At 34.3% G+C, this 250,823-nt stretch overlaps 4 protein-coding genes across 9 annotated transcripts; 2 read left to right on the top strand and 2 right to left on the bottom strand.

Annotated features, from left to right (window-relative positions):
• Positions 1-47,142: 47,142 nt before the first annotated feature.
• LOC124362643 (dual specificity testis-specific protein kinase 2) lies at positions 47,143-121,854 on the bottom strand. Of its 2 annotated transcripts, none has more exons than XM_046817331.1 (12): positions 121,701-121,854; positions 104,446-104,898; positions 90,543-90,664; positions 84,877-84,925; positions 78,290-78,439; positions 73,302-73,384; positions 66,676-66,931; positions 64,117-64,300; positions 63,103-64,006; positions 56,489-56,631; positions 53,430-53,674; positions 47,143-50,399 (listed from the first exon to the last, which is right to left on the bottom strand). In XM_046817331.1, the coding sequence occupies exons 2-12, from the start codon at positions 104,683-104,685 to the stop codon at positions 50,148-50,150; spliced, it is 2,628 nt and encodes an 875-aa protein (XP_046673287.1). In that variant the 5' UTR covers positions 104,686-104,898; positions 121,701-121,854; the 3' UTR covers positions 47,143-50,147. The 2 variants fall into 2 exon arrangements, with proteins under 2 accessions (XP_046673287.1, XP_046673296.1); XM_046817340.1 differs by having other exon boundaries at positions 121,607-121,843.
• A 3,859-nt stretch (positions 121,855-125,713) lies between these two features.
• On the top strand, positions 125,714-146,847 carry LOC124362630 (39S ribosomal protein L55, mitochondrial). 3 transcript variants are annotated; one of them, XM_046817308.1, is made up of 4 exons: positions 126,062-126,182; positions 130,032-130,141; positions 138,515-138,688; positions 146,675-146,847. In XM_046817308.1, the coding sequence occupies exons 3-4, from the start codon at positions 138,530-138,532 to the stop codon at positions 146,828-146,830; spliced, it is 315 nt and encodes a 104-aa protein (XP_046673264.1). In that variant the 5' UTR covers positions 126,062-126,182; positions 130,032-130,141; positions 138,515-138,529; the 3' UTR covers positions 146,831-146,847. The 3 variants fall into 3 exon arrangements, with proteins under 3 accessions (XP_046673273.1, XP_046673255.1, XP_046673264.1); XM_046817317.1 differs by lacking the exons at positions 126,062-126,182; positions 130,032-130,141 and adding an exon at positions 125,714-125,857; XM_046817299.1 differs by lacking the exon at positions 130,032-130,141 and having other exon boundaries at positions 126,048-126,182.
• Positions 146,848-182,813: 35,966 nt separating this feature from the next.
• Positions 182,814-194,178, top strand: LOC124362616. Of its 2 annotated transcripts, none has more exons than XM_046817280.1 (4): positions 182,814-183,059; positions 185,989-186,237; positions 188,088-188,344; positions 193,989-194,178. In XM_046817280.1, exons 2-4 carry the CDS (start codon positions 186,024-186,026, stop codon positions 194,091-194,093), a joined length of 576 nt encoding a protein of 191 aa, XP_046673236.1. In that variant the 5' UTR covers positions 182,814-183,059; positions 185,989-186,023; the 3' UTR covers positions 194,094-194,178. The 2 variants fall into 2 exon arrangements, with proteins under 2 accessions (XP_046673236.1, XP_046673241.1); XM_046817285.1 differs by lacking the exon at positions 182,814-183,059 and adding an exon at positions 183,110-184,161.
• Positions 194,179-195,110: 932 nt separating this feature from the next.
• LOC124362605 (glutamate receptor-interacting protein 2) lies at positions 195,111-248,488 on the bottom strand. 2 transcript variants are annotated; one of them, XM_046817258.1, is made up of 18 exons: positions 248,353-248,488; positions 225,438-225,657; positions 216,112-216,267; positions 215,103-215,271; positions 214,704-214,994; positions 213,678-213,832; positions 213,141-213,296; positions 212,847-213,000; positions 211,944-212,161; positions 209,661-209,867; positions 206,916-207,209; positions 204,858-205,001; positions 204,625-204,747; positions 203,089-203,263; positions 198,195-198,420; positions 196,741-196,890; positions 196,223-196,366; positions 195,111-195,469 (listed from the first exon to the last, which is right to left on the bottom strand). In XM_046817258.1, exons 2-18 carry the CDS (start codon positions 225,592-225,594, stop codon positions 195,353-195,355), a joined length of 3,036 nt encoding a protein of 1,011 aa, XP_046673214.1. In that variant the 5' UTR covers positions 225,595-225,657; positions 248,353-248,488; the 3' UTR covers positions 195,111-195,352. The 2 variants fall into 2 exon arrangements, with proteins under 2 accessions (XP_046673214.1, XP_046673224.1); XM_046817268.1 differs by having other exon boundaries at positions 204,858-204,995.
• Between the last annotated feature and the right edge of the window lie 2,335 nt (positions 248,489-250,823).

Below are 250,823 nucleotides of genomic sequence, written 5' to 3'. Positions count from 1 at the left end.
GTTGTTACTGTCAGCATCACCTGTTGTCTGGGCTGAAAAAGATGACTTAACATATCTGTAGTGTGCTGCCAAAGATTGCATTTGTGTAAACAATGAAAATTAATTGCTTACTTATTTATATTTTTGTGTGTTTGTAATATATGAGAACAATGTGACTACTGAAGGTAGTGTGCGTGAGTGGTGCATTAGGTATAAAAATGGCCGAACTAATGTGGATGATGACAAACAAATTGGACAGCCAAGAATTGTGATCGATGAAATTGTCTCTGAAGTCGATGAGAAGATTAAAGAAGACTGCTGATTCACAATAACAGAACTCACTTAGTTATTCTCAAATTTCAAGGAGTTTGTTACATAAAATTGTTACGCAAAAGTTAAGTTACCATACATTTTGTGCAAGATGGATACCAGAAATCTTAAAAGAAATGCATAAAAATCAGCAAATGGCTGCTTCATTAATATTTTTGAACACTTATGAAAAATATGGTGACTTGTTGCTCTATCAAATCATTACAGAAGATGAGACTTGAGTAAAACACATGAACTGCAAAACCAAATTACTGTCTTATAGAGTGATGGCACACACATTCCACACACAAATAAACAAGAAAATGCATGCAAACACTGTAGGCAACTGCTTTTTGGGACAGAAAAGGATTCTTGTTGATTTCTTAGAACGTGGCACAACCATATATTCTACAAAGTATTGTGAAAACTCTGCAAAAGTTTAGAAGAACAATACAAAACAGGCGCAGAGGAAAGTTAAGTCCGAAAATGTTGTTTTTGCACAACAATGCACAACCCACACATGACAAATCGGACTCGAGAAGTCTTGGATGCTTTTAAGTGGGAGATGTTTCCACATCCATGGGGGGGGTGGGGGGGGGGGGGGGTGGGGGGGGGGGGGGGTGGGGGGGGGGGGGGGTGGGGGGGGGGGGGGGTGGGGGGGGGGGGGGGTGGGGGGGGGGGTGGTTTTGTGTGATATTGTAAAAACCGTTTTTCAAAAAAATTAACCACTTTTCTGCTATAACTGTGTCTATAAGTATGTTAATAAGACATGTTTCAAATAATGTAATTTCCCCAAAGCTATATCAAAACAGTAAAATTTTCCATAACTTCCAAGTCCTGCTCTTAAGATTATGGTTTGGTTCTGTGGGGGAGCTGTAAGATTCTACAAAATAGGGTCATTAAAATCATGACGAAATCAGGTCCAACGAATCATAGTAGACAATTTTTTTTGTACATTTTCAAATCCAAACTGAAATTAATTTATACTTATTTGAAAACTGTAATTAATTTTACTTATTTTGAGCCCCATTACTCATTATGTTTGTCTTTAAAATTAATCACGATTGTCATAAATGTGATACCAGGAAAAAAGGTGATATTGTTTATGGGATATTACCACCAAAGTAAGACCCTAGCTATATCATTTTGTCCTCTGAAAATATTTGATCTATTGAATCCTATGATTACTTTTTACCCTCAATTAAGTGCATTTTAAAAGTAAGTTTTATTCTCTAGTCATGAAAACCATCGTTTTATAGCCTGAATAAATTTTGTGTTGTAGACTACTAATATTGGAACAAATATTTATTAATTATTTTGTCCACCAATTACATTAAAAACCATTTCCAGTTGTTGCCCTTTGTTTGTAAGTAATAGTTCAGATATTGTGTGCTATTAACACCAAATAAATATTAATTATTATTAATAAGAAGACCCTTGCATCCAAACAAAATTTTATGCAAAATTTTTGTTGTATAATTATACGTTGTGTTGCTTCACTTAAACACTTAATGTAATTATAAAGTTCTGAAAATCACTATCTAACAGCACTAAATAACTGTTGTAATATTCCTGTAGGAAAAGATACCAGCCCCTGTAAAATGTCCTGTGGCTGGAAAATTCAACTTCACTCAGAAAGGAGATGTTCCATTTGAGAAGAGAATTTTAGGAGGAGTTACTCCTTTCTCCTCGACCAAATGTCTACTGCAAACAGAACATTTCTGATTTCTCGGTTTGCGACACTGATCAGAAAGAGATGAAAATTGATGAAACTTACTGTTTGTCAGTTGATCCATTTGGGGTCGTCCCATTGATATTTACAGTAAGTATTTTTTTTTATAATGAAAAAAATCATAGTCAGATAACTGCGGTTATGGTTTACTGTGGTTCAGTAAATATAATTTACAGTAAGTATATTTACAGGGTGGCTACCCGACCGGGAAAACCGAGAAAAAGCCGAGAATTTTTCTGAACCAGGAAAATTAAAAAAACTATTTTTGCCCTTTAACAAGAACTTATAAAATCAAGACAACAATTTGACATCTTCTTGAATCAAGAATTTACAAATCTCGAAAAGTTGTATTACACGCGACGTGGATTGTGAAATTGTGGAAGATCGACCAACATATGTTCGCGAGATTCATCTGACGGTGCCTCCACTAGTACAGTGGAGTATATTTTGGTTAGTTCTACTCCTGCTACGCGGCAAGCCCTTCCCCCCCAAATACGTAAAATTGCATTTGAGAATTTAAGATTGGCTGGCCGTTCTGGACTTCGGCACTAAACGAGCGGTACGCCTTATGCGGTAGTGACTGCGTACAAACGGATTTTATCTATTGAAGTATTATTCAGTCATTGATGTGGGGCTATAAACAGGCTTAATAGGTTGGTTTGTTGAATGATATAAGTTTGACGGTTTGACATACACGGTTTTTTGAGTACACCAGAATTTCTGTTGGATTTTTACCAGGCTTGATAACATACCTTTTGGAAAAGAAAATAGTGATAAGCTATAAAAAGTAATACCAAGAAAGGCGCGTTTGCGTCCAACATGTTGCACAGCAATGACAGAATCAGCTGAGGACTGGGTGGCAGGAGAAACATTTATTGTTTAGAATTGGTGGCAGATAAGTGGCATTGTGTGGTACTGCCCTGCCGCTCACGCCTGTCGTGAGTGTTACCCCATATGTACAACACAAATATTAACCCTTTGAGTGCCACGGGTATTTTCCAAAGGCATATGCATAAAGTGCCACGCTGTTTTTTCGCATATTTGGTAAGCTTTTTTGCAAAAAAAGCTGTTGTAAAATAACTACCAAACAGATTTCCATCATTTTGATGTTGTTTTTTTTTCTTATTAAATGCAGAATATGAAACATATCGTTTAAAAATAAAATTTGATTTATAAAAATATAAAAATTCCATTATTTACAAAAAAAGTTTTTTACTTTTGTATAAAAAGTTAAGTTTTGACCTAATTTGAGTGGATACAGTATTTTTAAGATTTTTTTTCTTTATACCATGATAAAGGCCATATAATTCTAAATAAAACCCATGTCTAATATCTTATTCTAGAAATTTTAAAAACATGGCATTATATCTATTAACAAAAATGCTGCCCGGTACCGACATTTTATAAACTGTACTGTACTTCATTTGTCAGAGTTTAGAAATTACTTAGTAATGATATAGTTTTTTCCCAATAAATCTAATAAAAACATCAATATAAAACAAATAAATATGATAAGTAAATGTAGAACCAAATACTTGTTAACATATTTACATAAAAGTTTACATTTACTACATAATAACCCTAAAAATATTTACACTGAAAATTCACGTTTTTTATTCGCTTTGACACAACTCAAATCACTACATTACTTTTGTTAAAATACTGTATAAGTTACTATTTTATTTTGTATTTACTCAAATGCTTGGTCATCGGCACATAAACAAACAAGAAAGTCCGTTTACGCAACACGGTACTCTCGTCCGACGACACGTCGCGTGACTGGAAGACAGAATCATCACACAGGTACATTCTGTATTATCACAGCCCACTATTTTTTGGACGAGTTTTCCTTATCAGAGATCAAAATAAGCTTCATTATAACGTTCCTTCTTCCATAATGAATCGAAAAATACTTGATGAGTCATACTTTCTATCTCCAAATCCGTCTCCAAAATAGACAAAGGAATGAACCATGACTTTTTCGAATAATGAAAACGTTGTTCTTATAGTTTTTGATGTTACGCGGAAACTGCCGATGCTTTAAACGCGGATTACGTCTACAAACGCAAAAGCTTTACTTATGAAATGGCGAAGAATTAGTTGTTATACAAACTTCCGTAAGAGACCAGATCGATGTCCTCCCTTTCGACTGTCGGGACTAGACAAAACGCTTTGTCACCGTTGGTGGACTTTGTAACGGTATCTACTCGGGTTGAAAGCAATCGCAGCCATTTTTTGTATGGCCTTGTGACGCGGCATACGCCTACAGACGCGTTCGTTTCATTCAGCTGTTTAACTACGTGTGTGTTGGTCGTACGTTGGTTATATTGTTAAACAAAGTGTTTTGAATCATTCCGTTGTAATTCGTACACAATTCTTATAAAATTGTTTTTACTAACATTTAGTATAATTTTTTGTTATAATGGCTAATCCAGATGATCCAAGTTTTGACAAATGAGCGCATTTTTGGGTATATAATGTATAAATATTTTTTTTTCAATTATTTGTTTTATGTATTTTATACCAGTTTCACCATACAAGTCCAGTTTATTTATTCTAAATAAATAAGGTTTATAAGTACAATATTTGTTTCATTTCCCTTGTAGGCTCTCATATAAATAAGTTTGTGTTGAATTTCACATTATTAAATTTCAAAATCTTATACTGAACTTATTTATTTTATGTACTAAATTATACAGGAACTTCAGTTACAATTTACTCATTATAAAATAGCCTGTAAAAATGTAATGTAATCTGTCAAATAGTGTTGCTATGTCCATTATCCTGAAAATGCAGTTTATTCAAAATTTCAAATATTTTCGTGCGTATAAAATTCTCAAAAATATGTAATATTACATGTTTATTATTTTTTCTTATTAAGGTTAATACCAAGGTATATGAAACAAAAATTAGCATTGGGAAATTAAAAAAAAAAAAATATTTTTTTATGTCTTAGCGTTTGATAGTAATTTAGATTAGCGCTTTAAGGGTTAATACTGTAATTTTGTTTTGTCTCCGATAAGGAAAACTCGTCCAAAAATAGTGGCTTTTTGATAAGTACCCAAACAACATAAGTTTCACAGATAAAATAGTAGATAAACAACATAAAACTCGTATTTATTGATAGTTTGGAACCTATTGAATACAGCTGTCTGGTTATTTGGCCAAAATAATCTTGTACTAATATAAAATATTATCGAAATACAAAACCGTCAAAATTGGCAACGCTGGGCACTTTATGCACTTTTTGTACCGTCAAAATTAGTGAAGCTGTGGCACTCAAAGGGTTAAAGTTGCCGCTCAATGCAGCGCTCACTGCCTACCACTTACCGCTCGTATCGCAGCCGAGACCTCGGTTGATCTAATGAATGATAGCTCCTCGCACACGTTCCAATGGTCATAAAATTACATAGGTTTAAAACAAAGAAAGTGAAATTATGTTTTGATATCACGGTCACATCCAAACCTCTACTGAACCTGCGTTTACACTGGCAAAAATTGCAAGTTTTGTGTCCGACTAAAAATTGTGGCTCAACAGGTGCAAGAGCTCTTGTGAGCGCTGCCACAAACGAAGTGTCTGGCAATAAAATTGTTTATTTTGTTTACATTGTGCAAATTCTCTTGCAACTGTACTTCCCCATGTAAAACGCAGCTTATGTTGTTGCTAGTTTACAGACGACAGACAGCCAGCCAACCGAATCTACCGCCCACGTCAGTTTCGTCGTCAGAGCGGGCTTGGTTGGACGACGACTGCTAATCCCGTCATTTCTCCGATCAACTATTTTACCTGAACGACTTCCCCCCGCACACGTGACAATCGGTCGGACGATTCGAATTGTTCAAACCAAATAGTCCCAACATATACAAGGAGCCTTATGTGATGTTTGTTTTCTCAAGTGTTCGTTAGATTATAGTCATGGACTATAGATTATAGTTATGATTATAATCTAACGAACACTTGACGAACCACAGCATTTCGTACATTTATTTACTTTGTAGTTGTGTTTTGTTGTGTTGTGATGTGATTGAGGGAGTCTATTCTTGCATTACATTAAAGGCTGACACAAAATATTTAGGAGCCAGTAATTGATAACATCAATTGTGCTTGTATTCTGGGTGCAACGGTCTAAGGTTATGTAGCGGTGTCTATCTATCTATTCTAAATATCGCGAACTAACCGCACATCAGTAACTTCCGTAGCAGATAATTTTCTGATGTATTCTTCATGTATTGGCCGTCAGTGGGATTGATTGTATTTTCGCGGGACTCTAACCAGGGCTACCTACCGCCCACTATGATAATCTGGAAAAGCGTGCATTACGCATGAAATTTTCGGACTCTGGAAAACATGCGTGGATATGCTTGAATTTGTATAGGGTCCCTGGAATTTTAAGTAGAGGTCATTTCTGATACTCTATACCAGGGCTCTTTTTACTTGATTCCGATACCAACAAAAGTGCCTTAAATACGCTTTGAAAAAAGTCACGATTTTACAATGTACTACTCATATGGGGAAGCTGAATCTGGAATTAAAAAAAAAATTCTATTCCCGGATGACTACTGATCGGCACTACACAAATTACCGATTTTTGTACTTTCAGTATTAAAAAATGTAGATAGTAGTTTAATAAATAATATTTTAGCTTTAATTAGTATGTATTATATTTATTTTGTCGCCTCATCGAGATTCTGCTCCGTCTATAAATTCATGAACAAAAACAATCGGCAGTATGCAAATTACCGAATTGGTGAAACTATTTTTTTAGTTCTTTGTGTATTAAAACTATTTAAAAACAAATAGTAACAAAATATTGGGATTTATGAATAATATTTAAATTGATGTTCGTATTTCTATGTCTATATTTGTCTACACCATCGTGTCTCCTGGTTCCATGCGCTGATGTTAGCTGCTCAGCGGAAAACAGGCGATTGCTAATTTTTATTTTGAGTATTTGTCGTACTGTGTTGTACACAAGTAGATTCTCTATAGATGTAAATACATCCCTAAATCTTTACATACATTGAGTATAATCTGGAAGCTCACTTTATAATCTACTATTTCTATCATTTAACCTTTCCAGCGTTATTGACGCGGATCCGCGGAGGGCCACTACAAGCTCAAAACTTTATTGCCGTGGATCCGAGTTTTTGCATTCTTTATTTTCTTACTGCTATGTTAGTTGAATATTTTGCTGCTAGATGGTTCTAGTAGTCAAGCGACATACAGACGGGTTGCCCTGCCTCGAATTCTATTACAATGGGAGTGGCAGTGGCTTCCAATTAGCCAAGCACTGTGTAGCGGGTGTGGCCCGGCGCCATTCACAAAGTCATTGACGGGAGCTCCCGTCAAGGCAATCTAGGTTCAGTTAAGTTAGTGAGAAGCGTCCGGTTACAAAACGCCACACGTATTTCGGTCTTATCTGCTGTGTTTCTAATTTTACTGTTGTGTCCCTTGATTCTTTTTAAAGTAAATTATTCATATTATATACAGCAGTGGTCCCAGTGTTTATTTAGTGTTTTTTTTTAACCATTTATTCGTGTGGCAATTGGCGAATCCAGACGATTCGGAATTTTGGAAGGAATTGTGTTAATATCTGCAGTCAATTACTTGGTCAAAAAACCCCTAAACTTTTTTCATATTTTTACTACGGTCATAAGGATGTTCCTCAGAAAGCAAGAAAACATAATAATTCAAGCCCCGCAAGGCTTGTCCCTACAAGTTGCTGAGGCGATAAAGAAGGTTCAAAGTCCACGGGAGCGATAACAGTGGCTTGCGGGAGACCGCGCGCGGAATGCCAGTTTTTGACAGCCACCGGGACCACACAAAATAAACACTACCTTTAATCGTAACTTTTTGTTGTCCCTTTCTTAATTTTTATTAGTTAATAATAAAGTATATAGTTTATTCTGTAAAACTGTGGTTTCATCCATTCCCCTACTTACTGAATAAAATGAATAAAAAAATTTAGTGACAACTACACTGCTATTCTACAATATTCTCAAAAGTTTAAAAAGATTAGCCCTAGGAGAGAAAATCCAAAAAAGGGGCCTAAATAAATTTTATTTTAACCTGTTTAAATAACTCTATTTTGAACATACAGAAATGAAAATAAATTTAACTTTACACCATTGGAAATCTTTAAAAAATTGTTAACTTAACCCTTTGAGAGTGCCGCAGCGTTTTGGCTTATAATGGTATGGCCATTAAAATCCGAGCGAAAATGCCTGATTCTGCAAGGGTCTGGTTAAAAAATTCATAACAAATTTATATTTTATTGGTATAATGTTCCTTGGATTTTTGTTTTTTTTTTTTTAGATAAATATATTTTTCTTTATACATAAAAATATATTGATCACTTATTTAACGTTTTTATATAACTATAAAAAAAAATCATTAACAAAATCTTTATGAATAGCAAAAAACATTTAGTTTTTTATTTTTTGAGACACAAACTTAGTGTTATTGAAATATTTTATTTTTTCCCTTTTTAGTTATTCTATCTTATACACCATTTAATTTCTTTACAAAAAGTACATATAAACATTTTTTTATAACTTTATAAATAAAGTTTGGAAAATAAATATGAAAAATATGAACCACGTATCAAAACTAGAAATATTTTACTAAGAACCTAGATCTAACACTACCTCTGCTCTGTGTATTGTCCCTACACTGATAATGCTATAATAAAGTGTTTTAAAAAAACTAATTGCCTGCAATACTAGTTTCTTCATTGGTCAGCAATGATTTTTTATATACGACTCCCATTGGATTTATTAAATAATCCACTGAAACAAATCACAAAAAACATAAAACTATACAATACGTATTTACTACAAAAAGTACTTAGCTGCTTACGATCAGCCCGTAAACTTGCGGTCCGTCGAACTCTCGAGGCATTTTTTATCTACTTACTTACACACAGACTAGAACAACATAAACAACTAAACAAAAATAATTTTGAAGATTACTAACACTACAAACCCATTTACACTTAAAAACTATTCAGATATCATTTGTTGAAATGAAACGGCCAGCGCAAAACAAAACACGTGATGGCTCGTCCCGCGTATGCGGTCGACGTTCTAAAACATCCCCCCCCGACTGACGCGCTCACCTTTACAACCGTACCGTAAAAATCAAAATCTAACCAGAGATGCAACAAAACCTAAATCAAAAGTTACGTTGAAGCCTTTGGAATGCGTATGTATATGTTAGTCATTGAGCCAATTTAGATAAATATTATATAAAATAATAAGCGTTGACTGGAGGAAGTTCGCTAACCAGCGATATTCTGGCATTTCCTTGCAAAAAAAAAAATAGTGGATACAGCGATGCCCTCCAGCACTCAAAGGGTTAATCAATGAAGATCAGGTCCCAATTTTTCATGACACTTGAAGAGGGTTTTAAAAAAGGAGAATCCTTCTTTCCAAATTACTTTGAGAGTAGCGTGGTATTCTTAGGCTTATCCGCTCCCCTCACCTCCCGTCCCCCCCCCCCCCAAAAAAAAAGTGATTAAATTAAATTAAGTAGAGTTTTTAGAATGAAAGTATCAGATAGGACCGATCCTTGGTAAGTAACCAGCAAAAATCCTTTGTCCTCAGTTACCGAGTTTTGTCCCTACCCGCGAGAACCTCTGACCTCCCGCAATGCCTGGACCTGCAGTCCTAGCCCCCACGGTAGCACTGTGGTTGGTTATTTTAATTTTCCGTTATCTTTCTTTATTCGCGGTATTGGATTTATGTATTTTCCTTTCCAAATCATCACAGAAAGGGGTTTAATCCGTATATACAAAGTTTTCGTCCGGACACAAACTTGAAAGACACAGATATCAAAAAACTAATGCGAGTATTTAAAATGTTGGTAGCGATAACTTTGGTCAAGCCGAATTTCTCACACACCATCGCTAGCGACCAAAATAGCTAGAACATTGCAGCTTTGTGGGCATTCTTCTTTGCAAAATAGCAGCTGGTGACGATAAACCGTCACCCCGTTTGAACTCGGCTTAAGGGTTAAGATACATTATTATCAGTATGTTTTTAATGTGGTTTTGAAAATATACTAGAGAATTGGAAATTTTCGACTGTGGGGGGGGGGGGGGGTGGGGGGGGGGGGGGGTGGGGGGGGGGGGGGGTGGGGGGGGGGGGGGGTGGGGGGGGGGGGGGGTGGGGGGGGGGGGGGGTGGATAGCTACAGGCATTTAGCTTATTGATTAAATTCCACTTTTTGTTCCTTATTCAAGGATTAAAAAGGAGCTTTTCACGATTGACTTACATTGTTTCCAATCCTTTTCTGTTTACTTTCTTAGCATTTTTTAAATATCAAGATATAATGTCAATTGGGATTTGCATTCATGAATATTACAAAAATATTTACATTTAAAGTGTGAACGTTTACAAACCTTTACTCTTTTCAGCACCAATCATTTTAAACTTTAAACTTGTATTGCTAAACTCATTTTAAAGCCTACCTAGATCATGAAGAGCAACAGGTAGCTTGTTTAACCTAAAATTTATTAATAATGACTAGAATCAGGAGAAAAGCACTTACTTGAAAGCTTCAAAAATAAATAAAAACGTAACAATAAATGAAAACGCATAAGTAATTCCCATTTTCAATAAAATGTATAACAAAGTTAAATAACTAAAACGTTTTTACAACACAAACAACCAAACATCACATCTAAACTACGTACAGTCTGTCTAGTCTTATTCGGAATCGATGAATCAATTCGCTATGCGATGGCCGATGAATAACTTTGGTAAAGAAGTCAGACACGCCCATTCTATGTGGTGGAATGAAAAAAAAAAACAAGCACTCTTGAGAAACGTTGCCAGACTGTATATACCGATTATCGCACGAACATCAAACAAGTGTTATAATTTATGGTACAAATATCATACCACGCATATTTTTAGAAAAAGCTAAGTTATGTATCCATAATAAATTACGCTACACTTACCTTTTAGATTGTTTTCTTCCGGCCTTGAAATGTATCGATCTTAGTTTATTTGTTTTAAATGGACGGGCACAAGATGGTACAGTTTATTTATTTTCAGAGGATCGAAAGACCAATCAGTTGTATTTATTTAAAGGGGAACCGCCAGATCCAGATCCAGACAGATCAATGAGGATGTTAATGTCCTCTTCAGGCAATTTCTGGGAAATAATCCCCAATAGTTGCAGGATAGATAGTGCTCCTAGTCAAAACACGGGAGAACTTTTGTACAGTATGGCAGGTGAGGAAGACTAACTTCTCGAATATGGATTTACGAATATTACTAGAAAATATCAGGTGGGATGGACAGCCGTTGGGTCAGTGATGTTAAGGTAGTATTGCCTCGGGCGGGTCGTCCAACAGTGCCCTTAGGTATCTGCAGTTTCTGGCGTAGGCCCCTCCCGGAGTACACGATCTTTGATGTGGTCCCACTCAAGACGGTTTCAGCCGCTGAGTAGAGCCGACGAGCTTGGTACGTGGACTTTAGTTGAGGATCGATTGTAAAACACGTGGCAACGAAATATCACTGTGTTTCCTGAGGTACTATGGCAATCCAGTCAGGAAAGATCCTGTGTGGTTTTGAAAGGCGTTTAGCTATTTCCTGGTTAAGGCGGATGGCTGTAAAGGTATCATGCAGGCGCTGCGTAGGTAAGGACTGAACGAATGATGGCCCTATACAGCTGTAGCTTAGTCTTCTTCGAAAAGGGAAAGGTCAGTTTAAGAAGCGAGGAGAGATCGTTGAAGGAGGCTTTCCCCAGGTTAATGTGGATGATGGTCAGAGTGCGGTTTAACACTATTCCCAAGTATTTGATTTTAGTGGTCTACCGTAGCTTTTCACACTAGAGGTGAAGCTTCTCCCGAACTAGTCCCCCACTACTTCGGATCCTAGTGAAGCACATAGCTTCACATTTGATAGTGTTCAACTTTATGCTCCACTTCTTGAGCCATGATTTAAGGAGTTGAGGTGATGCTGCATAAACATGCACGATTGAGGGAGATACAGTGACTGCACGTAGAATAACGCATCATCAACGTAAAGTGCAAGGTCCATTCTGGGAGTCAAGGGGAGTTAGACCTCGCCCGGATCTAGCCCCGCGCTCTGATTGGTCGAGAGGGGGTCACGTGATCCAAGATGGCGGCGCCCATGTATCACGTGATCAAAAAATAGTGGTGTGGGAGAAATTCCCTCATGTGCGGGAGAAATTCCCTGCTCACACTCTTATCCTAGTGTTTTGGGGTGATTTGGGGTGTCAAAACCTGTGTTTTTCTGTAAAATCGGTGATTTTGGGTGTGAAAATCGGTGTTTTTCGGTAAAATCGTGTGATTTGTTGGGTCCGGTGAGGGAGAAACGAGGGACGGAGGGAATTCCAATATGGCTGCGCCCATGATGAATTGGCGGGAACAGGGGAACCTAACCTCACTTTCTTGGTTTCGCGCGTATTCAATATGGCTGCGCCCAGTTGGCGGGGAACAGTAGAACATAACCTCAATTGTGAAATTGGCGGGAACAGGGGAACATAACCTCAATTGTGAAATTGGCGGGAACAGTAGAACATAACCTCAATTGTGAAATTGGCGGGAACAGTAGAACATAACCTCAATTGTGAAATTGGCGGGAACAGGGGAACATAACCTCAAATGTAAAAAGGGCGGGAAAGTAAACTAAACAAGAGAAATAAAGACGAATCGTACCTTATTGTGTGATGCGGTGAGTCGATGTGGGCCTGGATGTGGTTTCGGAACATCCGCACTACGTATAGTACCCAGGTTCAAAACATTATCCAGTATAAGAATCGGTCCAGAGAACTGGTAGACATCCTACGACTGGATAATGTCCCGTCCCTTTGGAATTTGGAATATAAATTTTGAATGTGAAGCCAATTGAATAATTAAGATAGAGGTAGAGAGAGATCTACCTGGGGAGATATATTGTGAATCTTCCCACAATCAGCTCACGGCACGTGGGGCATCTATCCCCCACTCTGTTGGAGCATGGACGGCAGAGTGTATGCCCACACAGTCGAAGAGCGATTGTTGGTAGATTCGCAAAGCAAACGGGGCAGGACACTTCGCGGGGTTGAGTGGCAGGGGTTGATCCGTTGGACGGCACAGCGGTGTTTCTACGTCGGGAGTCCTCCTCCATGCGGGTAGCTGTCTCGTATAGGAAATCCGCGAGGATGCTACGGATTTCCTCCCAAGCGGCTGGAGCGACGGCACGGAACTCCTCCTCGGGTCTCCGCACCATCCACCGTTCGCGGGTTTCCTCCCAAACGGCTGGAGCGGCGGCACGGAACTCCTCCTCCTCGGGTCTCCGCACCATCCACCGTTCGGTGTCGTAGACGGCCCCCTCACTGATGCCCTGCACCTGAGCGACTATACTCAGGGACCTTGACAACCGCCCTCATTGCCTCCCATTGGGGATCTATGTCCTGTAACATAGGTAACGAATTAAACAGATGAAACACTACGTAGTGGCATGGATAATGTAGGGAATGAAACGTACTGCAGATGGTGAGAGGAGGGGTGGCGAGCCGGCAGCCACTTCCATGGATATGAGGGGACTCCCTGTGAGGTGGGGTCGGGGGAGAAACCAGAGTGGAAGGAGCCACTACTGATGGGCGAGACTGTTGGTGGAGTAGACTGATTCAACCTCCGATAGAACTGAGAGAGATCCTCAGAGGACTGTCTCCGGGTCGAGGGGTTGCGTCGGAAGTCCCAAGAAGTACTCAACTGTCAACAAGAAATATCCATTTTTTGATTCTGTAAACAGAGCGAAAACCTGCAATATAATATGAATGCCCTATATACTAACCGAAATCGCCTCATCTGAGCTGGAATTAGATTCCTCCATCACCACCCTTTGAGTCGCCTCGTCGGGAAAAGTCGACGCCTCGGCTATAGCCCTATCGGCAGCAGCGATTAGACTCTCCTCAGAGATGTCAGAGGGGAGAGTGATGTTTGGGTTAGCATCACCGGTCCACCCGAGAGTCGATGGTTGAGACTCATCCTAAAGCACAAGTGAATTAATACATGGCGGGTCCCGCCACCGGTTGCGGGACTTAGCAAACACGAATACTGCACGAATGGAAAATAGGATAATGGTAATCACCTCTTCAATACCGGCGCTTATTGAGACATGCAGTCGGCCGCGTCGAGTGGTCACCCATTGCCCAGACCTGAACATCCTCTGGATCTGAGCCTCGTACTCGTTCTGAAATAGAGTTCGATTATAGGGACTGCAGTAATGCGTAATTAGTACAATACAACGGTAACAATAGTGTACTGACCCTGGTCACCTCACGCTGAAGGACAGGAAGTGTAGCCCGATCATCACCATTATTCTGAAAAAGAGATAAAATAAAGTTAGAAAAGCTGCCACACACACCTAAGGAGTAAAAATTAGAGTATTGAAATGTGAGCTAACCATATTCAGATGGACTATAGACCCGCTATCCGTAGTAAAGTATCGATCCCGGATAGCCCCGGGCACAGGGATCGGTTGACTCCTACGCAAACCGTTTGAAGTGGATGGTTGTTCCTAAAAAACACTTTACAAGTTAGAAACAGTGTTGAGGGACAACTCGATAGAACAATAAATAATCAAAACAATAATTACCTCGAGATCGTTGCCAGCCACCACCAACAGCAACATGACGAAAACGGTAAAACTAGTTGCCAACAGACATAGCAAAGCTATCACAGCAAGTGCAGCTGCAGCCGATGCACCGCGCTTTTATACGCGGACGCCTCTCCCCCACCGAGACTCGCACTTGCACCGCATTAACTGCAATTTGTGACCCACGTTTCCACACCACGGTAAGCCAGAATGGCTAGGCCGTAGGGGTCCCAGTGCGTTTTTTGATTATAGTGAGTTTCCCCAGTAGGCCTATTCTCACTCTTTCACTTTACTAATCACTTTACTCGGTGAAGCCTTTCAATGTGACCAGTATTTGTGTACAGCCCCAACCACCGCTGTACACGATAGCGATTCACTCCATTACAATGTATCGCTCCTCAACATATTTTTGTCTCCTGTAAGTTTCAATAGCCACTTTACTCGGTGAAGCCTTTCAATGTGACTCAAAAACTTACCGGAGAATTTTACATTTTTTTTTTAAAATTTTTTTTATTTTTTACAGCATCTAGAGCGAGGTACATACCCCTGGACTTACGGAGTTTAGGCCTGCCATAGAGGTATCTGTCACACACACACACACACAACTGCTCCCGGTCTTACGGAGTTTAGGCCTGCCGTAAGAGCAGTAAAGAGCCCCAGGACTTACAGGTTTTACGCCAGCCTTAGGAGCTTACCAATCATTCACCCCGCTCTAGAATTTTTCGTATCTAACCTACAGTCAAAAGTCACTTTACTCGGTGAAGCCTTTCAATGTGACCCGTCGGCGAGTCCTTTCAAGCCAACACGTCGGGATTCTCAACTAAATGCCGAACCCCTCCGCCCCTTTACTAATCACTCGCCGATACTAATAAGCGTTGGTATTGTGCAGCTGTTTGTTAAGGATCTCGAAACGGCACTTTGCTGCAATCATTGCGCATTTCACATTGGGATCCTCGGTTGACGTATGTTGTGGCAACGAGCAAGCAAACCTGTGTGTTGTTTTACAGCTACACGGATTGCCGGCCTCCTCGCACACTATATCGTCCAGTTCACGGACATCACTGTGAAACTTTCTCAAGAACTCTGCCTTCTCCAACCCGCGCGTGTAAATCACGGCAAAGGGTTTGCATAGAGTGCGAAGTACATTAGCTCTGTAGGGATAATCACCCTCCTCCCAAGAAATCTTATGGTAGTTATCTTCAAGCCAGCGAGCTGTTGTACGATTTTTGGCGCTCAACCGTTCTCTAGGAAAAGGTGGTTTTAAATATAATTTGACATTGAAAAGAGTTTCCCACGATCGCGAGCTCTTTAAGAATAAAGGGTCTTTTATTGCCTTGAAATGCGTGAAATTCAACTACTGCCACATCCATGGGGCCAACGTTTGTACAAGGCCACTTCAAGAGCTAATTTATGAGCTGTGGAACAGAGGAGTCCCTGACTATCTGCTTTTGCAAATACGTCCTCCTCTACCAACCCTGATGCTAGTGCGTGAATAGTAAACCGTACAGACTCTTCGATAATAAAATTGTCTCTGAGAGCAATGTACATCAGAGGAAGGCTGTTTGTAAACTGAGTCCATTCGGCCTCGTTAAGCGTTAAAGTATGCTCCCCGTCAAAGAGAAACACGTGCATACGACCGAAAACATTTGTGACCTTGATATCCTCCTCCGTGTCCGATTTAATATAAAATTTGGTTTTATTCTCCAGAGCCAGGGTTATGGAATTGAAATGAGGAGTGATTTGATTGAACACATCGTGTGTGACCAATAAACGCATCCCTTTTTACCCTTAAAGAGAACCCCGAGAGAGTCACCCCGATTCTTAACAAACCCTACAATTACGCATTTTGAAAGATCACTATCCAAAAAGTAGACAGATCTAAGAAAAACCCCGGTTAACGCATTGATACGCTCTTTACGTTTTGGAATCCGCGTGGGTTCCACGTCCATAGTCTGCGACTCCATCTCAACGTCTGACGTAAATTCTCAAATTTTACTTTTAGACAGGAGCATTTCGACCAATCAGAGACGCGCTTATTTCGACCAATGAGATTTTTTAGCAGGTGGTTCTTCCCCCTCCACCTCCTCCTCCTCCCATTCGCATGTGTAAGGACTTATCAAAAATGAGACTTGAATTTTTTGTCACAGTCCCTCACATCCCAAGCGACGCCATGGGATGTTAAATTAGTACAGTCGAGGGTTTTAATTGTTTTCAATTTTCCGTCCTTCGACAAGAAAGCGTATACTCCGGCTTCGATACCCTTTTTATACCCATTCAGCTTCACATCATCCTCTCTGCAAAATCTAACCATAATTCTGTCAAACCCCGTCACATCATAAAACTCGCTATTAGATGTGAAATTAGTACAGTCGAGGTATTTACATGTTTTCTTTTCTCCGTCCTTCCACAAGGAAGTGTACACTCCGGCTTTGATACCCTCTCTATACCTATTTTAGAGCCTGTTTAATAGGATTATCTTCATCATCCGTGTCGTATTCCTCGGGCTCATCGACTACCTCAAAACAAACCTCAATCCTGTTAAAGTCCTTAACATCGTAAAAGTCGGCATAGGATGTAAAATTAGTACAGTCGAGGTATCCCAATAATTCCCTCTCTTCTTCTTCCTTATAACTGTAAATGTATAGCGCCATCGTTGCGAGAGTGTTCAACACTGGGTAGGTAATGTACGTCGGCGTAGGAGTCGCTCAATTTATACAATTACCCCACCCTAACAATTACCCCCACCCTAACAATTACCCCCACCCTAACAATACAGCCCCTGTGTTGCGGTATCACGGAAGGGTTCAAGTAGAACCTGTAATCTCGAAAGAAACGGATCGTTCATTTCAGCTAACTGATCCAAAATCGTAATCGATCCCCTAATGTATGAATCCATATAGTGACACTGACAAGTGTCAGGACCTGACGTAGCGTCGGGTCGTGCCCACGCGCATTCCTTGAAATGGCCGTATCTATAAGAGTCACTGGGCACTCTAACTGTAGGTCTAAAGCGAGCAAAGAGTCTTCGCATGCCCTCGACCTTGTAGAGTAGTTCGTTCTTTAATGTTAGGTATCGAGTCGCCTCGACCGAGTCAGGCTCGTTTAGAAAACTGTTTAGCTTCTCCATGACACAGAATGAGACACATGTACAAAATTTAGCTACTTATAAGTGTTTACCCCACCACCGCTCCTACACCATCCGCTTAACGTTACCCGTGAGCAGAGTGTATGCCAGGTGTGAGTCATATAGTACTAAGCAGTAAGCCGCAGTGTTTGCAGCAATAGCGTTTTTAGTCTCAAACTCCAGACGCACGTCTACGGGGCCAGTTTTTATTGAATCATTCTGCTTGGAGCAGTCAATAAACATAGAGAGGTACGTTACTTTTAAACGTGTTGAAATCAACTGTAGGGGCACCTTGTATCTGGTAGTATGAGCTCTGGAATCTGGTAAACATGTCGTAGAAAATGCGTAGGTCACCATGGATGTTATCGTACGGGAAGTACTGTGAATTCAGAAACAGTTTGATATTGAGTAGATCGCAGTGATCAAAGCTGGAAGCGTCTTTTTTCAAATTGTTTCTTCCTTCCAGTCTGGAAACCTAAAATCACGTAACGAGGTTTTTTCAATTTGGGTACTCGTTTTTATTGTCCAACTATGACGTGTTGTCAACGGCAAACTGGGGTACTCGTGAATTTCCCATGATCGAAACGGAAGGTGAATCAGTGTATCTTTCTCGACCATACGCAACAGCTTTAACCTGTGGCTGTCTGATATTGTAATGTAAGGAACCCTCCAGTACAAGTCAGTTATATCAAGATCAACAGTAGCAGCGTCAGCTGAAGTTACAGCATTGTTATCAGAGGCGGCTCTCAGAAGAACCAACTCTTGTTTACTGTTAACCACTACCTTTTTGTAATCTTCGAAAAATCCCATCAATGTCCTAACGGGAACGGCGTAATTGAACTCTTTAACAGCGTCTGCGGATTTATTCGCCCCGAGCCACCCTCCGTTAGCCAGACTCATTTTTTCATTTTCCTTAAAAGATACCAGTCCTTTGATCGTCGTAGTTATGCCGACACTGCGTGTTTTATCGATTACTTGACCGTTCAACTCGTAACGAATCTCATCAAATAAAGTGCCATCGAGTTGTTCACTAGATTTACATTGCAAGCACTGCCGTCAGCTTTTTTAGCCTGCAGCGTCCCTTTAACATGTATGAAGCTTTCGAACGGTGCTGTGATTATGTCTTGCTGACTAATCGGTATTCTGATTTCATCGTTATTCTTAAATGTAGACGAGGCGTACGGTTTATGGGTATGAAATTCCCACCCCGTTACGACTTCATCGTACATTGCTCCGGACTCTATCGATAGAAGCGCCATACTTAAAGCCTAGAGACTTTAGAAACTTTATGTTCTTTGATGTTAACGCTGCCACCTTTCGGTGATTACTGATCAGTGTGTGGCTCGGCAACTCTCTAAATACTAGACCCATTATCGTTTTCTTATATGCAAGCGTAGTGAGACTATCTCGTCACGGAAATTAATCAATCTGCCGTCCTGGTCCTTGAGTGTTACGGAAATGTTGTTCACTCTACGAACGTTCACCGGTAAATAGATTACATTGGTGGGTTTCTCAACTATTTTATAGCCTGGGGCCACTTCAGGATAGAACTCATGCAGCACGTGTCCCTCTACAAACCGTTTTGAAAGGATCCTCGTGCGATATTGCATTCAACGCGTATAGTATTTACATTCATTATGTTTATGGGGACATCGGATGTGTGTACCCTGCCTGGCTCAAGTGGTTTTTTACTGAACCCTAGTAGGGGAGCGATTGTCTGTTCTCTGTCAAAGTGTATGATTTTATTACAAGTGATTTCGGATTTTAGCGTATTATTGTTTCCTTTCAGACTAAATGTCACATCCGCGCCTAAATGGGATTTGATGTATTCTTCGATATTTTCAATTTCGTACGACCCCTCTGCTATCTTGATTTGTTTATTGTCACCGTAATAAAACATATCGTTTATTCCCGTTTCAATATTTGGAATCGTATAGTATGTGGAGAGGTCAACTAGACCAATTTCGTAATCACCATCGCTCACGTCCATTGGAGGAAATACCTCGCATGATACCTGTGGAGCAGGACCGCTAAGTGAAAAACATTACTGCTGAGAAACTTTAAACACAAGTGTCCGCAGACTACTGAGCCCTCACTCTGTCTTCTCTCGTAATTATACCGTACGTTAACGTCTGGTCCTAGGTATGATATAAGCTCTATTGGTGGTCTTAGGTTACCAAAACTGTCAAAGTAGTATACCCTGTTACCTAACTTCCTGTAACACACCCAATGTGTACCTTCACCGGCCGAGTTATCCAGATTAATTATGGCCGATTCATACGATCGTGGGCGTTTGGGTAGAGCGTCTCTCATATAAACTCCACGGAAATTCGGAATATTAAGTAGTTTCGCGTAGTGTACTAGCTCGTAATTTGATAACGGTTTTACTGGTATCGACGTTTTTTTTTATTGCAACACCTCCTCTTCTTTCTTACCCCACCGCCTCTCTTTGGATACGGCTTGAGGTACATACCCTGACCTTTACGTTTGGGCTTCCCTCGCTTGCTCTTCCGCCTCTTCCCTCCACCGAGGGCTGTTTTGGTCTTCATGGCTCCTGTTACAGCTAAGGCTGCGGCTCTTTCCCCAATACTTGCGTCTGCCGATTTGACTCTTTCCCAGGCTCTTTTGGCTAATTCTTTGTCGGCTTCGCTTCGGTGTTCGGAATCCCTGTATTTAGAGTACGCTATATCGTGAATTTTACAATATTCGTCCAAGGGATTTATACCCTTATCACCCCTTGCCAATCTCACCCCTAATTTCGTACCTGGACCACAGTATCGGTACCCACCAGGTAAATGGAGTTCGACAGGTAGAGCGTCAATTGCACGGTTCAAAAGATTTCCAGCGACCGATCCGGCGTTTTGCAAAGCGCTCGAAACCAGACCTCTTCCTCGCTTGACGGTTCGTTTCAATCTGTTTGGCTTTACTTTGTGCTTTCCCATTTTATTCCCTTATATACCGTAATACGTTATAGAGTTGCCTGAGCAGGGTCTCCCTAACACATGTGATCTGCAGTACGTCAAAGATATCCGCCTCGGATCTTGTAACCACTCCTGTAAACTCGTCGTACTCCAGAACGTGACTGTCTGTTATAAAGTACAGACGGCCATTTATATATCTGAAACCTCCTCTAATTCCATCAGGGACTCCTGGCAACACGCTACTGGTCATACCCAACATAGTGCCTCTGAGAGTGCATTCGTTAAGTTCTACAACAAATTTGTCATCGGTAAAAATAAAGGTCCTACCTGTATATTACCGTTCAACGCTGCGTTCACTTTATTTATTCTGGAGTGTAAGATTGTATCAATTCTTTTCTGTCTTAAAAGTACGAGTGACGGATACTCAATAATGTACAATGTCTTGTCCACAATCAAAGCCACCTCTCCGTTCGGTCTTTGGTACACAGCCGAAATGTTTGTAAAGTCTGACGGTAAAAACGGCAACCAATCGGTGATTATTAGAGGATTGGTAAACTCCTCACGTGTTCTAAGCGCGTGATTCAGACTCAGAGCCCATACATACTTGCCGTAAAATGCGTACAATCTATTTTTTACAATAAAAAATGTATTGATTCTATGTCTCAATGTACAAATGTCCAACTCTGTAGGTATTGTAGGGGACGTAGAGGTTGACGTGGGTGTGGTGGTACTGGTAGTAGTGGTAGTCGTGCTCGAGGTTGTTGTAGATGTTGTAGTAGTAGTGGTGGACGTGTATGGAGGAAACAGGTGGTCCGTAAATATACTGTACTGCCAATTGATCATCTCTGTCTAAATCATATTGGTAAAGATTTGAAATACCATGTGGTACAAAATAAAAAGGATACATTATAGACGACGAAAGTGATGAATGTTGCAAGCCTAGAGCGTGTCCAATTTCGTGTAATAGAACCAAAAAGAATGAAACTTTTCCAGGTGCAGGTAGATCCATTGTATAATCCCAATCTTCGTCACCGTCCATATGAACATCTGTCTGGTTCATCCCCAATATAGGGAGAAAGGCGTGACCCACTAAACCACCCCTACCATCAAACACTCTACTGCAATTTTTCCGTAGATAATACAAAAGATGTTTCCTGGGAGCGATACTTAAAATGATTGTGGGGTTTATAGGGTCCCGCCGGAAGGTCAGGTTGGAATGTCTTGAGAATAGGGCGAACGCATCCCGACATAGTTGGTCATACTGATAATTACTACCGTACATAAACCAGGTAATATCGTTTTTCCGCCATCCGTAGTTTGGGTTTGCAGTGAAAGACGCTATTAATTCGTCCGAATTGCCGCATCTGGGCTGGTTCATTAAGTTAGTCGTCTCCTCATTTACATATCCGGTCACATTCAAGCCGAACGTCTCCTGAAACCTAATGACCGCCTGTGTAATGTCTGTGGATAGCTCTGAGGTATTAGTATCGAGATAGCCGTATCTCTCCAAGTACAACAAAGTTTTATTAGCAGCTATCAGAGGAGCTACACATAGAATAAATACCAAGAACCTCATCTCGCCAGGTTCCAAAGTAAACTGGCGGTAAAAATGTCAGCTGCTCACATATAAATAAAACCATCACGGTTTCGATCTCACCCTGCTCACTGGGTCTTTAAAGTATGGGTCGACAATGTTGAACCTAATCCACTCGTCTTTATCGGTTAGGTGTATAGCGTCTAGCGTCGGAGCCAGTAGTTTGTACATACCGTAAAAGACTTCGCTCACCACTCTCACCAGATAATTAACAGACACAGCGTCACTCATGTCGACAGGGTCGCCCACAAGTTTCAATCTTTTATTCCTACAATTCCACGTGTCACCGTCGAGTATCGGAGTGTTCACTTTAAGGTATCCTCTATTAACAGCATCTCCGTCATACAGCGGAGAAGAAGCTACTTGACTTAATCGTTTACGTCCAAATAACCATTTATCCTTATCCATATCCGGTGTTCTTTCCTTCACATAATTTACAGTGCAAGCGTCGGTACCTTCTTCTTTAGGTTCGGCAACATTAGAAACTCTGTAATTATTAAAGATAACTGTTCCGTCCGCAATACTTTTAGTAGCAGGCAATAGATTTTGACACTGAGAGAGTGTAACGGCATCGTTTGGTCCTTGACCATCGGCTACATTCACTAGTCTCCTCTTTTTAGCGTCGATCGTGTCCTTGTCTATCGCCAGCGTTTTTTCATTCAGTTTCCTGTTCAAAGTCTGTAGGTTTACACCGTCGCCAGCGAGAAGAGGATCAGCCATCTGTCCGAGTCTTTTGTTATCACATTCCCAGACTTTACCATCACTACTTCTTTTTAGAGTGTTCGTTTTAAGATATTTTAGCGTCACTGCATCTGTATCCCCAGTGGGATCACCTATCATGCGCAACCTGTAGTTGTCAAACCTGTAATATTTGCTGTTCGTGTCCTTATAGGGTACCTCCCTAGCAAGACGACGAAGAGTCAGAGCATCGGTCCAGAGTAGAGCATCACCTATGTTGCTAATTCTGTTACCTTTAGCGTCCATCACATTTTTCTTGGATACAAGCGAAACGTCAGACACAGTCTTGAGGACTGCGCTATCCACATTATTTTTCAAGGTCTGCAGGTTTATAGCGTCTAGACTGTGCTGGGCGTCGGCCACGTTACATAACCGCTTGCCCTTGATATCGTAGTTGCCGTCGACTGTGAGACTGAATCCTTGTCCAGGCGGACCTCTCTTACTTCCTTCACGGACCGTATGACCAAACTTGTCAACACTCATTGTGCAAGTGATGAAGACTCCTCCTGTACATTGCTCTTTATAAATATCTTATCCCAGTCAATATATGTGTTTTCATCAACATCTAAGACGCCGTGGAAGCGAGCTGGAGGTACGGTAGTGTGTATCTTATTGATCCAGTGAAATAGTTGAACTGCTAGACGTCTTATAACTTCTTCATTTGTATTTTGTAAGCTGTTTATTTGATTCTGCTGAATAAGCGCTTGATTCTGAAGGATTGCAATTTGAGAGTACAGTCTTCTTACATCTTTCTTTAGCTTTTTGTTTACAGTATTCGTAACTCTCTGAATGTCTTGCTTCTTCAGAGATTGTGGCCTCTGACCAAACTTATTGACGGTCATCTCATCAATGATCTGAATCTCGCGTTACCATCACCTGATATAGTCTTTGATTCTTTGAGTTCTTCGATAATGTTTATTATTTCGTTCCTATGTCCCGTGTTACCGGTCTCTGCTGAGGACACGAGGAGTCTGAGTCTGTCACACAGTTCGTTTGGGTCATCATAGTAGATAGGGTCTGGTGCTCCTACATCCTTATACCCGCTACCGGTCTTTGGGAAGAGTTGAGAAATAATGACTTTGTATTTCGTTGAAGCGTTACGGTTCACGTGATTTTTATAATTGTAACTTCTCTTGTGAGCAGACGACAGTGTCAATATATCCTTGTAAGCTCTCATATCGTTTACGTTGTAACGTTTGTCATCAGGCAGACGATTAAAAAGCAATTCATAAAGTCCCTGTGTAGGTCTGTAGGACCGTTCACCTACGAGTATGCTACCGTCATCTCCAAATGATAACTTCTTATCTCCTACCATTAGCGTATTGTTGTCGTAGCGTGGTCCGTACGTATGGTCGATCTTACTATGTTTACCTGACATATCCTTCATCATACTTGTCATGTACTTTATGGTTAGTGGATGGGAGAACGTGTTCTGTATCCATGCAGATGCTGAGAGTTGTCCTTCTTTCGTGCTGAGTATATCACTGACGTCTGGTGACGACGGTCCTGCTTCAAGCACATCATCGTCCTGCAGGAACGCAGGTGTTTTGGGGGTTGACATAACGTCCGGAGTGAACTGTGCGGCTGCCTCATCTTCATTTTCCTCTTCTTCTTCTTGCTTTGGTTCGGTTTTCGGTTCAGTTTTTACAGATCCTGTTGTTTTTCGTAACTCTGACAGGATAGGTTTGTACTGTTTTTCTAGAAATACGTCTGTGGCCAGAGTTCCTTCTCTGAACTGTTTATACTTTTGCTTTATAGCTTTCCTCAAACGAGTTATACTGAGAGTAAGGTCCTTCTCCTTTGAAGCCATTGTTTAAACTGACAATGTGACTCGGTTTTAGTACTTTAATACTAACTACTTTATGGCAGTTCAACCTGTCTAAAGAAGAGGGCTCGTTTTTTATGCTTTCTTAGAAAGCGTACGACCTGCTTTAGTGACACCACGGTACCTAGCCCTCTTAGGTAAACTGTTCTCGGTATCTGTACAGGTCTATCAGGGTCCCTGAACACAAAGGTCCTTTTCCATCCGTCTCTCCACTGGGGTATCTCAGCTACAGTATACTTGTCACTCTCCACGTGCTTTTCCATATATTGTTTCAGATGCTCTATAGGTCTGTTCACCCTACTGTGTATGTGAATCATGTAAGAGTTGAGTAACCAGAATTCACTTGGATTAGCTCCTGTAAAACTCCTCCAAGCCTCAAACTGTTTGGTATTTGTAATTGAGTAAGTCCCGTCACGCAGTGTTATTCCGAACTTATCGCAGTACATTGGTACGGTCGGTAAAGCCAATTTGAGAAATTCTGTCGTAAACAGACTTTGACAAAGATTGTTTACACCAGCAAAATCTTTCTTCCTTTGACCCCGCGGTAAAACCGTCTGGGACGGGGCCGTAACCTACGTTGTAGCTAATGTCAATGTAGCACTTTGAAGCTAGAGCACGATTGTAGATCTTGACAGGGTTCCTGATTGGTATTGTTCTCTCTGTAATGAGAATACAGCGAGCTGCATGCGGTATGTTACACCCGTACTGGAGCATCCTTATACAGGTCTGCGCAAAGTTTACACTACCATGAGCGTTTCTCAACGGTACGATTTGACCGAATTGATCGGGAAACGGTCTGAATCTGGATAACATGTTCTGTGGATTTCTTACCGTACTATTTAGCATGTCCTCGTGGTACACCACGAGTTCGAGCGGTACCCCTTTGTTTTGACTTCTTTTCACAAACTCTATCCATATATCGCGATTGTAGAACCGTTCGCTTGCTGAAATCATTAACAAGATTACGGGTGGTAGACTAGCACTGTACATCCCTACACGCTTATGTCTCCAGCACCTCCTATTGAAGAGAAAAACCATGTGGTCCGCGTCTGCTACAGTAATTACCGCAAAACTTTTTCTTATCGGCATAGTACCAGGTGCACAGGTTTGAATGGACTTTGTTGGATCTCTGGATTGAGAAACCTCTGAGGTCATTGTAGTGGTATATCCTTACCATCATAGATCTTGAATGAAACTATCGATTCCGATACGATACCTGCCTTTATCAATGTCACAGTCCTTGCATATGACCAGGAAGCCGTGTCTGTCTTTCCACGCCAGAGCACACATTTGTTTAAACTTTTCAAAGTCTATATCGGTATTGACGTGGTCACTGTATGCATGGTGAAGGTTTGTTTCGTCTTGTTTGAATAGTACGATAAAGTTGGCATTGTCTCTAACTAGCTGTTTGGGTATATGGCTGTAGGTCTGACCTAGGTAGAATGTGTCAATATTCTTGTGTCTACCCATGGTGAAGTAGTTTCGTATATTGTTATGTTTTTCACAGGCTATGTCGTCGAATATCATTACTGAATTCTGTTTAGCCTCACTCGGGTGTATGACAGATGCATTGTCATCATACGCGTGGTATCCGATCTCTTTCGGCATAATCTTGGATAGTAGCTGGTACTTTGGTTGGTAGAGTGATTTTGAAAACACGTAAACATTTTCAAATCTCAAACCGTTAGGATCTACCAATAGGTTAAACAGTACGTTCGTTTTACCGCAATTGGACGGTCCAACAATTAATCCGCGAATCGTGTCAGGTAGCAGAGGACCGTTTTTATTTGTACGATTCATACCACCACCTACAAACTCGTCAAAGTTTCTCACTGGTAATTTCACAGATTGACTAATCAGTCTCATTGTCGAAGATAAACTAAGTTGCACATTATTATGACAAAGTATATAAAGTAACAGAGCTGAACTGGTAGCCCTCCTGAACGTGGGAGCGCACAGCTGCATCCGCTCCCACGCAGCGGCTGGTGCAGCTGCATCCGGTCCCACGACTGCAGTTGCAGTCACACACTCAGTGTGTGGTGATGTCATGCTTGCTCACCCATGTGTCACTGTTTTTATCGAACCCTTGCCATCTAACAAGTACTTTGTCTCCTTTCCGCCTCAACACTTTCTCAACTAGATATACATTACCAGTTGTGGACCTGAGCATTTCTTGTTCATAAAACCCACCTTTCAATACTTCACCTTTGGAGTCTTGTAAAATGTACGTTACGGGTTTTGTAGGTTTTATTGCATATACTGTAAATACTTCATTTGTCCAGTTGGGCAGATAACCTTTTTTAAAAACTCCTTTGTATTTGCTAATCCTTACCTTATCGTTTAACTTGAATTTAGTATTTTTAATTTTTTTATTTCTTTTTGTGGTTTTGTTTAAACGGACAAGGATTTGTTTTACGTGTTTCTGTTTAACGTCTTTTGGTTTCATACCGATTGTTCTGTGGACATTATTATTGTACTCCTTGACTATATCAGATAGAATACTGAACCATTCGTAACTTCCACGTGTCGTGAATTTTCTATACATTTTTTCTTTTAATGTTCTGTTTAGACGCTCTACAATAGAGCTTTTCAGATGTGAGTAGGTCGAGTAAAGGTTTATTTTATATTTGTCCATTAGCTTTTTGACGTGAGTGTTGTACCACTCCTTACCCTGATCAGTCTGAAGATTTTTCATTTTGTGTTTTGCTAAAATGGAGTCTAGAGCATGAGCTACTTCTGCACCTGTCTTGTTTTTTAAAGGAATGGCAAACGCAAGTTTACTAAAGCAGTTTATCATTGTCAATATATACTTGTAACCTTTGTTCACCCTTGAATACGGGATCATCTCTACTAGATCAGCCTGGTATAGATCATTGAGTCCCTTCAGAGTAACCCTGCGTCTGGGATAGTTTTTCCTAGCCGGTTTGTGCAGTTCTTTCGCTATCGCGTCCATCTTTCAAAATGAAGAAAAAAATCTGTATACCGGTATTTATATTAGTCTAAGTGGTGTGGTTTGGAACACCCACATCGAACACTAGCATGCTCGATGCCCAGGTTAAACAGTATTTGATTTTGAGGGCCAGTCCAGAAGTAACTGGTTGTCGCCCGGTGACCAAATACTGTTCCATCCCTTGTTGCTTAGACAATGGAATAATCGCACATGCAACGCCCGGTCCTATAGTAAAAGAGTTGCCTGTTACACGATGTGCACTCCCATAAACTACGCATTGTGTAAAATGTATCTTTCGTGACGTAATACGCGGTCGACGATTCTTTTTGCCAAACAGCTGAACGGTCTCGAGCACACATATGACAAAGTCTGCGTAGTCCGCGTCCGTCGTAAACTTCTTTGTATCTGACTACCAATTCAAAGCAGCATTCGCGATGTTTAGATTTAATTTCCCGACGGATGGATTCGGGGATCTGGATATATCGTAAGAAGCGAATAGGATGTTGGGCAATTTGCCGCAGACAAAGATCATAGAGGCTCTTTGGGTTCCACGCCATGATTGAGAATGAAGTGCTCTCCCACCACCACCACTGCCTCCACGGTTACTCTCCCACCACCGACTCCCCCACTGAGACCTCACACTTTGCACAAAGATAAGTGTTTACAACAGTATTTACAATTTTACAGTAATATCAACACTATATACATTTGTAATCTGCCATGGCTGATCCGGTCCATCACTATCTCCCACACATTCACACTCGATCCCAAGGAATTATGGGGTTTAGTCCACCTGAAGGATCACATTCACACCCCAAGGCCACGAACCTCTCGGCACATTCACGGCAAGAGTACATCTATGGGTTTTAGCCCGCCTCGTTGCCACACACATTCACACATGATCCCAAGGAATTATGGAGTTTAGGCCACCTGAAGGATCGCAACCACTCTGTCCGGGACCTCAGAGCCCATACACACACACACTCAGGCTTTTGGGTCTGCGAGGGCCGGTAGCAAGCACAGCGACAGGAAAGTCAGTGGACGCTGTGTGGTAGTGGGGGTACACGGTTTGCGAGGAGAGCGTTCAGTCTCGGTCAGTGATGGAGGAGAAGCAGCATCTACTCGAGCAATCGCGGGAGAAGTTAAAGAGGATGAGGGGGAAAAAGTATTGACCTACGAAGGTTATTGTTTGTGGTGTCTGTGTTTAGAAGAGTGAAGGAGGCTATATTTACACCCACTGTGAGTATACTACAATATACTAATATTTAGAAACTTTACTATAGCCATACGGTAGTGTCTCATACTCTCCTTCCCGCTTACGCTTAGGACCGGTAATTTTAAATAGTTTAGTCTCTTCTACGGTAACTATGTTTTTGTCTTTTGTCCGTCTAATACGGTTTTCTGTTATTTCTAGAGTTGGATCCGTTTCACTAAGCACCATTTCTTTTAATTTTTCAAAATTTAGACGTTTACTAGTTTTTAAATTTAGAGTGAGACCTTTAATTTTACAGACTTCAACTAACGAATTTTTATTTGTGGACCACACTAAGTAGGCATAGGTTTTAGGACCACCAGAAACGAATTCTACAATGTATGACCCGGGACCGTAGTCGACCAACTCATCGGTCATCTCCCCGAGGTAGTCACCGGTAGGAACTTTATACATGCCGTTTTTATGTATGTACAGTACACTGTCTGTGTCATAGTAAAGGACTTGAGATTGTAGCTGTTCCAAGTGTTCATACAGTTTTAACCTCGCGTGAGATGTGGTAAAAGCGGCCAAGACGACGTTGACGGTTCTGAGGGACTCGCTAACCTCTTCTATGTTTTGCCAATTTACGAGGAGAACCTCTTCGTTAATTTCTTGAACCGTATTTACTTGTGTCCCGGGACTGGTTAGTAGTTTGAAAAATGTGTCGGGTGATCGTATTATCGATGTCTTTGTCTGGTTCTCTCTCTGTCCGAATTTTCCCCAAAACGAATTTAGCATTAATTTTGCTAGGGAGCGAAGGCCCGCGTTCTTTTCAATTTTTGTTTGGTCAAGTCTGATACCTTCATGTTCAAAATATTTTTTAATGTACGTTTCTTTGTCCTGATCAGTGAGACACCAGGAAGGGTAGCCCGATGCCTCCTGCTTGATTTTTAAAAAATTTATTTACAAAGTCTGTGAAGAGTCCGCCATCCTCATAGGTCACTACCTCGTATTCCCATAATTCGTACATTTCTAAAATGGTATAGCCTTTTTCTACAGCTTTTCTAATTTCCTGCATCGTCCATGTCCCTGTCAATGCTCTCTCTTCCGTGGTGTGGGCACAGTCACCCGAGTACATGTCCTCCCCACACGTCCTACATAAAACAAACATTAATTTATCGTTCATGCGTGTAGGGAGAACCGGGTGATACAACTTTAGCGGAGGCAGGACTTTACATTTAAGAAGACCTTCAGCCTGCATGCCTCGCCCCCTACATTCTCTGTCACCCACATAGATTTTAGGATGAGATTTTACGTACATTTTAAATTTATTAACAAAAGGATAGAGAGAGCATACGTCCACATACTGTATAGACTCCCCCTCTGCACACTTGTGGTATGTTCTTGCGTTGCCTGTTCTACCACCAAAGAAGGCGTCTCTTGGATTAAGTGGGAGCGTGTTTAGAATTGGTAATGAATTTAGGTATGCCAATCTAGGATCTTTTTTCATTTTCTTAAATTCACACTCCCACATCTCGATAACTTCATATCCGGAATTTTGGAGTTTAGCTATTTTGGATTTGGTCCTTTCGTACCTCAGATGCAAAGAGTCTGAGGGATCATCTGATAAGGGCACTTCCCTCTCATACTTGTAACATTTAGGGCACCCGTGGAAATAACAACCCTGAAATTCATACACGCGTTCACCGTCGAAACCGTCTACTTTCATACCGGCAATTTTGACTTCTCTTTCCCGCCCTGCATGCTGAATTCGGACGCCGCGCTGATCCTCCTCCCAAGTCAGCCACTGCAAAGCGATGGGAGATTGCATGTCAACAAGTCTGTATCCATTGTTAGGGACCAGGCCAATAGTATTGGGTTTTAAGAACTTACGTCTAAACACCAAGTTACAGGCGCTGGCTATGGTCACGGCTTCCATGAACGGGTCTACGTTACATTCTTCGAGAAACATTGCTCTGAATTTTATACACGCCTGCGCCAATATGTCTACATCTGAAATACAATATTCAATAAGTTCTTTTTGGAAATCAAACACTACGTTTTTGTCGACCTGGTCATTATGCCAATTTTCAAAATCTGTATAACTTTTTTCGAACATCGATTCAGGGCAGTAGTATTCCTTGGGTGGGATGGGGCCTACATAGTTTTGGTTTGCCAGAGTGTTAAACAAGTGAGGGAAGTAACCCTTCTTCTTCTCTGGGGGTAGATCAAAGGCTTTGTTGAGTGCTGAGAGGGCCATGGGGAAATAGTTCAGTGAGTCGATAAATCTCACGTTGTCCAATTCCATGAGAATGACTTTGGTGCCACGCATAATTAGCTCTGGACTGAATTTTGTCTGTTCCAGTACGTATTTTAAGATGAACTGAAAATCAAAGCCCTGACCGTTATGAGCCATTACACAAACGTTTTTGAAATTTTTTCTAACATCCATCACATAATCCATGAATTTAACTACAGGATCTTGTCTGAAGACTCGAGTGCGGGTATTACAATGTTCACAATTTCCACCACCGATACATTTGAAACAGAATTGTTGCGAGACACATAGATTTACTTTATGAACTTTTTTATCATCAATGTACTCGTCCTGTCTTGTTTCCAGATCGAAAAATATGAATAGATAATCTTCTGTTTTGGGCTTGCCTGTGTCGACTCGCATGTAGCACTGGTGGTTTGGGGCCTTGAAATCATTACAGATTTTACAGAAAACTTCCCCGCACACGTGTTTCGATTTACGCTGTTTCAGAAATACGAGTCTTTGACATTGTTTGCATTTATTAACAGATTTACACCGTTCACCCTGGTGAGCCGCGAAACATATTTGATTTTTTAGAGTTATGTTACAATTTGGACAAACTATTCCTCCATGCTCCTCTTTACAGGGCGGAGAAACTGTCTGACACGCAGGACAGATGTTTGAGCATCTGTGATAACCTTTGTGGTCGTAAGGGACATGGCACGCCTCACAATAGAGTTTACAAGCAAAGGCTGCAGTGAGGGATGTGATCACATTGTAGTGGCCGTTATGATACAGTAGGTTAATTTTATACAGAGCACTTTCATTATTACCGTTAAAATACACGTCCCTACCCTTACTGTTATAGTTGTAAACTGTAATATTATATTTTTTGAGGTGCTCTTGAAATTTTGAAAGTTCGTGGACCCCCGCTCCCTGTTCAGAAATTTGGACCCCGGCTTTGGTCATCAATTTTTGGGCTCTAAGAGTTTGTCGCTTACCCTTGTCCTGCCTTATTGCTTTGAACTGAGGATATTTTTTGGCGTAGGCTTTTGCTACCACTATAGCTCGGGGCAGACACAGATTGTCCACATTTTCTATCGATACAATACCTGTTCGTGCTTTACATTCTTCGTGAAAATTATTGTACAAGCCAGGTCTTCTGGAACCACCACTACCAACAGGGAGATTGACACGCGTACATTCGACTTTGAACGTATCGGTAGATTTTACAGAGTCCGCGTTACTTTGAATTATCCCCCCGAAAATTTCAAAAAGGACATCGTCTTTGACCTGATCAGCTGGTCGAAATGCCACGTAGCCCGGATCTTTACTTTTTAAATTTAGACTATGAAGTGTAAATCCGAGGTAGTCCGAATCAGTGCAATTTGCTTTCATTTCATTTACAATTTTAGAAAATCCCGTCCTTAGCCAATCGATTTCATTAATGTTTTCAGGGACGGGATTGAATTTAAAGGTGGTCTTAGTACCGTATACCCTATATTTTTTTTATGTAAGTCTCGTTTTTACCTAGCGTTTTTACAGGATCCAACTCCATATCCATATATACAGGTTCAGAATCTACTTCAATATTTTCGTAAGACATGTTTACAATATGGTATTATAGAAAACGATATTACGTTAGAAAAGCAACTAAATGATTAAAAAGCTTAACTGCTACTAGTAACGATAATTTCTATTTAGATTAAGAAAAATAATTACAAGAATAGTATTAACGGTAATTGAAATAAGTATTAGTAAAAGTAAAAATATTTTAACGTATTAGATTGAATTATTTTACTCGAGTAATATCAAAAGATCGTAATTGTTTAAATAATTGTGTAAAACTCAGAGCGACACACGTCCTATCTCCCTGACCTCCCGCACGGATCTGACGGGAGAGAGAGGAAGGAGTGCCGGCCTCTCAGGTTCCACCAATCAGAGCGCTTAGATACTATTTACATCCAATCAAGGACGCGCTTATTCCAGCCAGTGGGGAAGCGCGGAATTTTCTTGTTCAGAACTGGCTAACTCAGGTCTATTTATGTTACAGACTTCCTCTGATGACGTCACCACCACATATTGCTATCTGTGTGGCGGGAGTGAAGAGTGCCAATGTGGATAGTTGTTTAGAAATAGTATAATAAATTAGTTTTTACCCAAAAAAATGTTTTATTTTAAACTCCTGGAACCCCTATGCTCAGCTCTAAATCATCACACAATAAGGTACGATTCGTCTTTATTTCTCTTGTTTAGTTTACTTTCCCGCCCTTTTTACATTTGAGGTTATGTTCCCCTGTTCCCGCCAATTTCACAATTGAGGTTATGTTCTACTGTTCCCGCCAACTGGGCGCAGCCATATTGAATACGCGCGAAACCAAGAAAGTGAGGTTAGGTTCCCCTGTTCCCGCCAATTCATCATGGGCGCAGCCATATTGGAATTCCCTCCGTCCCTCGTTTCTCCCTCACCGGACCCAACAAATCACCGATTTTACCGAAAAACACCGATTTTCACACCCAAAATCACCGATTTTACAGAAAAACACAGGTTTTGACACCCCAAATCACCCCAAAACACTAGGATAAGAGTGTGAGCAGGGAATTTCTCCCGCACATGAGGGAATTTCTCCCACACCACTATTTTTTGATCACGTGATACATGGGCGCCGCCATCTTGGATCAAGTGACCCCCTCTCGACCAATCAGAGCGCGGGGCTAGATCCGGGCGAGGTCTACTAAGGGGGTGTTATTGGTATATCGGTCCAAGGACTGATCCCTATGGCACAACGGCAAACTTGAGAAGACTTGGTCGAAGACTTGAGATGGTCGGTCCCACTGACACGGCGAAACGATGGTCTTGAAGATATAGCATCAGCAGTTGGGATACAAGCTAAGAGAGATGACTGTGTGCTAGCTCGAAGAGGATTCCTTCGTGCAAACCGCGGTCGAAGGCCTTGCTTACGTATATTGTTAACGCTACTGTAACAAGATCCATGTTCACATTGTCCATCAGCTAAGTAACCGTCCTGGGGAACTGCGTACAAAATGCTAGGTAATTGAAAAAAATAAATGAAGTAGATCTAAAAAAATATTTAGTTATCATGAAGTATATCAATGATTTCTTCCTCTGTTACTTCATATTGCCGTTAATCTATAAGTTCCAGCAACTTGTTTAAAGGAAGTAGGATACGGCTGTCTGAAGAATACGAATACTGTTTATTGAAATTGGCTGTATCAATATCCAGTATATTGGCTGTCATTGTGTCTGTCCCTCCGCACAAGGGAAAGGTTAAAGAGAAGTGCATCTCTATTCTACCGATACTGATTAATTGGTACTTCACAGACAGTGTGAACAGCAAAAACATAATTCTTCGGCAAACTTTTTTTATGTGTGTATAGGGTAACAACTAATTTAATTTTTAAATTAGCTTATAAAATTATGTATAAGAACACAACGTGACCTTCTGTGGCACCTTCGGTACAATCTCATACCTCTGGCGTAGAAGAAAAACATCCCTTGAGATAGTACCTAATTTCAAGCTTAGATCACGTGAGCCCTCATAGATGTTACCTTTAACATTTTTATTTATAATACGTACATACGTACCTATTTATCTACTTATAGCCTAATAAAAATACCAAAATGTGAATCTTAATCTTATATATATAAAAATCTTGAGTCACGATGTATGTTGCCAATAAACTCCAAAACGACTGAACCAATTTCAATCAAATTTCACATGTATCCGTAATTTAGTCTAACTTAGAAGATAGGATAGTTATTATCTGAATTATTCGCTTATGTCGTGAATATAAACGAATAAAATGAAGAAAAGTTTTCAAAGCGCCTGCACATTATAACCTGCAATTACGAGATAGATACGTATATTAAACAGTGAAACACTATTTGAAGGCGCTAAGTTATGATGTATAATTGTCTAAACTAAATTTTTGGTTGAACTTAAAGGTTGAGTGGTAGACCACTTTGTAAAAAAATACATTATGCATGTACAATCCATTTTTGACATATTTTCTTGATCGTGACATCAAGGTAAAATCTACATCGGGGTTGGAAATATAATTTACTTCAACCAGAAATGCTCATACGCGGGCAAAACTTACGAAAAGCGTGCGAAGCCGCGGGAAACAGCTAGTATTATATATAATGGTTAACCACAGTTAAAAGTCTATTGATTCAGACACATTGTCGTTTGTGGAAAGAAGTTCGCGCTAACGTTTCTCACATTATGGTAATACGGAACACCATTTCATTGGAAATTTGGCCAAATTTATGTTTAAGAGGAAATATTCAGTGTGTAAATTAACAATACATGCCGTATGTCATGTTATTTCCTACGTCTAGAATAGTACGGTAGATCAGAACATGCTTGACGCTAGCTCCATACCAATAGTGATAATTGCTACATTAATAACTGAGGAATCACCCTTAAATTGGAATATTTTAATTCAATACATACAGTATAATTGACATGTGAATTGAAAAATATAATTGCAGGCAAAGATAGCCTGATAACCCTACGGCGTCAACCTGAAGACACATTAACGCGTGCACGCGGTCAGGGGATTTAACTATGCAGGCTCAAGTAATGTGTTTAATTTACAGGTATAATCAACTTGAGCGATCTGGTTATTGAAATATTTTACAAAGTAAACGTTTTTAATGACATCTGAGACAATTACAAGTGTCCGAAAGACGAAATAAACTAAAAATTGAAATTAAAAAATATTTAATGAATCATGTAGTACAGACCGAACGCTGAAGCTTCGGCCTGAATTAACTGTATGGATTTTAGTGAGGGACGGGTGGATCGAGAAACATGACAACAGGTCTAAACATCAGCCAGAGTGTTTTGACCGCTGCAGTTTGTACACTCTGATATTCATCGTGTCTCTATTCTCCATCACACATTCTCCATCTTAATGAGTAGTGGTTTTAGTGCCTTGCATACGAGTTATTAGTTTTTAACAGTGAGTATAGTGATTTGAGTAACTGTTGTGCTTAACATGTTATTTAATGATATTGTCCTTGCCGTTAAGATTAGATCAATACTGAGTTTTTATAGTTATGTTTTGAGTTATTCAGCAATATAATGTTCCGATATATTGTTTCCAAAGTAGTCTAAAGAAAAACTACTAGAACCCAGTCAGGAGAAATGAACATGGCAAATTAAGCAAAATTAGCTGATGATCAACGAATCATTGTAAAAATACCGCAAGAAAGAACTGTTGCTGGTCTGACATTTTGAAGAAACTGATTAAGGAAATCCGCTGTGAAAAAAAATCATGGGTGCTTCAGCTGAAAGGGAAACTTCATTTACTGCCCATAAAGTAAATATCCCTTTCGGTTCAGTTGGAAAAAGATAGATTTTACATGAGGCTGTGATCTCGAAATGTCAAACTGCAGATCCATTATATGTTTAGATGTTTCATTGGCACAACACTGATGGAGAAATAACCCTTTATGTTGGCCTGTTCAGAGTTTCTAGTGAAGTGGCACGAAACACTTTCCTGACTTTCCCATACCAAGAGAATAATAAATAGTCTGTATTCTTTTACTAATAAAATCAAAAAGGGGTTTTAAAAGTAAGATTTATTTATAATTAATGTGAGTGTCAACATATGGTAGCAAATACTTATCAAAATAAAATAGTAAAGTTAAAAAGTTAGTAAAAAGCTAATATTTACTTCAAAACAATTACACTTAGGTAAGTTAAAGTTAAAATAATGATATGGTCCATGTGCATTATAAGGTGTTTGAAATTAACAATCCGACCCCAGAAAAGTCCAGGTCTACAATACTTGTCTTGCGTCTTCTGAATACTCGAATTAATTTTATAAAACATGATGTCTACTGTTAAGGAGTGACTTTCAGCGACCTTTGAAGCAAAAATTGGTGACTTTTTTGACCATTACAAAAAGTAACATCTTTACAAAGCAATATTTAAGGACATATTTAGCTAATTAAAGTAGGAAATATACGCATAAATTGAGAATTTCTATTTACAATAATAATTTTACCTTTGCGTGTTTGTTATTCAGCAGCTCTAGCAACTTTAAACACAGCCTTTTATTACTTGTAAAATAATCAAGACAAAGAAGTACATACCCACAAAGTACATTTTTTAGCGATCGGTATGCTGCTAAGCTGCAATCCGCGAATATACGCAGCAGACTCGTGGCGATCCATGTTCATAAATACAGGTCTGCAAGCAAAATATGGTTTGCTGAACTAGGATAATTGGTTAATTAGATGATCTATTTATGGTTATTCATACACAAAGTGCAACAAAATCCGTTTTTGCGATCGGCAATGTGCGTAATGTAGAACAGCTGTCGTCCGTAAATAAAAAAAAATATTCAAGCAAAATATTATTGTTAAAAGTAAAAAAAATCTCTAATATGATAATATACTTACGGGTTTTCAAACACAAAATATGACCAAAATGTTTTTGTGATCGGTAATTTGTATACTCCTGATCAGCCGATAGTTAATGACGCGGAGAGTCTTTCCACATTTGATTGTCGAATCCCGTCGATCGATTTCCGACCTCGAATCTTTGTTGAAGATTCTTCAGATTCAAGATTTGGCTTCTACAAATCACTAGTTATTATCACGTACAACGCCTTAAAACTGACATTTAAAACAGAAAACTTCTATGCCAAAGTCATACATCTGAAAACTTTTAATACTCTGCTGGTGAATTTCTACAGGTCACCTACAGGTAACTTTCACGCTTTTATAGATAAACTGCATGACATCTTTTCGAGTGTGCATGGTGTGAAGTTTGACTTTATATGCATGGGCGATTTTAATGTAGACTTCTTGGAAAATAACAATGAAACACAAGAACTAAATAGCCTAACAAAATCATTTGGTTTATATACTGCAGTTAGAGAAATAACCCGTCCAAACTTTTTAACGCACAATGCTTCAAAAGGGACTTGCATTGATAATATCGTGTCTACATTGCATCCGGACAGATGGACTGCTTCTGTGTTACATACACCAGTCTCCGATCACAATGCTATCCTTTTCTGTGTTAGTTTGGAGTCTGCAAAACCCAGATAGAATAAAATATAAACACATAACAAGGCCTATAAGTGATGAAAACTCTGCTAGATTTTTGTATAATATTAGCAAAGTAGACTGGTTTGTTGTATATAATAATACCCTAGATATTAATGATAAGTTTAATGTGTTCTTTGACCTGTTTCTATGGGCTTTAAATATTTCTGTACCAATAAAAACTAAAAGTATGGATAACAAAAAACCAAACAACAAATGGTACCACAAAGGATTAGTTAATTTAAAAAAAGAGTTGGATAGGCTTTACTTTTTATTTTGTAATACGTCAAATAACAATGTAATTAGGGAAAAGTACAAATCACTGAAAGCAAAATATAAATGTGAAATTAGGAGAGCCAAACTAAACTACAACAACAATTTTATTGCTGGATCAGTGAATAAGTCAAAGGCTTCATGGGCAGTTATTAATGAAGGTAGAAATGTAAATAGTAAGCCCTTGTATATACCAAATTGTCTTTCTGCAGATATTTTTAATTCTTATTTTATTAGTAGTATTGAGGATATCACTAAAAATGTACCAACTTGCCCAAATGACCACAATCTTTTCTTAAGCAGAAGTATAAAAAGTAAAATACCTTTAGGTGAAAAGTTTACTATCAAAGAATTCACTGTTGAAGAAGTGTTCTTAGCCATAAATAAACTAAGAAATAGCTCTTGTCTAGATATTTATGGAATAAATGCTTTACACTTAAAATTAGCTTCTAAGCACATAAGTGAGGTCTTAGCATACTTATTTAACATATGCATCACACAGGGCTTTTATCCTGAGAAACTTAAACAAACAAAAGTTATACCAATACATAAGAAAGGTCAGAAAGATTTATGTTCAAACTATAGACCAATATCCATTGTGCCCACAGTGTCGAAGGTCTTGGAACGTCTCATACATAGTCAGATGATAATCTTCCTTGAACGAAATAATCTTTTATCAGAGTGTCAGCATGGTTTTAGGCCTAAGCGTAGCACTGTTGCAGCCACTCAAGCTCTAATTACAAACTGCTTTGAAGGTCTGGAGGCTAAAAGGAGTGTTCTTTTTAGATCGTATGATATGTCCAAGGCCTTCGACACTGTAACACATGATGTGCTGCTAGATAAGCTGTATTTTTTACTCGTTTGACAGTGTTGCCATTTCTTTTTTTAGATCTTACTTGGAAAATAGATGGCAGTCTGTATATTTAAATGGCTCTTTTTCCAATTCTTTGCAGATTGTACAAGGTGTACCACAGGGGTCTATACTTGGCCCGACCTTGTTCATAATTTACATAAATGATCTTCCAAGTAACATCATGGAGCAACATGTAGAGTGTTTTATGTTTGCAGATGATCTGGCAGTGTGTGTACAGGGTATTAATCCTCAGAAAGCTAAAGATATTGTTACCTCTAAATCAGATGTAATACATGACTGGTGTAATGCTAATAAGCTGAGCTTAAATAGGGAGAAGGTTCAGGACATACAACTTTGCCTTCGTTCTGGTTCAGAGAGATTGGCATCTTTAAATTTCCTGGGCTTCCATCTTCAGTCCAACCTTAAATGGCACTCTCATATTGACAATCTGGCCGCAAAAATTCTAAAGGGTCTATTTATGATTAGATCATTGAGAGGGAATGTGTCTCTTGATGTTCTCCTTTGCATCTACTATGGTCAGGTCCATAGCCACTTGTCCTATGGAACTTCACTTTGGGCGAATTGTTTCCTATGCTCACAAATTATTTGTGTTACAAAAAAAAAAGCTGTCCGTCTTATCTGTGGTGCAGACTGGCAGGATCACTGCAAACCATTTTTTGTTAGGCTAGGTATCCTAACTCTGCCGTCAATGTATGTTTTTTCAGTTCTTATGTATGTAAGGAAAAACTTGCAAATCACAACTAAAGTCAGTGACATACATAACTATATGACAAGGAATAGACATAATATAGCACAAAAAAGATGCATGTTTTCAGGGACTCAACAAAGCTTTTTGTATCAAGGTATACAAATGTATAATACATTACCTGAAAAATTAAAAACTCTGACACTTCATAGTTTTAAGATAGCACTTAAGGAAATGCTATTGAATAAACCACTGTATAATATTACAGATTTCTATGGTGAAATAGCTGCACTATTTCCTTAAGTCTACATTTTAAGTTTCAAACTGACGATTGTCATGCATTTTGTAAAATGTCAACGACAATAAAGATTTCTGATTTCATAAGCCGTGATTTTTCGGCGATTCCCGTGAACTCTTATTACAATTTTTGACTTCTGGGACTTCCATGACCGGTAGGCAACCTGCGAGAATAATCGAATGATTTTCCTAGTCCATCTTGAAATTCCCTGATTGTTACCGGTCGCTAGACACCCTGAATGGAATTGTAATACTACTACCTAGTACCTACTGAATTCGTAGACACCATTTTGAGCAAGGAACATGTGGTTTGGTTGACCAAACATTCCCATATTTTAAATCTTCCTATAAACCTAACTATATGGTCAAAAAGTGATGGATGAGTCTTTGGTAGAAAACGGTAGAGCATATTAATCTGCAATATGTTCCTTCTTAACTTACTCTTATCCAATTAAAGTATTTGGCAGACTTCTGATATAATTTTACAGATTTATTCCTCTGGAATTTTATATCTCCGATTTAGTTAATCATCTGGTAAACTCAACTTTGATGAACCAATCCGCCTGGCTTACCTATTCTCATAATCAAGCCCATATTCAGACCGGTTTCTTCGGACAATTTTACTGGGGTCTGGCACGGGCTCCGCCAAACTTCTATTTTAAAGGGAACCGTGTCAACGGGCGAGATAGCTCAATCTAATAACTGTAACGCTGTTATAGTCTAAATTTGTAATATAATTTATTACAATTTAGAAGAAAATTTGACTGTTACTTTTAAATGATAATCTCACTTTTGATTTAACAAAACAAAACAAAACAAAATCTCGATCGTTTTTATTTACACCGCGGAAAATTCAATAATAGTATCAGCGATTAAAACAACAAATATCTACCTGAATGCTTATTTCCGGTCTGGTCCGATGAATCATAACTGAAATATCCGTACAAAAGACGAACTATCTTCAATTGAGAATAAAAATTAAATTAAAAATGCACGTATTTTAAGGATTTTTCTCAATATTATTAATTTAAAAAAATAATTTCAATCTGATAACTAATAGACTGTAATACAAGTTTAGAGTTCACCAAGTTAATTTAAAACAACGCTTAAAATGGTCCGATTAAAACCATTTTTTTTATTGTACTATTTTTTAGCTACATATATTGAATCTTACTATCATTAACAAAATAATATGTCAATGGGATAACTGTGGGGAAGGGTGAAACGGATATGATGTGGTCCAGCCAAAAAATTTTTTGGGACCAAAGTTTAGTATGGTCCTGCTCATAATCAACTCAACCCCCTAAGGAAAGATGCTCCTGTTTTTCTAACCTCTAACCGTACCCTTTCTGGGTGAAATAAAACACCCTAATCAACTTATCCAGCTGATAGAGGTTACTATATTTAGATAAGTATATTCAGGTAATCATAACCTTTCTTTTTACACTCCTTGTGGTACTGACTTACTTAAAGTATACAAAGTCAAGCTCACTTCCTGGTAATCGAGAAACTTGAAATTTGGCAGTGTACCCACTAGAAACACCTGGAAGCTAGCAATTTCTTCATACAAATCTTTCTAAAAAGTTCACAACAGCTGACCGGTGTTGTCTTTTCTCCTGAACTGTGTACCAGGCAAACCTGAGATCATATCTCAATTCCAGTGGCAAAATCGGTTGAGTTTTAAATTTCCTAAAAATGTCCATTCACTTTTATCACAAAACTCTCTCTAGGTCAAAACTTCGTTTAAATCCAGAAAATAAGAAAACACTATGTATGGTCTACTTTTAACTCCTTGGCAAATCCCATATCCGAATTCAACATTCACATAAATCCACTTATCCCAGAATTTGTTAACACCAACCTCCGGGACAGCTAGCCAAAAGAAGGTAACCGATATATTCCGTTCCTTACCAAACTGAATATCTACCATCTTGAAACCTTAAGAGACATTGTAGAAAGTTAAAGTTGTTTATAATTACATAGTGCATACGGGTGAGACCACTCCTCTGCGATATATAGCAGTTAAACCGAGAAATCTACCTTCTTTGTTAGGTGAACCTCCATATTTTCATCTCAAAGAATTTATGAAAATAATTTTTAACACCAAAAATGATACTTTTGGGCAGGGTAAGGTCATTTTTAAAATTTAAAGGTCAGTCGAGCCATACCTCATTTTAAAGGCTTTTGTATTCACAGATCATTTTAAAGAAAATTTTTAAATTTATTTACCTTCTTGTATACAGGTAAGTCCAAAATGTACAGTTCTTTTACTATTACTCTATTAAATCTTTTAGCAAATCCAAATCTTTACCCAAGATTACCAAATAAGTACTCTTTCTAAAAATATGTAATAGCTGTCACTTTTCAGCATATTTCCAATTTTTTTAAATAGGTCAAATGTATGACATTTGAAACTTGTAAAACCTAAAAAATTCAAATAGCAAGGTAAGACATTCAATACACATAAATCTATTGTATTTAGTTTGAATTTATCTTGGGTGGTTAAAAAATTACACCAAAAAAACTAATTTTCATTACGTTTTATTGCATTACAGAATTTTGAGCCCCAGTATTTGCCATAGGGTTTTAGTGGATTAATTTTTAAAATTTTTCTCTGATGAATCCTGTAATTTAAGAAATTATTATACCTACAATTATCTAGGTTCTAACTATTTCGGTCCAACAATTATGTTATTCAACTGATTTTATAGTTGTTCGAACTGTAATCCATTATTCTCCAAACAAAGCTCTATGTTGAAATTGAAGTTTTCTACAGCCCTTAGGATTTGTTCTTTGTTTATTGATTGAACAGCAGCCCTAATTTGTTGCATCAACCAAATCTTTTAACCTTCCCCACAAGTAAGTAGTCCATGCACATTAAATTCTGGGATCTGAGTGGGTAGTAGACTTGTAAAACTCTCCCAATCCATTTTTGAGGATAATTCTTATTAAGATTTTGTTACACTGCTTCAAAGTAGTGGGCTGATGCCCTTTGTGTATTAAATCACATTTCTGGATAGTTTGTTCAGGAATATTCCACAATAAATTAGACAAGTAATAATCGACGAGGATGTTGTACATATTTCAATCCAAATGTTCTTAAAAAAACCAGCAAACAATTTGGTTACCAATAATACCACACCAAGTATCAAGGGTCCAATACCTTTGGTTGTATACCTCTCCCACCCAGTGAAGATTCTCAAAAGCCCAGAAACTCATGTTGTGACGATTCACTTCTCCATAGTTCTGGAAAGTTGCTTCGTCATACCATAAAACATTGTAAAATAATTCATCTTCATGCATTATATTCCAGACCAAGAAAAATTAATTCTTAGAAGGTAGTCATCTCCATACAGTTCTTGATGTAGTGAAACCCAGTATGAGTGAATTTTACTGTTCTTCAAGATTCTGAGTACTGATCTACTGAGTAGCCACTCTTCTAGATGAATCACATGGATTGAACTGCAGCTAAAGCCTTATCATACTTTATATACTTAGTATAAAAAGTGGATTTATGATCCAGTTGTTCATGTCCATTTTCATGGACCCGACTAACTAGTCTTTGGCAAACCTTATATGAATGATGTTCACAGTCCGGGTAACATTGAGTGTACAAAGCAACAGCAGTTGTGTAGTTCTGTAGTTCACCTAACACCAGCAACATCGAGAAAGCTTCCTCATTGGTAAATGGCACATTTGACAGACAATACATGTCTTCAAGGACACTGTACAAAACTGACAGATTAACTAAAAGGAATAAAATCTGATATGGCATGATTTTTATTTCTAATATTTCTACCAAACTTGTTCAAAAAGTTTCACTTACTACTGGAGATGAGCTAGTCCATACTAGTAGAAAGTAAATGAACGTACAAACACGTGTGTATATTAATTATTGAAAACAGGTTGAAACATAGCTGGCATTGCTATTTGGTTTGTTATTAAACAAATGTCACATATCACTAATAGATTAATTGAAATCAACGTTTAGGCTTGATAGGAATTTGCACTTTTGGTATATGGTACCTCTTATTATACCAAAAGTGTTTAAAAAAAGATGGTAGACACTTTCGAATAGTAAAGTGATGATTTGGCACACCCTCCAAATTGTACAATTGTATAACAATCTATGTAATAGAAACCAAACATTTGAGTTATTAATTTTATAAATATTACATAAATTGCATTCCAATAATACTTTAGTGTGTGTGTGTGTGATTTAATTCTTAAGTGAAAGTCGTATTTTTGGACTGTATCGCTAATATTACCAGAACTAGAACTTTTTAATGTGTTCAGCTATGCAATTTTATATACAATATAAAAGGATTAGTATAAATATTTTTTGAATATATTTTTTAGGTCTCTTATCTTATATTTTTCTAAAAATCATCATATTTTTAACCAGATCAATAGCATCCTGTAAGTTAACAGTTTTCTTCTGAAGTTCTTTGTTAACAAAGTTTATTTTGAAAAGTACATCAAACCATATAAATAAGCAGCAGAGAAATTTTAAATTTCTTTGCAGCCTTGTAGTGGTATTATTTCCAAAGGCATCTACTTTTGGACCCATTGTGGCTTCATATACTGCATTACATTTTTTGTATAGAGTATCAATTCTCTTTTCTATCAGGTGTCACTAAGAGTTTTCACTGAAAGATATATAACATTGTTTGCCAAAATGCTCCACCTGTATGTAGAACATGAACAAAAGTTAAAGTTATCTTGAACGATGCAGAAGAATTTAACAGCTATTGTACACGAGAAAGCAGCACCGCATGGATGTTGATGCTCATTTTGGATATTTTTAATCAACTAGTGAATATGATTGGTTAACATTCTTTGAATATGTTAGTAATAAGGAGTATAACAAAGAAATGATATTTTTATCCATTGTGTGAAATTAAGCTTGTATACATTTGTTTATTAGTGTGCATTGTAGTATATTGAGGCAAACTGTAAAATTCATGTATACACATTAGACATTCATTGAGACGTACTATGAGACATTCAGCCAGGGAAACAGCTGGGTAAAATCAATTGCCCTGACCTACATAATCTCATTTCACTCTTGCAAATGTTTCAAACTTGTAATCTGTTTCTGCTTGCAAATGTTCTGCGGACTTCTTCATTTTCAATGTATTTTGAATGATGAATTCCACAGTTGATCTTAAGATTATACCAAAAATGGAAATCTTGCATTGCACTTATTCAAGACTCTAACAGTGTCTCATCGGTTAAGAAAACATAAAAAAAACTTCCTTCTCAGTGACTCGGTCCTGTATCTGAATGGTTTTCTACATGACTAATAGGTTATTCCGTGCATCTTTGAATGTTGTTTTTGTTCTTACACTTAATATTTGATTAATTATGGTTTTATAATTATTTACAAGGTAAGAATAAACTACACCATGTGTCATGTAACAGACTTAGCAGAGGTTGCATGCACAATTACAAGTCTACAGAAAACTCTTAAGTTTCCCACTTATAGCGTTGATGTGGGCCATCAAAACGGGAAAGTTTTATAAGCAGGTTCCACTATATAAACAAAATTTTTACTTATATGCTCAAAAAAGTATATGCAGTAATTTGGTAACACGCGATCTTCTGTGTAGTGTAAATTTAAGTCATATTGTACAGTACTAGTAATATGAGTGTACAGACAAGAGTTTTATATGCAGATTATAAAAACTCATTACTGCATTACTATGTTCTAAAATACAGTTAACAATCACAGTTTTTTTTCCAAGAAATCCTATTGATGAATATCGTTTAGTAAATAAAGTAAGCATGAGCAATTTGTCTTTGCGTGATATCTCATGTGTTAAACAATTTTCTCGAACATTTGTTTTGTGGTATTTTAATTTGTCACTAACAGGCTACAAGTTGTATACATTTAATGATAGTTTTAAGCCATAACATGTTTTTTTTATTTACAAAATATAAAAAGGAGTTTTGGAATAAGAGGTATACCTATGTGGAAAATTGTATTACAATCATACAATCTGTTTGGTTTGTATTATGTATTTTTACTGAAAATTAAATCTTTTGTTACTTTTGAACAAGAAATTATATTCAATTGATAAAAGATGAATTGCGATTGTTAAAGGTGTTTTGATGTGGGTTTTTAGATTTGTAGATTAAAATAATTGTTTTATATTAAAAATTATAAAATAAAAAAAGGCTAGAAATATTAAAATTTGACTTTAAAATGCAAAATTTCATAAAAATTGCATCAACAATGTGAGCTTTGGCAGTGATTAAAACTAATAAACACATATCTTTCATTACACCCATCTTTTCTGAATTAGGGTATCCCAAAACTGATTCATCCACTAGAATCTAGTAGATTTTTAGCGCTATCACAATGATGAGTTCCATAGTGGACAAGTCTGAGTAAAGTGTTTGGTTTGTATTTAATTTGCGATTGGTTCAGTCTTTTGAGTTAATTTTTCGGATTTGGATCCAACAAAAGTTCGAAATGTGCACAGAAATAGTATAAATTTTATATTGCACTCACATTGCATTTTTAGACAATAAAAATGTAATTCTTTGAACTGAAGTGATTTGTATTAAGACTAAGGAATGGGCTTTGTCTAAATTAATATCATATCCTTATCAATAACACATCTCTCCGAACATAATTTCTACAATGACACGAATATCAGTCAGGGTTGATAAAGCATCTAAAACACACACTTCTTGTGAATTATATTTCTTTAGAATAATTTTGTATAGAATCTAATTAATAATGAGAATAACCAGTTCAATTCCACATTAAATGCAAATAGAAATACAATTTTCAATAATACCACTGTACAACAAAATAATGACCAACTGACTAGATAAAAATATAATACAAAGTCTAGAAAAATATTACAATACTATTTAACAAGTGGCGAGACTATCTGTACACCATTTACATATGACAGTCTTGTCTGCAGTAGGCTCTGGTTAATATTGAATTGTGCTCAATACAACCATTACTCTTTACATTACAGTAAATATTTGGTATAATCTTTGTGTATAAAGGAACTATTATAAATACAATTAACTAACCATAAATTATAACCCTTCACTGACAGTAAATTAACAAAGTTATCACTGATTTGCACATATGATGTATAACTCGTAATATCTTATTTTCTCACTTAATAAAAAATATAATATTAGCTGTATCCTCGTTTTATTTGTAACATGTTTTATGATTTTTATTAATTTTTAATAACAACCCATGATAATACTCATTTATTATTAAAATTATCCACCTGATGCAGTAAAACAAAGTAAAAGATAACTTCATTTTTTTTAGAAAGAGGCAATGGATATAGATTATATTTTACTATTTAGAAATGGAATAACAGTCTACCTTTCATGTTCAGTAAAATTTCAACACAACAAATACTATCAGTTAACTTCAACAGGCAAATCAGTTAAAATATTGCAGTGCTGGAAATAACTAAAATGTATGGTAATTGATGTACTTTCTAAACCAAATACTTTAAACCTAAATTTAAGATTAAGTAACAGTACAATGTTAGAAGTCACATAGGCACAAGAATTATTCATAACACAATTAATACTAACCAGTTCTGAAGACTCCAATATGTACAGTCTAAAATGACACCTTACAAAATACAATATTGATATAACCGAGTTGTACACCACAGGAAGACAGATGGGGAAACACTTAACAAAATTAAAAATACAACAATATTTAGAAAATAACACAGTAAAAGTTTCTAAGGACGGCAGGTACACAACTTACCTACTTTCAATTATACAAAATACTTTCATATGAAATTGTTGAGCTCCTTAATTGCTTCTTGTAACCTAAGGCTGAACATTGTTAACTTACAAAACTCCTGAGCAGATACAATTAACGTAGAGAGAAAACAGGTAATGTTAATACAAGCAGAAAAACACTCTACTATATTAACACACACAATTCTTTAACTTAAATTTTATAGATTAACAAACTGCAATAGTTTACATATATATATTTTGATAAATAAACAATTATAAATAAATAAAAAATAACCGATATAGAACATTTTATAAATAACAATAGAGCTGCCAGACAGGCTAAACAAAAACATGCTAACATCAAATCCTACAAAAAACAAAAGCTACCTATCAGCCTTGATTGTATCGTCTTTCATTAAAATCTCTTAAATAATTTTGGACTTATCTTAAATGGCAATGTAAATTAAAAATGTATATTCACCATAAGAACTGATTTTCTTAAACAAATATTTAAAACAGGTTTAATTTTTAAATTTCTTTTTAATGGGAACATTACTTGTATAGTATATATTAGCATAAAGATATGGTATGTTTTTCATTACTAAAATCATTTGGATTAATTTTTAAAATATATTTAAAAAATAAGGGATTGAAAATAATAATCTAAATGTACAAACTGCCATATTCAATTGGAACAAAACTATAACATTACCAACAAAAAAAGATTACAGAGTTTAGTTCCAACTTCTTAAATTATATTATGTTCAGTCAGTTTACCCTTTTATATAAAGTTGGCTATAACAATTGTATAAAATAATAAACAGTTTATTTTTTATAATATTCTACAGTATTGTTAAACTGTTTTCAATGTAAAAGTTTCATCCAAATAAGACTACTAGCAAAGCATATAAGACTATATTCAATTTAAGTGTCAAAAAGTGAGGCAAAAATCAGATACATAAATGAATAACACAGTATATGGAAAGAAAAGAACATCTTATAAAAGTCTTATCGCATTAATCAACTAAAAAGAGGACTTTAAGGTGATCAACCTCTCCTTTTTTAAAGAGAAAAGAACTTTGTGACAGGTTATAATTTTGTAAATCTGAAAGGGTTACCATTTCTAGTTTCAACAACAAAAATAACAGTTTTTAAATAGATTTACTTCACAGTTTAAAGCATCACAATTGAATACAGCAGTTTAAAACATTATAAACTGAATTGCATATAATTGAAAATCTCAAAGTAAATCGCAAGATAAACATTGTTTCCAGAAAAAAATTGTTAATTCTATAAAAGTTTTAAAAACTTATCATAGTTTTATTAAATTAAAATTTTTGTGAATAAGAAAATAATTTCACAGAAATATAGAAAGTGTATAGATTACTTATTAACTTGTTATACAAAATTTTCATAAATTTGTTTTGACGTTCATAAAAATTAGCATTAAATAGTATCAGAATAGGAAACGTCATATCAATATCCGTTTAGTGATAATCATGTTGCAGAACAAAATTATGAAATGAAAATAAGGTAATAAAGTAAAAACATATTCTGTATAAAATTAACAAATATTTTCAAGTGCTTTATTTTACACAGCAATGTCGCATATAAGCGTTCTTGATATGTACCTTCATTTTAAACTAAATATATTAATACAAGCAACTAAAACATAATACTGAAATTGGTGCATGTTATTTTATAAGTGTTGGTACTCATGTACTATATACCATCACAAAAACAGGTAAATGAAATAATACCTCAAAGTTCATATTTAAAAAGAAATATATGAAAGAACCCATGTTTTTACTGATAACAATAAATATTAATTTGATTAAAAAATAATCGATAGTAGGACAAGAATTTGAGAAAGCCACTTGATTTAAGATTAACTGGGTTAAATGTATAAGAACAAAAATATTTGAGTGTTACTAAGTGCGACTAGCTGACCGGTTATTTCTTGTCGAAGATCTGCAGCTTAGACTTGACTGCTCCCTCACAAACCATGAGGCGATGGTTGATGTTGCGTCGTGCAGGCGGCAGGTAACTGCGCCGCAGCTGGTAGTACTCCCGCTGCAACTGGTAGTGCTGTGTGAGGTTAGGGGAGGGAACGTCACCAGCCTCCCATTTACTGCTTGAAGCTACAGACCCACACACTTGCTTCCTCTCAAAATACTCAACAATCTTGCTGATATTCTGAGGTGCCTGAAAACAACACAGGACTATTAGGCAAAGTCAGTACAATTTTTTCTAAATTATTCAACTCCATTTATTTTAAATCCACTAAATTCTAAATCATAATATGATTTAATACAATCTAAAACACATTGACTTCCAAACGGAACTGTGTCACTCAGGTGTGTGTGATCAGTGCGCTGTCAGCATTGGATCAACTTCCATTGTATATAGAGATTTCAACAACAGACATTATAGAGACATATTTATTATACTATAGAAAGATTCAAATTTATAGGTGAAACAATATTATAATAATACTTTTCAATTCTGAAAGTTATTCTGAAGAACAATGAAATACAGTGGAGTCCCGCTAATCCGAACACGTGTAATCCGAACGTCGGTTAATCCGAACAGGTCCAGGAGGAATTATTTATAACGATAATGAACAGTTATAGGAACTAATTACTTAAAAAATGAAAATGGGTGCATCATTTCGTACATAAACAAAGAAAACTTTAATTAAATAGACATACAGTATTTTATTAAGACAAACTGTGTACGGTACAGTACAAAAATAATGAAGTTAAATACAGTACCAAATTGAAACTTATAGGTTAAGTATGAGTTAAATTACTGTATTAAGAAGTGAAATCAAACAAAAATTGGACGTACAGTACTGATATTATTATTGTGTACAATATTAATTGTTAAAAGACATAAATTCAGTTATTGTCTTCTGTCGCATTGAAGAGAGTCTATTGGATGACACGTAGTTTCACCATCGTGTCATAATCATGATATCGGCAGGTGTAGCAGTAGCCTGTTGCTCTAAGTATCGTAGTGCAAGGTTAAGCGCTGCTGCACCGTCTGCGTGTGGCACCAACTCTCCTTATCACCCAGGTTCTCATCGTCCCGTAGCGCGTGGACCCGTACAATATCCAGTACGCTCACATTGCTTAACAATAGAACTCTCACACTAAATACGGTAAATGTGCTTAGTATTCGCAAACACTTTTATTTGTCAAGAAATACAATGCAACAGTCAGAAAACATGTTTTAATAAAAAATGTTGATAATTCTATAACAAAATAGACCCATTCTCAAGTTTAAAACCGTATTTTTCTGTAATTCTGGCTAATCCGAACAATCACATAATCCGAATAGGGCTCGGTCCCAATTAGGTCGGATTAACGGGACTCTACTGTTCCAAGTATACTTGTCATACATATTATTTATAACCAGAGAGACTTGCTTCATATATTTTTTGTTTTATTATTTTATTTATCATTAAATTATTAATATTTAAGTATTTATCCAATATAAATTTCCTTTACAATAAGGGCCTATTAATAAATAATGTTAAAATTTGTAATGTATAATCAAATCATATAATTGAAAATGATACATTTCATTCTATTTAATTCAAAGATTGACTGGGACATGCCTGTGGCACTATAATTCATTATTAATATTTTTTGTTATACAGAATGTTAAAAACTGTGGAAAAATGTGGGATAAATATGGTTGAAAGATGAAAATAAACAAACACCAGTTTTTCTAACACTATAATCTATTTTGCATTGTTAAGCATCTGTCTGTATTTTTAATAAAAAAAAATCATAATTCAGAATTTATGGTTTTGTAATTTTTGTGTGATTGTGTCTTATTAGGTTGTCACTCCTACTTAAAGAAAAAACTCAATATAGTTTCAAAATGGTGGCATTTTAAAACATTACAACAAAATTTCATAAAAACCATTCAGAAAGAAAATTATTGACACATAAGTGATAGCTTTTTAAAAGAAGAATTTTAATATGAACAGATGAAAAGTGAAGAAATAAACGCATGTAAACCCATTGAGGAAAGCAATTAACCTAGCCTCTCTAGAACTGAATGTTTGAATTATTTTGGCAAAAAATACATACATATTAGTCAATCTTTCAGGACATTTAAGTCTATTTGGTTGCTCTACAATAGTGTTTGTTACTTTCTCAAATGATATTTTATTTAATCTTTTTTAGTATATTTACAAATTTTGTAGTAAGAAAAACAAAAAATCAAAAGTAACTGTCAATACTTTATTACTTTTTTAGTTAATCTGTTTCAATAATTTTTTATTCAAAACACCACAATGTTTTATACACAGTAAACCAGTTTTTATTAGATTAATGAATAATAAATCAAAATAACAAATCAATCAAAATTCACTTACATTTTTTAATGATTTTATGCCAAGCTCCTGAATTAGTTGTGTGGGAGATGAGATAAAACTGTTTCTTACATTCAATTGTCAATATTAAAATGATAATTAAAATAAATTATTTACATTACATACAACGACCATTCATTTACTTATTATAATTCACTTTTGTGTCAGTCTTTGAGTATCTGAACTCTCAATATCACTGTCCAAGTATCTGTCTACTTCTGAAGTACACAACTTGTCTTGTTCTATGGAGTAGTGGATGAACTAAAAACAACATAAACACCAACACCAACCAGTTGTTGTGTGTGTTTAGGTTGTGCACTCATTCAACAACTATAAACAGTTAACCCTGAAAGCGCCAAACGACCCGTTTGGTGTCGATCACATAACTTCCAAAGTTAAATACCTTGTAAAATCTACAATTATTGCACACTTTAGAATTTCTGATAGACGCTTCCAGGGTTAAACACTAAACATTGAGAACACGATACATAGAATGTAAGCAGAATATAGAAGAGACAAAAATTGAGCATATGGAAAAATGTAAACAATAACAAAACAAGCTATTAGTTGTGGTTCCAGTGTGCAAACATAACGAATCGAAATAGAATAATTGCTTATAAGGATGCATGAGGACACTAAACTGCGATATAGTGGAAAAACAAACAAATACGTGATCATTAGTGTCTAGAAAGAGCGCAATGAGTGCCGCTCGGGCAAGTTCCCCAATGGGTTAACAAAATAACTGTGTGCTACTTTTGACTGAAGTGGATTACACAAGAGTAGTAAATACTTTCCCACATTTTTTAAACACAAACACATACGTGCATGAAGAATTTTGAATATATTACCTGACAGCTCCTATCGTCCCAAGTGGGCAGGTCCCCACACCCGAGACTGGAAACATCCTCTGAGCTGTCGGTATAGATGGAGGAGGATCGCTTGTGGCAGTGGGTAGGCATGTGAGCATGACCGCGCAGGGGGGTGGCGATATCATCTAGTGAGCAAGACACTGTTGCCCCTGAATCCAGGAACAATGATGAGGCAGCAGATGATGATGATAATGTCACAGACGACGCAGTTACTAGCTCGATCCCTACAAACAGATAACTGACTAAGCTTGTCTGTTTTACTTACTAATATTATTGGCAGCAGTAGAGAATGTGCCAAAGCATCAACACTGTGCAATGTTGTTTTTCTGTAGAGACAATACTTAATTTGTAAACTTCCAGCAAAATTTCCATTTCAGAAATCAGAAAATCTTTATTTACAAAATCTTCAACAAATGTAATGGTGTCAAGTTTACAACAAATACATTGAATTCTTAATTTACAATGTCAGGGCGAAGAACTCTTGAATCGTGTAGACTGGTCGTTCAACAAGCCAGTTGTCTTCAAAGCGTTTTTCCTTGTAGGTATTTCAGATTCTCTGGTAGTGAATTTTAGAATTTCCGTCCTGCATAAGATGGTTTTTTGTGTACTTATATGATGAGGAGGAGGAAGGTGCTAGTCAGCAGCTCTTCGAGTGTTGTAGGCATGGGTGTCCTTACCTCTTGGCAATTCCAATAGATCAATATGCATAACCACTGCACGAATATATAGAGCCATGACTGTCAAGATTTTGAGAGTTTTGTAAGCCTCTCTACAGCTTTCCATTGGGGTGAGGCTGGCAATTGCTCTTGTGGAGTTTTTCTGAATGACAAAGACATTCTACGAACCACATAGACTCCAAAGCTGTTTCTTACTTATTAGTACCTCAACATGAGTGGTCCAGGTAAGGTCAGTATCTATCATTAAGCCCAAAAATGTAGTTTGCTGTTCTGTAGAGATGTTAGGAACTTTTTGTATTTCTTCATGTTTGCGACTAAAATTGATTTGTGTTGCCTTCAATAAGTTTATTGCTAAGTCATTATGGAGACAGTACTGGAGTGCTTTATCTATTGTATGTGTAATGTCAGAAATGAAGCTTTGAGCGTTTTCATTCTTAAAAAGCAAGGTGATGTTGTCTGCATACTTTATCGTCAACACAGTTCTGTCATTTATAAAATGCGAAAAGTCATTTGTGAAAAGCACATACATGAAAGGACCCAGGACTGAGCCCTGAGGCACACCTCTGTTCAATGGTAGTGGCTTGAATCTCAAAATACTGTTTCTAATGCTGTTTGTTGTCTGAACTTCAACGACTTGTCTACACTTTTCTAAATAGCTGGATAACCAATCTCTGACCCTGCCTTGAAATCCTAGTGTAGCCAGTTTATCCAGAATCAATTTGTGTCCTAAACAGTCAAATGCTTCACTGTATTCTAGCAAAACAGCTGAGACATGGTTTGATTTCTTCTAATTGATCTGTAATAAACTCAACCAAGCTTGTAATGGCACTAACAGTTGACTTCCCTTTGAGAAATCCATAAGGGTTAATTTCAAGATGTTCCAGCATTTTTCTCAGTGCAATTTTCTCAATTATTTTGGAAAATGTGGATAAAAGCGACATAGGTTGATAGTAGATTTTAGAAATTTTTAGTGCAGATGAGAATTGGCCCAGCATGAATTATTTGTTAATTATACTTGTTAGAGGGGCTGCTAATTGTTTTGCACAGTATTTTGCTGCTTTAGCTGGGAATTCGTCCAGTCCAAAAGGTAACTTTGGTTTTAGTGAATTTATTGCTTCTATTGTCTCTGATATTTGTGAAAAATAAATAAATATGCCTTTCACCTACACGTGAAGAGAAGTATCCTGTGTTTGCTCAGTGTTCATTTCTAATTTGATAATTTTCCAGGGAGTCTCTGATTTGTTGCTCGAGTTGATTATATGTTCTTGAATGATGGTACGTTTGAGATTTCTGAGCATAAAATCATAATTTTTCTTTATATTTGTTATTTCCTCCTTGTCGCTAGTACTACCTGTCATATTATATTTATAAAAAGCTCCAAGATATTCATATTTTAGCTTATTGGCTTCATCATTATAGATTACTTTTAACTTTCATTGTGGTTTTGGTCAACTTCTTTTCTTTGGGCATGCATAGCCAAGTGCTCTTATCACAGTTGTCAAAAATTGTTGACAAGTTTCTTCAGCATTACGAGGAGGTGTTACTGACTCCTCCTATGTCATCATTGGATAATGTATCATCCTGTGGTCCTGTAGTTAAAGTCTCCGTTGAGTTCAGGTTTTTATCAAAGGAGGATTGGCTGACTCCTCCTATGTCGTCAATGGATGATGTTTCATCATGTGGTTCTATAGTAAGAGTCAGATTCCGTATTCTACTACAGGAAGTTAGGTTGACTCCTCTTGTGTAATATTGTGAAATATTCACAAGTTTTTCAATATTTTTATTAAAAACAAATCATCAAGAGTTTCATTATCAGTAAGCTTATATGCTGTACAGAGGGGGTTTTGGAGACTAATTTATAAGGAGGGTGAAATATTTACAAATTTTGAGTTTGATATATTTGTGTCGTTAATGTGGAACAGTTTGCGTGGAAATTGACTTAACCTTTAATCTGTCTATGATATGAAACGTCACTCCTACGAATTTCATTAACACTATCAGCTGAAGTGTGGGAGGAGTAAATTTCTTCTGTAGCGAATCTCAATCTAAATGTAGAAAATCGTTTTATTAAAGTTTTGACCCTACTTTATACACATTAATACATGTGGATATTCTTTGTGGATGAACAGGGAAATGGGTAATTAAAACTAATTAATACAAAACAATTTTTATAATTTGACTAAGCAGACAGGTTATTGAGGTTACTAGGAGTGGTCACTAGTAAAGAAGCACATATAAATGGTTAAGGAGGAACAGGGAGGTAATATATGTTAATTTACGTACCAATGTTAATTTAGGTATAACATTAACTTAATGAAACGAAAGTTTCATGAGTTTTTGCATATATTAAAGAGAGCTGACCTGGAAGACAGAAATCTTCACCCACACTGCTGAAGAATCCAGACTCACAGGAACCTCTGCGGCGCAGGGAGATGACAGGGGTAGTTCCAGACTGGAACACTGAGTCAGGCAGACAGGCCAGATTACTACTGGATGCACATGACCTAGCAAACAACATATACTGAGTTATTGAACAAGAATAAAAAAAGAACCAAAACTCTGTGCAACCATTCATTACCTTTCTGAAACTTTGCACAAATTTTGGTGTTACTACTAATTGCTGCATTTTGTTTTAGCTGTGTTCAAGTTTATATTGGTTATTGTTACCCTTGTATGTTTTTTCTTCATTAAAATATATGACAGAGAATGAGATATTGATTTTATAATTTGTACGTAAATAAACGTATATGTATATTAGTTTTTGCGACAATACTTTATCAGACAAATAAAATATTAAATTAACAAAATGTGCAAAGTTCAAAGTTTAAAGTTATAATCACTGTTATATCTAATATATATGTGTGTGTGTGTTTTAAGAAAATAACAAACATACTAACCTGTCAACATTTTTTATTTACTTTTTAATTATTATTTAATTCCTTATTGATAACAGTAAAATTGTAACGTTACAACAAACTATACATAAAATATGTAATAAACTATAAATCTTTGTCGGTAAAATCTATGTGCAGGATTACTGTCTTAATTTTGATATTTGTTCAAATATTTGAATTTTTTGTGTTGATTTGCATTGTATTTAACATGTTGATTGATCAAATCTCTTTTATAATTTAAAGAAATTTGTAGTTCCTCTTTGGAATATAATTTTTCTCCCTTATTTTAAAACTCGATAATACTATATCGATGATTCTATTCTATACTATATTCAATAAATATAAGACCATTGACATTGCTATAAGAATGTAATAATGAATATTTAGGTTGTCTTTAAGCAGATAATGCAATTTAAAAAGTCAAGATTACTAACACGATAATAATATAAAATATGTCATCCAATGCCACAATGAGATACACAAAAATTGAATACTAAGACTGCCCTCTGTAGATTGAGAGGATCAGGTAGTAAATATTTAAACAGTAGCAATCAAAGTTACATGGCTCAACCCTATTATCACTAAAACAATCCCCTAAACATTAGCTCACTTCGTCTGTATGAATGATTTGCCTCCTGTATAACTAATACAATCAAAGGTTGTAGTCTTGTGAGGTTTAAATAACAGTTACAGTAATTATAATTTGGACGTAATATTAAGTTCTGTTTGTATCAATCCTGGCCATATTACTTGAGAAAATGGTTTGTACCTAACAGACAGGGGTTTCACCTTGTGAAGGGTTTTGTAAGTAGTCAATTCTATAAAATAAAAACATAAGTTAGCAATTCCTATTTAAGTTTTTATAAGAAGAATCTAATATCACAGGTGGGTTATTAACCTAACAAAAATAGAAAGAAGTAAAAATTATGTCATTTAAAAGTATTGGTGTCAAAATTGTTCCTGAATAGCAACATAATTGTTGTTTTCTGTAATTGTTGTTGTTATATAATTAAAAGACAAAGATATCGTTAAGCTTCTAAAAATCTATTGTGTTTAATCGTAGAAAACTGTAGACTAAAATTATACATTGCAATTTGTATACGTATTAAAGAAACATTGTACATAATTTATAAATTAACCCTTTACTTCGAAGAATGTAGATAGTGTATCATGTGATTTATTAATGCTGTTTAAAGTACTACATACCAGACGTTCCTGTTCAACAATTTTAGTGAGGCTTTGTGCCATTAGTAAAATGGTTACTTCCACTAGAAAGAACATCTCCACAATCTTCTTCTTGATAGAGACTATATTGCTCTTCTGTGCTGGGGTTTTTTTTTTTTTTTAACCTAACCTGTATTGCATTCTGCACTGACACTGTTGCTATGTAATATTCTATCCTGAAACATTGCCAACTGTTATCTTCCATTCCATCACAAGCATAGATTACGAACAACTCACTTGTTCTCTTCCATTCCATCACACACACAGAGTACCTAGCTACTTGTTAACTAAGTCTTCAAATTTAAACAATATCTTTTCATGTCTATTTTTCTACTAAACTTAATAATATCATAAATGCGAAAGTGCCTTTGTTTGTTTGTTTTGCTTTTATTAGCAAACTATTCAATCAATTTATATTTTACATGGACATTGTTATGGTTCCTGGTATGAATATAGGCGTATCTTATATCTAAAATCCTTCTGGGCTATGCCGCACTGGTCTTTACAATAGCGAAAAATCGCATTATGATCTCTGAAGTTGTGAAAGATTAATCAACTGTTCTGTGTAAACATTATTTTACGGCAGCACAACCATATGATTTAATGAATTTAACAGCTATTTTCAATTTGTGTACATTTACAGAGTGTAAATTCTCTAAGGAGCAACCATTAGTTTTCAGTAGTTAGGTAAGCACTCATCTTCTTAGAAAATCTTAGAAAACATCAGATGGTCAGAATTTCACTCCGGAGACTCCCTTTGAAGCAGTCTGCAAGAACTATGGTGGATGAAAGTTCGATGGACTGTACTTTTGAACTAATGAACAAATTCCAACCGCAAATCTTCTAAAATACTAAGAATATTTTTCAGTCTATAAAGAAACAAAACAATTAAATTGTGTAATTGTTAATGTACTTTTAACAGTAAAATTTCAGCAAATATTAAGTATTAGACATAAAAAGACTATCTAACTTTTACTATAAATTTAAAAGCTGTTATAAAGCCCAAACTAGTTGTCTTTTGAAAGAAGTAGGCTTCTCTGATCTGGGATATATATTTTCTTGAAACCTACGAAATTGCGTGCAAAGCCGTGTCTAGTACATTTCCGATTAATATGTTTTAAATGGTCACTTGTATATTGCATCAATTTATAGAAATGTTCAGAAACATTTGATATGAAAATTACACATATAGAAGTATTACCATGTGTTGATTTAGCTGTTCTTTATTTTAAAACTCTATAGGAGCTCACAATTTGTATTATATAATTTATGATCATACATTGCTACAACTCTTCTGTATCTATTTGCAGACAACACCTGATCAATGCACTATGCAAATTATTAATTGCTGGAACATTTTAACGTCATACTTTCTGCAAAACAATGTACATAGATAATTAAAAAGCCAATCATCATAGTTTTATAAACAATATTTTTTGTACAGTCCATATTTTCTATGTCTATTAATGTTTGTGCATCGTTGCACGTTTGTTGCGTCTCTGTGTGGACGTCAGCGGTAAACAGCTAATTAGATGTTGGCTAATTTTGTTTATCTTGTAATTTGTATAGTTGTATAATGATATCTCTTACTGGCCAGATTTGTTTTAATGGTAACAAAACTATTTAGTGTATTATATTCTTATTTGCTTTTTATGATTAAAGAGGGCATACAATCAGGTTTTAACATGAGAATTTAGATACGATAAAAAGAGCAGGCTTTAATTAAGTGTCTATGACGATCAAGAGGAATATGCTTCTATTGTAGTAAAGATGAACCTGATCTTACTATCCTATTTAAATTCTGCAATTAATATTTAGTTATTATTCTTAATATTCTCACTATTATTTATACAAGTTAGTATAAAATTCAAAATTAAGACCAAATTTTGGTATTAGATAATAACATTTTTTTAGAACTGGCCTATATTGTTATTTCTTAGTAACAAATAATACAGGAATCGGTATTGAAATCAAATTTGGTTTGGAATCAACCTATTATTACTGAAAAGCATTTACCTCAAAACATTTTAAATCATATTGATAATGTAGCTTTCATGACCACAAATATGAAGTATAAATAATAATTAACAACAAATAAAACACAAAAAGTTTATTAACAAAAATAAATAAATAGACAAGCAATGTAAATATCAAAATTTCATTTTTTATACGAAGCCAGATATATATTATATAAACTGTTCTAGATAGATCACGTCATTTATTCTGTTAGCTCTTCATCCAATCTGAAACCATAATGAAAATATCCGTATAAAGTAAATTTACATTTTTATACATTCCATTAAATATATTACTAAATTATGTTTAAATCCAGAATTTTTAAACCTTGAATCCGAATCTTAAACTTTTATAGCCTAAGTTTGGTTGGAATAGGATCTACCAAACCAATTTAGGCCATTTTCAAGGTAATTCCTTATAACTAGCAATAATACGTTAAAACCCCAGTTTACCAAACTCGGGCCAAACAAAACTTGGATTATAACGAGTGTATAAATAACTGTACAACAGCAGAACACTGCCCCAACCCTTGCCCTTGAGATGATTATTATGCCCGCAGTTGCACTGCGTTGTAACAACGCCCGCAGCTCACTATCACCAGCTTACTATCACTACTGCTATTAGTCATCTCTCCCGCTCCTGCCTCTGCATAACTTACATCAATCGTTTGTACGAAATTCATTTTCCCTACACACCCATTGTAGGTTATTTAGATATAACTGGGTTAACATCCAAAATGTCTCTCCTCCGTTTATTTTGGTTGAACGGGATTTTATTGTATTTGGAATATACAAAATTTTATTGTGGCTAACATGAATATTCCATCAAAAACTTTCATATTAACCAGTCAATGCCACCCAAATTGCCCTTAATACAAAAGTTTTTTTAAGTCTGACTGGGATTTGCCAAGAATGTTTCCACAGTCCATCTTGAAATTTTTTAAATCTAACGATGAATGTTTATAGCCAACATGTTTATTGCAGTCAAACCATTTTATTAACCTTTCTAACATGCCAGGCAGTTAGATTTTACTTAAAACCTTAAATGTACCTATGTAACCTATGTACTTGCAAATGGCACAAGGTTGCTCATAAGGAATGTTGGGAGGTAATATGAGCAAGCATAAGTTATGGAAATGTTAAACCAACCAGCAAGTTCTTGGTTCTTGCCAAGTCTTGACGCAAGTAAATAAAAGTATTTAAAGTTCAAGTTTTTATATTTTATTGAGTTAATTTTTCCATACCAGATTAATATCCAAGGGTATATAATATTATAAAAATCAACTGGATTTAATGTTAATCTATGATCATTTTAAGAGATTGATGAGAACTCCTAATATTGAACCAGAATCGCTTTGAACATCATAATTATAACAAATATTGATAAAGAAAATATCTTCATTTAGTTATAGAATCTTTTTTGTAATATTTTTGTTGTGCGATTAATTGATCACTAAAATTATTAATTAACACATTCACTGCGGATGACAAAATTACCGGTGACAGAAAATGCGGGAATTTTTTGTTGTTTTTTACTTACCCAAAATGGAGTCCGGATAGCCGAAAGGGTTGTTCAATGTATCCCGGAAGCTTCGTTGGCCGGAACGGGTGACGTCATGTCCGTGCTGAGTCTGCTTGTCATCCGCACCGGGTGCCGGTCCCCGTGTTGTATGTGCTCGCAGCGCACTAGGTTTCGGCACAAACACTCGCCGAAATGAATGACACGTAGATAGTACATCAATTACACGAATGTATATTACATATTAGTTTGAAAAATATACAACATCAAAAACAGCTGACACTCCCCCCTCCGCGAGTAAAAATTAGAAAAAATTATATACATCCCCACCCACCGCCAAAAACTAAAAACTTCTTATTTGTCCTTGTGATACTTATCAAATCAACTGAGTTCACACAGACCTGGTTCGTCAGGGCACACTGCACAATAGTACACTGTTTCCTTACACTTGCCTTCTTGGTAGCAAACGCGGCACCTCCGGGTAACTGACTTGCCATTTCCTTTGCGCTTCGTTAGTTCGGAGAGACGATGCATGCTGTTGTGCGTCGGTGTGATGAGCAGTGGGGCTTCCTTTGGAGGGAGCAGGTCTTCAAGAACACGAACTCGGAAGTAAAACAGGGACAGTCTATCTGAGTTGTACATGTTGTACAGGTAAAAAGAATTTACTACAACAACCTGGAGAAGGTGCATTTCATTGCGACTCATTGTCTCCATCAGATGAAAAATTATTGACAATAACATTATTGTTTTCCTCCATTATGGGTACATACACTTACACAGTCAACAGACACTATAATCCACTCACACAATATCGCAAAGCATACACAACAAACGAAAATGGCGAACTGGCGACGTATCCCACCAACTGACTCACCGAAACAGGCATACCTCGCTATGAGTGTTACAGCCTTCCCGGGCAACTGCTCGCTCACACTGAGGCAATATGAAAGCAGCTGCCGTATGCCGAGCTCACTCGTCCACCGCCAGGCGCGCCATTTTCGTAATAACGAACATGCTCGTCACCCGCAGTGAGTGTGTTAACAATATATAATTATACAACAAAAAACAAGCCAACTCTTATTTTGTTACTAATCTATGTTTTAGATAAATTAACAGATACTAGTATCTGAGTAAAGTATATTCTAGTATCAAACAACAATTTACAAATCGCTCATATTTAAAATATACATTGGGCAATGATTGATAGGTGCTTCCTTTTTTTCTCTTTCAATCAAGAATTATTACAAGTAAAGCCACAATTGAAATTAATATACATTTAAAATTTCTATTTAACTGTAATGCATTTCCAAACGTTTAACTTACCTCAACGGGTGTTGCAGAGAAGTAGGTGATGTTTTACTGTCTCCTGTTCGAGGGTTTGAAGAAGGAGTCTTAAACAAAGGATGATTGTACAGAGATGACCTTTTTCTCACAGCATCACATACAATCCTTTGTATTGAGTCTTCTTCACCAGAGCACTTTGACAAAACTTGGTTCTTTTTTGTATTTAAACGCGCAAACAATTCCGAACACACTACAGGTACCGTGTTTCTTCTCAAAAATGTTGGTGACGAAGGTAAAGAACGGGGCTTTGCTTTTAAAACTGTACAATACCTGGGTTCTGCCTTACTTATACTACTCGAAACAGGAGTCTTAATTGTAAAATTATCCTCTTCTAAGGAACTTTGAGACACAGGACTTACTTCTTTCTTTTTTGATTTATCGCTTAACACAGAACACTCTAATTTTGACACACCACTTTCCAATTTCGTCTTTGACTTTTTTATTTGTGAGGGTTTGACAACCGGCTCCAATAGCACTGATTGTTCATGAAGTGCCTCTTTCCTCAAACCCTCTTCTTCAAAAACTTTCCCTCTTTCGAACGGAGTTTTCGGCTCATGCTTGCGGTTGCTGGCTGGCATCAACTCGAAAGGTTTGGTTCGATACGGTGACGGAGATGGAAGCTCAAAACAGGAAGAAAACAAGTCAGTCGAGTTTGTGGATGCAAGAATTTTCTTGACACCTTTAAACTGGCTCAATGAAGCGAAGGGGTTAGCCTTGGAAGGGAACGGTTTGTAATGAGGGTCATTCTTGGCCATGGTTTCACCCAGATGTTTGAGCGAAGGTCGAGCCAGCATGAGATGACACCTGGCCTTCTCACTTGGCGCCAAATGTGGTGGAAACACTAGCATTCCAACATCCTCTGATAAAGATCTCCGATGAATCACTGAAACACAAATACTCAGTTAAGACAGTAAAGTATTAAGTGATTAAAATTTGTATTTTCTTGACTTCTGTACTGTATTCAAATTATGAGGAGAATTTGAAGTTACTAACCCTTACGGCTGGGGGTGGCAGGGTTGGTAGGAGCAGCCAGCATGGTTGTGGGCAGAAACTCCTCACTACGGGCAGCTATGCTACTGGCCTGGCAGGAGACTGAGGGCAGGAGGCACGCAGGTGTCAACATAGTCTCTAGTAGAGCCACCACCTCACTGAATTGAGGCCGGTTCTTTGGTTCGTACTGGAATCCAGCAAAACTCCTCAATATCTTCAGCAATGATGCTTCAATCATAAGTTTACAGCTCAATGCGGTTTTTGAGATATTATTAACCCTTCAACGTGGTTTCATGAGACAGTCATGGCTCACGAACGAGGCCAACTGCAGAGGTTTCGCATGTACATTGTCACGGTTTAGTGCAGACCTTGCACATGCGATCTAGAGGCATAAGTATGAACTATTTCCATTATACTAATAATGGTATACTCAATTTATTAACTGAAACATGTAGTTATATGCTCATTATCAGGAAAGCTCCCACAATGTGCCAGAGGTAAGCTGTTGGAAATCCCCAACGTTGAAGGGTTAATAAACGAATTAATCACTATGATTTTACACTAATTTGTAAAATGACATTATTTTTAGTTGATACTAACTCTATTTCCATTAACAACTATATCTACATTATTTACAATATATTTACCCATAAACTGTGATATTGGTTGTGTTGCAAAAATATTCTCCATACTGGCAGATGGACCATGTATTTCCAACATTATATACAATTAATGAAACATTTACACCAGCTTTTAGTTATGTAATAACTAATTAAGAACTATTTACTCTTATAAGCCAAGTAAACAGTAATTTGTATAATGCTAATCAGCTGTCATCTGCGAATAAACACAGCAGACTCATGGCATAGTACAGCAAAAACATGTTCAAATCATGATAATGAGTACTGTTGATGAGCTGATAATTATGTGGCAGATCTCCTCAGATTTGATTGTTTAGTCCTGTTAATACATTATAAAATACAGATTTTATTTAAGATTCAGTGGATTTGTGATTCAATTTTGACCCATCACTACTTTTAACCAAGATGTTAAACCTTCTACCTTTAACCCTGGAACTGGCGGTCATATTTCTCTCAGTGGCAGAGTGTTTTAGTACTTCATACATTGCCTTATATTTATTTTATTGTTACATATTTACTATAAAGTACCTATAACATATTATATATTTCTTGATTCAGCATTGTTCAAGGAACATTTTTCACATAATATAATTAAAACAAAAAAATACCCTTACTCTACCTCTTCAGGAAAAAATATGTTTTTTAGAAAAAAGAAAAGTTAGTTCAAAGTTTTTGATCTGTAAAATTGTTGTTGTTAGTGATACACAAAATCCAAAATATACAAAAGAAAGAGCATTTAATTCTGAGTAAAAATAAAACAACACATAGTTTATAAGGTATTAATTTTACATGTGGTAAACGATTCAAAAATCATACACTGACATTCGAAAGTGCTACTTACCAACAAAAGTAAGAACTTCAAAGCTCACTTGGATTTGTACAATCTTGTAAGTATTAGTTTATATTAATTTTCTATTTTTTAATTTTTTTATTATACATTTTTTAATTATGTTCTGATTGAATGTCTAAATCGGAATCCTCATCGTTCCTTATTTCATGTACAACTAATTCTCGAATGTCACTTGAACGATCGCGGAAATTACGATCCGTTATATAAACACGCACAAAAAAACTTACTATTATTGTGTCATATACACAATCATCATTACAACGACCTCAAACAAACAATAAACCAGTCAAAACACCATGCAGGTGACGAAATAACAATAGCCGAATGAACCAGTTGACTCATCGCTACGCGCGCAACTAGCGCGGTACGCGGGTGAATGTAAACAAACAGTTTAGAGATTATAAGACGTATGGACGTGTAACGAAACGATAAATTATTTATTAGTGTATTATTTACATAAATTGAACCTTCCTCTTTCGATTGGTATCAATACCGATACTCTTTGATCGTGTTTTAAGTACGTAATATTGAGAAATATAAGACGTATTAAAACGCCCGATATCGGGCGCTGCCATCTAGGATGCGACTAAAACGCCCGATATCGGGCGTTTGCCAGTTCCAGGGTTAAACTTGATATGTTTGGTGAAAACAGAATTTTTTTTAATTCATGAATTTTTTTTAGTTTTCCAGAGTTAGAAGAATTTTCTCAGAATTTCCGGTTTTCCCGGAACGTAGTATCCCTGTATAAGCATTAAAATTATTTCAAATTACTATTCACAGTAAAATGCACTGTTAATATATCAACCTGAACATAAAATTTTCAGAAGAAATTGGTAGATAAATAATATACTGATCTAGACCTCTAGAACATCTCGTAAAATTTGTTTATATGATTTATATTCATTTGAGTGTATATTTCAATACAACTAAATAACAAATCCTAACTGGACTTTTTAAACACAGTTTCTATACTTAATATAGCTGCTACTTTAAGTGAGAGATGAAATAATAAAAACACTCTATATGCCTATATAAATTTTGATTTGAATAGAATGAAGAGCAAATACTAACATTACAACAGTTGAAGGCCAGTTTGAGGAAGTCCGGGGGTGGAGGATCAGTGCATAGCTCGATAAAGGCTAGGTAGTCGAGGCCGAAGTTCTCAGTGCGAGGTAAGATGTCCGGGTCAGCTTCCACCCTGGCTATCAGCTCACACAAGATGATGCCATAGCTGAATACGTCTGACCTCTCGTCGTACCACTGACCTTTCAAGCACTCAGGGGACATCCAGTATGGGGAGCCCACAGTGGGTAACCGGTAGCCAGATCTGAGTATGGTCAAATTATATTACTCATCTGTCATTTACATACCGTACTAATTAGTATTTTGAAATAAATATATTTTTAATGTTAGTAAATTATTATGGTGTGATTAGAAAAACTTGGATAAAAATCACTCTGTAGTTATAGAATTCTTTTTAAATAAACAAGTTTTTTGTAAAAATGTCAAGCATAACAAAATGTAAAGGCAGTAGCAGGACTGACGGACAGAATTAACTACTTCTTATAACGGGCTGTGAATAAAATCAAACACAGACTAAAATATATAGCAAAATACTAGTTAGAATAAATGTACGAACTACCAATTCATTTATTGATGAACCCAACGTAAAATTTATCAACTTACTGTATCATTGAATAGAAACATCAAAACCATTAATTGACTCTAAAAGATAAACTAAATAGAAGAATGCCAAATGATAACAACACACGTGCAACGAGATATGGAACAACAAAATTTCATTTCAGAATTTTTAGTTTTATTTCAGATATTATAAACCCATCATTTCATTTTTAGAATAGAATGGCAATGAAAATGTAATAATGATTTCTGCCTTTCCATTGGCAATTATGAGCTTAAAGGCCGACCTCGCAAATCACGAATTTGACGTTATCAACGTATTCTGCTCATCCTCCTGAACAAAAATATATGTAGTTATAGCGGGTGCAAATGACAAATAACATGGTTTTAGGGGGTATATTCATAACTAGTTAAGTTTTTAACGTTTTAATGTTCTGTTTTGTGCTGTATCTGGATTATCTGTTTACTTGAATATTATCTGTAGCCGGGACTGATAACGTATCTGTTATCTGAGTGCTCCAGGACAGAAGTCAGTGCTTCACAAGATATTGTGTACTGTAGTTTGGATTGAGTGAGTGCGTGACAATCATGGATCAACCATCCACTAGTTCCGAGAATCGCAGTGAATTGTGTGTCGGAGTGTTTTGTCGGGTATGTTAAGAGTTTATGTTTTTACCGAAATGAGATTATTTCTTTTTAAATAGAACATGGAATTTTTAATAATGAGTATATTTGTTCATTGTGCGGTCGCCTATTGTTTTTAAACCAGGAGACTTAGATGTTTCATTGCGACAGAAAAATTCAGAAAAGTAGTAGAAAAAAAGTTTTAAATGTTGTATTTTCAAAAGATTGGCCTGGGCAGGTTCCTTTTTTGAAAGAACACGCTTAGATATAGAGACATATTTTGTGCTGTGTCTGGATTATCTGTGATATATTTTGGTTTGACGACCACGTTGCTGCATTTAAAGCCACCGAGACAACGCTATATTTCGCTGGAGTTTGGCGTTTGTGCACATTCTGTGGTAAACTGGTGTTCTTTCTGCGATGTGTATTTCCATCACATTTCAACGACGTAAAAGAAAAGTCGTTGAAATTGATGAGGCCAAATTTGGAAGGAGAAAATACAATCGCGGCAGAAGAATTCAGGGACAGTGGGTTTTTGGGGGAATCGTAAGGCAGAGCAGAGATTTCTTCCTTGTTCCTTTTAAACAACGCGACAGTTACACCCTGCTTGACTTAATTAAAGAATGGGTTCTGCCAGGTACGACAATTGTTAGTGACTGTTGAAAGGCCTAGAACTGTCTCGGTGACGAGGGATTCAGGCACTTCTCGTAAATTATTCCATTAATTTTGTTGACCCTGATACCGGTGCACATACAAACACCATTGAGAAACACTGGCGAGAGTCAGGGCGAACATCCCTCGTTATGGTGTCCGGGGAGACCATTTTGTCGGATACCTGGCAGAATTCCTTTTCAAGGCCAAACATCCCCACCCACATACCAGGCTCGACCACTCTTTTGTTGCTGCCGCTCAACTCTATCCACTAACACACTTATGGTAATTGTCTTCTGTTAATGTCCATTTATATATTTATATTAGGGTTTTTCATGATTTATTAGGTTTTTTTACACTTTGCATAATTGCCTTTGCATTACATTTCAATTTATATTTCTGATCAGCCTGATTTAGAATTTGATATTTTACTAATAGGTACTATCTCGAGGGATGTTTTTCTTTCGTTGACATGGGGACCGAAGGTGCTGCCCCACGCTAATGGCCGGAGGCATTCGTCTCAACTCGATAACAACTAATTAATTTTTAGCTCGAAATTAAGAAAAACATTGTTTATTTGGGTCAAATTTCTGCTCATTTCAGTATTATTTTTCATCTACATTTGCTAAGATGGCACCGCATCCGATGACGTCATCACGAGGTTGAATCATGGTCACAAAAGGCCACGTGACGCCCGACGCGGATGTGCAACATGGAAATACGGCTCCGCACGTGAACAGTTGTTCCATTTTTTATGTTCTAGAACTTTGTTATTTCTCATTTCCACCCCATCAAACCTTATATTGTTTTATTCTGTAAGACGATTCCAATAAGTTAATAACGCGATACTCGTATTTTGCCGCTCTGGTCCTTACTTTCATAATTACCTTCCATTTTTTAGTCAGTACAACTTTTACTACAATCTTGTATTTCTGAAATAAGAAATAAAAATTAGTCCTGCCCCTAGCGGCTACAGAGCCAAGAACCATTTTTCCCCATACAAAACATAGATCCATAGCCAGCCAAAAGAAATAGTCACTTCAAAAATTGTGAATAATTTTACTAGCTCTGAAAAAACATAATTCAGTGCTATAATAGTAGTATAAGCAGAATGAGTTTCCTAATAAACTTCATGTTGTTGAAATGTATGTATGGGTAAAACATAGATCCATAGCCAGCCAAAAGAAATAGTCACTTCAAAAATTGTGAATAATTTTACTAGCTCTGAAAAAACATAATTCAGTGCTATAATAGTAGTATAAGCAGAATGAGTTTCCTAATAAACTTCATGTTGTTGAAATGTATGTATGGGTAAAACATAGATCCATAGCCAGCCAAAAGAAATAGTCACTTCAAAAATTGTGAATAATTTTACTAGCTCTGAAAAAACATAATTCAGTGCTATAATAGTAGTATAAGCAGAATGAGTTTCCTAATAAACTTCATGTTGTTGAAATGTATGTATGGGTAAAACATAGATCCATAGCCAGCCAAAAGAAATAGTCACTTCAAAAATTGTGAATAATTTTACTAGCTCTGAAAAAACATAATTCAGTGCTATAATAGTAGTATAAGCAGAATGAGTTTCCTAATAAACTTCATGTTGTTGAAATGTATGTATGGGTAAAACATAGATCCATAGCCAGCCAAAAGAAATAGTCACTTCAAAAATTGTGAATAATTTTACTAGCTCTGAAAAAACATAATTCAGTGCTATAATAGTAGTATAAGCAGAATGAGTTTCCTAATAAACTTCATGTTGTTGAAATGTATGTATGGGTAAAACATAGATCCATAGCCAGCCAAAAGAAATAGTCACTTCAAAAATTGTGAATAATTTTACTAGCTCTGAAAAAACATAATTCAGTGCTATAATAGTAGTATAAGCAGAATGAGTTTCCTAATAAACTTCATGTTGTTGAAATGTATGTATGGGTAAAACATATAGATCCATAGCCAGCCAAAAGAAATAGTCACTTCAAAAATTGTGAATAATTTTACTAGCTCTGAAAAAACATAATTCAGTGCTATAATAGTAGTATAAGCAGAATGAGTTTCCTAATAAACTTCATGTAAATGTATGTATGGGTAAAACATAGATCCATAGCCAGTGCTAGCTCTGAATAATTCAGTGCTATAATAGTATAAGCAGAATGAGTTTCCTAATAAACTTCATGTTGTTGAAATGTATGTATGGGTAAAACATAGATCCATAGCCAGCCAAAAGAAATAGTCACTTCAAAAATTGTGAATAATTTTACTAGCTCTGAAAAAACATAATTCAGTGCTATAATAGTAGTATAAGCAGAATGAGTTTCCTAATAAACTTCATGTTGTTGAAATGTATGTATGGGTAAAACATAGATCCATAGCCAGCCAAAAGAAATAGTCACTTCAAAAATTGTGAATAATTTTACTAGCTCTGAAAAAACATAATTCAGTGCTATAATAGTAGTATAAGCAGAATGAGTTTCCTAATAAACTTCATGTTGTTGAAATGTATGTATGGGTAAAACATAGATCCATAGCCAGCCAAAAGAAATAGTCACTTCAAAAATTGTGAATAATTTTACTAGCTCTGAAAAAACATAATTCAGTGCTATAATAGTAGTATAAGCAGAATGAGTTTCCTAATAAACTTCATGTTGTTGAAATGTATGTATGGGTAAAACATAGATCCATAGCCAGCCAAAAGAAATAGTCACTTCAAAAATTGTGAATAATTTTACTAGCTCTGAAAAAACATAATTCAGTGCTATAATAGTAGTATAAGCAGAATGAGTTTCCTAATAAACTTCATGTTGTTGAAATGTATGTATGGGTAAAACATAGATCCATAGCCAGCCAAAAGAAATAGTCACTTCAAAAATTGTGAATAATTTTACTAGCTCTGAAAAAACATAATTCAGTGCTATAATAGTAGTATAAGCAGAATGAGTTTCCTAATAAACTTCATGTTGGTGAAATGTATGTATGGGTAAAACATAGATCCATAGCCAGCCAAAAGAAATAGTCACTTCAAAAATTGTGAATAATTTTACTAGCTCTGAAAAAACATAATTCAGTGCTATAATAGTAGTATAAGCAGAATGAGTTTCCTAATAAACTTCATGTTGTTGAAATGTATGTATGGGTAAAACATAGATCCATAGCCAGCCAAAAGAAATAGTCACTTCAAAAATTGTGAATAATTTTACTAGCTCTGAAAAAACATAATTCAGTGCTATAATAGTAGTATAAGCAGAATGAGTTTCCTAATAAACTTCATGTTGTTGAAATGTATGTATGGGTAAAACATAGATCCATAGCCAGCCAAAAGAAATAGTCACTTCAAAAATTGTGAATAATTTTACTAGCTCTGAAAAAACATAATTCAGTGCTATAATAGTAGTATAAGCAGAATGAGTTTCCTAATAAACTTCATGTTGTTGAAATGTATGTATGGGTAAAACATAGATCCATAGCCAGCCAAAAGAAATAGTCACTTCAAAAATTGTGAATAATTTTACTAGCTCTGAAAAAACATAATTCAGTGCTATAATAGTAGTATAAGCAGAATGAGTTTCCTAATAAACTTCATGTTGTTGAAATGTATGTATGGGTAAAACATAGATCCATAGCCAGCCAAAAGAAATAGTCACTTCAAAAATTGTGAATAATTTTACTAGCTCTGAAAAAACATAATTCAGTGCTATAATAGTAGTATAAGCAGAATGAGTTTCCTAATAAACTTCATGTTGTTGAAATGTATGTATGGGTAAAACATAGATCCATAGCCAGCCAAAAGAAATAGTCACTTCAAAAATTGTGAATAATTTTACTAGCTCTGAAAAAACATAATTCAGTGCTATAATAGTAGTATAAGCAGAATGAGTTTCCTAATAAACTTCATGTTGGTGAAATGTATGTATGGGTTTTAAGAACAAAAATAGGCTTCCACAATTAAAAATTTAATAACAGAATTTGGGCAGTATACAATTGTTTATGTCTAGCCTAGTTGAGGAATGAATGACAAAACAAAAATTAATCAACCGTTTCGGTACCAATTTTTCTTTGTGTCTGAGGAATATCGGCGACTTACTAAATAATACTGGATCCTTTTTAGACTATTGAGCACTACTTTACATTTTTACCTGTTACTCTACTTACTTTTGGATAGTAAACATATTTTTACATTCTGTAACAGGATAGCATTGTTTAGTAAAACTAATGTAAAAATTAAAAGTAATACATATTAGGATATTAATAGGGAAGACCAAAAGTCAGGCCAAGCGATTAATTAGTACTGATATCTTGTATAAAGCACAACGTGGTTATTAACATTACATTCTTATCCATAAGAATTGTACATTTAAATTAAACAAAAATAGACATTGTACAATAACTCATTAATAAAGCTGCCCACACAAAAATATTCCGATGGTGGCTGATGTATCTAAATCTCCCTCTCTACACCCCGCTCCCAACACTGTTGCCAGTTATTATTGATCCAGGTCTCAACATCTGTTGCAATAAATACACATAATCAGCTATTACTGTAAACAAATAATACATGTATTTGATTTCATTCATCTGTTTTACAGCCAACCTTTTAAATCAAGCAGCCAGTATATGGTAAAACCCATGTCATTGGAGAAACAGAAACAACTGGTGATCGGCACTATTTTAATAAAACTGCCTCAAATTTCATCAAACTATTTTGGTGTAGGTTGCTCTAATACCAACCAACTTGTGACCGCTCTAATTCTACAACATTTTGTGTTAATGTTCTCTTACCCTACCTTGGTATTTTAGCAGCCAGGCCAAAGTCCCCGACTACTGCAGACATCTCCCCTGTGGCTTCATCTTTCTTGATCAAAACATTCTGAAACAATTGATTCATTTTTGTCAACTACTATAATTTAGCAATACAACTGCTAATCATGCCTTATTTATATGTGTGAAGTACAATGGAGACAAGTACATGTAGTCTTTTTATACTTGAGATTGAAACTGAATAACACTAATTACAGAAAATATCTAATGTGTGATGAAAATCAAACTTAGTAAATAATTAGTGTTTGTCATTAAAAAATAAAAAAAACAATTTTCAAACATTGTCTGCATGTACGTACAAACAACAGAGCATTCAATGTGAAATGACTATCCGTAAACGGCCCACGTGCTTGATGGTCAGCACCAATCTTGCTACACTCAGTACAAATTTGTAATTGACTCAAACTTTGAGGATAATGATATGGCTGTAGTTTTACGAGCTTCACTGTTATGTTTGACAACAACTTTGAAACATAAAAGAAAGCCTCATAAATTGTGGATGACTAATCTATATAAGAAACGAACCACCTCAGAACTGATGCTTGATATGAAGTCTCATGATATCAGTGAAGAGCAATACAATAACTTCACGTGAATGTCTGCTACTGATTTTGAATTCTTCTTAAAAAATTTGGGTCAAAGATTTCCAAAAGGGAAACAGTGCAGGACAATAAATTACTGTTCAAAACGGGTTAAGATATTTGTACTAACGGTTTAGTCACTAACAATAAAACAAAATTCATAGTATACTTTTTTGTATCCCTAAAAATAAGGAATAAACTTTTAGTATCCTTTAAAATTGTAATCTTTTGTTTTTTTGATTTCCATCAAGTCCAAAACTATTTTAACCTATTTAAAACTCCTTAGTTTTTATGTGTCTTTTGATGTGTCAACATAACATTGTGTATACCTAATAACTTTCCTTTCTGTGATGTTTAGAAAATACATGTATCCCATTTGGAAATACAAAAATAACAAATAAATACCAACACAGTGCTACCGTGAGGCAGACTGCAGCCCAGTATTGCGGGTCCGAGGTCAAGCGGTGGACCAACTTTCGGTACGAGAGAATGATTTCGCCGGTACGCTAGGTCGGTTCAGTACAATCAACAAATAACCCAAATACTTTCATCTGAACTCTACTTAATAAATTTATCTTTTGTGAGGGAGGAGAAAGCCTAAGAATACCACGTTACTTCTAAGGAATTTGCAAGAAAATATATATATTTAAAATTCCAAGTTATTTTTTCCTTTTAACCCTTTCCGGGCCAGGCGGCAATATATTGCCACCACAGATCGTGTCTGAAAAGTGCCAGGCGGCAATATATTGCCGTCGGTGACATACGCGAAAAGCGCCAGGCGGCAATATATTGCCGCCTTGATATTCGTCGTTTTCTTAAATAAATACGACGTCAAATGATTAAAGTTTTATGTTTTTTTATTCTCTGGTATATTTGTAGATAATTAATATGAATATCATTTTTATTTTGGAGGTCTATGCATTTTTATTTCGTAATTGTCACGTGACATTATCAGCTGACTCGATCTATTGTTGTTAAATCTTTATGCTTTAGTGTAATCGTACTATTGTATGCTGGATTCTCCTTTATTATTTTATTTTGTGGTTGTAAATATTAGTAGTGTTAGTAGTTACGTGCTTAGCTATTGTGTGTAGTAGTTACAATGACTGACAATTTGCGATTTCACAGGAGTAAAATTGTAAGTGGCATATTTGTAAATAGAAAAAGTGTAAATAAATTTCAAATAAAATTGTGTAATTATTTCTTGGTAAATAGTGTTTTTAACTGTATTGAAACTGTTTATGGATGCTACAATCATCTGTTTACCGGTACATCCATAATGTGAATATTTATTTTAAGTTTCTTGCAGTGTAAGAGTCAGTTGCTTTATCACTTGTTGCGAAGTACAATTATGCGTATTTATACAAAATGTGTCATAAAAAATTTATTTATCAGAGAAATAACACAAAATTTTGTATGGTTGTTCCTTTCTAAATGTACAATATAATAAAATAGCTTCCCACAGTAAAATTATTTTTCCTTTTTTAGTTATTTACAAAAAAAAATAAAAAAATAAAAAAAATTTATGTAATCTATTAAAACACTATTTTTTTTAAATTTAAAATTACTTAAAACTAGATCTATATATTTTTTTGTTGATAGTATATATCTATACGAGTAATTTGGTGCAACTTTTAGGTAATTCTCTAATTGTTATGAAAAGTTATAAATTTTAATCTTAGAGACTGCAAAATCGCCAATTTTAGCCTGGCACTTTTGACTAGTCACAGGGGATATGATATGTGAAAAAATTTTGCAACATCTCATATTTGGTCCTGGCCCTGAAAGGGTTAAAGTAATAGAATTTGTAGGTTATAAAATGAGCTTCCAGAATATATTAAATTTACATAAATATGTATGGATGTATATTTATAGAGAATATATTTATTTACAACTATGCAAAGTACGACGTACAGATAAAATATGAATTAGTGATCGTCTGTTTACTATCGAGGAGCTAAAGTCCACGCATAGAACCAGCAGACACGCTAGCGTTGAAAAATATAGACACAGATAAAACGAATTTCAATTATAATATTATTTATAAATTACCTTATCCTGTTGCTATATATTTCTAAATAGTTTTATACACAAAGAACTACAAAAAATGTTTCACCAATCGGCAATTTGAGTAATGTTGATTGTTTTTGTCTACGAATAGACAGCGCAGGCTGTCAGTTAGGTTACAGTCAAGAACTACGATGTTTAAGATATTTTCCAAGAGAACTAATAGGCTCTTGTTTTCAACTTTGTACAACTTTAAATATTCCTCCATTAAGTAAAAACAATATCTACAAATAGTTAAAATTTTATAGAAATTGTCTGAGTAGTTTTTATTTTTAACAATAATTATAAAATTTTACGTTTTTAACATTTTAAATAAATATATCAACAAGTTTGAAATAGTAAGGTGAAGCTGCAACTACATACAAGCCAAGCAATGTATACTGAAGATAAACAATCTATGTAATTGTTTAAAAAGAAAACAGACAGACACAAACATACACTAACAAAATTGCCCATAAGATCCACTGACTCAAGACAATGCAAAGAAGAAATTTCCATAAAAAAACCATGAAAATCGATTTCATCTGTCACTACAATATTTTCTTCTACATGATGGTAGCCTCATACTACTTAAGTCTTTAGGCAGGGCTCTCATACATCCTACATCCTGGTGCTCCACCCACTATAAAAAAAGTTTAAAGTCTCCCAGTGAGAAACAGGAGACCAGGGACAATAAAGCAGTTGATAACCTTAATAATAACACTGCCTCTGGTTGATCAGAGGGATTTTGATATTAAACTTGTCAATTGTGATGAACTAAGTCCCAAAAATATATTAACCATGATGCGCAGCCAAGGTATGTCAATGAAATAAAATCACACAATGTCACTTTGACTGCCTTACAAAATTTACTTTCATTATCAAAGTCAACCCTATTTGAAATCAACTGTGTTTAGTTTGCCCACTGATGCCAAACTAAACACAGAATAACAGACATCAGGAGATCCCAAAAATTACTGTCATAGATCATATAGAATATGCTGGAACCCTGAGGCCAACATCAACATTGAGATTTGAGCTCTCATGGAGCACTTTATGGATGAATGAATTTCACTAAAAATTGCAATATTTTTATTCTTAAGGCATAATAAAGCAAATAGATTATTAATGCGTAACGTATAGGCAAAGGCAAATTTCCTTCAACATAAAATAACTATTTTGAAAATGCAGAGCTATATGCAGGTAGGATCATGTGTGAAGATATCATCTGCTTACGAAATGGTATGAGAAAATCATAGACAAACTGCTATCACAGGCTTTATTAGGTAAATATAGTGCTGTATTGTTTGGCTTGGTTTTCATCTTTATGCATATTACTACATATTATAGTTATTGTTTTAATGTTTAAAATATTTTGTTACATGAATATTAGTTGTATTGATTTAAAGTTTTATTTGTTCCTTTTCCTTTAATTTTTTGGTTATATCAAAACAATGTTTAAAAAAAGCATACTCCATAAATAAATGTTAAAAAAGATCAAATATACAACTTTCTTCTTTTGATAGAATGATTTTGATTTAACTATACATTCTTACATTAAAATTACCAAGACTGGAATATAATGCTTAATTTTTTAAAGATTTTATCATGGTAGAAAGCACATTTAATCCAGCCTCGGTATAGTCTGGCTTCCTGAAATTTGGCCCATTAGGGCTAAACTAGTCTACTGTATTTATACATTTTAAACAATCACATTATAACATTACAAAACTTTATAAATAAGCATTAATGATATAGACTAAACAGTAGAAAGTATGCAAATTTGACAACAAATATAAAAAAAAACCATGAAATAGCTCTTATCACTAACTTATCACTCAACAATCGCATATTCAAATTTTATTAGTCGGAAGACATAATAATTCATCATTTAAAGTACAAGCCTCTTGTCAAAAACTTTTGCATGCTGATACTACAGCTAATCTATATGATTTATTTACAGAAAACAAAGTGTATGTTTTATAAAAAGTCAAGTGGAAATGAAGCTTACAATCTGTTTACTAAACCAGCCTATCTATAGATAAGCTTATACCCAATTTGCCTTCTCATTTTAAAAGTTATTAATCAATGTGATACATTTTTTTAAGTCGAATCAAAACAATAAAGTCTTTTTAAATAATAAAACACACAATGACTTATACGTATGATCTTTAAAATGCTTATTAGTGTCTTCTGGTACTAAAAATTTCATAAAAGCTTTAGGCAAATTTTACAATGTACTGAATAGTTTAAAAAATATAGCTTTATAACTGATTAGCACGATATATCTATGCATCAGGGGAGTTAAGTTTGAAGAAGATGCTGACCTTAGACGTGAGATCTCTATGAAAGACATCTCTGGAATGGAGGTACTCCATGCCTCGAGCTATGTCCAGTGCCAGCTTGATCCTTGTTCTGTACGTTAGTTCCATGTTACGGGCTTGGATCAGCTGTTCCAGACTTCCACCATTGATAAACTGTGACAAATTTATAATTACTATGATTATGTAACTAGATTCATTGAATAAAATCTTATTACTGTCTATTAGATTTCAATATTAATATTACAATACTAATTTTATAGTACTTGTTCAAATAAGTTAAGAACCCTGACAAACTGATAACTTACTGAAGGCTCGAAGTTCTCCATAAACTTACATTACATTAAACTAATACAATTATGTTACCCAATTACACCATTTTTAACTCATAATAAAATAATAATTAGTTATTCATTGGATCTGGAAACACATTAAGAGTATTTAATAACTAAACAAATTAGCTTCAATTTTACTATTTTGTTTGAAAGAAAACATTCTTATTTTATTTCAAATTCTCTTATTGTTGGTGTTGAAAAAGACAAAAAAAATCTAGATTCAAGAAATCCCGATGGTGTGTGTTATCTTCACAAAATGTTAGACCTACAATATTCACAATAATTACAACTATAATTACATGTTAGCCTCCATTTTTCCATCCACTTTATAATAATAATAAACATAACAGGAAAATTTTAAATAGAATTTATATTTCTAAACACTAATTGCTTTATCAGTCTCTTTGCTAAAATTAAACTTGATCAGATATGACTATCATTATCAAGTATGATAACAGTATCTATACAGTATTACTATCAACAACATTTTATGTCCCATCTATAGTAACAGAGAGAGAATCAACTTTTGTACAGAGGAATCTGGAAAAGGTCACATGGGAAAAAATTGAAATGATTTCAGATGAAACATTTATGAAACCAATCTTTTAGAATTATAAGCAAACCATTAAAAATAGCACAATCATTTAATTGTATATATTTCAACAGTAGGTACATAAATATTTTCATCAGTACGTACATAAATGTATTTCAGCAGTAGGTACAGTACATGACAAACCTTATTATACATAAGTCAGTTGATGCTGAAGATGTTAACATTGTGATTTACAGCTAGAGTGTATTATGTTGTAATCCCCTCAGTACCATGTTCATAGGTAGTAGACTATTATAATGGACACAAAACATGATTGAACAATTGTACTGTAAGGAAGAAATAAGAAACAAGAAAAGGAAAACTAATGCTGTACAATACGATAGGCCAATTCTGGATAGTAAACATACGAGTTCAAAGTGGCTAAGGCATCACCTAATTCTTTAAAACCAAACAAGTACTTTATTATACTATAGATAATAAATTATAACATTTGAAAGTACAATAAGACAATCATGAACGCATAAGCGTGTGCACACACACACACACACACAAACTGATCATCTCAAGTTTTTATTTTGCTTTGGTCACATATGAATAAGATAAGAAATTATTGAAATATAATATGAGACCAATTTTCTGGTTTTATTTCTAAATATTATTGAAGCCATCTGGCATTTTCACAAAGATAAAACCTTTTGGTAATTTCTAAGTTAACAAGTTATCAACATTCTCTTTAATCATCAATATAAACAGATCTACAGTCCCTTCCTATTCTGACTTATCAAAATAGTTTCATCATAAAAAATTCAAAATTCATACCCTGAAAATAGTGCAGCTCAGTTGTAATATTTGTAAGTGTTGGGCTCTTGGATTTACACTCTATGGGGTCAAACCGAAAAACCCATTAACAGGATTGCCTCCTTCTTTATACAATGATGTATTGGTTCTGTCCCTTAAAACCATATTTGAGTTAACTGTGATTTTCCCCAATTCTTACCAGAAACTGTACCACACACAACACAATTCTGATGAATGTTTATATGGAAATCACTGAAATTCGAAGAAGTTCTAAGATACAAATAATAACATGGTGAATATTATACACACTCTTACTACCTTTATGGACATGAAATGTCAATTCCTTCAGAATAAACTAGTAGATTTAAAACAACAGAGTCCAATGTACACTAATCAAAATTATTACATCCAAAGCCAACAACCTCAAAGTTTTGGATCTCTAATTTGAAAACACCTATTAACCCTCCGGCTGGCAACGTCGTAAATTACGACTAATTTTTTCCCGCCGTGAACTGGCAGAGTCGTAATATACGACTCATTAAACATCGTCTACTAATTACGTCATAGTTCCGATAATTACCGCTGGAATCGCATAAAAGTTATATCACTTTAATCACAAGATCCCAAGCCTTCTAATAATGTATTCAATTTTATATATATATGAATATTTGTTATTTTACTGGCCGCTAAAAGCTCCCGACTACTTCCGCGTGACGCAACTCGGCAACTGTTAGTGCTTGTATATAGTCTTGTTTTTTTTCAATTGTAATTTCATTTGTAAATAAAAGTGTTTATAACTATGTATTTTCTTTTTGTGCATAATTAAGTGAACATTATGCATATTTTAGATTTTTAAATAAAATTAATTTTGAGTTCTTTTTAATGGCTTAATATAAAAAAGTGTTTTTTTGAAAAAAAAAGTTTTGAGTTCTGACCATCAAACATCCACCATTATTTAGGCAAGTCAAATTATAATTATGTTTATATTGTACAACATATTCTGCAGAGTAATTTGATGTATAAAGATTTTTTGTTTTCTCCAATAATTAATTGTACAGGATAAAAAATTAAAAACTCTGCACGAAGCTTCAAAACAGGGTGCCAGTCAAGGCTCAAATGCGCGCCAGCCGGAGGGTTAAAAGTTTACCAAATTTACATCTTCTTTTAGATGAGATGTTAACATAACCAACTATTCCTTTAGTACCAATGAAGTTTACCAAATCATATTACCATTACATCCAACCGTACTCAAATTCAGTTACACATTGTTCATATCAGTAATGATGTACAAAATCCATCATTTATTCCTTTATATGAATCCAATACTACAAATAATTCTATAACAAAAATTTAAATCCTCTCAAACTACTCTCTAATTAAAAATAAATTGTTTATTTTAGAAAAAGGTTTATTGTTTTCACAGACTACTTACTTTGATCATATACGACTGGTCACAGATACTCTAGATTTCGGAAGAAAAATACGAATATCTACAAATAAGAGTAAGAATGCACTATTTGGACCAAATTATCTTTTATACTAATGTATCAACGTACCAGATTGTTTATTAAATTAATTGAAAACTATTTATAGGAACAAACTGCTTTACCTGCAAATCACCCAGTAGAAATAAACTTAATTTTTTAAAGTTTTTGTTTTGCAACATGTCAAAAGAGCTGATGCCTCGTAACTGACAATAATTTTGTTGCTCCTGACCTGTGCAAGCATACCTTTAAAGTAGTTACTTTATGCGTTGACAGATTTCATTGGAAAAAGTACTGTTGGAGTTGTAACAAAAATTGCTAAATAGTATCTTGTACATTTTTGTAACTATGGTATTTTTATTATTTGAAAACACATTTTCAACAGGGGTCATTTTTTTATATTAAAGAAAATCACACAATTACTCTGTTGAGGTTTCCTCTTACTTGTGATAGCCTATGAGCAAAGTTTGGTAGTTGTAGATATAATAACCTTTTGTACAAAATGGTAACTAGCAGCTAAACAACACATTTCTCCATCTATGTTTACAGAACATTTGTTTGTTTAAACTATATCTTACAGTCCACCAAATTAGGCGGGTAGGTGGAATTGCGCCGTTGCCAGATTGTGCAAACATTGTGAAATATAATAATCCCTGAATTGTATCCATTTTAGAGCTTGATGTTGTTTGCTTTCTCCTAAGATTCTGATGACATCTTACAAGTTACAAAGATGAAAATCGTATTATTGGCTTCAGGAGAGACCGCTGATGATAACGGTATATAATTTTTGTATGTAAATACAAAATACCTACAAACCAATTTTAATTCATTAACATGGTGTATTAAACAATTCAGTAAGCGAGGAAGTTTTTTATTTTTTGGTTAGGAACATTTTTCCTGTAGCAAAGTTTTAGACAAAGGTATAAACTTTATTTTTGTTCCAATTTTTCTAACAAATTTTTCCCAGTTTACTAACTTTGCTGGGAAATGCGTGCAAACATAAATTATTGAAATCAAACATGCAGAGTGATGCCTGCGCCGTGCGTATACACACAATTTCTACTCAACTTTTTTTTAATAGCAATACTTTACTTTCTATTATTTTTATCATTACTCAACCATAGTACTATGTACTGTAACCATAGCGAAAATTAAATAAATATTTTAAGTTTAATAAAATTAACCATGCTTAAAACAATCTGTTTTGCCTTCCTTAGCAAAATAATTTTAAATATAAACATTTTAAACACGTAGAGTAATAGAAATAATAAAGAAACATTTTTAAGTAATTATTATTAAACAAGTGACATTGTTAGTACATACTATTACATAATCACAGTGAAATTATATGTCAGTCCGTGGTTGATTTGATCACTTGGTGGTTCCGAGTTACTTGCTTTTAATCTTTGTCAATGTCACAGTCACTGTCGCTGTTTTCACTGTCTGATGAGTTGTCTCTAAGGTTTATAATAAATGGTTCCATTATGTCATCTCTAACAATTTCTTTAGCCCAATCGTCAGACTGCAAATTCTCACTGTGTCTCACACAATTTTCCCAATCGACAGCGATGACGTTATCTATAGCAAGTGAGTTTTTCAACATCTGCTAATTTGAAAGAACTATTTCTTGCAGCAAATTCTCACTTGACTTGTGCCCAGATAAGTTCAATCGGGTTGTACTGGCAGTGGTAAGGAGGCAACCTCACCACTTCATGGCCCCATGACAACGCTAGTTTGTCAAGCTCGTATTTTTGTGTTGTATAAAAGGTATCACTTTTACAAGTAATTCCGCTTTAGTCTCCTTGTCAAGAAAATCAATATTTTTTCTATTTAACCAGTCTTGTATATATTTTTTCTTCCAGTTAGATGAGGGAACTTTGTCAATTTGTGCAGAGTGGTAGGGTGCATTGTCCATAACAATGACTGTAGGTTCTTCCAAACTTGGTAGAAGATCTTCACAAAACCACCTCTTAAATGATGCATGATTCATTTCAGCATGATGGTCTGTACCGGTTGTTTTAGATCTAAAAACCCATTTGCACTGTGGAATAAATCCTTTTGAATTTCCTGCATGACACACTATTAATCTACCACCTTTCCTTGTTGCCACTTTCAAACCACCACTTTTGGTCAGAATGCTGCCAAATAAAATGTTTTGTGTGACTTTGGTTTACCCATGTTTCGTCTAGATACACGCGATCAACGTTTTCATCCCGTACAGATTTCATTTTCCTTAAAAATTGTGCACGTGCAACCACAATGTCCTGTCTTTCCATCAAAAATTTACGACCATCGTTTGCTTTCTTAAACTTAAACCCAACAGTGTGCAATAGCTTCCTAGTTGATCGTACACTTCCCTTGTATTCAATTTTTTCCTCAAGTTTTATTCTCACTTTTGCAGCTGTTGGAAACTCACCTTGGTCATAAAACTCCAAAATTGTTCTTCGAACCAGATCACAATCAAAGTCACTCAAAACAGTCAGTTGTTTCTCTCGTGAATATTGTTTTCTTTGAGACAAGAAATCACATGTTGGTGACAATATTTGTTCCTGGACACATCGTTGAACAGAACGGAGACTTAATCCACAGACTTTTGATGTAAGTTCTTGACTTTTCTTGAAGTTAATTGTTCCAAGAACACCAGGATCAGCTAAACCTTTCTGAAAATTCATGACGTTAACTACAACACATTTAGTTTGACTATTTAAATCACTTTTTTAATACCCTCTAATCGTCTCCTTTTCACAGGTGTTTTTTCATTTTCACGTTAACTACCAGCTTTCTCCATTTTTCAGTATGTAACTACACTCACTAACTAGTCAGACAGTAGAATACGACTGGCACTGGCACTGGCACTGGCAGGGTGGCGTGTGGAAGCTGCAGCGTCGGCACGACGCTTGGACTAGGCAACAATGTGCACACAGCGTTGCCAATTTGTGCCTGAGAGCGAACGATTCTCGACCTTCCTCCGCTTCACCGGTCCCATATGTGGCAGCAGCGCAAATCCACCCACCCACCTTATTTGGTGGCCGTGACTGTAGGCTTTATTTCTAGTTACCCTTGGATTAATTAGCAGTTATGATCTCTTTAATTACTTCAGTTAATTGGCAGTTGTCTTTTCGAAATTTTATTTTATTTAATAAAAAAAGGGTACATTTCTTTACATAACTTTGTAAATATATTATTTATTTACTATCTAATTATTTTAAAAACCACAAAACAAAACTAACTACTTGCAAATTAATGTTTTCTCTGAATCACATATAAAATCTATGACTTAACATGGACTAAATTAACTTGGAGACCACTAGAAGGAAGTTTATTAAAACAAATATCTAGGACACATAAGATAAAGGTATACTTAGTAAATCTTAAATAAAAAAATATTACACAGGATTAAAAAATATTAAATTGATAGTTTACCTCCGTTAAAGCATGCAATTGACCTTCGTGAACACAGACTCCCATAAAACTGAAACAAAAAAAATGAAAATTACATTTTTTTAAATATGAAGTTACATATTCATTCATGAGTGAAAAAGGCTACATCAATATAAATTGCTACTACAAATAACATATATTAACTTGTAATCCATTTATCAATTGCTTATCAGGTTAAGTGTTAGGGAGGGCTTCTTAGCCCTAACTTTGCCTGGTAAAATAAGGCATCTTTACTTATTTTTTACCAAATGCAATGGCTAAATTCATGTACGAACAGGAAAGAAAATTACAACTTTAATGCCATTGGACAAAAGGATATGCAATCGTTGCAATTATTTAATATTATTATTTACAAACTTAAAAGAAGGAATAGTTAATACTTTTGACTGACGTCATTTTTTTTATAATATCCATACAAAACCAAACAATATTTTTGCGAGGATCTACTAAAACTTTCAGAATTATTTTGCAGAAACATGCCTAAAAATCAGTTTCTTATACATTTTCTAACCAATATTCAGGATAATTTTACTCAGAAAAATACCCAAATATTCTTCATTAATTTCACTAAATTCTGTACTTTTTGGTAAAGTGTATTTAATGATAAAAGTTTATGAGTGTTTTAAATAGTAGGTTAGAAATTTGTTTCTTTATTAAAAGGACATCAAGCCTATGGAACGGTACAAGACCTGTTCAAACAACATCGCAATTTTTGTTTTTTTTTTCAAAAATTATTTATTTATTCATCAATCTTAATTGTGTCGCCTTCAACGTAATCCCCATTATGATCTTGTTCAGCTCTTCCTTCGATGCCGTCTTTATCTCGTTTATCGTAGCATAGCGTCATTCTTTCATGGGCCTCTTCAATTTCGGGAACAAGAAGAAGTCACAGAGGGCTACATCTGGGGAATATGGTGGCTGCGGCATCAGGGGCATTATCGTGGCAGCACATAGTAAAGTATACATATATATATATATATATATATTATTTGCAGCTAGAGTAGCAAATGCCCTTTCAAGCATCATGCCCAACACTGGAGGATCTAGACTGAGCAGGAGATGACTGCTTTCTTCGATCAGCAGCTCTATTATGCTGTACGCTGCACTAATCTGGGCTTCACGAATGCTTGTTGCTATCTACGCCTGTATGCTAATCAGGGTCCAGGGAAAACTCACCTTGCGAGTCGTTTGTGCCTACCGCACAGTGTCCAGGGATGCAGCTTGTGTGGTAGCTTATTAAACGTTTGGGTGGAGGATCGAGGGAGGACACGTGCTCCCTCAGAATACACAAGAGCAGCCATTATGGATGAGGAAAAGAAGAAGATCGTGGAGATGCGGCATAACCACTGGAATTTATCAATGAATGGCAGATGGACTTACAGACTCATCCCAAACATCGTACCTGGACTTTGAGGAAGCATGAGGATACCTTACTCAGCTCCTTACAGAGCAAGGGGGTGTTTCAGATGGTACCTGGAGAAGTTCGAGCTAGATACGTCACCACTATGCTCAGCGTGTAGAGGTCACGGAGACAACAGAGCACGTCTTCTTCGACTACCCTTGCTTCGCCACCGAGAAGGAGGAAATGGACAGTCAATTCCAGATATAATAAGCTGCAGACAAAAGTGTTAACCTGATGCTGTTTAGTGAAGAAAACTGGAGAATAGCAGCCGAAATGACTGCAAGAGTTGTGAAGAAGCTCAGGTTCGAGGATAGAGCAAGGAGGAAGCCACAAACATGAGGCAACCGGAGTAGGCTAATAGCCAACCTGCCCTATGCAAAGTAATGTCTGACAGCAGTTCTGCGTGGTGAAGTGGGCAGGTTTTTAGTGGATGGGTTCTACATTACGTAGATCGACTGCCAATTAGCAAACCTCCCATAGGATTTAAGTACTGCTCTACACTTGCACTACAAAACTCTGAGTTAAGTCCCACATTACTGCAGAGTCCCTAAAGTGGATTTTCCAATCATAATACACACACACATGCACACACGCACGCACGCACGCACGCACACACACACACACACACACACACACCTACCTTTGAATATAGGTAAACTGTAAATAATTAGAAGTCAAGTTGAACGACCTATTGTAACTTTCTTTAAACTGAACCAAATTAAGAGGTCAATAATTAATTATACCACCATATATTAACTTGAACTGCAGATATCAGGAATCCAGCATGAGTAATAGATAAGAGATTACCATAAGTAAAATCACAAGAGAAAATCGCTTTTGTGTAAACTCCTTGTGTCTTTCAATTAAAAACCAATGCAGGAATCAATAAGATGGAATGTCCGGATGAAATCCGAATAGTATTTATAAACCGTTTTATAAAGAACATAGCTTGACTGGTAATACCTAGAATACTCTAGTGCGTGGCGGTACCTGATGACAGACAACTCACTCGATGTTGTGATCTCTTAATGCTCCGAGTGGCAAGATCGGAATTCTCTGACCTTATATGTCAATTACCAGTGGCAAGGTCAGTTATTTCTGACCTAATGTCACTTTATTTAAAAATTCAATTTAATGTGCTAAACAATGGAAAAAATTATAAATGTACATACCAATAAGTCGGTATCGTAAAAAATACAGTTTTTATAATGTGTGCAATCTTAAATATGCTAAATATATAAACATATCAGTTGCTCAAAATTTGTAAATATTTTGCAAGAAGCTGCAGTCATGGTGAAAATAAACAACTTTACTAAAAATAACCTTTGTTCACCAAGTAGTTATTTGGAAAGTATCGTTTGTGAGCAGATTCAATAGGCACTATTAGAAAGAGAATTACAAGGTCATTCATAATCTGTCAATAAAAAAAATTAAATATGGAAATATTTGGCACAATGATATATTTTAGAAATCTACTTCAATAATAGTAACAAAAAAAAACTCTATTTTAATGTATGTTAATCTAAATTTGGACTCAAGAATTCTAACAGCTGCTAAATTGTAGTTCCTGTTTCTCGGCCATTATTTCTGTCTGAATCAGCCCACGGCCATTACAAGTAGTGTACCCAGTGTTTATGTTGCGATAATAATTAAATAGGTGGTGTGGTTTTATTGTAAATTACTTTTTTTAGTGTTGTGATAAGTGAAATATCTAACGACTATATTATAACTCAGTGTAGTTAGTTATTGGTAAAAATTGTGCAAGCATTTAGCATTGCCAGTTGGAGAGTTAACATCATAATGTTAATATCTGCACTTTAAAAGTTAAGAAAACTTAGATTATTTGATGAGTTAATTAAAAATACTAAGTTACAAACAATAGAAAAATGTTTTCTAAAAGATTTATATACGTAAAAATGACTATTGTTTTTATTTTACAAACAAAAATATTTCTTAGTTACCAAAAGAATATCAACGGATGAATACCTAAAGCATTTTTATTTTGGTTACTACAAATTTCAAAGCAGTAGTAATGGTAAAATAATTTATGAAAAAGTATGTAAGAAAATTTTATTTTAAATAAATCACCTACGAAAATAAAGAATAACTAAAAATAAGTTATGAAGAGTAAAAAAAACTTTAAAATATAAGAATAATGTCTAAAGCATAAATTTTGATATTGATGTTGTTTCCAGAAAGAATTATAGTTTCAAAGTAACAAATACTTTTAAGGAAGCAAAAATAGTATCTAAAAGTTTGATTAAAATAACAAAAATATTTTTTAACACACCTACAGAGGACTTTAAAATTAAAATATGTAAAAAAATTATCCAAATGTATAAGTATTAATGGAAAGCATTTGTTGTGCCAGATGACATGAGGTTATAAGATCTAGGAAAAGTAAATTTCATGCAGTTCACCATGTGTCTGAGCTGCCTTCAGCCAGGATGGTGCAGATGGCAACAACAGGGTCAACCAGTGAATCATGCAGTGACCATATGGCCATCTGGGTCAAGATCGGCCAGGCCGGTCACCAAAGATATGCTTATTGCTGGTTGTGCTTACTTCAGGACATGAATACACCAATAAATTATATCTTCCTAATAATTTATTCAGAACAAAAATACGGAAAACCACAATAAAGTAGGCTATTCATTTAAACTCTTCCATACTTTTTTGTACCAGTATATCCACTTTATAGATTGAGTTTTTGGTAATACTTGTAACTAAGGATAGCACAATTTTACAGATGAAGTACTAGTATAACTACTATAAAAAATACCTTATTTCATGGATCACTTGTACATTATTTAGATGTTATAATACAAATATCCCTCCCAGTTTAATCTGGAGAAAAGTAATTTATATATTTAGCTATCATTATCATCCAAAAATTTCAGTTTGCAAAGGTTAACGTAATTTGTATAAGCAGTTAAATTTGTAAATTTCTTCTGCAATCTTTCAAACTTAAATTATAAATTCTTGTAGTTTTGAAAGGAGTTAAACTGGTTAATATAGTGAAAATGTTGGAAAATAAAAATGCCTTATAATGTCATATAATACTCACGTTCTTCTATTGCATAAAACGCTTTTATCTGAAGTGCCACATTATATTTTTTTTAACTAACTAGCACTTTAACAACACTGAATGATTTCATTTTGCTATGTTACTATAGTCAATTTATTTACACAAATTTTACATTTAATGCGAACTTCAAAAATATTACAGAGTGTTTTGTTCAACAAGTTATTGATTATAACATAGATAAAAACTTTCAAACAAATCTAAAATGTGCACCATCTTCAAACTTTTAGTTGGGTAGGACTGGTTATGAACCTATCTCAGGCATACGTTCTAAGTTCTATTCATTATTCCTAGTTTGGTAGGAATTAGGTGAAAACTATTTTATCATGTTCACAGACATGCATTAAAAATCGAATAAGTTGATATAAAGTGCATATATACTGTATATATACATATATACATACACACACACACACACATATATATATATATATATATATATATATATATATATATATATATATATATATATATGTATGTGAGAATGAGATTGCAATATAATGTTGAATAAGAAATTTGAGGGTCAGATAGATATTCAGAAATAGTTCACTAACCTTGGATAAAAATAGAATGAAATTGTGAAAATTGGACCAAATTGAAAGTGATCACTCCCTATAGATCCAGTTTTGTTGGATGAGAACCTTAATCTAAACCCAAAAAATTAAGGCTTTTAAGATTATTATAAAGCTGGGAAAAGTTGAAATTTACACCCTAATCTGTAGTTCCAAATATGAATATGAAAACCGAATAAATAACTTATGTTTCATTCAGTCCAATAATAAAAATTTGAAAGTTACATATAAATGTCATTCTTATCTCCATTTAAATGGTTTTTTTTAGCCATACATGATTTTTTTATCTCAAAAAGGTTTTAAATGGCACCAGAATAAAAATCTTTTGATAAAAGAAGTGTGGAACTGTGTAGCCCTGATATGCTTGGCTTACATCTCTTCTATTATAATAAATGTGAGCACTTGGACTGAATTATTACATACTTTCAGCTGCAGTGGTGGAGGTGTCCACTACTCTACATGTATGCTGAAAGTAATAGAAGGCCTTTTGTCAGTATACAAAGACTACCCTGAGGAGTCAAGTCATATGTATAATCATAGTGTTTTTAGCTATGGTGGAGAATTACTATTAAATATTCCATTCACTTACCCTAAAATATTTTTGTGGCACAACTGGTTCATGAGCTGGACTTCTTTGAGCATATTGTGTCTATTGGAACGAAGTAAGTTCATTTTGAGGACCATGACTTGGCCAGTCACCCTGTGCGTCACCTACACATGTATATTAAACAAATATATCAGCATATAGTACTACTGTGAAAGTAAATACATGTATACTTAAAACATAATGTTCTTTTGTTCAAATATTTTTTAGTTAATTTTTTTACTTCATCTGTTTCCAATCTAATTCTTTTATATAAAAAAGAGGTTTATGCCATCACATTTGTTCCCATTTCATAATTGCTGTATTTCTATTCATATAGTTCAAACATTGATTTATGAACTAACATTAAAGCTAGTTCTCAATTTAATCATTGCAAAGTTTCGAAGTTTAAATTTTCACTATAGTAACAATAATAACGTGCCTTGTATTCTTAACAATTGGGAGCTCATAAAATGTCAAATTCTTCAGCCTCACCAAAAACATCATCATCAGATTGTAATTTGTGTGGTATCGTCAGCATAAAGGATAGATTTATATGGAACATTACAGGAAAAGTCATTGACTGCTTTAGTAAAAAGAAACGGGCCAAGTACTGAGCCTTGAGGCACTCCATATTTAATTTAGTTAAAGCTATACTTATCATTATCTTGAACAACCATCTGTTTCTACAGGTAAAATATGATGATAAAAGATCATTCTTAATTAATTCATATTCATTCTTAATTAATTCACCCTTAAAATAATTAATATTATCTAACCTTAGGTTTCTAACAGTACTACTAGAGTAAACATTTTTATTCTTGACACCACTACTGTCAATACATTTTGACAACACTGATATGCATGTTCTCATAAGTTTGGCTGATATATAACACAATCCCTGTTCTCTCCTCCATGGTTAGTGATAACATTATCCAGACATGCATTCTTTCTATAAAGTCAAATGTGAATTGAGACAAAATAAATCATAAGATCTCAATAAATTAAGAACATTTTCAGCTTGATTAGTATTTTTATTGAAATCAATATTAAAATCACCACATATTATTAATTGGCCCTTATGTTTTATTTTTTGCAAAATTTAATAAAATAATCACATGGATAAAGGAACAAACATACATCGTCAGGAGTATGATAGATGCTAGCAATAACAGTACTATTATTAACCCTAGCTGTAGTAGTTTCAAACACTTTCTCGATAAAAAAACTATTTACATTTAAATTTTCAAACTCAATACCATCCTTCACAAATGTAAAAGAACCCCCTCTAGTTAGGGAAAGATATCTACAATACATGTCGGCTATTTTGTAACCAGTAGGAACATATAATAAACTTTCATCTTGTTGCAACCATGTTCATTTAAGGCTGTGACATCATAATTTAACTTATCTAATGTTAGTTCTAAAGGAAAACAGTTTACTTCTCAAGGACTAAATGTTGAGATGAAACACTTTCAAGAGCCTGTAGTCATCTGTGATGACTGATGGTGATTTGCTACTGACGTCAGCTGATTGTTTCCCGCAGGTGTAACTACACTTGCAGGTTGACAGTCGCCCCACATCCAGTGCTTTGCAGATCCTCTCTGCCAGCCGCCGTTTGCCATTCGGATTGAAATGCATTCCATGAGCAGTATGCAAATGTCATTCTGCACTACTCGATTCCACAAAGGTCATGTTTGAGTAGTCTCTGCTCATGATTTTTAGAGCATTATTTGTTTTTCTTATCTCAAGATTAATACAAGACCATTCTAATAAATCATGCCTGTTTGGGATATCCACCAGTACTATTTTAATACCTGAAAGAGCCTTGTTTGCCTCATTCTTGACACATCATTTGTGCGTCACATAATGATCAGAACATCTAGATTTTGTGTTAGTTCTTCTTCAATGTATCTTTCATATTCACGATTCGTTCTTGCCACCTGAATTCACAAAACCGACGGGTGCAAATTTCTTGGAGTTTTTGTTTCAGTTCCTCAATTTCTGCCTTAGATACCAGGCCAAGTCTCTTACTATGGCTATCTGTGCATATTAACATTTTGTTTTCCTCTTGCTCTCTTCTTTTGATATTCTTTGCTTTTGTATTCCTCCTCGTTGTCCACCGGTGTTAACACTTGATAAGAATTGTTACAAACAAAACTTTTGTATTGTATGTTGAATAGGAGGTGTTAGCTAGTTGTTTGGATTTTCCAAGAAATACACAAGAATTTAGTTTTTCTTGGGTTGTTTTTAATGTTGAATGCTTAGCTATTGATATGTTGCTATTGATCAGTGTAGAGAAAAAAAAGGTAAGCTAATCTGGTGGCGCTGTGATCTCTTATGTGGGACAGTGATAAAATACGAGTCAGTTTTCCTTTTTTTTGTTTATATATTTTTAAAGCTTAAAATTTTTTTTCAGTGGTATTGTTTCTAGGCTTCTTTTTTGATTCCGTAAATGTTTAATCTCTTCACGAGCTTCAGACAGATCTTTATCTAATGTACTTAAGATACAGCTGACATTTTCAAGTTGTTCTCTTAAAATCTCTTGATTAGTTGTATCAATATTTATTTATAACACATTGATTAACCCAGAGACCAAGTGAACCAAATATGCAATAGATATAACCTCAGACTGATATACAATATTGAGGCTTCAAAATAGGCCACTACGATTTGGTTCTTTATATAAGCCAGCTACAGTATTGTGAATGTAGAAGTCAGTGAACTTCAGTGACTCAAATGGAATATATAGTGTGTTTGTCTCTAGTTAAATTCAAGTAACACTTATATGGATCTTCATTCTCCATGTATGTGTTAAAAAGCAATTCCATATGCTAATATTTGGCTAGCAATTGCTTAATTTTATAAATGATATACGAAGGCAGTTTGACAAGTTCATGCAAAAATAAAACGTACTTACTTTATCTTGATAAACAATATTTATTTTTCATCCTAATATTCTTAGGATTATACAATTAGTCTAATGCTATTCCAGTTTTTGTATACCATCTAAATAGTAAGAGTTATCTAATTCCATAAAGACACTGATTTCAGCAATTATACCCTCATTATAATAAAATCTCTTCCCTATTATCAGTTTTTCATATTAGGGACCAGACATTATTCTGAGAAAACCAAATCTGTAAGGGGAACGTGGAATGAGTAGGAAACCCACACTGTTCAATTTAGTGACCACAAACCCCACTGAAGAATGAACTAGTTGGTGAATTGTCATGAAACCTTTTTGTGAACCAGCCACCAACATTTTTCTAGTAACTAAATTTTTTTATAATTCCAATAAGGATGTTAACACATGAGATGTTGGACCATTTTCTATACACGAGAGATTCGCGTGAAGGCATTTTACTCATGCTTAATTTGTTACTTTCCTGCAGTACGAAACCTTCACAAAAGCGTCTCACAATATACTACTTTAAATGATCTGCACATAAAACTGTCAACAAAAACATATTACAAATATCATACAACTTGCTAAAAATTTATAGCACACAGGAGGTTGCATGTAAATAATTGCTGATTGTACTTTTTTAAGCATGTAAATAAAAATTTCTACTTCAAAAGAAAATAGATCTATTAAAAGATCTAGATACAAAGTGTAACTTGCATTTATTGTAGAGTTATTGTTTTTATAAATGTACACATGTTTATATGTGTACATTTGGCAATATATCATGGAATATTGCCAAAGTGGGTCCAGGAGACAAAAGCATATTTATTATTTTGAAAACAAAGTGAATAAAAGACTAACATATGTCAAGGTTTTGTAAAGAAATTTGAGAAGAAATCAGATGAGTACCCACACTGCTGATATTGTTAGTTATAATAATACTACTACAGAATTTAAAAAATTGTGGCAAAAGGCCATGGATGTAGCCTCTTGTGTGTTAATATGCACATTTAACTGTTAAGTTATATTCAAATTAGTAAACAGAAATTATTTCTTGGTACACCTTCCCTTCTGATACAAGTTGTTTGGAGTGATGTTTGGTTTGAAGCGTGTAATAGTGGATTGGATCTAAATTTTATATAAATATATAGTGTCATAATTCCGCTAAAACAGCTAAAATTGTCCTTGGAACAATTCACACATTTCTTTATCAACTGTCAGGTTGCAACATTTTCACACTTTCATACTCAAATGCTGGTGCAGAAAAGTACTTGTTTAATTGAGATACCCACAACAATAGCAATCTTAAGTACATTCACTCTTTTACCATCCATCGTCAGATCGTGTATTTTATCAATTATTTCTCAATTGGTAATCTGGACAATGTGTCAAGAGCATTCAGGAACATTAAAGAAAATTTTGAAACTACTTGTAAAGCATTCTCATCAAAGGAGCAGATTCACCATAATAAGCTAGCTTCTCACTAGTCACCTGATATGATAATTAGTCCTTCAGAAAGTACTGTTTTATCAACACAAAACTCTTGTTTAACCATTACACAGAAATTAATCCATGTATACTGCTCAAAACAACGCTTAACAAAAATTGATAATCCATCACATATGAAAATTGTTGAGTATTCTTCCTAAAAGACAGTTCTATCTACCAGAAAGATAGTCTCAATATCCACCAGCGATGCTATTGCTTGAAATTTTCATAGTTTTATCAAACCGCCCTCGTAAGTTTGCTCTTGAGATTAGTGAAAGTGGGATTTTCAAGAAATGAACTTTATTTAAGTATATATTGTGGCTACAAATCTGTCTAATTATTTTGAAAATCAAACCATTCAATAATTAGAGTTTATTACATTAATACATTATTAATTTAAAAGTTTTGAAATGAATGAAGAACATACAATCCAATACGGACCACCAACATGTGTATATGCAAATGTGTTTAATGTAAAGTAAAATATTTTTATAGCTTTTTTAACAGCCAAACTGTAAATAGTTGTTTAAACCTAAATATGCATATATATGTAATATTTGTGACAATTAAAAATAATTTTTATGTCTACAAATATTACATACATTTTTTGATAAATCGAAAAATTCCTCTAAGTTATTGAAAAAAATAAAAAAACCATGTTTAACGAAACCTCTTTTAATGGCATTGTGAAAATTAAACTTTGTTTAACTACTGGATTTCATTTACTTGCTTTGCAAACAGCATCTTAATTTTGATACAATATGTCAAATTCAATTTAAATATATCTGTCTTTTATATGTTTTACATTAATTAACAAAATATTTAAAACCATTAATCAACATACACAATAATACAACAATTCACTACAACATTAATACTAACACTGGAACTACCAGTTTTTTTTTTTTTTCTAAAATACCAAGGGATTTTCACTATTGCAAACTTTTTTTTTCAGCTAAAACATAGACTTTAATAATGTTTGTCTCATACCAAAAGTATAATTGGCTTTAAAAATTTGTTTAAAAAGACTTGTTTAATTGGCTACAGGAAAACCCTTTCTATAATTCATATGAATTCTTTTGTTTACCCAATATAAATTTCTAATTAGTCTATAGTAAATTAAATGTTATTACATTGACCAATTAGTGTTATGCGTATGTATGTATAAATGTACATATTTTATATGTATTATAATAATTATAACAGTGATAATTGAACTTTTTCTTCATGTTATAACCTAAGTCTATATTAAACTATTGATAGAATTAATTGAAACATTGTATTTTATAGTGCATTGGCAATAATGATCGTGATTTTTATTACTATGAGTTTTAGTGGAAATACACTTGTCTGTAAATGTTAGTTCTATTAATATTTTTTGTTACAATACTTTTTCTGTTTATCTGTATTTGCTTTATTGGGAATGGTTTTTGTTTCTATGTTTTATAAATTTATAAATAATTTCTTCATATGTATCCATCCAAGTAATTTTATATACCTACAAGGATTTGGATAAGGAAAATGACTAAAGTGAAAAATAAAAATGTATTATTATGAAATGATGTGATGAGACAAGACAGCATTGTTACTGATGTCCATCGACCAGAGCAGAGCTGTCTGCAGACTGATGCAACTTTCACTCTTGTTTTAACCGACTATAATAATACGGGAAAGTCTCAGCAGTTCACACACTCACAGCAGAGAGAAAGCAATAGGCCTAATTAAGATTATCTGTGGAAGCAATGCCTGTCACTTTTCTTCTGCCTCTCTGCCTAACTCAGCCATATTGTTACTTCATAAAACTTTTATTCATGTGCCTGTACTAAACATCATTAAACATTGATTTTTCCACAAATATTGTTAGAAAGATAAAAGAACATTTAATCCTTAAACTGAGAGAACTAATTAAAAACTACAATTAACACATCTCTACATTTTGTTTTAATAATACACCTTTACAATTTTTGAAATACAGTAAATATTTTTTATACATTGGATGTAGTATTAGGGTTTTAAGGCACAAACAAAACATATTTACTTATAGCTATAAAATTCAATTATCTCATAGTTACAAAATTAAAAACAACAATCACCTAACTGAACTATTTTGGGCCAGTGTGCAGGAATCCTAATGTCAAAGTCCTTAAATTTTCAGTAATAAATGATGTCCCTATTTTTATAAAGTCTTGTATTTTTTGTGATTTTAATGTTTTTATAATTTGTAGTACAGCATTATTTTGTATTAAATGTTTTACAATATCTAACTTATAGATATATTTTGGCCACCTTAATTTAAGCTAAAACATTCTTTGGTAGGAAGTAGGAAACCCTAAATTTGAAATTTTATAACACCAACTAGTCTATATTGTTATTTTGTTTATGGGAAAATTTGATTTTCTTTCATAACATAACCAAAGTTTTGCTGCAAAAACCATATATAACAAATATATTCATAAAATACAACAATAAAGCCTATATCACAGCAGTATAATGAAATCTGCATCTCAGAAAAAAAAAACTTGCCAACACAGGAAAAAATATATCGCAAGATCTAGAGTTAAAGAAGTTATCACATTAAACTTTTTCAAGTTTCTTATTCCCTTTAATTTCATTTGTCCTATGGGGTAATTTGCTATTTTAATGTTTAAGACTCAGGTGGATGGGAGAAGGAGGATTGGAAGGAGGCCTGAATTTTAATGTAATTACAATTTCCACCATGGACATAGATTTTTACTGCAAAGTCTGCATTTATTTATCTTTTAGTGTTTCTATAAATAAATATAGCCTATAAGTTAAAAAAAAACAATGTACAGCTAAAAATATCTGAACAGTTCAATATTACAAGTCTTAAGAGAAAAACAACAGTCCATAAATTACATAGTTCTTTTTATTATAAACTAGCTGTTACCGCGGCTTTGCACACAATCTTTAGAACTGAAGTCCTTATATTACTTAGTAAAAGCAATCATGATGTAATATGATGGGAGTCATATAAAATGTTTAAAACGTAAGTAGGCATACATCAGGTAGATATTATTTAAGTTCATGCTAAATAGTATCAGAGTTTAACTTAATTATTATATCATGTTTGGCACAGTAGGAGCATTTCTGGTTCTAATTAATTATCTACATAACGTCACAGCTGAATCTGCCTTGTCATCCCGATCAAGAAAACACAAATCTCGGAAACTTACTTCAGTCAAAATAGAGTTTGCCTTGTTGTTCTGACGAAGAAAAAATATATATACTTATGAAGATGCCTACTTCGGTTAAAAAGTGCCTACTTAAGACCGTTTAAATTCACTTACCTACTATGTCAGAGTTTAGCTTGCCATATTGCCTCGATCAAAATACTATATATGTTCAATTATCTAGTTCTCGGAAATCAATTTTGGTCAAAATCGTGTTGACATAGTTGAGTTTGCCTTGTCCTGATGAAGAAAATATACACATAAGTAGGACTGAAAAGCCTAATACGACCTAGGGGGAAGTCCAACCTACTTCTTATGTACTTTCAGTATAAGGGGGAAATCCTTATTAAGGTTATGCAACATTCCAAAATAATCGTTATTAAAGTTTTGAGTTATACCAGTCTTGCTTTTAGGACTGTAGCCAGGGAGACAATGAATCGTTGAGGCATGTTAGTGTTCATTTCTTTGTTTTCTATAAGCCACTATTAAAATGCAATATCACAATGTCAAGGAAGCCCACCAGTTTAAAGTAACTTATGTGAAAACATTCATAACTTTGGTCATTAAAGTTGGTTACATAACAGTGTTTAACACGTTCGCTGTGGCAAAACGGTTCAATGATGTACCCGATATGCGGCAAAATTTGATCTCGTAATTTTTATTGTAAATGCGTAATTCTTGTTCAATTTGACTAAAAAATGGTATTTTATATGAAAATAGGTATCTGTGCATGCGCAATGATTGTGACTACCCGGGTAGTCAGCCACGCCCGGGTCACGACAAATTTTTAAAAGTATATATATATATTTTTTTGTTATCAGCCAAGCTCCAAAAATACCAGAAAACTCCATAGGACGTAGTAGTGGGCATTGTTGTGTCAGTTTTTGTCCATTTTTCACCGTGACTACCTGGGTAGTCAGCCGCACACGGCACATTACACATAACTACTCACAGCACCTTCCTCCTCCCCTTACATTTACACTAGATAAAAACGTGTAATAGTCACACAAAACACTATTTACAATATGTACATCCCCTCCCTCCTCCCTTTTCTCCCTCCAAGGTTATTCTCTCTTGTGGTAGGAATCAAAGCATTTTACAATGCATAGGCCTGGTTCATCGACACAAGCTTTACAGACATATTGTGTTTGTGACCTTTTGCCCTCCCTGAAACAGACTCGACATCTCTTCACTTTGGTTTTGTTCATGTTGGTTCTGTTTCCCTCACTTCGAGGTCCACGTAGTGAAGGTGTGTGCTCAAGATTTCTTGGAAGACGCAATGGTTCTTCCTTCTTCGGAAGTAAAATTTCTATGACTTGCATTCTGAATTCATACATTGACATTTTCTTAGCTCTTGGGTTGGGAGTATGCATGTTATGGAGCTGGTGTGCGTTAGTTAATCATCTGTAGGAAGTGCACGAAAATGTTCTTATACCAACGGAGGGATTTGCTTTCTGATGGATAATAGGCCATCAATTGGTTAGATCTGTCGATCCCCTTCATGAAAGCATTATATTTTATTATAGGCAGGGGCTTTTCCTTTTCTACATTCTTGGCATTTATATAAGTCACCATTTCATTTTCGTACTCCGTTGAAATATATAGGACCTGCCTCTTGTCCTTCCATTTCCCTATCATTACTTCATTAGCATATCTCTCAACCGTTTCCCCTTTAGACAGTTTAGCCGATTTTACTTCATATGGAATATGTTTTCTATTTGATCTCAGTGTGCCAGTACAATAAGTACCCATTTGCAACAGTTTGGCTGCAAGGGCGAAGCTGTTATAATATTTATCCGTATAAATGGAGTGGCCAATATTAAATCTACCCTCCATTAGACTCAAAACAACATTTGCTGTATGGCCTTTACCACCAACCTCATCTGTGACTCCACAGTACACAAGAAATTTTAAAATTAGGCCATGTGGTTCTGTCAAGGTGTATAATTATATTCCTATTTATTTCGTTTCCCTTTAATGTACTGGCGAAAATACAGTCGCCTCCGCCATAGCACCACACACTCATCTAGTGACAGTTCTTTTTGCGGATAGTAAATATCCTTCATTTTTTGATTGAAATAATCAATCAAAAGTCGAACCTTTTGTAATCGATCATTGTTGGTTGCTTGGTTGTTGGGGGTAAAAAAGTACAAGCAACGTAAGAAGCCTAGAAACCTATCACGGCTCATGGAAAGCAACTGTCATATATCACCAACTGTGGAAAGCATAGCAGAATGAAAAGGTAATGGGTTTTCCAATAGTCTTGAAGCCTTGGTAGCTTCACTGTGCCAGTGTGAAGTATTAAACCAATGAAAGTTTTCAGTTCATCGATTGTCAAGTCTTTCCACTTGGAGATGCTAAAGTTAGGAGTAAGACCTGGGGAGAAAAACACGGTAAATGCGTACTGGTTGGTAAACCTCACAATATTTTCGAGTAAGATAACATCAAACAATAAATAAAAAAAATCTATTGGCTTTCCCTCATTTGGCACATCAATCAACAGGCCTTGATCTTTTTGAGTATCTATTCTCCTCAATCCACTAGTATGTAATGACCAATCAGGAGGAGCTGCATCGTAATCGCAGTCGTCGCTAGATGACTCAAATTCTTTAATATCTGAAGACATAACCTCTGATTCACTGTCTGAAAATGGCCCCGAACGATTACACAAGCCTCTTGGACCCGGAACTGCATTCATTGTAAAAATGCACACACAAAATACTGGTTGAATTCACAAACAAAATACTTCTTGTACGCACACAACAATAACTGTGGAATTTGTAACGATTCGTAAAGAATACAATTTTGCACTATCACGTTTCTTGCACCAACTAAACATTACACATAAAACGTTCCCCACCAGTTCGTGTTTCATAAGGAACACATGAGCAAAGGAATACCGAATAAGGAACTTGTTTCTACAATGTATACAAAGATAGCAGCACGAAACAGTCACAATATTGTTAACTACACTGTGCCTACCTAGATAGTCACCAAGGTTGCCTTGAGAAAGGACTTAGAGTTCAGAATAATAATATACTTCATTTATAACGAGCTTGTGAAGTTTCAGGCTGCTGTCACTAGGTTTCAGCATGTACCAGCTCATAACCTGGAGCTCTACATTGTTGATACTGTGGCTACCCGGGTAGTCAGCTGCAGTTTTGGCGAGCGACACATGACTACCTGGGTAGTCAGCCGCAGCGAACGTGTTAAATAATATTTAAAATGAATTAGATTATTTGGTATCAATTTACATTAACGTGACCATGGAAAGGTATGTTCATTTTTTTTTCCTGAAAACAAAATTGAAGAAAAAATTTGTCGGCAACAAAAATCAAAGGAGCAACGATTTTTTTAAATCCTCTGAAAACTCAGTTTTTGACAGTTTCCTATAACTCCACGTCTGCTCAAACTCAGTATAGCCAGATTTTAAAAACCGATTATCATACCAACAACGAGAAATTATCGTACTTTCATATAAAATAATCGTACCAAACACATTTAATGAAAAAGTATGTTATGTTCGTATAATAAATTATGTTATAATTAACTTTTGGTTTATTACTTGTATAAATTTGTCAAAAATCTTTCATGGTACGATAATAACTGCCCATCGTGTATCTTACCGGCGCATAAAATCAATGAAATTATCGTACCTCTGGCAACACTATCCATATTTGACAGTTTGGTATTACTTGGTCAAATAAAAAAGGGACGCCATTTTGAACTACCGTTGTTCCTCCACGTCTATTCTTAACCTCCTAGTTCAGTAGTGGTAATGGCACACCTTTGTGTTGGATGTTCGGTATCTCACGTGGAAGCAATTCGTAAAGACGAGTATGGAGTTTTACAATTTTATGTAAACCACTGGGGCTTATAACCCATCTGACTAACATGTTAATCCTGTTAACGATGCCTGCCCGCTGCGCAGTGCTTGCTCTTTTAGAAAAAAAATTAACTCGAGCTCGCAAAAGTCGAATCCCAGATCACGTGATGCCCCTGCTCCTTAACACAATAATGTCCGAAAGGCATCAATATAATACAATAATATACTTTCCCCCCAGTTCATATGCACCTGTGATAATAATACTTGGCTATAAATGCCCAACCCATGAAAAAAAGTCCATTTTCCATGGTCACGCTAATGTAAATAAATACCGATTATTTAAATTTATCACTGGCACAATCAGGATTATAATTTATACATTAACTTCATATTTACTATCTGCATTACACTACTGATCAATCACTGTTTACTTAATATTTCATCAAATTTAAAAATAAACAGATGTTTCAGAAAGTTTGTCAAACTATAGTTGTCAACAGCTGTTTAGTGCCAGTTTAATTTGAATTATGAAAAGTAAAAAAACTTTTCATAATTTTTATGAATTTCAAAATATTCCAGGTAACTTTTCTTAACTTTTTCTTCATAAAAACCTTCCTCGGATTTCAATGGACATTTTACAAAAAGAATTAACCGAATTGGTCCAGCCATTATCGAGATTAGCGCTTACCAACAAATTTCACCATTCATTTTTATTTATAGGATTATTTAACAAAAAAAAGGCTTGCCGCATGCAAAAATACAGGGCCATCATTAGTCATTTTTTAAATTGATGCAGATCTATGGTACAGTAGAACCCCTCATATCCGGCCTCGGTTTTACCGCACCTCGGTTTATCCGGCCACTTCTCGGAAGCCAATATCGAAATTTATTTACCACGGCTTGCAGACGCGCAGTTGCACGCACTAGTCTCCCACGACTCTTGCGTTGTTTTGGTGTATCTATTTGTTTACATTTTCCTGTGTTGTCCTCAGTTGAGCTAATAGGTTTAACCTGTAAACAGTTCGTTGATTATTTCCAGTGCGGTTAGTACAGTACAGTACAATTGTTTTGTTTCGTCAAGTGCTGTGTACTGTAGGTTGGTTTATCCGGCCGAATCGTTATCCGGCCAGGGGCTCGGTCCCGTGGTGGCCGGATATGAGGGGTTCTACTGTAGTTCAAACTATTCTTTTTCAACTATATTTAATTTATATCTATGACACAACAAAAATATTTTACAAATGTGGATTGTTAGCACACTGTACAACTTTGCATGAACCTATTTATATATGTTATGGGCTTTCAAAGAAAACTACATCTTAGCATCTCATTCCGTCTTGTTACTCCCTGCCAGTTTAATTTAAAGGATTCTTAGAGAATCATTATATGGAACCCAAATGTAGACTAGGAAGCTTCTCAAAGCAACTCTGATATAACTTCTTCTAACAATTAGTGAAATTCCAATCTTCACACTAAATACTAGCTCGTCAATCAGACAATTACCATAAAAAATAGTAGATTCTCTAGCATCTGTGACATAAGGTGTAGTCATTGGAAGAAAACCACATCTTTGCATTTTATTCCACTTCACTGTTTATGTTATGTATGTGAAGAAACTTAGTCATTTAGAAAATTTTATATACTTTGCAATCAATCCTGCTTGACCCCTTACTTTAGGAAGGTTTTTATATCTTTTCTTCAATAGGAACGTCATTCCAAAGCCAAACACAAAAATTGATGATTTCTAACAATTCTAAGATAAGTAATAGTTATTTAAGAAAACCACATCTCCATTAATTGCTTTGTCTGGCTTCTCTATACGGTTTGGTATGTAAAACTTCCAAAGTGATTTTCTGGTCAGATACTTGTCTAATCCATAAAAAAACTTAAGTAGGACCACTGTGGGGCAGCTTTCTTTTGTTTAGAAAAGTTTAATCCAAATCGGTTCAGTAGTTTCGGAAAAATCGATGGACATATATAAAGAAAAGGAACATAGAAACAGGCCAAATTGTATAAACTCCTCTCTTTTAAAGCCGGTTAAAAAAGGAAAGCTCCGACCGGTTTATTTATTCGTTGTGTTTGTACTGTGTTCGTGAATTTTAAACTATGCGACTCCAGATGGATAAGCCTCGCTTGTTTCAGCTAAACAAAAATGAATAATAAATGTTTTTAGGGATTGGAAGATCAACATTTATTTCAGGGAAAAAAGGAAAAATTGTGTAAAAATCCCATTAAAAATAACCAATTATTCACGATAAATATTTTGAAATTAAATTGTTTTAAAAAATAGAACTTAGAATTAAATACAGTATTTAATTTGTGTGGTATATCTATTTTGTAATAAAATGGTAAAACTCTAAAAAGGTAGTAATAAAATATACAAAGTAAATAAACAGAATTAATAAAAATATATGTTTTTGGATATATCTCTCTCAGTCCGTATGAAAGGCCACCGCAATAATAATAAACCACTGCTAGTAAACACAAAGAGGCACTTACCTTGAACACTTCAGAAAAGAACCCAGATCCAATTTTCTCCAGGACAAAATCATCTAGACGGTTGAGAGATGCGACAGCGTGACGCAAGGCCCGACAGGAGGAGCCGGTGATCCTGCTATCTTTGTCGGTCCCACCACCATCTGCAGCCATCACCGGGGGTACAGGGATCATGGGTAGCAGCCCCCCCTCCCGCTCACCCTCACTACCCGCCGTCTCACAATAACCACTGTCACGCAACATTTTCTCCACCCAACCATTAAGTTACTGTTTCACTTTCTAACCTTTGGTATTTCAATGAAAAAGTTTTCACACTTGAATAACAATATAAGTCCACCATATCCTTAATATTAATTTAGGAAATAAAATTTGTAAATCACTTAAATATTTGTGTAATTTCACAATAAATGTTGACTTAGTGTATCCAGCGCCAATTCTCTAATGGTGTAAAGGTACCTGCAAAAAATAAGATATATTGAATCACTTAAAATGAATTTTAACATCAATAAAGTACTATCTCTTATTAACTGCCTCAACCCATTTAAAGTGAATGTAAGGTTTATAATTCAAGTAATAAAAAGCATCTGAACCAGCATTAACAGAGATATGTGCGAAGTTGTAGAACAAGAATTATAATTACTAAACAAGTATGTATAGTTTTGAAAGGTTATTCGAATCATACACTGTTTTGCAATAAATAAAATAATTTATATATTTATAATACAATATCATTTTATGAATAAGACTACATGAAATACATTTCCAAATATAATGTAATTTTGATCTTACATACTTATGTTTTATTAGAATAGAAGGACTCCACAGGACATCCTTAAAAATCTCATTGTTTTCTGTATTGCGATAAATAAGCCTAGGAGACCCTTGAACTTTGTACATTTAGGTCTAAGGAAGATCTCTATTAATTTTGGAATTAAAAGAACAAAATTAATAGTAAAAAAATATTTCGGCATTGGTCTGACCATGATGGCAACTAGAAAACTGCATAGTAAACAAATTTGTAACAAACTAAGCAAAATCATATGACATTTTATCATGTGACATAAAAACACATTAGATTAAGTTTTTTTCACTTAGGATAAGAAGATAAAGAAACCCCTCACTCAGTATCCAGTATCCTAGTGACATTTACACTACTTCTGGAATGACAGGATAATCAGAATGGGTAAGGCCTGCCCAGGAGGGATAACTAGCACTATTTCACATCACCTTAAAATAAGTAGAGGCTAACTCTGTTCCAGTCCAAGTGGGCAAGGAAAGCCACTCTCCCTCATATTTATGCTTGAAAAACCTTTTACGAGAACCCTATAAACTCCAAAATCCACCCTCTACAGTCAACTAAACGTATAAAACAGACCTCAACATCTACAACTAATGATATGCCGCTTATGGACATCCATACAATTGATCTGCAAGGTATCCTAAAATAAAGTGGTACATTGTATCTTGCTGTACTCATAATAGGTTCTACTGGCAGTCATAAATCAACCAGAAGTGAACCCTCATGGAGTTATAATATGATATTTTTTACATTCAGTTCAAAAACAGATTTTTCAGGTTAAAGCCGATTTCAGTATTATTAATCGATCATTCGATTATGTTAAAATATTGTTACAAAATTAATTATAAAAAGGGGCTTAGTTAAATAATATAATTTCTCTTAATAATTACCTTAATGTTTAAAGATTGATTTAAAATAATATCTTAGCATGTTGTTAACCATTACGGACATAATTTCGTCAACCATTCTTGTTTTCACCTCATTTCATTCATTTACAAGTCAGTTTTGACTATCATAAGACATGTTGATAACATCATACTAATCACCTTAAGTTTGTAAATCAGTAATTATTTGTAATTCGATATTCTATTATAATCATTGGAGTTAATCAATTTATTAACCATCAAATGTTTCAAATACATGTAGTTATCATTTCAGTTGCATATATTTATATCATATATTAATGTAATTAAACATATCATATATTAATAATATAATAACATAAAATTATATCATATAGTATAAGTTTGGAAATTCATGTTAATCACCATAATTGGTATTTAAGTAATAATAACTGTTTTGATCAATAATAATACTGAATTTTATTTGGATTTCAATTAATAACATAATACAACCAATAACATAATTCTAAATTAAATTCATTATTTAATGTGTTGAACATTTGTTACAAGTCCTAACTAAAGTAGAAAAAGATAAAGACATTAAGTTACACTTATTCGTTGTTTTGGATATCAAATTTCTCAGTGGTCCACGTACGATTCATTTTCAAAATTAGAATAAAACACTATCTTTTTCATTTTATGCTGAGTTTTCAACCATGTTGGATTATAATTTTAAAGTGTCTAAAAAGTGAATTTATTTAAATTAAAACGGTTTAATTTTATATTTTCATCTACATAACCATGAGACGTCATCCAGTGGAATATTCTTACTATAATTGAAGACCAGGAGGGAATTTATAAATCTAATCAACCCACAAATTGAGAAAAGTATGATAATGGACATTTTATCACGTCACAGAACTGCATGCTCAATTCTTGGTCAGATCTTTCATGTTATTATGATTTAAGAACCCGTTGAACAATCTTTTTATGGATTTAATTCTTTATTCTTTTTTAATTTATAACTACTGTACTTATATTGAACCAATGTCAGTTGAGAACTATAATTGAATATTTTTCTTATCATTATCTTCTTCAAAAATAAGTTATAGAGATTGAAATCATTTAACCCTTTTAGCGCCAAACATATTGGGCAGGTTGTGACATATAATGCCAGAGTTACTGGTGCGGGTTGTCCTGTTCCCGGCATAGCCGCTTGGAATGTCACAGTAACGCCAGAGCAATTTTACGAAATATGACACACATCGATATAAATCATTTCACTAAATTTATGATAAACTAATGATTTTGATCTCATTTTTTTCATTATTAATAGGAGAACAATGAAATGTAATGGAATATATGAAATATTGATCTGTTAACCCTTTGGCCTCTGACGTCCTCATATGAGGACGTCGGCTTTTGCGCCGAAAACCGCCGATGTCCTCAAACAAGGACGTTTCGTAATATCGTTATAAAATTGTTATTTAAAGATATAGAAGGTCTAGTTTTGTTATTTCCAATCCCAAAAGTCCAAATTAACTATATTTGATGTTTATATGTTGGTACCACTGTTTCGCAATAGTCACGTGATTCAAATACATCAGTCTGTAGTCAGCTGTTACTCGTTGCGCGGGAACGTTGTGGTTACTATTGTTGTGTTGTGTTTCTGCTGACTGCTTTGTGCTTAATTGTTGTTTTATTCTTTATAATATATGTTATTTATGTATGTGTTTTGAAAATGAGTAGATTACCTAGTTCACCACTCAGTGAAAATACTATACGAAACTTATTTCAAACTGATTTTTTGAGTGATTCAGAATGTAACAACATTGAAAGCAGTTCCGATTCCGAAGAGCCTGTTGACGCCACGGATTCCGATCCAACCTATGAACCTAATGCAAGTAGTACTTCTAGTATTTCAAATAGGGCTGTATTATCATCGGACTCAGAAAACGAATGTGATGTTGACGACCCTAGGCCTGGGCTGAGTAATCATATACAGGCACCAACTAGGCCTCGCTGTCCCGGCCGTCCGTCTCGCCGACACCTCACCACTCCCCACTCAATTTCTAGTGATGACACTGATTCAGAATCAATTGATAGTGATAATGATGGTTGGGAGGATGTTGAAGAAAATAATGATCCTGGACATGCCCATAGCTTTACTTACCATGAATTACCTGGACCGAAACACTGCCCACCAAGAAACTCTTCCCCCATTGACTATTTTGATTTATTTTTCTCGTTTGCTTTTTTGAATTTACTTGCTACGCAAACGAATAATTATGCACAATATTTTATCGACACTAACCGTGCTAGGCTATCTATCCACAGTAGATGTCGTAATTGGAGACCTGTGAGTTTCACAGAAATCAAAGCATTTATCGCAGTACTGTTGAATATGGGCCTAAACAGAAAACCAAATATTGAGATGTACTGGTCAACGAAAACTTCACAGGAAACACCATGGTTCAGGAAAATGTTTTCACGGATTAGATTTGAGACGGTTTTAAAATTTTTTCACACCAGACACTTACCAAAACCAAAGGAACCTGGTTACGATCCTTGTGCACGCTTTAGCCCTTTGGTAGATCATGCTAATCGTATGTTTAGACATCATTACACCCCTAATAAACAGTTATCAATAGATGAAAGTCTGATTGGAACTAAAAATCATACGCAGCTAATACAATACTTACCAAATAAGCACCACCATAAATGGGGGATCAAACTATGGATGATTTGTGATGCCGTTACCAAATATTGTTTAGGCTTTACATGCTACAAAGGTACAAAGGAGCAAAAGGAAGTAATGATGGTTCTGATAAAAAAAATGGACTTGCTTACAACGTTGTTGTGATATTGTTAGAAATGTGCAATTACTTGAATAAGGGGTTTCATGTTTTTGTTGACAATTTTTTTACATCAATACCACTTGCTAAGTTTTTATATTCAAAACTGACACACATTACTGGAACTTTACGGTCAAAAAGAAAAGGAATTCCCCAACGTATGACCACAAGATTTGAAGTTGGAGAAAAACGATACTGTCGTAAGGGCCCCATGCTTATGCTAGGTAGTCGACAAAAGGCATCCCAGAAAAAACAGGTTTTACTTTTGTCAACAGACAGTATGGCAATTGATGAACTGAAATCGAAAAAAAAAAGGAAATAAAGTGTTTATAACTAGTAGGCCAAAATGATACGTCATTATAATGCGTTCATGGGTGGGGTTGATTCCGCCGACCAAATGTTATACTGCTATTTGGATGAACGGCGCACTCTACGCTATTAGAAAAAAATAGCATTTCACATTTTTTCGAGGATGTTAGTAAACCTTTACATTCTTTACAAATTGAATACTGATAAGCCCCTGTCTAGACTAGCGTTTAAAATTTCAATTATCGAAGCCATAACTGAGGAATGGATTGGGGACCCTGCACCGGTACAAGTTGCAGGTTTTGGAAATGAGCCTCTTTACCACTTACCTGAAAATAAACAACGAAATTGTTCTGTATGCAGTGCCCAAAGTACAAATTCCGGTAGAAAAAGAAAGAAAACTCGCCATGCTTGCAAACAATGCAATAAAGGAGTCCATCCTCTGTGCTTGACTAAGCACAGGTGCTAATAAGAGAAAAGTGACGTAAACATAAATTTTGTAAATAACAGTGTAAATATTTTAAGTTTTTAATTTTTAAATACTACTAATACTGGGAAAGACTACTTATTTTTTGTGATTAAGTGAACTAATTGCCATAAACTGTCTAATATCTACAACATAGAACCTGCACTGCTTATGCCTCCATAAGGTAAGAATTTGTTATAAATAAAAAATTGTCATGTTTTGGAAAAAAACCATTTTTTATGTTATTTATCAATATATTTAATCGAAAATTTGTACAAGTATTCAATATAAAATTTACTTCAAAATTAAAAATAAATGTTACGATACAAAAATTTTTTTTTATAGTGATATTTTTGTTCAAACTCAAAATTTCAATTAATTTTTTTTTTTAAGGTTTTAGTCATTTTTAAATATGCTAAAATATATAAATCTATAATAAAATATATCCAAGTGATGCGGTAGTTGTTTACAAATAAAACAAAACCAAAGTTATCGTTCTAGCTTCAAAAATATGGTTTTTAGAACAATATATGTAGAGTACTAACAAAACGGCTATTTAGGCGGCAGCGGTCTTGGGTAGTCAGACGCGCCGAGCGCCCAGCGGCCAAAGGGTTAACACTGTATACCTTTAAAAGTTAGGTACTTTTTAAATTTTTTATATAAATTAAGAGCTCAATAAATGCCTGAAAAAAATATTTACTCAACAAACCTTTGTACTATAGTGAAATATATTAAATTGAGGAAGACCTGTGAAAATTTGGTAAAATAATACTAACAATTTATATTTATTAGTGAAAAAAGTATAAAACTGATAAAACATAAAACCATGTGTCATTAGATAAAACATTTTAGTGTGTATTGTTATTTTGTTTGAATATTATATTAATGTCTATGCAGTGCTACTTGCAATAGTACATTTTACATAAAATGCAAAAATCAGTACTAATTTTATTGATAATCTATATATATATATATATAATATATATATATATATATATATATATATATAAAATAAATGAATGTTTGTGTGTTTGTCCTTTATGGAATCGTAAACTATTTTATCGATCATTACGAAAATTTGTATGTATATGTATTTTTCCACGAAGAAGGTTTCTATGCTATGTCTATTGATGTAACTCGCCTCCAGGTGGCGTTGCCAAAAATAATAGTTTTCAAAGCACTTGCACATTATAAACTGCAATTACGAGACAGTTACGAATATTTAAGAGCCAAACACTATTTGAAGGCACTAAGTTATGATGTATATTTGTCTTGAAGATAAATTTCTGGATGAACTTAAAGCTTGAGTGTTAGACCACTTTATAATAAAACATATGTACGTGTACAATGGCTATAAACATACACAGATTTTCTTGATCGTGGCAACAAAGCAAACTCTACATCGGCGTTGGAAATATAATTTACTTGAGCCAGAAGTGCACATACACGGGTAACGCTTACGAAAAGCATGCGAAGCCGCGGGAAACAGCTAGTAGTCAATAAATGGTTGTGTACTGCATGAAAATGTTGAGAGCCTATTGAATGAAGACTATTGGTGCTTAACGTCCGAACTTGTCTAAGCCTATATATATAGGCTCTTGGCGTTTCACCATCAAACTAGCTTCAGTCTAAATAAAGGCTCTTGGCGTTTTATGACAACAGGTTAAGCCTATATATACGCTCTTGGCGATAAAAGAGTTAACATTATTTTTTTATTAAAGTATAATTCCTTACTATGATTCTTTTTGACAGTTTTATACATACTGAGCTATTCAAGTTATCCCAAGCAAGAGCCTGAAACTATATATTACCTGAATACCCTGAGATTTTATAGTTGTTTATTGCTCTATAACAAATTTATAATTTCGACTTAATAAATAATTCTTCATTTCATGTAAAGTATTCTGTTTTATCATTTCTGACTAGCTAACGATAATAAGGGCTTACGATTATTTACCAATATCTCAAAGTTCATTAACAGATTTTGAACTGATATTAACAAATAGTATTTTTTTTTTTTTATTATTTAACTAAAAGGTGAGTAACAGAGTCATTTAATGAAATTACTTTATTGGATTGGTAAAACTTTCATTACATTCTATAAGGTTCTTCAATATTCTGTTGTATCAGTTTATTAAATAATACTTTTGAGTTACAGTCAAGTTTTATTTAATTGTCTTAAACTTATGATTATTTAGGAAGCGCTATACCACTCTGGTGAATGCTTATGCAAGGGTTTTGAATCTGCCTCAATGTAGGCTCATTTTTTAAGCTATTACAAATATACTGATGTCATTTAACTAACTAAATGTTGTATAAACACTTTAATTTTTGAAATTTCAATTTCGATTCAACTTAAGTTGCACATAAGTTGTTAAGTTTTTAAATTAAGGGTATTTTTAACGCTTCATAAAATGTGCTCTGTCAGATGGTGCAATTGCGGGTACCGCCGGAAATTGTCAGCAACTCTCCCGCCACTACCTACTGGATATTTCCCCACAACCACTTTCACTAGGTTATAACATGTGGCCTTTCATTTGGTGTATCACTTGTGTTTACAAGTTTGATATAGTTATGAAATGTCAAATCCAAGACTAGCAAAGGAGAAAACAACATGGCCAAAATCTAAGACACTGGCGTGAAGAACAAATAAGAAGGAATAGCGTCAGGTAAAAAAAAAGGAGTGTGGGTACTGCCTAACATAGTAAGCATTAGATATACTATACGTCAGAATAGCATTAGATATACGTCAGAATAGCAGACAAAAAATAATGATAATTCTCTGTAAGCAAAACATTAAATTTATAAAAACGAGAACGTGAGGTTTAGTCGTAATGAACTATTCTGTTAAAACTAGTTAAAAAACTATAAAAAATCATTGTCGCATGACAAGATTGATCCAGGGACATCATTTTACTTACAAAACCTAACTCATTACACTAGCTAATCCTCATACTTTGTATTGATTTTAAATGTTTCTATCATGTTTTATAAAGAAACGTATGAGTGGTGTAGACTATATTTCATAATCACCAAACAACAGGAACAGTACAGAAAACAGTAAAGGTAATCAATCCAGTCATAGGTTTTATTTTGTAACGAACTGAATAGCAAGTGCCATTCTTTATTCCAGTTTGGAACCTTCCAATGGATGTCAACCAGAAGTGCATCACAGCACTCCTAAAGAAGGTGAACCCTCATTATGTGTAGAAACTTCCAATAAAGACAATGGACAACACTACTTCCAGGTAATGGATACTTCACTTCCATTTTCAAATGTTACGTTTTTTTTCTGTACATACCTTCAACTTTATTAATTTCTAATACCTATTCATACATTAACAATCAAGGTCCTATCGTGCACTAATGAAAAATTGTTGTCAACCTGGTTAAGTCATAATGTATTATGAACAGGTATACATGTATAATGTATTAAATACAATATTTTTATTTATTCATCATCCAATCAGTGTAAAAACCTGCATAGGATTACAGGTGCTACTGAGCTCATGGCTGGCAGGTCAACAACCACACCTCGCCGTCTTTCCAGTGGCAATGGACAAAGCATTAGCTATACACAGCTGTGGCGTACCCATGTCACGAATGATCATGTCACGTGAAAGCTCTCACAAATCTTCATATCACCAAAACAGTGCAGACGTACTTTTTCCGTAAAAATAAATTTGTAATGTGTGAAAAACACCTACCTCTACCTCTTTGTAAATAATAAATTATTGATTAATGTCTATCAAAGTTATTTTCAAAATATGAGTGACAACCTGATTATGAGGTATTTATGACGACTGGTTAGCCGGAATTGTACCTCACCTTATGGCAAAGGTACTTAGTCTTAGGCAAGGTTAAATTTACTATAGCTTAAGTTTATATTGTATGTTACTTTAGTTTATTTTTTGTTGTGAATTTTATTAAATGTATTTGTAGCACAAGTAGAATTTAAAAACAAGGGTTTGAGACATTCTATACATCTTTTTTAAGTTCTAAAGCATGCATTTTTAAGACTTACGTTAGCTATAATGATAAACAATAAAGGCAATGTAGGTCATCATTTAGCAAATTATCCTTACAAAATATCTTAATTTCAATATACAATACTAATGTTATAACATGATTACTTTTTTATGCTTAAAAATCTATACTGAATGAGTGAAATGGCATTATATAGCTATTTAAGTATGTAAGAATCATTCAAAATTACCTACACATTTTAAATGTAAAAAATATTTGGTTCCAGATCTGAAGAAAGCAATGATAAGAAATTGGAGCAAATGTTTATACATGGTAGGGGAATAATTAATATTTATCATTTCATCAAATCCATACATCATTAGAAATCCACGAGCCATTCTACTGCAAACTTTCAGACATGTGCTTAGCAAAAGACAAACAAATTGGTCTCATAGATGAATTGACATTCCAATGCAAAGTTTGTAAGAAAATTGACAAAAATGACAACAGATGCATTACCTAATGACAGAAATGTTATGAATCTGAGCACTTTAATATGTTATAACTAAATTAGCATTTTGACATTTATAAGCATAGTTTTAAAATTCAATAATTTATGAGTATAAATCTACATGTACTCCACTATTTATTTTAACCCTTTGAGCCCCGGACCTAAAAATATAGTTTGTGCAAATTTTTACCAAGTCTAGTTTTGCAAGTAACTGTCTAAAAACCCCAAGGCCTTTTCAGTGATTTTGTACGATTTCATTTGAAAAATCATACCATCACTAATATACTAGCTAATGACCTAAATAATACATTAAAATGTTTGAAATAAGGTACTTTACAAATAAAAAATTCAATAAGGGCTAAAAAATGTTTGTGTACTTTTATATATGTAAAATAACGCCTATGTGCAAACTAAAAAAAAAGAAAAAAGTTACATTTAACATTTTTTAGAAATAAAACAAGGAACAATTAACTTGTGGGAAATAATTTTATTTCATTTGTCATGTTATTGCAAACATGGAAAAAAAATTTCAGACAGATTAGTTCAATAATAAATATTTTGTAAAATATTTTTTTTAATGACACAAAACCTGTGACGTACTAGGCCTAGGTTGTGTAACATTATTCTGAGCTGATGTAGATGATATCTCAGGTGTTAAGTCTTTAGCACTAAATAGGCCTACATTTCTGCCATTGTCACTATCATATTTAGGATCATACGTCGGATCAAGGTCACTATCATCGTCAAAAATATCAGATAATACTGAATCGTCATCTTAAAAGTCAATATTCAATTGTCTGTCAATGTCACTTGAATGTTCTGCTAGGTTTGAGGGTACTTTGGGATTATACCGACCACACCCAGACATGAATCGTTATTTGACATTTCGCTTCTACTGATTACTAGATTAGCGTAGAACAATATTTCGGTAATATAAAACAGGAATTGTCTTATCGCAAACCCCTCCCCATCCTCAGACAGAGGTCAAAGTCGAGCGATCTAGTAGATAACGTGATTGCAGAGTCGCGTCGCTTTGTTGTACTTCCGTGTTTTACCTCTACATTTCTCCTAACACAAAAATTCAACAAAAACAAACATTACCAAACTAAAACTACTGTAAACTCTTTATTGAAAAAACACTCAAAACTTGTTTTTATTCTTGATCACATTCCGCCACCCAAAATGCGAGTGCCTCCAGTCATCAGCGCGGGCTTCGGCAGCACCCGCGCTGATGTCAACGAAAGAAAAACATCCCTCGAGATAGTACCTATCAGTAAAATATCAAATTCTAGAGGGGCTGATCAGAAATATAAATTGAATTTTAATGGAAAGACAATTATGTACCTTGCAAATCATGTGATGCCTGCCGTAATCGGGATTCTCGAGAAAGATAAGATAACAGCGACAACAATACCGATCACAATACCTGGAAATGCTTGTAAGTTTGTAATTTTGTAATTACAGAGTTGTTTTTTCGTTCTATCATGTTTGTTTCTATAAATTTATATTTTTGTGTTCTTCATACTGGTGTGGTCGGTATAATCCCAAAGTACCGGTTTCAGTCACCCATTATTTACAAAATAAAACAATATTTCATACTGAAAGTACCGAAACAATAATATAACTGTCTACTCACACAAACGTAATGAACATCAACACAGTCTACTAAACGTAAACAATGTCACAGCAGATGCAGATGTTGTTCTTAGTAACAGCTGATCTTCAACTTACTCTTTCTTTAGGAGTAGTGTAAATATTATTTAGTAACATTTGACCATGAAATCATATTGTATATGTATGAAAATAAAATTATAAGTTCTAAAACCACTGGTGTCGCTAAAATTAAACACTTAAGAGCCATTTATAATAACTTACATCATGCCGACGACATATCGTCGGCTGGGGTTTCTCGCACTATTTTTACCGCCGGAATATCGTCGGCCTGGGGTTTTTAGACAGTGAAATTTACCGACGATATACCGGCGGCTGGGGCTCAAAGGGTTAAAATCAAACATCAAGGTTTGGTATTCAAATAACCAGGTAGAGTACAATAGGCAGACCTGATCTTTTATAACAATATTGACAAACGATATTACTAAATTATAACCATTGATATAACCAACCGACAACGATTAAATTCAAAAATAATTAATTTACCGTATATCATCTGTATCATCTTCTGTAAACAATTTTAAGGATAATAAAAATAATGTTTTACTTTTTAATAAGTAACTTCATTGAATTAAAATAGACAGTTGACCTTAAGATACTTAGTAGAATTGCTTTAACAGATGATAAAACACGATTTTCTTGGTTGCAAGATGTTGATTTGGTGGCAAAAACCCATTATGTGGATAATCACAGTCACACACATGTGGAAGGCATATTTTGGGCTGAGTGAATGTGCAAGGCAACTGATGTTAATACTCAGAGGGGCGTAAAACAAAGTTTAACAAGTGGCATCCCAAATTACCTGCTTGAAGGTAATCTCTATGAGTATTTGTACAGAATAGAGATTCTGAAGAGAATGCGTGAAACTTCTTGAAAGTGATTAATCATTGCTATTCAGAAGAAAACATATAGGTCTTAGTAGTTCCTGCAAATTACCTATTTTATGTTCTAACTGTGAGTTATGTTGTTATCATTTCTTTATTATTTATGAGTGTTTCCTATTTCCTTTCTAAATGTTTGTTTGATCGTTATGGTTTCTTTAATATTTAATTGTCACTATGTACATTAAACTGGAGGTAGTTTGGTATTATCCAGAAGCCATTATACATGAGGCCATTGTATTCTGCCTCCCAAAAGGAAGTGATGTCGGTGAAAATTAAGTTGAATTTATTGCCACTTTTCGAAACCACATGTATTGTGCCAATAAAAAACTTTACTCTTCAGTTCGAGGTAAATCCCAGAGGCTAAGATAACTAAATTCATAAGAAATTAGAAATTTATCAAGCACACGGCAATCAGTGAAAACAAAAACTAAAAGAACAATTAATTATTTGAAAGTGACAGGTGATTCGTGGCTCTTTGTCTACTTGAAGGGTTACTGGTCTTGGCCTATTTGGAGGCGATTTGGCAACAAGAAGTATGACTCATCCTGTATTTTTCAATTAATTATGAAACAAGGAAAGTACTAGTAACATAGGCTAATGAAGTTTATTTTGATCCCTGATAAGAAAAACACGGTACTTTGGGATTATACCGACCACACCCAGACATGAATCGTTATTTGACATTTTGCTTCTACTGATTACTAGATTAGCGTAGAACAATATTTCGTCAAAATAAAACAGGAATTGTCTTATCACAAACCCCTCCCCATCCTCAGACAGAGGTCAAAGTGAGCGGTCTAGTAGATAACGTGATTGCAGAGTCTCGCCGCCCGTTCAGCTGTTGCGTCGCTTTGTACTTCCGTGTTTTACCCGTACATTTCTCCAAATACAAAAATTCAACAAAAACAAAAATTACCAAACTAAAACTAAACTCTTTATTGAAAAAAAAAAAAACACTCAAATCTTGTTTTTATTCTTGATCACACTCCGCCACCCAAAATGCAAGTGCCACCGAAGGTGCTGCCGAAGCCCGTGCTGATGTCAACGAAAGAAAAACATCCCTCGAGATAGTACCTATCAGTAAAATATCAAATTCTAGAGGGGCTGATCAGAAATATAAATTAAATTATAATGGAAAGGCAATTATGTACCGTGCAAAAAACTTAAATAATCATGTGATGCCGCGCGGCCTGCCGTAATCGGGATTCTCGAGAAAGATAAGATAACAGTGACAACAATACCGATCACAACACCTGGAAATGTTTGAAGGTTATTTTTGACGATGGAAGGATTGTGAAGGAAACAGGATTTTTCCGGACATTTGCCATCGTTAAGTGAAACAAGAAAACAGTAACACTACGTTTCGAGATCTGCAATCTGATCTCTTCTTCAGGTAAAGAACTAACCTAATACATAATTACAAACTAGGTTAAAATAAACAAATCTTACTAAAGCGTTGTGGCACGCCTAAGTCAGGAATCACAACCTACATGTTGTATGTCAACTTCACTAACACTAAAGACATGCACTTAATACAAAACTATACAAAACACTAATCATTAAAACTAAACTACGGAATACAGGTCACAATACGTCTTCACTCGTCTACTAACCATCTACGACTGACCAGAGGGACTAGCCAATGGTACTCGTGACGGCTGGCTAAAACAAGATGGCGGAAATACAAGGGAAGGGGAACAGGAATGGGCCCTTTCGTTATTATTGGTTCATGCGAGATGAACTTCTTAAAACCATATTGTGACTCCGCAGTGGTTTATTACAAATATCCGATCCGTTTGATACTTTTGGTTTTCTCTTTAGTTCATTTTTTAGAATTGGCAACCAAAGCGGCCTAATCTCGACTGATGGTTGACTGATTGGTTGGTCTGCCAATTTAATGTATGTTGCCTCAATTAATTTCCTTTTGAAGAAATGTGGTTCCCGATGTATTATGTGGGCTTCATCCCAATTCATATGATGGTCTTCGGACCAACAATGGTGTGCAATTTTTGACTTTTCTGTGAAACCTTTTCTCGTGTTTTCTTTGTGTTCTTTTATCCTTATGTTTAGTGGTCTTTTTGTCTCGCCTATGTATAAAATGTAGCTGCAATAGGGAATACATAGGCGAGACAAAAAGACCACTAAACATAAGGATAAAAGAACACAAAGAAAACACGAGAAAAGGTTTCACAGAAAAGTCAAAAATTGCACACCATTGTTGGTCCGAAGACCATCATATGAATTGGGATGAAGCCCACATAATACATCGGGAACCACATTTCTTCAAAAGGAAATTAATTGAGGCAACATACATTAAATTGGCAGACCAACCAATCAGTCAACCATCAGTCGAGATTAGGCCGCTTTGGTTGCCAATTCTAAAAAATGAACTAAAGAGAAAACCAAAAGTATCAAACGGATCGGATATTTGTAATAAACCACTGCGGAGTCACAATATGGTTTTAAGAAGTTCATCTCGCATGAACCAATAATAACGAAAGGGCCCATTCCTGTTCCCCTTCCCTTGTATTTCCGCCATCTTGTTTTAGCCAGCCGTCACGAGTACCATTGGCTAGTCCCTCTGGTCAGTCGTAGATGGTTAGTAGACGAGTGAAGACGTATTGTGACCTGTATTCCGTAGTTTAGTTTTAATGATTAGTGTTTTGTATAGTTTTGTATTAAGTGCATGTCTTTAGTGTTAGTGAAGTTGACATACAACATGTAGGTTGTGATTCCTGACTTAGGCGTGCCACAACGCTTTAGTAAGATTTGTTTATTTTAACCTAGTTTGTAATTATGTATTAGGTTAGTTCTTTACCTGAAGAAGAGATCAGATTGCAGATCTCGAAACGTAGTGTTACTGTTTTCTTGTTTCACTTAACGATGGCAAATGTCCGGAAAAATCCTGTTTCCTTCACCTGGAAATGCTTGTAAATTTGTAATTTTGTAATTAAAGAGTTGTTTTTTTCGTTGTATCATGTTTGTTTCTATAAATTTATATTTTTGTGTTCTTCATACGGGTGTGGTCGGTATAATCCCAAAGTACCAAAAACGCTTTCAAAAATAGTATCTCTATAAATCATATCAACACATCTATAGTCATAATAACAATGACATTTAGAATTTAAATAACTAATATAAAAACAGTGACAATCTCATAAATAATAAAATGAGATGTAACGATCAAACAAATAATTAGAACTGGAAATAGGAAAACTCATAAAAAATAATTAAATAATATCAACATAACATTTATAACAGAAAATACTAAATATGCAAAATTATTAATATGTTTTCTTCTGGATAGCAAAGATTAACCACTGTAAAGAAGTTGAAACATCTTTTCTAGAATACCGTACTTCTCTTTTGTACAAATGCTCACAGAGATGATCTGCAAGGAGGCCTCTTTTTAAACTACGTTTTACGGTCGCTTTCGACTGCCTGTTATTATCAATAAAATACATGAATTCACTATATGAAAAAATGTTTATAATTTATAAAAGTTTATTATTGTTCCAAAATAGATATCAGTTGGCTATATCGAAAGTTATAATTAATTAATATCGTTCGTCAATATCAATATAAAATCCGGATCCGCTTATCATATTCTAGCCCTAATTTCAAACATGATTTTTATCTATAGATGATGTTATCTGACTATAGATAAGCTGATATTGACTGATAGTTTTGTATTTGATATATGAATATTATGTATCGATGATGGTAAAAATCAATGTAAAAAAAACTAGGTCCGCTTACCATGTACTCTGTCCAAATAATAAATAATCCTAATAATGGGCCTTCATAATTAATAATTCTTCCATTAAAAATAAGTTACAGATCATTTAATTTGTAAATACAAATATAAAACTCACATTTACAAACATAAAGATAGTTCAGTTTCTGGTGTTTATGAACTTAAAATAACAAACTAAACAAGCAGTCTATTTAAACAATTTACAAGTTTTACCTGTATAATTTAAAAATAAAAATAGGCCTATAGAAATCGATTTTTGTAAATAAGTTTTACAACAAATTATTTTTTAACTATAATACAATGTGTGCATCATATAAAATAAAATGTTCTTATCCCATCAAATTAATAGAACACTAAAAAAATATCTAATTTAAAACTTCTAACATTTTACAAGTCAGAACTTAATCATTTAGGCTAGCAGGATTGATGAGCAATTTCTATAACAGAATTAGGTTATTTAATAAAAAAAAAACCGTTTAATTATAAAACACGATTCCCACATAACTATTAATGCAACTTTTAATATATTTTATAATTTATGTTACAATTATCTAGGAAAACCAGTTGCTAGTTGTAGTTATTTTAGCACAGATCATCACAATCCAAAAACCCAACGTTTTCTTTAAGTTAATAAAAAAAATCAACAGAGCTACTACTTACATGCTACAGTTTAACAACAGTGATTAATACCAACTGTAATATCAGTGGGGCGTTACCGTCCAAAATAAGCTAAAGTTCAAAGTTTAACGATTATAGAATTGTAATTTTATTGAATGTTGCCTAGTCTAAGGATATTAAAACTATGATAGCCTACTATTAGTCTGATAACTTTACTGATTTAGCCATTGATATAAACCTTTGTAATCTTGGTGAGTACATAATATCTTTAAATCAAAATGTGAACAAGTGTATTCCTGACTTGAAGGCTAGCTTGACAAGTTAATCTTAAGGAATTAAAGATTTTACTTTCCTAAATAAATATATAAAATTGTATTAATTAGACTAATAGTTATAAAAAAGTTAAATTAGGAAATTAAAATATTTTGTAGCATTATTCATAATATCAGCCCTTATCTTGCTTAAAACTAAGATTAGCCCAATATATACCTGTAAGATAAAAGTTGAGAAATTGCTTGACAATAATTTATTTGTCACAATTCCAAATAAATAATTTATTTAAAATTCACTTTGGTAATCTTACCAATATATCTTGTGGTCATAAAATCACGATTGAGCGATCACACACTAAAACTTTTCCTTGCTTTCTAACCACTACAAAATAATCCTCACATCCTGACAACACGAACTACAATAGTCGCAATTGCACTCGACGCCATATTTACTAGAGACTTGAGAAATCTTCTGATGCATTTTGATAAACAGGTGTAGAAGGTTGACAGAATCTCTACACTCATGTATGTATATATATAGAAATGATAACTAATCATAGTCAATAAATTAGCTAATAGTATTATTAAATTGATTGTATTTTGAAGACACGACAGTATAAAATATATAAATTTTATAAAATAAAAGAATCTGTTTATGTTTTTTAATAGGCTTATAACCAAGGCACGTGTAACCGGAAAAATGCTCAAATGCCCATCTCCTGGTTGTCATTTTAAGCGAACTAGCGACGTTCATGGTGAATATATGTCATATGTCAATGTCCAATGTAAAATTGTCTGAATTTACAATAATTTAGAATCTTATAAAATTGTAATAGCCTCAGTACATTTAAAAAGCAAAATCAAGGATACATTTATACTATCGGTTTGTATGTTTAATTATCCTTCCAATTAATTAAATTCGTCCAGTAAGTAGAATGGATGATATAAACAATTTGATTAAGGTAGTTTTTAGACGTTTTGCGCTTTTTCCCCAGACCCGTCTAGGAGTCTGGAATTAGCTTTGGTGCAGATACAGTTGGTAGAGGCTTACTTCGCTGAAGATGTCTGACCAGTGCACAGTAGGACAGAATCACCAAAATGGTTAAAAGTTGTCTTGGATATATAAAATCTGCAATCCATTTAGATTGATAGGGAAATATATATAGAATCGTGAGATAACAATCAGTGATACAATTAAATATTACAACCATCACCATTAGACAAAGTTGTTCATTCCAGTGATGGAGATTGCCTGTGTCCATTTTCCACGCCTTTTTCTTTAATTTTTATAGTCGATCTATATATTTTATTTTTACTAATTGTATAATGAATCTTACAATTTAATGCAAGGTCTTCTATACAGTCCATGCAAGTGTTTCGTTTGAAAATTAACTGTATATATAGTAAAAAAAAAATTATAACTATTGCTAGTCATCATATAATAATATTTTATAAAAATTATTTTTACATTTCAGTTTAAAAAATCTCTACGAGTCCCAGTTTCAATTCACATATGGTTAAATTCCTTCACTTATTAGGTTTAAGATTCAATTAAGTTTAGTTATCCCCTCGTGCCCGTGTCAAAAGTTTTTACCATTCTATAAACAATGTAGCACTTTTCTAAAAGTAGTTCTGGGAGCGTTATATAATAATGACATTGTAACAATTAAAATAATTACTTAAATTTATTTTTTTTTACGTAAAACGTATTTAAGGCATTATAAATTGTGTAATTTGTGTAGACATTTAAGTAGTGCTCTTTCATTAAATATTTAAGTGGCCAACTAAAGAAATGGGCGTATTAAAAGAACCTGAGATAGCAGAAGCCATAATATTTGTTCCTAAGTAACGTCTCGTCTGAGTGACATTAAATAGGTTTAATGTTTGATATATTATAATATATGTTAAATAAGTTTGAAAATTTGTGTCAAATAGTTATTTTTTGTTTATTATATAATTAATTGTATTATATACCTATATTCATCAAATAGTATTTTGTTTCCTCAATAAATATAAAATTTAGCCAGAAGTGAGGATTTCTGGCCCTCTGTGTGTTGTTTGCATTGCTACATAGTCTCTCTTGTAAAACGCAATCACTGTCATGATTTTAGTCTTGGAAATTCCTTCCAGCACTTATTCATGAGGCCAGTGCCTATAGGAGTTGTAATGGTCGTTTTTGTAAAAAATCGATCTATAATTACACACCGAAAAACCATTTCAATGTAACCATACTAAAAAGCCTGGAGAGGAATCAAGCGTAAAGAAATTCACAAATGAATATCAACAATTTAGCAATTTAGCAATCATGCCATCAAAGGAGAACTTGAAACAAAAAGTAAAAATGCATTTGAATGTTACTGAAGGTAAACGATCATAGTCACAGTCAATTTTTAGGGAAGACTCATGCTGCTTATTTAATGTTATTTTTGTACTACTTTCTAATTTAAAAAAATGCTATTTATATTATTGATATGCTATAATTATAATATTTATTTTGTATTAACACCAGAAAAACTAAATGCATAGGCTCTAACATTTTCCTCCTATAAATTGGGACATCTAAAACAAAATAATTGCGTTTGTTATGAATAGCTTATCTGTATAATATAATATGTTCGGTTATATTTTATGTATTAGTGATTTTTTTTTATTATTTCATAGAACTCTTGAACTTAGTATAGAAGTTCATGTTAAAAACTCGCATTTTTCTGGGAAGTCTTCTCCTTTTATAATCTTACAAAATAATTATTTTTAGTTGGAACAATCTATTCCAACGCATTTAGAAATAAAACATCTCATTAAGATATTTACTAACCTTTTACAGAGTCATCATTGTCACCATCTTCACTTTGCTACACTTAGGGAAGGCTGTTGTAGAATCCTTGGGCATCAGTACTACATAATGCCTTTAAAACATGTAGATCGTTGTACGTGGCCTTTGGTAAAGGTGTCGGTTCTGAGTACGACTTTTGTGGCTCTGTAGGTGCTTTAGATGAGAGTTTGTTAGCACTTCCTATAAGTGTGGATTTAAACGGTCCATTGAAGTTTTTCCAGAGTTATTTTTTTATAATTTTTATAGAAAAATCTTAACTATACGGTTGAGATAATTGCAGCAATGAACTTTTTAGTGTACATAGTTGAAAGGAAATTTCCCTACTGTTTGAAGGTTTGTCTTTCAAAGTTTAGTACTACTTAAAAAGATGAAGGCTTGACTCTTGCTGAGGCTATAATGTCCCTCCAGTCTTCAGGGGTTTCAGCTGATGAGCTTTTGGGATTAGACCCATGTGTGCGTGTGTGTACATATATATATATAATTAAATTCCAGAAACTAATACTTCGCTGTTAATAGCCGTGTGGCACATAATTTTATTCAGAATTAAATTTTCTGCAAGTTTCTTTGTAAAAATGTGGATCTTCAATGCCTATTTAACAAAATAATTGTCCGTTAAATTTTAAAAAAGTGTTTTCAAAATTATTTTATTTCTGTTTTTTGTAGTATAACAAAAAAAACTAAATGAGATACAGCTATGAGATGAACTTTATTCAATTTCTCATCTAAAAATCCGTTAGAAAAAGTTGCATTCGCCTATAAATATCTCTTCATAAACACGCGGCAAATCATCATTTGACCTCCTGCACACAATTTTTGGTGAAATCTTCAATTGGCCATAACCCAGTAAGGAAGCATTTCCGGACCCATGTTTATATGTACTTTTTTCTTTATTTTTTTATAGTACAATCAGCTCAGAAAGTGCCGGTAACACTAACCGAATCACCCTGTATATATATATATATATATATATATATATATATATTCATTTGTGAATTTCTTTACGCTTGATAACAGAGAAGAAGTGCAGAGAAAGTGATTACATCCTTAAATCCCCTTTTTGATAACAGTTATATAGTGGATATATCTAAGGAAATAACTGTCAAAAATATTATTCTTACCTTAAAACTATTAAAACGTTTTATAAAGTCAGAATGTTCTGACTCATTAACAGTTTGAAACTTCAAAAGTGCTACTCCAGCTGGTAACCAATACCATTCAAAAACGCACTTGAAAGACATAATAAAATAAAAGCAAAACTATACTTGTAACTCTGAACCTTTACTACTGTAGCTATTATAATATATAATGTTTTTAATGTTTAATAAAAATGTGTTCTTTTACAATAGCATATAAATTTTATCAATCGCTACCTAACAAACACTGTTCAACTGATTAGGTAATATTTCGTAAGCATGTGTGTGGTGGTCAAATGAACTGTGAGATGTCGTACTTGTATTTCATATTTCATACAATTCGTTGTAAAATTTTCAAACATATTCAACAATAAAAAAATAACCAAACGAAGAATAATTTTACTATATATATTTAAAAAAGCTAAACAGCTTTGTTTTTTCCTAAATAGGTGCTTTTAACTTACGAGATGTCACTTTTTAAGCGACAATAAGCAGAAATCAAGTAAGTTTATCAAAAGCTCAAAAACTATCCCATTACTATATGAAATAAATTCCAAACTGATGATGTATGTACATTTTTACTTGAACCAGGTCTGTAGAGTAATATTATTAAGTTCTGCGATATTTTACAGCTTAATCATAGTATAATAATTATGTGTGTGTATGTTTGGTAATAGTTGGTATTCCTGTTTGTTTATTTTTTATCATCATCTGAAACTAAACCTTAACAACACTAACCTAAAATCATTTTGTTATGAATTTGTTTCAGTGCCAAGTAACCCAAGTTTGATTTTTATTTGTTTCGTCTTTACAAGAAAGTCATTGAGGTATATCTACTGAATGAGATCTCTTTCCATACTCCATAAGTAGTAGACATGTTTGAATTTGCACTTATTTGCACAAATTCAATACAAATTGTTTACAATATTGGTTGTTTGTTAATTCAGTATATAAGTTTACTATATTTATATTGGTAAGAAAAAGTTAATGGCTGAGCAATAGGGAAGCCTATCACTGTATCACTGGAGGGGCTGGAGACATTTAATTTCTGGGGTAGGGTATGATAAGGGGACCCAGTTTTTTATATTGAAATTGGCAAATGATATATTACTCATAACCATCAATATAATCAATCGATACTGATTAATTATTTTGAACCATTAACTTAAATAATCTACATCAACAGCTGTACCTAAACACTTTTAAATAATACTCATAATGTAATATTTCAATTATTTATAAGTAACATTTTATTATTAAAAATGACAGTCAATTTTAGAAAACTAAAGGACATTGCTTTGAAAGATGATAAGACATGTTTTTTGTGACTTCAACATGTTGGACTCGTACCGAAAAACCCATTATGTGAAATTTGTGGGAAAGAAACAACTGTAACTGTGAGAGGAGCAAATATGGTCGTCTTCAGTTTTCATGATTTTGGTTAAATTAATTTGTTTGATCACTGTAAATATTAAATTAATATTTTAATTTAAAACATATGATTGTTATTGAGGACTATAGATACTTTTATATCGATTGATAGTGTAGGATTTGAGATGCAAATATTAGGTATCGATGATTACATTCTTCGATATAAAAAAAACCGGGTCCGCTTATTGTACCCTACCCAATTTCTGTCTGTCTTAACCTGTTGACGAGTGCCACAAAACACACCCAAATGAGTGCACACGGCATTTGCCATTTGGTCCCATATGAGGAAACACGGCATTTTCCGTTGCAGACTAATGACTCAGTTCGTTCTCACTGACTTATTGTGACGTCTAGTGGAGATTTTTGGAACTTTTCAGTTGTTCCTAATAGTGTCGCTGTACAGTGTTGCTAGTCCTGTATCGTGGTGGCACGTGGTGATAACTTGGTGTAAAACTGTAACTGATGTAAAACTATTTTACGGAGGCGGGTCACAAGACCCGCTACGCCTCCAAGGTCGCCATTTTATAAGGCCACTTCCCCAGAATGACACAAAGAAGCGTAAACTACTCAGGCAGTGCTATGTGTGCAAACACACCACTCAAACTGGACAAAGAAGAAAAGATACCACCTATGAATGTTCAACATGTGAGGTCACCCTTTGTATATATCCTTGTTTTGAGCAGTATCACACACAAGCAAAGTTTTAAAACGAGATTATTACTTTTAACAATCTACAATGTATTTTTATATACATTTAAACTATAATAAACAAGTTTATTAACATTTGAAAGTTTTTTTATTTTACTCCCTAAAAGTCTGTCACTGGTCAATGAGGCACTCAGTATGGACCGTCATAGCGGCACGGCATATGCCGTGCGCACTCGTCAACAGGTTAATTGTTAGTTTGTCCCATGATTGCCAAATTCAGAAATGAAGTGGTTTGGGCCCAATAGATTTTTGGTATTTATTTACATTAGCGTGACCATGGAAAATGGACTTTTTTTCATGGGTTGGGCATTTATAGCCAAGTATTATTATCACAGGTGCATATGAACTGGGGGGAAAGTATATTATTGTATTATATTGATGCCTTTCGGACATTATTGCGTTAAGGAGCAGGGGCATCACGTGACCTGGGATTCGACTTTTGCAAGCTCGAGTTAATTTTTTTTCTAAAAGAGCAAGCAGTGCGCAGCACTGAGCAGCGGGCAGGCATCGTTGACAGGATTAACGTAGTAGTCAGCATCATTTCAGTAACTTATCACTTACACCGAAAATGAAAGTCCCAAAATTCGTTTACAACGAGTTCATTGCCACACTTTCTATTACCACAACGCCTAGTCCGGTTATAAGCCCCAGTGGTTTACATAAAATTGTAAAACTCCATACTCGTCTTTACGAATTGCTTCCACGTGAGATACCGAACATCCAACACAAAGGTGTGCCATTAACCACAAAGGTGTGCCATTACCACTACTGAACTAGGAGGTTAAGAATAGACGCGGAGGAACAACAGTAGTTCAAAATGGCGTCCCTTCTTTATTTGAGAAGGCGCGGAGTAATACCAAACTGTCAAATATGGATAGTGTTGCCAGAGGTGCGATAATTATCGTAAAGGTACGATAATTTAATTGATTTTATGCACCGGTAAGATACACGATGGGTAGTTATTATCGTACCATGAAAGATTTTTGACAAATTTATACAAGTAACAAACCAAAAGTTAATAATAACATAATTTATTATACGAACATAACATACTTTTTCATTAAATGTGTTTGGTACGATTATTTTATATGAAAGTACGATAATTTCTCGTTGTTGGTATGATAATCGGTTTTTTAAATCTGGCTATACTGAGTTTTAGCAGATGCGGAGTTATAGGAAATTGTCAAAAACGGAGTTTTCAGAGGATTGAAAAAAATCATAGCTCCTTTGATTTTCGTTGCCGACAAATTTTTTCTTCAATATTGTTTTCAGGAAAAATTGTAGTTTTCAGGAAAAAAAAATGAACATACCTTTCCATGGTTACGTTTATGTAAATTGATACCGACTTTTTACATTAAAAGCTTCATTTCTGACTACAGTAGGGTAGAGTATGGTAAGTGGATCCGGTTTTTATATAGCTCATTACAATCATCGATACTTCATATTTCGAACAACAGAACTATCGATCAATATCAACGTATCTAAAATACTAAATTAAAGTCTCTTGTTTGAAATTAAAAAGAGCATTAACTATTACTTAATGTCAAATAATAAAGGAACTATAACCATTAATCAAATGGTAAAATTAAGGCAGGTGACAGGAAAAAAATATCATTTAAATAATAAATAAAGTGTAACCAAAAGAAACCTTTTGAAACCAAGAAATACACTTTAAATCATATTTTAGCAAATTATCTCCCTCTGTATTGCTCTCAGTAATACCTAAAATATTTGAGCATGCAATGTCTAACCAGCTGGTTGACTATTTAGAAAGAAACAATTTACTTGGTAGCATACAACATGGGTTTAGAAAAAGTAAATTTATAGTTACAGCTGCCACTGATTTCATTGAGTTGGTGATTGATTCTGTGGATAGAGGGGAAAATGTAATAGGAGTATTTATAGATCTCCATAAAGCATTTAACAGTGTTAGTCATACTAAGTTGCTGACTTAGCTGTCGCGGATTGGTATCCATGGAAAGGAGTACAACTGGCTTAAAGTCATATATACAAAACAGACAGCAGTTTGTTGAAATACATAATCTAAACAACAAGAATAATTTAACTAGTAAATATAATCCTACTTTAAAACAAACTTCTTATGGGGTTCCTTAAGGAACCATATTGACTGGTAGTGTATTTATAAAGTATCTCAATAACTTAAAAAAACAAAACAAAAAATGTAAAAAGCTCCAAAGAAAAAAAAAATTGTATTAGGATGAACATTAAATATATGTATTATATTTTAAACTTAATTGTTACAAGTGATATGTATAATTGAATTGAAACTATTAATTCTCTTATCACTTGGAGTTTTAAATTTTCTTCTTATATTTACTAAATTTGTCTCACAACTTTGTGTCTGCTTATATTTTTCTTTGAGATCATATCCCATTCTGATATAGCACAGTGCATGTTTTGCTATTTAAAGGCTTATTATTTTGCTTTTGTAAAATATTGTTCTGTAGTGCATTGATTTGGAGTTTTCTCTAAAAGGTTATTTTGTTTCATTGTAGAAATTGTTTCTTTGGATTCAGGGCTATGGGCAGTCGTCCTGTGGAAAAATAGGCTTAGTATGGTGTAGCACTCTCTCCTGTTTATTTATTAAGCCCTCGTAGAAGACTGTGCTCCTCATGACTTTGATCTCGTAAGTGTTCATTGGTGGAGTTGTACCATTATTATAGTACATATGTTATATTTCTTTGGAGCTAATACTTTATAAATCAAAACAACTTTTCGGAAATACTTGATTTATTCCGAATTAAAGTTCACCCAAAAAATTAACAAAGTTTACAAACTTTAGATTTGATTTTCTTCAAAAAACTTCTCACAATCGATCAAATCTAATTAAGAGTCTGATCAAAAAAGAATTAGAATTAAAATGAAACTAAAAATGTATACTTCTCCAAAAGATTTAAATTAACAAAATAAAATTAAAATTTCTCTTCTCAAAATATTCAAAAAATCAATATAACATAAAACTTGATATTAACTTTACGACCAAAATCTAATTCACAATACTTCAAAAAATTGAACTAATTCTCAGACTCTGTAATATGGGAAATTTTACAAATTTAATCACAACAGTATAAAAATAAAAGATATTAACTAAACGCTGGTACAGGACTTACTACTTTGAAGACTATGGAGGCTGATAGGAAACTAAAAACGCACTAAAGAAAATTAATAACTTGATTTGAATTTACACCCGATTAAAAGAATTACTCTAGATCCCAAACTATAGGATTAGAGGAAGAACTACTGCTTCTCAGCTGGACGTCTCTACGCTGTCGTTGTCACTTCAAGACAGGTGCCCCCTCTCTCAACCCAACCGGCTCACGAACGTATCACCGTAGATAACTCGATCAGCTGATTTACCGGTCCAACCAACAAACAATGTCCACGCACCGCATCTAGTTAACAAAAGAGCCTACTTCCTACCGCGATTCAGCATAAATAATTACAACTACGGTACAGAGTGTTGCTGAGTACTAAGCCTCTTTCATGAATTTTAGAGCCCTTGTTATAATGATGGTGTAGGATTTTTAGGTTGATGAATCAGTTTTATACTCACAGTTGGTATATGACTTTTGTATAGTCTCTCCCAGTCTTGTCTTTATCCAATTCATCATAACTTGATTATGTAGTAGACAGTATTTTTCGTCAGGGTTTGGTTGATTCCCTTGGTCAATTCTGTTGCCTGTAAAGTTGTCAATAGGCTTGAGTCTACTGTTATTACTTTCTTAGACCCCTTGTTTTGTGTTATTGTAGGTTTTGTAATGGTCAAGTTCTCTAAAATCCTAGTAAGTTATGTAATGGAATATGTCAACTGGTCCTGTTTTTCTTTAATGAGAGCCAAGACTAAAAGAAGTGTAAAATTTGTTGGAGACAGGTTTAAGCTAAGATGAAAATTTTCTTACCAAAATGCTACAAGCAAAAATGTTTTGTAGCATTTATTAATAGAATTGATATTCCGTGGAGATTCAATTAATACTTATCAAAAAAACAGTGTGAATTTCTTTATACTTAGCCTTACTTAGAATACTTTAGCCTCCAGAACCAATATTTATATATAATAAATATACTGTTTTAAAATATTTTAAACTTAAATAAAATTTCAAAATAATTTTATAACTAATTTTAGATTAGAACTGTACAACATTCTTTTTTGTTTGTATGTGTATCAGCCAAGGAGCATCAGCACCGCTGTCAGGAACAAGCTCTAAAGTACAGATCATATCAAAATGGTACCTGTTTTGACAATTTTCATCCAATCTACAATTTTAAACATTCATAACCTAGAAAACTTGTAATCTTATTAAGACCAAAGTTTTATACTAGATATGTACTAGAGTACTAACTTAGAGAATGTAATTTTAGAATTATATGGTTAAAAGTTATTGTCAAACCAGTTGCTTCTAAACCATTTTTAAAAACTCAGCATTGGTCACGTTATTGAGATTATAGTCAGTTTTGCTTTAAAGCTTTAATTAATTTACTTTTGTAAACAAATGTTTAAAACTATAGTTTTTAACTCCACTTTAACTTAATTAAACGGATTCTGTTAATTCTCAGCGGCTGGTGCCTGTTCGTTGGAACGCGTGAACTGTCAGACCGTTGTGAGCGATGTAACGATCGTCCGCGGTCCACTCACAAGAGGAAACTGTAATAAATTAAATATAGTTTTAATGTATTAGACCATATCTTATTAGTTTATTTCATATATGCTTTGGGCCTCCTATGGCTGGTTTAACAATGAATAATTAAAACCTTCAAAATTGTAGTTTAGTAGTAAAGCACCAAAACCTTTTTCATTTTTACAGACAAAAAACTTGGTTATTGTCTGTAAATAATTTACTTTATACATCTAGACGCAGAAATAAACAAAACTAAGTTTGTTGTAACTCCCATAATTTTAGCTCTATTAGTTCAGAATCAGTCTTTATTGTTGCATAAAACGTTTATACATGCATTGCTATAGAAACAGGTAACATTATCATAAGATAATGTAATAATGATATATAAAAGAGGTCAAGCTAGCAGAAATTGTTAATTCGCTCATAGATTTAGAAAAATGGTTTACATATAATGGGCTTGTACTAAATAGTGATAAAACTCAAATTGTAAAATTCCAAACATTGCAAAGCAAGACCCTGTCAAATTTTCAGATAAATTTCAAGAATACAACTCTGACTGCTGTAGATTTTAGTAAATTTTTGGGGCTCCTTATTGATAAAAATTTGTCCTGGAGACCATACATAGATGTCTTAAACAAAAAACTGAGTTCAGCTTGCTACCAAATGTTTACATTAAGGGAGTTGGTAGACATTAAGACTAGGCTTATAGTTTATTATTCTTGCTTTTATTCACTAGCACAGTATGGAATACAAATATGGGGCAGCTGCTCTGGCATTATCTCTGTCCTCAAAATTCAAAAGAGATACATAAGAACCATGCTATTTTTGAATATAAGAACCTCATGTAAAAAAATATTTACAGATTTAGAAATATTGACAATTCCATCATTGTATATTTATAGTTGTTTAATTTTTATTCATAATCGTCTAAATTCAGGAAATATAAAGCAACATGAGCACCAGTATAACACCCGTTTTAAAGATAGACTGCAATTTCCTGTACACAAATTAACATTATTTGAAAGTTCACCAAGTTATATGGGAACTAAATTTTATAATAAGCTTCCTCCTCATTTAAAACAGCTTAAAATGTCTTGTTTTAAGAACTCAGTTAAAAGTCTACTAATTAGTAAAGCTTACTATAGCATAACTGAGTTTTTACATGACAGTCTTTACGATCACATGTTTTAAATGTTTGTAATATTTTAATGTAATGTAAGTTTTATTCTGATGTAATTGTATTACAGATTTAGTATTTATTATTGACAAGCAACCTGTTCACACAACATCTGAAGTTGTAAAATCTGTGAATGTTTTGTTGCAATAAACTTCTTGATTCTTGATTCATAAAAAACTTGATCTATTCTATGTTAAAATAAAATTTTTAAATTCAGAATTCATCAAATACTCATCAATATTATAATAGTTTTTTCCAACAAAAAATCTGTTAGCTTGCTTTTAAATGTTTTTGAATTGGTTAAATGTTTATATTTTTGAGGTAATTTATTGTATAGTTTTTTTACTGTGTATATTGGAGTTTTTTCTACAAGGCACAGTCGATGTATGGTATATTGAAAATTGACTTTAAATCTTGTATTGTAATTATGATCAAAGTTGTCATGTGATAAGCTTTCAAAGTTTGATTGTACTGTTAGTAGGGTTTTCAGAATGTATAAATTTGGAAGTGATAAGAATTTTAATTCTTTAAACAGAGGTTTGTAAGAAGTTCTAATTGGTGAAAAAGAATTAACCTTATAATTTTTTGCTGGATGTTAAAAACTGCATCGAAGTCAGAAGATGATCCCCAGAATTCAATACCATATTGAATTATTGAAAAAAAAAGAAAGTGTAGTAAATTATTATTCTAGTTTCCAAATTAATTCAGTTTGCAACACTATCATTTGATAACATGCTGAGTTCAATCTTTTTTTTCCAAGAAAAGTTTATATCCAGATCAATACCTAAGAATTTAACATTATCACATAATTTTATTTGCTGGTCCTGGCCCTTTTTTAAATCACGTCCTCATTATTATAGCCCTCCTTTAATTGTGCTTTTTGAAAATTTTGATTGAAAAGTAGTTGAGTTTTCTCTTGATTTAATTTATTTTCCATTTGAAAGTGAGAGTCGGCTTTAACAACTGCGGTTGTGTCATCTGCATGTAATATAATTTTTGGTGAAACATTTTTAGGTAAAACGTTTATGTACATGAGAAAAAGTAGAGGTACCAAATAGACCCTTGAGGAACGCCCACTTTAATTTCTTCCCATTAAGATCTAGATTTAACATTATTTAAACAAATTACAGATCTTTGATACCCATTAACTAAATAAGATTCAATCCACAGGATTGATCTATTTTAAAAATGTACAATTTAAACTTTTTTAAAAGGATATCATGGTTCACACGATTAAAAGCTTTGGACAAGTCACAGAAAACACCCATGGTTCTCTGTAACCCGTCCAAAGCCCAAGACACTTCATTTACAAGTTTATTAATGGCCCCTAATGTACTGTGACCCCTCCTAAATCCGAATTGATCACAAGTCAAAATTTAATTAGATTCTAAAAAATTTGGTTTAGTGCCAAATTTTCAAATACTTAAGAAGATGATGGCAGTATTGAAATTGGACAGTAATTATCTGGATTTTGTTTTTGCCTTTTCTTATAGAGTGGTTTTAATTCATCCCATTTTACATTTTTTGGAGAACTACAATTTTGGAATGATTGATCAATTAAAACTGATAAAGGAACAGCTATAGAATACATTACATGTTTCATTACATACAGACACAGTTCATCCCACCCAGATGATTTTTTAGTTCTTTATGATTTTATCACTTTGACAACATCATCTGACAACACATTACCAAATTTAAACTTAAAATAATTGACATTCAAGATCAGTTTGTGCTAAGTTTAGTGCCTCTTGTTCACAAGGTCGAGCCTAATTTCTTTGGCACAATTCTGCAAATTTGTTATTGAAGAATTGTGCAGTTTCCTTTCTATCTTTAATAACCCTACCACTATCCAACACAACATCAGGAAAATTGTTAACATATGTCTTACGTCCAAGCTCGGATTAATAACATGCCAAGCAGCTTTATTTTCATTTTCAGAATCTTATGAAATTAGAATTATAAATTTGCTTCAATTTATTACAGACATTTTTGAAAAATTTGAAAAATTTACATAATTTATAAAATTTAGATTGTTTGACTGTTTGACCAGTTTACTAAGCTCCCTCTTTTTAATGCTTAAAATTTGAATTCATTTTGCTATCCATTTTTTGGTTTTGTTAGTAGAGAATTTTAATGGAAAAAATTCTTCAAATATATTTTGAAAGCAATTAAAAGAAATTAGAACAGTTGTCAGCAAAATTAAAATTATTTGAAACATTCCACTTAGTGTCTTTTAATCTACTGCTAAATCTATAAAGAGCTGTTAGAGAAAAATCATTCTTCTTACTCTAAGTTTTGTATTGTCATTCTCGGAAATAAGACATTTAGAAATATCTAAAAAGACTGCCCTGTGATCTGACAAATCCAATTTCAAATTCATTGTCTGAGATTCAAAGGATGATTTAAATTTAAAAGTTATAATACTTTCAATGCATGAATTTGTATTAAATGTAACCCTAGTTGGAGATGCAAAGTGCATTTCAAAATCGTACGATTCAATCAGAGAAAGGAATTCAAATTTCTGTTGTGATTTATTTGTTGTTTCCATTCCATCTACATTAAAGTCTGATGCAATATAAACATTGTTTACATGGTTTTATTTACCTAAAAGTTTTAACAAAGCCTCAAGCTTATTTAAAAGTAGTTTGAAATTTGAATCTTCTGGCACTCTATAAATAGAAATGATAATTATAGGCCTTTTTTAATTAATTATTTCTCTGCACGAAGCTTCAAAAACTGAATCCAAATTATAAATGTACAAATCTTCTCTGGTTTTAAATTCAAAATTATTCTTCAAAAGAATACTTGAGCTACCATGATCACCTCTATCTCTACAATAAACATGTGCCCATTGTATACAGTAATTAGAAAAACTATTTAAAATGGCAACATTATCCCTACTCAACCAATGTTTATTTAAACAAATAATTTTAATATTTGAATTTTGTAGAATTATTTCTAAATCAATTTTCTTATCAAGTACTCGTCCTTGGATATTTAAATGTAATAGCCAATTATATTTCTGACCAATTTTGGCTTCCTTACAAATAGGGCAAATGTTATTTAATTTTAAATTTGGATTTACCTTATTTGTATGATGGCAGTGAAATTTATTACAAACTAAACAGAAGTTATCTAAATCTAAGTGTTCTTTATATTTTTGTTTGGAGGTTCGTTTTTTAAGTCTGTCATACCATCTTCTTTCTCATCTACTGGAGTCTGGGTCGAGGTAAGGAGACTGTCCACAGGAATTGATATGTCTTGACACTCCATATATCCTGTCCACCAGCAGATGAATGGTTACACAAGCCATCATCAATCGACTCCTTCAGCTTCAACAGAAACTCCTGATGTGAAAGTCCACGCCTTAACTCTCTTTGTGATGCCTTGTCACAGCACACAATACGTACTGAAGCACCAGTTTCTTGACGGACTGCCACTATGTTTTTGGCGAATTGTTCAAGCGGAATCATATCTCTCACACAGCCCATTGGGGAGCAGATACATTTTTAAGCCCTTTGGCCTTGAAGTCTTGAGTCAGTTGGGCGAAAGCATCATTGTAGTCCTGAATTGTGGGTTGTGCATTATACATCGCTTTGGTAATTAGGCTGTCTGTACATGCAGGCTCCTCCGTGGCTCACTTTTTGAAAGGTAAGTGTGTCTGATTTGAGGTCTGAAAGCTGTGGCCTACCAATTTTTTTCCTGAATACAACAGTACACCAGCTGCCATATTTCTATCATGGCCAAGGTCACCAGATATAGCATGGGCGAAACCCACAGATGAGTCATTCATATAATTATCAATTATAAAGCCCATGTCCTATTCAATTACATGGATTCCCTGCTCCTCAATCACAGGAGACAAACCCGAAGTCCGATCGATAGGTTGTTCTAATTTTTTTTTAGAGCTTTTTCACAATCATCTCCGCAATTTTCACTTTTCCCTTCTTATCAAAGTGCATATCATGAGTTGTGTAGTGATGTCGTGGCAATATATGAAGTGGTAGAATTTGAAACTGGTCTGTCTTAGCCTCTTTTTCAAGTTTTGAATTTATAACTGAAATCTTCAGATCCAATTTGGATTTATCATGCCTCAAAAAAATCTTTAAAATTACACTATAAAATTTTATTGTGGCCCCAAATGAACAATTGGTAGTGTTATTTATTTTTTACATTATTCTTGACCTTTTCATGTACAAATAAAAAATTCATCTAAATTGGTTGGTAAATAAGAAAGATATATATTTTTCTCCCATCGGGAAACAAGTTTAGTTTCTCACGGCTGAACAAAAAAAATCACCATATTTCTTAAACTTTGAGACCCTTGTAAAATCTAAACCATAACAGATACAAGGAACAAATTTGACACAGTTACTTACTTAAGTGATGGAACAACCATGCCAAGTTTCATTAAAATTTGTGACAGTGGTGTGTGTTTGAACTGACGTGGAATGACCTGACATCATCTTGTATCGTTTTGACATCAAAGACACCTCGACTGCAAAAAGTGTAATATAGGTGAAGAAATATTCTCATTGTCTCATCAGGTGCACAATTGAGTGCAGTATGTGTTTTAGAGATGATTTTAAAGCACATTGGAGCAACTGAGTTTTCTACAAATAATGAAGCTCGATTCAATGTAAATGTTGAGGTTGCTCCAGTTACCTTCCTGATTTACCCCAGATTCCAGGATTTAATTTTGTGACAGCGTCACATTTCAAATGGTATATCAGATTTCATAGGTTGCACTATGAGGATGGTGATAATAACGTTTTACAGTTTTTATGTTCTTGTGGATTGAAGGGTTGATTAAAAATTGTCATGGTATATTTCTCCTCAGGGTATGTTTAAATTATATTATGTTCAAGGGGTTTAGTTTTCTTGATTGTTATGTAATTATTTTGTGTATTATATGTTTAAAAAAAATTTAATCTCAACAGATGGTATGATGGTCTGAGACGAGAGACTGGTCTTATCTGATATTACATTATTTGTGTTTCTTGTTTATGTATGTTTCTTGCTTCATATTTTCTCTAATTAAAAATCCTATAATAAAATTAGATCTACTATTTAAGATGTACAATTGGGATAGCACAGTATAATTTTAAGACTGTCATGTAATAGTTACATTTAAGTATCTTAATATTTTTGTGTGACTGTTTTTTTAATATAAAATCAAATGACACAAAGATGTTTATTTCAGCATAGTATAATAACCATGTTTGGTGCTGTTATCATGAGGAATCTAAGTTCCTCTTCAGCTAGTATTACCAGGATTCATCGTCTGAAGTACCTTCAGCACTATCCTACAACAGTTGTGTTGCCTGATGGTTCAAGTATCATAGTGCGCTATCCAGAACCTCGGAAAATAATAACTGTAAGTATATGCACATCATCAGTTCTTTGGAATATCTATGTGTAGGAGATACCTGTATTGGGCTTATTGTATGGTCTGAAGTGCATAAATCATCAAAAAAACATGTCATATCCATGATTATATATTATTAAAATAAACATTATAACACGTTTTTCAGTTTCAAAATGTCAGCAAACATAACACCAAAAACATAATGAGTTCAAAGAAATGTCCAAAATGTTTTATTAAAAAATATTTTTTCGGGTTAGGACAAAAATATCTTATTATATTAATACAGGTAGCCAATGCTTATGAGTTCCTCTTGATGAAAACATTTGTTATTAATAAACAGGTTATATTAGAGCATTGCAATTTTACATGAATGTTTGTCTTACTGGTAACTTCCTAGCACTGCAACATTACAATCAATCAATTTATTGTTTTAAGACTTTTTATAAGTATTAACAACGTCAGTATTGCAGCACAACACCAAGTCTAGATATACTTTAAAAGTCATGCTTTTTTTGTAATATTTTGTATGTTAAAATGTAAAAAGTGTTGTTAAAATAATGCCATCAATTACTTAAAATAAATTACTTCAATTAAAAGATTTAAAACAATGAAATTAATCAACAAAACTAAAATTCAACAGTTAATAAAATATTTATAAATAAACTAACAATAACAACAAATAATAACAATTAGAGGTTATAGACTAATGAAGGTTAAAATAACAAGAAAACAGGAACTAGCAAAGAGTTAAGACAATAACACCAAAGAGTAAACAATTCTCTAAAAGCAATTTCACTAACACCAAAAAACTCCTAAGTATTAACCACCTATAAAGCTTTTTTCTGAAAATTAAGTCAGGATATTTATCAACCAATTTATTGAAAACTTTTAATGAAATTACCTTGTGACTGTTCATGGTTTTACTTAAACGGTTAAATTAAATTTCTAAATTATTTCGATTCCTAATATTGTAGTTATGAATATTGGATCTGAAGTCCAATTTATCTGGATTTTTCATAATGTAAATTACCAAATCGAAAATATACAAATTGATTACCATAGGTATTTCCTGAGCTTTGAAAAGGGGCCTACAATGGTCAAAGGGTTTGACCCTGAAATAACTCTTACAGCTTTCTTTTGAGCAGTTAAAATTTCATTTATCCTACTGCAATTACCCCATAGCATGAGACCATACCTTAGAATGGACTGACAATAGGAGTAACAAGCAGTTCCTACATAGTTTTTAGAAAAAAAACATAAGACATCTTATCTTAATAATAAGTTGTTCTTGACAATTTTGAAGCTATATAATCCACATGTGTATCCCAGCTCAATTTATTATGAAGGAAAACCCCTAAAATCTTAACTCTACTAACCAAATCCTCATCATAAACATCCACTGGTCTTAAGCTAAACCGTATATTTTTAGTTTTTTTCTGTATTTAATAGAAATCCATTTGATATAAATCACTGTGAAGCATCAGTCACTATTATATGAACAATTTCTGTTAGTTGATTTATATTTTGGCTGATATTTAAAAAGTATTTAGTGAATAAGGCAAGTCATTAATTTATATTAAAAACAACAAAGGGACCAAGACGACCTGGGGAACACACTACTTAACTTTTATTTCTTTTGAGAAATTACACATTCTGGGCGAAGTACAATAAGTGGCCCAGTCTTTTTATATAAATTAATATAATTATCAATAAATTATATACATATATTGAATACTATCAGGCCCGTTTTACACCTTGCCAGCGCCCTAGGCACAACGAAGAGTAGCGCCCCTTTTTATACCCCTGCCAGCTGACTACATCCCTCCCCCTCACCAACCCTACCATAACGCCTATACTCCGTAAATTTAAATTTAGTCTTAAATGCGAATTTTTGTTCGGGAGGGACTTTAGATTTAATGTCCCTTAACTCTACTTTACAAATTACCTTGATTCTTTTCGAGAGTCTTCCCATTATCCACCACCTATGGACCCGCCGCACCGTGTCCCGGACTGGCAACTGGTAGCCGTGAGGTATCTATACTGGCCTTCGGTGGGAATATGTGTAACATACCTTGCGGACCATCCACCCTCCCTTCTTTACATTTCAAGTATTTACATTATTTATAGTATTCGTTTGATCACATTTTTTAAGGTTATTTTTGGTTTGTTGGCTTACCACTAGACTGACTAGAGATTCATACAATAGCTTTTTCCGTGTTGCAAAGACGTCAATAATGTTTTTGTAGTCTAATTTTAAAGTAGTGTCGTTTTGGGTGCACAACAACAATAAGCCATTAAGCTTTTCATCAACCATCGATGATCTAATTTCTGAATTCACTCTTTTCAAAGCTGAAAAGCTACGTTCGTCACAGGTAAGGTTAGAAATATCCTGAGAGCGACCTCCAAATTAGGGAAAGTGTTCTCTAATCTATTTGATTTTATGTAGGCGTACATTTCTTTGACCTTAGAAAGGTTCTCCAAAACCATGTATAGTTTGAAATTGTGTACATTCCTGAGCAAAGTTTTGCCTATCAATATCGTTCATGTATACTTCTCCTAACAGTTTAGCTTCAGAAGCCTCCTCTTTGGAATTTTTTCTTCTAGATTTTGTAAGATCTTAAATCTTGTGTCGAGATTTTTATAGGCCTCCCTTCTTTTGTTGTGCTGCGAAGCTATGTTGTCAACAATGGCAATAAACACCCCAGTGCGAAATCTTTCGCGAGGAGATGTTTCTTCCATGCTTCTGTCCTTCTTTTCATCGGGCTATAACTTTCTTTTTCTTACTTTGTCATATACAGCTTCTTCTTTTTCTGCAAGTTTCAATGCTTTGGACTCGAAATCATCAAATAAATCTCAAGGATAGAGTTTCAAGTTCCTTTGTAGCACCAAATAGGTCTAAATCTTGATTTTGAAGAGTCTTACTTGTTTTATCAACTCTCTCGAGAACTTCGTCCCAGATCACAGTAAATAACGTGGTTTGGAAGTTTCCAAGTGTTTCTAGAAACCCAGCGGCTGTGCATTGTCTTTGGTTTCTGAGTATCGTCTTTAATTAGCTCTTCAAGAGCATATTTTATTTCATGTCGACTTATTTTTAAAGCTCGAAGGGCGTCTGCCCTAGCAGACCATCTTGTGTCACTCAGAGGTTTTACCATTAGCTTTCTCTGATCTTTCTTCGATTTTCCTTCGTTACACTTTTTAATATGACTTTTTAGGATGTTCTACTTGAAAGTGGATGCAGAGAAAAAAGCATACAGCCCTTGTACGAATGTCTCTTCTCGGCCGTAAAACACCCAGCAATGTTTTGTGAGTAAGCTGCACATGGTACATAGTCAGCAAGATCATTTTTGCTGTTAATCCTTGCTTGAAGACCTGAGTATATGCCCGACATGTTTGATGCATTGTCCTAACTTTGTCCACGACAGTTATCGACATCCAGCTCAAGTTTCTCAAGTAAACTGAGGGTTTGCTTCTTCCACATTTGTGGCATACAATTGGTAAGAGTTGTATCAGGCGTTCGTTGGCGCAAGCATTGGGCAATGAAACATATCGAAGTACTACAGCCGATTGGTCTGTGTGCGACACATCAGGTGTGGAGTCTATGAATGAAGAGAAATAGCGAGCTTGCTTGATTTCATTTAACATTTGTTTCAGTACTTCTTTGCTCATAATCTCAATAAATTCACTGCAAATGTCAGACGAAAGCTATGATACACTACCTTTGCTTTTGTTACCATGTGTTGCTATGTGTTGGGTGAAAAATAGATCAAATTCACTTATCAGCTCAAGACAGCCTAGAAAATTCCGTTTGATGTAGATCCAATCGCTTGGTTATCACCTCTAAACGGGAGACCTCTACTTGACGAACTTTTACAACAGACACAACTCTTGTCAATATTTCCCGCCAATATTTCACTTCCTCCTGGTATTGGCTTTGAATTTGTTTGGTGACATTAGATGTAGTCTTTTACCTCAAAATAAGTTTCAAAACATTAGCCCTGTGATCGTCAGATTTTTCATGTCTCTCAGTTAATGTAAAGGAATTTTTCCAATCATTACACCTTTTGCTAAAAGATGTGGATTTGTTCTCTGGTTGAAACATAAGGCAGAATTTACGAAATACCTGCCCTGTTAATTGCGAGAAAATAAGTTGACCGAAAGCTTTCGTTTCACCTTACTTTTTCAATCGCCGTAATGTTCGGACACGCAATTTTTACCCCCTTTTTTGTGCCCCCCAAAAATGCCAATTGACCAGCGCCCTAGGCACGTGCCTACCGTGCCTATTCGGTAAAACGGGCCTGAATACTATACTGTCAATCGATATCACCTATATAAATTTGTAAAAAACAATTATATGTTTGAAATTTAAATAATGTGTTAAATATATAAACTTACAATCTCATAAATAATAATAAATGAACCATAACGATCAAACAAAAGTAGGAACAAAAAGTAGGAAAACCTCATAAATAATTAAGAAATTATAACAACGTAACAAAAATTTGTAATAGAAAAAGAAGTGATAACAACATTTAGAGCAGAAAATAGGAAAATTGCTGAACCATTTATATTTTCTCCTAGGTAGGAAAGATTAACGCGCTTTTGTAGTTTTACTCCTAAATGTATACTTTTTGAATATTTCAAGGATAGCATTAAATGTGTTTGAAAATTATTTCTGAATAACTGATAAAAATGTTAAAGAAAACTAAAAAGTGTTTGGATGCATGTTAGGCACATTTCTAAAATAAGACTCTTCTTATTCGACAACTAAAAATAAAGGTATAAGTGTGTGAGGTTTGGTATTGGCCTTAAGGGACTAAAACCAAGATGGCCACTGATACAGTCGACCTTAGTTAGTTAACCCTGGAGAGGGCGCGTGGTGTACAAACTTCCGCAGGAGACACGTTATTGTTTATAAAAGAAACCCCGTAGCCCGCACTTCCCCCTCCCACTAGCACATCTATCCCCACCTCTCCCTCCCCACGTACCATTGTTCTCAGCCAGTTTCGTCAAGGACACGAGGCAGTGTAAATCTATTTCAAAGCGGTGCGGTCTGTTGTACACCACGCGCCCTCTAGTGTGAACTGTTGTGCGGACTTTTGTACACCACGTGACTGATTAGGTTGTGCAATATCGGTGTTCAGTTTTAAAAGTTATTTTGTTATATTAGAGTAATATTGTGTGTGTGTGATGTATGACGAAGAGAGAAGTTTACTGCAATTGATGCAAAGTGTGGAAAGGGAGGAAATAGAAGAAGCTCGTGCCGCAGATGCAGAGAGAGCGTTTACGAAGGCAGTTGTTTCCGGATGTTGAACAATTGAATACCATAGAAAAAATTGATGAAAATCCAATTGAGAGAGAAGGATCAGAACAATCGGAAGATGAAGAGAATTACAGTGAGCATGACACAAATTCAGAAGTTTCGCTTGATGACTTGGCAGAACATGAAGAAGATTTCAATGTTCAAGATCATGTAAGAAGAGGAGAGAACTATATTCTTGGCAAGGACAACGTAACGAGATGGGATACCCATATGAACACTGAGAATTTATGAGGCAGAGTACTGCGATACAACATTTTACGAGGTGAGAGACTTGGTGTACGATTACCTTCTCCAAGAGGTGATGCCACTACAAAAACTTCACCTATTGAATGTTGGAAACTCTTTTTTCAGACGAGTTTGTGGATAAAATTGTAAATTTTACAAACATTTGGATTGAAAAAAATAGACAAAACTTTCTCAAAGAAAGAGACGCAAAGTCAACAGACCGTGACGAAATTCACGCTGTACTGGGCCTTTTGTACCTGGCTGGAATGTTAAGGTCTTCTTACACAAAACTAGAAGATTTATGGTCAACAGACGGTCTTGGCATTGAGTATTTTAGGTCAGCCATGTCCTTGAAGCACTTTAAGTTTTTTGAGAGCATTAAGATTTGATGACATTAGATCCAGAAGACAGCGTAAAGCTCTAGACAATCTTGCACCAATACGTGACGTATTTGAGGAATTTGTCAGCAAATGACAAGCACATTATGCACTGAGTGCTTTTGTAACGGTTGATGAAATGCTCGAGGCATTTCATGGTAAATGTTCGTTTAGGCAGTACTTACCAAACAAGCCTGCTCGTTATGGCATCAAGATATTTGGACTGTGTGATGGAAGGACACATTACACTGCCAATTTGGAGATATATCCGGCAAGACAACCACCAGGACCATACAGGCACAGCAACTCATCAAAATATGTAGCTATTCGGTTGATAGCTCAGATTTCAGGGACCGGACGCCATGTAACAATGGATAACTGGTACAGATCAATACCTCTGGCAAGAGAACTTTTGCAAAACCACCGTCTTACTTCAGTATGTACATTGAAAAAAAATAAACGTGAGATACCCCCATGTTTTATAGAGAGTAAAATAAGGAAGGTAAACTCGAGTTTGTTTGCCTACCAAAGTGATATGACATTATTGTGTCCTTTATGTCCAATAAAGTTGTGTTACTTCTCTCAACATTTCATAATAGTGACACTATAAACGAGGAGACTGGTGACAAACAAAAACCGATTATGTTAACCAGCTACAACAAATGCAAACGAGGGGTTGACACCGTGGATCAAATGAAAGCAGCCTACTCTGTTTCCAGAAAAAGCAACCGATGGCCATTGACTGTGTTCTTCTCTATGCTGAACATATCTGGCATCAACAGTTTTGTGATATTGCGGAGTAACGTTGAGGACGCAGGTGACAGAAGAAACTTCATAAAATCTCTGGGAAAAGATCTATGTAACCCTCAAATGATAAAAAGGGCAGGAATGCCACGACTGCCTGTGTTACTACGGAAAAGGATCCAGCAACTGTGTGGCCAACCAGAACCAGCCCGTTCAGTGGTCGAAGAAGATCAGCGTGAAACTGGAAGGTGTGTTCTTTGTCCAAGAGCCAAAAACAGAAAGTCGCACAAGGTGCCCTCAATGTCAACGCTTCATCTGCCGGGAACACACATCCTTTGCTTGTGTTACATGTGCCGCTGCAGAAGGGGATGTCAGTGATACCGACGATGATGAATGAAGATAGTAAAAGGTTTGAGTGAAAAATTGTTTACCGTAGCAGTTTGTAAGTATTTTTTTAATTTTTGATTTGATTTGATATTCAATTATTAAACCCTACGGTTGGTTATTAGGTTTTTATTTTTGTTTTAATCTACTTTCTTTTTAAATTACATATTTTGTTTTGTAGAAATGTTTATTTAAAGCTACACTTTATATCTCCTCATTTATACTAAAAACTTTTATTAAAACAATTTTGTTTTGTAGTATATAAAAATATTTAATGATATTTTTTACAGTTGAACACATTTTCAGTAAAATTATTCTATTCCCAAATCCCTTTAATCAATAAGAATTGTATATAAAGCAGTATTTAATCAATTATAATGATTTAAAGACAGCAATACATAGTGCGGTATTTCGTACACCACGCGACCTAGTACGTGTGGATCAGTGACGCGCCCTCTCCAGGGTTAAGGTATAATATCGGTTATAATATATAATATAATCTTGCAAAAGATTTAAAAATCATCTTTATTTCTAAAAATGGTGTGTTTTAGTATTTTGAGGTGCATTCAAAAGAAATTATTTTCCAAAATGAGAGTGACTGTTGCTTTTTTTTACTATTTAAGGCTTGTAAAAGTGGACTGGAAGGGTGAGAGGTAAAAGTCCACTTTGTTAGTCTGTTAGTAAAATCAGACCAATACCAATTTGATCTGAACTGTACATAAATATGTGAACTGTAGATGGTGCTCTACAGTACACAAGATGAGAATAAAGATGTTTTAAACAAAGGAGTTCTTTGTTCACTAGTAAATGGTCTTTTCTAAAAATTGATGAAATCAGAAGTGCATAAATCCTCTTACTTCTGTTAGTTTTATCATGGTTTTAATTTACAATAATACTTTAAATCTACATTATTAATCTCATTGTCTCGTGTTAAATATGTTGCAGTTACCTTTAGACATAACGGCTCTAAGTGAATCTGAGGCAAAAATACGGTTGGAGAGAAGAAAACCCAAAACAAAAGTGGAAATAGTAGAAGAGGAAAGGGACACTTTCAGCAGTAAAAGATACATAAAGCTAATGAAGAAAAACAAAGGAAAATAAAGTGATATAATTAGTAATTGTTGTTTTAATTATTACATTAATTTTTCTATAGAAATGTATAGCAATTGTGTGTAAATAAAATATTTGATTAATATTTATTAAAATTCAAGACCATTTTATTTATTATATCCAATTACTTACTGTTTCAAATTTGTATCTACTACAATAAATGTAGCTAATTGATGTTAAGAAACCTAAATGACGTATTAGGTAACTTTTTAAATTATTACTGAGAGTTAAAAACGCTTCTATTAGTTCCTGGATTTATAAATTTATTCTTTAATATTTAATTAGTTATAAGATTGGGAACAGTTGTTATTGTGTACAATGTTGTTATCATATAGAAAACTATGTATTTGCTTATGTTAAACAGGCATAATACACACATCCATGTGTTACACCTGTGTCATAGCTACACTGCAATACTATCTGTGTTATACGCCCATGCCATATATGCAACACAATAGACCTACTATACTACTTTATGACTTCAGTTTTTTAGTTAATAAACTTATAACACAACCAAGTAGAAGTCATGCAGTGATATTTTTGTCTATTGATGGCATGTTTTACAAATAATGTTCATTATTGCTGTTGTACATTCAAATATTTTCATATACCACCTGATACCCTTCTGATCAGCAGGGGTGATAAGCCTATATTTGAACTGAGTGGTGAGTTCTACTCATAATATGTGCATTGCATTAAATCATTGACAGAAAATTAATTTTTTTGTACACTCCACCCCATTTTTTGTTGAAGTAACCAGGTGTTTTGGAACTCTGAATAAGTACTGTAGACCTCTGACTTGATTGCGCGCGAGAGGAATGCGGCAGCCATTGCTGGGGCGCTTCTCCGTCACCGTCTACGACCCCAACCGAAAACATCGGTTCTGTCAACATTGACAGCCCAACCCTCTGAATATACCTCTTCCTATCATAATATCAATATCATAATATCACTATTACACTATTTGTAGCCTATTCAACACATTTATTTTTTTAATAAATAGTTTTATTTCTGGAGTAAACTTTATGATGAACACTTGATACTTGGTAATTGGCAATAGAAAACACAATTTCAAATTGAACTTTTATAATTATGTAAACATAAACCAGAATAAGTTGTGAAATACATGAAATATATTGATAATACATTATAATAAATATGTTGATAATATATTATAATAGTTGGTGTATAATTAAAAAAATATAATAAACAGAGTATTTTGGTTCAATATTTTATAAACACTGAAGTGAGAAGTGGTAATTTACAGTATGGTATTTGCCGAATACATAATACATTGTTTAAGTTAAAAGTTACAAGTTGATATTTGGGGAAGTTGATTCTATTTGATTTCTAACATAAAAAAGGGAAAACAGCAGGAAATTTTTGTCTTTTTTCATGTCGAAACCGTTGGATATCTCTCAAATAACGAGCACGCCAATTAACTATGTCTGGCCGCTCGATAAGAATTTTTCTTAGTTTGTTACACCGTTTCCACTTAAATCCCATTTGGTGCAGGAGTCTTCGTAGGGTTTCTTCTTTCCAAGGGAAGTCAAGTTTTTCTTTTAAAGCAATTAACAGTTTAGGAACAGTGGGCACTTTCTTCCTCACTAAATAAAAGTCACTCACCACATCTCGAACGACTCTTCTATCAAAATCATCCATATGAAATTTCTTCTCCTCCGAGTACGGCCTTTTCTTACCAGGCGTAGTTAAAGGTGTCTCTCCAGCTGCATCTCCTTCCTTTCTAATGCTAGAAATTGTCCTCACCGAAACACCAGTGTAATTCTTGACTCGCAAATTGCTCTGTTTCATTAAGTGCTGCAAATTACCAGTTCTCGCTTCTTCGTCACACTTACTTATCACTCTCCTTATCACTTCTCTTGCTTCACTATGCACAGTCTGTCCTCTTTTACGCACCGACGCCATTCTCACAACTAACTAGTAGCTACTGAGCGTGTAACAGCGCTAGCGCAGTGACTTTCCGTGGCGCCGTACACAAACATCATGAATAGTACGTGTGGTTGCTAGGCAACGACCTATTTGGCCCAATCGCGGAGCGGAACTTCCCCCTCACCACTGTGTCCCCTCGCACGCAAACAAGTCAGAGGTCTACAGTACAGTAGTTTGTTCTTTAATGTTCCAATCATTACATCTTTATTATAATGAACGAAGGTGTTAAATCTTTTGTAGGAGGGTTGTCTTTGCAGTTCTTTCTCAAGATTCCAATTTCAATAACATTTTTCTTTTTCTGTACAAATATGTAAAGAATAACTGCAATATAATAACTAGTAATACAATAACACAAAGAGGGTACTAACATGTTTCTATCTAACTCTATCTACTAACATATTTCAAGAAGTATGCTAATTGCATGGCTGGTACAAGAAAGCATTGAAAACCTGATCTTTGGACATTCAGATAATGTTCTGTTCAGTGGCCACTACAAATGATTTATTCTTGTTGCTTACATGAAACATAGACATCATCTTGAGTCATCTGTAGTGAAATTACCTAATTTTTTTCTCATGAGAGAGAAGAGATAAAAGAGTATTACCCCTCATGCAGTTGTACACTGTCAATTTTAGCCGTAGAATTATAGATATTTTATTTTAAAGATATAATTAATACACATTCAAATTCTTTAAAGTTAAAAAAATATTTTTATAGTTAGTTCAGAAAAGAATCTCAAACTGTGTTGTTCTTTATCGTTTAAATACTGTATTTAAATTTAAATTTAGTAAAAACTTTAAAAAAAGACTGAAAATAATTTGAATGCATATTAATTATATCTTTAAAATGAGACATTTTTCATAATGTTACAAAACAAGAGACTAAAACTGCATGAGGTTTAATATTGTACTTATGGGGAAAACTTAAGGGCATTTTACTTCAGCCCATTCTTAAATTTGTTTCATTAATGCTATAACTGAATACTAAAACAGAGTAACTTATATTTTCTTTAAACAGTTTTCCCATTACAACATCCAGAATATAATATGAATATAATATTGACACATAAAAACAATTTCAATATAGTTGTACATTTTGATCATAAACATAACAAGATATTTATATAATGGTTTTATAAATAATTAAAGTAATAATAAAAATCAATTACACATTAAGTTAAATTTTTATTTCCTTTTTAAACAAGTTACTAAAAAATTTTAATTTGCTGTGGAGTGTTGTACAGTTTTATTCATAAATCTTTTATACTTTTGTTTGCATGTTCTGTACTCTCTGATAATTGGCACTAGTGGTGGTGGTGGTAGTGTTTAAAAGTATTGTTATTTGGAATAAATTAGCGGTGTAAAATTTGAGCTTGTCTTCAAATAGGAAATTTTTGAGGTATTTTTACAAAATTAATGATTAATAAACATACCTTATCAACATTAATTTAAATAAAGTATTCAAAACAGTTGTGAACTGATAAATTTCAATATGAATAAACTGGACCAATGGTTACTTTTTATTGTGGTTTACAAATTCACTTTGAATTTTAATATGACTTTCAATTATCCAAAGCAACCACTTTAAAAACTTTCTCGCAATACATATTATTTTAATTGGTATATTGGACTTAAAGAACGTCCGTTGTTAACTGAAAAAGTTCAATATTTGATTAACTGAAAGCAAAGTTTCAACAAAAGACAGTTTTATAGTCATATAAATTGTTAATGTTGACCTTAATATAGGATATAATTCTTATATTCTTAATATAGGATATTCTTATATATATAAAAGGGGTATTCAGAAAGTAAGTACCGGTTAAAAAAACAAAAAAAAAAACAAAACAAGTAAAGCCGCCTAGCTTGCGCTTCATGTGCAGGAACAAGTAGTAGTCAGACTGTGCCAAGTCCAGGTTGTAGGGCAGATGATCGAACTAAATGTTTGAGTGTCACCAGTTGTATGGAGCCGAGCATTGTCATGGAGCAACACAATTCCGTTACTGAACATTTCGCTCTTGTTTGTTTTGAATTGCCCGCCTTAGTTTTCTTAAGGTTTCGCAATACCTTGCCGCATTAATGGTTTCACCTCTTGGGAGAAAACCAATCAGCAAAACAACTTTCTGATCCCAAAAGACAGTGCACATGATTTTTGTGTGCAGACATTGTCGTCTTGAATTTTGGTTTCTTTGTGGTTGTGTGTATTGCCACTCCATTGACTGCTGTTTGGATTACGGAGTGAAATGACAGACCCAAGTTTCATCACCTGTTACAATTTTGTTTAAAAAATCCTCACCATCATCACTGCACCGTGTGAGAAAAGTCAAAGCATTTCCGATACTCTTGTTTTTTGCACGTCAGTGAGTATTTTTGAAACCCATCAGGAACACAGCTTGCCATAACCTAAGCAATCCGTAACAATTTCATACCAAAGTGTGTGAAATTTGTTGGAAATCGTCAGATAGCATTGTCCTAGTGAAACGTCTGTTCGTTCGGATTTATTCGTCAACTGCCTTTACCAAATCATTGGTGATGAGAAGGCCGACCGATCCCATTCTCATAATGCACATTTGTTCAACCGCCATTGAACATTCTAACCCACTTTCTCACCATTCCTTTACTCATTACGTCTTCCCCGTAAACATCTCGAAGTTGACTATAAATTTCAGCTGGTTTTTACATTCCTTGTATTGAAAAATCTTATTATAGAATGAATCTCACAAGCGGCGGGATTACTAATTGTCATACATCAGCGGGATCATACATAAATGTATGCACATATATACGCAAACATATATACATACATGTAAATTAAAGGGTCTAGGTTAGTACAACAGATAATGGCCTTAAGTGAAAAACTGCTATCTGTAATTGGATGCAATAACATTCTCTGTTGCCTCCCCTCCCAAATCCACAAGCCAGTTAACCAGTAGCTTCTTATACATCCTCTTATATATTTTCATAGCGTTTTATGTTATGAAAATTAGTTAATGGTCTCTGCAATTTTCTAATCAAACTTTTCATTATTATAATGAGAACTTAAAATTCTCTTGCTATACAATGTTTTTGCAAAAATGTTAAAGCATTTGAAGTTTGATTTCTTAGCTTGTTTCATAGAAAATTCTGTATTTCCTAGTTTAATATCACATCAATTTCTAACACTTTTCATTAATTTGCCAAAAAGTGAATTATTTATTAAGTTTAAAAATCTTTTTCAAAATTACTTGTAGCTTCTCATATTTGTATTACTATATTCTTTATACGCTATAGTCTATGAACATGTTTCAAAATCTTCCTTGTTGAAAATATTTTTAATTTCTAGAGTGAACAACATATTGTTTTACTAAAATGAGTTGTGCAAATTTATTTTTATAATTTTCCGTAGCAACTAGCAAATCTTAATGAAATGTTGTGTAATTTTTATGGATATTCTAGATCAACTTCAAGAATATAACTGTAACATTATTCTTCTGTAAAGTTCTAAAATTGTTTCTTTCCATTGTTCGGTTGTATAAGTTTTCGGATTCATCCATTTCATGCCATAAAATAGTAAATGTTGTGAATGTGCTCAAGCAATAAGGTAAGATATTTGCATCAACATACAATAAGAAATTTTCTGGTTTTGTTAAATCAAAATCCTTTTTCAATCTTGACTATTGTATAAATCTGAGTAATATTTCCTCTTTTGACCTCTTTTAATTTGTAGCAAATCTTTATATAATATTCATAATGTTTTTGGATAATCTTTCAACATTTAATACAAATCTTGAATTTTTGACTCTTTAGTACGATCAAGTTTTTCAATATTATTGATAATAGCATCAATAAATATTCCTTTATCTAAAAGAATTTTAAAGGTTTCTTCATCATCATTCAGTTGTCTTTTTAATATTCCATTTAAAATATACCATTTGTTTTAAAATTGTTAGTATGTTTAAGATCATTGTGTCTAAGTTTACCTATCTCACCTTTGAACTCCTATCCATAACTATAATTTACAGAATAATTTATATATTTCTCATCAGTGTTTGCAGTAAGATCAACATTTGCTTATTGCTTTGCTAATTATTTTATGTACAATTGATTGTCGTAATTTGAAAACTTATGACAAAAAACAGGAATATTTTGAGGAGATTTTAGATTTAAATCCCACTAATATTATAAATGTGAAAGTCTGAATGTTTAGATATTTGGATGTTTGTATGTTTAGATGTTTGGAGGTTTGTCCTTGAATCACGCTGAAACTGCTATACTGATTGTGCTGAAATTTGGAACAGGTATAGCTTTTGGTCTGAATTAACACTTAGTGCTTTTTACCACCCATAAAACATTCATTTCACCAAATAAAGTCGAATTCAAATTTAAAAATTAGTTTGTTTACATTCAAATGTTATGATAAGAACGTAAACGTGTTTTATATTGGATCCGACAGACTGCGCTACGACACGTAATACAAAGCGTGTTCGTACTTAACAGCTGTTAATACTTTCAGCTGAAGTTCATCAAAGAGGCAGAAACATTTGTCTACATTTAAAATTTAGAAAATTGTTATTGTAAAATGCTTGACCAGTAGTGTAATGCAGGTTGCATAGAAGACGTCATTGCCTAATTTTACATTTAGATTGTACCAATGATCAATAAACTATCTAATGCAATGAAAATATTATTAAACGCTATTATGAAAACAACCTCATTATACAAATCCGTGGATGTTTGCACATAAGGTAATCGAATTTGGTTGGATCGAAGGTAAATGAAAAGAGCCGAAAGAAGACGCTTTATAATCAAAATTGGTTTTCGTTGATACATTTTCTTGATGGCACACTCCTCAATAATACTGGAAATATCTTAGACAGAAAATTAATTTTAACAGACCGAATTTGATTCTTTATAACCTAATTAGGTGTCTTTGCACAAGGGTACGCAGATGATATTGTGATTCTTGTGAGTGGCAAGTTCAACACAACAATCACGGAACTGACCAATGCTGCTCTGAACATGGTGGGAAACTGGTGTGATAAGGTTGGCCTCACCGTCAACCCCACCAAGGCTGCCGTGGTTGCCTTTACCAGGAGGCGACAGATGGAGGGCATTGGTCCCTTTCTATTTAAAGGCTCACCCGTTGAGCTGAAGCCTGAGGTCAAGTACCTGGGCGTGATCCTAGATAGGGTTCTAAACTGGGGACCTCATCTAGAAAGGGTCATTGCCAGGGGTAAGTGGTCTCTAATGCAATGCAGACGTGTGATAGGTGGGCCCTGGGGACTGAAGCCGAGGCTCTTGTACTGGCTTTATGTTTCCGTGGTCAGACCTGCACTAATGTACGGAGCTGTCGTATGGTGGCCAAAAACGGAAGCCAAGACGGTGGTAGCACGTCTGGCAGGTATCCAAAGGATGGCCTGCCTCGCTATCACAGGGGCTTTTCCTAGTGCGCCAGGCGCGGCTCTGGACTGTTGTCTTAATCTCACCCCCCTGGACATTGTCATTCGAGCTATGGCCAGGAAGAGTGCCTACTGTCTTCAGCAGACGGGACTCTGGTCGGGCTGCAGCGGTGGGCACTGCAGAATTGGCACTCTGATACAGGAGGATGTTTTGCACATGATCTCTGATCAGATGCCACAAAAGTTTTCCTTTGACAAACCCTTTAGGATTATTTTACCCCCAAGGGATGATTGGTCAGAGGGGAAGCAACCTCTTCCACCTGCGGAGCTCGAATGGTATACAGACGGCTCCAAAACAAAAAGCGGCACAGGCGCTGGAATTCTGGGAGTGAGACCATGTAGGGAGCTGTGGTTCCTATGGGTCCGTATCCGACAGTCTTTCAAGCGGAGGTCGCAGCCATTATGGAATGTGCTCGTGAGAATCTTCGTCTACGATATAGGGGCAAGACGATTAACATTTTCACGGACAGTCAGGCAGCGCTGATGGCGCTGGATTCTTGCGCAATCAAATCCAAACTGGTTTGGGATTGCTATCAGACCGTTTCCTCCCTTGCTAGAATCAACAATGTAACCGTTTGTTGGGTTCCTGGTCATGAGGGGATTCCTGGGAACGAAAGAGCTGATGCCCTGGCCAACCAGGGCTCAGCAACAATTATGACGGGCCCTCAACCATTCTGCGGTGTTCCAAGGTGTGAATCCTCTAGGGTTGTCTTGAAATGGATTCGCGCGGAGCATGGGAGAAGGTGGAGGTTGCATCCGGGTTTGAGAGTGAGTAGAATGGTATTACAGTCACCTTCCTCCAAGGTGGCTTCGGACCTTCTCTCATTAAACAGATCAATGTCTTCTAAGGTCATTGGTCTCATTACGGGGCATGGTCACCTGAAGAAGCATCTACACAGAGTTGGCATCCTTCAGGAGGATCCGCTCTGTGGAAGGTGTAATGAGCAGGAGGAGACTGCTGAGCACCTGCTCTTTGATTGCCCTGCAATAGCAAGAGAGCGGTATGCCATCTTTGGTAGCTTGAACAGGGGTGGCGAGTTTTCCCAGGAGGACCTGATAGGTTGTTTTCGGCGGTTTGTTGAACTGCTGAAGTTGTAGACTGGTAGGCCTCATGGTGTTTCCGGGGTGCGCAAAAGGCCCTTGAGGCTTAAGTGCATGGCAGTAGGCCGCCCCAAGGAGAAAAAAAAAAAAAAAATTAGTTTATCGAGATTCATCCATATAAATTAATTGTTCTGAATAACTTATCAACACCTAGCAAAAACCATGAAAGATACCAAGGAAATATGGTACATACCTTCATAATGCGCTCAAGAGGCTCATGAAGGACAGACTATTCATTATCTCAGCAACGTTTAGAATGTGATGAAAAAGAATACGTGAATATAGTGTTCTGTTTTTCAACGGGAAATTGCGTGCGAAGCTGCAGGCAACTGCTAGATACAAATATTATGAGGTCTACCTCTAAATTTTCCAATTAAATTGCAATGATCACTGATAGTTTTTTAAAATGTGCCACGTTTCTAATCATTTGGCATAAAACCTAATATTTTGTTTGTATCTTGATATGAATTTTGTTCACAAACATGACAAAGATTTGAATTTTGATATAAAATTTCTTCTTCAGTCAATTTCATAGGTTAAATGAATTGAAAGAAAATAGGAAATATACAATTAGATTAAATTTAGAGAAATTGAAAGATAAACATGAGTTAACAATTATGGCAGAATTAGAAGATTTTAAAGTTCATTTAACAAGAAATTTTGTACGTGTTTTAGATGATTAAAAAATTAAAGAAAAATATAATTTATTTTTAACTTTTATTGGAAAAATGGTGATTAAAAACAAAAAATGTATGCAGATTAAATTTGTAGAATGAAGATTTCTCATGAATTTATCATTGTTAACTAAATTTTTATTGAATTTAAGCAACATATTATAAGACAGAATAGTTATTCATTAAAAAAAAATACACATCTACTTGTAACAGAATGTTTAATTCTTTTTAATAGATTTTTATTTGATTTCAACTGAAATTTTATTCCAGTATGTAATTTTCTGTTTGTTTTTTGCAGATCTGTTTAGGGTATTTTAGACAACAATTTTCATTTATTTTCTGTGACCCCAAAAGTATGTTAGAAGCAGCATATTATTATCTACTTGTGTGTGTGCATCTGTGTGTGTGTGTGTGTGTGTGTGTGTGTGTTCCGATATAATTTTTGAAAATATAACACATTTATTCTTTTTAAAAGATAAACTATGTGACAAGCAATGATAGAAAGTATACTTCAAATGCTAATTTCTTGATCATCTCATACTCGATGGTTAAAACAGCCACATCCCCTAAACAAGGGGATCAGTCATCATCGACCTCGTGTAGGTTTTTATCTGTTTGAGAACTGAAAATGATCTCTCTGCTAAACAGTTCGATGCAGGGATCGTCAAAAAAAATGTTCAGTGTTATGTCAACATAGGGGAATACGTTGTGAACTCCGTAGACATGTAACAGTATATAGAGATTAAAAATATTTTGGACGTTTTTGCTTTTTAAGTTCCCTCAAGGAACAAAAGTAATCTAGACATTCTGTAGGAAATTCTTCTAGTGAAGGAAGATTTTGTTCTCAAAACCTCACAATTTTTACTGATGATTCATGTCTGAAGTCATTATATTGCACACAATCAAAGATTAAATGTTGAAGACTTTCTATGGAACCTGCATTGCATTTGAGGCATAACGGAGTGAAATAACAATTTATCTTAAATAGGGTTTCATTAACCCAAGCATGTCCAATTCTTAGTCTATTTATTGTTACTATTTTATTTCTACTCAGTTTGTAATTATTATACCATGGGGAGGGGCTATCAGGGGCAAGTAGTGATTGTTTAATTGCGCCAACAAAATCTTCCAATGACACTTTAAAATCTGTTGGTTCTTCACCTGCTTGGGTTGCCTCTTTTGCCAGCCTATCTACATGTTCATTGGGACCTATCCCCACATGACTTGGTACCCATTGAAAAGTGAAGTATTTATTACCTCTCATCATGCAGATTGTAATGGCTGATGCCGGATTTTCTTCATAATCTGCTGAAATTGCTGCCTTTATGGCTAGTATAGCAGCTTTTGAGTCGGAACATACTACAATGTTATCATAATTTTGTTCGTTTGCTATTTCAACAGCTTTCTTTATGGCATACAGTTCTGCGGAATAGCTGGATGCCTGGTTTGGAAGTTTATATTTGCATTCTATTTTTAAGTCCTGTATATACACGGCAGAGCCTGCGCCATCCTTGCTTCGTGAGCCATCAGTGTAAATTCTTAGATAGTTTTCATATTTCTTTCTCATTAATTCTAGAAATAATGCTTTAATGGCTTCTGGTGGGATTAATGATTTTTTTCCCAACTGTGTCATCAATCTCTAGTTCAAATGATATTTTTAAGTTCTTAAGCAATAGGGGGCTATCAACGAATTCCAAAAGATTTGAATCACTTACTGCAATATTGTTTAGATTCGCCAGATTATCTACTTTGTTCACCAGTTCCATGTATAGAGGTTTGGTTTTTTTTTACCCAGTACTTATGATGATAAGCTACTGCATGTAAATATCTTATATTCACATAGCATGGGTGTTGTGGATTACTTAGTGTTTTAAACAATATTTTCTCTGTTAAGAATTCTCTCCTTATATGTAAGGGAGGTAATGCTGCCTCTGCATGCAGAGTATTAGTTGGGGAAGATTTCATAGCTCCGAGAATGCATCTTAAAGCATGGTTTTGGACTATTTGTAGGCTTTTAAGGTTGACTTTTGGGGCATGACCAAAAATAAAGCAACCATACTCCCGCTTAGATCTATGAAAGAAAGCTAAACTCTTTATATTAATATTTTAGTCTCTTCAACCAAGAGACATAAGCAAGAAAGGAAAAGTTGCTGGATTATCTCTTCAAGAGTCTTCTAACCTTTCTTCTTTGTTTTGTTTACAAATTAGTGATAATGAAAAGAGAGTGCAAAATAATGGCCACTTACACCATGCATATTTTTAAAAAGGACACCTGGTATCCTTGGAAATAAATAATTAGAGAAATTTTAATGTTCTTCTATGTTTCCATGGATGGTTAAATAGTTGTTACCTACCATTATACGTAAATTTACAAATAAAAATGGTGTTGACCATGTCACCAATATATTTTAGAATAAAAATTACTTTTTATTTTTGTTCAAAAATACCCAGTCTTATGAAGTCTTTTTTAAAAACCTTGCAAATTTCATTGTGGCCAACTTTGAGACAGCCACACTGAGATATAATAAGAAAAGCACAAGTAAAAAATACTACCTCCCAGTCCAGTACTTCCATTGACTGTATATGCACAAATTTAAAAATATGACAAATTAAAAACATCAGTAATTGGAGCAGGTATATCAGATCACACAGCCCAATTGACCACAGTGAAGTTTAAAATGCATGACATTCCCTTTATGAGTTCTATTCAACGACAATTCAAGAAAGAAAACATTAATAAATTGAAGGCACTACTTGAAAATGAAGATTGGAACAATTTATATGGATCCCAAAATGTTGATGATGCATATAATACCTTCTTAGCAACATTGACAATGGTCATGGATGCTCCTTGCTCCATGGTGAGGACAAAATCAAAGCCAAAGTTAAAACAAAAAACATTTTTAGACAAAGGAACGCTTGATCTTAAGGCAGAATATCTCAAATGTCTGAATAAACATCAGCTTACAGGCACTGATCAAGATAAGGAAAAAACAGTCAAAGCTAAAAAGGACTATGATCTCCGACTGAAAATGCTAAGGCAGCAGGTGTCAGCAGGTTACATCAACAAATCTAATAATAAATGTAAGGCAGTGTGGCAGATAATAAATTCTGAAAGACAAAACAATATACAGCAGAACTCTAACTAAATCTGGAAGTTGAGAACAGGGAAATAATCTCTCTCATCTCTACCTTCTCCAAAATGATTGAACTAGTTGTACTTAAGAGATTGATGGACCATTGTGAAGGACATAAGATACTGATGACAAGGCAACATGGCTTCTTAAAAGGACGATCAACTGTTACTGTAATAATTGAACTTGCCGAGTTTTATAATTGACCACTTTGAGAAAGGAGAACTTGTTTTTAGTAAGGTATTTGATTGCCTTGGCCATAACTTTATTTTAAACAAACGACAATCTGGGTATCAGAGGTCCTGCTCTAAACTGGTTTAGGAGCTACCTGGAAGAATGCAGCCAATTGATCAAAATCAAACACAGAAAGAGGACTAACTCATACTATAAGATCGAAGCCACTTGCTATAACCAGAGGAATACCTCAAGGGTCTGTCCTTGTCCCTTTGATGTTTATCTTATTCATAAATGACAAGCACAATACTGAACGGACTCTATCATACGCTTATGTATGCAGATGACACCACCCTTTTGTCTTCAGGGAGTTCTGCTGATCAACTGGCAGTAAGCTCATATATAACACTGAATATGGCTTACCAATACTGCCACACAAATGACATAGTGGTTGGCATGAAAGACAAACCAGTTAGAATTTAGTAGAAGACAAAACCAAGTCCCAACTCTTCCAGAAGCTGAAGTAAAACCACAGGCCAAATTTCTAGGAGTGACTATTGACAAAAATATGTCATGGACATATCTTGTTGATGTCCTGTGTATGAAATTGAATACTCGTACAAGCCTTTACATCTTTAAACAAACAAAAGCCATCAACAACACTGCAAGAACAAAATCAACATACTTTGCCGTATTTGAAACACATACAATATGGCATAGCTATCTGGGGAGGAACATCTCAAGGGAACCTACAAAGAATTCTGTGTCTTCATAAGCAAGCGATGAGGATCCTAAATTGCTTGGGACCAAGAGTCACCTGCAGAGGATCTTTTACAGACCTCAGAATTATGACTGTGGTATCCTTCTATATCCAGGAAGTTATATTACTTGTTGATGGGGAAAAACTTACCTCGAGCAGCTGATCTCCATCACTACGGCACCAGACATGCTGCAGACTACCATCTACTGGCACACCATCTCACGCTGTACCAAAAGAAACCGTTATATGCAGGCCAGAATCTGTTCAACCTACCTGTGAAGAAATGAAGATTCTCACAGGAAAGAAACTAAAGAAATCGTTGACTGAATGGCTGACTTAGAGCGGCTGTTCTCATCACCTCCTGCCCCAGAGGAGTGTATCCCAGGACCACTTCAATTGCTAGTGTTGGGCAGGAGCTCATTGCTCCTGTAATGCTTAAGCAAGCTAGCCTTTGAAGACTCTGTAGCCTTTTAGCAGCTGTTGTTTGTTCTACTTTCGGCCACCACTAAGGAAGCATATGTGACCATCGGTTTTAGTATAGTTTCGTAGATCCAATATATAATTTTGGGTGTCAATCCCCATTTAAATTCAAATAGTCTCTTACAGGCTCCAAGGGCCATTGTCGCTTTGGATATTCTGTTCTCAATATGTGAGTTCCAAGTGAGCTTCTCATTCAGGATTATACCCAGGTATTTCACTTCTTTTGTTTGGTTTATACTGATTCCTTCCAGGACAGGTTGTGTAAGCTGGAACTTTCCTTAAACGGGTCGTTGGACCAACGTACCTGAACGTAATAAATCCTGCAATGTTCAGAAGGAGGCTGATTACACCACTGTGAGTTGGTCTAAAGACCTACGCCACTACATTAGCTCAAGTGGTCAGAGAATCGATTAGTCCACTAAAGTTGCCGTCTCTTTCTAAGACCTCTTGCACGACCTGCTAATGTCTGAAAAGTAGCGGTGTTTTTGCACAGGTGTACACAGATGAAATTGTGATTCTTGTGAGTGGCAAGTTCAACACAACATTCACGGAACTGACCAATGCTGCTCTAAACATGGTGGGAAACTGGTGTGATGAGGTGGGCCTCACTGTCAACCCCACCAAGGCTGCTGTGGTTGCCTTCGCCAGGAGGCGACAGATGGAGGGCATTGGTCCATTTATACTCAGAGGTTCTTCCATTGAGTTGAAGTCCGAGGTCAAGTACCTGGGCGTGATCCTAGATAGGGTTCTAAACTGGGGACCTCTTCTAGAAAGAGTCATCACCAGGGGGAAATGGTCTTTAATTCGATGCAGACGCATGATAGGTGGGTCTTGAGGACATAAGCCGAGGCTTTTGTACTGCCTTTATGTTTCCGTAGTTAGATCTGCACTAATGTATGGAGCTGTTGTATGGTGGCGAAAAACGGAGGCTAAGATGGCGGTAACTTGTCTGGCGGGCATCCGAAGGATGGCTTGCCTTGCTATCACTGGGGCTTTACCTAGTGCGCCAGGTGCAGCTCTAGGCTGTTGTCTCAGCCTCGCCCTCCTGGACATTGTTATTCGGGCTATGGCAAGGAGGAGTGCCTACTGTCTTCAGCAAGCGGGACTCTGGTCGGGCTGCAGTAGTGGGCACTGTAGAATTAGCATCCTGATTCAGGAGGATGTTCTGCACATGATCTCTGATCGGATGTCACAAAAGTTTTCTTTTGACAAACAATTTAGAATTTTGATACCTTCTAGGGATGATTGGTCAGAGGGAAGGAAACCTCTTCCACCAGCGGAGCTTGAATGGTTTACAGACGGCTCTAAAACAAAAAGCGGCACAGGCGCTGGAATTGTGGGGGTGAGACCATGCAGGGAGCTGGTGGTCCCTATGGGTCCGTATCCTACAGGTCTTCAGGCGGAGGTCGCTGTCATTATGGAATGTGTTCGTGAGAATCTTGTCTGCAATATAAGACGATCAATATGTTCACGGATAGTCAGGCAGCACTGATGACGCTGGACTCTTGTATAATCAAATCCAAACTTGTCTGGGATTGCTATCAAGTCGTTCCTTCCTTTGCCAGAATCAACAATGTGACCATTTGTTGGGATCCTGGTCATAAGGGGGTCCCTGGGAATGAAAGAGCTGATGCCCTAGCCAACCGGAGCTCAGCGTCAATTATGACAGGCCCTCAACCATTCTGCGGTATTCCAAGGTGTGAATTCTTTGGGGCTGTCTCGAAATGGGTTCGCGCTGAACATGAGAGAAGGTGGAGGTTACATCCGGGCACGAGAATGAGCAGAATGGTAATATAGTCGTCTTCCTCCAGAGTGGCGTATGACCTTCTCTCACTAAATACATCAATGTCTTTTCGGTTTATAGATCTGATCACGGGACATGGTCACCTGAGGAAGTCACTTCACAGAGTCGGCATCCTTCAGGAGGATCCGCTCTGTAGAATGTGTGATGAGCAGGATGAAACTGCCGAACACTTGCTCTTTTATTGCCCTTCAATAGCAGGGGAGCGGTATGCCATCTTTGGTGATTTGGACAAGGGTGGTGAATTTCCCCAGGAGGACCTGATAGGTTGTTTTCGGCGGTATGTGGACTGCTGAAATCATAGACTGGTAGGCCTTATTGTGTGCTTCCGGGGTGCGCAAAAGGCCCTTGAGGCTTAAGTGCATGGCAGTAGGCCGTCCCATAGAAGAAGTGGAAAACCGCTTGCAAGACAATCTTTTACTTGTTTAGCATTCCAGTTAATACATTATTCTGGTTTTGTTGTCTAGATACTAATGTACGTAGACAATATTTAATAACTGATAATGTAAATCCAATAAATATTAAAATGTAATGACAATCATATTACTATGTACTATTTTACCAGTATTAGTATTCAACTACTGTTAGTAATAATAATACTTTATTATTACTATGTGACAAAAGATTAGGTTATTACATTTCGTTGTCCGGTTTCAGTGGCGGTAACTAGTTTGATTGCGCCCCAATGCAAGTCTTTCCTGGATACTGCTTCGCTACATACGGCATTGTACAATCTCTATCCAATTAGAGAAAAGATATATGATTATACTAGGTTATTTAGGTTATCATCCTGTCAAAATGACGGTATTTCTAATTTTTTAATGTTTTATAATCAATGGATTATTAAAAACTTATGATGTTATGACTTTTTACTGTTTGTATTTCTTGGTCATATTAGTTTCAAACTTAGTAAAAATTTAAATCAATCATTTCAATCACCTGGTAATTGGTAAACGTAAACACTAATGTTAAATTTGGCAAAACACCTGGTAAATGTTAACACCAATGATGAATCTTTTGTTTTACATTTACATGTTTTGATTGCCAAAGATTATGTACAAACATTTCAATTAGGGCTAACTACAAGACTAGGATCACATTACATACTTTCAATTAATTATTGTACTTTTTAGGACGATAAAATAAGACTACTTCTTTTTACTTTTTTACATTTATTTTACATTTATTCAGTGACATATAAATGATGTAAGAAGCTCCAAAATTATCTATATGTTAATTTTATGCTAAACATGAAACATAGACATTTTAATTGAGGGTTTTAATTCCTACTCCCACTCCCTGACAAAGCCCCTACGGCTCTTTGTTTCTAGGAACCGTCTAGCTAACTTTTTACATCTAAAGACCGAGCTCTCTCATGTTCAATACTAATTACACTAAGGTCACACAGTCTAGTATTGGACATAGAATTTCTTAAGTAGTTCTTAATTATTTTTAGTTTGGAAAAAGACCTTTCACTACTTGCCACAGTCACGGGTAATGTAAGAAACATTATGAATGCAGTACATACGTTTGGCACACTTGATGAAATAAACTTATTTTCAATCAATAGATAATCAGCCAGCTGGCTGATTTTGCTTATTTTATTACTTCTGATGTCGTCTTGGACTATATTTCTAAAGCAAAATGACTTCGTTAACTAAAGCATGAGTCACATCAGATTCATATTTTTTACAAAAGTCAGAGGCTGACTGTACGAGTTGTTCGTCAGAAAAACCGTAACAAATTATCTGGGTTTAAAAAACTGAACGTGTCAGTTATACATAACATAGATTTAAATAAACCTTTCGTTTAACTGTGAAATTAAAATATCAATAGCTCTCACAAATACCCTAACTTTAAAGCAATGCACAGGATCACTAAACTCATAGTTCACTAGAAAGTTCGTCAAAAAAAAGTCTTTACTTTTCTTTTACGTTTGGAGGTCATTGACGAATCAATATTCCACTTAGCAGCTAACCTCCTGGCTTGATCTAGGACATCGTCGAATTCTCCTCGCAGTTGGCTCACAGTATTTAAACACTTCTGAAGGAGATTCTTTGCAATCGTCTAGATTAACGTCGGACCTCTGTAGGGTTTTCGACGTGATCTGGATTCTTTCTAAAATTCGACTTTGAAACACTAACATCAAAACAAACTCAAAAGAAGACATTTCCTTTATAAGACCAGTTGCTTCTGCGACTTCATTGTTCTTGCTTGAAGTCAAAGTTATTTTCGATAGACACTTCAGCACAGCGACAAAATTTTACATTGATTGATAGTAAAGCGTCGTACCTTGACGACCACCTAGTAGGACAGAGTTTTTTTTCAAGGTTAACTTCATAACACAGGAGTCGGTCAACTCTTTTAAACATTGCCATCTTGGTTGGCTTTTGGCCGAAAAATACATAAATACTGTTTATTGTATCATAGAATGATGAAATCTCTGAAATCGATTTCACACTGTCGTTTAAAACTAAATTTAAATTGTGACTAGCACAATGGACATACTCAGCGTTAGGAGACTTTGATTTTATTCTGGTCTGCAGTTCTGTGTAAATTCCATTCATGACAGAAGCGCCATCATATCCTTGACCTCGGCACTTATCAAAGATATATTCTTTTCTTCTATAAATTTAAACTACAAGATCCTCTAGTCCTTCGGCTGACTGGTCTAGTACTTGCACAAAGCCTAAAAAGGATTCCATTATCTCAAGCTGATTTAGGTCTGGTTTGTATAAAAACATATCTTAAGATTATTGATAACTGATCAATTTTCGAAATGTCTGGGTGTAGTATCTAAAATGAAGAGAAAAAAATGGAGACTGTTGAACATCAGTCAATATTTCACTCAAAATCTGATGAGATGTCAAATGAATAAGCTCGTTTTGAATTGAAGGGCTTAAATAATTTTACCCTACTATCTTCGTTTTCCAGGTGATTCTTTAAAATAGGGTCGTATCTAGAAAGGAGATCAATAATATTCAGAAAATTTCCTGACTCACTCTTAACATTTTTTTATGCTCTCAGATCGATGACCTCTAAGAGCTAGATTACAGGTTGACATTGTTATGATAACATCCAAAATTTCTCTTTATTACTTCAACCAGTTTATCTTCTTTTGTCCTAGAAAAGAGTTTTTGATATCTCTATTATTTTTTTCTTATTCCATATGCGATAACATGCATTAATATGGCACTTACTCAATTCGTGGTCTTTAATTTTTGTTGACAGATTTCTCCAATCATTAATTTTCCCAGTAGACCATGCATTGTTAAAGTTTTTTTTTATCAAGTCTGTTGGCAAACAGCCAACATGGTTCACAATACACGCCATTTAAAGACGGAGAGTAACAAAGCCAAAAGCGCTCAATTTTTTGACCAGTTTTCGTTTTGGAAAAAATAATAATCTTTCGAAAAAGGATCTATTGTTTTTAATGTCTTTAGGTAATGGCCCTTGAGGTCTACACGGTTTCGGAGTTTCAAAATCCGAGATTTCAATTCAATCATTGTTAATATCTTCTGAGAAAAGAGAGCTATGTCTGTACTCTCTACTCCACCATCATTGCAGATTATACCAAAGACATCAGTATTTTCTTGTACTGAAATACTTCCGCCAGTTTGCTGATGTAGAAGGGAGCAGTATATGTAATATTTAAATCAGCAGACTTACTCACATTTTTGGTGGACTTCTGAAGTTTGGTTATCGGCAAGAACATTCAATTCGACGATATCTTTTGACGTGGATATTTACCCCAAGCCCACATTCATTCTCACCAACACCATCGTCACCTGATTGACTTTGAGAGGTATCAGCAAAAATCCCGTTTTTTAAAAAACGTGTCAATCTTTGGTAGTTTCTTCTCACTTTTTCTTCTTCTTGTTTTTTTCCTTTTTCGGAACTCGGCACCACTAGGTCTTTTGTTTCCGTCCATTTCGTTCAATCACAAACAATCATAACGAAATCCATTAAAAAACGCACAAATTTATACGGTAAAAACGGTCCACTGATTTAAATTGTATAACAAATACACAGACAAAATTGTTTTGTAATAAAAACTCACACTACTGAACCGCACAATCGTACTAACAAAGGACCGACTGACAGGACAGGGTGACTATAGTCTGTGAGTGCGCAGCGGCCACCCCTCCCCCGCCGAGACTTGGACTCGCCCAGGCACCCAGGCACACGAGAGGGGAGGGGCGGCGGCCTACTACATGCCGCATGACCTTGAGATGCGCAGCAGTTACGGAGTAAAACTGAGTTGTGGGCAGCGCGCGGCTCAGTAGTGTCCCAAACATTCAAACTGAACGTATCAGTCCGGCATAGTAACATCGCAGATAACCTAGACTTGAGTGGACTAGTTATCATATTTCATTTCAAATATACTCATCATGAGAATATTTTTAAATAGTGTATTAATAGTTCATACTATTGTACTGTTAGAATAACGAATACAACTCGGTGGTCAAATGTTTTGTTACCCACAAATTTAGCTTCAATTAAAAAAAACACTTTTGCGCCCCCTGAAGGCGCTGCGCCCCAATGCACCGCATTGGTTGCATTGGCGTTAGTTACGCCACCGCCGGTTATTAAGAAGTCGGAAAAATGTACTGAAATTGAAACTTTGTTAGATTTTCTCGTACTTGTATGTATGTATGTATATACACACAAATGTACCTAAATTCAAAATTATAGTATACTATGTTATTATTGTTAAATTAACAACTAATTAAAACTTATTTACATGTCAAAATTGTATTTACATTTAGAATGTTTATTATCAGGTGTTTCTTCTTTTGTTTGTTTATTTTATTATGTGTATGTTTTACAAGTGTAGCCTACTTGACAAAGTTGTTAATTACAACGAAATATTGTACATTAAACAATTGTAGTTTCTTTTGAAACTGCTCTAAGAGACAGATATATATATATACACGTACCGGATGTCCCACGAAGAGGTTTAAACATTTGATTTTACACTTCCCCATTTATGCACCGGGCATTTTCAAACTCTACACAATTCATTAAATGGGTTTTTAAAATATTATGTGAAAACTTCAGTTCTCTAGGAATTGTTGAAACAAAATGGTATCATTTTGGAAAACTATACTTTAAAACAGTATTTGTGGTTTTTAAAAACTATTTATTGTCATATTCTAGAGAAATAAAGCATTTCAATCAGAAAATTAGAACCTGTAATTCAACAAGTAAACTATATAAAATATCTTGGAATAGTTATCGGTTAAATTATGCTTTCGAAGCAACATGCACAATTTATTGATACACTCTCAAACTCGAAAAAATGTGAGAACTTTTTATTTTTTAAGAAATATATTAAATGAAAATGTGATGCGTGCACATACTCTACGTTTGTACTCTGGGAAAGGGTAAATGATGGTGTATTAAAACCGGTTGAGATAACACAAAACATCTTATAAGAATAATATAATATAAAGCAAAACGTGAATCTTCTTTACCCTTTTTCAAAACTGTAAAACATTCTCCCCCTTAAGTACCTATTTGTCTTTAAAGTACTTGAAGTGTTTTACGAAAGAAGCGACAATCATAGTTCTAAAAATTTCAGTATTATACAAGAACCTCCACTCAAGGTGATTACAAAGGCAACAAAATTATTTGTAGGCCCAAAAATGTTTAATCATGTTCCTCATTCCATAAAAAACTAAAAACATAGAACTATCTCAAATTAAGTTACAAACGTGGCTTTTAGAAAAAGCCAAAATAAGTGACTTGCTTGAGGTTATTCGGTTATTGGTTAGTCAGATAGGTTTTTTTTAATGCACATTGAATATATTTTTACATTTTGTATTTATAAATATGTACACAGTTCATTTTCTTCATTGCATTACATTTCAGTAACTTTATTATTCATAGTATTTTCACTTTTGTTCGAATTTTTGTGTTAGGTGTGTGTTTGTGTCAAGAAAATAGAACTTTAGTTATTATTTTTCACATTAAATTAAACTAAGAACGATAGGCCTACAGTGTGAATCGCAAGTTTTTAATTGACAATTATCGACTGTTACTATATAAATAATTATGTTAGTTTAAGTTGTGTTAGCCATAGTTAATATTACGGCTAGTAATTCGAGGCAAATATTTCTATTAGTTTAATTGAAACTATTGGAGGAATAACATATTTCTTATTCTATATTCTCATTCTTATATAAGGACTTACGGTTCTTGGCTTAGAATCTGGTCATATTATTTATTTATTTCCAGTGGTAAAATCCAGTACACAACTTCATTAATTTATAAAACACTGTCGTAATTAAACTGTAAAAAATAGTATGTTCTAAAAGCTACTTAGATAAATAATAACAATAAATTGAATTGTCAAATTACAATGAGCACAGCAAACGTGTTTTAATAATTGATTAACAAATTATTTCTATTAATTTACAGCAAGAACCAACGACAACGATTACAAAACCAGCAATAACATGACAACAATTTAGGCAATGTTTCCACTGTTCATAACATGCATTTTCATCGCCGCCCTAATTAATTACATTTTTCATCTTTCCATTTTCTGGAATTTAGATAATACCTTAAATTACTCCCAATAATGTCTCATATATTATGTTCGCATGTACAATGTCGGCCAGGTCGGCAACTTCCTGTATCCCACTGATCAGAGCAGTCTCAACAGGTTTTTTGAATATTATATTTTTTATAATAACACTGGTGTCTCAATGTGTATTCTGGAGAAAGCAGGGTGGCCACACAACTGGGATATCTGAAGTAAACCGGGCATGTCACTGCTAAACCGTGAAATAGAATATTAAATTATAACCCGTCAGGCCGAGTCCCTTTAATAACCCGCTATCGCTGATGGCATGTCGTTGGTAATATAAAATTAAAATATATATATATAATATATATATATATATATATATATATATATATATATATATATATATATATAGTGCCCTAAAAACACATGGGCAAGAAACCTAGAATGTTGTGGTGAGAAAGGGTACTAATTAAACATCTTTATATAGTGTAACTCGACTACTTTTTCACTGTACTTTGATATGATACAAAATAAAAAGGCTCTCCTACTTGAAGCTGATAAATAAACAGTCCCAAAAAGCCAACTCAAGACTCTGCTGCTGAGACTTCGATTAATTAAAAAATTCTCTGTCTTGTTGTTAACTAAACACCATACCTAAAATTTGACAGCTAACAATTATTTTATTGTTTCGAAAAGTCACGTTGTAAAAATGATTATTTCAACCAAATCTATCACTAGAAATAGTAACTAAAACTATATTGACGAATAAAATTAAGCATAAATTGTTAATCGGTTAAAAAATAATAAATTGTAAATGATAGATGATTACTTTATAAATGACCAATGATTAAATACTGTTATTTACTTTCAGGAAACAAGCGGATTCTTCTTACGTTCCTGATTTGAAACATTAATTAAAACATTAATATAATATTTATGTTCATTTTCTTGAAAGCTAAAATTACGATTGCGAGGGAAGGACATCTACACAGTAAAGACCCGCTTTTCAGCTGGTACTTTATTACGTCTAGTAAGGTCTATTTCGCTCCGTCTTGGTCTCACAGAACATAATAATAATAGACCGATACAACGACAAGATCCTGTCCCTGTCAGGTCTTTACCGTGGTTGGGCCGCACTTTATGTTACATGTTCCCACATCGTTCGTTCTCGTTTAGCCGGGCCGCTTTTTCAATCGATGCGTCACATCGCTATTAAAATTATTTTCAAGCAATACCACGTATTTACTTGGCTTTGAATCGGAACTCGTCTTGGGGCAGCCATCGTTAAGTCTAAACAAATCTTAATCATGCCATGAGGCGTCGTCAAATTGGCCGTGCCTTTAATTTGAGCCAATAAGACGAAGTCTTTTAATACTGCGGCGGTAACTCTGGTTTCCTTGTCATTATTTCAGGTCATGTTGACACTTCCTTTATTTTTGCTTCAATCCGGATCGCATTATTAGTTACCAATCGTCACGTTTTGTAACGGTCTCACCTTCTGCGACTACTATAGAGTTGTACTTAGACTTATCCAGAAGGAAGGTCTACCACAGGTGTAGGTCAGACCTCCTGAATGAGATGAAAAACAAATTTAATACAATTGTGATCATATGAGGGGCACTAATAACGTGTTTCATTTTCATTATAACCCTGCAGCGCAGGCCCCTCAGGGGAAGGCCCAGGTTTCCGATTTCCCGAAACGTTTGACAAATACGAGTAAAACGCCACCCAGAAGATTTTTACTAATTACTTTGGTGCCAGTGTTTATATTACATTGTACATTTAATCATTTCATTAATTTATAACTTTAAAACTCAAGTATGAACCTAAGTATTGATTTTTTAGTGGTAAATATGCATTTGTTACTTCCATCAAGCATCAAGACCGAAGTTGATAACTCCGATCGGTTCCGCGAGCATGGTTGGCGCTAGTGTGCGGGATAGCGTGTCGTGTCGTTTTACTTGGAAGCTTTATTAGGGTAGGTACTTGTAATTCAGACTCAAATGTTTAATTATTCAGTAGGAACCGCGCTTTTTACTATGAAAATTACCACTGAAACTGTAGAAATAGAACTACGGTATTATTGATTTAAATCAGTTTTATTTAAACCTAGCATTATTAGTTTTCGATAGGCTATATCTTGCTAGCGATGAGGTACTCTATTTGCATTACAGTTGTATCCCTATTTGGAGTGATTCTCTGAAAGGACAATCACGCATATAAGATTTCTCTGGGATCAAAAAGCTTAAGGTACCCTATGTTCAAAGTTAACCACAAACTAATCAGGAAAGCTACAATAATGGGAGTTATATTAAAATTTAGCGTGTCTACTTCTGCGTTTATACGTATAACGTATATTACATACAAAAACAATAACTTTAAGTTTTTATGTTAATAACAACAAAAAAGTTTCCGGTTTCTGGAAATTTTTATCCAAACGCAACTTGAAATTTCATAATTCTAAAACGTTTGATTCCATTATGACCAACTTTTTTCCAAATAGCAAGCTACAATTAATATACCTCCCAGGGATTTGAACCCGTGATTTGGTTTTATCAGTGTTTAATGTAACATACAGCCTATATATCAACTTCAAACTATAATGGTGCACAGTTGACTAATTTAAACATTGGTCCTAAATATGAATTTTGACAATGAAACAAAATTTGATGCTACAGAATCGTTTCAAAGGATTTCTGAATGTTCATACAGTGCATTTTACAATTAATTTATTAAATAAAGACGTTGAATTGGACAATAATAATATTTAAAATTAATTGACAGTTATTTAACTATTAAATATCTCCTTGATAAATACTGACTAATGCGTCTTGTGTTAATTTTCTTGAAATACTTACCTCAAATCTTTTTATCACCCTCATGTTTAGGCCTAATTCTTCTTAAAAATTGACTACATATTTAATCGTAAATGAAACGTCGTGACCAAGCCCTAAATATTAACACCTAAAAGTAGTAATAATAGTATAATAGTAAAATAAAAAGAAATTTTATGCGTTTTGCATTTTTTGACACTCAGTAGTAAGTGCAACTGTTTGAATTGAGGAACTCCTAGAGAAATTACCTCCCAGTTTTCTCAATACACATTTGTTAAATCCGTCCATGCAGTAAAATCGGCAAAATCCACTCAGCGTTAATTTTACTGAAAACAAATGTCTCCTTTTTTGTATTTTTGTATCAGTTATGGTTAAAGCAATTAGTATCCTTTCAGTATTGTTCAAACCTGTCTGAATTAATAAAAAACGAAGGATGGAAAATAATATAAAATCACGTAATTTATTTAAAATGAAAGACGTTGAACTGTTTATACAGCCTGTGAAAGTGTAAAACGTTGGTGAGAAAGTGAAGACCTTACTGCTTGCTCCCTTTATCGCTCCAGCGATATCGAGGTTTCGTTGATCCAACTGCGCGATAGGAAGCGATGTAGTTATCTGCCCACTCGTGTACGAGGGCCACTGCCTCCTGTATATCACGATCAGGTCAGCAGTTCTAGTTCATGGCCACTTGCCTCCCTCTCACCACGCATCGGGCTATGGTGGCATTGTCATCCAACAATCGGAATCAGCTGATCACTCGCAGCTTATTTGTAGCATCACCAGCCATTGTTGTCTCCTGATGGCGTTGGTTAACTATAATAGCCTATTTACAAAATAGGGTATTGTCATTATGTGTTTAGGCGAGGATCAGTTAATTTACTTGTTAACCCTATTCTGTTCTGATTAATTTTAATTGAAATACCTTAATAAATTAGACCTTTTTTGATTATAACTTAGTTATTTTGCCAACTTAATTTGTTTAATATTCCACCGGTTACATAAGCGTAAATATTAAATAGTAAATCATGACTTTCCTTCGAAATTATAAGATAAGTGAATGGAAAAACGCAAAAGTTTATACAATTTTTCTCAAAAAGGAAAGTAGAGCAGTTAAATAAAAAAAAATCGATTTTAAATGTCAAATAAATGGTGGTTAGTATCAAAGATACGAGAAGCTTGATTTCGTTTATGTATCACTTCGGATGCAGGATTTTTACTCTTAAAAGATTTGTAAAATTTTGTGATATTTAAAGAATCTTTATAATTTGAGGAAAAAAGATTTTGCAAATAATTGAATTGCCTTTTGGAGCTCTTTGTCATATCGGTTAGATTAAATTAATGCTGTTTGGGCGGAAATCGCCTGGTAAAGATTTATTTAAAGTGAGCGCCTAAAACTGAGCACGTTAAATAATCTCATCTTAGCCAAACAAGGCGTACACCCAACAGTTTCAGCGCTGTGTTCATTTTAGTTAGTTCTAACATTGATTAAATAGGTAAAACTGATTTCATTACTGTTAAATTTATCTTTTTTGCTTTATTTATTTATTTAACCCGTACTTTGCCCTTGCTTAACTAGCTATTGATATAAATAAATAAACGTTTGATTTACAATAATTGCTATTGAGTTTATTTGTCACATACAGGGTTTCGTGGATTATACTGCCATGGGCACATAAAAAAAATTATATCCAACATAGGAAAAATTCAGATACATGTTAAATTTGAATTTATACAAAAATAGGTTTAAATTTTGAAAAATTTGGAATCATAAATTGGGTAGATCTTAATTGAGTTCAAATCCAGTTTTACTTTGTATTTTCCATTGATACTTATTCATCTTCCAATCATCCGTGTCGGCTTAATGTAGATTTAACACTGGTAGTAGTAATTTTTGCAGATCTGAGAGTTCTGGTTGTCATCCAATATTCAAGTGTTCATCATCTAGTAAATGTCTTTTCTGTTCTTGGATTCAAAAATCGAGATTCACCAATTTAATACAAATAATAAAAGTATTACTGTATTTAATAACTCAAACGTTTATTAACTTTGATGAGAAATGCTTCTTCCCAGTCTCCTATTAAGCCCAACGAATTATAATAATGGAACGCGCTCTGGGCCGGAGAAACCGAGCCGAAATCCTGGGCTGCGTTCCGAGTCTGCAGGCGCTGGAAATGGGCAAGAACTAACTCCGCCCATATGGCAGGCATTATAGTAATGATCTAATATCACTTTAAAACGCCTTGTAGACTTAATACAATTGTTAGATACTACAATTTATTTATTATTACAAATGTTAGTAGCTGCTTTTTACCGTGGATTTTTATTTTCTGTTAAAAAAACTGATTTTTGTGCAATATCAAAATAACTGAGATTTTGACTTTTATTTTTCTTACAAAGTCGGAAACAAATATTACAGGCATTAAAATATTACCCAGATGAAAAAAAACAACTTTTTATTGACAGTATTTTATTTCAAAATAAACTACAAAAAATCTACAAACATGACACACTTAATCTACGTGTTAGAAAATAAAATTATTTTGACCAATATTTTTGCCTTATTTCTAAGTTGGTTTCTTTTTTAATGTCAAAAGTTTTTGTTTTTTCGATGTGATGAGATATTATTTAAAAAAAAATAGTTTAGTCACAGTTTTAATTCAAAGTAACTCGTGGCTTCCTGTCAATTTAGAAGTGGTCGCATTTGTTTGAGATAACTAGAGTAAATAATAATATTTTACAATTTTCAATACCGTACATCATCACTTGATCTACTTAATTTACCCTTAGATTTAAAATCAATAAAAAGTTAATGTGTTCTAAGATCAGCATCATTGGCATGGAGTACAGAACTTGGTGAGTTCTTGCCCACTTTAAGCGCCTGCAAATCCATGGATACACCAGTAACGCACAGCTGTGTGCGACCGGAAAACACAACATGCTGCTTATGGGCAGTGCGCGTTCCAGTAGTATAGTTCGTTGATTAAGCCCTCATTCCTCTGAATAAAAATTCCATTATTGTAAAGTCACCAGCTGATCTAAATTCACTTTATAACTCCAGGTGTTGTAAACTTACTTTGCATAACAATCTCCTTGATATTAAGGCTGGGATATTTGAGAGTGCTGGATCTGAGGTCAGTGCGATTGTGTCTTGAATGATTGTAGGAATTGTGAGTATGAGGTTGCGTGAATGTGTAGATAATATCGTGTAAATTGACAAACTATTGACGATTGCGATACGATGTAAAAATTGTTAAAAGAATGCAATAAAGAGATTATTATTATTATTATTAAGATGTAAAATGTATTCTGTGGTATTTGGTCTAAAGAAATTATTATATATTTTTTTTTATCTGATGATTCAATTTTACAATAGTTTATGTATTTCTATCTTATATACAGTATATGATCATTTGTTTTATGTTAATTTTAACTCTAAAATAGGTTACTAGTTTTTCTTAAATTTAAAATCTATTAAGTTACGTGCGTGCGTGCGTGCGTGCGTGCGTGTGTGCGTGCGTGCGTGCGTGTGTGTGTGGTGTGTGTGTGTGTGTGTGTGTGTGTGTGTGTGTGTGTGTGTGTGTGTGTGTGTGTGTGTGTGTGTGCTTATGTGGTATAAACTCCTAAGTTATTTATTAATCTTTTATAAACAAACATAAAATAATATGAACTATTAACTTTTCAAAACAAAACTGTAACATTACTTAGTTCTGTGATAGAACGTGTGATGAGGCTATGATGATCTTTCCAATACGGGTTTTCTCACGCATACAGTTAGAGATTTAATTTTCTTGTTGTTAATGTCCTAGATCTAAAATTCAATTTTATTTTTACTGAAAGTTTTAATTCTTCATCTTATTAAAAAAACTAATAAATATGTTAATCATTTAGAGAAATTGAATTGATATATGAATCTGAAGTTATGATATATGACGTGTCTGTCATAAATTTAATCTGGGCGTATCGGTCTAGCACCAGATGTTCTCCCCACCCCGCCCACCAATCCGTGGTTGGCCCGGGCTTCGTCGCTCTGGGTCAGACAACTGGTTCTTCTCTCCTTTCTTGTGCTACTAATTATTATGCGTGAGAAAGTCCAGCGAAAGGGGGATTTAAAAGGGTTTGTCAAAAAACTGGAAAGACACATTATCGGCACATATCAATTTTGTTGAAATTCAAATACAATGCACAAAAACGCCCCCTTATAAAAACCGCGAAACAGAAAAAGACCTGAATGCCGCTAAGGTTTAGTGAGGCCTGAATAAGAAATTTATCAGAAAAATAAGGGTTCAGAGTTCCTGAGATAAGTGTCACACCTCATCTAGTTCGAAGTGAAAGCATTTCCAGGTTTTACAAAAACCTCAGTCCACGCCAGTTCTCAATTGAACAGTTCGGCAAATATATGGATATAGAAACGGAATTACAACATCAACTATGTCCTACTTCAATATATTTGATAACATTTGAGTTAATTAATATTCTGAAGCGCAAATGGTTTAATTATTACACCAAATATAACAACGATAAGCGGCGTATTCCAAGGGTTGGAGAAGGTCAACTACCTAAACTGAATGAGAAAAATAATATTAGTCGACAATAGTATATTTTAATAGTATATTTTAGTATATTTTAATAGTATATTTTAATAGTATATTTTTTTTAATACCTTTAATATTAAATATAAGTACACATTTCACGAATTTTTAAACCTTAGAGTTTAAATAAAAAGATAACATTGATTTAGTAGTGGTAAATAGTAGATACACTTCCATTGATCTTAGTTTTCAGAAGTACAAATACGCAGATAGCGACATGACGCGTGTGACGCGAAATATCGAGACGAGCGAGTAAAATACTCGGATCGTGTCGCGCTCTGTGCATTTTATTCCATGTGTTTTTATACTATTTTATACTGTGGTAAAAGAACCCAATTATTGTCCAATAATCTGTTGTATAGTTTCGCGTCACTTTCCATCGCTATCTGTGTGTTTGTACTCTCGCGTCATTAATTCTCCTTTCCTCATATCTCTCTGAGAGAAAGCAGACAGTTTCTGTAACAAATAAAGGACAACTTCAAAGAGGTTGGTTGAGGACAAGCTCAGGAGTACCTCAAGGCTCCGTACTTGGTCCTTTTTTCTATATATATATATATATATATATATATATATATATATATATATATATATATATAAACGACCTTCCTTCAAATATGAAATCAGACATTGTTTGCTATGCGGATGACACAACTGCTCTATCTTCTTGTCGTGATATTCACAACCTCGAAATTATTATGAATCAGTCGTATGTCAGCTTGAATAAGTGGTTTGAGTCAAATGGTCTTCTCTTGAATGAAGAAAAACCTAAATTAATGGTTTTATCACCAACTTTCGTAATATAGCGAGTTTCAGCGTAAATGGTATCAACCCATCAGAGTCTGCCTCTCTTCTTGGTGTTGTCATTGATTACAAGCTCAACTGGTCTAAACATATAGATACGCTATGCTCAAAGCTGTCTTCAATTACCTTTGCTTTTCGAGTTGTAATGCCTGCAGTTGGTAAAGAAACTATCCTTCAAATTTACTATGCTTATGTATACAGTAGACTGAAATACGCTATTGGATTCTGGGGATCTTCTAGTGAAATTTTAAGGGTATTTAGATTCCAAAAAAGAATTGTTCGCATTATGTCTGCAGCGGGTAATCGTGCTCACTGTAAGCCCTTTTTTCAGCAACTGAATCTCCTCACTCTTCCAAGTATCTATATACTTGAAGTTTTGACTTTCTTCAAAAATAACCCACATCTTTTTGCAGAGAACACTTTTAATCATCAGTACAATACCCGCCACAGGGGTAATATGGTCTACCCGATCCATAGATTGACAATTTTTGAAAGGGGCATGCACTATTCAGCTCTACGGCTCTATAACGCGCTGCCTCGGCACCTGAAAGACATAACCAGCTCACAAAGTTTTCTAAAAAACTTTAAAACTATTTTGCTTGAAAAATGTCCGTATTCTGTTCAAGAATTCCTGTCAGATTGCACAAACATGAGAAATAACATATGTTGACTACTTGAGATTTTATTTAATTATTATTATTATTTTATCTCCTTATTTACCAATGTGACTTATTTTATGTAACTTTTTGTTATTAACGAAATAAATTATTTCTGATTCTGATTCAAAATATATTTAGTATTACCTGTTTTCCTTCACACAGTATCGAAACATCACTAATGCAAACCGGAAATATTTCGACCTAGTGAGGTGAACTACTAGGTATATATTCACAGTGGTGAAGAACTATTTTCAGTACACATAGGCTATGTTAAACTAAAACTGTCAATAAAATACGTCTGTGTATACAGGTCAGTTGAAGGGGGAGAACTATAACATGGTTGGCTATGCATTAATCAATCTACGTCTAATATGATCAAATAGTAGCTTCTCCACAGGAGACTTTTAGATTTTGATAATATTACAATGTCTACCTTGCCGAAGTTATTTTATTTCTGGATTATTTCTGTGCTTTCTCTTATCATCCTTAAATAGTAGTGTAATTTATTCAACTAGTAAATGTGTTCCGCAAAACACGTGTGATCCGGAAAACTGAGATGTTAAGTACCCGACAAGGTTCCTCTTGGTTGTAAGGAAGAACTCTCTTGATTTTGGGGTTAAAAGGTCAAGAGCAGCAAAGTTGCAAGTAATTTCGTAAAGAAATGCCGTGAAGCTTTGGAACTTATAAGGCATATATTGTATTTCTAGATTATGATAAATAAAATAATCGTAATCTTTATCTTTCGACATTTTTATATATCGACATCTTTATCGCATCCACATCTGCAATCAAAAGCCGGCTTGCATCACTGTAGCTGTTATTATTATTGGCCCGTCTCTACACCCACCAGGCAGTGTGTTGTGTCTGTCTTTTATTTTATTATCATAGTTAACTTGTTTGTCAAAACTGTTACCTACGTCATAGTTCATTTCTTGTTTTGCATCGTTCTTGTTAAGCATCTTTCTTTGTTATTGTTATATATTTATCTATTTATTGTTACACATTACTTGTTATCTATTTATACTTTCTTGTTATGCATCTTACAATTGATATCATTCTATTTGTTTCATTATGTATCTATTGTTTTGTTTGTTTGCATATTCTATTGTTTTTGTTTTAGTCTACTAATTAGTTTCTTTGGTCAATTGTTATGCATGTAGATAAAATTGAAACTTACTTGTTGAAATGGTGATGCCGTTGAAATAATAAAAAATAAAAAAATAAATAAAAATAAAAGAAAACCATAAAATTGTATTAACCCAGAAATGTTACAGTGAATTCAGTAAAGATTTTCATTACGTACTGTTGGGTACGTTGGTGCTCCCTTGAATCGGTTTATTTCGACCCAATTTCAAAGCCGAAACTCAAAACACATCAAAAAATTATTAAGTAATTGTTTATTCTTATGTAGAATACTTTTATCAGTTCTTTATACAGCGCTATGAGATCGCTCGTGGATTGTCCATAAAGGTGTGAAGGAATTATGATAGTGACACAGTTTATTAATGTTAGAAGTATGTGATCAACAACAAAAAATTTCGAGTGTTTTGTCTCGACAAAAAATCTCGATGAAAACAAATAATTATTATGAAGGCTATTCAGTTCATGTTAAACCAGTCTCAACATATTTCGTTGTGTTCAGCCATGACAATAAATTAAAGCATTTTATAACGAAAGAGGGGTCATTTAATTCAAACTCTTAGAGTTATAGGAATCAAGCGGGTAGTAACTATTGTGGGCGTAACTTACTGTATATACGATACAAATGCAGCAGAGATAAGGGGATAAGAACGCGTTCGCGGCGCCCCAGCGCGTTTTCATTACCTGTGGTCACTGGAGCGGCGTTACGAGGCCCCGCTAATTAAATCTTGGGCGATCCTGATTATGGAGTCAGATCACCACTGTGACCCCGTAAAGTGCTGTGAATTGAGATCTAGGTGTTAATTGCCTACTCCTTTAATCAAGAGGCTTCATCTCGTTACATCTGATGTGCTGCCTTTGTCACGTCACATGGTTAGTACCTTGCTTCTGTGTCTCTCTTTTACCTTACGTTTCCTCTTTGTTTTACACTGTACAAATCTTATCTTTGTACACGCTTAAAATGAGATGCTTAAATTTGTAAGGCAATCCCAATTTTCATAAATCAACAAACCGTTGACATGTCAAACCTGTGCTTGGGGTAAATATAATCGAAGGACTTGTGTGATAATAGCTAATAAGTGACATTTTTAAATATTGTGTCAAAGTTTAAACACTTTAATAGATTCTTTAAAAGTTAACAGCTGCAAACTCCTAAATGTTTATTACTACACACATGAAAAATATGACTGCACTACAGTAACAAAGTGAAACGCATATAGACTTCAGGTCAGCGCGGGAGGCTTCGTGCCCCCCCCCTCCCCCAATACGGACAACGATCTGGCCCGGAGACTGAGTCCAATGTACCATTTTTAATAAAGGTGAAGTTTCACATCAAACTTCCCTCTTCTAAGTTGAGTAGTTTGAAAATTATTGTAAACAAAGATCTGATTCACACAAGCAGAAATCTGATTTCCTCTTCAACAGGTGGGGGAAAATCAGGTAAATGATAGTCAAATTAAACTACGTTGTGGCTAATTTTAAAATATATTTTCTTATATTACACAATCATTAGATTTAATTAGAGCATTACCTTGTACATATATTTCAAGTATAAGTTCACTTACAAACGTAAATTACAAATTTATTATGGAAAACCAGGCAAATAAATGAAAACTACATTATTCAGTGAAAAACATAAAACAGTTTAGTTGGAAGAAGACATTTCATCTCTTTTAAGACCACTATTCTGTTCATATTCAAACACTTATATAGGGTTAGTTAAAAGTCTGGACACACCTAGATATCATTTTAGTGTATTGGAGTAGAAAACACAAACTCATAATTAATTTATAATACATAAAAGTTTACTTATGTGCAACATTTGAACATTCTTGGATAATTCCAAATTTAACTTCAATCGTCAAGTGGATTCTGGCCAGTGTAAACTAGCTACATCTCCAACTCATCATTTGGGTATTAGATCCTTAGTAATTACAGTCTTGCCAGTATTGAGAGGAGTAACATCTATTGTATGTTTTAATTGTAGTGTGAGCGCGAACAACAGTGCTAATGATGCACGGTTACGGCGCTCGAATTTGTTCTTGCAATTAAATGAGGGATTTATTCAATTATTTGCACCCGGATCAAAATCTTACATCGAGATGGGTAGTTGAAAAAAAAACAGGTTCTGTCAAGAATAATGCTAGATAGCAAAAACCGAGGAACAGTGTATAAATGAGAAGCATGTTGTTGAAAATCCACCCGGAATAACCACTAATCAACCTGTCTAAGCAACTTGGCATTTCTTAAGCATATGTGTACAAGATTTTGAAAGAAGATAAGTACAAAGCATATAAAATTCATGTATGTTTCAGAGTGTATGCAAAGACCATAGGTTTAATCGCGATCGCTTATCTCCTTACCGCTCGCGTTTCGGGATGAGTTGTTTCAAACACCGACTAATAAAATCAGCTAGACACAAAAAGTTCATGATTACATTTGCTTCAAATGTACTGTTAGAAGAAAATAATATAATCCTTTAACAGGGATGAAGTTATTTTTAAGTTTAAGACATAGAATCTCTGTATGCTGATTTAAAAGTGACATGTTTGTATTATTTTCTTCCTTCCGACGACCCTTAGATAGAATAAAACTCCTGTCACTTCAGCTGCTCTACGCGGTGCGGTAACTCGCGCGTCGTATCATGAAATTCGGAAGCTCAACCTGGTCACAATGGTCCGATGTTTACCATTTTAATACCAGTAGTAGAGTTAGCATCTCGCGTCAGATTTCGACACTGTTGGTCAACTTGTTCGATAGTTATCGTGCGTACAATCAGGTAGAAATCGGATTTTCGCCATCAACTGGTGGTAGAGGCTTCGCTAAACGCTTAGCCACTAACATCTAACTCTAAATTACTGTGCATTAAATAATGCTCGTTGATGAAATCTAGTTTAGCATTTTTCATAAAAATATCTTGTGAGCAGAAACATACAATATAGTCCTTGTTCTAAAGTAGTATCCAAACGAAATAGTGCTGAGGTGTAGCATAAATTAAAAAAAATATATTTTTGTTTGAATTCATTTAATGACACATCACCGATATATTTAATAACTACTGAATGGCTACTACATCTAATAAAAACTGTCCGGAGTATCCAAATGACACAGAGAAGGCTGTCAATCCGGTTAAGTTAGACTGCGATTAAAGCCAATAGAAAAGTATCAAACCGGTTTTTCTCGGAAGTAAATACGCGCCACGTATTTCCGATCAGTATTATACCTCTCTCTGCCTCCACCATTTTATTACTTTATATAAATAGAGATTATAATTTTTGATTGTAAAATAGTAATGTAAACTGTATTGTGACTCTTGTTTTACAGTAATAGTAGAGTTTATTAATTTATGGTTAGGTGTAAGAGAGGACTTAATAGTCCTAACCTCGCTAATTGAATATGTTTTACGTTATATTCAATAAAGACATTTTTAATTTCATTTCATTTTCACCTCTTCGTTTATATTATACATTCCCTTAAATACGCGTCCACAAAAATGTGACTTGTTCTCCTGAGGGATTACGGATATCATACAAATGTTTTGCAACTCAGTTAAAACTTAACTGCAACTTATGAGAATTTCGGTCAATCAAAGTGAATTAGACCTCAAGTTTAGAGAAATGGTTTTCCTAATTAAATTTCTTTCGTATTTCTAGATGAAGCTATTCCAAGATATTAAACTTTGAAGATAATATTAGACTCAGGTTAATGTCGGAATTACTCGGGAATTACACATCAGACCGTTGATGGGATTGGTATTGAACAGAAAACCGGGGCGAAAGCCCCAAATCCCGAAGTTTTTGCCCCGATGACCCTCTTGCCCAAACGTACGCACTGAACCGAACGGGACGACACCGGATATTTGCTGAAGGATAGGTTACCCCCGGAATTGCCAATTCATGTGTGGATCACTTTCTCGAATTCCAAAAGTGAGAGCCGATCACACGAGGATCCAGTGGAGTGGATGTGGAGCATCCCCCACTCTTCTCCACAAGGTCCAGTCTGGGGATCACGGGTCCTCGGAGGCTCGACTCATTCCTCAGTCTGCGGTCGCTCTTCCACCGGCGAGGTGTGTACCGACCTCTTCCTTGGACTGTTCACATATACTGTTGTTTACTTGTTCACGACAATCCTCTGTGCATTCGCACTCAAGTCAGGTAAGCCTACAATTCTCTTTGTTGCAGCCTGTGCTGTGTTTAATGTTCCAAAACATGATACGTTTTTGTAATGCATTGCCATTATATCTGGTTTAAACTATCTATATCTGTGCATGTCTATAGAGGATCAACATGCTTAACAAGATTACAGGAAATTTTATTAGAAGAGTTTGTTTACAATGCAGTTCTATACAATAAACGTCTCGCACTCTGTTGTGCTATTGTTTAAATCTATTACATTTTTAAATTAAAATTATGATTGATGATTTATATTGATCTGCTTATTGGCCAGAACGTTATTGTAGAGTTTCGGTAACAAATGTTACGACTATGACTGGACTGTCACAGGTCATGTTTGAGCACTTCCTGGCCGCCCTAGGGATGCCGCGACCGCAGTGCTCACTCAGTGATAATGACCCAATTATTTTACTTTCCTTAACCCAAGCGTGCTTGTAACTATTGTATTAAGGCCAAGCCGTTTCCGGCCGTCCACCAGTTTGCCCACTTCAAGTCCTTGCCAAAAATAACGGTTCTTCTCGACCCAAGGCAAAGATGAATTCTCAATTTTTCTTTCTTCTTTCTACATACGCACAAATTCAGAGAAGCTCAGCATTTCATTTTTAAGATAAAATACTGCCCAAACCCACATTAAGGGTAAAATGTTTAAGCTCCTTTAGATAAGAAATAACAGTACATATTTAAACTTTAATTTCATGTTATATTTATATATACTAATATGTTATAATATTTGAATATGAGTTCACTTTTTTATGTCTAATTTGCTTAGTAATTAAATTGTTACACATTGCAACAAGGATTATAATTTTACTATGCATTTTGACTATTCAAATGATTCAATAATTCAAATTCGATTCATTATAAAGAATGCAAACAATACTTTTGCATGTTTCCAGTAATTTTACCTTCTTCTGTATAAGCCTGCATGTATAAGGTATTGCAGTGGTAAACAGTTTGATATTGGTTTTCAGCAGATGTATTAATTTTGGAACATCGTATACAAGTAACGGATGTTACCAAACAAACATACCAAAACTCTCTGGTATGTGGAAATTGCAAAATGCAATGTACGTAAAGTGATAAGGTTTGTAATATATTATTTTGTTTATTATTACTGTTTGAGGGAAACATACAAACGCTCCACCATCATGAAGTTATGGTTGCCAAAATTCAATATACAATTATAAAGCTAATGCAGTATCTAGCATTACATATAATTAAAAATTATAAACATCTTTTGTTATTTAAATTTATTTATTCTTCTCATATTATTCTCATCTTAACGAGGTACCTTTAAAATCAGTATGCAACTTTATTTATGCTCATATATTAGGATTTCTTGTCAGCTATTTAAGATGGATCTCATTATTTTGATTCCCATTAAAAAATGACGATTCCTGCCTCACAAGCAACTATCGCCCCATTTCAATCGTTCCAATCATGAACAAAGTCTTTGAAAAGATTTTTCTGACAAGATTAGAATAATTCTTAGACCGTTTTAAAATCCTTTGTTCTGATCAATTTCGAATCAATACAATTGTCGATGGCCTGAAAAGAGAGAATATGTGATAAGTACATTTCTCGACTTATCTAAAGCATTTGACTGTGTACACCATGAAACATTGCAGTATCAGTTAACAACATGTGGTATTAGAGGCCTGCCACACGAATGGCTCTCTTTGTACCTTAGATATAGAAACTAGTAGGTGCAGAGTGCGAATGCACTGTCAGGGAGAATTCAAATGACCTATGGTGTCCCATAGGGATCTATCCTTAGACTCGTCCTATTCCTTGTGTACATCAACAGGTTGAACTCCTCGATCCTGACAGGAAAAAATTCTGCTCTGTTGATATACTAAGGGCAGCCTTCTTTTGCCTCGTGTATCCCCATCTGACATACGGCTTGAGGTTATGGGGCAGCTGTTCTAAATACAAATTTGAAAGGGAAATTAGAAGTCAAAAGAAAGCTTTTAATTTTAGAGATTCTTGTAAAGATGCCTTCAGGGAGCTTAGATTGCTAACTTTACCCTGCCTGTATATCGTTGAGGTGGCCCTGCAATGCTGATTCAAGTGTGACTTGGTTCAAGGCAGGAATGTTCACCAATAAAGGACTACAGGCAGGGACAACTTCCGCGTACAATAACACAGAACGGCAACATTTGAGTGTATGTCATCTAGGTTGTTGTCAGGCTGATCAATAGATTCCCTGAGGAAACAAAACAATTGAATGACCCTAAATAATTCAAAGCCCGGTTAAGACAACTATGAGTGTCTAGGGTGTTCTACTCAGTTGACAAGTTTATAAAGAGCCGCTGGGATGCAATCCAAAACTAAAATGATCAATCATCTGGTTCTGATATGAAGTATATCAAGAACGGCTGACAAGAGTAAATGACATTTGAGTAAATAAAAGAAATTGTGTCTGTGTGAGTTAGTGAATGGCAGTTATTTTTTAAATTGTATGTGATGAATTCTGTATACAGAAACACAAAACACTGACGTTTATATGCAATTGTAAAAATTGTTGCCACAATATACATTTATTATTATAATAAAGAGATAAGAAAAAAATAATTAGATCAAAGTGTAATTTTTTGCTGTGCAGTTTTATCTCAAGTATCCAAAGAGCTCATTCTCACAATGCCAGTAATTTATTTCATGAAAAAATACACAACACATTTTTGTAATATTGGATCCTAGTAATTCTATGCAGTACTGAAGATCATTGGTCTGTTTGGAATCTAACTCCTGCTGTCTTTTCTGGAATAATCCTCAGCCAGTTTTCTCATCCCCTTCACCCCTCTCCAAATCTTCCTTAGTTGTCCTTCGTTTCACTTTCCTTTTATGTCTTTATCATGTTATGGTACCCAACTTAACATTATTTTAACACTGAATAAATGTTCTTTTTCAGAGATCCTGTGCTACCACAGTTCCTGATATTCAAAGATGTGGGATCTGGTGATGTTGAGTAAGGTGTTGACCACTGCGGTGGTGCTGAGCGTGATGCTGCAGAACTGTTCCTGTGGAGCTGAGTCCTCTGCCACAGGAGTCTCCGAGGAAAGAGCTAGTCAAGCAGTTCAAAACATTGACAACACACCAGAATCGAGCTCACAACCTCACCAAGTAGCAACTATCTTCGATGGTGTGGTATTGGAATCAGGTGTGTTTCTTTACATCTGGTGCTCCTAAGAGTTCAATAACTGGTTTTATTGAGTGCATTAAACATATCCATCTGATTAATACATGATTGATTTCTTGAGAGGAAAAGTTATAATCATAAAGAAGTTTACCAATACTGTTTTATAATACTGAATATCTTCTTTTTGAGGCTTGCTTCTGTCATAAATTTTCACATCTTCACAGAAAATGAAACATTCTTCTACACTGATTCCAATTTATACAGCTAGTTTCTTGATTATCATTAACGATTTCCAGTTCAAACCATGTAGAAAAATTGCTAAACACAATTCAAATCTTGAAATATTGTAGCCTCTCTATGCAGAGCCTTCTTCAGCCAATGAATCTTGGATCAAAACTAGCGGGACCTGTAATAAACTTCAATAGGCAAATGAAGGAGGTGGAGCTTTGTTGAGATTAGCTGAAAATTAACCAATCAGTGATCAATATTGGTCTTCTTTATTACAGTCTGCCATATTTTGATAATCTGACTCTATCTTCTTTGTTGAAGCTATTTTCATTCTCAATCTCTAAAGTTTCTCTTATTATTCTTAGATAATAGTAAGATACTCATTTTTGCAACTATTTTAGTTTTGTCAGTGCCTATTGTATGTATATTTAGTTTTTAAAATTTGTTCTGCTATGACTGATTTCTCCGTACCCAAATGTTTTGTGAGTATAATATGTAGATATAAACTATTTGGTTAACGATATTCTCATTCCCCTACATAATAGTCTTGATAATAATATTGTTCATGGTAAAATTTGTGTAATGACAAATTATTTTAAATTCTTTTCTTTCTGTGAATTTTTTTAAAGACTAGTTTGAAGAGGATATCTATTTGCAAATATAAGTAACCACTAACTACAAGATCTGGATGAAGTCTGAATATGTTTAGGTGTTTGTCTTACAAATGTTATTTATAGTTGAAGAAGCCTTGCTTAAATACAGTGGTCTCTAGATAAAATACTAAATGAAGCAGCAATGGTTTCAATAAGGAGAGGTTTCATAATGACGGAAAAATGTAATAATAACTTTAAAAGTATGTTATAAATTTTATTAATTAAATACAAAATCTCTCTATCATGTTTAAAATATTTAGAAATGGAAATAACCCTGATTTCTTGCATTTTAAAAGTAAATACCAAGTTATGAAAATCATATGAGCAGATTCCATTAAATGCTGCAACACTAAGAGTTAAAAGTATAAAAACAACATTTTTTTTAAATTAAAATTATCATACATTTCATGTAAAATAATTAAGAATATCTATTCTACCAATTAACAAAATTACAAATTCATTATTCAATGAAGTACTGGTAAGAAGTAATGTATAGAAATGTAATAAAATATGACACCTGGTATTAAATTGGTACAAACATTTAGAATTATTGGTATTCTTTACCAATTCAAATTAAAAGTTCAGTGCTTCCTTAAATACTAAATTCTTAACTTTGACTTTCCTTATTAAATGTGACCAAATTCTATACTTACTTCAAAATTATGTAGGCTATTTTATATTACGATTTAAAATAATGTTTATCGAAACTGATTTTTACGTCATATTAGTAGCAAATAAAAGTGGATTTTAAACTTGCTTTCTGTTGTATAAAACTTCTTATCAATATAATACCTAAACTATATATCTTTAATTTATATATATTTTAAACTTCTTGTGAACATCAATTTTAATGATGTAAACATGGTTTAAAGATGATTTATGATCAGTATATGTTTAATTTAATACTTTAAATTACACTTTATTTAATCATTACTATAGCACTATTTAGTTAATTTAAATTTAATAACCCAATGAAAATGCTTGTTTCAGAACCAAGAGGTGGAATAAAAATAAAAATTAAAAAACCAAAGCTGAAAAAGGCTAAGAAGTTTCTAAAGAAATTTCTACCATTCTTGCTGATACCACTGATTGTCCAAGCCAAGATGATTCCTCTGTTCCTTCTCAAGCTGACACTGCTCGCTCTAAAGGCCTTGGGGGTAGGCAAGTTGGCTCTGATCATCATTGTCATCAACTTGGTGTACACTGCCATGCATGGAGCTCAAAATGCAGATCAGCAACAAACCAAGGTGAGGCTCATGTAAAATTTTGTGGCAAAGGGAGGTGCATAGTGTACTGATGTTTCCTTGTAAATATTTAGTATATATAAGTTTGAAGAGAATTTTAAACAGTATATGGATACTAGGTAGCTCAGACCACTAACAATGTTGATATCTGTTTTAAAATGTATAAATTGGATAAAACATAACATAACATGTTTATTCAAATAATTCATTTTCAAATTAAGCTCATTCAAAATACTATTAACCCTTTGCAGTCAGTTACTATTCATTAATTTCCACTGCTATTTCTATATGAGCTCAGAGTTGCTTTGTTTGAATTATCCAGTATAACTGGCCATTGAAAGGTATTTAATCATATTATATGTGGTTGTTAGGAAAATGAAAACTAAAACTGCAATGGGCAGCAATAACCATTCCAACAGGACAATTATTATAAATATTGTTTGAAAGGTAAAGTGTTTAAGAGTTCAAAATATAACAAATGTCAATTTATTTACTTCTAATAATTCTTTTGCTAACTAAATTCAGAATAAAACTCAAGATTTTATCTTCAATCACATAAGAAAAATAAATTGATCTTGTTAGACATTTGAAAATGCATTATCATATGTACAGAATTTAAAGCTGAATTAACTAAAAATTAATACAGGAAAATATCTGGCCATAGATATTGGTTTAGGTGTATCTTCCTTTCAATATGAGGCTTATTTGTTGTCATAAAAATTATGTTTTTAATAATTATAAAACAATAATGTAATACCCAGAAACAGCCATAAAATGAAAACATTGAAAGTTTTTAATTAAACATTAAGCATAATGGATGTTTTGATCTGCATAATTTTGATATACGCTTATTCTATTTTGTTAGCTTCTTAAATGATATCACAATACGTAACATTTCAAGATCTATCTGTTTTCAAGATATCTAGTGAACAGAGTTAGACTCTGCTTGATCTGCATGGATAGATATGGACCATAATTAAACTTAATTTTGCCTTTGTAGAAATTAAACTTTGTGGACACTTTCAAGTCTATAGCTCAATTCGTTCTGACACTTTTTTATAGATTCAAAGATTCAAAATTTCTTTATTTACATAATCGTTAAGATTAGTAATGGCGTCAAATACAAAGTTACTAACTATTACAGTGTAGAACATTAATTAACATATTATATAAAACATGTAATGTTACATGATCAGTGATTATTACTTGACACAAATGTTAAAACTGTTAAACATTAAAAATAAAGCAGTGTTAAATGAATACAATCTGGCTGCATATGAAACTTCTACAGAGAAAAATGTACATATGAAATAGAATGAAAAAAATCTAAAGTTAACATTGATGATACAAAATGAAACCAAGTTGGAGTTAAAAATGGACATGTCAAAGTTTGTGTTAAAATGCTTCTATCAAAGTGGTAAAATAATTTCAAGTTAGTGCTAGTTGAAATGTTGTTTCCAGTTATAGAACTCTGCTAGGCTGTAGAAGGGTCGGTCCTGAAGCCAACTCTTCAGGCGGCGTGGAAACTTTTGTACTTCTGTCTTCTTAAGGTCTTCTGGTAGAGAGTTTCCACATTTTGGCGCCAGTGTAGCTGGGTTTCTTCTCAGTCCTACTAAGATGATGCACAGGAAGGCAGTAGTTGGTTGCGTGCCTGGTGTTATGGTGGTGGATCTGTGCTCCATTTCTTGCCGCGTCTGGCGCCTTGATGTGTATATAAGTCACAACTTCTAGAATGTAGATGCTTATGACTGTGAGGAATCTTCAGGCTCTTGAAAGTGTCTCTGCATGTTTCTCTTGGTTTGAAGGTTCCCTAGAATTCTGATTTGCTCTTTTTTGTTTTAGGAAGACACGTTGTAGGTTAGTGTTAGTTGTTTCCTCCCCATACAGCTATTCCATAGCGTATGTGTGACTCAAAGAGTTGCATAGTAATGCAGTCTTGGTAGTTGTGGTGTCACTTATACTTCTCACTCTTCTCAGCACATACAGTCCTGTGCTAAGTTTCCTTGCAGAGTAAGTTGATGTGTTGTGTCCACGATAAGTCTTCGTCAATTGTAACTCCAAGGTATTTGGTGGAGCTAATAACTTCATCAAGTTCTGGTATTCGTGTGACAACTTCTCTGTTTTCTTCCTAGTACTAGTTGTTTTGTTTTCTTTTCATTGAGGACAAGGTCATTATTGTGGCAGTATTGGATTGCCATATTTATGGCTGTGAAGGAATCAATTTCTAGTTGTTTTGTGTCTGTGTTTTCTCTGCCAAGTAATAACACTGTATCATCTGCGTACATTAAACAGTTGCAATAGAGCTCAAGGAGTTTAGGAAAAGTCGTTTGTAAAGAGTATGTACAGAAACAGGGCCTAGAACCGATCCTTGAGGGACTCCTCTTGTGATCTTCTTCGGATGTGATCTTACTAATTCTAGTTTTCCATTGTTATAGTGTTTTATCTCCACCAGTTGTTTTCGGTCTGTTAAATAGCTTTTAAACCACTCTTTTGTTTGTTCCCCGAATTCCTAGTTGATGATAGCTTTTTAAGGAGATGTTTGTGGTCAAGACAATCAAAAGCTTTACTATAGTCAAGCAGAATAGCAGTAGTTGTATTTCCTTCTTCCTGTTGGTCAATGATGAATTCCACCAGACTAATCAAAGCAGTGGTTGTGGATTTTCCAGGCATAAAACCATGTTGGTATTTTGTCAGAAGTTGATTGTTTTGTTAGGTGTTTTAAAAGACGAGATAGAACTATTTTTTCAAAAACTTTTGATATGGTTGGAATTAAGGATATCGGTCTATAATTAGATGGTTGTGCTGTACATCCTTGTTTGTGTTTTGGATATACTTTTGAAAGTTTCAAAGCTGATGGAGAAGGTTCCAGTAGAGAATGATTTTGTTAGCAATATCAACTAAAGGCTCTATAAGGTCGTCTTTACACAATATTATATTGACACATTACATTATATTGTTCTGAAAATATTCTGTACAGAGTCAGGTTTGCAGATAAATTATATATATAAAGATAAAAAACAGGAAATACGAGATTGTTACCACATGCAGAACTTGGAATTCCCTTCTAGATAGCATCAAAGAACTGAAAAGCCGGACACGGTTCAATTCAGCTTTAAAAAAAAAAAAAAAACTCTTCTTGGATCGGATAACATAATGGAATATGCCCATCAAAACAAATAGAGACAGACATGAGCTTCAGGTGCAATAATCTCCAAGATAGTAAATTATACCATATCCTGAATAATAAAACTTTCAAAATAAACAATAAAATGTGGTACACTTTTAATATCCAATATCTAAATATCTCTCCTAGCTTAGTCAAAAGAAAGGTAGATTTCACATGTGGCTATCTCAAAACATCAGGCTGAAGATGGATTATTAGTTTACTGTTTACTTTGCCTAACACTGATACAATCATAATAGTGTCAGACATTTAGAAACTCCATAATTTTGAAACCTTACAAAACAAAATCTGTTTTATATATATAAATTCCTTTGTAAAAATAGACTTTATTTAGTTACAATTGATCTGAAATTATTTTTATAAACATATTCACTTATGAAGGTTCAATTGTATATAACTTTCAATGGCCACCATCTTAAAATCTTAAGATTTATTATAAAATAAGTAAGAATGTTGCTTGAAATAGCTTGAAAATTTAAGAAAAGTTTCAATTTTTATTTATGTTGTGAAATACCAAAGATAAAAATTTGCTCCAAATGGCAATGACTGCCTTCTTAAAACTTTCTATTGGTTAAGACCGGCTGAACCAAGCTATATGTAAATACTGCCTCTGTACCATATTTAGTCTGAATCTAGTCATATTAAGAACTACGGTAGTTATCGCGTTTACAATATTATACCCACAAGATTGTACATAATACTTAAAACTTTGTATGCATGCTATCTGTAAATATAGCAGATATAAAAAGAGATATAAAAAAAGCACTTACGAGATATAAAAAGCACTTAAGAAAAAACATAATGTAAATGACCTGAACACTTTTTTTGCACTATAATATATATTATAACAAATACATAACCATTGCTATTTCCAAAATTTGTTTGGCCGCCATCTTGAAATCTTAAGAAATATCAAAACAAGTGAAGAAGTAGAAGTTGTTTATAATTATGTATTTTATTTCAATAATTAAATGTTCTAGCTCTATGTTAGGAATTAGATAAGTAAAAATTGTTGCTTAAATCCAAATGACTGCCATCTTGAAACATTGTATTATTTAAGACTTATTGGAGAAAATGCCAAAATCTTCTGAAAATCGCATTATGGAGGTGATAATAAGAATAGACAGATTTATATGAAATCTAACTAAAAGTAGATTTGGTCTAGTGAAGTATTTGTTTTTAATGAGATCAGAATCAATAAAATTAATTCTACTGGACGATATCTGCCACCTTTAGTAAAACTATAAAATATATAATAATTATATAGAACTTTGTTGTAAACAGTATGAACAACCTGTCAAGAATTTTGAATTCTGACAAGATTAAAACCGAAATTAGTTCATTTGCATTTAATGCAATAACAATGTTTGGGGATTCACATATTATATTGAAAACAACTAACAAAATGTAGTGAATGAAAAACACCTTAATGTGATGTCATGTGGGCTCTAATTATTTATTCTGAAAGTTCTTTTTTTATAAATTTTTATGAGCTTTTTTCAATAAGTTTACACTTAGTAACCATGAAAGATTGAAAGGTGATTTTTCATATTTAGTAGATAACATTGACTCAAAAGTACTAAATAAATTATTTTAATTGTTGTATATAATTGTTTGTGGTTACTGAGAAACATCTTAATGATTTTCAGAAAAATATATACTGGAATTGAAATAAAATCATATTAGTAATAAAGATAATTTTCACATTTTTGTCTCTACATTTGATGTGTTATTTTTTGTGCTTAGAGGTCAAGTACATGACAATAGATCTATAGCATAGCATAACATAAAATAATGTTTTGATACTTTTGTTCTCTAAATTTGAAATAAAAGGCAGTTAAAATGTGCCGTAAATGTGTACATACTACATACACAGTTGTAAATGTTTTATTGAAAGACAACAATAATTAAGGTTGACTACTTGTTTAAACAGACCTCATTGTCAACCAAAGAAATTGTTCTACTTGTAAGCACCACAGAAAAGTTGATCAAAAGGAATGTGAAAGTGGGCCATGGCAGTTTTAGTGTAATGCATACTATCAGGAAGAAGATTGGTAATGGAAGACTTTGTAACAAAACACTTGAGTGACCAAAAACAGCAAAGTAATACAAGTATCGGATGTCCTGTTGCCATAAAAACTGAGGATGTATCAAATAACCGACAGGAGCTAAGATGCACTCACTTGCACCTTCTCAGCAAGTTTTAGCAGCCATTTGCTCTTCTGTAACTTAAACTGTACACATTTCTAAAAAATTGTCCCTCTCTTCTATCTTATGCAGTGTCAGTAATAAATTGTCAATGATAAGTTGTCTTGTTTAATTTATATACTGTTTTAGTGCACTGATTTTATCATATATAGAACAATTTTATCTTAATTCAAATGCATTGACAATTTGTTGACATCAGTAATGTTAAAGTTAATATTTGTAGTGTTTTAATATGGCGATAATTTTATTTTACAGGAGGTAAACTTACTGGCAGCACAGCATTACGGCTTCAATGGGGGTCCAGAGTACGGAGCTTGGTTCAACAACAGACGGTACATGGAGGAGCCTCAGAGCCCTTAGATTGTCGATCATTCTCTCACACGCCATAACAAACCAAAGAGCCTTATTTATTTTTAGCCTTAAATATACGATATTTATTCTTTAACATGTTTAATTTGTCTTCCTATAGAATTTTATTGTTGTTATAAAATTTGGTCAAATAATGAAATAATCAATAAAAGTGTTTAACACTTTGAGTATAAACTCCCTTAGTATTATGGGACAGCAAAATTCCATAAGAACCATAGTTTTATGGGATTGATATTTTTTGTTGAACTATATGAACGTGAATTGCATAGTTTTATGGGATTGATATTTTTGGTTCAACTTTTTTATAATCTATATTTTTTTTCTGTGACATCTATTATCACATTAGTAACACAACCCATCACTGTAATGCATGTGATGTATTGAATCAGCTTATTGGGAAAGCACAATAACACTATACAAAACATGTCTTAAAGTGTACTGTACTAAAATAAACTGCAAAGTGTCACCCATTTCTATATAACCATCAGAGGTTAGTTTCTATGTTCAAATAAGATGTGAAATAAATATCTAGTTTAGAGGTTTGTAATAAAATATGTTTAAACTAAATATTTTCTTTAAAACATGTGCTCTTTTTTTAATAATTAAATTTTTAACATAATTTAACTACCTACTTTTAAATTAATAGAAATGAAAAAACAAAGGAAACACAGCTGGTATGTAAGCATTTTTCATATATGTTTGATAGTTTTTGACTTATGATGTTTTGACAATCACAAAAAATGCCCAGAATTCTATGAAAAGATGGCTACTAATCTGGGGCCAGCACTCAAACTTTTAAACCTCCAATGAACCCAAAAGCAAGAACTATTTACTCCTGTAGAAATTGCTGAGTTTGATTTTTAGCACTGTTATTGTCAATTGTTTCACATTTTAGTCTTTGAAAAATATTTATATTAGTACAAATGTAGTATATTTTTTACAAAATCATAAAGTAAAAAGAAGAGAGAAACGTGAACTGAGGAAAAGGAAAATAAAATAAATTATAACTATACCATATTTTATATTAAAATGTATTAGTTTATGGCACAAACACAGAAGTTTATGAGGTAGACACATGAACTTGATGGTTTTAACTAAAACTTTTTCACTAAGTTTGAGCATTATTTTCTTGTAGGAACTTTATTCATTTTGTTATATTTACAATATAATTATTTCACACTAAATGTATAGACAAACAAAACATAAGAAAACACATGCACAAACACTATTTATATAAATTGCAATAATGACTAGAGGGTTTTTGTGATAGTTGGCGTTTTTATGGGGGGTGGTGGTGGAGTGGGAGGAGGAGGTTGTGAATCCTGGTCATCATCCTCCATCCATGGTAGCGGTGCTGTGTTGTGGTCCTGGAACAAAAAAAATCAGCAATTCAGCTTTATTACTGAAGTAAAATATCTCTTAGAACAAAATATCAATGTACGTACAATTCCAAAACATCTGGGATTCAATTTCATTAAATAAAAGTTTAATTTGAAACCCTAGAGGTGAATATGAGAAGTTGGTGCATCTCCACTTTTGCACTTCCACATGCTAACAGCTAATAAAGGCAGTGCAAAGAGGGTAGCTTTGTAAGAAAATAAAGAGTGAGATAGATTTTGGGTTCTCCCCAATATGATAGAGCAAACCTTGAAGAATTAGGAAATTAAAATGTGGTAATCAAGAGTGATGGCTCATGTTAAGGTTGCAAGGTTGCACCTATTCCTATCATGATGACAAACAAATGTCCCATATAAATAAAGGTGACAGCAAAAAGAACAATGGATGGTGCACTTTGGTATTGCAACCAACTACCAGGAATGTTAGATGCACTAGAATGAACGTTACAGCACAAGCTGGAAGCTGTAATCAGCTGAAAAAATTAAAATGTTGAGTTAATTATGAATTGGAACAGGTTACTTGAGTTTCAGTAACGTGTGGTTAGGTTACGTTTGTAGGAACAGTTCAAAATCAAGTTGTGTTAAGTTACAGGGTTCTTACCAATTTCCTCCCTTGATATTCCAACTTAACGCAAGGTGCAATCTCTATATCATAACTTGAAGGATGACATACAAGCATTAGATAATAAATAATTTTAAAATTTTCTGGAAAGCAGTACTGACCTTGAGCTCGGGAGGATGGGTATGGTGGTGGTGGGGAGAGGAGTAGTGTCCGCGTCGCACTGTAAGTTGAAGCTTGTCACCAGCTGCCGCCACCAGAGGCACTGTCAGACAGCAGTCCAAGTCTTCTGTCCGTGTCTCATTCACCTGCAAAAGAAAGAAAGCTACAAATGTAAAATAGGGAAGAAGTATTAGGAATGATGATATAGCGTCTAACTTAATTGATTTTTTCTCTAATGCTAAACAGTTGGTCCATGTGAAGGTACTGACTATTCTTCAGTTATTTAAAAACACCCCATGTGATGGATAGAGAACATCCACCTAGTATTGTGATGGAGAATTAAATAGACAAGTGGTCCCCACTAGTATACTGATCACACATTTTTGTGTAAAACATTTCTATATATTATTTAATTTGTTTTTTTTTTAGACTGAATATTTTAAAACTAATGACTCATGTTTACTTCAGTAGGCTAAATTTTAATTATATTGAAATCAGTCAATCTTGTACTATAATATACCTGCAAAATACGATCATATGGCTGAAGAAGTCTGCAAGTGTCAGCTGGTCCACCCCGCCGGATACGATTGATGAACACTCCTCTCTCATACAGACCGTCAGACACACTGAACCCAAAATCCTCATATACAGGATCCTTGTATAGCGTCACCTGGTTGGTATGGTAATACAAAATATCAGCTGATAAGTTAATAAGAACACACTTAAGATGTAGTAAAAGGATAGAGGATTCTGACTAAATAGCTAAATGTACAGGTCCAACGCATGACTGCTTTGAAATCCTTCCAAGGTTGGATGGAAAGAGCCACTGAAAACCATTCCTAAATTACTATTTTGTTGTTATTTGAGTTTAAAAAGCTGGACATACTTGGAAACATACTACTTTATTTAATACTACAGTTATTAGTGGATTTATTATTTTAGGTAATATATGTTTTTTAATTGAGGTGGGACCAGCTTCCCCAGACACTCCTCTAAATATGCCTTGGAATGTATAGTGTTATTTGTCATTTAAAAAGTACCATAAATGATATACATTAAATGTCAGAATTAAATATTAAATACTATATATAGTAAAGCCCATTTTATTATAGTACAGCATTAATACCAACATGAGGTAAGAACACGCTAACCACAAGTCCTATAACAGGCTTCGATGAAACTTTAAGTCTGTAGTTTATTTAATTATTGATGTAGACAGACATTCATACGAAAAAGAAATTCTTACATCCCTCGACAGAAGTGAAATTGTGTTACCCTACTGAGTGACACACAGCCAAATCCCATGGATGAACAAACACTATCATAGAACTCATTCTTATCTATGTAGGAATGAAGTATCATGCAAAATTTAAAGTCTTTAGATGAAATAGATGAAGTTAGTTTTTTTACTTTATCACAACAATTTCTTTATTTTTTAGGTTACGTTTGATTTTTTCAAATTTTTGTGTATTTATTTGTAATTTACTGGACAAAAGTTGATTAAAGAAGCAGTTGTAAATTGAAATACGCTGGCTGATTAAAGGCATTTTTATTTATTTTAATCTTTCTCAAGAAATCTTGTGGGTTGTTAGGCTAAATGTGTCACATTAAAATTTCATATGACTATTAAATTTGTTTACAATGTATTATTACACTATTTTCTAGTTAGTATCATGGTTAACCATAAGAAAATGTAAAAATATTCATTAACCCTCACCTAAATAGCATAGAGTGACATACATCCTCATTGAACTGAGTATTTCCTATATACGATAGAATTTACCTTTATGGAAAATTTCAAATCTATACCCAATTAGTAGGAATTGTGTAAACAGACATAAAGAAATGAAATTGTTTCACTCTCTCAAGTAATGGGCTTTACTAGTGTTCAGCCAATAACAATACTAATGTAACAATAATATTGTTAATAATGAAAATAAATAACAAATAAATCTAATATTGCTTTGTTCAAACCTGAAAGACATGGCCATCATTCTTGGAGTGATCAGTTGCTAAGTCTCTGTTAGGTCCTGTCACTCTCTTAAAGAATGTGTCAAATGTGATCTCAGGATGGTTGATTTCCAGATCTTCGGAGAGAGGAAAATTTGTAGCCTCGTCCTCCAGGAGATGGAAGCCCCTGCGGCAACGTCGTGGAGATGATATTAAGTTAGCTTGGACTGTGTCTGGGTACCTCATCAGTCTAAAACATTGAGATTTAATTAGTACAACTGGGTTTTCCCTCATAAACAATGTGGAAGGCACACTCACCTCACAGAGTTTTGTACACCTCATCTTTCTTTCATTTGCTACAACATTCCCAGTTTTGTACTGATTATAACCTGTCTCAAAAATGTTCAGAGATAAGAGCACTGATAGTCCCCTAAACAGTCCCATGTCTGCACAAGTTGTAAATGTGAACAACTGCAAACGTCAACCATTAATTTCTGAACTATCCATATTTTAAAGTTTTTATAGGATAGGAAGAGCAGACAGATTGTATGGATATTCCTCTTCTTCTTCTTATTGCATTTCCATTGAGCACTTTGCCAATCCCAGAGAGATTCAATTTGAAGTGTCCAGTGTTATTATAGTCATAGTCATAGATCTTTATTCAAAGCTGTAATATTATAAATACAGTCAGAATAGTGTCACAAATACAGATAGACTAATATCATCACAGATACAGGTTAACTTATCTAAAATCTTATGTTAACTTAACATAAATATTGTTAATTTAAACAACTAAAATCAACTCAATTTTTATTTTTTTTTAATGGCCCAAACCCTCAAAAATTCTTCAAAAGAATAAAATGATCGTGATATGAGATAATTTTTTAATTTATTTCTAAACGGATTGATTCCTTCAATTTTTTTTTTCAAGTTGTTTAAACACAACTGTATACTTTTACTGTCTATCTTACACACAATATGAATTTATTAACAACTCATAGTCTATTTGTATATGCACAGTCTATACAGTTCATGATACCAGTTCTTTAGTAAACCTGCCAAGGAAGAAGGGGTTTAAACATGAGAATCCTTATGTTTAAGTAAGTTTGCTTCCTATAATTTGGTACCCACTGGTTGACTATCTCCCCATCTCCTCAACCAATCCATCCGTTGCCTATGGGGAACTGGCATGTACCATCCTCGTCTTGTGCTGCGACTTCTAAGGGGAAGGCAGGACAAGAAGAGGAAGCCACCTTCATTTGACACTACTCCAGTGACTAGGGTAGAAAACCTATTCCCCCTCTTGGTTTGGTCCTGAAATCGCAAGTATTTCTCCAAGGCGAACTTGAAGTTCGGCCGGAAGAGCCAAAAAAGAAGCGGCTCTATATAGGCGAACTATGAAAGGGGAGGATAGAAGAGGCTGTCGCTAGAGGTGAGCCGATACTCCCCTGGAAGGAAAGGCCAAAGAGGTGGGAAGAAAAAAATTGAGCTCTGGTAAAACCACACAACGAAGCCGGTTTTTCAAAAGAGAACTGAGATGTTGTCGTAGTCTCAGAGCAAGGAAAAACTTCATTCGAATTAGCCAAAAAAACAAAAGCAGCAAACCCCAAGCTATGCAGGTGTGCGATCGTAGCTGACACTTAAAGAGCAGGCAAAGGGAGGTGAAAAAGAATGAAGGGACATGAAGGAGGTGTCAGCAAGAAGACACTCGTAACATATGCTGGAAAGATCTATGTGGAGAAACTGACTATTGTCCGGCTTGAACACCCGGAAGTTAAGCTATCGATGGAGGAAGCCAACAATCTGAAGAAAGTTCTGGGCAAACGTGCCTTCAAGGGCAAAAACTGTAGGATGTTCAGCTGTCATGTTGAAGGTGGAACGATAGTGGTTGGCTGTGCCAACACAGAAACCAAGGAGTGGCTGGAGAAGCAAATCCAGGAGCTGAGTCCTTTTGAAGGCATTCAGCAAAAAATAGGCAGCCAAAAGCCTGGTAAAGACTTTTAAAGTTTTAACCTTTATTCCCAAGGACATTTAGGTGGACAGAAAGCATGAGTTGTTCGAAGCTCTCAAAAAACAGAATGACCTTGAAACAGACCAATGGACTGTTGTTGGAGGGAAACAAGCACCAACAGCGAATTCCTGTTCCTACATATTGACAAAGACTCTCTGAATAAGCTGATGGTTCTGGTGATATATGTCAGTAACAAAATCAAATCATTAAAATAGCACAAATGTGTTCCAGAGACATAGCCATGACAGAGGTGTACTTGCAGACAGGTTATGGCAACATCAGAATTCTGTTTGCAGCAGTTTACATCCCATATAGTTCTCCAAAACCACCGCCAACTGCAGAGATGAGGTGGATTGTGGAGATCGGAACTCTTACCAAGAGGCACCTGATTGTCAGTTGTGATGCCAATGCCCACCATACTGCTTGGGGAAGCAGCAACATCAACAACCAAGGTGAGTGCCTCTTAGATTTTATAGTAGAATCTAACTTAGTTATCATGAATCAAGGCCGTAAACCAACTTTTTTACAAAGGTACAGGGAAAACAGAAGAGGTCTTAGATATAACTCTCGCTAGCAACAGTATTACGACTAACGTTTTAAACTGGAGTGTGCTAGATGAAATATCTGCTTCAGATCATAGTTATATCTCCTTTAACACAAGGTCAAAAAAAATTAATAAGACCTATAGAAATCCAAAGAAAACAGATCGGGAAGCTTTTAATGCAGAGGTAAGAAGCAATCTAGAAAGGGAAAATGGGTATTAAAGGCAAGGGGTTGATGATATGGCCAATTCATTGCAATACACCATAAAAGAATCGCACCCTAAAGCCTGCCCTGAAACAGAAAAGAACTCAAGGAAAAAAACATGTTGGTGGAACCAGAGGCTGGAAGCCTTGAAGAAAAACCTTTGCAGAGCATATAATACAAGCAAATGTGCAGGGAACTGGGATAGGTATTTGGTTGCCCTAACAGAGTATAATAAAGAGGTGAGAAGAGCTAACAGAAACTCACAGAGAGAATTCTGTCAGAGTATTGATAATGTACCTGACTTTTAAAACTTCACAAGTCCTAGCTCAAAGCCTTATAAATGTGGTGGGTATTATACTTAGTGAAGATGGAACTCACACCAAAGATCCTGAGGAGACCCTTCAGTGTTTACTGAACACACACTTCCCAGGATCATTCCAGACCAGTGAAAAAGTCACTAGTGAATGCCGGTGAGAACCTAGAGGGAGCTCGTCTAAAGAGGACTGAACTGTGCAAAGACTGTCATTAACTACTCAGGGATCAAATGGGCCCTAAAGTCGTTTAAATAATTTAAATTACCAGGTACCGATAGCACTTTTCCTGCTCTCCTAAAGGAAAGTGCTGACTTGGTGATACATCTGCTCCTATGACTGTTTAGAACGAGCCTAGCGACAGGAGTCATACCCTCATCTTGGAGGATCTCTAGGGTTATTTTTATTCTGAAGTCAGGTACATCCTCCTATGATGATGTAAAGGCTTACAGACCCATAAGCCTAACATCGTTCTTCCTCAAGATCATGAAGAAGGTTCTGGATTGGCATTTAAGGGACACAATTCTTATGAATTGTTTCTTACATTCAAACCAATGTATTTGTGTGGAATATTTTCTGGCAGAATATAATTCTTACTCTTGTCTTACACTTCTTATTTTCACATGACTATGGACACATTCTGAGTTAATTAGTGTTGAGTTAAAATCTGGAATTTTCTGATGGAAAAGTATTGTTGGAGAGGATTATAAGACAGATTTTTGGTGTGGGGGAAGGTTGTAACATTTGGTAGCCATCTTTGAGGGATGTTATTGAGATTGTGGAAGTATGTGGTGATGAGTGATACGTGTTCTGCCGTGTTTTTATGAGAAGATTTGGAGATATCAGAGCTAACTGGACTTGCTTGTCAACCAATCCATGAATGATGGGTATCCATGCTTGACAAAGGCGTTAAATATTGTTTTTGTGAACATTTTTTAAGCTATTATTCAGTTGAGCAAGTGTGCTTGCCCCTTAGGGTCTTGGCTACGTGAATTATTTTTTGGTGTGAATGGCTGGCATAATCGAAGTGAATATAATGGAGGTGTTTGATGTGTCATAAGGACTCCATAACTGGTTTACAGTAAAAGTTTTAGTGGATGTGCAGGCACTCTTCCTGTAGAATTAACTCAATGGTACCACACAATTCTTAGCAAAAGACTAGTTTCGTTTTCATTCCTACAACCTGTCTGAATCATTTTGTTAATGCTTTAGACTTAAGCTATTCATGTGAGGTATAATATGCCATTTAAATGTTACAAAATAAATTAGAACTATTTCAGATTTCTAACACAAATATAAACAGAAAAATTTTTAAATTACAATTTATTTCTTAAAATATTTTTAGTTTTCTCCATTACACAAGAAAAATAATAAAGCCAGCAACTACTGTCTGTTCATGTGTCCACATGGTAATGGCTGAATTGAGCTAATTTTAAATTAATGTCTCTTTTCACGCAAGAGATGCATAAAATGTGTCAGCAGCTCCAGGAAGGGGCATTTTTGAAGGAGAAAATAGGTTAGAACAGGGAATGAAAAATAAAAAATTGAGAGTTGAAGAAACATTTCATCATTTTAAAATTTAAGTAATAGCATTACTTATTTTACCATTTTGTATTTAGTAAATAAAAAGATTATTATTATTATTAAAATTCTTGACACAGAATAGCTATACCATAACTCTGTGCATATGGGGTCAAACAAAAGCTAATATTTCAGAAAAACCTGCAGTAGTAGCTTCAATACTCTTAACCAATAAACAAGACTAGAATTACAATATAGTTGGAAAATATATTATTATATGAAGTTACAATATATACAATGTTGGTAAATTAAGTGCCAGAGAACCTACCCTATACTGGAGCTGCGCCTATGGTTTGGCAGAGTATTGTTGCGATGTTGGTAGTTGACTTGGAGAGGGCAGGGAGGGGAAGGAGGGGCTATCTTCTGCTGAGCCATCATTTGACTTGTGTAATCATTGAGCACAGACTCTGACAGCCTGAAAGATGAGCAAGTATCGTCTGCATCTGTTAACACATCCAACAGTACATACTAATTAGATAAAAAAAATTTGTAACTTTGCTTGTTTAAGCCAGCACCAATAATAGTGTCACTACAAATATATGATCTCGCTCCAGCACTTGAAGGGTTTACAAAGTAGATATGTTTAACCTTCATAACTAATGTGATATCTAGTATTAGCAGGTAAAACAAGGAAATAATAATACTAGAACTGCAGGCAGTCGTATTAATGTCTCTAACAGGATAAAGGTCTTTAACATGCATATATTTCTGGAGATGAAAGATCGTTTGTAGCCAACTTTTTTTGTTATACTATTTTATAATTTGTAAATTTTGTTTTTGTATAAAAAGATCTCTCTCTAACCACTCAACCGTGCTGAACAAATACTAATATACAAGCACAATATCAATAAAAAATATGATTTTATTGTAAATAATATACAATGTGGCATACCTTATAAACTTTGTAGGATTCATGTATGAGGATATTTTAATGATAACGTTGTCTAAAAACAAATTTATCTATTACAAAATGCAAATAAAATAGGAAAAGCATTATATTACACGTGAGTTTTAAATTCATATTTTACATATTGTGCTAAAGTTAAAGTATATGGTGGTTACAGCAAGATGTAAAGAAAGTTATTGAGAAGAATTTGGCCTCCAAATTTGAAATTTGTAAAAAGTTTAAAAAAACTTTGACAGATTTTCATCTATCAAAAAGTATTGTCTTCCTCAGAAGAATCTTAGGCTATAAAAAATTTAAAAAATTCTAAAAATTACTAGCAAATAATTTCTTGAATAGGCAGATAAATGATGACAGCCATTCTCAAAGAACAATTAAATTGCAAATGACTTATTTTTTACATTTCGAAAGTCTCTGAAATAATTAATTGTTAATTATTAAAATGTTCAACACAGTGATATCAGCAAAAAAACACATGAACAGGCCTGTACTCAGACCGGTTTTTTTGGACAATTTTACTAGGGCTCCAATACACGTCTATTTGAAGGAACTGTATCGACAGACGAGATAGCTCAACCTAATAACTGTAACTTACTACTGAATCTTACTATGATTAACAAAATAATAAGATGTTGTCAATGGTGGAGAGGGAATAAAGCGGCTTGAAAGTGGGACATGATGGGGCCCGGCCGAAGATCTTTATATCTACGCGGCCTGCCAAAGCCGAGTATGGCTCTGTGCACAAATTCAGCTGAGCAAACTATTCACCCCATCTTGTTGTAAAATTAAATTAGTAAAATATACCCAAATGGGATCACAGTAATTATTCTTGCAGACCTATTGTAATGAGAAATGATTTATCAATAAGCTCTTCACGATAACACAACTTTACACACTTACCAGACTGGACAGTGTTGAGGCTATTGGTACTGTGCAGCCCAGCACCAGGCCAGTGAGTATTGCAAGTCAGCACCGGACTATCACAAGTTTGCAACGGTTGCTTCCGTCTCACGGTTGAGCTCTCTACAACATGTGTCATAATATTACAATAAATTGATCACAAAGATGGGTTGGTTAGAGATACAAATAAAATATATAACAGTAATCAAATGTATGCTAAATATGTTGCTAACCAGATTTGTAGAAGTGTAGATTTGGCTGAACGGCTGGGGGGCTCTGTTCATGTAGACTGTCCCAGGATTCTACAGCAGAATCTACAGAAGGGATCTCCGGACTGGAGTAACCTTGGACTTGGTCTTCTCTGGCTGAACCTGCAGCTGAACAAAAATATCCTTCTGAGATCAGTTAGTTACTGGCTATGATTTGTTTTACTAAGATAGTTACTAGTTTATTCACTACTTTATTTTTTATATTTTTACATAAAGTTAGATGCAAAATAAGTTTTGAATGGTAGACAGTAAAAATATTTATAATTTCTCAAAAAACTTATATAACATAAAAATATTCATTTTACAAAATAAACAGCTACAAACTGTTTGTGATTTTATAAAAAGCAGGTAATTTTCTCTTTCTGTTATAATTTCTTTATATATTTTTATTCTATGGAAACAATACTTAGTTATTCCTAATTATTGACATAATTGGGACATAAGCATGGACCATGCATGCTGCAGATCATGCTTTACATACAAGAAACTTACACAGTATCATCTTGTTGCTAAACATTACTGTAGTTTACAGTATATATAGTTTACAATGACAAGTTTTGCATATTATTAAGTTATGGGTCAAGTTAAGCTGGCCACCTGCACTCTGTTTTATCATTTGTTTTACACCCTAAAATATAATATCTTGGTTGCACCCCAAACTACCCATCCTACCACTTGTGCCCCTAGACCCGGGCCCATTCAGGAAGGACACTCTGCCAAATATGTTAACTGTACTGTTGATAAAATACTCTAGTTATGTCTAAAAATATCTCTTCACCTTTAATTTATTAAAAATTGAATCTGTAATCAATTTGATTAGTTTGAACTGTGTTAGGTTGATTTATTTAATGAAAGTTCATGTTTGTTCTTTATCTAACAACTTTTTTTTTAATCTTATAAATTGATTATAAATAAATTTTTTAACACAAGTTGAGGATAGCGAAACCATCTCCTTTTAATTGTTTCTAACTATTCAGAAACCAACTTTCACTTTACAGAACCATCGTGCACTTATAAATAGTCCTTTTTCTTCTGCGTTTAATATCGATTCTTTCATAGCTCTCTTAACAGAAATTTATAATCACCATTCTTTATTTTTGCTGTTTACAGAGTATATGAGACATGTATTATAATGTGTATAATAAAACACAATTTATGTTTATATGTGTTTTTTTTTTTTTTTTTTTTTTTATTTTTTTTTTTTAGGGGCTGTGAAAAAAAATGCATTTCCGCATGCCAGGCTTAGGTGTTTTGCCTGGGTATGTCGGACTCGAACATTGGCTGGTGACTGTAGCCAATGCTAATACCGACTAAAAAACTTCCCCTATACTCCAGTCTCTGAATCCCTGTGGAAACCGCCGTTAGGCATTACATCGCAGGGAGAGAATCTAGCATTTCTGCTCTTTCATCAGGTGGTTGAAGTCATTTCTTCTCGTCTAGTTATTGCGGAGTTTGTACCTCTGCCTTTCAATAGACCTTAGTTCTTTCAGCACCTCCATGGCGAATGTGCTGGTGGCGTCCCATGTAGCTTTCGATGACAGCATAGCTTCTACTAGTGTTTCTGGATGCAGTGTCCGGTTAAGAATAGTTTCCAGGTTGTCACGCTGCAAACTGAATCTAGGGCACATAAAGAATACGTGTTCTGCATCTTCGGAGACTCCAGGACAGGACGGACACTCCGGCGAATTATCGTGCTTAAAGCGATAGAGATATGCTCGGAAGCAACCGTGTCCTGATAGTATTTGTGTCATATAGTAATTGACCTCTCCGTGACATATTCTATGTTTATATGTGTGTGTGTGTGTTAAGGTTATAAAAATGTAAAGTTTATATCTTAAGCTGATCCTGGTTATGGCAAATTGCTAAAATAATTCAATAAATAAAAATTCAATACAAATAAATTGATTTCAAAATTTAAAATTTTGATTTAATTCAAATTTTACTATACAGTAATTTTTTAAAATATTTGGCTGATAAGATGCTTTGAAAAATAGTTAATATGTAGCTCTAAACTGAACTAACCACTGAGAGGAGAATGAACTCTGCCCACACATAGCACCACTCTGTCTGTAGAGCTCTGGAGCAGCTGTATGGCAGTAGACAACGGCTCCTGACTGAGGCTATGGCTGCCGATAGCTAGCAGCTGGTCACCCACACACAGCGCCTGAGACTGCTCAGCCAGTCCGTCTGCAGTCAGTCCCGAGATGACAATGGGTTCCTGCGGGTCTTCTGAGCCAGCTATCGTGATTCCCAAAGGACCACCACCACGGCAGAACTCCACCGTGTGGACAGAGCTGTACCCTTCCTCTCTGCATTCTGAGACATAAACAAAGTTTTCTACTAAATGTAGACTGGAATGTCATGGAATCACAATAGCGCAATACAAAAATTTACCACTGGTATTCAGAGCCTTAAGATAAAACAGTGGTTCAAATTTGGAATATCCAAACATGTATAAATTTTCATAGTAACTCTGAAACATAAAAGTTTAGTTTTAAAACACGTACACCGCACACCAAAATCTATAGCAGAAGACATTTGTTAATGATAGACTACAACACTAATAATTTCAAAACTAAACTTAAAGTGTATTTACTAAATAAACCTCTATATTCATTCCAAGGATGTTTTGAAAGGGCTAATTGACTGGTTTAGCTATACATGTCTATATGTATTTATGTATGTATGTGTCTGTGTATATGTATGCATGTATGTGTCTGTGTACATGTATTTATGTATGTATATGTCTGTGTATGTATATATGACAACTATTAATTACCATAACTTAGAATGAATGAATGTTTATTCCAGCAACTGTACATGAAATACACTTAAACATTATAATAGTAATGCAAGTAGTAATGCTTATGTTAGTTAATATTTTATAAGTTGATGTTAGATATTTTTTTTAAACTATAATGTACTTGATGTGACTCTATTCATTGTACATTATGTGCATTTATTTTATGAATAAAGAATTTCTGAATCTGAATCTGAATCTGAATCCTCTCGATCCTATTGGTCACAAATTGTAACTGTCCTGAGCCATCAGGATATGATGGTACTTCTTTCTCAATTTTCTTTTACTTGTTCTGGTGTGTGCATAATGTATGCAGTGTATTTGTGTTGTATAGTGCTATTTCGTTTGTGATTCTTCCCTACCTGGTTTCTAATTTGTTAATTTTCAGTATCAGTAAATAACTAGTATTTATGGATTTTCTCCTACTTAGAAACACTGATTTAACCATTTACTGCAGGGAAACTGCAGGAGAACCCCGCAGTGTGCTCTCAAAAGTATTTAATATTATTAAGCAATTATAGTTTAATAATTAGTTTGATAGACATATTATTATTCAAAGGCATAAAACTATTAATGATTGGATTTTTAAATTTCTTTGGACCCAAAGAATTGACAATAGAGATTAATTTTTATTTTCAATTTTTTAACATTTTCACAACAACAGCTTATTTCTGGATATTTTTGCCGCCGATTTTTTTCAATAATAATGGCTAAAAACCATAATCAATTTGTTTACATTAAAAGTTTAAGTATAAAGAGAATAGCATGTAGGCTTTTAAATTTTGCACAAAACAAACTATTTCAGTAAATTTTTAAATAATTTTCTCTGTGTACTTCAATGAGTATCTAAAAAAGTTATTTACCTTAAAAGTTAAGCAATCGTGTGCCTGACAGGGTATATTATAGTCTAAGTTATTTATTTAAACAAGGGATCAAATTTAACAAACCACAAAGAAAGGCAAACAATAAAAATGCAATAAAGAATTTCACAACGATGTGTACCCCATTGAGTACATGCCAGCTTTCACAACTGCATCGTACACCAGATGGGGTACACGTCGTGACCGTGTTAATTAATTACAGCTCACCCAGGAGGATAACCACTTACTGTGCCACCTTCTTTCAACTCAGATATTTTAGGTATTTATTTTAACCAAACAGTAGGTAATAAATCAATTTGTAGTAATAATTACCAGTGATAATAGGTACAATTATAAGCAGTAATTGAAAGACTATCCAAATATAACTAAAATTATTAATTGGGTGACAAAGTTAGCCTCCTTGTATAATTAGTTCAGACAGCCAATCTATTGTTGCCAGAGATTTATCTCTATCCAGTCAGCTGAGATCCTGGCTTGTCTGATCCTGAGCAAGCTTTGCAGCAGCTGATTTGTTTGTCAACTCTTTGCACAACCAATGGGTCAAGCCAATATGTTACTTACTACAGGAAGATGGCAGAAATTAAGCTGCCTCAACCACTTTCAGTTTGTTTTTAATATAATTTTATTTTTATTTAAAAATTAACAATCAATTTAACTTCCAAAGTGTGAAGAAAAACATTTTCTGACTGTAAAATGAGTAGCTATCATTTTAAAATTAGACATAAATTTAAAACAAAAAGTAACCATGTATGTCAATTAAAATAAATTAACTGATAATAATTAACCATTTCAATATGCAACTGTAATATAATATGCCACTATAAAATTATAGTCACAATTCTGTTTTTTCTTTAAATTTATTGGTGATAGTAATAATAGTCAACAATAATCTTCATACAAAGTACAAAGGTCTCAACTGAAGACACATTTGATTTAAATTCTAATCTATGAAGAATTTACTATTCACCTTGCAAGTTTAAGTTTAGTGCTCTTCCAGTATAAGAATTAAACTTAGATAATAAAGCTGGCAGAGTAACAAAACATATCTACATCATTTGTTGTTCATTTTAAAATTATTGTACCTACCCTCACGTGACATCTTTTGCACTACGAGGGTGACAATGTCCTGTGTGGAATGAAGGACATTGATGGCTTGCTCCAGGCTACACTCGGCCAAGCTGTGATTGTTGACTGAGAGCAGTCTGTCACCTGGGGCTAGTGTGCCACAGCGGTGTGCTACAGATCCTGGCCGAATGTGGGAAATCACCATCCATCCACGGTACTGGCTGCAACCTACCACAGAGAACATTATCAGATTATACAAGGAAATATAAGGAACACTTCATTTTTTTTATTGGCTGAGTATTAAAGGGGTTATCACTCAAGGGGCTAGAAAAATGTCTTCTATCTGTCTGTCTATCCGCAAAATATCTTAAAAATGAACTGACTTATCAACCTGAAATTGTACATGAAGCTCAATTTCTATAATAAGGATCACTGAGTTTGATGATGGGGATATCACTCCATGGGATATTGGCTAAGCATTAGCAAATATTTTACACTGTCTCATGGGTAACCATGCTGGCAATGAGGAAATAACAGACTAAATAAATTTGTAAACAAACTCAGTATACTCATAAGCTATTTTAACATGTGATGTGTAATAAAATCTAGCCTATCCCTGGGCATACAATATACAACATCATTGACTTGGTTTGTAGACTTATATTAATTAAACACTGTTATGGGACCCAATTTAATAAACAAAAATGTTAATATAATCTTAAGAAAGATTTCTTCTGTAGTATTTTATGTGTTGATAAGGTTTTGAATTCTTTATCTTAGTATTTTCAAAATCTATTGTCAAGAATTTTTAAATAAAATTAAAAAACTTTCCTTAGGTAAAGTCTATTATTCATTTAATTTACATTATGAAAACTCAGTCAATATTGAAAGTTACTTAATGTTTTTAATTTTTTGTTTAAGTACAAAGGTAGTATTAAATGATTTTGAAAAGTAGTAAATTTAATAAGTTTTACTATAATTAAGCGCCTGTTTTCTATTAATTATGTAATAGTATACACATCTTATGTACTAAAAAAGGACAAATTATGACTTAATTTAGAGGACTTGAAGGTGATCATGTCTTATAACTGAAGAAACCATTATAAAAATGGTCATTAAGGTAGGGACAAGTGTTACCAAAATGGGTTTCATTATTTTTAATAATAATCAGATACAGAACATGAAAAGATTTGGTGAAATGAAAGTTATCTTTTATTATTATATTTCCAAATAAAATTGGTGACTGCAAAAGAATGGTGATTTTTTTTGTTTTTATAAATCTTGGCAATATCACATATTGCAAAATACATATTGGTATTTTCACATAAGTTATTACGCTCATCACAACCATGGATGACTCCTGTGCCTTGGGCTCAAGTGTGAAAGAAACAATATGGCGGATAGTGAATTTTAGCTAACCTTTCCTATATACCTCTTCCTCACCGATACTCTTGGATAACCGCTCGCTCTGTTCACTCCATTCAGTACATCAAATGCAGAATTCTCTTTAGTACCTGACGAACTTCTGTAGTTCTTTTCAAATGTAAAATATTTACTGTATGTGTAAAGTACAGCTTTATAAGAAAATATACATTTCTATGAGAGGAATAAAACTGGTAAACATAAGCAAAAATAGTATGGTTTATTATAGCATTTTTAACCCGGAAGCACTCACGCTATTAGATTGAATCTAACATAATTTTTGTGTTATATAACATTTTTTTTATTTGTTATCGTACAACACTGAATCCTTAATTTATGCTTCTATGGGTATATCTGCTGCGTATTGCATCACGTTTAGACATTAGAAGTTGCTGGGGTGGGGCGTCATGGTGGGTGGGGTGGACGCTCCTCGCGGGTTATTAGTTTCAACCTAACAGCGCTAGTGATCGCGTCAGCCCAATCTTAGGAGCGATCTAACGGCGCGAGTGATTGCGTAACTGCCAGATTAAATCCATCAGTTAAGTGATTTTTCTATTTTTTCTGTTTACTTTTGAGTTATATTTCGTAGATTGCTCTTTTATGACTTTACAATTATTGCAATGAATGAAGACCATGAAAAAGTCGTTCTTAGTTGGTTGGAGAATGTTAGATTCGATCTAAAAACGCAAGTTCTTGCGTAACTTCTTGTAGCGCGAGTTCTCGCGGGTTAAGAAATGGCATGCATATAAGAGACCATATTGTTTACAACATTTTAATGAAATCCTTCTATACACAAATCTATTTTACTTTTATAAATTAAAGATTTTATTAAATTATTATTATAAACAAAAAATAAAGAGTTGCTACCCCTTTTACACATACCTGAAATGGTGATGCCCAAACCCGCGACTTTATTGTTTGCGAGTTTCACTGTGAACACTCCCGATGTGGGCATGACAGTTTGAGCCACAGCAAACTCTATGGTGAGAGTAACGGAGAGGGTCTGGGCCAGAGACTCGACACTCTTTGGAGATGACAAATCTGGAGGTGAGGTTCCATTGATAGCAACTACTCTGTCACCAATCTGCAGACTCCCACACCTGTCACAAAAAAGCTGCTAGATAAACCTCCAGAGTGGTAACATAACAATAAAATTTATTTGTCCTAAGTGATTTAGTTATAAATAGAATTATTATAGTATTCTATGTGACCACTGTTAGTGTACCAGTTATATTCCTATTACAATTATTTCCTATAATAATAATTAAATTATTTCTCTGTTTGCTTAAATTATTCTACTGCAGTTATGTACAGTAGAATTTCACTTAATCGTGAACATTGTGAAATCAAAATTTTTGCTATTTAGTGTAGATGCAAAAACGCAATATATCTGCGACAGAAGTATATGCGTCAAGGAACAGAAGTACAGACTACTTTTAAACTTAAGCTACTTTTGAGTGGACATAATTGTTTTGTATAATTTTTTGGCATATTTAATAAAGTAAAGTTTTTGTTCATATTGCAAGTATGTTTAATTTATTCTTGACTGAATTTAAAGTGAATGTAATATAGAGTATTAAGTTATGGAACCTCCTCTCCTATTTAGTATGAACATAAAAGCATGTCCCATTCACATAAGAAACTTGATCTTATTATGAAACATTTTTATAACTTGACATGTTGATGACATAGATGGGGACTATGTATCTATCTACATGTTAGTGATTCCTTGTTTTGAAGTTCTATGAAATTAAAGGTTTCGTCCTGCAACAAATTGTAATATACCTTTCTGCTGGGCTTCTTGGCTCGATCACGCTTATAACAACTGCTGACTTGGAATCAGGTGCTAAGGTGATTCCAAACCTTTTTTGTGCATCACAGTTTAAAGATACAGCCAAACTTTTTCTCTGATAAACTCCACTACTATTTGCTTCAACCTCTGAAACATTAAAATTATTGTTAATTACCATTTTGAGTTTAATATGGTACTTTTCACAGAACATAATGATTAAACATAACATATTAATGTGGGAAATAAAAATATGTTTATAATATATATATAACAAATAATTATATTACCAGATTCCTGAATAGACGAAGATGAAGTCTGCAGCCTTTTCATTAATGGAGACTGAGCTTTTGTTGGAGATGAATTACCATCTAAGAGGTGGACATCTCTTGAATGTTTTGAGGTTTGGCTTGGACTTGGACAACTATATAATGGTTGAGGAAATCCTGTAATAATAAAGCCTGTGTTATTATTTGTTGTAAAACAGACATTCAATTAAATTAAATTTAAAATGTATATTTGTCATATTTGTGTAGTACAATTAAATAATGTCCAATCCACTGGTTTTTTCTTCTTGTATATCTTATTCTTCATGTATATCTTATTCTTTATGTTATCTTATGTTAATCTCTGGCCAAAAAAAGACATGAGGGTCTAAGTTTTCTAGTACAAAGTGCAGTGTACCTATTTTTTGAACTCAAGAGCTGTGTGTTTTATATAAGTATTTTAATTTGATTACTTTTATAGGTATTTTTTTTAATCACTGTAATCAATTTATTGCTTTTGTGACTTTGTTGTCAACAATTCTGATAAGAATGTAATAGTACCTCTATAAGAAGATGAGGAAGATGGTAGGATCTGCAGGACACACGAATTGCCTGTCCACATCAGCTGATTGACATCCTCGGCTGTCATCTTGGTATCCTCCACACAGATGTCATTTACAGCCAGGATCTGGTCCCCTGGCAGCAATGCCCCACACCTACACAGTCACTCAATCATTCTTTAGTTCTAACACTCTACATTGTTCCTCAAGTATTATAATAAGTATTATTTAACTTATGTTACATATATTAGAGTTGTGAGGATACAATGTAACATGTAATTCAGAATGGAGGTAAAATCAGAGACTGGAGAGAATTGAAATCAACTTTTTATGTGCCACTTAATTTATTGTGAGACATGCAGCTTTCTGCAGATGTTCTATTTATTACTTGTTATTACTAGATGATCAGATGATGTGGGGCATAAAAAAATAGCAAAAATCTGATAATATGAATTATAAAATATGTTATATCTACTGATATTAGTCACTGATCAATTAGTACTACGAATATTAATGATGCTCTCTAACATAACAAAGTATCTCATTTTACAAGATGAGTGTATACATAAATTGTATAAACTTTACTCATTATATTCATCTTAACCATTCCTCTTCATTCAGTTATTATTCATCTTTATTCTAATCGTCATTTATTAACCTTATAAATCTTCAATTACTGCATGTCTATAAGTTGATTTCTTAATTCTGAATTTAGACCTAAATATAAGTACAGATATTTTGATATAAACATCTTAGAAGAGAAATAAACAGTACTACACGGCAGGGAAATAAGCTTAATAAAAACATTAGATGTTTTTGTAACCAATAACAGAGCAAAACTCACAAATCAAAAATAGACAGACAAAGCAAGAATAGTCAAAAACAATCCAAATCCAGAGGTCAATTAATAACTAGGATCTGTCAACAAAGTTCACTAGCTATATCCCAAAATTTTTATTTTCTTTAATGTTGTCGACGATATTAAATTAAAAGATCACAATTAAGATCAAAAATTCAATGTATTTACCTTTCAGCAATACTCCCAGTTTTGACATGCCCGATGACAACAGCTGAGTTATCAGGTGTGTTGACAAGTTCAAGGCCGAGGCTGTGGCAGTGAGGTCCGTCGATCTCCACCAGCAGTGGACCTTGTGCCGCGCGTACACCACTCATCATGCTCACATCATACTCTATACACAGCATGCTCATTGGGCTGGCAGTGGCTCGGAGACGTGCTTGTGCTTCACTCAGCGTCACTGAACTCAACTGGTGACCGTCCACTGAGAGCAGTCGGTCGCCCACCTTGATTGTGCCCTCTCTATGTGCCAACATAACAGATGTGTTACAACTTATATTTCAAGTGGTTTTGCTGAAAAAGGTGAGAAACTTGAATTTGAAACAGTTCACGGATGAAAGTTATTGATACCTGTCTGCTGGCCCCCCTGGCTTGATCTGGGTTATTATGAGGGGCCGAGAGAGGGCAGGATCGTGGTGTGCTCCACCTCGTAGAGTGATTCCCAGACTGCCACTGGCATCTCGCTCTATTGACACGTTCATGGTCCTTGCCACCACCGCCACACTGCTGGAATGTTCTTCTGTGCAATATGAATAGAGACACATTTAAGTTATATATTGGATTTTGTACTAAATATATATTAAAAGTATAACAAAAACATTAGCTAAAGCCAATTTTTAATAAATTTCAAATTCTAGGTAAATCAAGATAAATTAATTACTTGTCTACTACATGAACTATTTGATTAAAGAACTGATTTTACTGAGTCAACTTTAAGATTTGGTCTATAAGAGAATGTAAACTATAAATAATTTTTCTGTCTTATTTTTTTTCTCAAAGTTTTACATTTATCATTTTCAACATGTTGGCTTATACTTATCCAAACATCCCTAGGAATTTTGTAAAATTTATATAGCTATTATCATTATATGGCATTTTTAAGTTTTAAAAATGTTGAATGTTTTGTTAAATAAGTAGCAAGAATCTTGGAGAAACGAAGTCATTTTGAGATATATAAGTTGTCCTTTAAAATAACACAGAAAATAAGGTTGTCAATGGTTTATTAAATAGCTGAACGATACAGTAAAGTTCCCAAATAAGATCATTCTTAAAGTATGAATTTTAATACACAGATTCGTTTTGTGTATGCTTGATAATCTTTTTTGTATCAATTTATAACAGACTCTGTTTTGTTTTTAGATGAGACTATAATTTTTTCAAACAGGATTAATTGGGTTACTATTTTAAATATTGAATTTAGTTACAATAGCAGCTAGTTAAGCTTAAAACAATATTTCAAGGGGTCAGTCTGCTCTCATTAATCCTTCTGTATTGTTATTAGACTTTGGACATTGTAAAACACCCGCGTTATAGAAATAAACACTAAAAATAAATTCATTAATATTTTTAAAATTCTCACCATATGACTGAGTATCCCATTCATTGTTATGACTGAAGGAACTATCATCAATATTTTCTTGCCGCTTGTGCTCAATTTCTACTCTGGAAGGCATCTTTGGCTTTTCCTCTTGCCTCTTGTCACCAATTCCCGGACACAGAGCTCTATCAATACTCCCTGGGAAACATACAACAGACTTAAAACCTTCCACAGATGCATGGCAGGGCAACCAAGGACATCACACCAGATGCCATAACCAGAGAGGTGAAGGTTAATTAATTTTTTAATGTTCAAATAAAATCCATAAATGATTATAAAAGTCTCTCAGATTTCAAGTCAATGTTATTGTATAGATAAGTATCTCATAGTGTTTTATATATACACACACACACACACACACACACACACACACACACACACACACACACACACACACACACACACACACACACACGCCCGCCGCGCGCGCGCACACACACACACACACACACTCACACACACACACACACACACACACACACACACACACACACACACACCACACACACACACACCACACACACACACACACACACACACACACACACAACACACACACACACACACACACACACACACACACACACACTATAATATATATATTATATATATATATATATATATATATATATACAGGGTGTATATTATGTCTGGAAACACCCAAATATATCCTTTAAATAATTTAAATATAAATTTGAAACCTCTTACAATCGTGATAGAGATTGGGCATCTACTTTTTGGAACAATGTTTTGTTATGTCACACCAACGGGGGACGTCCTGCCGAGGGTATCGTGAATATTCTTAATGGAAGCCCTATACCTTGTGATACATAATTTTAAAGGTAATAGCTTACTGAATTGAATGCCACACAACCGCATCTCAAAGGAATTATTCTATCAGAAAATAGAGCATTTTTAGTATTGAAAATTTACTGATGTTCAACAATGTAATTTTAACATGGTTCTTGCCACAAAATGTGTTACGTTACACTAATTTTTTAGCATTTTTTAAATGTTCAATTAAAATAAAATAAACAATTTATTTTTAAGCTGGTTTCATTAGTACAAAATTTACCAGTTTTTATTACAATGAATAAAAACCTATGAGTCACTTTCTCTGATTTACTTATGAATCTGTACTTGGTGTTTTCCAGTCAGCAGGAAGGTTTAAAGAGACAAAGGTCACTAGCCTATGAGAAACATTATTGTGTTATTAATCATCTGGTCTACAGGTTTCAGTTTGTTGAGCATGGAGCTTTCACTAGACAGGTCTAAGCATTGGGAATTACAAATGGACAAAGGTCATATCATTCCTGTCGAGTTAATCAGTGTCTCTGAAGCAATTGCTGTCAACAAGTTATCTAATTACAGTAGTTCAGTTTTTATTTGGCATTTTAATGGAATTGTCTGAAAGAGAACGAATTACTCTGTTGATGATGCGAGGATATGGCGATCGTCAAAGATATTATCGGGAAGTTTGTAATTTGTTTAATGACACTTTCCCAGAAAGGAATCCCATAAATGTTTCAACAATATCAAAAACTATTGAGCGTTTTGAAATGACAGGGAGTGTACGTAATCGGCCAAAGTCGGGTAGGATTACAATCTGCAACAGATGAAGAACATGCACTAGATGTTTTGCAAACATTTATTGAAGACCCACATACATCGCTCAGAAAAGCTGCACAGCAACATGATATGCACCCTATGTCTGTGAGTAAAGATTTTGAAAAATTAATAAATACAAACCATTTAAAGTTCATTTAGTCCAAACAGTTAAGTGAGGATGATTACGACAGAAGAGTTGAGTTTTGTGAACTTGTGATGCGCAAATGTGATGACAATAGAGATTTTCTGACCAACATACTATTTTCTGATGAGGCAACTTTTTTCCTAAATGGCAATGTTAACAGGCACAATTGCCGTTACTGGGGCTAGTGAAAACCCACATTGGATTACTGAGTCCCATTCACAGCAACACAAAAACTGAACGTATTGGTGTGGAATTTTAGTAACAAAATTGTTGGACCCTTTTTCATCAATGGAAATTTAAATGCCGAACTTTACTACAAATATGCTCCCAAAATGAAATAATCCCAGCTATTCAAATTGCATCAGGAGAATACTTTGATAATGTATGGTTTCAGCAGGATGGTGCTCCACCCCATTATGGGAGACAGGTAAGAGAGTATTTGGATTTAAGGTTTCCTCATAAATGGATTGGCCGAAGAGGAGAAAATCGAATGGCCTCCAAGATCTCCGGATTTGTCACCAATCGATTATTTCCTATGGGGTCATTTAAAAATCCAATGTTTATAGAGAAAAGCCTCATAATTTGGAAGACCTAAGAAACAGGATTATAGAGGAGATTGCTTTGATAACTGAAGAAATGTTAGGCAACTCTGTCGAATCATTTTACACAAGATTGGCTCATTGTCAAACCGTAGAAGGAACACAGTTCGAAAACAATTGCTTTTGACACCAAAATGCAGGTAAAACGTTTGTTGTAAGACTTTTCTAACAGCATACATTTATTTTTTATTTGTAATAAGAAATCAATAACATAAGTATTTCCATAATTGTACTGTAATAAAAACTGGCAAATTTGTGCTAATAGAACCAGCTTTAAAATGAAATTTTTGTTTTATTTAATTGAACATTTAAAAAAAATGCTAAAAAAATTAGTGTAAAACACATTTTGTGGCAAGAAACCATGTTAAAATTACATTGTTGAACATCAGTAAATTTTCAATACTAAAAAATGCTCTATTTTCTGATAGAATAATTCCCTTGAGATGCGGTTTGTGGCATTCAATTCAGTAAGCTATTACCTTTAAAATTATGTATCACAAGGTATAGGCTTCCATTAAGAATATTCACGATACCCTCGGCAGGACGTCCCCCGTTGGTGTGACATAACAAAAACATTGTTCCAAAAAGTAGATGCCCAATCTCTATCACGATTGTAAGAGGTTTCAAATTTATATTTAAATTATTAAAGGATATATTTAGGTGTTTCCAGACATAATATACACCCTGTATATATATATATATTATATATATATATATATATATATATATATACGGTACACACAAAAAATTATTTTGATAATATTAAATTTTACTTTTGAAAAAAGTTTACAGTTTTTATAGAATCTACAACTTTTCCCATATGAAACCAATCCTAATAGAACTTTTAAATATTGGACACAATTGGCTTTGAATTAGAAGAAATAATTGGTTAGCAAGGCAGGAAGAGTGATCAGTTAATTGGTCTAATTGTGTGATATAAGTCTAACCGAGAGCCATGTGTTGGGGACTCACTAGTTCTACTGAGTCACTCAAGTACACAATCAGCTGTTCCGCTTCACTGACTGAGTCACATGACAGCCCTGTGAGTGTGACACAGTTTTGGTTCATTTGAACCTAACGAAAAGTGATGCTCTACTTGTAAGCTATAGTCCTCAGTGTCTTGGACTGTTTTATCACTACATGATACTTTATCTGCTTAACCACTTATTACTTGTACCAGTAGATTATGACATTGAAAAAACGTAATGCCTTTTCACTTTTTAATTTCCTTCATATTTTAAAAAGTGATAACACAATTTCATAATGTTAAAATTAGAAGGATAATATTAAGGATTGAATTTTAAAATTTTTCGTCTGATTTTTCTTATCGGATATTTATTGTGTATGGTAAACAACTTTATGAATTGAAAAATTTCAAATTTTGTTATGATATTGTAATTTTTAGATACACACAAGTGCATAGCCTACATACATACCTCCACAAACAACGCCCTCCTGTTCCGTAGATTTAAGATACCCCATTATTTATTTTATCAATTACATTAAAACACACGAATCATTTATATTTTATCCTGTTTCAAAGGTTAAGTTATCATAGTACCATTTTACAATCGTGGTAAACTTGTCGAAATGTTAATATTTTAAGTACCGGTACGGCCAAATTATACAGTGCATTAACAAAATTATAAAACACAGGATATATTTTTGTTGTAATCTAGAAGTAGGAAAAAATGTAAATGTAGGTACATTATTTACAATTTTAGAGAATTTGTTTTGTTTTTACTGAGTTTCCGTTGTCGAACTGTTTTGACCCTAAGACTTCACACACTTGTTGCTAACTTAGTCCTTCCTAATTCGTGCCTTCTACAGTACGGTTACTTATGGTTAAATATGTTCAGACCGAAAGACCATCATTGATAGGGCAAGGGAAAGGTGCTGTAGCGGGCGGTAGCTATAGGCTACACCGCGTCGCGGCTGAGGATAGTTTATGAGTCGAGGCCCCGGGCCGGAATTAGGCTGGTGGTGTTGGCATTCTGCCGCCAGACAGACGTCACTCCGCTCAGCTGATTGTTTCCAAACACTGCCGCCACTGCCACCTTGATCTCATGAACGTTCTCTTGTCAAAAGTGCGAGAATGGACTATCTCATATTTTTATGATCAGTGAATAAATCCCCCATCACTGGTTAAATTCGCAAAGTGAAAAAAATTTATTATTCTCATTTTACTTGTCGCAGTTGGAGCGAGAGAGATTCCAGCTAAACGATAACGAGAAAGAACGGTGGCAAGTAATTCAAATATTACAAATTTAAATAAATAATTGATAAATGGATAATTTCTATTGGAATTCTATTAGAAAACGTTGCATCCAATGCTAAAATGTGTTTCTACTTGAAACATTGAGGTTGCACATTATCTAGCGGCAAACTAGGAAAACATTAATTATAAATATATTACAAATAAGAATTAAATATATTGCATTAAGTAAACTCTGTCAATAATAAAAACAATATTCAATATTTGTTTAATTCATCTAAATTAGGTCATTACTAGAAGAAAAAATTAATTACTCTATTCTGAACAAACTATTTAGCATGGTAGGGCTATTTACAAATCGCCGTTCAGAAATAGCTTTACTTCGTACAATTTCTGCCACACAATCATCCTGTGGATACAAGGTCTATTAAAACAAAAACACAAAATTTAAATTCGATTTTAGCCAGATCTAGGTTTTGGGGAGAGGCTTGAGGGCGATCTCGAGAAAAAAATCAAGTAGAATTTTCAATGTTACTAGTGCTACGAAAATTAGGACAAAATTTCGTGTGTAACATCCAAATACGCTGTGTGTATGTTCTAAATATATTTGTTATTTCTCCGTGGTAATATAAGCTGCAAAATGTCATATTTTTGAATTTATTATTGGATGATTATTAATTAGTTAATAGGACAGCCAATTTTACTTCATTGGATATTTGATTAGGCATATCTTGATTTTTTATGAACAAAAATACACGCACGTAACACATTTTGCTTCGTGAGTATTGAAGAATAAATTTTAAGATACAGAAGGGTCAATTTTAAATTCTTATTCACATGTAAGGACGAGCAGACGACGTAAATTCATAATAAAATATTGGTATGAGATCATAATTAAATGGTTAGGTTGAGACTACCTTAGTAGTTAATAGTTATACTACCTTTGATCATTTAATACAGCTATAAAAATCATTTCGTTAATAAGAATTATTGCCACTATAGAGTTTGGGGATCAATATTTTCCTGTACGTTATTTTTAAGATTTGAGATCTGAGGTTTCAACAAAAGCAATTTAATATAAATTTAGTATATAGTATAATTTGAAAATAATTTGTTGGTGTGGTATGTGCTAAAAATTAATTCAAATAATAATTTGAACAATAAGGTGGAGCAAACTATTTCTGGTTGGGTTCTGTTTCTTGGTAGCGGTTGGCTACTTACTGGAGTTTCTCCCTGCCCCCAAATTGGAATCATGGGCACATGAGTTAACATACTTCTCTAAGTATTAACAAACATATTTAAGAACTTGTTGATCAACAGTAATTTAAGTTAGGGATTTTGTTATCAGTTCCAAGGAAAAGGAACAAAATTGGAAGATAATTTTCTGCAGTATCTGCATGTGTGATGACTTCAATGACAGATCTTAATAATTTATACACATTTAAGGAAATGAAATTTTAATTGAACATAATACTAGAGATAAAACGTGTTTTAGTAACACGTCATATGGGAAAACTACAGTTTTATACATACAAACATGTCACTCCCTTTAATAAATTGTTACGGTATATACATACTGTAAAAGAACTTGCCGATTTTACGGGCCTGAATAGAAAATGCTCGCGAATACTAATTTTTATTGTTTTTAAGAAAGATGTCTGAAAACATACACCGTAACTAAAAAATATTGTTTAAATGCTAAAATATTATTCCAAACGATCTTTAGTTTTTAAAGCCGTCTTACGTTATTTTCAACTTTATCCTTACTATCGCCGACATACAGGGTACGAGGATGCCAGACCCGTTGCGCGTAACAGGATACTCCATGAAATATCACCCTGAGTTTACAACAGCTCAGCCAAATCCCATGGAGGACCATACACCACCATAAAACTCGAAATTCCCTGTGTAGAAATAAGGTTTAATGAAAAATGGCAAGTCTTTAGCCGAATTAGTTCTAGAATTATCTCGCAAGGCGACAAATAGAGAGAAGAGAACTTTGCCAGCCTCCTGAGAGACGAGCTTCTCTAACGCTCAGCCAAGTATCGAATTTCATCTTGTTGTCTTTACTCTCTTCAAGTTTCATTTCCATAAACAGTTGCAATCACATTCACTAGCAGACATAGCCTACCTGTTGTCAATCTGGTTTACTTAATTAGGGTTCTAATAGCCTAGGAATAAATCACAGTTTGGCTATGTTTGATTTTAAATTATATAAAGTATATCCACAAAATTACCTATGTGTGATGCAATATCACAAACCAAGGCAGATAGCAATTATTTACTCTGGATATGAATTATTTATATAATTCCACAATTATACTAAGTAGCATAATAGTACTCATACTAAACACACACAAAATTATAATTATATAACTTAATTTGGAATTAAAAATTTTCAAATAAAAATATGTATCAAAAGTATATTTAACCTACGTGCATGTTATACAATGACTATAGAGTAGGTACGACATGAAATCAAAAGGCGAGTTCAACATCACATTAAATTGGCCTAGAGTAATAATGTTTTCATGCCAATTATATTATTTTTATTACGCTCTGGTAAACTGATATTTCAATATTCTTTCAAAAAGATCATAAATGGTGATCAAAGAAAGTCGAATGATAAACACTTAAACTACAAAACGGTAAATCACATATTATGGCACAAGAACAAGAAGAATGAGTGATTATTCAATATAATATTAGCCTACAGGTAACTTAGTTTTGTTTGTTGCCCGTGGTGTCTTTGAACTTCACGTTTACAATCATGATGCAACGCAGTCTCATCGATATCAAGTAGCAACACAGAGAAAAACAGTGACATATCGCGTCACCCACGATATAAATCAGCTGATGGTCACACTAGATGTCTGTCCGGAAGCTAATGACGCGCGCCTCACACTCCCACTTCCTGTCAACATAACCTCTCATTCACCGCGGTCACTGGCCGTGGCGCCGTTTTTGCATTTGCAAATCGCTCTCCTTGTTTATTGTTCGTATAAAGGGCAATCAGAGGAACTAAGTGGTGGTTAGTAGAGCGACCCAGCCCTCTTGTCTCTTTGCTATTCAGTTGTTGATTGTTGATCGTTGGCAGCTTGTTTCTTTGTCTCTGTTTCGGTCACAAAGAAAGGAAGCTTCTTTGTATACTATAGATATATTTGTATTGTATTATACCAAAATAAGATTGCTACTATTAAGTTGTAAAGTTGGACCTCCAACCTTATCGCTGAACTATATCGTTAAGAAGTGATTTGATCGATTTAAGCGGTGCGTCTAGTCGAGCAGATAGATCGCCAAACGTGAGCCAAACGTATACTTATCTGATCTCGGAGAGAGAGCCAGCAGTCTGCAAAAATAGAGTAATTACTACTACTCAGATGGTAAGGTAGTAGCAAAAACGTAATAAATTAATACCACATATTCCACATATAATAGTACGGTAACTACGTAGTGGCAGCAGGGTTTTTTTCACTTCGTTTCAATGAAATATTATTACTTCATATTATTAAGCGATAATCAAGCTTTAAAACAATGTGCTATTGTGCAATACAAAAATTAATGTTTTAAAAATAATTCATATCTGCTCAATACAGGCTACAATTGATACGTAACGTCACAATTATATATTTCAAGAGACGTAATCCAATATGTGGTCTTAAAGCGGTCGCGAGGGGAGTCTTCGATTACTCCAAAAATAGAGAGCATAGGACGGTGGTGATAAGCATGAATTTGTGGCCATAGAGATATAGAACTAATTTCTTGACTTCATAAATGAACTCTTGCCTCTTCCTCAATCTGACCTGGCTCCAAGTCTGTTCAGAAACGCAACAAAACCACAAGGGCTGCCATCTGTAAAGATAGTGAACATTTTTTAAATTTATTATTGTTGTAAAAGTCACATATCAACCTAAAGAGGTCAATCCATTAAAGAAGTCATTGTTTTTTTGGTGTGTATACAATTGCTATAAAAGACTTAACAGTTGCTTCTTCTTCTAAATAGGCTTAATAACTAATACTTATTAAATTTTCGTTTCCTTTTGCCTTAGCAGAGTAACTGAGTTTTGTGGTAGATCCTACTATCCTTATACGAGTACGTGTTTATATAAACCATTTCCTTGCTTTTTAACCGAAACTGACTTACCCTTTTTTCCAGGAAACCACATTTATTGAAAAGACAATAACAACTGGTTGCTGAAAAAAATACTATGAACAAGCATAGTGTAAAGATTATAAAAATTTTCCATAGTATTTTCTAGTGTCAGTTTTAAACTTCAGTAACCTTAATCCAAAAAAGATGGTTACAAAGAGCTTCCTGTAAACTGCCAGACTAGTTTGTTAGCAAAATATGCATGGGATCTTCTTTATTGTTACTAACCCCCTTCGTTGTTTAGCCTAACTTACCCTTTAACAAGCGGGTTGGTCATAGGCTATCTGTCATCTTCTCAAAAGATTTTATCTCTGGTTTAAAAAGTTAATATTAACGTGCTCCTCAACATGAACTAAAACCATTTTCTAGTGTCCACTTATAATAAATCTCTTAAAATATGATTTTTATGCTGATTACAAATGGCACAAACTTTCCCCGAGTTATATACTTATAGTTATATACTTATATGTAGTTATAAACTTCCCCCGCGCCATTGCGGTGGAGTTGCAGTCATGTAAAGCCATTGCAATAAACAAATTGCAAAACTAAAATTAAAACCCAGCATGTTCAAGAAACTTGCGGATAACTTACACTTGTGAGACCGACGGTTGGTGGTGACGATAGGATGAGGGGGTTTCTTTGAGGGTGGTGAGGTGAGGTCAAGATGGGGAGGTCCTGAGGTCACCAGCTGATCGACCTCTCCCGGCTTGCGACCTCGCAGGTTGGACAATTTCAGAGACGAGAACATCGCAGCATCATCTCTCAGTCATGGTCATCACAACTCAAGTTGAGCTCCTCCCCTTGCTCTGATCTGCAGCAAAACGAACAAATACATATAGACACCAACAAACAACATGTAGCATATTTTATAGCTTCTGCACAGTGTATGATATTCAAAATGTTATGTATTGTAATCTACAAGATAGCGTAAAATAATTTTAAGATTACAACTAGTGAATGTCTTTATGAGGTGTGAGGTAAGTGAAAAACCAATACCAGTCATAAGGATGAGTTTGAGGGGTATCCTCTTCATATTGATGTTTCAAGCAGAGCAGTTAATTGTAATATGTTCCTATCTGAAATTTAGTTTAAGATTTATATACCTGCATGATCACTACAATATACATCGTTAAAATGTATTATTATATAGGACAATTGACTCCTAGGATATATTAGTGACAATCAAAAATACATCTACACTCAATCGTTCAAAAACATTATCCTTCAATAGACATTTTTCAAAATTTCGAGGGGTATTTTCATCCCACATATTGCCCCTACGTAACTCCACTAGCGAGAGCGATTCGAACGCTTCATTCTTCCACTATTCAGGAAGTCTGAAGACTTCGATAAAAAAAAAATTAAATCAGGGCATTTGTTCTGTTTGTTAGGCGTAGTTCTCTGATTTGTGTACTCGAAATGTAAATACAGATGTAAAAACTAGGTTTAAAATTTATTTACTACGTTGCATCCTTACACTGTGGCAAATGGACATCAGCCTATCACGTGTAATACTCGTATGTGTAAAGAAGGTATATGAAGATTTAACCATGCGGCACTACCTAGTTTCAAATACTTCAGTTTCTACATTTTGAATTTTCCATTGATTGTAGAGGTTTTATCACCACACTTGTTAGTCCTTAAGCTTTCGTGTATTCATTTTGTTTTTGGCATTTTTAAGACCTAACGAAAAAAGAAATTTCAATTCTCGAAACGCAATTTTTATTTTTACATATTATAAAGATGGCAAAAGTCCGACATCCTATTATCCTGTACAATAAAATAAAATTTGAAGTATCTAAATAAATGTATGTATGTAACACTATAAAGATATTCGAAATCAAATCTGGGAAGAATTATGATTTTTTGGCATACATCAGAACCAAAATTACTTGTCTGACTTTGTAAGATATATTTAAACAAGAACGTTAAGTTCAATACATTTTTTACACTGTCAAACACTGGGAAGTTCAAACAATATAAAAACGTGTTCTTGTTGGGCAACACAACAATACGGGTATAGCCTACGTTTCTCACTTTGCCCAAGGCCTTGTTGTGATTAGAACGGACACGGTGCGCTGTCTAGACCCATTGTTGTATTGTTTTGTAGCGCATCTGCCATCTGTTGTGTTGTATACTTGGTCGGTAGGCCGGTTCTTTGACGTGACTGGAAGCTTTCGCGGTTATCTTTTGACTAAATGAAGTCATAAAACCATCATTATGGTCTCTAACACATTTTTAGTACAACACTTAAAAAATAAAGTTTTTGTTTTAATATTCTAAAACACAACGTAAATTTAAATTTGTGTACATTTTTAAAAATATGTTTTAACACAGTTTAGATTTTCTAATGTAATTCCCAGAGTCCTAACAAAACAACAAAATCGCAATTGACATATATGTTCAAACGTGTAAGATCTTCAATAATCCTTGGGCATGCCACCAAACTTGTGTATGATCTCACCGCCATGCCATGCAAAGGCTTGACCTTTATTTCTTGTAAGTTTTCATTTATAGTGCATTTAGGGGTTACATAAGAAGATCTGACTAAGAATAACAATTTGACATACCATCTTGTTTAATGATCTCCTTATCCATACAAACATTGTTGTTTATACATACTATACAATGGCCTTTAATACAAAGTTTTAGTAAATGTCCTAAGAATATGATGTTGAGGTTAAAGTAAAAAAGATACATTCTTTACATTTATGTCGTTTTACAATATCAGAGGGGAAGCTTCACTGAGATGTTGGGATTATTTGCGTAAAAAGCAACTAAGATTGTATTTTAGTGTATTTATTTAACGAAGACGCTTTAAAATTCTAAAAGTTTATCTGTTAATGATCACATCAGTGAAGTTATCTAAAAGAACTATTACAAAATTAAAGAAGCACTAATCCAACCAACAACCCATTAAACCACTTTAAATAAGGGCTAAAGATGATGCAGTCAGTGTCCTGTCAGGTTGATTTAGAAATATTTTTAAAACTTTTTACGCTACAATGCTTTCAGATACATTTTATGAGAACAGGAAAAGTTGAACAAAACTGTTTTGGTTTGTACGAGGATTTTTTGAAATCAAACCTACAGAAAAACTACTAAAGATAATAATATGAAATTTGTATAGTGTAAATGAAATATCGTTGAAGGAAGTAATATGTTTTATTTATAAAAATGTAATTTTCTTAAGAATAAAAACATTAGTATTTTATTAAAAAGGCGTAAGACCCTTAAATGATAAATCATGAAGTTATCTTAAAGGGCTATTATTCCAAAATTAAACAAAAAACAATCTGAACCACTTTAAGGCCAGTTATTTATGTTAAAATGAACTATTTTTATGAGCACAAGAACTCTATGTAAATCAAGTAAAAATACTACCATTCTACTCACTCATGAATATTTATTCAGGATCCATTCCACCAGGGACTCAGAATCCGCCACTTCTTTGAGTAGATTAACTAACGTGACCGTTATAGAAAAATACGATAAAATAATATTGGTTAGAGAATCTCCAGAGTTGCTATAGTTGAAGGCTTAAATCCTGGTCGTCCATGGAGTAGGATTCTCTGGAGAGAAAGCTGTTACATTACATGTCATCTTGACAAAATACGTGTTTCAACAAAGCCAGTTAGAAATAATATCCGGTCTTCAATGGAAATTCAACTCTGAAAACGAAACGTGTCGTTCAGAGAGCGTTGCAATGATCGGAACGTTTTGTTTATAGAAACAAATGTTCAAACAGTTACGGAATGGTGTTGTTTCGAGGTCTAGTCTAGCGCCTGAAACAGTTGATATGACAGTATTCAGATGGCAAAGACTGGCGGGATGGCCTATATAAAGACGAGAAGGAGGGAGGGGACGGGGCTGGCCGGGGGTATTTTTGGCAAAAGTTGGTGACAGGCAAGCGGGCTAGGCTAGCCAACGATGTCGTTGTCGTTCACTACGCGCCGCGACGTCGCTACAACAAAACGAGCGCTCGAAAAGTCTGTCAATGGAAAGTACGTGTCATGTTCTCGATAAACTATTTCGTAACGCATTGAACACAATCGTCTTGGCCGTCGACCAACACAACAATGTAGTCAACCTGTTGGCTCTAATTAAAATATGTCTACTCGTCCTGTCTTTTGATACGGACTTTCATATTTTGATGAGTGAAAAAATTCGGTTAAACATTTCTGTAATGAACATAGCTTTAAACCTAATTATATCTTGTTTTATTTGAAAATACTTTAAATAATATCCAAATGTCAAAGGTTCATGAAGTTTTGACATTTAAATAGTATAAATGTATAGGATGTCAATATCGAGTCCCTGGTAATGTATGTCTATAGCACCAAAACTGTTCAACGGCTTTACGTTTTCAATCTACTGTACTACAGCTCGTTGAATTACTATAAGTATACCTATACAGAAATGCGAATATAACAGGCGGGGGTACAATAATTTTATCATACGATTAACTGTTATTGAAATCATTATGATGAAAATTTAAATGTTACAGGTTACGTGGCACCGGAAGTTGACTTATGATCCTGCCATGTTGGTTATATGGAGTGGACATGTACAGAGTGCAGAGATTACGGAAGATTTCTCTAAATAATATTGAATACCTCAGAGACGCTGTGCAACAATAACTCTGTTAAGCGTTTTTTCCAATTGTGTTATATAATCATTGCACTTTTTTATATACCGGTGTATCATTTTTAAAGAAAGAGTATTGGGACAGATAGAGATACTAAGCGCTTTGTTTCTTAGGTTGACGTAAATCAATAATAAAACCTCTAAGCTGGAACTAAGCTGGTATTATCTATGGTAGAAAAAAATAATGAATCCAAGTTTTTACAATAATACATCTTTCCCACAATTATTATTGAAGAGCACAAGAAGTAACACAATCACGAAAGCTGTGAAACTTGTAAAGAAATAATCTGGTTTGATTTTAGTGACATAATAAAAACCAAATTTCACTACAATGATTCTGACGTCCATCATTCTACACACCTTACATTAATACTTACTTGGGTGTGTCGTGCACCACTATATTAATTTTCATATTACGGTTATTAAGAAAACCAAACGCAATTTACTGTTCTATGACCCCGTAGACACCCCAAAATGTTATAGGTTTATATGCCATTTTCTCATACGTGATACTCAGCGACAATAATTAATAAGGATGGTAATATATCTTTATTTAGCTTCAATAGCCTGAACTTTTGCCAGAACCTGTGATAATTTTAAAACCTTATCATTATGGCGGCTAACTACCATCTCCATCGATAGTACGAAGTTCAAAATAAGTAAAAACTTTCATAAAAGATTTGTCTTAGTCAGTTCAGAAGTACAGTCTGGGCCATACCAGAGGACTGTCAGGGGGAAGATCAGACAGGAAACTGGAGACTCCACAGTACGCGTCCACAACAGTATATCAGAAGTACAGTCTGGGTCAGACCAGAGGACTGTCAGGGAGAAGATCAGACAGGAAACTGGAGACTCCACAGTATGCGTCCACAACAGTATATCAGAAGTACAGTCTGGGTTAGACCAGAGGACTGTCAGGGGGAAGACCAGACAGGAAACTGGCGACTCCACAGTACGCGTCCACAACAGTATATCAGAAGTACAGTCTGGGTCAGACCAGAGGACTGTTAGGGGGAAGACCAGACAGGAAACTGGCGACTCCACAGTATGCGTCCACAACAGTATATCAGAAGTACAGTCTGGGTTAGACCAGAGGACTGTCAGGGGGAAGACCAGACAGGAAACTGGCGACTCTACAGTACGCGTCTACAACAGTATATCTTCAACAGTAAGCAGCTGCGGTAGCGTGGCCTGGCCAGGATCCGTAATTATAACCGAGTGATCAAACACAGCCGTAACGTAACCAATTGAATTTCGCTCGCTCGTCTTTAGTTCTGGCTTTTGGCATACAATCATAAATAATGTAGCCTACAAAATACAACGTTCCTTTCTTTTAGGACCACCCCAATGCAGTTGTTATTAACAACAGTCATCGCTTTTTGAACTCAAAACCTTTAAAACAGGATGTGATGAGGACATGTGAATTTTCATAATGACCATCACTCATCAAGGAATACTTGATGAGTATTCAATTATCATATATATATATATATATATATATATATATATATATATATATATATATACGTAAAAACAGGTTAAATCCATGCATTGCAAGTACATACAACAATGCAGTGGATTTTTATGAATAAACTTTTTAAGGTTCTGTATTAAAATAGTGAACAATATTATAACCTGAAATTTAATATTTATTTTTTAAATTTGTTTTAAGGTAAATTTAAAAAAAGTTCTTAACCAATTGTGAATCCTGGTTTTTAAATCTAAAAAAAAATGTTAATAGGGCTACGTTATGGTTGGGTATAGGGTTTTCTTACATGGCATTTGAGTGAAACAGCGTAATTAATTCAATGTGTTTGAAAAATTTTATTGAACATGATATTTTTTATTAAGAAATCAATGATTACATTACTGTAAAACTTTCATAATCGTTGCTCAAAGTGGCGTCCTTGTAACTCGTTGCAGATTCTGAAGCGTCGTAAGCACGATTCTCTCACCCCTTCAAAAGGATTACTGTCTTGAATAACTGCAGCAGCCTCAACAACTCTAGCTACTAGATCCACTTCATTCTGTCTGGGAGTGGTATACACTAATTGCTTCATGTGTCCCCACAAGTAAAAATCAATGGGTGTGAGGTCAGGTGACCGTGGAGGCCAAGGGACGGGACCTCCACGTCCAATCCAACGATCTCCATACACTTCATTCAAATGTTGCCTAGCAATCAGGGAAAAGTGGGCCGGTGCTCCATCGTGTTGGAACCACATTCTTTGTCTAGTTTCAATAGGAACATGTTCCAACAGCTCAGGTAAGATTTCCCTCAAAAAAACTTCATAAGTAGGTCCGTTCAGTCTGTTTGGTATAATGTGTGGCCCAATCAAATATCCGTCTACTATTCCAGCCCAGATATTGACAGAAAATTTGTGCTGAAACTTACGTTGCACAATTTCATGAGGGTTCTCTTCAGCCCATAAATGGCTGTTTCGGCTATTAAATATGCCATCTCGAGTAAATGACGCTTCGTCAGTAAATAGAACATACCTTAAAAAATCGGGTTCATCAACTAATTTGTGAAGGAACCAACGAGAGCAGTCTACCCTGAGAGGAAAATCTGCAGGCTCTAAGGCTTGTACTTTCTGATGTCTGTAAGGGCACAAACGTTCTTCATTTAACACTTTCCACACAGAACTTTTACATACATCCAAATTATGAGCAATAGCGCGAACGCTGGTAGAGGGGTTTTCTTCTACGAATAATAAAACCTCTTCTTCAAAATCAACAGTCCGTACGGATTTTACCCGTTCTACAACATTATTTTTCAAATGTCCAGTTTCCCTAAGACGAATATACACACTCGCTGAAGACGGCACTGAAGACGCTATGAACTGGGTGCAGCCTATCTGGAAAGCGCTCTCTGTACAATCTGCTAGCTAATCTGGCATTGCCTCCAGCAAGTCCGTACACAAAGTGAATATCAGCATACTCTTCAAAAGTAAAACGGTTCATATCGTACAAGAAACAAAGTAATAAAAGAAATTTAAATTAACAGGAAAAACTAACAGAAATTACAAAGAAGAACAGAACATTAAAACAGTGACAATCACGTTCAAAACATAGACTTGCTCAACAATGTCTTGATAGTTTGTTTATTAGCTTTTCTTCATTTAAAACACCTGATTTGGTTGCTGATTGTTGGTCAGCTGTTTTCATGTAATATTATGTATGCTATTGTTTTTTAAGAGCATTGTGAATAGTTTGTTTCTTTTTTATTTGTGTGTGTGTAACACATTGATTATTGTAAATGGAACAAAAATGATAGTAATAGTTTTTTTAGGTTATAATAATTGTTCAGTATTTTAATAAAGAACCTTAAAAAGTGTATTCGTAAAAATCCACTACATTGTTGTACATATGTACTTGCAATGCATGGATTTAACCTGTTTTTACGTTTGGTGCTGTAACTCAGTTATTTGTTATTCAATCTTTTTGAAACAAAAATTGTTGAATTGGTAATAAAATATGCTAAAAAAAGTTATCCTGGTGAATTTGTTGTCAAAGTAGCCGTTTCAAAGCTAATACAATTTGAAAATTTTGAACGGCCGACATTTTGAAATGCAATGAGATATTTGTTTTATTTTTTTCACTGAAAAGGAACAACACTAGGTTAACATAACTGTTATGTTTTAATTCTGTATCTTAAGTGGTTTTTGAGTAGTAATTTTTTCCCAAAAAACACATACAGACAGACGCTAAACGAAGTGAAATAGGGCACCTGTTATATTGCATTATTTGTTAGTTTTGGCCTGCTGAACAATGTAGCAAAGTTTGTTCGAATGATTGCTGGACACCCTTTATATATAATTATATAATTTCAATAAAGAGACATGTCGGGATGTGAAGATTTTTCACAACGAATTGCCACCCCAGCCACAAAACAATTGGCCTCACAATGCTCAAGTAGAATGTCAGTGGTCGCCGTGATCCTACATACCACACAACTCCGAGAAACTCAAGCTATGATATTTCGTTGAAAAGTAAAAAAGCTTAAGTCAGCTACATTTTAGCCGACAGCAGGTGTTTTGAATAATCGTACTATTCGGCTTATTTATAATCTTTACTTACGTCACTCCTTAAATTATATTTATCATGTTTGCCTGTTATTTTCATATTGTTGTCTATTAAAGACTGCCAATCTGTTATTCAATATTTCGCAGCTTAATTAGTGTATATTTTAGTATTACACATTACCTTATAATGTGTAGGTAACAATAAATACCTACACATATTAAATTTAAGCATATGGAATTAAACACTAACCACTAATGGAACGTCTTTGGGTTTGATCGAAAGCTATAAATCGCGTCTGATTGTTAAAGCAGACTTTAAGAGTTCTTAATATGAAATATTATGCGTGTTTCAGGGTATAATCAAATGTTCTACATTTATGCTATAACTTCTACGTTCACTTAATTTTTAGTGTCGATTCCATAACACTCTGTAGGCATGATTGAAATCTAAGCACGTGAAATATTACTTTTGAAAATATCCGTACAGTTAGGTACTATAATAGACCGATTATTCTAATGTTTTTACTACATTATTAACGCAAAATTGATACTACAAAAGCTACACAAAAGCCTTCTCAATTAAGCAGATGTAATGTTTCTTAAAGGGTCCAAACAGTCCAATAAAACGATTCTGATTGGTGACAAGCTGCTCCAGTTAAAACAACATTGACATTGTTTCTCTTTAAACAAGAAGTTAAGGTCGAACTCAAGGCTACTTGAGAAAGAGAGAACAAAGCCACAAAAGCCGAGGTGCAGAACAGTAATAGCTGCTCGTGTTTTGTTCCCAAGTCGATACTGAGGCAAGTAGTGAGGCCGCGATTTCCTCAGATGGGAAAACGATTGAGATCTTTCTCTTCTTTTACATAAAACCTCCGATTTTCTGTGTTTTCCCAGAAGTAACTTTACGATGAAACTACTACAGAAACTTCCAGCTCGAGTGTATGGCAATATTTGGCGTAAACCGCCTATAGCCACAATGAAACTAATATTTATTTGACCAAAGTAGGCCAATATTAATTAACGATTAGACAACTTCGGGACAAAATACTTTGTGTTTTAGTATTAAGATATTAAAGTAACTTAGGTATATTTTGTTTTATAGTAGGTTATTATAACATATGTCATGATTATACTAAATTTTAAAATATGGTACACTTAGGTCTAAGATATGCAAACCACATTTAGTTACGACAAGGGGTTAAATTATATCATCAACACATGCCCTATCTCCAATATAAAACATTGGGCTGATATTTAAGACTAGCTGTTTGAAAAGGATAAAGTGAATATAAATGGATAACGCCAAACTTAGCCCACATTTACAGCGAAAACTTTGTAGGGTTATTTTAGAAGTGTCTGAGCAGCTTCCAGTCGTGTCTAGGTTTCGAGCGAGATGTTGCTCATACTGTAGTGTTTAATAAATTAATGCCAATCAGCTGAATCAACTGTTTCATCTTTGAAACAATTTATGTATGCGTTTCGTAGACATTAATTGTTCTTAGTCAAGGCTGAATTAAATGTCTACTATATAATATCTAAGAACAGTCATATTATTTTATTCTCTCGTAGGTATGGAATACCCCAATAGAAACTAAAAAATATACACATCTTAAAACACATTTTGGAGTTTAAAATTTACTTAAAAAAAAAAACTCAGTCTTACCCATACTCTATGGCGAAGGTGAAAAGATCCAAACTGGAGTGGGAGAAAGGTTATTTCGACCAACTAGTTACTTACACACTGACCTTTCCCAGAATTATACATTACTGTACATGCAGTTCGAGGACATCACCAACTAGTTACTTACACACACTGACCTTTCCCAGAATTATACATTACTGTACATGCAGGTCGAGGACATCACCAACAAGTGTTTACAGAATGTCCCTTGTTCATCATGTGACAGTGACAGATATTTTTAACAGCAAACATTTAGTAGTAATGCGTATCGGAGTTCTTTCATTTTGAAGACCTCAAAAGAGAAACAGTGTATGAAATTAATACATTTTAACCTTCGACACTATCAGAAAATATGGCTATATACCTATTTATTCCTGGACATTAAAAAGTTACCTATATAATCTACGTAGGTTTAAAAACATTTTCTAATATAAATTTATAATAGTAAGAGATACAATTATATTTGTAAAAATGGTGTATCCTTCAATTATACTATTGAACCTATTTTGGCCTGATTTCGTTATTCATTTTTAGAAAACACCAGAGTGCCATCATTTCCTAAATTAAAATGTAATTACGGTACGTAGGTTATTCTTATTTCTAAAAATGTTATGTATACAATTAATAATTAAATATAACATTAAAATATCCTGTTTTACTAATAAAAAAGATAATGCAAGTGTTTTTGTAATTTTTTTATATTTATTTTCACTTTACAACACTAAATAAAATCATGGCTTTAAAATGTGTAAATGCTTATGTAAGTCTTAAATCTTATTTTACGTAGTCATTGTACTTATCCACTGATTTATTCAAAGTCGGCGTGGTTGGAGGAGCTATGAAATGTTGAAGCAACTCCTTTTTAAATGTTAAATTGGTTTATAAGCGACATCGATATCCTTGTTGTTACGTATTAGTCAAACCGCCCTGAGCAGCAATATGCAAGTAAAGAGGTCAATAGTAATTTGTGGTCACATGGAGTATTTGAACTCTTGGAGTTGGAGTACTTGGAGTACAACTCGTAGAAGGATACGAGAATTAAGAACATTTGCTATCATTATGTGTTACAGCAATAAAAGCACCACGTTTCGATAACAGTAACTGCACTCTTTTTCAGGTTAAAGAAAACAAACAAAAAGTAATGAACACAAAAAGTCAAAACTTACAATAAAAAACGCCTAAAACGTAAACAATTACGTGAAATTCAGCACCTATACAAGAAAAGCACACAACGTATAACACTTTTTTAAAGTTTCTAATAGGGATAATTTATGGGATGGGACATACTACGTTTAGATATTAAATTAATAAGTTAAAATTGAACAATACAAATATTTCTAATTCGAAATCTTGTAAAGTTTAAATTTTTATTGGCTTATTGGTCTTGTGAGTTTCGAATTATCCAAGTTCTACTAATCGACTTTCCGTTTAGATGGTTTGGATTTCCTGTCTTGTAATCTGATGTAGTTCTGCTTTTTCTTGGCTTCATATCACAGTTACTAATAAAATTCACAACATGTTGAGTTGTGAGTTAATGGCTGACCTGGGTTACCACGCTGACTGCAGTAGATATGTTATAAAATCCAGTAGCCTATGTATTCATATCCCATATTAGAATGTCGGATTTGATTAACTTATATTAGTTACATAGGAGATAACTCATTCATACGAACGTGATGTGCTGAGGTCTGACGCAGGGAGCCACGTACATTTCCTGGATATAACGCTACACCAGCGAATTGTGCGCATTGGTTCCGATTTGTGTGTATTTGAGTGCTCACCCAGGGAGGCTTCCCGTTTCGGAGTGCCTTTGCTATTGAGGACTTACAAAACTCCATTCTTGTCAGTCCTTTCTTTGCTGTTTAATGCGATGTCTTAGGTAATTTTTGACTTCGCTCACGGAAGAGCTATATCACAGTCACGTGACATCACGTCTGCCGCTCTCGGGAAATGGTTGAAGCACGTCGCTTTGAAGTGCGGTGGCGGATGGCGGCGCCGGCGGCTCCGACACCACACCAGAATAGCCAGCGACAGGATTATGTTATAGAAACGTGCAAAAAAACCGGACAAACACCACGATCTGGTTATTATTAAATAACAATATAGTCTTAAACTAGGCCATCCCATTCTTGAACAAACAACACTCCACACGCACCGATTGTGCTCGTGATATACTATACAGCAATAGGTACATGTTGGGTACTCTGGAAACCCAACAAGAAAAAAGAGAGACAGGCATTGACGATATACGCATACATATTAATGGAGACAAACAATTTTTAAATGTATGATATCCGGAACCAAATTAACTTTTTAAAAGCCTAATATGTAAATAGCTACAATCTTGGTCCCGATTCCTACTCTCGTTTTATATTCTGCAACCATAATTTAATATAATAATTAGCAACTTAAACATATTATTTTGAATTGTTCCGTATTTAAATAAGTAGGTTATTGTATTATTCTTTCCCACATACATCGACATAAATACACAAAAAGTGCGCTGTTATAAATGAAGGAAGGTTTAGTAAGAAACCTGAAAGACGAGTACTACAACACAGAACAATTAACCCAGTAAAAATTAAACAGCCAAAACAATTATGTTCTCCTGCAATTCCATCGATAACAAATATTTATTATTTTTGGATTAATTTTTTACATCTCAAATATCACTTTGGACCTATCAAATATTTCTTTACACTATTTGTTTTTATATTTTTCTTCTAAGTGATTAGTTTCCATAAGTTTTATGGAAATTTCACAACATGTCACTGGAATTGCGAAATTTATATAAGAAAAATGGTTTATTTTTACATTTTATTGTATTTCGTAGTTTATCCCTTTTACTATCAGCGTCCAATTAATATTGGATAATAGATTGGATAATAATAATAATTGGATAATTGTATCACAGACTAGCCGCCCAGCGTGACAGAGAAAGGGTCCAATAAGATGAGCAAGTTTTAATTTTTGTTCTATATTAAATTTATGAAAATTAAAATGATTCAAAACTCTTTTGCAAGTGTACTATAAATGCTGAAAAATAATTACAGCACATCGATAAGGATGGAAATCAGTCAGCTGTTTACGCCATATTTTATACAGCCTGGCCGAACAGACGTTGTTTATTATATGAGCTATTCCAATTTAAAATACCCTCGAGTAATCGTTTCAGAAGACAAAGACTCACTTGATTTGGAGATACATAAGTTACGAACGTAAAAAAGAATAAACACGAGGTGCAATTACATTTTGATTATTTATATTCATTTACATTATGTAACAGATGCACAGTACATTCAAAAAAATATTACCGCAATAACCCTTTTAAAGTGTTGTAGTTGCGCCACTTCTCCCATATAGCTGATGGTAGTAGGCTAGTTGCGAAAATATTTATTGACTTATTATGCAATATTGAGTTGTTCTTATCACTCATCACGTTCCACGCACGTCAGACGTCAAAGTTAAACGTTAAATAATAATAATAAGTCTCTTGTCCAGTCGGCAGTGCTTTCATGGAAGCTTTTCGTAGAAAGATTAAATCATTAATACTAACTTCCTGATAATGCCACATTCATCGGCCGAACCACAAGTCAAGATTTATTTTTTTTATTTATTTGTACTAGTTTTAAATAACTATTACGAGAAATTCAATTTAATTGCAATTTATAATAACTTTATATTGTTTATTATTTCGTATTAAATAAATTGAACTTAAATGGCTTTCACCTTGCACCATGTCAATTTAGAGCACGCATACAATAATTATCTTATAGTCTCGAAAACATTAAAAAAAGCAAAATCATTATATTTAATAAATTAGTGCCATCAGAAGAATTTCGACGTTATCATTATATTTTTATGGGGAAAATAATTGAATGACCTTAAAATAACTTTACAGTTATATTCGAGGAGCCGAGAACTAACTTAAGTTGTACGAGCACACAACCTTTCTTCTTATATCTAATTCTTATATCTAAATCTTATTCTAAATCGATATAAGAATTTTCCTTAAGAAAGGAATATATAGTACTTACGCTAGTCTTGGTGAATTCGGAATAGGATGGAGTAAAAAGGATTTAAAATCTTTTCTGAGTTGTTTTTTCCGTTATGACTGTAAAACAACAACTGTTAGACAAGTAAATAGTATTTTGATCGGCATCTGCCAACGAGATATAGAGACCGAAATCAATGAATACAAAGTTTGTTGTAAGCAACGAAACAATTCAGTATTCATTGCTGAAAGTTGGTATATTCAGCCAAGTGATCAGCCTTAACGTAGTCGGGTGACGGTAATATAAATACTATTTACGTATCTGACTGTTGATTTTGGCATGTCAAACTAAATATATATTATCTGATAAAAATATTGTTTTATTTTTTAATCATTTCAGTACACTCCTATTTCGATCACCAACAAAATGAACATGATTCAAAATGAACGTCATTCAACATGAACAAAATGAACGTAAGTTTCTTTCTTAGGAAATCTTTCTCAGAAGATTTTACGCAGTAGGTTGTGTTCGTACAACTCAAATTGAATCTCTGGTCCTAGACTATAATAGGTCGCCGATCTAAAACACGGAGACCTAACTTGTTTATCTTTTTTCTTACAGACCACCTGCAATTTTTTACATGGATCTACGTATCAAATTTTATATAGTTATTTGTTGGCGTATGAAAAAATGTGTTCCATGACTGAACGGAATTTGAACATTTATCACCGAGTTTAAACCTTAGAAGTGAATTCTTGAAAGCTAATATATTTTAAATATAGTTAAAATATAAATAAATAAATAAAACACACAGATACAAAAACTATTTTATATAATATATCCAGTAATGTCTTCTCCACGGAAAACTCTTTTAACCGTCAGGTTGGTAAAGTTACTACAGTCACTGAATCCTTGATAGCGTTTTAATTTTTCCCCAGCAGTATGAAGGATGTGAGATAATGCGTGTATCGGCTCTCCTCATGTCCTTCATTGTTAACCGCTGACAGCGCGGTCTAGCGGCGGTGCGGCGCGGCGCGGTGACAGCTCGAGACTCTTATCTTAGCATCGCGACGGCTCTCTGCATCCCTCCTTCCACAACCCCCTCTCCATCACCATAACCAGCCACTTACTTAGGGGGTAGGTGATATGATCGGGTCATTGTTAAATCATCTCTGTCAGACAGAACGTTCCGAGATAAACTGTATAAATCCTAAATGCTTTCTTATATTTTTATTTAAAAAAATATATACATGCCTGAGGAATTCAACTTTACATAACTACATGATATTCTTTTGAGGTTCCACTCACAAAACATATTTTTGTCCTTGGTTAATATGCAGCCTAGGACAATAGTTCTATTGTTTAGAGTTCTACATATAGAAATCGAGTGTGTTTATTGTACATATCGTAAACTATTTACTTTGTGTTTATTAGTGTTGTGAATGATTTTTTTACAATTAAAGTCTTAAGTTTTGGCATTTCCTGAATTAAAATCTTGAAATCCTTGATACTTAAGAATAATAATTTCTGCGCCAATGGATGGAATATTTTTAATGGGTAATACCTGTTAATTTCGATACTTCTTAACCTTCTACTCGTGCATTAAAAATACCCATGAATGCATTAAATAGTTATGCCAAATCATAATTATAATGAACGTGATATGACGATTAATGCATCAAATGACCAAAATAAGTATGAAGCCTTCTCTTCGTAAAGATATTTATAACAAGACGATGTATGTCGTAAACAACATTGTGGACCGCACCAAGTTATCATAGATGATAACGACTAAATTATATTTTGTCCTATAATACGAATGTACAAATAAAATGAGTAGTATGTAAAATGTAGGAACTCATAATGATAAATCAATCCCATTAATAGGGCAGGAAGCAAACTGATGGTTGAGTTCAAATGGGTGCCGCCGCGAATTCCCCTATTGACTCAAAACATCTAGCGAGGTACTTATACTAGCTAAGTACGTCTTTATTCTCTCAAATCGAGTAGAGAAAGTAGGATTAGTAAATACTGAGTTTGATATTGGCATCGACAAAATTGTATAGGATTCAGAATGTTCTATTGAAAATAACAATGTGCTTCGAATAAAAAACTGTTATGATAAAAATACAAATATGGTAAAAACTACAGGTTTGAGTAGATCATTGGGAATATTAATCAAACTAAACCGTAAGATTTTACCATTAAAGCTATATATGTATCTTGTTTTACTCTTTCCTTCGCTTGAAATAAGTTATGGTATTTCATATTATGGCACAACGCATAAACATATCACGATATTTAGTGCCAATATTTGGGCAAACCATTACTTCTAAATATAAATAAGAATAATCATCGGTTTGTTTTGTCCGTAATCATTCCATCCAGAGGAGCATTCCTGTACACACCTGTACAAGAGATTCAACGTAATCAAAACAACGTTGGAAAATGACTTAAACTCTAAAAAGATAATTATTTAGAGCAAAATTCTAAAACCAGAGAATCTAATCCAATTGTTGAGAAGTATGTAATTGTATTCAGAATTAAATAAAGTAAAATAATATTCATTTATAAAACATCCATAAAATGGTATCATCTAAATGGAATAAGCTAGGCTATATTTATTTAATATTCTAATAACATACACGTTTCCTTAAGCTGCTTTGTTTTGGTGAACTATGCTAATATCTTGCATTTACAGCGGGTCTTTGTCTAGAATCACCGTTCCATTCCATATTTCCTCTTCCACGAGTACAAGTACCAACAGACACTAATTACCTTCTCCACGATTTGTACAAGGCACATGAAAAGCAATTAAAAACTAATTAAGTTACATGTTAGTCAAATTGTAATTATTATTGTTGTAAATTAATATGAATATATATATATACAGGGTGTATATTATGTCTGGAAAACACCCAAATATATCCTTTAATAATTTAAATATAAATTTGAAACCTCTTACAATCGTGATAGAGGTTGGGCATCTACTTTTTGGAACAATGTTTTGTTATGTCACACCAACGGGGGACGTCCTGCCGAGGGTATCGTGAATATTCTTAATGGAAGCCTATACCTTGTGATACATAATTTTAAAGGTAATAGCTTACTGAATTGAATGCCACAAAACCGCATCTCAAGGGGAATTATTTCTATCAGAAATAGAGCATTTTTAGTATTGAAAATTTACTGATGTTTCAACAATGTAATTTTAAACATGGTTCTTGCCACAAAATGTGTTACACTAATTTTTTAGCATTTTTTTAAATGTTCAATTAAATAAAACAAAAATTTCATTTTAAGCTGGTTCTATTAGCACAAATTTGCCAGTTTTTATTACAGTACAATTATGGAAATACTTATGTTATTGATTTCTTATTACAAATAAAAAATAATGTATGCTGTTAGAAAAGTCTTACAACAAACGTTTTACCTGCATTTGGTGTCAAAGCAATTGTTCGAACTGTGTTCCTTCTACGGTTTGACAATGAGCCAATCTTGTGTAAAATGATTCGACAGAGTTGCCTAACATTTCTTCAGTATTATCAAAGCAATCTCCTCTATAATCCTGTTTCTTAGGTCTTCCAAATTATGAGGCTTTCTTCTATAAACATTGGATTTTAAATGACCCCATAGGAAATAATCGATTGGTGACAAATCCGGAGATCTTGGAGGCCATTCGATTTCTCCTCTTCGGCCAATCCATTTATGAGGAAACCTTAAATCCAAATACTCTCTTACCTGTCTCCCATAATGGGGTGGAGCACCATCCTGCTGAAACCATACATTATCAAAAGTATTCTCCTGATGCAATTTGAATAGCTGGGATTATTTCATTTTGGAGCATATTGTAGTAAAGTTCGGCATTTAAATTTCCATTGATGAAAAAGGGTCCAACAATTTTGTTACCTAAAAATTCCACACCATACGTTCAGTTTTTGTGGTTGCTGTGAATGGGAATCTCAGTAATCCAATGTGGGTTTTCACTAGCCCAGTAACGGCAATTGTGCCTGTTAACATTGCCATTTAGGAAAAAAAGTTGCCTCATCAGAAAATAGTATGTTGGTCAGAAAATCTCTATTGTCATCACATTTGCGCATCACAAGTTCACAAAACTCAACTCTTCTGTCGTAATCATCCTCACTTAACTGTTGGACTAAATGAACTTTAAATGGTTTGTAATTTATTAATTTTCAAAATCTTACTCACAGACATAGGGTGCATATCATGTTGCTGTGGCAGCTTTTCTGAGCGATGTATGTGGGTCTTCAATAAATGTTTGCAAAACATCTAGTGCATGTTCTTCATCTGTTGCAGATTGTATCCTACCCGACTTTGGCCGATTACGTACACTCCCTGTCATTTCAAAACGCTCAATAGTTTTTTGATATTGTTGAAACACTTATGGGATTCCTTTCTGGGAAAGTGTCATTAAACAAATTACAAAAACTTCCCGATAAGATCTTTGACGATCGCCATATCCTCGCATCATCAACAGAGTAATTCGTTCTCTTTCAGACAATTCCATTAAAATGCCAAATAAAAAAACTGAACTACTGTAATTAGATAACTTGTTGACAGCAATGCTTCAGAGACACTGATTAACTCGACAGGAATGATATGACCCTTTGTCCATTTGTAATTCCCAAGCTTAGACCTGTCTAGTGAAAGCTCCATGCTCAACAAACTGAAACCTGTAGACCAGATGATTAATAAACACAATAATGTTTCTCATAGGCTAGTGACCTTTGTCTCTTTAAACCTTCCTGCTGACTGGAAAACACCAAGTACAGATTCATAAGTAATCAGAGAAAGTGACTCATAAGTTTTATTCATTGTAATAAAAACTGGTAAATTTGTACTAATGAAACCAGCTTAAAAATAAATTGTTTTATTTTATTTTAATTGAACATTTAAAAAATGCTAAAAAAATTAGTGTAACACATTTTGTGGCAAGAACCATGTTAAAATTACATTGTTGAACACATCAGTAAATTTTCAATACTAAAAATGCTCTATTTTTCTGATAGAATAATTCCTTTGAGATGCGGTTTGTGGCATTCAATTCAGTAAGCTATTACCTTTAAAATTATGTATCACAAGGTATAGGCTTCCATTAAGAATATTCACGATACTCCTCGGCAGGACGTCCCCCGTTGGTGTGACATAACAAAACATTGTTCCAAAAAGTAGATGCCCAATCTCTATCACGATTGTAAGAGGTTTCAAATTTATATTTAAATTATTAAAGGATATATTTGGGTGTTTCCAGACATATATATACACCCTGTATATTAAACGCGTATCAAAACTTGGTGCGATGTTACACTTAGGTATTTTACTTCAATATTTTCGTAAACTGTTAGAAATGATAATAGTAGATCAGATAACTTTTTGCAATAGTTCGGACTCACAATATTCTGGATCTCTGGGTAGTTCGAAACTACTGATAAGGTTGACTAGAACAACTAGATGTAACTAGACACCTGAAGTGTATTCAAAATCATAGTTCTTAATTAATTATTATCTTTAGAACAGAACACTAAAGTCTCACTCTCTCTCTATCACTCTCTCTCTCCCTCTCTCCTTATTCTGGGATACACAGTGTGCAATATATTCCACACTAACTCACTGAAATGGAGGGAGTGTGCTCCTTACTCACTTTGTTAATAATTAAAATACAATAGGATTATATTATTCAGATGCGTTTGGAATTAACTAAAAATTTTCTATTTAGGCTACAAATCTAGTGATTTATAAAATTTAAGTGCAAAAGAAAGAACAACATCAAACATTTTGTACTAACTTTTCTGGTTCCTTTTCTAAAATTGTAGCCGATTAAAAATGAAAGCGTGGTAAGTTTGAAAAACGCATTCCTTGTTTACTTTAAGCCTCACCTTAAAGAAAAAAGCCTTATGTATTCAATAGATAACTTGAAGTATTTGGTTGGGTTTTCCGTTTTCCTGAAATAAGAGAAGGTGACTCTAACTTCTATAATATTATTCTGTATTGTGATCCATCATATGAAGAAAGTGTATAAAACAGAATCAAATCCGCTTGTACAATAATAGTTCTATTTGAAGCCAAAACGTTGGTTGATTAAAACTATTTTCCGTTTGTTTGGGATTAAAAAATAAACAGCATCTAATTTGAGAAAATGGACATGTTTTAATATTTAATTTGAAATTTAGTCGTATAATGATCACTCCAGGATCACTCAAGAAGACCGTTCATACACAGACATAAAAAATATCTAACTTAAAGTGGTCGCCTTTTTGTACAATATGAAAGTTTATTGTAAACAAAGTGAGATTTAAGTGATAGTTCTTTTAGCAAAATGTTTATTCGTCTCTCATTTTGGGGGAATTTCAAATTATTTCTTTATTGAAACATGTAACAGTAACATTTGGATAGGCGTAACAAAATTTACAATGTTAAACTACAACAAAATCTCATTTTTCGTCAATATTTAACTTTTCAAATATAACTGATGTATTTCTTTCACTGAATAAATTCACTTTTCAATTGGGAAAAATTTTTGTTTCGATCAAAATGTCTTGATACCTGATTCGGATTTGACGCAATTTGGTACCGTAATTTATTGTATAACATTGGTCCGTTGTACAAAATTAAATTCTTGTACATACTTGTTCTGTGGCTGATTTTGATGTTATTTTTTTCGAATATTATAGTTATAGTAAGTGTGACTTTCACAACTTGAGCCAAGGCAAGAATATTAAACCATCTAGAACAGAACCTACATTGTAAATGTTTCACAATTTAAACAAGCGTAATTTTATAAAGAGTGACCTTTTCAGGTCGGACTTGTAGCATTGTACTCTACTAATAGAGACCTTTAATTTGATGTACTACTCGACCTATGATCTAATTTAATATTTCCTTCTGACTCCTTGCGGGCCATCTAAAAATATGACATGAAGTATGACAAAAATTAGTACTTAAAAAAAAAGTAGATTTATAGGTGCAGTAATGAATGGTGAAAGTTTTATTGCTTTACTTTTACGGGAATTATTTAGCCCGTACAGAACCTTTTTTACACTCTGTATATTATTAGTCAACATTGTTTAGAACCAATTGTGAAATGAAATTAATTATAAGTTTTTCATTAAACTATGAATAATGAATAGTGATTTATTCAATAAAAAATACAAGTGCAAATTACAAATTACGTAAATGGAATTTACCTGCCACTGTTTCAAGTAGCGTGGCAGGGCAACAAAAATAAAAACATGTGCATAAAGTAAAGTCAGTCCAGCTTGAGATTGTCCTTTGATAAGAGCAACACTTCACTCCTTTTCATCTTAAATTGCCATTAATTGGATGTAACCATAAAAAAAACACACGACGTTTCGTGGTCTGCAATTTTATCTCTTCTTTGGGTGGACAATTTATTAACCTAACACATAGACTACAAAATAGGTTGAAGTGAACAAGCCATACAAATGTGTTGCGACACGCAGAAGTCAGAAATCAAATCTCTAAAAAATATCGTTCTATAAGTTGGGCTACATTTATTAGTTGTAATATCTGACCCCTGCATGTCTCAACGCTTTGGTATGATTTATTTCTCTTAATCATAGTTTATATCCAATGTGTAAGATTAGTTATCCACCTAAGGAAGAGATCATATTGGTGATCTTGAAACGTAATATTACGTATTTCGTTCCACTTAATGATGGCAAACGTTAAAATTCGTGTTACATTAACAAATCCTTAGATTAGTGCCAGAGAAAAACTTTAAAAGAAGAATTCCAAAACTAATTGTACTCTCAAATTATTGCGTTTTTAAGAAACCTTCAGTTGGAGATGATTTGTAAGCATTCTTCTTATCTATAGTTTTGTCACTATGTAAGATTCGATCATTAGAGAGGGACTTCAGTAACCATGCAAACTTCGGTCAATTTAATATATATTCCGAATCGCCTGGGTTTGTTCTGATTATACGGACTGACAGTATTACTGAACCTCGAATTCCATCTGAATGATGTTTCCGATTACAAAATGACACAACAGCTTCTTCTACTTAGCCTACGTATGCCCAAATTGACTAAGCGCACACGGAAATATAGCCAGAGGGAAAAATCCGTTAAAACGCCAACGTCTCAAATCTCCCGTATACCGACGCAACACAAAGTAAGTCTGTGTGTGCGGCACTGAAGTCTACATCTGGAATTCTGTTGTTGATTCATAAATAATACGATACATATTTTGATCTTTGCGATACAAGAATCGTCATGTAAAGTGTAACCTAATTACGGTCAACCGTTTTATGTTACCGACATTTCAGATAAAAAAATCTGTATTTACTGTGGAGTTCCAAGAAGCGTCTTGTCAGCGTCTAGTACTGTTGCGCCAGACGACTGTAAACAAACGGATATTTACGTTTCCGTTTCGGTAGTAAGCGGATACTGTTGCGGTATTGTCAGAATAAATATCTTGTGTTGATTTTGTGAATGTCTAAAAACCTTGGAACACACTCAATTCATTCATGGCCGTATGGTAATTATGTAGACGTTTAATTTCGCCTAAAGGAAGCTTACTGAAGTTGCCACACATATATAAGCTGCCAAACAGGTATATTAAAATCGTGTCTTTACACCCGAGTAAGTGTTATCAATGTTGAGTCGCTGTTTTTACCGAAGCGTAAAAATAACATAGTTGAAAGAATGTCGATTTTGCAACAGCCTGACATCGTGTATCTGTTTTGCATCATTGCGCCGTCATAAGAAAATTTATTACAAATTATTCAGTCCTTTATTCGTCCTCAAAACTTGTAAAGTTTTTAAAGTACTGAAATTAACATACACTTACACTGATCTGGCCATTTTTGCTTTGACATAAATTTAAATGTAAAGTACGTTTATTCCAGGGTGGGTAACATTACGTTTAACGACTTGTACACCGAGGTGGCGAATGTTGAGAGGTTACTGACGTATGCATACAATAATCTAGAATCTCAATTAGAATTATTTAAACTTAATACAACATATTGTTTACATGATGTAACCTAATCACAATGAGGACTTTAAATAAATAAACAATCAGAGGTTAAAATATAGGTACGTCAAAACTACAGTAGCGATAAACGGAGAATCGGTTATTTGTCAAACAGAAATTAGATGTAAAAGAGTTTACTGTACCTGGTTAGGTGCATAGACAGTCACAAGCGAACGTCTCGCGAGCAACACAGCACACGACTGGCTAAACTTAGCGCCTCCTCCCCCCTCCCCCTCCCACCACCATCTTCACAGTTTTACTTCGGTGCGAACCTTCCTACAACTATGATTTCATTAAACCCTCCCCCTTCCGCCGTACCGCTCTCATATCATAAATCTACTTCATTTACACATCGTTTCCTCTTCCGGTCGAGTTTCAGCCAGAGTGGACCCTTGAAATATAAGTGAAGCCATGTTTCTTTCTTACCTTGCCGTAAGTTGCTTCTGTTCGGCACCGCGACATCACTACAGTCGCAGAAATGGGTGACCTTGGGTGTGATCGATCGGTAATTAATCGCTAAAGGTACGATTTGTCGTCCAAAAGATTTTAATCTAAGGAAGAGCGGTGGTCAAGAAGTTTAAAGTGCTGCGGTGTGAGCCTTGGTTTCGGGTTTAAGGCCCTATTTGTTTGGCTCAGATGTCATATAACACATTCCTTTTTGTGTGTTGCAATGTGTTTTTTGTTGAGTTTAACACATTGTCTGCGGTGGGCTCACTTTACTACTATCTTGCGTGTCCTACAGTCGGTACATGTCTCGTGTCGCAGCGGAGGTGTTAAATAGCCGTGTCTAATCTAACTTCCCTAAAGACAGTAAAAGTAGCGAAATATTTGTATGGCAAGTAGTAAAATTTAATGTTGGAAATTTAGACAATCTTGTAATATATCAGGCCCAAATAAAAACGGATGAAGATAAAATTGTAAACATTGTACAGTATGTACACGAAATATAGATTCAGGGAGGGGCGTGTTTTTTTAAATATTTATTTATAACTTATGGAAAGAATATATTTAGATAAATAATTTAAGAAAGTTACATGCACGATTTCAAAAATGTTCTTTGGGAAATTTTATTTACTTTGACTTTTTAACATGCCCTGTCATATTCTAAGTACACACTGTAAAAGGTTTATATCCTTACAGTCTTTTTGCCGTATTATGTGACAACGTACAATTTACTTCAAATTCCTAGTACTCCTCGTGGAACAATAAATTGTTCAAATTTTCCTGTCATCAGAAACGGTATTACAGTACTAATGGCATGGCTGTAACTAAAATATTCTTTAAAATTAAAAACAAATTATTCCAACAGTTAATGACTCACAACGGATGGTTTGAAATATATTATTGCCTTGGAGAATTAGTCATCGTTGAGTGTGTAAAAACATAAATACAACGTTTCGAGAATTTGTATATGCGCCCTTTTGCATTGGCAAAACATTGGGATACATGAGCGTCAAGCTGAACAACAAAATTAACGCTCATTTTCAAGCTCATAGTTTAACTTACAAATTAAGGATCCGTTTCGAGAATTAATTCTGTGTTTAGTGTTTAAAAATCATTATTTATTGTATACTAAAACGTTTGTGTTTACGAAAAAAAAAACCATTAAAAGGCATGCCCTTATTAAACGAACCTATTCCAATAGTCACGTAATGCACGATATCATCACAGAACCAGAAAATATAAATTATTGCAGTGGACCAGCTATAAAATTACTGATTCATTTTCTACAATTTATACAAATTTCAGCTCAAGATAATAAACCTAACATTATTGCTTGTAATGGTAACATTAAGTATCGTGTTAGATGAAGCTACTTCAAATAATATTTTTCACTGCAATTAAGTACAGTACTATGGGTGAAAGACAGAAATTATCAATTATATTCCCTTATTACCACATAATAAGAATATTTTTTTAAATAACTTATTCCACTTCAAATATATCAGCACAGATTTCAATAAATCTGAGTATGTTTTGCCTGAACAATTGGATGTGTCAATGATTTCGTCGATGTACATAGGTTGTGGCTTAGTTTTTCTATGTGTCTTTATGGCTGATAAGTAACACACCAATAGTATTACAGGCAAATGTATAACATTTATGTGTGTTCCAATCGTACGGTTTTATAATAATGTTAATAAAAATATATCGGTATTTCAATTATATGTGTTATATTTTATGTGTATCAATTATATGTACACCTATGCTATTTCCTAAACAGTAACAGAAGGGACACGTTTACAAATTGCGTATCTTTTTATAAAATAATGAATTTAACTTAGATATTTTACTGGCCATGAACAAATTAACCTTTGGTCATTCTTTAAACGTACATACTGACATATATCGTTCACAGTACGTACTACGGCCGGGTTACTGGCAAGGAACAGTCATGCTGACATTCGTTATAATCGACGGAAGAGTTCGGCCGGTTTTATCTTCGCTAATAATGATCTGAAGTTAACAAAAATGTAGGCATTCCCTGCCTATAGGAAGAGAATAATCGATCGAAAATATGTAACTGCGTTCTTGTACTGAGATATTCACAAAATACTTAATCACTTCATTGCATGAATGTAAATCAATTAATGCTTCATGTAGTCATATATCC

This window comes from Homalodisca vitripennis, chromosome 1 (assembly GCF_021130785.1).
Source record: "Homalodisca vitripennis isolate AUS2020 chromosome 1, UT_GWSS_2.1, whole genome shotgun sequence".
In the NCBI taxonomy this organism is placed as follows: Eukaryota; Metazoa; Arthropoda; class Insecta; order Hemiptera; family Cicadellidae; genus Homalodisca; species Homalodisca vitripennis.
Note: the sequence above shows the minus strand (reverse complement) of the source record. Positions and strands in the feature narration are given on the sequence as shown.

What these genes read in the sequence shown, in the direction of transcription:
- LOC124362643 (XM_046817331.1), bottom strand. Translation starts at nt 104,685, where the DNA reads ATGTTGCGTGACAGTGGTTATTGTGAGACGGCGGGTAGTGAGGGTGAG. An exon ending in TGGCCTTCAACTGTTGTAAT is followed by an intron (nt 64,301 to 66,675) that starts GTTAGTATTTGC and finishes GCTGGATTCCAG; the next exon opens with TACGAACCAAAGAACCGGCC. An exon ending in TGAAGATTTCTGTCTTCCAG is followed by an intron (nt 53,675 to 56,488) that starts GTCAGCTCTCTT and finishes ATCTGTTTGTAG; the next exon opens with GGATCGAGCTAGTAACTGCG.
- LOC124362605 (XM_046817258.1), bottom strand. Translation starts at nt 225,594, where the DNA reads ATGTTCTCGTCTCTGAAATTGTCCAACCTGCGAGGTCGCAAGCCGGGA. An exon ending in CCAAGAAGCCCAGCAGAAAG is followed by an intron (nt 212,162 to 212,846) that starts GTATATTACAAT and finishes TTTTTGTGACAG; the next exon opens with GTGTGGGAGTCTGCAGATTG. An exon ending in ATGATGGCCATGTCTTTCAG is followed by an intron (nt 196,891 to 198,194) that starts GTTTGAACAAAG and finishes CATACCAACCAG; the next exon opens with GTGACGCTATACAAGGATCC.
- LOC124362616 (XM_046817280.1), top strand. Translation starts at nt 186,024, where the DNA reads ATGTGGGATCTGGTGATGTTGAGTAAGGTGTTGACCACTGCGGTGGTG. An exon ending in TGGTGTGGTATTGGAATCAG is followed by an intron (nt 186,238 to 188,087) that starts GTGTGTTTCTTT and finishes TGCTTGTTTCAG; the next exon opens with AACCAAGAGGTGGAATAAAA. An exon ending in CAGATCAGCAACAAACCAAG is followed by an intron (nt 188,345 to 193,988) that starts GTGAGGCTCATG and finishes TTTATTTTACAG; the next exon opens with GAGGTAAACTTACTGGCAGC.
- LOC124362630 (XM_046817317.1), top strand. Translation starts at nt 138,530, where the DNA reads ATGTTTGGTGCTGTTATCATGAGGAATCTAAGTTCCTCTTCAGCTAGT. An exon ending in AACCTCGGAAAATAATAACT is followed by an intron (nt 138,689 to 146,674) that starts GTAAGTATATGC and finishes AATATGTTGCAG; the next exon opens with TTACCTTTAGACATAACGGC.